General features: G+C 41.7%; 2 protein-coding genes across 5 annotated transcripts; both read left to right on the top strand.

Annotated features, from left to right (window-relative positions):
• The first annotated feature begins 68998 nt into the window (after positions 1 to 68998).
• On the top strand, positions 68999 to 81901 carry RBM24 (RNA binding motif protein 24). Of its 3 annotated transcripts, none has more exons than XM_045866329.3 (4): positions 68999 to 69917; positions 71165 to 71288; positions 72778 to 72832; positions 79685 to 81901. In XM_045866329.3, exons 1-4 carry the CDS (start codon positions 69750 to 69752, stop codon positions 80046 to 80048), a joined length of 711 nt encoding a protein of 236 aa, XP_045722285.1. In that variant the 5' UTR covers positions 68999 to 69749; the 3' UTR covers positions 80049 to 81901. The 3 variants fall into 3 exon arrangements, with proteins under 3 accessions (XP_045722285.1, XP_045722287.1, XP_045722286.1); XM_045866331.3 differs by lacking the exon at positions 68999 to 69917 and adding an exon at positions 70334 to 70587; XM_045866330.3 differs by lacking the exons at positions 68999 to 69917; positions 71165 to 71288; positions 72778 to 72832 and adding an exon at positions 77794 to 78771.
• Positions 81902 to 142858: 60957 nt separating this feature from the next.
• Positions 142859 to 281371, top strand: CAP2 (cyclase associated actin cytoskeleton regulatory protein 2). 2 transcript variants are annotated; one of them, XM_045866328.3, is made up of 13 exons: positions 142860 to 143223; positions 167716 to 167837; positions 171780 to 171880; positions 197305 to 197382; positions 240549 to 240692; positions 241031 to 241116; positions 243682 to 243787; positions 266646 to 266835; positions 267825 to 268000; positions 269279 to 269402; positions 269503 to 269585; positions 276376 to 276516; positions 279942 to 281371. In XM_045866328.3, the coding sequence occupies exons 2-13, from the start codon at positions 167717 to 167719 to the stop codon at positions 280023 to 280025; spliced, it is 1434 nt and encodes a 477-aa protein (XP_045722284.1). In that variant the 5' UTR covers positions 142860 to 143223; position 167716; the 3' UTR covers positions 280026 to 281371. The 2 variants fall into 2 exon arrangements, with proteins under 2 accessions (XP_064453208.1, XP_045722284.1); XM_064597138.1 differs by lacking the exon at positions 167716 to 167837 and having other exon boundaries at positions 142859 to 143223.
• Positions 281372 to 288358: the final 6987 nt, after the last annotated feature.

Genomic DNA, 288358 nt, shown 5'->3' with positions numbered 1-288358 from the left:
TTCTACTGAACTTAATATAGCAAATACAAGAGCACTTGGCCGATTTCATACAAGTATTTTCCTACTATGTTTATGCTTTGTGTTTTTTTTTTTTTAATTTATTTTTCAATGTACAGAGTTGTAATGATTAAGCATCGCAGAGCCTCGAGCACTGAGTGAGCACAGAGCTGGTCACAAAGTGGCAGCACATTAAATATTTATTGGATAAACTAATGTTCTTCATTATTATGTGATTGAATATGCCACTCTCTTCCATTGTGAATTTGCCAATTTGCAAGCTCCAAAGTTAAGAAAGTTACTCCTATCATTCATACACTTAATGTAGGATATTCTCTGGAATAAGAAAAATCAGTCAACATTTCTTAAATATATTGTAGCACAAATATGGTGAAATTAATACAGACATTAACTTGATTTAGCCATACTGGCTACACGCCAAGCCTCTGGAGACACTGTATTGCTAAGACTCGCAAGTGTGTTAACACTTTGGATTATGTTTTTCTACACTCCTGAAGTCAGTTAATCATATTGGGAGATGAGCCTGCAGACTACCAAGGCCATTACATTAATTTGCTTCTTAAGAACTTTTTTCCAAACCCTTTCCAAGGATCTGGACCGGAGAAACACCAAACCAGTCTTAGGACATAACTTGGCAAAGGAATTGACTTTTGAGTCCTCTGTCAGCCTCCCCTCAATTTCCATAAGCCCTTCCACCGGTCCCATTTGCCACGGCCAAGCAGCAAGGGGAACAGTAAATCTCCATTTTAGTGACGGTGACTGGTACTCACAGTATGAGCTCTCTGGCTTCCAAAAGTCCCAGGAGCACGTTCCCCATTTGGTGAGGTATCCTATTTATACCAGTGACCTTCCCCACATTCAGAACTTGAACAGCTGCATAATATATATAACGGAATGGAAAGTAACATGACACACATTTCAAAGAGAAAATTGGAAAGGGATATGTCTCCAACGTTCCTTCCAGCTCTGAAAGGCTATGCTTCTTTGAGTCTATATAATAAAAATAACAAAGGGGCCAGCATGGGGCATGACAGAGGAGGCTGTTGTAGGGAAAATTATTCTAGCTTTCCAAAGTTAAAACCTGAAACAAGGAAGGAAATGTTTAAAAGAGGACCGAAAAATTTACTGATCAAGACTCTTAATGAGCACTATAATTATTCTTTCTGAATTTGAAACGGTACATTTTAAAAGGTACCAATCATTACACTTAACATATTTTTTTTTTTTAAGATTTTATTTATTTATTTGACAGAGAGAGACACAGCGAGAGAGGGAACACAAGCAGGGGGAGTGGGAGAGGGAGAAGCAGGCTTCCCGCGGAGCAGGGAGCCCGATGCGGGGCTCGATCCCAGGACCCTGGGACCATGACCTGAGCCGAAGGCAGACGCTTAACAACTGAGTCACTCAGACACCCCTACACTTAACATATTTTAAAATAACTACAGATTTATTTATTAGTACCCTTGAGATCCAGGATCGTGTGTATGACTTTCCATCTGCAGGGCCTAGTGCCACACATGTAATAGTCATTCATGTGTTGTAATATAATTGTGACAATCTCGAGAGTGACAGAGGATATGTGTGTGTTGTGGACACCTGTAGTTGTAAGGAATCATTAACATTTATGGGGTGCTTGCTGTATACACCACACTGCTCAAGAGAGTGAGATTTCTTCGGAGATAAGTAGAGTGCTCCTAAGTAGAGTGGAGTCATTGGGTTTTGTGATGGGAAAATGATATTTAGAGTGTAAAACTATTGTAAATCCTAATTTTTTTTAAGATTTATCGCCTTTATTCTTTTTTTATTTTTTTTAAATTTTTTTTATTGTTACGTTAATCCCCATACACTACATCATTAGTTTTAGAAGTAGTGTTCCATGATTCATTGTTTGTGCATAACACCCAGTGCTCCATGCAGAACATGCCCTCCTCAATACCAATCACCAGGCTAACCCATCCTCCCACCCACCTCCCTCTAGAACCCTCAGTTTGTTTCTCAGAGTCCATAGTCTCTCATGGTTCGTCTCCCCGTCCAATTTCCCCCCCTTCATTCTTCCCCTCCCGCTACCTTCTTCTTCTTCTTTTTTTTTTTTCTTAACATATATTGCATTATTTGTTTCATAGGTACAGATCTGAGATTCAACAGTCTTGCACAATTCACAGCGCTTACCAGAGCACATACCCTCCCCAGTGTCTATCACCCAGTCAGCCCATCCCTCCCACCCCACCCCCCACTCCAGCAACCCTCAGTTTGTTTCCTGAGATTAAGAATTCCTCATATCAGTGAGGTCATATGATACATGTCTTTCTCTGATTGACTTATTTCGCTCAGCATAATACCCTCCAGTTCCATCCACGTTGTTGCAAATGGCAAGATCTCATTCCTTTTGATGGCTGCATAATATTCCATTGTATATATATACCACCTCTTCTTTATCCATTCATCTGTCGATGGACATCTTGGCTCTTTCCACAGTTTGGCTATTGTGGACATTGCTGCTATAAACATCGGGGTGCACGTAGCCCTTCGGATCCCTACTTTTGTATCTTTGGGGTAAATACCCAGTAGTGCAATTGCTGGATCATATGGTCTATTTTCAACTTTTTGAGGAACCTCCATACTATTTTCCAGAGTGGCTGCACCAGCTTGCATTCCCACCAACAGTGTAGGAGGGTTCCCCTTTCTCCGCATCCCCGCCAACATCTGTCGTTTCCTGACTTGTTCATTTTAGCCATTCTGACTGGTGTGAGGTGGTATCTCATTGAGGTTTTGATTTGGATTTCCCTGATGCTGAGCGATGTTGAGCACTTTTTCATGTGTCTGTTGGCCATTTGGATGTCTTCTTTGGAAAAATGTCTGTTCATGTCTTCTACCCATTTCTTGATTGGATTCTTTGTTCTTTGGGTGTTGAGTTTGATAAGTTCTTTATAGATTTTGGATACTAGCCTTTATCTGATATGTCATTTGCAAATATCTTCTCCCATTCTGTCGGTTGTCTTTTAGTTTTGTTGACTGCTTCTTTTGCTGTGCAAAAGCTTTTTATCTTGATGAAGTCCCAATAGTTCATTTTTGCCCTTGCTTCCCTTGCCTTTGGCGATGTTTCTAGGAAGAAGTTGCTTCGGCTGAGGTCGAAGAGGTTGCTGCCTGTGTTCTCCTTTAGGATTTTGATGGACTCCTGTCTCACATTTACGTCTTTCAACCATTTTGTGTGTGGTGTAAGGAAATGGTCCAGGTTCATTTTTCTGCATGTGGCTGTCCAGTTTTCCCAACACCATTTGTTGAAGAGACTGTCTTTTTTCCATTGGACATTCTTTCCTGCTTTGTCAAAGATTAGTTGACCATAGAGTTGAGGGTTCATTTCTGGGCTCTCTGTTCTGTTCCATTGATCTGTGTGTCTGTTTTTGTGCCAGTACCATACTGTCTTGATGATGACAGCTTTGTAATAGAGCTGGAAGTCCGGAATTGTGATGCTGCCAGCTTTGCTTTTCTTTTTCAACATTCCTCTGGCTATTCGGGGTCTTTTCTGGTTCCATACAGATTTTAGGATCATTTGTTCCATTTCTTTGAAAAAAGTGGATGGTATTTTGATGGGGATTGCATTGAATGTGTAGATTGCTCTAGGGAGCATTAACATCTTCACAATATTTGTTCTTCCAATCCATGAGCATGGAACGTTTTTCCATTTCTTTGTGTCTTCCTCAATTTCTTTCATGAGTATTTTATAGTTTTCTGAGTACAGATCCTTTGCCTCTTTGGTTAGATTTATTCCTAGGTATCTTATGGTTTTGGGTGCAATTGTAAATGGGATCGACTCCTTAATTTCTCTTTCTTCTGTCTTGTTGTTGGTGTATAGGAATGCCACTGACTTCTGTGCATTGATTTTATATCCTGCCACTTTACTGAATTCCTGTATGAGTTCTAGCAGTTTTGGGGTGGAGTCTTTTGGGTTTTCCACATAAAGTATCATATCATCTGCAAAGAGTGAGAGTTTGACTTCTTCTTTGCCGATTTGGATGCCTTTGATTTCTTTTTGTTGTCTGATTGCTGTGGCTAGGACTTCTAATACTATGTTGAATAGCAGTGGTGATAGTGGACATCCCAGCTGCATTCCTGACCTTAGGAGGAAAGCTCTCAATTTTTCCCCATTGAGAATGATATTCGCTGTAGGTTTTTCGTAGATGGCTTTTATGATATTGAGGTATGTACCCTCTATGCCTGTACTCTGAAGAGTTTTGATCAAGAAAGGATGCTGTACTTTGTCAGATGCTTTTTCTGCATCTATTGAGAGGATCATATGGTTCTTGTTCTTTCTTTTGTTAATGTATTGTATCACGTTGATTGATTTGCAGATGTTGAACCAAACTTGCAGCCCAGGGACAAATCCCACTTGGTCGTGGTGAATAATCCTTTTAATGTACTGTTGGATCCTATTGGCTAGTATTTTGGTGAGAATTTTTACATCCATGTTCATCAGGGATATCGGTCTGTAATTCTCCTTTTTGATGGGGTCTTTGTCTGGTTTTGGGATCAAGGTAATGGTGGCCTCATAAAATGAGTTTGGAAGTTTTCCTTCCATTTCTATTTTTTGGAACAGTTTCAGAAGAATAGGTATTAATTCTTCTTGGAATGTTTGGTAGAATTCCCCTGGGAAGCCATCTGGCCCTGGGCTTTTGATTTTTGGGAGATTTTTGATGACTGCTTCAATTTCCTTAGTGGTTATAGGTCTATTCAGGTTTTCTCTTTCTTCCTGGTTCAGTTTTGGTAGTTGATACATCTCTAGGAATGCCTCCATTTCTTCCAGGTTATCTAATTTGCTGGCATAGAGTTGCTCATAATATGTTCTTATCATTGTTTGTATTTCTTTGGTGTTGGTTGTGATCTCTCCTCTTTCATTCATGATTTTGTTGATTTGGGTCATTTCTCTTTTCTTTTTGATAAGTCTGGCCAGGGGTTTATCAATCTTGTTAATTCTTTCAAAGAGCCAGCGCCTAGTTTCGTTGATCTGTTCTACTGTTCTTTTAGTTTCTATTTCATTGATTTCTGCTCTGATCTTTATTAGTTCTCTTCTCCTGCTGGGTTTAGGCTTTATTTGCTGTTCTTTCTCCAGCTCCTTTAGGTGTAGGGTTAGGTTGTGTACTTGAGACCTTTCTTGTTTCTTGAGAAAGGCTTGTATTGCTATATACTTTCCTCTTAGGACTGCCTTTGCTGCATCCCAAAGATTTTGAACAGTTGTGTTTTCATTTTCATTGGTTTCCATGAATTTTTTTAATTCTTCTTTAATTTCCTGGTTGACCCATTCGTTCTTTAGTAGGATGCTCTTTAGCCTCCATGTATTTGAGTTCTTTCCAACTTTCCTCTTGTGATTGAGTTCTAGTTTCAAAGCATTGTGGTCTGAAAATAGTCAGGGAATGATCCCAATCTTTTGGTACCGGTTGAGACCTGATTTATGACCTAGGATGTGATCTATTCTGGAGAATGTTCCTTGGGCACTAGAGAAGAATGTGTATTCCGTTGCTTTGGGATGGAATGTTCTGAATATGTCTGTGAAGTCCATTTGGTCCAGTGTGTCCTTTAAAGCCTTTATTTCCTTGTTGATCTTTTGCTTAGACGATCTGTCCATTTCAGTGAGGGGGGTGTTAAAGTCCCCCACTATTATTGTATTGTTGTCGATGTGTTTCTTTGCTTTTGTTATTAATTGCCTTATATAATTGGCTGCTCCCATGTTAGGGGCATAGATATTTACAATTGTTAGATCTTCTTGTTGGATAGACCCCTTAAGTATGATATAGTGTCCTTCCTCATCTCTTATTACAGTCTTTGGTTTAAAATCTAATTTGTCTGATATAAGGATTGCCACACCAGCTTTCTTTTGGTGTCCATTAGCATGGTAAATGGTTTTCCACCCCCTTACTTTCAATCTGGGGGTGTCTTTGGGTCTAAAATGAGTCTCTTGCAGACAGCATATCGATGGGTCTTGTTTTTTAATCCAATCTGATAGCCTGTGTCTTTTGATTGGGGCGTTTAGCCCATTTACATTCAGGGTAACTATTGAAAGATAGGAATTTAGTGCCATTGTATTGCCTGTAAGGTGAGTGTTACTGTATATTGTCTGTGTTCCTTTCTGGTCTATGTTGCTTTTAGGGTTTCTCTTTGCTTAGAGGACCCCTTTCAAGATTTCTTGTAGGGCTGGTTTTGTGTTTGCAAATTCCTTTAGTTTTTGTTTGTCCTGGAAGCTTTTTATCTCTCCTTCTATTTTCAATGACAGCCTAGCTGGATAGAGTATTCTTGGCTACATATTTTTCTCATTTAGTGCTCTGAATATATCCTGCCAATCCTTTCTGGCCTGCCAGGTCTCTGTGGATAGGTCTGTTGCCAATCTAATGTTTCTACCATTGTAGGTTACATATCTCTTCTCCCGAGCTGCTTTCAGGATTTTCTCTTTATCTCTGAGACTCGTAAGTTTTACTATTAGATGTCAGGGTGTTGAGCTATTTTTATTGATTTTGAGAGGGGTTCTCTGTGCTTCCTGGATTTTGATGCCTGTTTCCTTCCCTAAATTAGGGAAGTTCTCTGCTATAATTTGCTCCATTATACCTTCTGCCCCTCTCTCTTTCTTCTTCTTCTGGGATCCCAATTATTCTAATGTTGTTTCATCTTATGGTATCGCTTATCTCTCGAATTCTGCCCTCGTGATCCAGTAGTTGTTTATCTCTCTTTTTCTTGGCTTCTTTATTTTCCATCATTTGGTCTTCTATATCACTGATTCTCTCTTCTGCCTCATTTATCCTAGCAGTTAGCACCCCCATATTTGATTGCACCTCATTAATAGCCTTTTTGATTTTGACTTGGTTAGATTTTAGCTCTTTTACTTCTCCAGAAAGCGTTTCTCTAATAACTTCCATGTTTTTTTCAAGCCCAGCTAGTATCTTTAAAGTGATGATTCTGAACTCTAGATCCGACATCGTACTAATGTCTGTATTGAGTAGGTCCCTGGCAGTCGGTACTACCTCTTGTTCTTTTTGTTGAGGTGATTTTTTCCGTCTTGTCATTTTGCCCAGAGGAGAATAGATTAATGAGAGAACAAAATGCTAATGGTGACAACGTCCCCAGAACTATACTCTAAACAAATCAGAAAAGACCTGAAGCAGTGGGAAAAGAAAGGGAAAGAGAGAAAAGGAAAAAGAAAAAAAAAAGAAAGATAAAGATAAAAACAAACAAAAACAGAACAAAACAAAAAAAAAAAACAGGATATGATCAAATATGATCAGGCTGGTATATAGATCGGTGCCACACACTAGATTTTAGGTGTATTTTGGTCTGTTAGAAGAAAGTGCCTCCCAAAATTTTAAAGAAAGAAAAACTTATATATGTACAAAAATAAGGGTTGATATGATGAAAGGATGGAATATGATTGTAAAGATGGAAACTATAAAAAAATTTATAAAAGGAATTGATAAGAAGTTGTTTGAAAAAAGAAAGAAGAGGATTAAAAAAAAAAAGAAAGAAAAAGGAGAGAATGTGATCAGGCAGGGGAGTAGAAAAAAAACATACACTAGAGATTTAGAGTATATTTTGATCTGTTAGAAGAAACTATCTCAAAATTTTCAAGAGAGAACAACTTATATATATATGCCAAAAATACGGGTAACTACTATGAAGGGATAGAATATGACTCTAAAAATGAAAAATAAAATTTTTTTTTAAAAAAGGGATTGATAAGATGTTGGTTGAAAAAGGGAAAAAGAAAAATTAAAAAAAAAAGACAGTTAAAAAAAATTAACTTTGAAAAACTACAGAATCATGGTAAAAAAGCCATGGATTCTATGTGCAGTACTCCCCTAGCGCTGGAGTTCTGCCGTTCTCATTGATCGGTAAACTTGGTCTTGGCTGGCTGTTCTCGCTGATCTTCTGGGGGAGGGGCCTGTTGCTGTGATTCCCAAATGTCTTTGCGGGAGGTGGAATTGCCCCGCCCTTGCCCCCTCCGGGCTAAGGAATCTGCTCAGGTTTGCTCTCCGGGGCTTTTGTTCCCTGCGAGCTTTCCGTACAGCTTTGGAGGCGGAGAGTGAAAATGGCGGCCTCCCAATCTCCGCCCCGGAGGAGCCGAGAACTCGGGGCCCCGCTCCTCAGTGAGCCCCCAGAGAAAAGCCGTCAGTCACTCCCGGCTCCCCGGTCTCCGGCCGCACTCCGTGCTCGCCCGGCCTGTGACCGCGCGTTTCTATCTCTGGCCCCGGACCCCGGGTGGAGTCTCCAAACCCAGCAGATCCCTGCGGTGCCCTCCCACGCAGCTCCTCCCGGGGGAGGAAGGGGAGTCTCCCCGGATCTGCCGCTTGTTGGGTCCCTGCTGGAGGAGCAGGGGCCCGACTGTGCCGCGGATCACGGTCAATGGCCACCCCGAGCTGAGAGCCCACGCCTGGGCTCCGCCTCTGCAGCCGGCTTCCCCGCTCCGATCCCTGGGAGCTCTGCCGCACTCAGGCAGCCCCGGTCTTTCTGTGACCCCGAGGGTCCTGAGACCCCACTGTCCCGGAGGGTTCCACCCCCCGCTTAGCCACCAGAGTGACGTCCCTCGGCGGAGCCGACTTTTAAAAGTTCCGATTTTGTGCTCCGCGGCTCTATCACTTGCCAGAAGCGGCCGACGGAGGCCCCTCCCCCGCCGTCTATCCTCCCGAATATCGCCGCGGATTCACTTCCCCACACGTCCTACCTTCCAGAAAGTGATCGCTTTTCTGTTCAGAGAGTTGTTGCTCTTCTTTTCTTTGATCTCCTGTTGGGTTTGTAGGTGTTCAGAATGGTTTGATCCCTCTCCAGCTGAATTCCTGAGAGGAGACGAAATCCAGGTCTCCTACTCCTTCGCCATCTTGCTCCGCCCCCCCTAATTTTAAAGTCAAATTAAGCAACCTCTTCTCCATCAACTAAAGGCCTTCCTCATCTTCCAGCCCAGTTACACCCTGAACTCACCTCTGGCCTACGTAACTGGAAAATCAAGGTCAAAGGCAAGGGCCCCCTGCTTTGCCAGACACCCACCTCCCTCCCTTCTTCCTACTCACCTCCATATGCACCTCCATTAGTTTGGAAGCTAATATGTGTGGCTTGCTCAGATTGCTACAATCGCTAGATGAGGCTCTGCAAGGCACAGCCCCACAGTTGTATTATCCTTGTCCCTGAAACACCCTCTCTCTTCCTAATAGTGTAACAGGAAAACAGTAATGTTGTTTTGCTTTTATTAAACTGTGAGCTGCTCAGTAGAAAACACAAAGAGCATACAGATATGTGAATATGTTCAAATAATTTGGAAATAGGTTTATTTTTCTTTTATATAGGAAAAACATGGAAACTTATTGCTATCACACCCCACCCAATTTTACTCACTAGCCAATTTCCAGAATATAAAGTTGGTCTTCTCCTTCTTCTCCCTCTCCATCTTTCTTCTCCTCCTTTTCCTCCCTTTCAGAGAATGTGTGCTTTGAACAGAAGAATGGGAAAGTCACTTCAGCAATATGAGGTAAAAACTTATTTCAAGAATTCAAATGGAAACCCAGGTGGAAATGTAGGGAAGGAACACAGATTTGCTTACCTGTAAAACTTGGGTCTAGATTCTAGATGGACTGTAAGTCTCCTTCCTACTCTATAATTCTGAAATTTTGTGATATGAGTAAAGAAAGGTGGAAAGGAGGAAAGACAGGTATGCAAAACGTTTGGAGCTACCTCAAGAGATGATTGTCATGTTCCATCTTAACTACAGCAGTACAAGGCAGACCAGGAGGGACCAGGACCCAAAAGTGGGCTAGTTTCAGCCTCTTTGTTGGGTGAGAAAAGGCTCTGAAAGAATGTACCTAGCTATGGAAGCTAGGAAGAGACGTAGAAGCAAGCAGAGACTGAGATCTCACTGGTCGGAAAATGCCATGTGGATATTGGGGGGCTCTCTAATCCAGAATTGGTGAATCCCAAATGCCAGAGACAGGGAATCCAAGAGCTGTGAGTTTTCAGAGATCCAAGAAAAACAGAGGGAAGGTGGCATGAGGGAAATTGGCTGGGACTTAGGTGGACTCAGAAAGATGGAATCCACTTATAAAATTGGGTTCAAGGTAGACCTCAAGGCTTCAATAAGAGGAAAAGACCAGTTTCCAAAAGTAGACATAAGTAAAGGTAGGTGGAGGATATATGGTAGTCTATTATGGTGAGTTAAAGATGGCCACAAATCTGATACCTCTTCCACCAATAGATGAGCCCTATGTCCTCAACTCTTGAATCTGGGATGACTTTTTGACTGATTTGATCAACAGAATCTGAAAGGGAACTATACTAGTTTCTTGGCCCAGGTTTTAAGCAACTGGTAGTTTCTACTTCCTGTCTCTTGATACACTCACTCTTGGAAATCAGCTGCCATGCTGTAAGGAAGCCCAAGCATCCTGTAAAGAGGGCTACAGGTAGAGAAACCAAGGTCCCAGTCAACAATCCCAGCTGACTTTCAGCCAACAGCCAGCACTAGCTGACAGCCATCTTGGAAGTGACTCTTCCAGCCCCAGCTGAGCTGCCCCAGCTGATGACAGATGGAGCAGAGACTAGCTGCCCCAACTGAGCCTTGCCTGAACAGCAGATTCATGAGCAAAATCCATGCATGTTGTTGTTGTAAACAAACAAGTTATGGGTGATTTGTTATGCAGCAATAGGGAACATTCATCATATTATTTCTATTTTTTATGCATGTATGAAATGCATACATGGTTTTCGCTCCCTGGAAGAAATCCAAAGAGAGTTTTCACTTTTATGGAAACAGTGAAAGTAGTGCTCAGCATCGGTTTGGCAGCAAGTTGTTACAGAGATGGTGCCACCCCGCTGGAGCCTTGAACTGTGTCTGCGAGCATTTGGATTTTATCTTGATTTCTTTTGTGTATCATTAGCAAGATGTGTCTTAAGGTTTCAGAAAAGCCGAAGAAAGGTTATTTTTTAGGTCTGGGGACACTCAAAACTGTTTCCAGACAAATTAATAGTAACTGCTTATTCACTTTATACCATTTGGGCATAGGAAAGTCCTCATAGGAACACTCTACTTTTGGATAGTGGGGGAAACCTTTACCGGAAAATGGAAGGACCAAAGCACAAACTAAAGTTTTTCTTTGTGATTGAGTAGAAAATAGATGTTTTTCTGCTGAGAGGAATTTGGATTTCAATTTCCTTTTCAAAATTATTTCTACACCCACTTTAAAGTGTTCATATCTCTCTTGCTATTGCAAAGGCTCTTCTGAGCCAACACATTGCATTTGGGCCTTCCGGTTTTGAGTGGTGTGGGGAGGTGTTAAAGAAGGCGGACTGTGGGAGGATTGACAAGTACAGGAATCTGTGTGGTGCTTCAGCGAGTCGCAAAGCAGGCAGATGAAGCCAGGCACCAATTACTAGCACATGGGTAGGCATGGCTTTCCTCCTTCCCCACTGCTGGAGGTCATGCTGTCTTGTTCACCTGCTTTCCACCCCACTCCCCTGGTGGTGGGAAATGTAGACAGAGGCACTGGGAAGAGAGGACAGAGACCAGAAAACCACAGGGGCTCTTTGTGGAGAGTGTTTTACTTGGGACCAGCTTTGGATGTGAGAGAATTAGATTGGAGAGAGAAGAGTGTGGCCATGTGGCTGAGAGGAATCTCTTGGCATGATCCATGAAAAGTCCAAATAAGAGGATGGAGTCGATTTTTGAGTGTAGGTGGTCCCCGACTTACAGTGGTTCAACTTGACAATGGTGTAAAAGTGATATGCATTCAGTAGAAACCATACTTGTGTTTTTATTTTTGATAGCAATATGCAGTGTCATCTTCATCTGTGAGGTAGGACAGGGGCAGCAAGACCACACGGGAGTGAATGACCACACACTGACAACCACTCTGGCCCACAGACCATTCTGTTTTCACTTTTACTGAGGTGTTCAATACATTAGATGAGATCTTCAACACTTTATTATCAAAAAGGCTTTGTGTCGGATGGTCTGACCCAACCGTAGGCTCGTCTAAGTGTTCTGAGCACATGCAAGGTAGGCCAGGCTGAGCTATGATGTTCCGAGCTTAGGTGCATTAAGTGCACTTTCGGCTTACGATATTTTCTTTTTCTTTTTTCTTTCTTTCTTTCTTTATTTATTTGAGAGAGAGAATGAGATAGAGCACGAGAGGGGGAAGGGTCAGAGGGAGAAGCAGACTCCCTGCTGAGCAGAGAGCCCGATGCGGGACTCGATCCCAGGACTCCAGGATCATGACCTGAGCCAAAGGCAGTCACTTAACCAACTGAGCCACCCAGGCGTCCCTCGGCTTACGATATTTTCAACTAGTGAAGGGTTTATGTGGATGTAACCCCATGTTAAGTCAAGAAAGATCTGTACCTTCTCTTGCTCCTTGAATGCATCACCACTCCGAGACTGGTCCCAGATATGTAAGTATTGTGTGAATATGAACCTGGTTTAGAAGCTATGGTGGTACCCCAAAGACTTTCTGCTCTCTTTGTAAATTAGATGCAAAGTCCTTGAGCCCACACTCCACCTTGTCTGCATATATATGCATTTTTATTAATAAGCTGTCAAGAGCTACCATGTATATTTGACTAGTTGATTTGTCGGTATCGAGAACAAAACAACATGTATTGGAAAACAAATACAAACAAAGTGCAACATGTGTTCTTAACATTCTATTGCACATGGAATCTCAAATCTCAAATATTTTGCAGGTAGTCATCTGAGAGAAGCAAGAAAAAATTTCTCGCCGGTCCGTAGTAACACAGACCACTATCTATCTTGTACAAACCCAATTTCTTGTGATGAAGAACGCCTTTCCTTTTGCTTAAAGTAACCAAGAAGGGTGTTCTTGGAAATGGGGCTGAATACGGTACTTGGGGACAGAGATGGTTAATATCCCCCAAATATTGGTGGGTTCTCCTACAACTCCCCACCTCCTTGCATTGGGTTTAGAGCCACATGAGTATAGGTGGGCAAAGAACTTAAAATAGAAGCGATGATCGTCACTCACTGTGCATCTCAAGGCCAATGAGTTTTCTCTATTTCTCGTTTCCCCTTTCCACAGTGACCGGGAATTTGCATGATACTGATGGCCCAGCTCTAAGATGGAAGCAACCCAGACTCTAAAGTCACTGCAGGATAAGGGCTGCCAAGGGAAGTGAGCGAGAAGTACATTTTCGTTATGTCAAGCCACTGAGACCTTGAGCTTTATTTATCACTGAAGCATAACCCAGCATCACCCTAACATGGTTCCTGGGGAAAATGGAGAACAGGTTCTGTTATCCTTCTTCCTAGAAAACCGGGTAGAGGAAGGAAAGCACCCCAGCAAGGCTACTTTCCCATTTGGTGGGAGTTGCAAGGTCAATTGAGGTAGAGACACAATGAGGCAAGAGAATTTTGTATCTGTTCACCCAGATCCTCGGAGGTCTCCACTTACCTCCCAACAAATGCCTTTTGTGACCACCTTTTCGATAAACCTTCCTGCATTTACCCAGGGTTGAGCCTGAGCCAACTTTGATGTTGCCTTCGAGAAAGATGTGGCAATATCTCTGATGAAGCCACTTGTTCTATGCTTTCAACACTGCCTTCACATTTATTGAACAGAGGTGGAAGACGTTCTATGGCACCAGGATGCGTCCCGTCCTCTAGGATCTTCTGGTCAAGGTCAGCCGATTCGGAGAAAAAGTGCCTCTCGGCTCTAAGCTCCCATCAATTTAAAACCATGCGCTAGAACCTAGCACTTAGACAAAAGGATGTTTCTTTTCATTTTGACATAAATAATCAGCGGTAAATTAAAACCGATTTGGATCTCAAAATCAATCCTTTTTACTTAAGACCAAGAACTTTCTTTAAAGATCCAACGAAATCAGTTTTTGCAGTACTGGATAATGTACTTGAAAGTGCTTTATGAGCCATTCATTTTCGCTGCCATGCACAGAAATGCTCTCTTGCCGGTTTTAAAGAGATGGAGAACACTCACCTTATGTTTGAAAGACTGTTTAAAGCCCCCAAACAACTTAGAATTACTGGCATGCAGCTGGCGCCTCGTAGTTGCTTCTGCCCGTATCTGACAGAGCCATGGATGCTCCTCTCAGCCTGTCTCTCTTTCAGTCGTGTGCAATCTGGTGATTATGGGACTTAATTTTTTTTAAGCACCAAAACCCAGCATTTAGCCCATGGGTCTCTGTATTACCATCTAAGGACTCCTGGCAGACTGGAGCCATTTTTCCCTCAGACAGACCTTTAAATGATTCTTCATGCTTTTGTCACATAATTAAAATTAGATTACTTCAACTCCCTGTTGGCTGGCCTGAGTGCGGGCCCTTGTAAAGCCTCCAGCTGGCCCAGGGGCCTTTGAAAAGAGGAATAAGGTCCAAACACACTCAGCTGCTGCCTCAGCCCACCCCTGGCCTGGAGGCCATTGTGCTCCTTGCCAAAGGCAGACAAGATTTACCCCGAGTTTATCAATGGCCGCTTATTTTCTAAGGGCTGGATTTTTCTATTCAAAAGACTTGGAGTCAGAGATTGGTATGTTGGCTTTTAAGGATCCCAAGCTATTCCAGACCCACCCTCCCAGCCCCCCACGTCCCCCACTTCCCAACACCCAGAGAGCTCACCTCTTAGTGCTTTGCCTGGGGCGGGGCCGGGGGGGGGGTGGTCCGCTGAAACGGACGGCTCCAGGAAGATCAAGCAGCTGAGCATGTATATTGTCCGACACATTCGCTTCCAAATACTTATTGGGCTTCTCAGCCAAGGCTGACTTCAAAATCTCTGCTCTCTGCGCCCAGCCCTCTGCCCCCAGGACACACCCTGGCTGCGTTTCTAAGGGCAGCCTCATTTCGGTTTCTGCTCATCACCGCAGACAGCACAAAACAACTCTTCACCATATACACCTACTCCTGCTGAGTTTCTGACATCTGTCTCCTCTCTCTCCTTCTCAAGTTCCCTAAAAAAATAGAGGAGGCAGAACTCCTGTCCACTGTTAGCATCCGTCAAGGAATCTCAGCTCCCTCTGCTAAAAGAACAGCTCTTGTGGGTCACTCTTGGTGTCTCTAGACAAATGCCCCCTCCGTAACCTTGCCCGGGGTCCCTCTGCCTGCCTCATCTACCCATCTCCCGGCCTCTCACCTGCCCACTTTCTAGCCCATAGGGCAGCCACGGAAGAGAGGGTTTGAATCTGATCAGACGTGGGCTAGGCTTCCCGCGATAGCAACTGATTAGGGCCGTGACCTTGAGTAAGTGACTTAGCCTCCCTTGAATTTCATTTTCATGTCATTAAAATTAGGATACTAATGCCCACCGCAAAGGGCTGTAGAGAGGATTAGGAAAAACGCAATGAATGCCTGGCCTGTGGTGTCACCCGGCTTCCCAACGGAGGAGAGAAATTGCATGCTTGGGCTTCGTGATTAAACACTGCCTCCCCTCTTTCTGTAAAAGGCAGTGAATTTCCCTAGTTTATTGATTACTTTAGTCTTGACGGCCTCACAAGTAGGATGAAGATAGACATAACCATATTTTCTGCCACAAAGACGTAAATGCTCTGGAGTGTGTGTGTGTGTGTGTGTGTGTGTGTCTAACATTTACGGAGTATTTGCAATGCACCAGGCTTTGTGATCTGTGCTTTGCATGGACTCTGTTAGGTGAGGCAGCTTCTAGTATATTCCCACTTCACAGGGGAGAGGACCAAGGCTTAGGGGTCATAACTTGCCTGAGGCCACGCGGTCAGCAAATGGCAAAGCTGGAATTTGAACCCAAGCCATCTGGGTTTGGACATTTCCATTGCAGGACTTGAACTCACGACCCCGAGATCAAGAGTCGGACATTTTTTTTTAAAGATTTTTTATTTATTTATTTGACAGAGAGATGGAGAGAGAGCACAAGTAGGCAGAGCGGCAGGCAGAGGGAGAGGGAGAAGCAGGTTCTCTGCCGAGCAGAGAACCCGACGTAGGGCTCGATCCCAGGACTCTGGGATCATGATCTGAGCCAAAGGCAGATGCTTAACCGACTGAGCCACCAGGCGCCCCCACTTTGCTACCTTCTTCAACAGAACCTCATTGACGTTTCCCTTGCGGGGACAAGGCGGACATTCATGATGCAACAATATGGCAGTCCCTGCCTCGCCATGCTCTTGGTCTCTGCATTGCCCCCCTGCCATAGATGTGCCTGCCTCCTACAATGGTCCGCACTTCCGATTTGCTCTTTATGGTCTGTTCTTTATGTGAAATAAGACACCTAAGCTGGCTAAGACGAAGCACGCAGTCCATAAACCCCGAAGGACTGCCTGGGGACTCTCTGAAAGTTCATGCTCTTCAGATTCTGTTGACAGTGTGAGGCACTCGGGAAGCTTCTGCCCACACCCTTACCTTTAGGTTTCTCAAAATTTAGTTGAGGAAACAGGGCAAACGCAAAACAACTAGAGAATCGTACGGAATCAGCTAGAATCAGACACCGCAACGACGAACCTCATGGGAGCTCAGGAAAGAGAGTAAGATACTATTATCAATCTTCAGGGCAGACCAAAGGGGCACAGGACAGAGAGCAGCCTGGACTTAAGAGCACAGACTCTGTCTCCCAACTCTCCCACTCACCTGTGCGTTTTGTGGCCTCTTGGGCCTCAGCTTCCCCATCTGTAAAATGGGGAAGATAATACCACATATTTCCTACTTTTTTTTTTTTTTTTTTACTTTTTAGAGCTAGGTGAGCGCACGTTTGTGAAGTTCTTACACTAGCGCCTGGCATATAATAAATGTTCCTAAGTGCCATTATACAAGACGCAGGGGCTGACAAGCTAACACAGAACGAAGAGGGGAAGGGAGCCTGGGATGAAAAGTGAGCCGTCCAGCCAAGTCTGTCCCTGCATCCCACACCGCTGAGCAGGCGTGCACACCCACACCTCCTTGCTCATTGCATCTGCCACTTCTGAGTCTCGGGATCAGGCTGGGTCCTTCTCTCGGTCCTCCCTGAGCAGTAAACGTCCTCTCTTTCTGACAGCCACATATCCTGATGTTCCCCTAATCAGAGATCCCACTGACCTCCAGGGACAGCCCAGGAGGATTTTATAGACAGTTACTGCTGTCTTTGAACCGTGGGTGCTCTCGGCGTGTCTAGGTGTATGTACGTATGCACCTGTTCGTGGAAGAGTGTCTTTCCTACTTCTTTCCAGAAATAATTTGCGGCCTCTGGAGAAGGTTTTGTGAAATGGTGCCGGTCGTCTGCCAAAGGCTAGACTAGAACTTCATGCCTACAAAACCATCTTTGTGATACAGATGTTGCCTTAACGTGAGTTTGCGGACCCTGGAGGAGTTTCGCCACGCCCACTGCAGGGTTGGCCCGGTTCCCGGCAATGGTAGGCAACCGCAGACCCTCCGAGCTTATCTCCCTACACTGTGATTCGTTTTCTTAGCACCGAGGCCCGGAAGGTGTCGGCAGGTAGAAATGCTTTGCCCATTGCTATGGCAGCTAGGTCACTTCAGGGGTGGCCTGACACACTGGCCTCAGCAGAGGGAGCTTTCTCTTGCCGACCGCCCATGCTGTCCCCCCAGGATACCTACAGAGACGGCCCAGCCCCTCTGCTGCATACACAGCCCTGGGACAGGAGGGAGTCCACACCTTCAGAACAATCCTTGAGCAAGGGAAACTGAAGCAAGAAGTAAATACTCCCTGGCTCCTCTTCTTGAAGAATGTTCCAGAAGGTTTCTCAAGGGGTCCTCAGTGGGCTAGATCCCCACCTGACAATAGCAGTCACCAGTCCAATCATGCTCTCTTGACTTGGCTTCCCTGCTTTCTCAGTTTCACTCTCCCCGTTCCCCCATTCCCCACTCTTATTTCTTGGGCCCAATTTCCTAAATATACCGGCTACACAAAAGTCCTACTTTTAGGCGACGCGTTTCCAGGCTAAGGTAGTAGGGACGACCACCAGAGCAGCCCTCGGCCAAGGCTCTATAACAGTGTTACCACACAGAGCCCCTAAAGAGGAAAATTGATTTCAATCGTGATGCTATTATGTGCTGGTTGCTAAGAGTATCAGGAACCACCGAGTGTCCCCAGATTGCAGGATTGCAAAGTTTAAGTCAGTCTCACAAAAGGAGGGCACGTTCCAAAATACGTAAGAGGAATACAACCGTGATTAGAGAAGAGGAAATTTAACATATCCCTCTTACTACTGAGTTTCATGGAGTTTCTTCTTCCAACCAAAAATGTTATTAAAACGGTTGGTGCCCTTAAGAAGGAATCCTCAGCTTAATTCCCCGAGGCAATTTCTCAGTGGAAAACTGCCTACTTCTTCACACAAAATCACCTGCTAACATTCACATGGGTGTGTTTGTAGGAACATCTTGAGACCCATGAGGAAACAACCTTGTTCTGGTCATAATGTGTCCTCATTTTATGTCCCCAGAGGAAAATAACTCTCTCATAATTAAAAGGAGTATTACAAAACATGCAGTAAAAATCAGTATTCCCATTTTAAGTGACATATTTGAGTTTCAGCTCCTGTTTTTAATTGTTAGCGGGGTGACACATAAATTTCTTCAGGGAGAGAGATGCTGAAAGGGATGTGTTAAGAACCTTATTTGAGGGCGCCTGGGTGGCTCAGTTGGTTAAGCGACTGCCTTCGGCTCAGGTCATGATCCTGGAGTCCCTGGATCGAGTCCCGCATCAGGCTCCCTGCTCGGCAGGGAGTCTGCTTCTCCCTCTGACCCTCCCCCTTCTCATGTGCTCTCTCTCATTCTCTCTCTCTCAAATAAATAAATAAAATCTTTAAAAAAAAAAAAGAACCTTATTTGAGGGGTGCTTGGGTGGCTCAGTCGGTTAAGTGTCTGCCCTCAGCTCAGGTCCTGATCCCAGGGTCCTGGGATCCAGCCCCGGTCGGGCTCTCAGCTCAGCAGGGAGTCTGCTTCTCCCTCCACCTCTGCCTCCCTCCCCTGCTCATGCTTTCTCTCTCTCTGTGTCTGTCTCTCTCTCAAATGAATAAATAAAATCTAAAAAAAAAAAAAAAAAAAATTTCTCTCTCTCTCTCTCTCCCTCTGCCCCTCCCCACCCGCTTGCTTGCACACGGGCTCTCTTTGTCTCTCAAAAACAAAACAAAACCCAACACTTATTTGAAATACTTTAAGTTTGATTCAAGAAAAAGAGAAATGAATGAATCAGAAGTGAGAAGCTGAAAAAGATGATGGCACAGCAATATAAACAGTGCCAAATAACCAATGGATAGCTTTGAGAACTCAAAACACGGGGAGAAGATGAAAGACTTACATTAAGTCTGATTTCCTAACTTAGAACCAAGACTGAAAAAGCAACATAAGCCACTGCATCTGTGGTACAGAATAATAAGTTCTTTTTTAAGGGTTTTTAAAATTTTTATTTTATTTTAAGCAATCTCTACACCCAATGTGGGGCTCGAACTCACGATCCCAAGATCAAGAGTCACCTGTTCTGCCAACTGAGCCAGCCAGGGGCCCCTAGAATAATAAATTCTAAAAATTTGATCTGTTCTAGGATTTCTTATCCCTTTTATTTGCTTCTGTGTTTAAAGGCGTTATTTAAACAAAAACAGAAACTAAAACAAAAAAAAATGCATTATCAGACCCTAGTAAGCCTTTTATCCTGCATTTTCTTATCAGATGAGCTGTCACCTGCAGGAACTCTAATACAATGGGATACAAGACAAATAAATTTTGATCATTTTGATCATCAGGAGCACAGACCTGGGAGAGCATACTCAGCCGTTCAGTAGAGAATCAAGATCAAAAGGTGACATAACACAGTAAGTAATTGATAGAGAAAGCTTAGGTAGGGAAATTTAGTATATGACAACAATGGCATTTCAAATAAATGTGGAAAAGGTGAATTACTCAGTAAATCGTACTGAGGAGGTATCCACCTGGAAAAGATTAGAATAAATCCACATCACATTCCTTGGACTAAAATAAGTTCCAGGTAAAAAATAGATTTAAATGTAAACCATAAAACCAAAAAGTATACATAAAGGAAACAAAAAAAAAATTTAAGATAGTTATAGAGTGGGCAAAAACCTTCTACGACTCAGAACACAGAAACTATAAAACTGATAAATTTACCTATAGAAAAATAAAACAAATGTGCACAACAAGGAAAAAGCATGAGAAATTCAAGACAACCGACAAATAGAAAAACATCTGCAACTCAGATGACAGATACTGAAATAATTTCCTTGATATGTACAAAGACTTCCAAATGACCCTGAAACACATAAAGAGATGTTCAATTTCACCCCTACTAAAGGAAATACGAAATACAACCGGGAGGAGACACAGATTGATGGCTATTAACGAAGAGGCGACAGGACTCCTCAAAACTTCCACGTCCCTGAACCACCATTACAAACATGCCCATTCTGATTAAGAAGGTCTGGGTGGGGCCTGAGCATCTGCATTCCTAACCAGCTCCCCGGAGAGCACAACCACGCTTTGTGAACCATACATCGTCGGTGGGCATGTGAGTTTGTATTAGCTGTCTGGAGGGCAATTTGGCACCATCTTTCAAAATAGAAAGTGCACATACTGTTTGTCAGCAATTCCATTTTAGCAATTATCCCACAATCTATTCAGACATATGCAAAGTTATGTGCTGACAAGGAAATGTACCACAGCTTTCTTAGCAGCAGGAAAAACTTAGAATGGACATGAGTATCCTTCAGTGGGGGGGCTGTTTAAATATATTACCCATATACTTGACTATGCAGTTGAAAGAGTAAGGCTGATAAGGAGGTGGGGATAGGGGAAACCGCCACGATATTTTAATGTTATCAGGAAGTTTCAGAAAAGAAGAACCACACACATTCGTGTCTGTATACGTGTGTGTCATCGCTTTATTGAATGGGCTGAAGACATAACGGATTTCCCCCCTCCCCACTAGCTCTTTAAACCTGCTCTGGGATGCAGTTCTATCTCAGACAGGTTCCCTAACTTCTGGAGACGTGGGAGGCTAGCATGCACCTGCACGCATACCAGACGGTGAGTAGTATTGTTGCCAATGTAACTGTTCCTTCCTGCTCTGTCACTCTAGGCAGATGGTCGTGGCTTTCTGCCCCTGGATTGCTCGAAAATGAACCATCAGGCGTCATCCTCCTCCAAAGGACAGGAGCCACACTTCAAGCTCTCCAAGTAGACTCTTGGGTTGAAGAAGGGGTAAGGCAGAAACGTCTACTTGTTTACGTTACTATTTCTGGAGTCTCTGCTACTTGCTTCACTGGAGGAAATGTAGCTACAGATATTTTTGATATGCACCCTAATATTAGAGGCCACAAACTGGGAGCCTCAGCTATGTCTGGCCACAGAGATATTTTGGCGTGCTTTTTGGTTTTGTTTTTTTGTTTTGTTTTTTGTTTTGTCCTGCCTGGCTTTTCCAGCTTTATTGAGATACAACCGACACATAAGATTGTGTACACTTAAGGTGCGAGGAGTTGGTCTGATACATTCATAAGTTGCAAAATGATGGCCACCATAGTATTAGCCACCGCCCTCATCTTGTCATATAGTCACCGCTTCTTTTTTTGTGATGAGAACATTTAAGACCTACTTTCTTAGCCACATTCAAGAATATGATACAGTATTACTAACTATAATCACCATGCTGTACATTAGATCCCCCAAATTATTAATCTTATAACTGAAAGTGTGTACCCTTTGACCCAAGATCTCTCCCATTTCCCCCCACACCCCAAACCCTGGTGACCACCACTCTACTCTTGGCTTTTCTGAGTTGCTTTTTTTAGATTCTACAAGAGGACTCACTCTCAGAGTCAACATTCGCAAACTAGAAGATTTTATATAGACATCAGGTTTCTGAAAATTTGAAAGTTCTACCAACATAGGGCCTGCATTCCTCCTTTGCGATATTTGACTGGAGCTGAGCAATGGTCAGCCCTTTAGTGGGGCCCCCCACCCCCACCCCACATTTCCTGTTCCAACCATTCCCACTGTCTCAGATCTGCTTATTATGACACCGGCACTATGGTCTCACTTCCATCCACCTGTTTCTTTCACTGGTGTGCATTTGAGTACAGGACCCCACACCATACAGAGCATGGACCACGCAGCGGCACTGGTCCCAAGCAAAACTGCGAAGACTCCAAAGCATCCTACTACTTTTTTCTAAACTACTTCCCCTATTTAACACCTCTTCCCCTCTTTCCAAATCCAGAGGTTAATGTTTTCTTTTTTTTTTTTTAAGATTTTATTTATTTATTTGAGAGAGAGAGAATGAGAGAGAGCACATGAGAGAGGGGAGGGTCAGAGGGAGAAGCAGACCCCCTGCCGAGCAGGGAGCCCGATGCGGGACTCGATCCCAGGACTCCAGGATCATGACCTGAGCCGAAGGCAGTCGCTTAACCGACTGAGCCACCCAGGCGCCCCGAGGTTAATGTTTTCTTATCGCCTCTTTCCTGGAAGGAAGAAATGTGACCATCTCATTCACACGAAATTGTTAGTGATTTAATATGTCCTTTGGGGAACAAAGCAGCCAGAAATTGTTTACTATTTCCAAATTCTAATCATTCTGGCACTTGGACGAATGAGACATTCTGGGGGGCAGGGGACTTCTCTGACACCCTTCAAACCACATCTTGTGGACAATTACTCCTTCCCCTCTTTATGTCAGCCAGCTAAAATCTTTGCCAAAATGATCAGAAGGGCTGTTCCTGTCTGCTTCTCAGGCTAGTGGCTTGCCAGGGAATCCCTGCCCTAGTTGGTTCTTCCTGGAAGAAATATTTATATAATTTGTTCCTATTCTGGGGTGGGGTTCCCTGTGTGTTTTAGCCTACCAGAAGTCTCATCTGTGCCAAGGGTGCTGTGTGTAAAACAAAACACAATAAAACACTTGCACATAAACTCAGCCACGTCCGTGGATAGAGAGCATGGGGAGCCATCTCCCCAAAATCTTACCCCACATCTAAGGCTTTGTACAGACCGCCCTGGGAGTCCACGTTTTGAGAATGCCGACAAGGCAAGAGCATTCGGAGGAAAGAAACCAAGAAAGGGGAAAGGTTGGAACCACACCAATGACAAGGGAAGACTAAAGAAAAACTCTGACTGCCTTCGAAGGTTTGTAGGCCTGTCACTGAGAGGGAAGCAGATGGATTAGGTCTTTGTTGTGCCAAAGAACAAACTCAGACCAAAGGATAGACGTTAAGGGATGGGAGTAGGAGGAGATTTTGGCTCAGAAATAAATTTAACAGCTACTAGATAGAGATTAGAGGAAAATGACTTTCCCTTTCACTAAAAATATCCCGGGAGAGGCTGTTTGGCCATCTGTTTGGAGTGCTATAGAAAGAATCCTTACAATAGTTGGTGGCCTGATTTGATTTTGTTGGGACTCTTTATACTAAATCCCATTCTCGTATGAATTCCACTTGCATATCGCAGAGAACATATAACCCACAAGCGCAGGCTAACGTCTCTACCTACTCTATTTGAACTTCAGTGCGATCATTTAGATCCCCTTACCTCAGGGTTCTCTTTTAGAGCGAGCATCTGTGCTGTCCCCACTTTTGTCTTTGTGCCCCTCGGATACGCACACTTTGTATTCTTGTTGTCGGCAAGCATGTGAAATAGGTTTCCACCCAGCGGGTTTTTTCCTGAGTGCTCTTGCACAGAAAATGATGTGGCCGATTGTTTATTCCCTGGATAGCCTTTTTCTGTCCCCAGAATATGGGCAACATATCTATGACTCACATTCACGGGACAGAAGGATTGTTCTGGCTTATGCTTTAACTTCTTTTGGCCAACTGGAGAGTTATTTATAAACATTTATTGATTTGGATTCATAAACCGAAGGAGGGGGGAAAAATCTTGCTACGCTGGTTGCTATGGTAACTACCATTGCACGCGTGCACTCACCAGCCAGCAATGACAGCTCAGAACAGAAACCCAAAGCCTACCTGTGGTTTCGAACTGCATACTTACTCGTTCTCCATTTTTAATGGAAAATCAGTGATTTCCTCCCCAGCACCACGTGCTCGTATATGGTACTGAGGCAGAAAACAAATCTTCTTTCATTTATTCCCGATGTGGTGCTTGTCCTTGTCTTGAGGCATTTTCCAGATACATGTGACTTTTAATCAAGTTTGATTGTCAAGAATTAAAGAGGTCACACTCCAAGCGCACGTCTCTGCCATGGGTGGAGGGTGATACAGAAGAAATTTGGGTTCTTTTCTTTGTCTTCAGGAACTTACAGCTGGAGTGAAGGGGCAAAAATTTAAAGTAGCAGCCAGGCAACACCAGAAAAAAATGTGGTTAAGTGCCAAACTATGCAACACAGAGGGTTATGGAAGCAAAGCATGCCGGGCAGAGCGCAGGCGGCAGAAGGAGACATGACTAGTCTGAACTGTGTGACCTTGAGTAAATGACTTTATTTTCTTGAACTCACCAAAATGAGAACCGTGTCAGCCCACAGTGTTGTCTCAAGGATCAAGTAAGAGAATTATATAAAGTGCCTAGAATGATGTCAGACCCACAGCAAGCACTCCATTAATGGGAATTTTTGTGTTGAGATATTTTATTGAGATGATAAATTATGTTTTGGTTTTTGCCAGGATAAGATTCAGATTTTATGGGGAGGGGGAGTTCAAGCTTATACAATTTTTAGGCCCTGTTGTAAGAATATAATAAAAACTTGTGATGTAAAATCAAGTATAAAGGAGCACTATAAATTCAAAACTTAAGCAGGTGAAAAATCTAAAAATGTAACATTATTTTATATTTAATTACCTAATTCGTGTCTCTAGTGTTTCTCCCTACACTTTCTTTGTTTTTTTTTAGATTTTATTTATTTATTTCTTATCAATTAAACTTTATCATAAGGATGTATGTATAGGAAGAAAACATATTATATATGGGGTTCGAAACTATCCACCGTTTCAGGCATCCACTGGGGGTCTTGGAATGTACACCCCATGGAAATGGAGAACTACTGCATTCCAGAGAAAGTTTCTGTTTTGTCTGCCAAATACTTGGCTTACATTTTTTTTTTAAGAATTTATTTATTTATTTGAGAGAGAGAGAGAGAGAGAGCACAAGCAGGGGGAGGGGCAGAGGGAGAGGGAGAAGAAGACTCCCTGATGAGCAGGGAGACTGATGTGGGACTTGATCCCAGGACCCCAGGACCCTCAGGACTACCTGAGCCAAAGGTAGCCACTTAACTGACAGAGCCACCCAGGCGCCCCTTGGCTTTCATTTTTCTACATTTGGCGAATGAAAGAATTTTCCACAGACCACCTTTCTGGCTCCATGCATTTCAAACCTTGTTTCTCTATTACTGTCCATGTATTTCTGGTGCCGGGTACCCAAGGAGATACGCATACCCTAACTGACCCCCTGGCCCTGCCCAGGGGCATAACTGAGTGGCCAACGGGAGAGTCTCCTAGGAGATTCCTAAGAGCCATTCCTACACCAGAGTGGCCAGGAATAACCTAGCAATACATGGAAGTGATTGCCTCCACAAAAACATTTTCTAATAAATTGAAACTGAATGTTTTTCCAACTTCACTTCCTCCAAGCTGGATCCCCAAAATGTCACCCAGCACCACCCAACGCAGGGGAAAAGAGAATTGTCTTGTCAGTTGTAATGAAAATATCTTATTTTCACTAATTTTGCAATGACCTTGTGGGAGTCCCTCCCAGAGTCTTAGAAAGAGTCTGACCTTCAACTTCATTACCTTCATGGAAATTCTTTCAGTTCTTCTGGCTTTGGAGCCAAGGGACTTCATTCCACATGTGAGAAAGAACACGAGCAAGGGGTCTGCAGAAGTGTAGAGGACCGATGGGCTCCTGGGGTAGCTCGTCAGATAGGAGCAGAGTCCTGATCAATAAAGCTTCCAAGATCCATTTCTGAGGATCTTGAAAGGCCAGACAGAGAAAGAGCAAGGAGTAAAAGGCTTTCAGCAAGAAAGAGACAAAATGAAAGCATTTTAAAATATTAGTTTGAATGAATACCTCTGAACCTCAGTTACTTGCAGAAGCTCAGAAAAACATATAGATCTCATCAGGAGGCAGAACTCAATATGGCAAAAAGAGTGTAGATAATAGAGAGCAGGGAAGTTCTGCCTGCTGAAAATATGCTGTTTAAGGCAATCTATGGATCTAAGTGATCATTCAGTTGAAATGCTCCTATGATGTCCCATGGAAGAATAACCTGCGAGGCCTCAAATGCAGAGCGAATATAGAAAAATTGTTGCTCTCAGACCTCTCAGGACGCTTACTCCAGCTGGAATTTCCAACCAACAACCTGTCTTGTTCTCAGAAGTCAGGATGCAAGTGACAGATGCCAGAGAGAAATTCAGCTCTTATAGCCAATGCATTCCACACTCACTGATGTCTCCCAGTCATCATAAAGAGTGTCCCAACTTCTCTGGGGTACCACCGCATTGTCACCCGAGGGTTATCAGACAATGACCAGAGGATAAACGGGACTAGCTATGGGGCGCCCAGTTACATGGGGAAGATGGGTGAAAAATAAGAAATGGACCCACAAAAAGAGGAGAGAATGAACCAGAATATCTGGCTGAAAAGAAAGGGAAGGGCTTGGAATCTTTTTACTTTTGAGTATTAAAAAAGATATGAGCATTTTTTATAGCTTAAGTCAGTGAAATGGAATATATGTATTTTATGTTAGGCCAATATGCCTGGATTTTAAATTACTTACTTATTTATTCATTGTCTATTGACTGCCTACGTGTGTCTATAAATATTATTGTCAGTGAGGGAGAAAGCAATGTTCAAGACAGACAAGGTTCCTACTCCCAGGAAGCTCACATTCTAATCGGAAGGAGAGCAGAAATAAAAAGTTTAAAAAGCAGGGGCACCTGGCTGGCTCAGTCAGTGGAATGAGCAACTCTTGATCTCAGGGTTGTGAGTTCAAGCCCCACACTGGGTGTAGAGATTACTTAAAAATAAAATCCCGAAAAAAAATTTCTTAAAACATAATAATTTCAGATGTTATGTTGCTATTAAAAAAAAAAAACCATGAAAAATAAAAGCTAGAGTTAGTGGCATGAGGAGGAGGGACACAGCTATTCTACCTTGGATGACCCGGAAAGACCTTTGAGGACAGGACGCATGAGCTGAAAGATCTGAAGTCAGATATCCAAACACCTGGAGCAAATATGCCTGCCAGACAGCATCAAGGACGAGACCCCTGAAGCCAGAGGAACAGAGAGAAGAACAGAGTGTCTGAGTAGAGGGGGCACCAGTGAGAGCATGAGGTTACAGAGATGGGCAGAGGCCATCAGATCATTTACAACCTGGTAGCCATGGTACGGCATTTGGATTTCAATCTAAGAGCAATGGGAAGCCATTGAAGAGTGCTGAACAAGGGAATGACATGATCCGGTTGGCGTTTTTCCAAGATGATTCAAGCTATTAGGCAGGGAATGGGCTATAGAGGTCAAGAGTAGAAGGCCAACCCTTATAATGGAGGCTACAGAAGCCATCAAGTCAGGACATGACACTGACTTGACCAAGGGTGGTGTAGTAGAATGCATGCATGAATGGTCCTAATGAATGGCCGTCCAGTATCCGAGCCCTTTGGTCTATCATTTATGATCCCCTTTCATTATGACTGGGTTTTGAACAATGTTATCCAAGCAGAGGCTTGCAAAGAGCATGTGCCTTAGGGCTTGCTCTCCTGCACAATTAGTCCTCTTTGCTCCTGGCGCCCTGCTGTGTGTGCCCTGAGAGCAGGTCCATGCTAGCTGCCCACTGGAGGAGGAGACACCACATGGAACCGAGCTGCAGAGTCCCAGCTGAGGCCATCCTAGATCAACCAGCCCCTAACCAACTCTCAGGTTGAATGGTGATGCATAAGCCCATCCAGCCAACATCCACAGAGCCCAGTTCACATCAGCAGAAATGTCTAGACAAACCAAGGACAGGTAAGCAATAATAATTGGGTGTGATTTAAAGCCACTACATTTTTAGAGTGCTTGTTACTTAGTGTGGACTGGTCTAAATGCTAGAAAAGGTCTGGGAAGCAAAGTTTAGATTCAGAATATATTTCAGAATTAGAAAGGGCAGCATTGTTGATGGTTAGAATAGTTATCCACCCTCAAACACATGTAATTAGACACATCACAATGATTTAAATCCAGCCAAAAACGCGTATTTTCTACAATCCTAACAAACAGCACGTTTTTAGTCCCTGGTGTTTCCATTAGTTCTGGAAGTCCAGACCAAAGTAGAAGCAGGAATTCCATTTATTTCTGTGATGCTCACAGAGTGGTAGTGTGAAGACTTGGGGAAGCTAAAACTTTCATCACAGAGCAAATCTCTGAGGACTTGAGGGGGCAGGAACCAAAAAAAGGAGAGGAGGACAGAGGAGGGCACAGCTTCCCTGGAGGGGAGCACATCCTGGAGAGAGAAGTGCCATTAAAAATTTAATTCCTAAAAATTTGACTATGGCTCCAAGGGGGAGTCTTTGATCCAGTATTGTCCCAGATAAAAGTTATTTGAGAAAATGAAGAGACTGAACAAAGACCTGGAGGTCATTTGTTGCCTGGACAAAATTAAATTTTTGGATTCAGCCTGATCAAAGTTTTCTGAATCAGGATGCACCAGCAAAGGAGCCTAAGAGGCAAAGACTGGGATTAAGAGTGAGGAATTTCTGACTCCATTGCCAGTTTTTCCAGGGAAATAATTAGTTTCCCCTGTGTCTTCGATGAAGTTCTCCAGGAAACAGACTCTGAAAGAGACATTTGTTTGCAGGACGGTTATTAGAGTATGCTCGTGGAAGCAACAGCTGTTAGGGAAGAAAAGAGAGCTGAACTAGACAGAATTTCTCTTGCGGGAGAAATCAAACTTGCAGTAAGTTGCAACAAAGGTTTCAGTCAATCTCATGGAAAGGTCTGGAGCTTGGAAGGTTCTTCAGAGATGTCCCTCACTGAGGCAAAGGGGTCTGGTACTGACCCCAGATCAACGAGTTAGTGCATGCAGGCTGCCTCTGGAGTGGAGAGTGACCTTGAGTGAGGGGCTCCCTTCTGCTGAGAGCAATCACTGGGGAAGGACTCAGGGGTAAGCTCTCGGTGGGGAACTCTCCCAGCAGCTGGGAAACAAGTGCCTCCATCCTGAAGAGGGGATCTGCATGGTAACAACAGGGTCCACTACAATCTGTCGAGCAAGGTCGTCCGCACTTTCCTTCCACTTCACTGGGAGGGAAGCTATGGACGTTCATCCAGGTGTGACCACGGACCATCCCTTCCATTACCATGATGGGGTTAATGCGAGGCCCCAGTGAGTTGAGAAAAGGGGAGATGAGGAAGACAGAAAATATAAACTTTGTTATATGAGGTAGTGAAGAAGAGAAAAGCTCTTTGTGACCACAGAAGAAAGATGTAGAGATTTTTGTTGTTTTAAGTAATGGCAGTGATTTGACTATGTCAAGAGAATGAGGGAAAAATTGAATAAGGACACTGAAAATATGTAAGAGACAAATAACTGATAAAACAAGCACCAAACAGTTGAGAATTGGGAGTGCATGGGAAGGGGAGTCTGGAAGGGGAACAGGGAAACAACTCTCTAAGTGGAGAAAGGAAAGACAGCTGTAGGTGGTGCTGGAGGGAGGATGTTTGAAGGGGACTGTGGCCACCTAGTGACCTCTTATTATTCTCAGTGAAACAGGAATCAGAGCCCTCTGTTGAGAGTGACAGGAACAGGGTAGATTCAGGATTTGAGATCAGAAATGATCTTCTGAAATTGTTTACTTGGGAAATGGGTGAATTTGCCAGGCAGCGATGAGAAGACAAGAATGGGCTAGGAATTCTACAAAGGTGGTGGAGCCAGTCCTGGTCTAGCGTTGGGTGTAGGTTTTGCTTTTGGTTTGAGGGTTTCTTCTTGAAACCCTCACCTCAGGGTCAGGAACAGAAGAAATGAATGGTTGGGCTCATCCTACTTAGGGATGGACTGGATCAGAGGAGGTGGGTGGCATCAGTGGGGAGAGAAAACTGGGTGGTGCTGAAAACTTGCTTGAAATAATTGATCTTGAAGGCTAGGAGAGCTAAGGAGGAAAGTGTGGCAAGGAAAAGAGCTGGTCAACTTGCATAACTAGAAGGGACCAGGACTAGGAGAGGTTTAGTGGACATAGCAGCTGTATCATGGGGCTGCTCTCCGGAGGTGAAGAGACACCCCACCCCTCACCCCCGGTTTTCTATCAGGAATTCCATCTTGGGCCTTGTCAACAAGCAGTGGTCTTAGGGTTCAGATCTTTCTGGTTTTGCTGGCCTTCCTACCTAAGAACCCAGTAGACACCTGCCCCATCAGCCGCGCAACTGACAACCACATCTCTAATACCCTCTGACTCTCAGGTCTTGGTGATCCTTTGATGTCTCCCCAATGCTGGGCCCCCATATCCTCTGTTGTCAGCACCATGAGAAGGTTGCTCATCCTACCTTTGTAGATCAGAGTGGGAGAGCATGACTTCTTGGTAATGTGCTGCTGGGAAGACTGGCCTTTCTTCTGAGGGATTCTCTTCTATCCCTTTTATAATTTGACCCTTTCTTCCTAGTTATAAGACAAGGCGAAAATGCTCTATGGCAGAAGTGATTTTATACCAAGACAAAAGTTGTGTGTGCTCTTATAAATGTTGTCCATATGGGATGTGCCCATATGCAACAACAACAACAATGAGTTTGTGTTTAAGTAAACTTGGAGGCATGGATATATAATAGCAAGACTTATGTTTCATAGCACACATATGCATATACATAAAAACCCTATTAAGAATCCATTTGAAATTGTGAAATTCTTCTATTCTAAGAGAGCACATCAGACTCAAGGTGATCTTTATTTAAATGACATCAAACAAGGTTATGTGAGAACCCCTGTAGGTAGAAACCAGAGATGAATGAGACCATTTAGGTCATTCTGTATTTTGAGCTCCTTGGCAGAGAAGTTCTGCCCGATGCCCTGTACTCACTCACACTATTCCCAGGTCACTTATAACAGATGCAAGAAATCGGGCTGTCACTACCTCCTCAGGACTTTCTCAGACTTACGACTGTTGGCCTTGTTTCATTTTGATTTAATTTTGTCCCTGACCCCTGGATATACCATCTCATGAAATTCCTGAGCATATCTGCTGCTTATCATGAGCTGGATTCCAGAACGCCTTCAAGAAAAGAGGGAGAGGGAGCACATTTCCTTGTACCGACATTGTAGACAAAATGGCTCCCATAGCCAACTCACCAATGACCTAAACCATAAGCCAACACACACACACACACACACACACACACACACAGACTTGCCTTAAGGACCAACAAAGAGATCATCCCAGGCCTCACACAAGGGTTATGTAGCTTGACAGGAGATGCCATAAATAAGTAATTCACTCCCAGGTCCGATTTCTTTTCTTTAGTTTAAGTGTCCAAACGCACTTTGTTGTTTTATTAATGCAGGTGTCTCATTTCCATGCTCAGTTTCAAAGCTGCTGGAATCAGACAAAAACAAACAAACCAAAAAGCCCTGCATCTGTTAGTAGGCCAAAGTCCACCCATCTCCCCCATGAAAAGTATGTTAATTTGATTACAGAAAAAAATTCAGCATTGTCTCTAATTTGATTGTTTGGGGCACATACATTCCTCTCCTGTCATTGTCTGCAGCATCTGTATTGTCTTCTAATGAGAAACTGTGCCTGGTTGCATGTAAAGAGGACTCTACCAATCTGTATGGTCAGCTTGTCGGGGAAAATCGCTCTTTCCTCTACAATGGGTCGGTAAAATGAGCCCCAGACATGCTTCGGTGATGGTAGCAGCACTCACAAGAATGTCTGCCCATAGGCAAACACCGAGGGTGAATTTAGTTGAGGACCTGGAAGAGATTCATGGAGGCTCAGAACTGGAAGGAACCCTTAGCAATGGTCTAGACCAATCTCTGCCTACAGGCAAGGAAACTGAGATCTCTTCTTAGAATCCAAATAACATCTCCAAAACTAGCATGAACTGAGCAAAAACAAGAGTAAAATCCAGTCCTGCTGAGCCCCAAGTCAACACTATCACCTGAGATTCTTAAACAGAACTCCCTAGCCCTAACGGATATAACTTCATGTGCCAGGAAATACTCAAAGCCAAAGCATAGATATGCCACTTCTTCTTAAGTCTTGAATATTACCTTAAGATTAGTAAGCTAAAACATTTTTATTAAAAAACAAACGTATTTATTATGCAGGAGGAAACATTCACATGATTTTTTAAAATTTACATGAATTTTTAAAGAGCACACAAATCTTAAAGGAAGTTTATGCTTGGGCAGCTAGCTACTGTTCAGGGGCTGGTCATGGATAAGCACTGCTTTACCTCATACTGCCTGTGATGCCCAGGAAGTCCTTCCAAGGACCCCTTTGGCTAATTTCTCTTTCTCCTGGCCATTTCCCTCTGCTCTACCCCTATATTACCAAGTACAAGTGACCCACCCCAAATGTACTGGAACCCACCTTGTTTTCTTCTTCCTGAATTGAAGGGGGGGATAGCTTCAGTGTCTTAATACACTGAAATCTGAATCATTGTTATGCCTCCTCTGCCATATTCTTTTGGGATTATAGGTCCAATGTAGCAATGGGAAGCCTGGGAAGGAGTAGCTTCCATATATATTTTTTTAGATCTTCTCCCTTAATTCTACATAGTGCTTTTTACTAGTTTGGGTCACAAAAATGTTACCCAAATCCATGTCTAATTGTTCTACTTCATCCCAATTTACCATCACTCTCTTGTTTTAAAGGGTAAACACAATTTTTTCCCCTTCTCTTAATTTACCTCCTGTCCTGCAAAAGGAGTTTCTCCTAGAGTTTCGTTAAAGCACCTGCAGTATGAAACATCTGCTTTCTGAAAATATAAACTGAAAGCGTGTTTGAACACTTCTTATACAACAGCTAGAATTATTTAGGTAGGTATTCCTGATCCATTTCGGTCCAGAGAACACAGCCTATAAAAATGAATCGGTATAGCTCTTTTTCACTAGTTACTTTGTGGGGCATTACATCGATAGCTCCAATTCCTCCCCCCCTCTTCTAGCCTTGCACTTTCCCACGTGAGTTCATAGCCCTTCCTATCGAGTGGCAGAACATACTTCCATGTTCTTGGAATAGGAGTATAGTCACGTGACTCGCTTTGGCCAATGGGCTCTTGTGAATGTGGCACGAGCCGAAGCTTAAAGGATGCTCAGGCGTATCTGCTTGCTCTCTTGTGTCTCTGCCCTTACCTTGCAAAGAACATTCTCAAGTTAGCCTGCTAGACCCAAGAAGAGGATGAGAGACAGAAGTAGTAGAACCACCCCCAGGCAGCTCCAGATGTGTGAGTGAGTCCAGCCAAAACCAGCAGTTGCTTATTTTACTTGAGAACTTTGAAGATCTCATCCTCCTGGCTCCTGGCTGGAATTCCACTGTTTTGTTGAAAAATCAACTGTTACTCGCATTGTTTCCTCTCTTGCTACTTGCAAGATTTTTCTCTCTTCCTGTTTTTTAGCAGTTTTACTGTGATATGCTTAGATACAGTTTGATTTATATTTATGGTACCTAAATTTTTTAGTGTTTCTTACATCTGTGGCTTGATGTCTTTCACGGTTCGGGGGTTTTTTCCTTTATTTTTAATTCTCAGACATTCCTTTTTGCCCCTCATCACTTCCTTTTTCCAAATTCCAACATAATATATATGTTGACTTTTTCACTATATGCCTTAGGCCTCATACTCTTTGTTTCTGTTTTCTCATTTTTGTTACTCTTGTTGTTCTGGGATTCAGTGTGGATATTTTCTTTTGGTTTTTCATTTAATAATTCTCTTTTCATCTGAGTCTAATCTGCTCTTAAAATCACCCACTGAGCTCTTAATTTCAGCTATTATATTTTCTTCTTCTGAAATTATCATTTGGTTCTTTTCATGTTTTCCATTCATCTGTCAAAATTCTCATCTGTTTTTAAAATTTTTCCTGAACATTTTAAATTTTATCTGACACTCTGTTATCTGTAGATGTTTTCTATTTGTATTGCTTCTCTTGTGTTTTTTGCCATGTTATATTGTCTCCCCTTGTGACTGGTTAATTTTTATTGTGTGGAACATTACATTTGAAGGATGGGAAAGTTGATGTTAGGTTTTGGATGATGCTATCTTCCTCCAGAGAGACTTATATTTGCCTCTAACAGGCTAGGGCTAAGGCATTAGCAATCCCCAGATCACCTTAACCCAATCAAATACTGAGATGATTCAAAACCAGCCTATTTCTGATTTAACCATTCTTCTAAGATATAGTTCTTCAGGGTCTCAACCCCAAGCTTAGGTGAGGGTTACCAGGGAACTCCCCATCCTTGGCAGGTCGTGACCTCCATTTTTTGTCCTTCTAGATTTCTGAGTCAGAGGAGAGTTCTTCTTAGATTCTTAGCTGCTCCTTCCAAAATCTGCAGGAGAAAAATGCCTCCAGGAGAAAGCGGTCACAAATACTGAGCTCAATTCTCTGGACTTTCCTTCCTGTTCCAGATTTTTGCCCTATAATTCTTCAGTGTCTTGGTATCTGTCTTATGTCTTCAAACAGATTTTTGCTCGTATTCTCTATTTGTTCTCAGTGGGAGAAAAGAAGAAAATTATCTCAGAAAGAATATTAAGATGCATCAAAAATGTTGGAAACCAGAAAACAATGGAATGACATGTTTTAAGTAATAAAAGAAAATAAATTTTATATCTAACAACCTAAATTTTAGATCTCACAAAAAAATTTTTTTTCAAAAGCAAACATGAAATGAACAAATTTCCAAATAAAGACAAATGGAAAGAAAGCATTTGTCACCAGTAAGTCCATAATAAAAGAAATACTGAGGGGCACCTGGGTGGCTCAGTCAGTTAAGCATTTGACTCTGGCTCAGGTCATGATCTCAGAGTCTTGGGATGGAGCCCCACATAGGGCTTCCCACTGAGCAGGTAGTCTGCTTATCCCTCTTCCTTTGCCCTTCCCCCTGTTTGTGCTCTCTCTGGATAAATAAAATCTTTAAAAAAAGAAAAGAAAAGAAATACTGAGATCCAGCAATTCCATTCCTAGGTATTTATACAAAGAAAAGGAAAACACTAACACAAAGAGGTATGTGCATTCCCATGTTCATTATAGCATTATTTACAATAGCTAAGATATGAAAACAACCTAAGAGTCACCAATGGATGAATGGATAAAGAAAATGCAGTATATATACACACAATGAAATATTATTCAGCCATACAAAGGAATGAAATCTTGCCAATTGCAACAACATGGATGGACCTTGAGGGCATTATGTTAAGTGAAATAAGTCAGACAGAGAAAGAGAAGTACTGTGTGATCTCATAGATACAGAGAACAGATTGGTGGGGGGGGGGTCCCCAAAATAGGCGAAGGGAGTCCAAAGGTACAAACTTTTAGTTATAAAATAAACAAGCCATGGGGGTGTAACATACAGCATGGTGACCACAGTTAATAATAGTGTATTTCATATATAAAGTTCTTAAGAGAGTAGCTTTCAAAAGTTCTCACTAGGCGCGCCTAGGTGGCTCAGTCGGTTGGGCATCAGCCTTCTGCTTGAGTATGATCCCAGAGTCCTGGGATCCAGTCCCACATCGGGCTCCTTGTTCAGCAGGGAGCCTGCTTCTCCCCCTGCTTTCCACTCCCCCTGCTTGTGCGCTCTCTCTCTGACAAGTAAATAAAAATATATCCTTAAAAAAATAAAACAAATAAAAATAAAAGTTCTCACTACAAGAAAAACAAAAAGTTGACTATGTATGGTGATGGATGTTAACTATTCTTACTATGGTGATCTTCTCAAAATATATACAAGTATTGAATCATTAGGTTGTATTCCTGAAACTGTTACAATGTTATATGTCAATTATACCTCAGTAACAAAAAAGAAAAGAAACACTGATGGAAATTCTTCAGCTGGAAGGAAAATGATGCCATGTGGACGCACACAAACACAAGTAGAAATGAGGAGCAACAGAAGTGGGAAAATGTGGGTAAGTCTAGGTAAATACTGACTACACAAGACAACAATAATAACATTTTATAGGACTCAAATATATGCAGAAATAAAATGCATGACAATGATAACACAAAAAGCAGCAGGAATAAATGGAGTTGCAGCTCTTAAGTCTTATCATTGCCTCTAGAATGGCAAGAATACTGCTTTGTGTCCAACAATATGTAAACGGCTGGTAGTGCCAGTGGGAGATAGAAAGATGAAAAATGTACTGGATGAGTCCAAAAGATGGAAAGAAAGGAGAGAGGGACCATAGAACAGATATAGGACAAAGAGGATACAAATAATAAAATGGTAAATATAAACTGCAATATATTCACATCTCTAGCCACATTAGAGGTCAATAATAGGAGCATCTGTGTGGCTCAGTCAGTTAAGCATCTGCCTTCGGCTCAGGTCATGGTCTCAGGGTCCTGGGATCCAGCCCCGTGTTGGGCTCCCTGCTTAGCTTCTCCCTCTCCTTCTGCCCCTCCCCCTGCTGGTGCTCTGCCTGTCTCTCCCTCTCTCTCAAATAAATAAAAATATCTTTTAAAAAAAAAGGTCAATAATATTTTCAAACTGGATTAAAATAAGTGAAATCCAACTATATGCTACTTATAAGAGGCACACTCTAAGAGCAAAGAGAAGTTGCATGCCAGAGACATAAATAACAAAACCATAAAAACACTAAGCAAAAGAAAGCTGGTGTGGTTATATCAACATCTGGCAAAGTAGACTTTAAGGTAAGAAATAGGGATAAAATATATCCTAGATCAAATGGGAAAAATATCAGGAGGGACATAACGAGTCTGAACAATGTGATTAATGTATTTGAATCTTTTGGGATCTATAGAACACTGTACCTCACAATAGTTGACTACATATATACATCTGTATTCAAGTGTATAAGAAACATCTATCAAAATTCACTATATGTTGGTCCATAAAGCAGGTCTCATTAAAATTCAGAGATTTTCATCATTCAGGATATGTTTTCTGGCCACAGTGGAATTAAGCTAGGAATTAAGAAAGATATAACTGGGGCACCTGGGTGTCTCAGTAGGTTGAGCATCTGACTCTTGGTTTCGGCTCAGGTCATGATCTCAGGGTTGTAAGATTAAGCCCCAGTCAGGCTCCACCCTCAGCATGGAGTCTGCTTGAGATTCTCTCTCTCCCTCTCCCTCTGCCTCTCCCGTTTGTGTCTTCTCTCTCTAAAATAAATAGAATAAGAGTGCCCGGGTGGCCCAGTCTGTTGAGCAGCTGCCTTCGGCTCAGATCATGATCCCAGAGTCCTGGGATCTAGCCCTGCTAGGTGGGGAGTCTGCTTCTCCCTCTCTCTCTGCCTGCCGCTCTGCCTACTTGTGCACTCTCTCTCTGTGAAATAAATAAAAATCTTAAAAAAAATAAAATAAATAGAATAAATCTTAAAAAAAGATATAACTAAAAATGTTTCAATATTTGAAAATGAACCAATAAATTTCTATTCCAAGAATGCAATGTTGGTTTAAAATTTGAAAATCTTATCAATATAACTCACAGTATTAACATAAAAAAGGAGAAAAATTATATAATTATCTTGATAGATGCAGAAAAAAAAATTTAGTAAAATCCAACACCCATTCATGATTCTTTAAAAAAACAAACAAAAAAACCCTCTCTAGATGATAAAGAATGACTAAAACAAACAAACAAAACTACAACTAACATTGTATTTAATGGTGAAGTAATGAACATTTTCCCTCTGAGATCAGGATAGAGACACAGACTCCTACTATCCACACTCACTGAACATCGTATTATATTTCCTAGCCAGTGTAATAGGCAATAAAATAAAAGGGGCATAAATTACCACAGCAATAATTCAAGTAAGAAGATTAATAGATTTAAGAATCATTAAGTAAAAGATCATTGGCAGACAGAACATTCACACAATGTCAAAGTATTGACCCACAGATTTATTTATTAATTACAAAAGATAAAGAATAATTTACAATCTGGCAAACACCGTCTTAACCAAGTGATTGGAATTAACATCACCACTAAGCCAAAATGACATCATTCATCTCCCACTGTGATGCCTGAGGCATATTTTATCACACAAAAATTATTCTACCAGGAATGTTGATTCTAAATATAAACATCAGGAATCCATCAGATGAATCTACATTGAGTGAGATTCCGCTTAACAAATGGTCTTAGAAATTGTGAACATTATGAAAGACAAAAATAAAAGGCTGGGAAACTGTTCTAAAGAATTTAGATAAGAAGTGTCATGATGGGGTGCCTGGGTGGCTCAGTCGGTTAAGCGTCTGCCTTCGGCTCAGGTCATGATCCCAGGGTCCTGGGATCGAGTCCCGCATTGGGCTCCCTGCTCGGCGGGGAGCCTGCTTCTCTCTCTGCCTCTCTCTCTCTCTCTGTGTCTCTTATGAATAAATAAAAAAAATAAAATCTTTAAAAAAAAAGTGTCATGATGTATGAGCTTATACAACTTATCAGCAAAATATATGCATATCTATCTATCTATCCATCTATCTGTCATCTAGCTGAAAGAGAGAAAGAATGTGTACACACAAAAAAATCAGCAAAATGTTAGCAGTTGGAACATGTAGGCCAGAGGTAACTAAAACCCACAGGTCAAATCAAGCTGAAACCTGCTTTGCAAATAAAGTTTTATTGGAACAGAACCGTGCCCATTCATTCACACAATGTATATATGGCAGCTCTCACTCTATCATGGTGGTGTTGAGTAGTTGTTGCAACAGTGACTGGCCCACAAAACCTAAAATATTTATTATCTGGCCTTTAACAGGAAAAATTTGCCAACCTGTTTTGAAAGATTGCATAGAGGAACATCTTCATGACTTTGGGGGTAGTCAGAGATTCCTTAAAGAGGACACAAAATGTACTAACGATAAATTGGGTTACATTAAAATTTAAAACCTTCTGCTCAGCAAAAGATATCATTAAGAGAGAGAGACGAGGCAAGATGCAAAGCTGGAGATTATTTGTGATACATAGATACAGCAAAGGAGTGGTACCTGGGTGGCTCTGTGGGTTAAGCATCCAACTCTTGATTTCATTCAACTCAGGTCATGATCCCAGAGTCGTGAGATTGAGCCTGGTGTGGGGCTTTGCGCTGGGCTGGGCGTGGAGCCTGCTTAGGATTCTACCTTTTCCTCCTCCCCTGCCCTTCCCCCCTGGTCTCATACATGCACTCTCTCAAAAAAAAAAAAAAAAAAAAGATACAGCAAAGGACATGTACCTAAGATATATAAAGATCTCTGTGAAAGGCAGTCTCAAATGGCTTCTAGTAATCCCTGCCTCCTGGCAGGCATAGCCTGTGTAATCCCCTGTTCTTGACTATGAGCTGCATAGGTACTCTTGTTACCTCTCTTTGTAATGAGGGAGGACTTGCTCCTTATTATTTTGCAATTGGCCTTAGGTGGCCTCTGCAGAAGTAGAGACAGAAAGAGTCCTATTTATGACATTTTATTGCATATCTTTTCTATGCCTGTTTCTAAGATTTTCTGGTTTTCTCTGGTATGCTGCAGTTTAAGTGTGGATTTATTTGTATTTATTCTGTTCCTAACTTGGTATGCATCTACAAATCATTCTTTGCTTTAAGAACATTCATTTGGGGGATGCCTAGGTGGCGCAGTCAGTTAAGCATCTGCTTTTGGCTAGATCATGATCTCAGGGTCCTGGGATTGAGCCCTGCTTCTGCTTCTCTCTCTCCATCTGCCCCTCTCCCTGGCTCGTGCTCTCTCTCTCTCAAATAAATAAAATCTTTAAAAAAAAAAAAAGAAAAGAAATATTCATTTTGGGGTGCCTAGGTGGCTCAGTTGGTCAGGCATCCGACTTGATCTCAGTTCAGGTCCTGATGGGCTCCAGGCTGGGTGTGGATTCTACTTCACAAGAAAAAAAAGAAGGGAAGAAGAAAATACTCATTTAGGGGTGGCTCAGTCGATAGAGCTTGTGACTCTTGATCTCAGGGTTGTGAGTTCGAGCCTTATGCTGGGTGTAGAGATAACTTAAAAATAAAATCATAAAAAAATAATAAAATCATAAAAAAATTAAAAATCAAAATTAAAAAATACTCATTTGTTATCTCTCCAGATATTGCCTCTCTTCAAGTAATGTCTCTTCTACCTGGAACTTTTATCAGGTATCTGCTGAGCCTTCTGGTTCATTCCTCCATGTTTCTTAACCTCTCTGATTTTCCATCAGTTTATCTTTGGGGGTAATTCCACCCCACCCCTCCCCATTTCTTGCCCTCTGTGGATGAATTTATGAGCTCTGTCCACTGGCACATTCTCCATTCATCTGAATCAAATCTCCTGCTTATCTCTCTCTATTGGGTTTTTATTTTAATTTTGTCATCTCCTGGAGTTCTATTTGGCCCTTTACAAATCCACTTTTTATCTCGCAGGATCCTATCTTGCAATACATTCTTTCTTCTGTCTCCTGAGTAATTTTTCTCTTGTACTTTTTTTTTTTTAGTTTTCTCCTGAATAATTTTTAACATATATTACAGCATTTTCCCCAATGATCTCTTATGTCCAGGACCCGAGGTACCACTTGTTTTACTGTTGAGTCATCCTCACATGGTTCCTTCCTTTGTGTGCTCTGCGATTTTTTTCTGGCAGGTCACACTGGGTTTCCCTCCCACCCCCAGTGCATTTCCTTCAGTCAAGGTCCCAGAGTTTTCACTGACGGTGGACTAATATTTATGTTTACTTCTAAGCTTCACGTTCCTGTACATTGTGGGCAATCGAAGTGTGGACTTCATATCTGCCATGTGACGCGGGTTTGGAATAATTTTGTTTTCTCCTTTATTTAGATTTGCTCACGCATTTACAAATACCTTTGCTGACCACTGCCCCCAAAAAGATGACAACCTTCCTTATAGCTTTCCGGGATCGGGGCAAAGTTGTTCTGATCCCTTTCATACCCGAGGCAAGCCTCCAATTCCCAGGTTTGATAAGGACCTTTGTCCCAAGCTCCCCTCCCTGCACAGGCACAGGTTTATGTATCCTGTTCCCTTATGTGAACATTAAAGTCCCTGCTCAGTTCTTAGGGTCTGTATTTGGGTCTGATAGTCCCTGGGGCCTTACTTCTGTTTCTTTTTTATGACTCCTACTTTGAGTTTCTTCTCTGTTCTGGCACCAAGGTATTCCCCTTTCTATGAAGCCAAGCAATGTATCATTTTGTGGTTGATATTTTTATAGGATTTAATCTCATATAGAAGTTAAAAGTGTGGAATCAGGCCACCTGGACTCAAATCCCAGCTCTGTCACTGACTGTGTGACCATGAGCAAGTTACTTCTGCTCTTTAGACATCAGTGTCCTCATCTGTAAAATGTGCATTAATAATAATACATACCTCACATGAGGATTAAGAGGCTTCGCAGAGCTGGAGTGCCAAGGGCAGGATGTGTGCATATTACAAGTTTATTCAGTTATTAGTTATTGTTGTATTTCTCTTATGATCATCATCACCGTTATTATCCCATGTGTTTATACCAAAAGCAGGGCCCTTTCTTACTAGAAATGCTACAAGATATTTTCCACCCTAATCCCCAAACAGTATCACCCTGCCATATGTCACCCTAAATAAGACTCTCTTTTCTTGGGGTGCCTGGGTGGCTCAGTCGTTAAGCATCTGCCTTCAGCTCAAGTCATGATCCCGGGGTCCTGGGATCGAGCCCCGCATCGGGCTCTCTACTCGGCGGGAAGCCTGCTTCTCCCTCTCCCACTCCCCCTGCTTGTGTTCCCTCTCTTGCTGTGTCTCTCTCTGTCAAATAAATAAATACAATCTTTAAAAAAAAAAAAAAGACTCTCTTTTCTCTAGCTCACATAGGCTTAGAGGATGCAAATCAACTTTAAATTTGGTCTCTGTAAACTATCCTTAGGAAGAGTGAAGTGTTTTAAGGACCACTTATATATTTCTGAACTAATGATAATTTTTATTATCTTTTCTCTCTCTTTAAAAATTATCTAAATCATGACTCTCCCACATCAGGGCAAATCAATGGGAAAAAAAGGGATTCACATCTTAATGATACCACCAACCTCTCAACTATCAAAGATGAGCTATCGGAGTTGAATGCCCCGTTGTGAAGCCCCGAGAGACAGGGGTCCTCAGACGCGAAGGTGTAGCTAGAATGAACGAAGTGGAGTATAATGAGGGAGGCTTTGTAGCAGAGTCTAATGAATGACTCCTTGACATTCTCTGATCTCTGACATGACAGGCATCTGGTGTTTATCAATAAATAAAAAGGATATAATTACTTGAGGCTGAAGCATTCAGGGCTTGGTAACATTTGGTAAGCTGGAGAGCTGTCCGCCCCACTCTTTATCCTGATAGGTGGAATAAAATAAAATGTCTCTATAAAAATCGATTCATAGTACATGATAGTCTTCCGTCGTCTTTAGGTTCCCCAAAGAAGCAGTAGTTCATGCTCTAATTTGTGTTCATAGGTGTATGTTAGTGTATTATTTAAATGGCACTTCAAGGTAATCACAATCAGTCCTTAGAGCTTTTGACACCCAGCTCCTCATAAATGTCCCCAGCCTGAAGACCAGGGCTAATTTGACACATGGCACCTCAGTTTTGTTCTGTGGTCTCTACTAAAATCCCAATGCCAGGCACAGCTTGGTGCCCTTCAACAGCCAGCCCTGGGGAAGGTGAGGGATGCGTCTAGGAAGCTCCAGAGGAAGGGCAGATGGGGCAGGCTTTCTGTCTGCCTACCTCGTACATCTAGACTGTATCTGCACAAAAGCGTCTTGTCAGGAAACAGCCGGTACAGCCCAATCAGTAAGACAAAAGAACTCCAATTTTTCGGTAGTCCACCATTTTGCCAATTTCGTAGAGAGGTACGATGACACTGATTCTATTCATAAAGTCCTTGCTTAGAGGAAAATCCTTGCTATCATCCTTAAGTTCTTTCTTTCTGTCACATCCCGTAGGTCAAACTGTAGGAAATCCTGTTATTTCAACCTGCAGTATCATCTCCAGAATCTCACCACTACCACCACCATAGTCTGAGCTCCCTCGCTTCTCATCTTGATAGCTGTGATCACCTCTTAATCATCTCCCTGATTTTGTACATATCACCCTACAGTCTAGATTGTCCTTTAAGAAGAGAAGTCGGGTCACATCACAGCTCTGGTCAGCATTCAGCAGGGCCTCCAAAGTCCTTACGCTGACTTACCAGACTCTTAAGACCTGGCTTCCCATTTTCTATCCTACCGCTCACTTGACTCCAGCAAAAATCCTTTTGCTGTTCCTCAAATAGGTAGACATGATCCCTCAGCCTGGAATACTCTTGCCCCAAATTCTGGAGGGACGTTTCAAGTCCTCATTCAAATCTTGCCCTTCAGTGAGGCTTATCCCAGCAACACCCCTACTTAAAATGAGAACCTGCCCTCCATCCTTGACCCAGGGTCCTGCTCTCCTTTTATTCTAAAGCATTTCTCTTCTAACATACTCTATATAGTTTTTTTTTTTTTTAAAGATTTTATTTATTTGAGACAGAGAGAATGAGAGAGACAGAGAGCACATGAGAGGGGGGAGGGTCAGAGGGAGAAGCAGGCTCCCTGCTGAGCAGGGAGCCCGATGCGGGACTTGATCCAGGGACTCCAGGATCATGACCTGAGCCGAAGGCAGTCGCTTAACCAACTGAGCCACCCAGGCGCCCCATACTATATAGTTTATTAATTATGCTTATTATCTTGTCCAAGTCTCCCTTCTAAAATACAAGCTCTCTGGGAGCACCTGGCTGGCTCAGTCAGTAGAGCAGGTGACTCTTGATCTCAGGGTTGTGAGTTCGAGCACCATGTTGGGTGTAGAGATTACTTAAAAAAAAAAAATCTTTAAAAAAAATAATAAAATACAAGCTCTGTGAAAGCATGAATCTTCTATTCAGTGATCCACCCTCAGCACCTAAATCAGGATTGCCAGGTAAAATAAAGGGTACCCAGCACAATTTGAATTTCAGATAAACAATGAAGAATTTGTTTTAGTCTAAGTATGTCCCATGCAACAGTTGGTTTATTTGTTGCTTAGCTGAAATGCAAATGTACCTAGGCATGCTGTATTTTGATTTCCTAAATCTTGCAACCCTTACTTAGAACAGGACCTGGCATCACCACTAGGGGAAACATTACACATACTTTTTTTTTAATCAAAATTAATTTGGTTTTGACATTTTAATGATATTCTGGGCTAACTGGAGATACCCTGGACTGTCACAAGAAAGATACTATATCATTATTATTATAAATACTTTTAGGGAAAGCATATTGTCAAAAACGCCCAAATGAAACAAGCTAAGGATACCATCTGAAATTCAAAGAGCAGAGATACAGTAAACAGTTTTAAGCATTAGGCTTTATAATAGCAGTCAAAGAGACAATGAAAAGTCCCCAGATGTGAAGCTGAGATATATGTTGAAGAAATCATATTAAGTGGACAGCTAGAGCTTGAGGTCAAGTGTCGTCTCTTGTTGAAGAAGTATATGGAGAACAAGAACAAGACCCACATTAACCCGCACACCTGACTTCTACTTGTCCTTTCCAGTTACCGCTGCTACTAATATTTGTGTGACCTTGGGAGAGTCAAGGGATGACTCAGTATCCGATGTCTCACTTTTATCATAAGCTCCATCCCATCTCTAAAAATCTGTGATCCTATATAAAAACATGACCAGAAAGTAAAGAGACTACTTTTACAAACATACTGGAATTTGTGTATGATAACAAGTGCTCTCAGAATAGTCACCATAAGCTATTCACTGATCCCAGTGAAGCTACCAACACTCAAAACATTCTTGGCATTTCTATTTGGGATTTTCCTTGAAGCAGGGCAAAATTTAAGAAATACTAAAAAATGTGGGGCACCTTGGTGGCTCAGTCAGTTGGGCGTCTGCCTTCCTTCCGCTCAGGTCATGCTCCCAGGATCCCGCGATCGAGTCCTGCATCCGGATCCCTGTTCGGCGGGGAGTCTGCTTCTCCCTCTGCCCTTCACCTTGCTTGTGCTCTCTCGCTCGCTCGCTCTCTGTCTCTCTCAAATAAATAAAAATCTTTAAAAAAAAAATGTGTTTATGCTAGCCAGCAAGAGGCAGAGCTAGGACTTGAACCAGGCAATCGGACAGCACCATCTGGGACCTTAGCATCTATGCTGTCCTGTAATGAACGTTACATGCCTTGTACACTGGAGTTGGTGGACTGGGATTGATCTACTGCAGTCTACACAGGTTATCAACCATATGGGAAAACAGCCTTCCAACTTCACTTTTCATTTCACGTAAGATAGTATTATTCAGTTTAGTTGGTTTAATCTCCCACCTTATCCATTAACTAGGCTATGAATAATTTTTAACTGGTTGTAAACAGTCTACCCTCAATGAAATGTTCAACAGCACTGATGAACATCTAACTGGTCAACCGGTCCAACCTGCTCCTAGGCAACTGCAGAAAAAGAGGTCAAGAAATGATGTCAGGAATGGCAGAACCACTCTTATAAGCATGTCGTTTACTATCAACAGGTTGCTGGGGTGGTTGATTTTGTCTGTTAACTTGACTGGGCCGTGGGATGCCAAGATTAACATTCTTTCTGGGTGTGTTTGTGAGGTTGTTTCCAGAGGAGAGCATCGGTGGCCTCAGGAAAGTAGACCACCCTCCCCTATGTGGGTGGGCATCATCCAATTCATTGAGCACCTGAATGGAACTAGGAATGGAGGAAAGGAGGGCTCATTCCCTTCCTGCCGACCTGCTTGGGCTGAGACTTGGGTTCTTCTGCCCTTCTACTGGAATTTATGCATTGGATCCTCTGGTTCTCAGGACTTTGGACTCAGAATGAATTACACCACCAGTCTTCCTCGGTCTCCAGCTTGCAGGTGGCAGATTGTGGATCTTCTCAGCCTCTATAATTGCATGAGCCAATTACTCAAAATAGATTTCCTTTTATATATGTATAGATATATATATATATATATATATTTCCTATTGGTTCTGTTTCTCTGGCAAATCCTGATGAATACAGATGCCCATGGGGATAATATACTCTTCTATGTAAAATATTCTTATGTATTTGTTTTATTTATTTATTTACATAAACTCTATGCCCACTGTGGACTCAAACTCACGACCCTGAAATGAGGAGTCTCATACTTTACCCACTGAGCCAGCTGGGCACTCCACGTATTTGTTTTAAAGAGTCACCTTATTCTATAGTCAATTCTGACTGCCATTCTATGTTCAATAACCCAAGTGGATCCCTTCCAACAAGGCTCATGCTCACAAGTGTATCACTTTTTCAATGTATTATTTTTTAGTAACAGGTTAATTAAGATATAATTTACATACCATACAATTCAACCATTTAAAAGGTACAGTTAGTTATCTTTAGTGTTCACAGAGTTGTGCTACCATCACAATTATCATATTTTGAAATATTCTTTTAAGTAGGCTCCACACCCAGTGTGGGGCTAGAACTCAAGACCCTGAGACCAGAAGTCACATGCTCTACCAACTGGACCAGCCCGGTGCCCCAATTTTGAAATATTTTCTTTACCCAAAAGGAAACCTCAAAACCATTAGCAATCACGTCCCCGTATTCCTCCTTCTAGCAACTCCTAATCTACTTTCTGTTTCTATAGATTGTCCATTCTATTTTGCATAAATGGGATCATATAATTTGTGACCTTTTACATACAGCTTCTTGCAGTTAACATAATATTTTCAAGATTCATCTATTTTGTAGCATGGGTGAGCACTTGGTCCCACTTTATTGCCCAATAATATCCCATTATATGATACACAACATTTCTTTATCCATTACTTAGTTGATAGACATGTGGATCATTTCCTCTTTTTTTTTTTTTTTTTTTTTGCTAACATGAATTATGCTACTAAAAGCATTCATGTACAGGTTTTTTCTTAGGACTTATATTTTCAGTACTCTTAGGTATATACCTAGGAATAGAATTGCAGGGTCGTGTGCTAAGTCTATGTTAACTTTTTGAAGAACTGCCAAACTTTTCTAAAGTAGCTGTTTTGGGGTGCCTGGGTGGCTCAGTCGTTAAGGATCTGCCTTCGGCTCAGGTCATGATTCCAGGGTCCTGGGATCGAGCCCCGCATCGGGCTCCCTGCTCAGTGGGAAGCCTGCTTCTTCCTCTCCCACTCCCCGTTTATGTTCCCTCTCTCGCTTTGTCGCTCTCTGTCAAATAAATAAATAAAATCTTTTAAATAAATAAATAAATAAATAAATATAAATAAAGTAGCTGTTTCATTTTACATTACCACCAGCAATGTATGAGGGTTCCAGTCTCTCCACTTCCTTGTCTACCCTTGCTATTTTCTTTATTTTAGCCACCCTAGTGAGTGTGAAATGAAATCTCACTGTGGTTTTAACTTGCATTTCCTAATGACTTATGGGTTTGTTGGACATTTGTATATCTTTCTTTTTTCTTTCTCCTTTTTTTTTTTTTTTTGAGAAATGTCGAAGTCTTTTGCCCATTTTTGGAGTTGGTTGTCTTTTTATTGTGGCATTTTAAGGGTTCTTTATATATTCAGGATACAAGTTTCTTATAACTATGTGATTTATAAATATTTTTTCCATTCTATGAGTTGTCTTTTTGCTCTCTTGATTGTGTTCTTTGAGGCACGAAAGTTTTTAATTTTGATGAGGTCCAGTTTATCTGTATTTTCTTTTGGTGCTTGTATATTTGGTGTCAAATCTAAGAAACCATTGCCTAATCCAAGATCACAAAGAGTTACTCCTATGTTTCCTTCTAAGAGTTTTATACTTTTACCTCTTATACTTAGGGCTCTGATACTCTGTTGCCTCAGCACATTTGTTGAAAAAAAACATTCTTTTCCCATTTAATTTTCTTGGCACACTTGTCAAAAGTTAATTGACCATAAATGTATGGACTTATTTCTGGACTCTGAATCCTATTCTACTGATCTATATATCTAGCTTTATGCCAGTACCACACAATCTTGATTACTGTTGTTTTGGAGTAACTTTTGAAATCAGGAAGTATGAGCCCCCTCCTACTTTGTTTTCTTTTTCAAGATTGTTTTGGCTATTCTGAGTCTTTTGTAATTCCATAATTTTAGGATCAGTTTGCCAATTTTTCCAATGCAAAGCAGCTAGAATTTTGAAAGAGATTTCACTGAATCTGTGGGTCTGTTTGAAAAGTATTGTCACCTTAATAGTATGTCTTCCAATTCATGAACATACGATGTCTTTCCACTTATGTAGGTCTTCCCTACTTTCTTTCAGTGATGTTTAGCAGTTTTCAATGTACAATTCTTGCATTTGTTTTGCTAAATTTATTCATAAGCATTTTATTTTTGACACTATTATAAATATAATTGTGTTCTTAATTTTATCTTTGGATTGTTGATTACAAGTGCATAGAAACACAACTGATTTTGTGTTATATTGTACTGTATTACAACTGGCTTTAGCTTTTGACAGTTTGACTACAGTATGTTTATAACTGAGGGTGTCGTTGAGCTTTCCTGTTTGGAGTTTATTGAGCTTCTTGGATGTGCAGATTGATACTTGTCATCCAAAGTAGGAACTTCTCAACCATAATTTCTTTAGATATTCTTCCTATTCTTTTCTTTCTCTCTTCCTTCTGGGACTCCCATTAGGCATATATTTGTAAACCTGTGGTATCCGTGGGTCTCTGAGTGCTCATTTTTTAAATTTCAGTATTCCTTCTGTATCTCAGGCTGGGCAATCTCCAACCTATCCTCAAATTCAGCGATTCTTTCTTCTGCCATCTCAAATCTGCTGTTGAGCCCCTTCACAAATTTTTCATTCACTTATTGTATTTTTCAACTCCAGAATTTCTATCTGATGCTTTTAAAATAATTTCTGCCTCTTTATTGATAATCTCTATTTGATGAGACATCAGTCTTATAATTTTCCTTTTTTTTTTTTTTTTTAGATGTGGCTTCTTTTAGGTCTTTAAAAATATTTATAAAGCTGATTTGAAGTCTTTGTCTAGTAAGTCCAATTTGTGGGCTTGCTCAGTTTCTTTGGACTGCTTTTCTTATCCCTTCTCCCCCCAATCCATGGTCTTTCCTATTTCTTTGCATGACCCACGTTTTTTTGTTAGAATTTGTTAAAACTGGACTTTTACAATAATACAATGTAGCAATTCTGGAATTCATATTCCCCCCACCCCTCTGTTTGTAGCTGATTGTTATTATTTCTGTTGCTGCTGTTTGTTGAGTGACTTGCTGAACTAATTCCATAAAATGTGTATTCTTTGTTGCATGTAACCACTAAAGTCTCAGCCTGGCTAGCTTTGTTGTCATCTACCAATTGGATGTAAATTTCCCAAACTGCCTTGAACAAATAAGTCTCCCAGCCTTTCCTAAGAAGCTTTGTGTCCTATTGAGATAGGCATTCGATGCTCCAGGAGTTAAAAATTCTGTTTAGCCTTAACTTCCTGCTTGCACAAGGTCAACCAAAAGTGAGAGATTAGGGTCTTCGCAGGTTTTTCCTGGGCACGTGCACAATCTTGCCTATGCATGTGGTCTCCTAGATTCTCAAGAACATGGCAGAGTTTTTCAAACCTCCCTATGGACTTCTCATTCCCAGGGTTTTTCTTTTAAGTTTTTTAGTCATTGCTGTTTACCACGACCTCAGACAGCTACCATGTTAAACAACTGCCCCTGAAATTTTTTGACAAGTGCCCCCAGGAAAAAGGCTGTTTGCACTGGGTGATTTCTGTGTGAGGTCAAATCAAGACAAGCTCTGTGAGTGGAGATTTCCAAGGAGCCGTCAGAAGGGTCAAATAATGACAATTTTCTGGGAATCGTGCTTTGGGGGGATGCTCTAATACCATTTTGCCCCTTTCAGGAGCTGCTAGTCTGCTGTTTCTCACACCTACAACACTATTGGTTTTCAAGATCACTATGAAACTGGGAAGAAGATGAAAATTTCCAGAATTCTGAAAACACTAATTTTGACTGTTTTCTTTTTGCCAATATTCTCGTTGCTTTTATGTGAGAACACATTTTCAAAGGTCTTTACTCTGCCATTGCTGAAGTACTTTTCCTCCACCAATACATTCTGAAACTAGGTGTTTAGACCCTTTGATTTCTCTTGAACAAGAAAAATACATGATATTTTGGAAGTTCTGAACACTCCTAGCACATTGCACATTTTATGGAGTTTTACACTATTGCAAGCAACTTCTCCAGATAGAATCCTTTCATGTGGGAAACATCCTTTGGTTCTGACATGTATAAATGGATAATGTGGAGCAGCTCATAGATTTCAAAGTGAGGAAAAAGCAGTCCTTTCTTCCTGCTTTTTAGCTGCTACTTATAGTTAATTAAAATTTCATTTATTTTAAAATCTTCATGTTCTCCCCCTTTCCTCCTGGTTAGGATAGTTTAACAAGGTTTTGCTGAGCTAATATAAAATAACACAAGTGTATACACCTAATTAATATTAATAAAAGAGTGGCAGAGAAATCATACACACGAATCACTTTCAGGAAAGTTCTTCTCTTCCTTAAAGCAATAAGAAATGAAATAGAGTAACCTGTCTTTTTAACCCATCTTGTCTATGGCTCAATATGATCTGAGGATGGTTCTGAAAATCCTTAACCCATGCATTTTGGCGTATAGAGAGTTTTGTGGAAAGTATCCAGGATGGTTCCAGGAAAACAAAGGGTAGATTCAGGTTTTCTAACATTAAAAAAAAAAATCTCCAAACCTGAACTATTTTACTAGTCATAAATATTTTATCCTTCTCAAACTTACTGATATGGCTGAGATAATGATGCCTCAACATCAACAGGAAAAATGTATATATTTTTATAATAATAATATAAAATTTATAATATATAAGTATATACACTGTATGGATCTCAAATGGCCCCAAAAATATATATATATACACTGTATATAGAAAGTATATATATAAATAACTAACAAACATATTTCCAGAAAAGTTAAATATTTAATGCCCATACATATATATATTTGGACTAGGATAATTTATTTTGGTATATGGTACTATGATATTGCTTGTGAAGTACAATGCATCCTGAGAAAATGTTTATTTGCATTTTGCACGTGAAATCACTTGTTGGTCTTTTTTTTCTAATAAAAAAATAGTGATAGTTTTCATCCATAAATATGCAAAACAAAGAAGGAAATTTGAAACTGGAAGAGAAATACAATTAGAAAAAAAGATCTGTTTTTAAAGCCATGAGGAAAAATATTTTATAAACATCTTCCAGAGATTAGAAAAATAACCAACTGTGCAATTAGTTACTTAAGATAAATAAGTTTTATGCCACCGATTCATCTCTTAAATTGTCCTCTGAAGTGAAAAGGAAACTGTTTTAATTATGACATCCTACATTGGTATGGAGTCTTGGTTCAAGTAGAAAATGTTCCATATACAAATGGGGGCCAAGTACGTTATACGGTAATATAAATAGAAAGAGAACAGATAAACCAAAATAGATGATTTTCATAAAATGTATATTTCACTGTTTTTGTAGATATAATTAAATAAATTGCTTTGCTTTGTACACAGAAAAAAGAGATCTCTTAATCATAACTATAAATACATATACAAGTATATTAATTTTATAACATTACTTTTACTGTTTATGTGATTTAAAACACGGTGCAGAAAGGCTTCTTGATTTGCACAAGGTCCCCTCAGAATCACTGTGAGAATCCGACAGAAAGCCTGACTGTGTTTGACTCTTCAGTGTGCTTTTTTGCTGATTTATTGGCACTTGTCTCTTTGTCAGAGCCTGATGAATTACTTTCTAATTGAAGTAGTTTGAGTATATAGGGAAACTCCCCCACTTTCCTTAACTGACACCCTTAGTCCATCAACTGGTCGCTATGCTATCTCTTCTATTTCTCCCATCCAGTTCCGAATTTCTCAAGTTGCCTCTCGTAACAAGGACATATACCTGTAGTTATGCAGGAATTTTGCTGGTTGAGGAAAGATCAACATTAAGATGTCAGAGAAGGGCGCCTGGGTGGCTCAGTTGGTTAAGCGACTGCCTTCGGCTCAGGTCATGATCCTGGAGTCCCGGGATCGAGTCCCGCATCAGGCTCCCTGCTCGGCGGGGAGTCTGCTTCTCCCTCTGACCCTCCCCCCTCTCATGTGCTCTCTCTCTCTCATTCTCTCTCTCAAATAAATAAATAAAATCTTTAAAAAAAAATGATGTCAGAGAAGACATCTGGAATGATGCTTTCAAGCGCACGAAGCTTCACCCAAAAAGAGAAAGCCAAACCAGTGTAAGAACACTATAATTCTCTGGCAAAACCACATGTCTAGAAACAGATATATCCTTATTTTTGTGTCCCTCCTCAATTCAGTGTTGACAACCAGGGGGGTACACATGACCTTGCTAGACACTTCTGGTTCCTCTCTCCCATGCTGTCTCATAAATTCACATAGGTACACCTAAGCAGTGTTTGCAAATCCTGGTGTCACCGAGCATAAAATCCCCATGCTTGGAGGCCACAAACTACATTTGCAGAGACCAAACCTACCTATCTATGCAGAAAGGAGAAAGATGTCTGAGGCAGTGAAGATGTACACTTTGAGCCTTGAAAGACATATTTGCATTGTAATTTTGTCTCTTTGTGTTGCTGATCTTAGTTCACTCACACTGTTCCTGAGCATTGTGAGTAATAACGATATGCTCTATTAAAATCAATTTTATACAACTGGCCCAGAAGGTGAGAGATAAAGGAAGTCAATCTGGAAGCTGACTTTGACAAACCCATGATTTTTTTTTTATTGCTTTGGTATTTCAAAATCTGATCATGAAAACGAATAGTTTCTTGTCTTTCAGCTAAGACGAAAGTTTAGTGTGAAGAAGATATTTATGCACTTGGTACATTTTCCTGTGTGAATATAGACCTTCCAAACAGACGAAGGAAAATCTCCTGCATTTTTGGTAAGAGTTTGCTGGAAACGCCACATAAATACACTAATTGCTATAAAACAAGCCTCAAGACAGGTTTGTTTGATGAATTTTAAAAAAAAAGAAATACATAAATATTTTTAGTGTAAGGGAGTTTTCACCAAAAGTATATTTATCATTGATTTAAAAGAATTTTGGTTCAAACCATGACAAAGTAACTGGTATCACTAAATTCACACCACTAAGTAAGAGCTAGGAAGACTGAACACAATATATAAAACAACTGTTGGAAGGCACTGGACAGCAAGCAATGGAGGCATACAAATCTCGAGAGAATGGGAATTCCTGAAATGAGTCCTACATTCACTCCAGATTTCTCCCTGAAGTTATTTTCCAATCCTTGGCACAGGGAAATGGGGCCCAAGCACAAAAGGTCAGTTTCGTTGGGCAGGAGAAACAGAGATCAGAGTTTGGTCTGATAAGAATGCTGAGATTTGGGAGGTAGGTAGCAGATAAGGGAGAAGTAAAGATAAAGAGCCTAAAAAAATCTCCATAAAAATTCTCCTTGGATTTTAAGCTAATGGACATACTTAAAAGGGAAGACAGACTATATATTATTTTAAGTTTTATTTTATTATGTTACGTTAATCACCATACATCACATCATTAGTTTTTGATGTAGTGTTCCATGATTCATTGTTTGCGTATAACCCCCAGTGCTCCATGCAGAACGTGCCCTCCTTAATATCCATCACCAGGCTAACCCATCCTCCCACACCCCTCCCCTCTAGAACCCTCAGTTTGTTTCTCAGAGTCCATAGTCTCTCATGGTTCATCTCCCCCTCCAATTTCCCCCACTTCATTCTTCCCTTCCTACTATCTTTTTTTTTTTTTTTAACATATAATGTATTATTTCTTTCAGAGCAGACCATATTTTTTAAAAAAAACCTGCTTTGGGCTGGGGGGTTGGTGGGAGGGAGCAGTAATTGATAAGCAAAGCAGAGGTTGCAAAATGCTACAAAGATCTAAACATTCTAACTCATTCGAACTGAAAAGACCTTAATGAACACTCCATTCATTCAGGTGGGACTCTAGAAAGTTCTTGCTTAAGAGTGATGACTACTTTGTTGGAGTAAGAAAATAATTAAAAACCACTAACTTAAAAAAAAGTTCTAAATTTAATTATTGGCAGAATTGATCTGTCAGCAATGTAAGTGCCTACCAAGTTAGCACAGACCAAGTAGCACAGTTCAAGGTCTCACTCCCACAAACATCGCCCCCACCTCATTTACCAGCAGCAAATGAGGTCCCCCGGTGACCCACACTTCTGCCTTACTGGCTACAATTCAGGGGTTCTCACGATCACCCCCTCAGGCTCACAGAACTCAGGAAAGTGCTTTACTTATGACTACTAGTTTATTATAAAGGATACAACTCAGGCACAGCCAAATGGAAGAGATGCACAGAGCAAAGTATGGGGGAGGGCGGTGGTGCCGAGTCTCATGGCCTCTCTAGATATGCCAGTCTCCTAGCTCTCTGAACCTTGTTGTTTAGCAGATTTTATGGAGGTTTCGTTATACAAACATGATCAATTAAATCACTGGCTATTGGTGATTGAACTCAATTTCCAGCCCTCTCTCCTCCCTAGAGGTTGAGGGTGGGGTGGGGCTGAAAGTTCTACCCCTTTAATCAAGGTAGGTTTTTCTAGTGACTAAACTCCATCTGGAAACTATAGAGTCTCCTTCCCCTGGTCATCTCATTAGCATACAAAAGACAGTAAATTCCAAGGGTTTTAGGATCTCCCTGCCAGGAGCTGAAGACAAAGACCAAATACTTTTTTTTTTTTTTTTTTTTTTTACTATAACACAGTTCCCAGTAGGTGCAAAGTGAGTCTGGGAACCAATGGGTAAATCAAGAGTGGCCTTGAGAAAAAAAAAAAAAAAAAGAGTGGCCTTGATTTCTATCACCCCCCAGTGACTCTCTGGGAGGTTTATCCTTCTTGCCCCTGAAACTCTGAGCTCTGTGTGTGTAGAGGTCCTGGTTCCAAAGAGAAATTCTATGCCATGAGACACAGCGAGAGTCACATAGAACTCTAAGTTACTGTTGCCATCTAAGCTCCTTATGTCAAGGGACCAGCAGACAAGAAGGGAAGTCACCACCCTGATAGGGGTAATTGATGTAATCCTCAGGAGGAAACAGGCTGCTTTATCCTACAGGGGCACATGATCAACTTGGAGGCCTCTTGGTACCACCTTGACTTATTTTGACAATGAATAGACAAGGGTAGCGGCTACATTATGAGAAGGGCATGGTGACCAGGGGTTTAACCCCTTAGGGATTGAGGCTCTTGATCACGTCCTGTGATGGTTAATTTTATGTGTTAACTTGGCTAAGCAATAGTGCCCAGTTGTTTGACCAAACACCTAGTCTAGATGTTGCTGTGAAGGTATTTTATAAATCTGATTAAAGGAGGGGCACATGGGTGGCTCAGTTGGTTAAACATCTGCCTTCAGCTCAGGTCATGATCCCAGGGTCCTGGAATTGAGCCCCACATCGGGCTCCCTGCTCAGTGGGGAGTCTGCTTCTCCCTCTCCCTCTGCCCCTCCCCCTGCTCATGCTCTCTCTCTCTCTCAAATAAATAAATAAAATCTTAAATAAATAAACGTGATTAAAGGAGATGATTCTCGATAATATATGTGGACCTCGTCCAATCACATGAAAGCCTAGACAGCAAAATCTGAGGTTTCCTGGAGAAGGAATTCTGCATCAGGACTGTAACATGGAAGTCCTGCCTGAGTTCACAGCCTGCTAGCCTGCCCTACAGATTTCAGACTTGCCGGCACCTAATTATATAAGCCAATTCCCCCACCTTCTCTGCATACACACACACACACACATATATCCATACCTATACATCCATATACCCAATATCCATTTCCTATTGGTTCTGTTTATCTGGAAAACTCTAAGCAAACCATCATGACTAAGTGGCATGCTAGTTGAAGATAAGTGGAATATAGAATAGTGAAAAAGGTGAAAATGAGTATCAGTTGCATCTCCAAGGTCCCCTGGAGCCCCGGAGGCTGTGGTTCATCCCACTAACCTTCCACTGCTAAGTCCTTTCAGGAAAAGGAGCACCTGACTCCTGGAGTCGCCGTTCCCATAACCTATATGAAGAAAATCCAAGAGGCACAGGCTCAACTACAAAGGACCCTGCGATGCACTGCCCATGTTGCCCGCATTTTTCCAGGGACTAGAAGAGCCTCCGGGTGAAGCCTCCAACTGGCAGCCTCATATGAGGAATACATTGGCTAAAGATGACCGATTTGCCCAAAGTCTCGTGTCCTTTCGGGGGGTGGGGAGTATAACCAATGACTGGATCACTGAGAAGGTGTAAAGTCACAACTCCCTCAACCCGAAGGGTCATCCCAGCTTCAGAACTCCCCTTAGGGTTGGCTGAAACTCTGTCAAGACTGCACTGCAGCCCAACTTCCCCCTGTGCTGAATCCTGCTTCCTTAAACTCCTGAGAAAGAGGTGTTAACACCTCCAACCGTGCCTGTGACTTGAGCAAAAGAAGCCAGACACAAAAGTGTGAATAAATACTCTATCATTTCACTTACATGACAGACAAGAACAGGCATAACTAATCCATGATGATAGAAGCAAGAATAGTGTGTGTGTGTGTAAGTGTGTGTAGGGTGGGGGTGGTTACCCACTGGGAACAAGCACAGGAATCTTTTGAATTGAAAATGTTCTACATCTTGATCTGGGTAGTGGTTACCTGACTGTTTACATGCGTACATTTCAATTCATGCAAAAACATTTTATCTATTTATCTGTCAGAGAGCACGAGCAGGGGGAAGAGCAGAGGGAGAAGCAGGTTCCGCGCTGAGCGAGAACTCACTGTGGGACTCGATCCCAGAACCCTGGGATGATGACCTGAGCCGAAGGCAGACACCCAACCGACTGAGCCACCCAGGCACCCCTCAAAACAGCTCTTTAAAATGTTCTTAGAAATTGAAAGAAAAAAGACAAAAACCTTTTTTTTAAAAAAAAGGCAGTTCTCAGAAGAAAAACAAATGGTCCCTAAACATGGGGACAAAAATTAAGCAATAAGAGCCTTTTTACTCTAGAAAATACATACATTTAAAAAATTAAATGCCAATATTTGTGATCGTTTTTTATTGTTTCCAAATCATTCTCTCTACCATTTCTTCTTCCCCCCCAAAAAAACTCCCCAGAATCTCACAACCATGGGGTTTGGCAGGGTTCCCCAGTTCCAGGGATGGGCCATCATGGATCTGAGCAAATTGGGGTTGTCTCACCCCGGGGCCCTACGGATTTGTTCCATTATGGAAACACAGAATGGAGCCGGGCCTAAGCCAATTAGCAAATCACATTCCTTGGCTTCTCAGATTGGTTCAAGGTGAGCTCACAACCTAAGATGATACAATGTAAAGAAGATCGGACTTTTTATTTGATACGTGTGCAAAAAAGATGTTTTCCCCTGCACGTGAATAAGGAGGCTCCTGGCTCTGGGAGCTGTTGGCAGCCATCTTGCTATCTCGAGGGTGTCAGCTAAAAATTAAAGCCAACCACCAGAGGACGACCAAGACAGCAAGATCTCAACAAATGCAGTCAGAGTCTTGGGGACATGGGTCAAACCACACCTGAAGCCTACCCTGCCTCGGGACTTTTCAACTATATAAGCCAGGAAATTCCTTCTTATAACTTAAGTCAGTGTGACTTAGGATTTTTCTTACTTGCCAAAAAAAAATTATTCTATCCGCTAGAGCTGCATCAGCGAGGATTCTGGGAACACTGACATCAAAATGCTGGTAGTAGAAATAAAATCTGATACTACCTTTTGTAAAGCAATTTGGCAATATGTATCAAAAGATCTAACTGTGGGCATATCCTTCACTCTAATACATCAACTTGTAAGAATTTATTCATTTGTTCAACAAAGATTTGAGCTCTTCTTATGAGCCAAACACTGTTCTAGGAGTCAGGGGTTTAGCAGTGGACAAAACAAAGTTCTTTATAGAAACTGCTTTAGGAAATAATCAACAAGAATATGTAAAAAGGGGTGCCTGAGTGGCTCAGTCAGTTAACCATCCGACTCTTGATTTTGGCTCGGGTCATGATCTCAGGCTCATGAGATCAAGCCCTGTCCGGCTCTCCGCTGGGTGTGGAGGTTGCTTGAGATTCTCTCTCTCTCCCTCTCCCTCTGTTCCTCCCCACCCCATGCTCTCTCACTCTCTCTGTCATAAATAAATAAATCTTTTTTAAAAAAAGGATTTATCTAAGGGCACCCTGGGTGGCTCAGTAGTTAGATGTCTGCCTTCTGATCTCAGGGTCTTGGGATCAAGCCCCACGTCGGGCTCCCTGCTCAGGGGGGAATCTGCTTCTGCTTCTCCCTCTCCCTCTGCCCCTCCCCACTCTGCTCGTTCTCTCTCTCTTTCAAATAAATAAATAAAATCTTTTAAAAAAAAAGATTTATCTACAGGATGTTAATTTCGGAGCCCTTTATAAGAGGGAGAATTTGGAAACAACATAAATACCCAACAAAAGGGGATTGCTTAAACAAAGCATGGGTCATTGACATGTTAAAATGCTCTTCAGGCATTTAAAATGAATTGAAGAAACTAATAATAGACAGAAATATTCACCATAGGGACACCTGGGTGGCTCAGTCGGTTAAGCGTCTGCCTTCGGCTCAGGTCATGATCCCAGGGTCCTGGGATCGAGTCCCGCATCGGGCTCCCTGCTCCACGGGGAGCCTGCTTCTCCCTCTGCCTCTGTCTCTCTCTCTCTGTCTCTCATGAATAAATAAATAAAATCTTTAAAAAAAAAAAGAAATATTCACCATAGACTATTAGGTGAAAAAAGCTTATAGTAAAACAGAATGTAGGGGTGCCTGGGTGGCTCAGTCATTAAGCGTCTGCCTTCGGCTCAAGTCATGATCCCGGGGTCCTGGGATCGAGCCCCGCATCGGGCTCTCTACTCAGCGGGAAGCCTGCTTCTCCCTCTCCCACTCCCCCTGCTTGTGTTCCCTCTCTCACTGTCTCTCTGTCAAATAAATAAAATCTTTAAAAAAAAAAAAAAACAATATAAAGGGTAGCTCATATTTATACACTTATACGTGGATATTTATGTATAAGAAATGACCTGATATTAGACACTCTAAAATGTCACATTATTCTGAATAGAATTGTGGATCGTGAGGGGTTTTACTTACTTCTTTGTATGTCTTTATGCATCTTTATTTCCAGAGAAAATATCAGTCTTACAAAATGATCTCAAGTATTTTAAACTAGAACGCAAATAGCACTTGAGTGTTAGCATTGCGCTGTCTCATAAATCGAAGGTGACTCCTAAACATATCCGTAAATAAAGGGTCAGACTAACGTCCTCCATTCTAGGAAGTGTCCACTCAGGGAAGACTGTTGCAGGTCTTTCTAACCGCATTCAGACTTTTCAATGGAGTGAGCCAAACAAGGTCTCGGAGATGGCTCCGGACTGCCTGGGCTAGGCCCTAGGTCTCCTTGGTTTGGGGACCCAGGGCTATTTCCCCCACACCGTGTCCTCTGCTCAGCACACAAGCAACATCATTAGAACGAGTCTGTCATCAAGGAAGAGTCATTCAATACATTTGGAGAGTATCATCCGCTCCGTAAAAATAACTTGGCAGCCCCAAGGCTCACTGTTTAAAGACTTAAAACCAAAGTACTCCCTGAATTTAAAATGTGAAGAAGCACCGAGCGGGTTTAACATGTTTGCATTCTCTGCCTTGTCTTTCAGACTTCTATAATAGGATTTTTTTTTTTTTTTAGATTTTATTTATTTATTCATGAGAGACAGAGAGAGAGGCAGAGGGAGAAGCAGGCTCCCAAGGAGCAGGGAGCCCGATGTGGGACTCGATCCCAGGACCCTGAGATCATGACCTGAGCCGAAGGCAGACGCTTAACCATCTGAGCCACCCAGGCGCCCTATAATAGGATTTTAAAGGGTGCCTACACTTAATGCCACTTTGGGGAACAGAGGGCCACTGTTGGTCCGGTGAGGTTGGCAGTGAGCTCTTTCTGTCCCCCTTACTTTAATTTTTGCCCCTCCCTTGTTCTCCAAGGAACCCTATCCTGCTTTCCATTTTCTGGATGTTGATGTAAAGGGAGCATTATAACTTTAATGAGTGCATAACAGTTACAAATTTCCATTTCACTTTACTTACCAGCTTAGATGTGGCTTAATGCAGCATGAATAGAATTTGCCCAGAGGTGGATGTGAGCTGAACTGACTAGGTTTCTGACTGCCAATTCTTCTGCACATTAAAATAGCAGCATAACCTATTACCACATTTGTTATCTGTTACTAAGAGAAAATTACCAACCCACCCAGAGAAACAGAAATACAGCTGATCGTGGGACTTCTCAAAAGGGCAGGAAACTTGTTGGTTTTACATCAGAATGCTCACACAGACTCTCAGAAGAAGATAAACATTTCCAACCAACCAAAACAAAAAATCTCATTGAAGCCATATTTTTGTTTTTCCAAAACAACAAAACAAAACGAAACGAAACAAAGAGTAATCTGGCCTAACTACACAGCACGTGGTCAGTTCTAATCAAGAATGTGTTTTGGGCATTCGAGTCCTAGAGGCAGAGAGGACCCCTCCTAAGATCAAGGAAAACAGGCCAACACCCCGGCATGTAATACTAAAACTTGCAAATCTTAGAACCAAGGAGACCATCTTAAGGGCAGTTAGGGGGAAGAGATTCCTTATGTACAGAGGGAGGAACATCAGAATAACGTCAGACCTATCCACAGAGACCTGGCAAGCCAGAAAGGCCTGGCAAGACATATTCAGGGTACTAAATGAGAAGAACATGCAGCCAAGAACACTTTATCCGGCAAGGCTTTCATTTAGAATGGATGGAGAGATGCAGAGCTTCCACGACCGGCAGAAGTTGAAAGAATATGTGACCACTAAGCCGGCCCTGCAAGAAATATTAAGGAGGGTTCTATAAAAGGAGAAATACCCCAAGAGTGATCTACAACAGAAATTTACAGGAACAATCTATAAAAACAACATCTTCACAGGCAACATGATGACAATTAATTCATATCTTTCAATAATCACTCTCAATGTGAATAGCCTAAACGCTCCCATAAAACGGCACAGGGTTGCAGATTGGATAAAAAGACAGGACCCATCCATATGCTGTCTACAAGAGACTCATTTTGAACCTAAAGATACATCCAGACTGAAAGTGAAGGGATGGAGATCTATCTTCCATGCCAGCAGACCTCAAAAGAAAGCTGGGGTAGCAATTCTTATATCAGACAAATTAGATTTTAAACTAAAGTCTGTAATAAGAGACACAGAAGGCCACTATATCATTCTTAAAGGGTCTATCCAACAAGAAGATCTAACAATTGTAAATATCTATGCCCCCAACATGGGAGCAGCCATCTACATAAGCCAACTGTTAACCAAAATAAAGAGTCATATTGATAATAATATGTTAATTGTAGGAGACCTCAATACTCCACTCTCAGCAATGGACAGATCATCTAAGCAGAAAATCAACAAGGAAACAAGAGCTTTGAATGATACATTGGACCAGATGGACCTCATAGATATTTACAGAACATTCCACCCTAAAACAACAGAATACTCATTCTTCTCAAGCACACATGGAACTTTCTCCAGAATAGACCATATACTGGGTCACAAATCAGGTCTCAACCGATACCAAAAGATTGAGATTATTCCCTGCATATTCTCAGACCACAATGCTCTAAAACTGGAACTCAATCACAAGAAAAAATTTGGCAGAAATTCAAACACTTGGAAGCTAGAGACCACTCTGCTCAAGAATGTTTGGGTCAACCAAGAAATCAAAGAAGAACTTAAACAATTCATGGAAATCAATGAGAACGAAAACACATCGGTCCAAAACCTATGGGATACTGCAAAGGCGGTCCTAAGGGGGAAATACATAGCCATCCAAGCCTCACTCAAAAAAGTAGAAAAATCCCGAATTCACCAACTAACTCTACAACTTAAAGAACTAGAGAAAAAGCAACAAACGACGCCTAAGCCACGCATTAGAAGAGAAATAATTAAAATTAGAGCAGAAATCAATGAATTAGAAACCAGAAACATGTTACCTTTCTAGCCCTGTCCGCCATGGTGCTTAGCAGCCAGGGATGCATGGTCTCAGACATGTTTACCAAGTAAAACACTGACTTGAGGGGCGCCTGGGTGGCTCAGTCGGTTGAGCGGCTGCCTTCGGCTCAGGTCATGATCCCAGGGTCCTGGGATCGAGCCCCACATCGGGCTCCCTGCTCTGCGGGAAGCCTGCTTCTCCCTCTCCCACTCCCCCTGCTTGTATTCCCTCTCTCGCTGTGTCTCTCTCTGTCAAATAAATAAATAAAATCTTTAAAAAAAAAAAAAAAGAAAGAAACCAGAAACACAGCAGATCAGATCAACGAAACTAGAAGTTGGTTCTTTGAAAGAATTAATAAGATTGATAAACCACTGGCCAGACTTATCCCAAAGAAGAGAGAAAGGACCCAAATTAATAAAATTATGAAAGGGGAGAGATCACGACTAACACCAAGGAAATAGAAACAATTATTAGAAATTATTATCAACAACTATATGCCAATAAACTGAGCAATCTGGATGAAATGGAGGCCTTCCTGGAAACCTATAAGCTGCCAAGACTGAAACAGGAAGAAATGGACAACCTGAATAGGCCAATAACCAGTAACGAGATTGAAGCAGTGATCAAAAACCTCCCAAAAAACAAGAGTCCAGGGCCTGATGGATTCCCTGGGGAATTCTACCAAACATTCAAAGAAGAAATAATACCTATTCTACTGAAGCTGTTTCAAAAACTAGAAACAGAAGGAAAACTTCCAAACTCATTCTATGAGGCCAGCATTACCTTAATCCCCAAACCAGGCAAAGACCCCATCAAAAAGGAGAAGTTCAGACTGATATCCCTGATGAATATGGATTCCAAAATCCCCAACAAAATCCTAGCTAATAGGATCCAACAATACATTAAAAGGATCATCCACCACGACCAAGTGGGATTTGTCCCCGGGATGCAAGAGTGGTTCAACATTCGCAAATCAATCAGTGTGATAGGACACATTAATAAGAGGAGGGAGAAGAACCATATGGTCCTCTCAATTGATGCAGAAAAAGCATTTGACAAAATACAACATCCTTTCCTGATTAAAACTCTCCAGAGTATAGGGATAGAGGGAACATTCCTCAAGTTCATAAAATCCATCTATGAAAAACCCACAGCGAATATCATCCTCAATGGGGAAAAGATGAGAGCCTTTCCCTTAAGATCAGGAACACGTCAAGGGTGCCCACTCTCACCACTGTTGTTCAATATAGTACTAGAGGTCCTAGCAACAGCAATCAGACAACAAAAAGAAATAAAAGGTATTCAAACTGGCAAAGAAGAAGTCAAACTCTCTCTTTTCACAGACGACATGATACTTTATGTGGAAAACCCAAAAGATTCCACCCCCAAATTACTAGAACTCATCCAGCAATTCAGTAATGTGGCAGGATACAAAATCAATGCACAGAAATCAGTTGCTTTCTTATACACTAACAACGCAACTGTAGAAAGAGAAATTAAAGAAACTATTCCATTTACAATAGCACCAAAACCCATAAGATACCTCGGAATAAACCTAACCAAAGAGGTAAAGGATCTATACTCTAGGAACTACAAAACACTCATGAAAGAAATTGAAGAAGACACAAAAAGATGGAAAAATATTCCATGCTCATGGATCGGAAGAATAAACATTGCCAAAATGTCTATGCTACCCAGAGCAATCTGTACCTTCAATGCCATCCCAATCAAAATTCCAATGACATTTTTCAAAGTGCTGGAACAAACAATCCTAAAATTTGTATGGAATCAGAAAAGACCCCGAATTGCCAAGGAGATGTTGAAAAAGAAAAACAAAGCTGGGGGCATCACATTGCCCGATTTCAAGCTATATTACAAAGCAGTGATCACCAAGACAGCACAGTACTGGCACAAAAACAGACATATAGACCAGTGGAACAGAATGGAGAGCCCAGATATGGACCCTCAGCTCTATGGTCAAATAATCTTTGACAAAGCAGGAAAAAACATGCAATGGAAAAAAGACAGTCTCTTCAATAAATGGTGCTGGGAAAATTGGACAGCCACGTGCAGAAGAATGAAACTCGACCATTCTCTAACACCATTCACAAAGATAAACTCAAAGTGGATGAAAGACCTCAATGTGAGACAGGAATCCATCCGGATCCTAGAGGAAAACATAGGCAGTAACCTCTTTGACATCGGCCACAGCAACTTCTTTCAAGATACATCTCCAAAAGCTAGTGAAACAAAAGCAAAAATGAACTTTTGGGACTTCATCAAGATAAAAAGCTTCTGCACGGCAAAGGAAACAGTCAACAAAACAAAGAGGCAACCCACAGAATGGGAGAAGATATTTGCAAATGACACTACAGATAAAGGGCTGGTATCCAAGATCTAAAAACAACTTCTCAAACTCAACACCCAAAAAACAAATAATCAAGTCAAAAAGTGGGCAGAAGAGATGAACAGACACTTCTATGAAGAAGACATACAAATGGCTAACAGACACATGAAAAAATGTTCATCATCATTAGCCATCAGGGAAATCCAAATCAAAACCACATTGAGATACCACCTTACACCAGTTAGAATGGCAAAAATGGACAGGGAAAGAAACAACAAATGTTGGAGAGGTTGTGGAGAAAGGAGAACCCTCTTACACTGTTGGTGGGTGTGCAAGTTGCTATAGCCACTTTGGAAAACAGTGTGGAGGTTCCTCAAAAATTTAAAAATAGAGCTACCCTATGACCCAGCAATTGCACTACTGGGTATTTACCCCAAAGACACAGATGTAGTGAAAAGAAGGGCCATATGCATCCCAATGTTCATAGCGGCAATGTCCACGATAGCCAAACTGTGGAAAGAGCCGAGATGCCCTTCAACAGATGAATGGATAAAGAAGATGTGGTCCATAAATACAATGGAATATTACTCAGCCATCAGAAAAGATGAATACCCAACTTTTACATCAACATGGATGGGACTGGAGGAGATTATGCTAAGTGAAATAAGTCAAGCAGAGAAAGTCAATTATCATAGGGTTTCACTTATTTGTGGAACATAAGGAATAGCATGGAGGACATTAGGAGAAGGAAGGGAAAAATGGGCAGGGGGAATTGGAGGGAGAGATGAACCATGAGAGACTATGGACCTGAGAAACAAACAGGGTTTTAGAGGGGAGGGGGGAGGGGGGATTGGTTAGCCGGTGATGGGTATTAAGGAGGGCACGTACTGCACGGAGCACTGGGTGTTATACGAAAACAATGGATCGTGGATCACTACATCAAAAACTGATGATGTATTGTATGGTGACTAACATAACATAATAAAATTTTTAAAAAAGAAAAAAAAAAGAATGTGTTCTGGGGATGCTTGGGTGGCTCAGTCGGTTAAGCGTCTGCCTTTGGCTCAAGTCATGATCTCAGGTCCTGGGATTGAGTCCCACATCGGCTCCCTGCTCAGCGAGGAGTCTGCTTCTCCTTCTGCCCCTTCGCCCCTGCTTGTACTCACGTGCACCTGCTCTCTCTCAAATAAATAAATAAGATCATAAAAAAGGAAAGAATGTATTTTTCCCCATCAAGCTTGCAGGTAGATAGCTTTAACATACCAATTGTCTTCAGTAAATATTTCTTGTGTGTGTATATGTGTAGAACTCTGTGGAGGATCTCACGGACCTGCAGGAAATACAGTGACATCCAAGGGGCCAACTCTGCCCGCAGGTGACTTACTATCCAAAGCAACGCTGTCCCTGGAGCAGACATCTCCATGAGCTGGAGGACTGCTTCTCTACCTTCGTGAAATATTCCCCTCTTTTCTCACAATTCTTCATAAGCCTTGGCCCTGGAGTTGATCTCCATGATCAATTTAATGGGATGGGGGGAGAAAATAGATAAAAGAATGGAAAACCTGTCCATTTGGTTCCCTCCATTAATAGCCAAATAAAGAGTTTGAACAGAGTGGACAATAATTTCCTGTAAGTAATAAAATATTACCAATCTTTCCATGGTGTAGGAACCGAGGATTCAGGGCCATCCATATGTACTAATTTGGATATGACAAGCTTGGAACCTATTTATAACTTTTAAAGTATTTTATGGTTCTTTCTTTCCTAAGAAGTACACATCATATTGCACAAGCTCTGTGAATATACAAGTGTTTTTCGCTGCCAAAAGCAGCTGAGAAAGCAAAAGGATTACTCAAGTATTGTTTTTCAAACTTGACTTTGTAATGGGTAATTATGCAGAAATATCTGGTACTTAATAACCTTGAAAGTTTGAATTCAGGAAGATTTTACGGCCCCAAAGCTACATGGTCCAATGGCTCAGGTTCACAAAACCACCAGGAATGGTTCTGGCCCTTGTAACTGAACCCACCTTTGAGCAGATAGAAAACAAAACCCAGTGTCAATAATGTGTCGCTCTAGCCCAGTGCCCGCCTGTCAGGGGCGCTCCGCGGTTTCTCAGGCTGAACTGGGTAGGAATTAAGGCTTCTATTTAAATCAGCATGGAAAATAAGGAATCTCTTTTTCTCTTAACCTTTGTTCTCCGTCAATCACATAACACCAGATGATTAGTAATGTTTTAATTATCTGTGGAATTCAAAATCGGGAATATTCAGGCATCATTTCATACGGAATGAACAAAGTTTCAAACCCAGCTACCAAATATTTACCGCTCAATTGAAAGAATAAAAGCACACCAGTCAGGGGCTGCATGGGGCTCAGGGAGGGTGGCTGCATTATTTTCTCTGGGACTATGGCAGGGAAGCATCTTGTTTCCAGAAGCCGAGTTCTAGGACACAGCTATCCCAACCTGGGATCAGAATTTCCTTGTAGATCTCACCACTTTACTTAGTGAACATCCAAGCTGCTGGCCACATTCCCAGACACCCTCCGTCCCTGATAATATCACAGTCCCCTCCGGGGTGGGCTCCTCATCCAGGTAGGAAGAGAGGTGAGATAGCCAAAGTCACTCTTCTCCTTCAGGCTTCTCTGGAATAGCTTCTCCCTCACAAAAGAGTTTTTGCCTGAGCCTCATCTAAGTATAGTAATTCTTCAGTGACCCAGCAAGATGGATGTTGAATATTAAAAAACATGCCTCCTTTGTTTCATAGGCTGCTTTGTTTTTCTAAGTTTTAAAACCTACCTTTCATCATACCAGTACAGAGTCTCTTTTAAACTTGTACTTTTGCTTAAGCAATGAGGAGAGAGTGCTATTTACAATTTCCCTTTCTGGCTCTCATATAGCTGTGAAGTACCTTGTTTTTCTTCAGCTGGATTTTCTTTTTAAGATTTTATTTATTTATTTGAGAGAGAGACACAGCCAGAGAGGGAACACAAGCAGGGGGAGTGGGAGAGGGAGAAGCAGGCTTCCCGTGGAGCAGGGAGCCTGACGCGGGGCTCGATCCCAGGACCCTGGGACCATGACCTGAGCCGAAGGCAGCCGCTCAACCGACTGAGCCACCCAGGCGCCCCTTCAATTGGATTTTTAAAACATTTTCCAAAAACCTTTGGATTTCTTATTTCTCCATATCACCTGCTGGGGGTTCAAACTTAAAGAAACTCATGACCTCAAAAGGCCAACTTCAGGCAGAAGGCAACAAGGTGAAAAGCTCGAGGATATCTGCATTCCCGTTCGTTCGCTTTGGCAAATGCAATGTATCTCATCCTTCTGGGCTAACTGCAAAGTGCCCTGGAAAGAGAAACACAAGTATGTGCTTCTCTAATAGGTTAACATACTGACCTGCTTTAAATGGTTCAGCCCAGGGGCAATTAATGTATGGACTTCAACAGACACTCCTGATGGAAATGACTTAAAAGCAAATCATGCCCCTCCTACAGGGGTGGGTGGAACATTCTGCTCACATTAAATACCTTCATCCAAACCTCAAATATGACAAGGATTTTATGCTTAATTGAATGTACTCTTGATAAAAAGAAGTTGCAAAAAGCTGATATTAAAAAATAAATATGTAGGGGTTGCACTAAAGTCTGTATTTTCTACAAATGCTTTAAAGGTCTGCTGGTAGAAACCAGTGGTTATGTAACAAGTCGATTTCAAAAAATTACACCTTTTACAATTACAGTACATCCTAGTAAAACAGTTGAGGTCAAGTCACTAAACACTCCTGCAATTCAAATGGAAGGAAATAGATTAATTCTTTGCTTCGGGGGGGAAAAAAAGAGGATTTATAATAATGAGAAATCTGTACCAATCTCCCCAAATAGTTAGGGTGGAATAAGTAGGGAGGAAACACAAATTTGGTAACTGTAGGGGCTAAAGTACTAATTTATGGTCCTCTGAAATAGAAGGTGGTGTCTACGGTTACTTAGCTTGGCTGGGACCGTGAGCAATTAAAGCTAATGGTTTTCTCCAGCACACCCAAGCACTAGACCTGTTTTTTGTTGGGGCTTTCCCCCCTCCCCCCGTTCTTCCCTTCTGGCTCTGCCTCGCTGGTTCTCCCCAGCACTGGCTCTTCGAGGGTCAGGGAAGGTTGGGGACCCTCCTTCTCACTCTCCAGACCCCAGACTATCAGACTCGGGTGCCGTTGGCCGAGCTTGCCGGCCCCTCCGCGCCCGGGAGGGAACTGGCCTTTCCACGAACCGCCCCAGGCCTCCCGGCCCCCAGCTCGTCAGTCCAGGTCGCCGGCCGTGTCACCGTGGCCGAGCGCAAAGAGCTCGCGTCGTCGTTTTGGGAAAGCGACGCAGCTCCCTCCTCGGACGCAGTCTGTGCGTCCCAAGCCCCGGCTAGGACCGCGCCGAGTCCCTAGGACTTTGACGGGTTAGCGCAGGCGACCGCCGAGAGCAAGGCCGCCTCGGGCCATCCCCAGCCCTACCCCAGCGTCGGCTCCAGAGCCCGAGCCCCGCGGCCCAGCGCCGCGCCGGGAGAGAAGCAGCTGTTCCCAACAGCTGGGGGGCGGTGGCGCCGGGCACCCCAGGTGCGGCCGCGGCCAATCGCAGGCGTCCGGCCCGCCCCCTCCCCAGCCCGGCGCCGACCCCCGGCCCGCGGGGGAAGGGAGCAGAGAGGTGGAGAGCAGTACTCGTCACTTGTCTTCCAGCTTCCGCGGCGGGAGGGACAGAACCGGAGCCCGAGCGGCGCGGAGTCCCCCACCCCCGGCCCCGCCGCCGCGCCCCCCGCCCGCCCGCCCACCTCCGCGCCCGGACGCGCTGGCGGCCGACCCTACCCACGCCCCACCCAAGACACCTACCTAATTTCCAAGAAAGAAAAAAAAAGTCTACCTCTAAACGCGCCCGCTGCTTCGCTCGAGGACCACCCTCTCTTTTTCATTTTTGGCCTCCCAGCCTGGTGAGTGGAAACCGCCTGCACATTCTATAGAACAGGATCCTAACCCAGACGATCCGGAGAATTTGTACGGTGACCGGCAGGGGGGGCGGGAGGAGAGAGCGAAGTCAAGTCTCCGGGGCTGCTGGCGACTTCGGAAGCCGCGCGCCCCGCGCCCTCGGCCGCCCCCGGCCTCTCGCCCCCGCCGCGCCGCCGCCCTCGCCCCCGGGCTCGCCCTCGGCCCCCGGCGGCCGCGAGAGGGTGCGGGAGACGCGGAGCCGGAGGAGGCGGCGCAGCCGCTGCCCGAGCCGCAGCCGCAGCCGCAGCCGGAGCCCGAGCCGCGGGGCGGGCGCGAAGATGCACACGACCCAGAAGGACACGACGTACACCAAGATCTTCGTCGGGGGGCTGCCCTACCACACCACCGACGCCAGCCTGCGCAAGTACTTCGAGGTCTTCGGCGAGATCGAGGAGGCGGTGGTCATCACCGACCGGCAGACGGGCAAGTCCCGGGGCTACGGATTTGTAAGTTGCGCGGCTGCGGGCTGGCGTGGGCTTGGGGTTGGGGAGGGTGGGGGGGGGCGACAAAGGCCCGGCGGGGACACCGAGGACCGCGGGGGCGGGGAGGCTCGGGGCGGCGCAGGGCCTCGGGGGGGGTCGGGGTTTGCCGTGGGGGGCTCGGTGTGACAAAGTGAGAACCCCGCGGACGCGGGCGGCGCTGCCCCTTTGCTCCCGGCTGAACTGAAAGTTTGCGCGCGGCGGAGCTGGGGGAGGGAGGGCTCTGCTGCCTCGCGGGGTTTCGAGGGGACCCAGCGCCCTGCGGTGTCGGGGGGACAGGCGGAGCGGGGGTGGAAGGAGAGAACTAACCACTGCTGGATTTGCGGGCGCGCGGGGCTGGGAGGGAGGGGCCGCAGCCCCTCGGAATCGCACGCCGGGGTTGGAGGCCGGTGGTTGAGCGCGCTGTTGCTTTGTGAAAATGCGTGTCTTCAGGCGTTCTGGCTGGGGCGGGGAGGGGACACCCTAGGAGGTCTAGGGCTCTACTCCTTATGCCACCCCCCACTTTTTTTTAAATGGCAAAGATGGATTCTTTAAAAAGATGATCCTCTAGCTCTTTGCTGAACTGAAGGAGAGCATATTAAGCCTCCTGGGGATTTAAGCGTGCAAATTCAGCTGCTGGAGAGCCGGGAGCTCCAGAGTAGGACAATAGCTATGGTCGTTAGGGAGTGCTTGCTGATGGTTGGGAGCACCGGCTGGATGTGAGGCTGGACTTTCTTTAAAGCAAACAGTGCCTCTTGGGCTGGGTAGGGACCTGGTGGGGGTGGCGGTCGGGGGAGGGAGGATCTAGAGTTGCAAGACGGAATTCAGGCTTCCGACTCCCTGCTAGGCCCTACTAGCGCCCTGAAGACTTTGGGGGTGTCAGGAGGGGGTTGTTTCTTTCTTCCTCTCTGTTTTTTCTTTTCTTTTCTTTTCTTTTCTTTTTTGACGGGCGATCAAGGAGTAAGTTCCAGGAAAAGAAAAAGGAAAAGGAGGGAAGGAAGGAAGAAAAGAAAGAGAGAGAGAGAGAGAGAGAAAGAAGGAAGGAAGAGAAAGAAAGAAAGAAAAAAAGGGAAAGAAAGAAAGAAAAGAAAGAAAGAAAGAAAGAAAAAGGAGAAAGAAAGAGTTTAAGAACCCCCTCAGTTTTCTCATGAATGACTTCTCCAGTGTGATTCTTGGTTTCCTTCAGGGGTTGATTTAGAGCTTTGTATGTATGTGTGTGTGTGTATGTTGCTAAGGTCACCATGGCTGACCGAGCCGCTGCTGAGAGAGCCTGCAAGGATCCGAACCCCATCATTGATGGCAGGAAGGCCAATGTGAATCTGGCATACTTGGGAGCAAAACCAAGGATCATGCAACCAGGTAAGAAATGTTCCTCCTACCCACTCCACCCCTGCCTCTTGAGGACCCCCCCCAACTTCTGAATAGAATGAATCCCTGTTTCAGAAGACATTGTAGATGTTTAGTAAAGTTGAACCATGGCTGGTTATTCTATCAAGATATTAAATGAGCGTTGTCACCGGCTCTTGCAGGACTTGAAATGTACCTATGTGCAAAAGTAGATCTTGAGGGTCTGGACAGTTTGTACCCACCCAGACTTAGACTTGACTCATCTGTTTCAGGTATGACATACAGTCAGTCTACTCTTTTATTTTCCAGTTTCTCACCACTTGTAGATCATTCACATGTGGATTTTGTGGGCCAAATGTGTCACCTCGGGCTGGTTATACTTCCCTACATACTGTTGTCTCTCCTTCTACCACCAGTGGCCCTGTGCTCAGAGCGGGCAATCCAACTTGAACACTGACCCAAGAGAAGCCTAGGGGTAGGGGGTGGTGTCTGGATGGTAAAGCTTTAACATAAAATCACAAGACTATTAGTAATCAAAGAAAATGGGGAGATTTCAGGTACGCCTGGGCCCTCGTGTAACAGATAAACTGACACTTAGAGATGGAAAATGTTTTACTTCAAAGTCATGCAGCTATTAGTCGTCAAAAGGGAAGCAGGCTTTTGTCTATGTGAAAATTTGACCTTTTGGATTATTTACAACACTGCCTTTACCATTAGCATGAATGATTAAGAGTTGACTGTTGAGCAAATGGTGATCTTTTTCTTGGGTAAGCAACTCTGTTTTGTTAAGTCATTATACTCTTCACTCAAGTGTTTCCATCCGAAATTTTGGGAAGAGGTTGACACTTCCATCCAAACGGATTTACTAGGGAACTAGATTGTCAAGAAAGTGAGTGCATGTGCCCATATCCGTGAACATTAAAAGACTTGTGTTTGTGTGTGTGCTATCCAGAAAAGGAGACTTTGTTTTTGTGCATTTTTTAATACCATAATCTGTAAAACCCATAATCTTCCAAAGCATTGTCCAGCATGTTCCAAATTACAAAGACTTTTTATAGATCATGATTCAGAATTGCAGGAATATTTGTGACATGTAACTTCATTATCAAGTCCTGTTGTTCCTGGTTTCATTCCACAAGAATTTTTCCCTGGCCTAATTTTCTACGGTCTTCTTGTATGACTGTCAAACTTTGCAGAAAATTTTTAGTTTCCACCTGTAGCCTATTAAAATTTTTACTTGGGTCCATGATAACATCAGTAAAAAGAACTTTTAAATATATGTATGTATATATTTATAATATATATCTATAATGATAACATCAGTAAAAAGAATTTTCAAATATATATATTTGTAATATATATAATATTTATAATATTTTCTGTAAAGCATCAAAAGAATGGTGATCTTCTCCAAGTGAAAGTTGTGATTGCATTTTAATATGTAGGAGTAATAAATGCCTAACCATGCACAAATAGAGAATGTGGTATGTTTTATTGTTAGGTTTTGCCTTCGGTGTTCAACAACTTCATCCAGCCCTCATACAAAGACCTTTTGGGTAAGTCAGTTCATCAGGCCCTCCTAAGTTTTGATAAGTATCATCTGTTAACCTGCCTCTGTTATATACAGACGAGACCATCATGTCACAGAATGTTCCTTGTGATACATATTTATATATGTTTGTACCTTTTTGATGCTGATAATATAAATATTTTTAGATGAGTCAAGTTACTGACCAAGTTTGCAGCCTCCAAACCAGACAAATTTTGAGCTTATGATTAACAAAACAAAACAAAACAAAACTACCAGGTATGACTTGTGTACAAGACGATTGTGTCCCAGCACCATGATTACTGTTCAACTTGACTCAATGTTATTTATCTCTTTCTAACCTGACAGGGCTCGTATACAGTTAAGCTAACTGATCAGAAGGATACGATGATAAGAGGTGGAATAGTTCTGTTTGGAATTAAACTCTGTAACCAGTAGACTCAGACACACAAGCTCAGATGGTGATTAACGATGCATGGATGTTGGTGTTGTTTTATTTTTCACAATAGTCAATAGACCTCCGTGTGCTTTATTTTATTTATTACAGTAATGAAGTGGTGTTGATAGCTAAACTGTGTGCTTTTTACTTAATTGAAAAGAGCTGTAGTGAAAGTGTTTTCTTTTCCTCGGGGAAGGGGCTCTTTGTGTTTTTGGTTTTGGTGGTGGTGTTGAGGAGTGTTGACTTTTGACTTTGCCATGGGAAGCAAAGGGCCTTTTTTTTTTTTCTTGCTTTTAAGCTGTAGCCTGTGACTTCCACTTAACCGTATTTTTGTAGTGAGTGCTAAATTGTGTGATTTCCCTCTGTGAGAATACAGATTCATTGCTTGCATGTCCTAAGTTTCTGTTTTACTGGGGAGTTTTCTGGGAATGGGGTTCTTTCTTTTGCAATGTATATCCACTTTTAGGCCTTCTCATTTAAAGGTTCAACAAACACTCATCAGATTTCACTACTAGCCAGTTTTTTGAGTTGAGTGGCACTTTCACCTTTCAGACCTAACTCAGGTCAACAGGCTGCTCATCTTCGTGTTCCCTTTGGGCTCTGTGATTACCAGCTTTCCTCCTCTGAGTGCCCTTCTTTCCCTTCTGTTCAGACAACATAAGTGGGGGATCCCTACCACTTAAATTTACTCGGACTACTTAGAGTCTGTTTGGGCTGTATTCTACCTGATTGACATTGCTAGAACTCTAGTGACAGAGATTTCAGCTTTTTAAATAGTCTAATTGTTCAAGAGGTGTTTTATCCTCAGCTATCGTTTCTTCTCTAGTTTAGCACCTAAATATCTACCTGTGTAACCTGGAAGGTCAGATTCTAGATAGATAGATAGATAGATAGATAGATAGATAGATAGATAGATAGATAGATAGATAGATATCCACCTTATGTGTCTCCAAGGATAGACCAGAAAAAGTAATAATCATTGCACTTGGTAGGGCCAGGTTGTTTTCCATGAATACCTTCTTAAAACCTTCCCTTTAACATAGGGATTCTTCACCTTACCGCCAACTCTTACTTTTTAAAACCGTGGGAGAGTATTCTGTCCAATATGATTAGAAAGGGCCCTCATACCTCATAGCTATTTATCAGTGCCCCATCCCAACCATCCTGGGTACCGACAACAAATAGTGGGTTGATGGGTCCAGCTACTTCTGTGGGTCCTCTCCTCATTCGTCTAGACTACGTGTAAGGTGGGATTAGGGAGGAGAACATACATCCTAAGAAGTGGTGATAAACTTAGTCATGATCTCACAATAATAGTCTTGAAACAGTTATGCGGCTAAATCGATCAACAGGTATTAGCATGTGTTTATGTTTTTCTGTGCTAAGTAGGTGATACAAAATAAGGAGACTGCAAAACTAATGCAAACCAATCAAGAACTACTAGTTGCTAAGATACTTGGTATTTAGGACAAAAGGAATTCAGAATAGCAAGAAAACAGGAGAATTGGAGAGGTGCACAAGGCTTCATGGGACTTGAACTAGTCTTGGACCAGTGGGTATGTCCTGGACAGGTAACAGGAGCAAGGGACATGCCTGAGGGCTATAGGATGAGGTGAACATAAGCAAAGGCAGAGAAGAGAAAAAGATTTAGTGCATGGAGAAACCAGACTGTTTATGGAAGATATTGAGAGCTGGACATAGAAATTTGGACTGGCTGTGGTAGTCTGCATTGATCCTTGAGAAAGAAAGTAGCACAAGGAAAATAAGAATAACCAGAATAAAATGTCCTATGGAAATTTTAAATCAAGTATGCTTTGATAGTAACCTTTTGTTGTTCATCCCTGCTAATATTAAGCTGTCTTTATAAAGGATGGTGATTATTACTGTTTGCATAAGTTGTTTGAACTTGAGATTCTTATTAGAAATAGATAGCATTGCAGGCTTTCTCTTTTCTTTTTTTAAGGGGTTCTTTAACACTGCTCTAATTCCCAGAGTCTGTACCTAACAAATCACACCTGGTCATCCTCAATTCTGTTGGAATGCCACACGTTTTTATTTTAGGCCTGGAAAAAAGCTTGAGAATTTTTAATCTTACTTGACTTCTTTGAAGTTCTAGTAACTGAACTATTTTTTATGTGGTCCTTAAATGGCCCCCACTTAAGGGGGCCATTTACTGGGCTTTTCAAGAGAAAATCCTGGCTTGAAGGAATTTCTGATGCAACACAGTGGGCAGATGTATAGAGACTCGTGCATTTGCTAAACAATGTCTTAGAAATACTTTCTGGTTGCAAGAAGCATTTTCTTATTGAAACCTTAGAGAGGAAAGACTATGCATCTGTGAGTAGAAAATTCTAGGCTGGTTTAGAGCAGTTTGAAATACCCTTAAACATTTATTGAGTGTACCTTTAAGTGCTCAGGGTTTTGGGGGGGGGTTGAAGAGTTTATTTATTTATTTGAGACAGACAGAGAGAGAGAGAGCGAGAGGTGGGGAGGGGCAGAAGGGGAAGGAGAAGCAGACTCCCCACTGAGTGTGGAGCCCGATGCGGGGCTCGATCCCAGGACCCGGAGATCACGACCTGAGCTGAAGGCAGAAGCCTAAACGACCGAGCCACCCAGGTGCCCCTTAAGTGTTCAGCTTTATGCTAGTTGTATTAACACTGTACTAGATACTATACTATCCACTAAGGGGGGTTAGGAGGGACAGTAACATTAAGTGAACATCTCCTACATGCCTGGTACTAGTAAGAGATTTACATAAATCATGTAATTCTCACAATACTTATTTGACTCAAGCTGTTCATGTCAGCCAGTGAATGTTCTTTCCATGGGTGAAAAAACAGATACAGAGAGGTTAATTAACTTGCCACAGGGCTAATAAGTAATAGAGTCTGGTTCTAGATTCATAATCATGATTTTCCTGACCTCAAAAGCTGTGTTCTTTCCTCTGTCAAGTTATAGCCAGAAAGACACAATTCCATTCTCCCTTGTAATCTAGTAAGAAAACTGAGAAGCCCCCAGAAGGGTGTGGCTTAAGACAAGGAGGGAGACATCAGGTTCTTGGGACCCAAGAAGTCTTCATGAAAGAGTTAAAGCTGACCTAGATTTTTAAAGGATGGTCGAGAATAAGGTACTCTTGTATTGAGTGCCTCCTTTATTCATCATTGTAGGCTCCGTGCGTAGATAATGTTATTTAATGCACAGCAATTCAGGGTTGGAAATAATTGGATTCATGTCACATATGAGAAGTGTGAGACCAGAACGTGAAGCAAATTCCTGAAGGCTCTCTACAGAGTGAGCGCTAGACCTAGGGTGGAAAAGATTTGGATTTCAACAGGTAGAGATGGAATGAGGTTTGGCTTCCCTGGCAAAGGGACGGCATGAGCAAAGTGAGGATCTAGAAATGCGTGGCTTGTCCAGGGAGCACTGAGGAGTCCAGCTGACCCGGGTTCGAGGAAAGGTGGAAAGAAATACTGGAAGGAATGTTTTTGGAGCCAGAGCATAAAAGGCGTAGCGTGCCAAAGGGGCCACAGGTTACAAGAACAAGCAAATGGAATGAAGACTTTGCCAGCAGTCTGGTGATAGACTGGAAGAGGACACCAGTTAGGATGTCAGAAGTCACAAAGAGATGTCAGAGGACCTGAAGAAGAAAAGGAAAATGTAGTCAGTGTTTTTTGACAGTTGCCCAAGGTATCTGCCTTGTTCTTGTGCTTTTGTAACCGCTAGGTACGCCCACTGTGTGATTAATTGAGGGAAGGGACACTGGTAGGTAGGGGAGACAGAGTCTCAGATTGCCTTCATGAGCTCCTTAAACTAGTAAAAGACCTCCTAATGCAAGAATGGCTTCCGAAGCACCACCTTAGCCTTTGGTCCTTTCCTGCCTGCCTTCCTGAACGGAGGTATTTTAGGCTCTCCTTGGTCTTCTGGGTTCTCCTTTCCCTGAGCCTCTGGATTTCATGTGCCTTCCAGACGTATTCCTGACCCTTGCCAGACTTCATGTAGGGTTCTGATATGCCAGGGAACTCTACACTCTCATTGGTTGGCATTATCAAATGAAAACTATTAATATAAAATCAGTGCAGAGACAAGAGTCCTGTAAGCAGACCTGCCTATCTTCTAGTGCATTCTTCACACACACACACACACACACACACACACACTTCATCCTGCCTTTTTATAGGCTAAACTCATTTTCAGTTACCAGCATTCTTTCAAAGATACAAACCTGGTAACCATCCTGTTGTCCTTAGAGCTTTGGGAGTACAGGGGTTAATGTTTCCCTATCAGTGAGATTCATACTGGCTGGACTTCGCTGCTGATAGATGTTTTACTTTGGCCTTATAAAGACATTTTACCCGCTGGAAACCCTTGTCGCATGACAGGATCAAAAATAGCCCGGCTGCAGCCCCTGCTGTCCATCACCGCATGTAAACGGGCTTGAGTGGAGGCTCTCTTTGCAGTGTCCGCACATTGGGGACGCGGCGGCCTCCAGGGACCGGGTTTCATAAAGCCACACCTGTCGCTGTGAGTGAGTCAGTCACCTGACCTAGAGAAAAGTTTGGAGTATGTGCATGACCATGCGTCTGGTTTCTGACAAGCAGTTAAGAACATCTCTAAGTGTCCTCAGAAACACTTGATGACGTGTTTTCTCCTGGCACTGGGAAAGATCTACAAGTCTAGTAAAATCGAGTGTATTTTTATCATTGGGGTCAGAGTTCACTACCCTCTATGATAAATTCATCTTTTCCATGGGTGTTCGTTAATAAGGACTTTCAGTGAAACTCTGAAAAGACAAAGCAAAAATCTGTGTTTTCGGAAACCTAAATGTGAAGTTTTCAGTCTTGATTTCTTTAAAATACTTTAAAATAAGGATTGCTACTTGTTGCTTCTACTTCCTGTTACGTTGGCTTTGCCAACAACCAGATGGCATTATAGTGTCATATTTTTAGAAATATAGGGGGTTCTGAGGGAGATTGCTTTAAAGAAAGGTGAAAATAAGTCAGATACTCATGGGAGCATTTTCAAGGGGCAGTAATGAATCGCAAGAGTGTGAGAATTGAAATGCATGGGTTTTCTTAAAAATACCTCTTGTGATTAATTTTTTTAACAAAATTAACTTCCTAAGTAAGGTCATTGGAGTGTGTCTTGTATGTGATCTCTGAATGTATAATTTGTTAAAGGTACTTGATTTTGTTTCTTGAACTTCTACAGGATAATACATAACACAATTGATATGTATCAAATATCTATGAGTAGGGCAGATTTAAAAGCAACATGCTAATCTATTTGTTGATTTGGAGGATAAAACAAGAGTTCCTATTTGCGCAAAAAGAAAAAATGTTTCCTTACTCATTTTGTTATGTAAACATTTTAAGTTTATATGAATTTTTAGAAATATTCCTATTCCTTCCTTTTCCCTCAACCTCATCATTTCCCCAAAACCCCTTCTGTCTGTCTTGCATAGAGATAAACAAGCTGGCTGACCTTCAGGTGCCTGATAGTCAAAACAGGTTTGGTTGACCCTTGTGTCCTTATGAATTTTACGGAGAGAAAGAAAGAAAGAAAGGCAAAAAGCGTGCTGCACATCTCTTTGGGAATCACTGCCATGAATGTTGATAGCATTTCTGTAGCTTCCCACAACAGCCTCTTGTGATAGAGTGAGCTGCACTACAGTTCGTTTGAGAAGTGTGATTCTGCTGTGTTTACCACACTTTTAAACTCTTTTTTTATTTTGTCGCCTGCTTCTTGTATCATCATTATTTTTAATAAGGGTGACTGAGGTTGCAGAGAGATTAATGTGTGCTGAGTCTGCATAGCAATTTCAAGTAGGGTTGCCATGATAATAAACATACGGATTTTGTGGAAAAATTCATTTTACTTTTGGGAAATCGGCCAACCCCCTCCCTCCTCCCCGCCCCACCCCCCCGGAATTGAACGATCACGGATTACCTTTGGAGTCCTATTAGAGTCACCGCTGAGAATTTTTTTTCTCTTTGCTGCAGTTTTACGAACGCACTGCAAAATTTTCCAAAGTCTTAAAATCAGTTCAGCGTGTATTCACGACCTCTCCGGTGCGTAGCCCTCACGAACCTTGATTTATTTGCCAAACTGCTGCTGAACGATAAGCGCTGGTTCTCTTAACCGATCCTAAATCCAAGTCCCAGCAGGGAGGGGCAGCCCCCGCCCCCCCCGCCGCCCCCCTTCCCCCCCCCCCCCCAGTGCTTTTGTCGCTGAATTCCCTTCGGGGCGCTCCGTGATCCGGCTACCGCCGAGAGCCCTCCGACGGACCCCTGGCGGGGAGATATTGTGGCAACCCTATGCTCGTAATAACCACTAAATTTGAGTCTGTCTGATCTCCGAACGAGCCGCGCTGCAGACCGGGGGGGCCAGCGGCGCCTGACTCGGTGTCCCGTTTGTCCGCAGGATCCCCGCCCACTACGTGTACCCGCAGGCGTTCGTGCAGCCCGGCGTGGTCATCCCGCACGTGCAGCCCACGGCCGCCGCCGCCGCCTCCACCACCCCTTACATCGACTACACGGGCGCCGCCTACGCCCAGTACTCGGCGGCCGCCGCCGCCGCCGCCGCCGCCGCCGCCTACGACCAGTACCCGTACGCGGCCTCGCCGGCCGCCGCCGGCTACGTCACGGCGGGGGGCTACGGCTACGCCGTGCAGCAGCCAATCGCCGCCGCCGCCCCCGGCACGGCCGCCGCCGCCGCCGCCGCCGCCGCGGCCGCCGCCTTCGGCCAGTACCAGCCGCAGCAGCTGCAGACCGACCGCATGCAGTAGGGCGGCCACGTGACCAGAGTCGACTCGTCCCCCCCCCCCCCCCATTGCCCGACGTGTCGTAGGTAAGGCGAGTTAACATCGACGTAACAGCTTTCCGGAGGGGAAAAAACAAAACCCCAAAAACACAAAAAACAGCAACCAAAAAAAAAAAAGAAAAAAAAGCAAAGCTATGCTCTCGTGAAGCAGAATTCTTTTTTTTTTTTTTTTATACTCCAGTAGTGTCGTAGATGAGAGAGAGAGAGGGGAGTGGGCGCAGTTTTGGAAATCGATCCCAAAGAGAGCCTGAGTCAAGGAAAGTGGGAGTAAACAGTGGAACTTCACTTTTATAACGGGATTTTTATTTTTGCTCTTTTTATAGTATCAGGGAAGCAAACTGCCTTTTACAAGTTAGGAGATGCTATTTGAATCTAGTCGAACCAGGGAATACAGAGTGAGCAATATGTAGCTTGAATAACCTTTAAAAGCAGATTTAAAAACACACACACACACACACAATGGTGAAAGCACTGATTGTCATTTTTAGCAGTCACTATGGCCTCTAGAACTTTTTCAGGTAAGAAGATCACGTTCTTACTCTCTCAAAACATGGGCATCGAACAATCAAGCTGGGAGCGTGGCAGTGGGTAAAATGGTGGACAGGCACCAAAGCGATTTTCTCATCTCTCCTGTGGATGAGCGGGACTGTGGGGCAAGTGATGTGGAATTAATGGGTGCAAGCAGCTGTACAGACAATCAATAACACACACAGTTCTGGAAAGAACACATCACTTGTGCTTGTTTGATGAGCTTGTCACATTCTAATCCCTCTCCCCATCCTGTTTCAATTTTGGGAAACTTGTATCTGCTGGTCTCAGCAGTTCTGATTCTGAAATAGGATCAGGCTTTTACTACAACAGCCTTCTCTTTCTATTTATTGTGTTGACTCGTGGCTTACGATTAAAGGCAGGCAAAGTTTGTAGACTCTAAACCCTTAAGAACTGTCTTAAGGACGTTTCTTTCTCCTCCCCCCCCCCTTTTAAAATAATTTTACACTTTTTAGTATCTATTTCAGAGTCATATTTAAAACTATTTATTAGTGAACACAGTACACGAGACAACAAGGTGACTGAGATTACAATTCTTCGAAGGTTAACGATAATGTGGTTTATACTGTGCCTTAATAGTAATGCTATTTAAGATATTTATTTTTAAGTTTTACTATGCTGCACTCTAAAGAAAGGAACTTTAGATGTGACACTGTAAAATTATGTATTCATCTCATGGCATAAATTATTTAGTAGGTCTAGATGTAGCATATTAAATATTAACCTATCCAACGAAAGATGTTGACTTGGATTTATTTAAATTCATATGTGCACTGTATAAGAGAATCCTCTTACATTAACACATTTTAATTTATTTTAGTTTTTAGATTTTTTTTTTTAAACGAGAGATAATTGCTAGTTTCATGCTTCCTTCTCTAAGTTTTGCTCGTGTAGATCTCATTTATTGGTACTTCATTAGTTTAACACTATTCTTATGTAGTTTATGTAGTTTTAAAATGCTGCTTTACTTTTTTCTTCCAAAACTGCAATATTTGCAATTTTTATTCTTAAACTAAATTGAATACTATTTTACACTGTATTGGATTTTTATACTTGAACAATTTCGTACAAGGGAAGACAGGTTAGCATTTTTATGGACTTTTCTCCATTATCACTGGATTTACTTTAAGTATTCCCATACTAGACAGTGTTATGTAATGTAGACATGACTCTCCTGTGCAGATTATTTATTCATTGTGTATATTGCTTTATAACATTTCAGATCTTCTAATCTATTCACTTGTATTAAATATAATTTTTAAAAACTTCTGTTGCATCGATTGTTTCTAATTTTGTCATAAAGGTAAGACAACTTCTAACTCACACTAATTACATGTAACATTTTCGGTGAGCAGAGAGCTTCCCAGATGCCCTGTTTTTATACCTTTTAAGTAGATTTTATTAACCCACCATCTTTCTTATATTCAGCAAATGATCTAGGTCCTCCCCCCACAGTGAACCCTAAAGGGCTATTCATGTCACTGAAAATTGCTTAACTAAAGGTCACTCAACAGAGTGGGTGCAGAGGGGGCCAGTCCATCCAAAGCTGGAGTTGGGTAAACTGAGGTTTGGTATTAAGAGTCTACCGCTTTCCAGCAATACGAATGGAGTAGGTTGCTTTTTGTAATCCACTTTTGGGGTGAGGTTTTCTTTGATTTCTATAATATTGGGACAATAATACTGGTCTCACACAGTTACTTAAAGTATATCAATGACTTGGCCCAAAGCCAAATATATAGTAAGCTCTTGATAAATGATCACTGGTAGTAGTTGATGTAATACCCTACAGTAAAAGCTAACCAAAAAGGAAGTCACCTTTTGGAATGTTTTCATTTTTCAATTTTTGTGCACATCGACATGGCAGTCTCTGATAACGTGTGTTTTAGAACATCAAATTCATTTTGATGGCAAGATTCATTTGACTGGCATATTGACTGTCTTAAAGTGTGTATATTATGTTAATTATGGAATGGATTGTTGGTTGGTCCCTTGGTCTTGGGATTTACCAAACCTGTGATATAATGTCTTTTATCGAACTCCATTCCTTTGCGAAAATTATGAGCAGCAGAAAGTTGTGATAACAGATTCTATCACGCTTTCTACTTTACGATCACCAATTTCCTATTTAGAGCCATCACAATCTCAAATGTTAATTGCCTCTAATTTTCCAAAGAAAAATAGAGACCAACTTACTCCCAGGCAGGAACATTACGCACCTTCAAGGTATTACCTTGGATCAGCAAGATAATTTCTAAGCTACTTAATTCAGTCGGTGCATCAAATTATTCTACTCCAAAAGACATGTTCCACATTTAATTTTTCAGATTTACGAAAGGTCACTTATGTCCTCAATAGGCCACATATTGATTGCTGAATTCAAGAATGAAACATTATTTGATTTATCAGCAAAGAATGGGTCAGACAGTTCTGGGAAAACCTTGTCAAAAATAGCCATACTCAGGAAAGCCGAAAGCCCTCCTACCCTTGGCTGTACCTTTCTTGGGGGTATTTCTGATCTATACTAATACCAATATTAGCAGTTGGAAAGAGGGCGAGATTTTTACTTTCTAATACTATGCTATATATTTCTATAAATAAAAGTTCTTACCTCATTAAGAAGGGAGGGTAGCCATGGCCTAATGTGCACAGTGGTCAGGCAGGCCAGTTGCGTATGTAGAGGCAGAGATACCAATGGGTCCGAGAAGCAAAGAGCCAGCCGAGTCCTGGTTCCTGTACCTACCAGCAGGATGATCTTGAAGCTCTTCATCCTGGTAAGATGGGAGTTGATCGTGTCCAACACAGTGGTTCTGTCTACCTCTGACATTGTTGATTAAATGAATGAATTATATGAGAGCATTCTAAAAATGCCGAAGTATTAGGCAAATGGAAATTATACTGAGGGAATATATGCAATATTAATTTGGAAATTGATCCTCCGTTGTCTCGTATTGAATGACCCTTCCAAAGGAGGACATAATCGTATCTCATGATGTGATCTTTATTGGGTCCTCACCAAGTAACAGCTAAAATTGTTGTGCAAGAGGAATGGTCCAAAAATAGCACGGAAAGATGGCAAGATTGCCCAGATAGGGGAAGGAAGGGGAGACGAGAAGGTTCTGGAATACATTTCTCTCACAGGGGAGTTATATTTAGCTCCTTCCTCACTCCTGTCAAATATTGTTCTTCTTAATTCCCTCTGAGGCTTGAAAGCGTTCATTAAGATGACAGCCTGAGGTTTGGAGGGGCAGAGGTGAAGACGAACCAAAAAATAAATAAATGCATTTTCATGCTGACTTTTGTCCTCTCTTCTCCTTCAAGAGTTCCAGGCTGTTTCCATGGAAATTCTAACTTGTTTTGCTTAAGCACTTCGTACAGGAGAGGTTTCATTTGGGGGTGTTTGTTCCGAGTTGAATGTCAGAAGTTCAATAATGGTTTTAGCCAAGTCCTTTAAATTCCAGGCTTTGAAACCCCAGTCGTAAATCAAAATGAGAAAGAAGTCAGACAAGATGTGTATAAGCACTTCAGAAATTTTAGATAAGAAAAGTGATACACATTTATAGCTTTGATAACATAAATTAGTTATGTCTTATTGCACAGTATTTGGTCATTCTTGACCCTTGACCAACTTCTTCAGAGAGAAAGTCTATAAAGTCCCCTTTTTTTCCCAGTCACTTGTCTTCTGGAAGATGGATGCCATTGCTTTAAATCCAAGATGATACCACTGAGCTATTAATATACTTTAAGTGAGTTGGAGGGTGTGCTTTGTTTTCCATTTTGCCACTGTTGGAGGTAATTCTGATTACAGTAGGGACTGAGTACCAGTCTTTTTTTTTTTTTTTTTTTCATTTAATAGCTCAGATAATGTGTTCTTGAAAGGGCAAATATCTAAAACTGACTTCCAAATGAGTCTAAAATACAAAAATACCGTTTTGCCAAGTAGAAAGTGTGTTTTCACTCTCTTAAAACTATGTTCATCTGACAGTCCCAACCAGGTAAGAACTTGTTTGTAAGTCCTCTGACCCCTGCCTCAGATGGGGTGCAAGAGATACAGTGGGTGCCTTGGGAGAGCCTTGGGGTATGCATTTCCACCCTGCACCCACCTATGTACATTTTAACATTGGAGAAAAGAGGGATGTGAAGATGTAGACGAAAAAAAAATGAAGAAAAAAGGCACGAAGGTCAAAAACATCTCCTAAAAGCATCCCTGAAGAATGAGATGATGGAGTGCGAGTCGCATGGGCTGGGTCATATGAGGCAAGGGCTTATCAGTAAAGGGGCCACGTTAAGGGAGAGAGGGAGAAGTGGCTTGCTGGGTGGCAGGACACTTCATCTGGGGATGGGGACTGGGGGAATCATTTAAAAGATAATAATTGGGGACACCTGGGTGGCTCAGTCAGTTAAGCATCTGACCCTTGATTGTGACTCATGTCCTGATCTCACGGTCCTGGGATCAAGCCCCAAGTTGGGCTCCGCACTGGGAGCGGGCTTAAGCTTTTTCTCACTCCCTCTTCCTTTGCCCCTCCCTCTCTTAAAAAAAAAAAAAGAAGAAGACAATAATTGGATATTTGGTTTTCTGTTTTCTAGTTAAAAGACATTTAGGACAACAGCTGAGTTTTTGAACTTGCAAAGGTTGAGACATTTAAAAAAATTGGAGTATATTCTTTGTAGCAGAAAACTTTTAGAAACAGATAAAGAGGTGTCCCTGGTAGGATTTGATCCCACGGAGCTTCGCCATGGACCTTGCACCTCCAGAGACCTGGAACATTGGCATCTGTCATCACTTCCATCTTAAGCCAAGAAGCGAGTCAGAAGAGAAAGGAGGAAGATTAGAGAAAGTGTATTTACCTTGCTATCCAGTATCCTTTCCTCCAATGTATTAAAACATCATTTGTGGGGCGCCCGGCTGGCTCAGTCGGTAGAGTGTGCGACCCTTGATCTCAAGGTTGTGAGTTCAAGCCACACACTGGGTGTAGAGATTACTTAAAAATAAAATCAGAAAAAAATTAAAACGTCATCTATGGCTGAGACTCAAGCTCGCAATGTCGGTATCTGCTTGTGCTGTGCTGCTTCTCTCCTGGGGTGGGTCTGTACTGTTGATGGTGGACCTTTGTGGAAATAATGGCAAGTTTGCAAGGGAACAGGCTTGCAGCACTAACCACATACCATGTACCAGGTACTTGTATTTAATCCTCGTAGCAATGTAAGGTACGGGATAGTAGCCCCATTTTTCAGACAAAGAGAAGAGTGCAAAGGCAGAAAGCAGCCTGCCCAAAGTCACGATGTCCACGTGGTGCACAACCAGGATTTCAAGGGGCGGGGGGCCGAAACCGCGTCTTGTATGCACACCACCTCACCATGCTGTTCCTGACTCTTCCCTTCCTGGCGAGCCCTTTGTGTTAACCCTGGGGTTCCAGATACAGCACTGCTCCCTCAATCTCCTGTTACACGTAAGCAAGCAACCACTGAATTAGTGGAGAGAAAATCCCTGCGCATGGGTATGAATTACTGGAAACAACAGGGATAGCAGATTCCAGAGGAGCTGAAAGAGACTTCAGGATTGCCCTGAACCCATTTTGATTCATTCCCAATCACAGCTGAATCCACTCTTTGGACCTTTAGCCTGACATCTAACTGTACTTAGTGTACCTGCTTATCATCGGGGCACCATATTAAAAAAATCTTCCGATGCCCATTTTCCACCCTATGCCTACTTCATAAATAATACTTTCAAAGCGTTCTGAATGCTCTGTCATTGACCATGTGTGGCAATGCGGATGGCATAAACCACTGCCAGATGGAAAGAGAATGTGTTGGGACAGTGTGACTGGCAAATGGGAAGCTAATGTAAGTGTCGGAAGTCTCATGGGGACACAGAGGGAAATAGTCAGGACAAAGCCTTGACCTTGTGGATCCTTTGTTTGGTTCTTTCCCTGTAGCCCTTACTTTCTCTTATAAAGAGGCATTCCATCTCGTGGATCCATATTCGAGAAGGAATACTGGTAATAGTCCAGAGCAGATGGAACACTCTTCTCTTTATTCCCATCATTCACTTCTTTGCTGTATATGGCTGGGCATCCACACTGTATACATTATATGAATTCCTCACAACCTCACGGTAGGCTTGGCATTACCATTTTCATTTGAGAAAAAGGCTAATTATAATTGGCCTGAAATCACAACTGGAGGTGATACACTGAGAGAGGAGCCCCGAGTCTGGACGATACCAAAGACTCACCACCGTTGGACTATTTTTGCAATCTCTTTCTGTGTCTGGAGGAGTTGTCTCAGAAATTCTCAGGGAAGCTTCATAAACATGCCTTGGGTTCAGTGGACTGTGGGGCTCAAACCAAATCTAAGGACCCCGAGGCAAATATAGGCATGATTAAAACCCTTCATATGAGTCCTAGAACATAAATGTCTCCATGCTTCTATTTTTTTAAATTTAATTTCTGTGGTCAACATTTGTTTAGTCATAGTGCTAAGGATTGTACTGGTTATTTATCATCTTGACCTCCATCCACTTGGGCTTTTATGGGAAAGATATTATATGGTCATTTATCATTATGAACTACTATAAAATTGAGTAAAGGTCTATGTCAAGGAGTGTCAATTAAATAAACTGTGAACGCTGCCAATTTTAACAACAACCACATTGGCTTTAAATGCAGAATGCCGTTATTAAACGGGTAGAGTTCAAGTCATGTGCCATTAAGAACCTGGCTGTCTCAATGAGAATTGAGAAGAGCTGAAGGAGAAAATGAGGACTTGAAGAAGAAATAGTTCCAGAAACAGGAGCCAGGGCATCTTGGAAATGACCGAGCTAGAAGAATGCATGGCATCCTCCCTTGGAGAGAGTTTGAGAGGGGAAGCTGGCTGGCCAAAGAAGTCACTGCGTTTGTCCCCTAAAGCACACGTGGGGACTCATCTTTGCCGTCCGGGGCGTACGGAGAATCTCGACAATTCATGCTTTCATAACAGCTGCGTTTCTTATCATCTTTGGCATATTTCTTCGGCTTGCACAAAGCCTCTTATCTCGCAAACAGTCTCTCTCTGGACTGCTGTCTCTTTCAGCTGCTTCGAGGCCACAGTCCCTTCAATCTCCCAGCTGTCTTTCTTACCTCTCAGCCCTTGCTCCCTTTATCTGTCTCTTTTTTTTTTTTTTTTTAATCTTTCCCAGCTGCCACTTTGGGCACAGGGGTTGTCTCCTGGTTCTCTCAGAATGAGACATTTCGGCATGCTGGTGCAGGGAAGGGACGCGATGGTCCTAACAATGCATTTTCTCAAAATTAGCCCTGCCATCTATCAGGGAAAAAAAAATTTCATCGCAGCTTGCTCGTACAAACTGTGCTCCATGAATCAACCTGTGCATTTCTGAAAGGATGCGAGGCGCCCCAGCGGCCTGCACAAAGAAAAGCGAGCGAGAACCGCGGGGCTCTTAATTGTCCCAAACAGGAGATTTCTCCCCTTAGAAAAGCAGATTCTCTCTGGCTGCAAGCCTCACCGAGTTTATGTAACACCCTCTCAGTTGGATAAAATGTTAACTGGCATCCCCACTGTGTACAGAAATGTAAATGCTACAAGCTGGAGAGAAATTTCATTTTATATCGGAAACTATTTGGCTTCTCTCGCCAACTATCAACACCTCTAGTTGATTGCAAGCTTGTATAACCCATGTCATTGTCTCTCCTCGGGGTAACTCTTGTAAGAGAGTTCTAGTGGTTCTGTGGGGCTACCAGATTTTTCTTAACATGATGGATTCCGAGTGGTTAAGAAAAATATTATAGGGGTGCCTGGGTGGCTCAGTTGGTTAAGCGTCTGCCTTCAGCTCAGGTCATGATCCCGGCGTCCTGGGATCGAGCCCCGCATTGGGCTCCCTGCTCAGCGGAGAGTCTGCTTCTTCTTCTCCCCTCTCCCCCAGCTCGTGTTCCCTCTCTCTCTCAAATAAATAAAATCTATAATAATCATCATCATCATCTTAGTTTGAGGGGATTTTTTTTTAAAGATGTATTTATTTATTTTGAAAGAGAGAGAGAGAGAGCCAGGTGTTGGAGAGGGAGTGGGAGAGAGAAAGAAACTCAAGCAGACTCCGTGCTGAGCATCCCATGGAGGGGCTCGATCCCACAACCCTGAGATCATGACCTGAGCCAAAATCAAGAGTCGGACACTTAACTGACTGCACCACACAGGCGCCCCTTGGACAGATTTTTTTTTTTAATTTTATGATAAGGGCTTGAGGACCTCTGCAAAACAGAGGGACAACTTCCGGGTGCCACACTTCTAGGCACAGCTAGGAGACTCTGGCTTGGCACTTGACACTCCTTTATTCCTACTCAAAAAAAATGCTCAAAAGGTACAGATGTCTTGGGTAATCCCCTAATTCCCTTTGAGGTTAACCAGTATCGCTCTTTTCTCCATTAACCCAGGAAATTTGGACAAATTTGTTAAAATATCCTTGTGTTGCTAGTATGCTGTGAAGATTATGATTCCAAAGAATGTCATCAACCAATGTGGAAGGTAAATCTCTTGATCGTAGAGAAATACAGGCCCACCATGTTCTTGGGTGAGAGGAGAATCAACAGGCAAGGTCTATCCAAGCTAGGTTTACTCATTTTGACTGCTCTCTCATTCAGAATCAGTCGCTGTATCTGAATGGATTCTGCAGAAGTCTGTGTCGATGATAGTCTGCCAAAAAGAGCAGTTGAACTGATACCCACGTGCAGACACACATCGCCAGGTTACAAAGAGTAAGTTCTTTCTAGCGAGTGCTAATTAGATAACAGTTTGGGTCTTGATAGAAATAGTTTGTGTTAGAAGGATAGAGGCTCTATAACTCTGCAAGATGAATTGGGATCCTGCAGTTCCAAAAATGTATAATTTAACTGAATCAGCTCAGTGCTTCCTAGCCCTTGGGCAGATAAATCATGCAGCCCGTGGATGCTACAAATTACAATTTAAAAATGAAAAGTTGTAATTATTTTTCATTTCCAGAGTCATTCTTACTCTTTTTTTCTTTTCTTGTCATAATTGAATTCCATTTTCCCTTTCTATTCCAGTGATGTCAACACTAATATCCACTCTTTATTGGGCATTACTGGGCATTTCTTATGTATAAGACATGTTAAATACACTATGTTTCTGCAGTTTTGCTTCTAGGTAATAGCCAGTATGTAGCAGCTAACATCCCCTTGACGTTATTTTTACCAAATCTTTGAATACATTACGTTTTAAAATCCCTCACAGAATAAAGTAAGAGTAACTAAAATGGTGGGAACTGGTTTCTTAAAATTAAACTTCTCACTGTTTTATAGATCAATTATCTCTGTCATAAATATTCCAGAGGAATGATTTGCAGTGGTACTCATAACATTTTAATCATCTTCATGATTTCATTTGTGTCAAGTCACATATACCTCGGACTTGTTTATAGATCTTTCAGACTCAGAGGAGATGTCAGTTAATACAGACGGGAATCCAAGCATGAAAGCTATAAAAAGACTGTAGGAACATGCAAGTGCAGTGAAGAATGAGACAAAGTATTCTCTAAGGGTGGCAGAATAAAAATAATGTGCACCACCGTGTGAAGAATTACGAATTTGCACAAAGAGAAGCACTGAACTATTTAAATGCTTCAGTATCCATGGCAGTATGATAGGACACCCCCCTGCAAAAAAACCTTAGCGGCATAAAATAAAAAACAGCAATCTGTTTATACTCGCCACCTGTGGGTCTGAAATTCAGAAAGGGCACATCGGTGACAGCCCTTCTCTGCCCTACAATCAGCGGCCATGATTAGAATGGCCAAGCCGACTGGAAGGCCTGATGGCCTCAACAGCTGGAGCCTGGTGGATTTCTTGCAAGATGGAGCCTCCAGCATGGCGGTCTCAGGGCTGTCTAGCTTCTTACACAACAGCCCAGCACTGCAGTGAACAACATGGAGGCCTCATGACCGCTCCCGGCCTAGCCTGAGAAGTTAAGGAGCATCACTTCTACCACATCCTGTGGATTCCCAGTGAGTCAGGAAGGCCCATCCAGCCTCGGTGGCAGGGGACTTAGACCCTCCCTCTTGGGGGAGGAATCAAAAGTATTTGGTACCATCTTTAAAACTGCCACATTAACAACATTTTTATTTTCAGTATGAAATCATTTATCTTTAATGCCTTTTTCATCCCAATATCTAATGTGCAAAATTAATAATCATCATAATAAGTCCTCTTCCTTTTCCTGTGGCTGTATTTGTTCATTTTTTTGAAATGTAGGCATTGGTGTGTTATAAGTGGTATCTTATAACCCCAGGGATATAAGAAAGGTGTAAGAGGTTACTTCTGACATATCACTAATTAGTTTCGATAATAAAATAAAAATGTGGATGTCAATAGGACATGTCAAATAGTTATCACATGTAACTTATCACTCAACTTTTGAGGAGACCGACACTTTTCCTGAACTTGGTAACCAATTTGCCAGGTGTTAGGATGTGAGTCCAAATTCCTAGAGTCGGGATATAGGGCAGAGGAAAAAGAGCAGGATTTAAAGAGCACAACAATAGAGGGCAGGAACTCACATCCAGAGGAAGCCAGCAGGCTGTCCAGTTCAAAGGACCTGGACCTGGGAGGCCAGAGGCTGCGAGTTCAGTCCATGCCTTCCGAGCCACCAGGATGGGCTTGGGCAAGCGCCTTGACTTCGTTGTCTTGTTTCCTCATCTGTAAAGAGTTTGTCTAGGTCACGTCAGGATCCCTCCCTTCCAGTTATAATAACACTATGACTATAGTTCAAGTCCCTCCTACTGTGCTCTTCACAGAGCAGCTCTTAAAATATCTATGAAAAGAAGATAGGAAAATAATTGAATGAGCAATTCCTTTGGTAACTAACTTTATTTTACATGCACTTTGCATTTTTACATGTAATAAAAAAAAAATGCCTAAACTAAGAGAAGAAAGATCTAAGAGCTTGAAGGGAAGGTATTTTGGTGCAAATGGGTTACAATTAAGATTCCGGGTCTAGAGAGAGCTCCCTGGTCAAGCTAAGGGACATTCAGTAATGATGTCCGTTGAGGGCAATGACAATTGCCAGTGTCCCTCTCCTCCCCTTTCTCTTATTCATTTAGCCAGAGAAAAGGTGCTTTTCCTTTGGCGTGTAGCTTGAACAACAGCCACCCTCACATCGCCTTGGATGAGCATGCACGTGGGCTGATATGAGGGGACACCTGTGCCGGCCAAACTGAGGCTGAAGAGCTGTGTCATGTTTGTCTAGGGTGACAGGGGTCTTGCTTAACCGTGAGCTCTATCAATAATCCATGGCCCTGTGGAGAAAGAATCCTATTAATAAGAAATGTTGGCTGTTGGTAGAAGACAGAGCCAATGATGCCCTTGTTCCAGGGAAACAGAATATGCTCAGACTGACACAGCACTCTCTGAACTTTCCAGTTACATCACCAGATAGCTTAGATCAGAAGCAATTTGAGAAGATGCATTCAACATACGACTCTCCTCTCAGCCAGCCCAATTTGTTAGGGTCAAAGTCTGGTCAGAAACACACTTGAGGGCGCCTGGGTGGCTCAGTTGGTTAGGCGACTGCCTTCGGCTCAGGTCATGATCCTGGAGTCCCTGGATTGAGTCCCGCATCAGGCTCCCTGCTCGGCGGGGAGTCTGCTTCTCCCTCTGACCCTCCCCCCTCCCATGTGCTCTCTGTCTCTCTCATTCTCTCTGTCTCAAATAAATAAATAAAATCTTTAAAAAAAAAAAAAGAAAAAGAAACACACTTGACCAATTTGTCGATTATACCTTCTTAAGAAGGGAGGGAGGAAGGAAGGAAGATATCTGACCAGAGTTTTGCTTATTTGTCGTTAAGACTGGTAAAGGGCACTGAGTTATTTTGGAGCCTTAGGCGTTATGTCAGGTTACTAAGTATGAAAACGTTATCTGGGTGGTTTTACATCCAAAATGGAAGACTGAGAATCAACAGCATTCCCAAATCTATATTTAATTCCATTTAAAACTCCTAATCTTCTAGGTCTGTCTAGTTCTTTTTTATGGTGACATTTAATTATTAATCCTTCCTTACTTTTAGGTTCTAATTTAAGAGTGCATTAATAGATTGCTCACTAGGGGGTTTGCCAAAATCACAGCAGGACAAGGTCATTAGCCTACGATGGCTAGGAGCATGGACTTGGAGGCAGACTGACATGCCAGCTGAGTGATCTTAAGCAAGTTACATACCTGCTCTAAGTCTCTACCTTCTCCTCTGTGAGTGGAGTTGATGCCTCATATAAGGTACAATAATGTAAAGCACAAAGCAAGGCAAGGAGTAAGCACTCAATAAAGGTTAGCTATTTTAGTTGTTTTTCTTAATTATTTCTCTATCAAATATTTATTGAGTACTTAATATGTGCTAGGCATTGTTTTAGGCACTGGGGACATAGGAGTACTCAGCTTTGGCACTCGTGAAGGTTACATTCTCGGAGCAAAGAGACCACAAATAAAGAGTCAAGTGAATATAGTTTTCCAGGAGATAAAAAAGTAATAGCAAAGTATAAAGGAAAGAGGGGAATTAAGAGTGAGAGAGGTGGGAAGGGGGTAGTAGCATATTATCAGTTTCTCTGATAAGATGACATTTAAACAGGGAACAAGAGGATGTAACGGAGAAGCCACGTGGACCATTTGAGGGAAGATCATTCTGTGCACAGAAAGTTGCATGTGCAAAGTCCCTGAGGCAAGCATGTGCTTGATGTGTTCAAGGAAGAGCAGCTAGAGTGGAGACGGTGGTAGATGAGGTCAGGGAGGTGTCGGGGAAACAGAACATTATCTACCTTCCTCCTTTCCTTTTTTAAAAATTTGGGTATAATTGACAAATTGGTGAAGTGTGTTTCTGACCAGACTTTGACCCTAACAAATTAGGCTGGCTGAAAGGAGAGTCAGATGTTGAATGCATCTTCTCTAAAGCAGCTGTAGGACCTTATAGACCATGATGACTTCGGATGTTACTGCGATGAGCTAGGGAGCCACTGATAGGTTCTGAGCGCAGGAAAGTCAAGATAAGACAATGTTTCAGAAGGATTCCTCTACCTTCTACAGGAAGGATACAGGATATACATAGGGAGGCAACCAGGGAAATAGGGAAACCAGTTAATACAAGAGATGATGGTAATTCGCACTAGAATGGCCATAATAAATGAGCAAGAAGAAGTCATATTCTGTATATATATATATTTTTAATTTTATTATGTTAATCACCATACATTACATCATTAGTTTTTGATGTAGTGTTCCATGATTCATTGTTTGCATATAACATCCAGTGCTCCATGCAGTACGTGCCCTCTCTAATAGCCATCACGGGGCTAACCCATCCCCCCACCCTCAGTTTGTTTCTCAGAGTCTATAGTCTCTCATGGTTCGTCTCCCCCTCCTATTTCCCCTCCTTCATTTTTCCCTTCCTGCTATCTTTTTTTTTTTTTAACATATAATGTATTATTTGTTTCAGAGGAACAGAACTTGCAGATAAAATGTGGGTCTGGGAAACAGAAGGCAGTCAAAGAGGACTCCAAGGTTTTGGCCTGAGTAGCAGGTAGAATGGGGTTGTTACTTATCAAGAAGTCAATCAAAGGCAGTGACAAATCAGGCAATAGGAGGTGAGGGTGAGCGAGAAGCCAAGAATTTTGGTTTGGATATCCGAAGTTTGAATTGTCTCCTATATCCAAGAGATGTCAAGTAGGCACTTTGATCCACCAGTCTAGAATTTAGCAGAGATGTTAGGGTCTGAGAGAAAACTGTGAGAGATACTGTAACCATGAGAGCCGTCCACCAATATTCCTAGACCCATCGTGGGACGGTACTTTCTGTCCCCTTAAAGTTTGGCAGAGCCATGTGACTCAATATGGCCAATGACTTGAGAGCAGAAATGATTACGTCACTTCAGGCAGAAGCTTTATGGGTGTGAGTCACCGTGGCCCCTTTCCCTGCCTAGGAGATTGTGGACATGTGTGTCAGCCTGAGTCCCTGAGTGACAGACACCTGGAAATTGACAATGAAAGAGAAATCTCTGTGGTTCTAACCCACTAAGACTTGAGGGCAGTTTGCAGAAAAATCTAACTTATTCTGAGAATTGTGCATGAAGCTAAAAATGTTTTTAAGCCATGGAACTGGGTAAGACCACCCACGGCGTGAGTGTTGATGGTATATCCTGCAGTGTCCTGACTCTGAGAGGTGAGGAAGGAAAGGAAGTTCCAGGGAAGGAGACTGAGAAGGAGCAGCTGCCAAGGGGAATTAAGAGATCCCAGGAAGAAAATGCCTCAAGAGCAAGGAAGTAATGGACTGTGTCAAGTGCTACTGATCAGCTAAGAACAGTGAGATTTAGGAAATGAACGATGGGTTTGGCAACATGGCGGCTACTGGGGCCCTGACAGGAGAGATTCTGAGAAGGGGTGGGAGCAAACAGCAGCTTGTCCTGGGTTCAGGAATGGAGACGGATAGACAAGACAGGGAAGGGAAATGTGTCTGTGAAGAGAAGCAACGAATGGAGGGGTTGAAGGAGGGTGTTTAAAGATAAAAGATTACAGCAAGAAATAATTGCCTGGTAGTCAAGAAAATATTAACAATGCAGGACAGTGGACAATGGCGGGAGCGATGTCATCGATAGGTAGGGGTAGGGATCAGGCATTCCAGTAGAGACACTGGAACATGGGCAGTCATCCAAGGTAGGAAGAGAGAAGAGAAACTGTAAGGATACAGATGCAGATAGGCTGGTAGCGGGGTGGTGAGGTAAAAGTTCTCTTTTGATTGGTTTCTTTTTTTTTTTTTTTTTCAGTGAAATAGGAAGTGAAGTCATTAGTTAAGAGTGAGGATGATGAAGGTGAGGATGGTCTACAAGGTTCTGTGTGTTCTGGCTGCTCCCTGCCCCCTCTGACCTCATTTCCTGCCACTCTCCCCTTACTTTCTCCAATTTTTTTTTAGCTGCACTTTCTTCCTTGCTCTTCCTTGAACACAGCAAGCACACTCCTGCCTCAAGACCTTTGCACATGAAATTCCCTGTGCCTAGAATGACCTTCCTTTGCATGTCCACATGGGTAATTCCCTTATATCCCCTTGTTCTTTGTTTAAATGTCATCTTATCAGAGAAACTTCCCAGACCAGCCAGTCAAAAATACCACCTCCCCCTGCCCACCTCTATCATTCATTCTCAGTCCCTTTTCCTACTTTATTCTTTGTCATTACCTTTATCGCCTATCTGAAAAACATGTTTGCTTATTTATTCATTTTTGGACTTCCATGTCCCCAGAATTCAAGCTCCATGAGTACCAAAACTTTATGTATTGAGGAGGGAGGAGAAGGTCTACAATAAAAGGCTTGGAGAATGGGATTGTTGAGAAAAATGGAATAGGACTACCAGGCATCTGTCAAGGCCTGTGTCATGAATTTAAAGCACTGTATCTCTTCTTAAGTATGCCAGTATTTACAATTATCTTTTCTACCTGGAAAAAAAATCCAGTTTCACGAGCAAAGAAAGGTAAGAAGAAAAAAAGTCATGAGAGCCCTAATGAAATGCTTTGGGTTGTCATCCAAATAGAGATGCAGAAGGTGTTCCAAGAGCTCCAAAGCCTGGTATCTTAGCTAACTTCTTTGCTCCCAGATACATTTCCAGTCCACATTATCCACTTCCTATTAGATGGTAGTGTTTTCTTTTTAGGAAATCCAAAGGAGCAGTCTGAACCAAGGAACAGACTTTTCCAGTCTCATTTCAAAAAGCCGAACAGAAGGATGCTGGGTTTACTTATAGCTCTTTGGGTCTCTCAGTATGAAGTCGAGTGTTTGATTTGCCCGTCTTAGGATGGAACCACCTTGAAGACAGGAACAGGTCTTGTTTATAGTATGGCTAATTTATGTATACATTTAGTTTTGCCATCACGGCAACTAACTAAAAAAGGGGAATATGACATAAATTGTTTCCTCATTGCTTGCTGAAGGAGAAATGAATGCATTATCCTCTGGAACAAAGCTGAGCTCTCAGTGTAATGTACTCACCTTCCTGGTATCTGTCTTGAGACTCCTTGCCCATGAAGGATATAGTTTTGGTGCTCCTGGCCCCTAAGATGTTAGTAAGTTATTGCCCGACATTTCTTGGTTTGGAAGACTCAGCCCACTATCAATAATCTGCCTTCACAAGTGTGCAGTGCGGATAGATCCTCAAATCTCAGTGACTTATAATCACAAAGTTCGAATCCCACTCAAACTACAAGGCCATCATGGTCAGCTGACACCAGGATAACCTGGCCGAAACCATCTGGAATGTTCAGTGACAGAGGGAAGAAATGTAGCAGAGCCCAAACTGTTCTGAAACTTTTGCATGAATGTGATACGCATTGCTTCTCATACTCCATTGGCAGAGGCAAGTCTCATGGCCAAGTGTGCCTTCAATGAGTAGGGAAAGTGGAATTTTCTCTCAGGAAGTGCAAGCAGGTATTATTGGTAAACTGTAATGGAGTCTACCTAAGAACCCACCCCTGGTCTTCCCATATAAGGCTCATCACTGCTTCTTCCTCTGTTTGACCTCTAGAACTTCTGTATTATTACAGAAGGTATTATAACTGCTTGCATGACTACCTCCCCAACTACAGGGACTCTTTGTGAGAATTAGGACTGCCTTTTTTTTTTTTTAAGATTTTATTTATTTGACAGAGAGAGACACAGCGAGAGAGGGAACACAAGCAGGGAGAGTGGGAGAGGGAGAAGCAGGCTCCCAGATGAGCAGGGAGCCCGACGCGGGGCTCAATCCCAGGACCCTGGGATCATGACCCGAGCCGAAGGCAGCCGCTCAACTGAGCCACCCAGGCGCCCCAGGACTGCCTTTTATGGTCTTGTCACTTCTACGGTACCTGGGACATAGTAGACGCACTGTTGATTAAATGATATTGGATGAATTGAACAAAATTGGATGGGCTGGATCAGAATGATGCAAAACAGAGTATATGAATCCATGTGTTGATGTGTGGTGTAAATAAATAAGCCTGGATAGACAGCATAAGGTAAAATTAGCCTGGGTAGGAATTTGAATATAGAGATCCGTTTGCTCAGTGATGACGCTTTGTTGATGAGAAAATTAAAGCCAAAGCGGGAGAGAAGGCTGTGGTCCCACATCACACACAGAGCCGGTGAGGCACGCAGGGTTCCGCTTCCCTAGTTTGGCTCTGTTCCCATCACCGGAAGCACCTTTTGAAAACACACAGCCACCACCACAATCACCACCTAGGTATTTCCTTATAAATTTCATATTCAAAGCAAATTCCATTCTCCCTGTATTTTGCCTCTACCCCGCTTCTGGACAAGGAACCACTGTTGACACCTGCTTATGTATCTTCCAGAAATTTGCCACCCGTGTCCAAGCATATAATGTGATTCTTTTTTACCCAAATCATACAGTGCATGTGCCATTGACTTTTTTAATTTAAGGATATATCCAGAACACCTTTAGTATCAGTCTGTGTGAAGCTATGCCCTTCTTCAATGGCTACATGATATTCTATTATGGATACCATAATTTATATAACTAGCTAGCTAGTATTGCATTTAAACTTTTCATATCTTTTAATATTACAAATGATGAAATATCACTATTTGCTCAGGACTCCCTAATGTGCAACTCAAGCCCTGACCTCTCACCCAGATTGTTCTACTTTGGGTCTACTTGGTATCTACACTTTGAATATCTAGTAGGTATCAAAACCACAGTAGTCAGAAAGAGAATTCTTGCCTGCACTCATCAAAATTTTCCTTTCCCAATCTACCTCTTCTCAATTAATGACATCTCCATCCACCTAGTCGTACAGACTGAAATAGTAGCACTCCTTCCTATGTCCTATCTTTTCCTCTCATTTCAAATCCGATTTCTCATCTGGCTCCATCCCCAGAATACATCATGAATTCAGCCGCTCTCTCGGATCTCCATTACTGATGCTGCAGGCTAAGCTCTTCTCGTGCTTCATTTGGTTTATTGAAACAGCCTCCCCGTTACTTTCCCTGCTTCCACCCCGCAAAGTAGCCAGTGTGATCTGGTGTTGTTTTTATTATTGAACAGCCATATAAATAAATAAATAAATAAATAAATAAATAAATAAATAAATACACAAATACCCGTATATGTATATACACACACTAGCGGTCAAACTATATTTGTTTTTATAGATTATATATTTATTTTTATATTGTTAAATTTATATTATTTCAATATATATTTTTGTCATATATTTATGTATTTACTATGTCTCATTAAATATGGATTTATCATTCCAGGGGCACCTGGGTGACTTAGTTAAGCATCTGACTTTTGATCTCAGCTCAGGTCTTGATCTCAGGGTCTTGAGTTCAAGTCCTGTGTTGGGAAACATATATATGTGTGTGTGTGTATATTTATATAGGATATAAATATTTATATTATATTTTGTAAATTATAATATTATAGTATAATATAAATATGTATATCATTCTTAACACAGAATTTATACATTGTATATGTAATAAAACAAACACCAGATGCACCTATCACTCAGCTTAGGAAAGAGAATATTACCAATAAATACTTTTGAAGCCCATTGTATGCCCTTCCTCAGTCATATCCCCTTCTCTCCTCCAAAGGCAGCATTCTCTTGAATTTTGCATTGCTAACTTACCTTGCTTTTTACTGTTTTTGCCACCTATGTAATTTGCCCTACATAGTATAGTCACTGATGCTCATCAAGATTTCTGGTTCTCCTCTCCTGCCAGACACCCAAAACCCTGATATGAGGCATAATCCTCCAAACTGATTTGGTCTGTGAAATGTGAGCAGAATGCCCAGCTGGAAATGTATTTATTTTACACTCGTCCTGAAATATATTAATCAGGGTTTACAACTGCGTTTTAAAAACATGCAAGATACGTTTCCATTGTCTTCTGGCTTCTAATCTTGCTGTGGAGAAGTCACCTGTAAATCTAACTGCCATTTCTCTGTGGTAATCCACGTCTTCTCTTTGGCTTTCTGCAATTTTACTTTGATATAGTGAAGTATGCATTTCTTTTTATTTATCGTACTTGTAATACTTTGGGTATCCTGAATCCAAGGATTGATATCTTTTAATAATTCTGTTCTCAGTTCTCAGCATTTATCTCAAACCGTTTCCTCCTCTCATTCTCTCTCTGCCTTTTTCACAAAACTCTAATTTGATATATGTTGGACCTTCCCTCTCTATCTTCCTTGACTCTGAACATCTTTATATATTATCTGTCTCTCAGTCTTCCTGAGCTGAGGTGTAGATACCTTCTGGTTAGCTCATACCCTCTTCAGTTCCTCCTAGTCTGTGTATCACTCCATCCACTGAGTTTTAACCTTCTATTATTTTTCCTTTTATTTCTAGATATCCTTTTACCTAACCTCCTTGATAAAATCTTAGAGTTTTCTCTTCTGTGCACATAAGTGTAAGCCTCTCATACTTCTTTAAACATATTAAACATTAAACATATTCTATGTGATCATTCAAATGCTCTGTTTCTGCACTGTTTTTTTCTGCTGCTTCTCACTCATGGCCTCTTGTTTCCTTGTGTTCTGAGAGATTTTTGTTTATGAGCTCATCATCTTTAAAACTTTATCTAAGAGAATCCTTTGAGTCCTGGGTTGAACTAGGATTCTTCTTGCGTTTGTTTCTCCCAGTTGTATTATGGGCACTAACAACCTAGGACCATTTAAATTGAATTCTTCCTTTGGGATATTGTGAATGATTTTTTTACTTTCCACCTACCATCAAAGTCAAGACAGGCACAGTTTCATACTTTCTTTTCTTCTTCCATTATTTCATTATGAACACTTTTATTACACTCTGATTTGTAATTTGTGATTTATTTACATATCTTCCTACACATCCACTCCCTTATCTGCCCATCATCCCATAGTGTTTTTGATGTATTTGAAAGTACATGCCACTCTTCAGCATACATGTATATTATTAATTGAGTCAATATTTGTTTACAGTTCTTTCTTTTGGAGTATAACATTTAAATTATATGAAATGCACAGATTTAAAATTTTCTGTTTTGTGAGTTTCAGTTTTATGAAGATATAGAACATTAATATAACACCAGAAAATCTTCTCCTACCCTTCCTGATGAGTCCATGTTCCCTATCTCTAACCCTAGACGTGTGAATTGTTCTGATTTTTCTTCTCAGATTAGTTTAGTACATTCTAGAATTACATATAAATAGAATCATACATTTTGTGCTCTTTTGTGTGAGCATTATTTCACTTAGCATAATGCTTTTGAAAAGTATTCATGTTGTTAAGTATATCAGTAGTTTGTTCTTTCTTTATTGTTAGCTAGTATTCTATTGTATACATACACCACAATTTGTTTATCCATTCTTGCATTGGTGAACACTTGAGCTGTTTCCAATTTGGGGCTATTATAAATAAAGCTTCTATGAATATTCCCATACAAGTCAATTTGGGGACATATGTTTTCATTATCTTGGGTAAAGACCTCAGGAATAGAACTTCTGGGTCATAGCATAGGATTATGTTTAGTTTTATAGGAAACTTCCAGACCATCTTCCAAAGTGGTAATATTGTTTTATAGTCCCATTGACATTCTACGGGAGCTCCTGCTTTCTCTTCCTGCACTGTGGTTTCTTTTCTTGTTCACTCTTTAAGATCCATCCTCCTGGGAACTGAGCTTTATATGGGGGGGTTCTTATTACCCTCCCAGCTTGGGTGGGCCCTAGACTTCATCTCCTCTGTGTGCCTTGAGCATCAGACAAAACAAAGATTAAAGTTCACTACAATTGGGCAAACCCCCTTAGGATAAAAGCCAGTTCCAGGGATGTATGTCCTAGGATTCCTGTTTTTGTTTCATTTTGGCATCTGCAAATTCATTGCTTGTTTGCAAGATTTTAAAATACGAGAAATATAAAATTATCCAGAATTTTTAGTTGTTTTTAATGGAAGGGATTCCTTCCCCATTTTAATGAGATAGATTTCATTTAGGAAATCTTCCATGCTATCAATAACTGGAAGTTTCCAGAACATACTTTTTAAAATGTGAATCAGATCACACCACACCTCTGATTAAAATTTTCCAACGGTTTCGTATGGCATCACCCATCTGAAGTAGCCCCCTTACCCCGCACCAATCACCCTGATTCCCAGTAGTCTGTTACTCCTCATAGCTCTCATCACTCATCTAAAGTAGCCTCCCCACCACCCCACCAATCACCCTGACTCCCAGTAGTCTGTTACTTCCCCATAGCTCTCATCACTGCAAGAAATCATATTATTATTAGGGCGCCTGGGTGGCTCAGGGTTAAGCATCCAACTCTTGATTTCACCTCAGATCATGATCTCAGGGTCCTGAGATCGAGCCCTGTGTTGGGCTCCCTGCTGGGTGTGGAGCCTGCTTAAGATCCTCTCTCCCTCTGCCCCTCCCTGCTTGTGCTCTCTCTCTCTGTCTCTCTTTTTTTCAAAAAATATATGTATTATCATATTATTATTTACTTACATATTTGCTTGTCTGTCTTGCCCTGGGAGAGAATGTAAATTCCGTGGGAGCAGAGATTGGGTCTCTGTTCCACTACTGTTTTCCCAGTGTCTAAAACTGTGCTTATAACCTAGAAGACAGTCAATAGCTGTTAAATGAATGAACAAATGAGTGTGTTCTGCAGGAACTAATCTTATCTACATATTTTATATATATGTTCCTTGTAAGTGTAGTCATGCCTGATTCTGTAAATATTAAATTTTTATTTCAAAAAATAAACTGATTTCCTTTTATTTCTCCTTTACCTGGTGTTATTTGGATTCTTTTTTTTTTTTTTAAGATTTTATTTATTTATTTGACAGAGAGAGACATGGCGAGAGAGGGAACACAAGCAGGGGGAGTGGGAGAGGGAGAAGCAAGCTTCCTGCTGAGTAGGGATCCCAAAGTAGGGCTTGATCCCAGGGCCCTGGGATCACAAGCTGAAGGCAGACGTTTAATGACTGAGCCACCCAGGCACCCCATCTTTTTTTTTTTTAAGATTTATTTTATTTATTTATTTATTTATTTATTTATTTATTTATTTATTTATTTATTTTAGAGAGAGAGCACACGAGTTGGGGGTAGGGGGAGAGGGAGAGAGAGAGAGAAGCAGACTCTCCACTGAACACGGAGCCCGACATGGGGCTCAATCCCACGAAACTGAGATCATGACCTGAGCCGAAACCAAGAGTCAGATGTTCTACTGACTGAGCCACCTAGGCGCCCCCATTATTTGGATTCTTAAAATATATATATAAGCATACTATTTGTTTATTGCAAAGGCATTACTATCTGTCATATAAAGGAGATGCCGGTTTTCAAAGGGTTGAGAACCACTGTCCTAAGTACTCATGATTCTCTGTACTCTAAGCACCAGACCTGTATTTGTCCAGTGTTCTACTAAACATCTCACCCTCAGATATGGCATGGCATTCTAAATTTAACGTGTCCAAAGCAAATCTCATCATCTGGCTTGACAAAACTTTCTCCCTGTGCTTAGTTTCCAAAAATTATGCTCTTGCTCATCATCTTCCCTGCTTCCTCACCTAATTGGTTATCAAGTATTATCTCCTATCGCCTTGGCATCACTTAACGATCATCCCTTCCACCCCCATTCCCATGTCTTAGTTCATCATCTTATCCCTGAAACCTTCAACATTTTCCTTTCAGGGCTTCTGCCAACCTTCTATCACTCTTGGTCATAGACTATATACGTATGAATCATTTTATGGACATCAAGTAACAGGGAGGCTACTGTGCCTTGGCCATTTTCCAAAATTCATATTACAAAGTAAACTTTCTGAAGTTTCAAATCTGATCCTATCCCTGGTGCCACATTGCCTACCCAAAAAAGTTAATTCCCCTCAGCCTGGCTGTGCCACCCTTTATAACTAGGCACCATCTTTGTTCTCCAAACTGTCCGCCAAACAGCCCCAGCCCCATGCTCTTATACTTGAGCATTCTGCAGTTTCCAAATGTGTTACGTGCCTGAGTGGTTTTGGACACATTTCCTCATCCAGAGCCATCCCTGCCCCATCTCCTCTTGCTTGCTGTTGAAATCCATAATCATCCTTCAAAACTTAGCTTAGCTATCACTTCCACTGTGGAGCTGCCTGGGTCTTTTCTCTTCCCCCATATGTCCTTGTAAAATCACACTCACTGTGCTGCACCGTAACTTTTTATGCACATCCCCCCAACCATAATGCCACCTTCTTATAAAATCCCAACCAGCTCCATGCTCATAAGAGACCAGACATCTGAGAGATATGCAACAAACATCCTTTGAGAAGATGAATGAATCTGGCACTTGTATGGTATCTTTCTTCCTAAGAAGGATTGTTTCTAGTCTCCAGTTATGAGATTGAATTAATATTTTCTCATAACATTTCCCCATGGTACTTTAAGCCATCCTTTTTATGCTTCTTTTATAGGTCTTTAGAGAGGAATTTAATTAAACCATCCATACTCAATAAAATGACTGCCTATCTGCCATGGGCAGAGCAATCTGGGCTTGAAAACAAACAAAGACACCATCCCTGGTGTTGTGAAGCTCACAGTCTAATGAGGACTTGACAGCATCGCCGGACTTTAGGTCTGGAAGAGACTTTCAAACTTGAATCCAGCCCATCATTTTACAGAAGAGGAAACTGAGTGGAGGAGAGTCCTTAAAGGCAGGCTGTAGTAGAACTAGGCTAGAACATAATTTTTCTGGTAGGAATAATACAACACACAGAGAAAGAGAAAGAGGAAAAGAAGAACTCTGCAAGTGCATGACAGCATTCATGTTTAGTCAGCAAATGAAACCTATGTAAAAAGTTGGAAACACTAGCAAAGTGATGAGACCATCATGTAGTCTCGGGCAAGCAATTTAAACGGTTCGTGCTTCAGTTTCCTCATTTATAAAATAGGAACAATCATGGCTTCCTTGCAGGGTGTTGTAGGAATTACAAAAGATCCATGTGAAACACTTTATCAGCTAAGGACGCTTTGGTTGCAAACAACATAAAACCCAATTTATAGTATCTTAAACAAATAATTTTTTCATATTAAAGTTCTGGAAATAGGTGGCTGCTGACATTCATCCAGTGGCAAGTGTTACTGGAAGTTTCTTGGTCTTTTCTCATGGTTGTGGCCTTGTGGTGACCACATAAACGATCAAGGTCCAGACATCATGCCTGCATTCAAGACAGCAATGAGGGGGAAAGATGAAAGGTCTTGCTAGGATAGTCAGTTCTTTAAAAGACTAGACAGCAAGTTTGACCTAGAAATAACAGCAGAATTCTGCTTGTCACATGGGCCCTGAGCTATCATACTATCCCTAGCTAGACAAAAAGCTACAAAAAGCAAATGTTCAGCTTTTAAACCTCTGTAGCAGGGATGTCCAGGAAAAGTGAGTTGGGAATAACTTTTCAATAACCAATGAACAGAACCTTCCATAAGAACCTACCGTATAGGGGTGCCTGGGTAGCTCAGTCAGTTAAATGTCTGACTTCGTCATGATCCTGGAGTCCCAGGATGGAGACCCGCATCAGGTTCCCTGCTCAGCAGGGAGTCTGCTTCTCCCTCTGCCCCTCCCCCACTCATGCTCACTCTCTCTCTCAAATAAATACATAAAATCTTTAAAAAAAAAAAAAAAGGACCTACCGTATAAGAAAAGGCTTAATTAAGGGTGGGTTTGGGAATGTTAAATAAGCCTTTGAGGTCTGCTCTGAACGTATGCAGGTATCCTGATCTTTGTGCCCTCAACAATGAAGTTCTCATTACAGAGAATAAACAAGAAAGTATTCCGTGGTTTTGGTGCATGGTTTCTGATTCCTACCACATCACAGGCTCTTCACATCTTATATATTGCTTGAGATTGTCCTGGGATTGTGGGAATTTGGTGATTTGGGTCATGAACTCCATTATGGTGGCATTAGCCTTCAGGATATAGATCCAATAGCAAGCTGATCTTTGTATCTATTTTTAACATCTTGGATTTGGAGGTTAAAGGAGATGAGGTGAAAGCCCCAAACACATTGAAGATCATGAAGTAATGGGAATGTAAGTTGGAAGCATGAGGAATCAATGTGTTCTTTATCATCCCGAGCAGCTTAAATAAAATGACTGACTATTCTCAGAGTCAAAAATAATTCAGGATTTAATTGGCAAAGGTATTTTAAGGTTCTGTCTTCTTCTATTTTTCTCCTGCCTTGGTGAAGCTATGAATTATGTTGCAAGTTCTGAGCATCTTGAAATAGGAGTTACTAAGACAACGCCTTGAATTAAGAATTAATTGAATTTTTAAAATCCTCCCGTATCTGCACACAAACAAACTGTACTGGTATTATGCTTCTCCTTTTGCCTTGGCCCATCTTCCTAAAAGAAACCTATATAGTCTTTAAATCCTGAAAGGCAACGTTTTCACACCTCCATACGTAAGCAGAATCCTTTAAACATGATAAAGGATCTTCTTCCTAAGAGAAAGCTACTTATTACATATTACAGAGTCCTATTATATCCTTGTTAGTAGGCCTCCAAGCTGGCTTCCACCAAATTACAGTAAATAGCTATTTTCACCTAACAGTTGATTTCAGAGTTCCCAGGACTATTTGTCAGTGGTGTTGCCTTGTTTTCGCGCGCTTTCCTGAATTTTTCATTGTGAGCCTGTGAGGTTCCTCTAAAATGGGAAATTAGGAATCTTGCATTTGAGCTTTGAACATGCTGGCGGGTGCTCCTGATGATATGAACTGAATATTCCAGGAGGATGCTGCTCTTCTCTCTGGAAACAGAAGCCAGATTCCTGTGGACACCAAAGGTTAAGGGCAAAGGCCCTGCAAAGAACACACAGCTCAACCTACTTGTGTCTCACGGAGCATCACAGCACAGATCCGCTCACTTTTCCAAGACCATAAACTAGTGGCAGAAAAAAAATTACATCCCAGATGCTCATAAATTTGAAAATCCGTCACACCTTTTTATGGAGATATTGGGGCCATGGTCCTCTCCCTACAGGCTACACTCCCCGCCCACCCCCCACCCCCCCTCAGCTGGGTTCAGGCACTGTGCTGGGATGCTAAGGATACAAAAGGGACTGAGACGTGATCTTGCTCTTAAAGAGCCCACCTAGTTTTTCTCCCTCAGTTTGCCCTGCCCCGGCTATGAGAAAACTTCCTTCCATTCCCTTTCTCTTGTGTCTCTGGGATCTGGTGAATCCCAAAGCTGTTGGCAATGGAAAACCCTTAGAAGTCACCAGAGTGGAGTGTGAGTTAGGGGTGGGAGTGGGGATGGCTCGGCAGGTTGTGGGGCGTGGAGATGGGAGAGGAAAGTTGTAGCTACGACCACCACAGGCTCCCGGGCCGTGACTGAGGGAGGGTGGCCAGCTCTTTAACCCAGGCCACCTCTAGAGCAGGCGATGAAGAGGGAGGGGCTTTGAGCCCCAGGGTTCAGGATTTTCACTCCACCCTCCCTCCCGCCTCACCTCCTGCCCTGTGGGCAGCAACAGGAGCTAGGTTAGCATGATTGGGACAAATGTCGTTCTCTCTACTGGGACTAGTTGAAATCTTCCTCAGTTTTTTTAAAATTATAAAAGAATGATGGTTGTCTTCATGGCGAAAGAATACATGTCGTGTTTTGTTTTGTTTTTTTAAGATTTTATTTATTTATTTGAGAGAGAGAGAGAGCACGAGCAGGGTGAAGGGCAGACGGAGAAGCAGACTCCCTGCCAAGCAGGGAGCCCGACTTGGGGCTCGATTCTGTGATTCCGGGATCATGACCTGAGCTGAAGGCAGAGGCTCAACCAACTGAGCGACCCAGGCGCCCCAATACATGTCGTTTTTAACAGAAAAAGAAAAATGTTGATATATAAACACTTAATATTTTGAAACTCCACTATCTCTTAAATGCAAGTGTGGCAGTGAATTGTTGAAAAAAGGTTTGATAAATGAATACCAGTAGTTTACCACTGTTTCATGAGAAATTCTTGTCTCGGCTTAAGCTTTAAAGTATCACAAGAACTATAACTACATACATACCTGCATCATTTCAGGTATCTGGATTGGTTTGTGTTTTATGATATCTATTTAGTATTACATGTATATTTTGTGCCCACAGATTTGGAAAACGTGAGTATACCTTATGGCAAGGACATATCTAATCTGTAATCACAATAAATTAAGGTCTAGGGCTCTATGCTTGCTGGACACTGGGCAATACAGAAATAAATGCCCTCAAAGAGCTCACAGTCTAGTTGGGGAAGCAACCATTTCATCGCTGCCAGAAACTGACCTCATTGTCTTGCTAGCAGCTACTGACTGTGGTCCAGGATTCTAAAAAAAGACATTCCAACTCACAAACCAGCTCCAGATCAGAAAAAATACAGTTGCCCACTTACCCACCGATTCTACTGTCTTCTTTCCATATATCTGCGGCTACGTGCTATACCGGGCACTCATGTGTAAAACCCAGAGCTGCCGAGAAGTCCTACTGCTCACACATCAAGGTATAAGATTGAGGAAATTATTCCCGTGGGTCAAGCCATTTGGATTTTAAATTATTAGATTATTTATTCATAGAAATTTTTGCCCTGAGTTACCTAAAGATCTGCCTTGGCTCTTTCATTCATTTTACAAGTATACCCGTTGGAGAAGATGGAGTCATTTCAAAAGAATGTTTGTTTATCCACGTATCTGGTGGACTAGAAAAAGGAGGCATATTTCTCCAAATCTGGGTTGCTTGGCAACTACATCAGCTTTCCATTCTAGTTAACCAGCAGTGGGTAAAGCCTGTTAGAATCCAAGGATTGAGCTAACACTCACATATTCAAGGTGGCCTAGAGCCAAGGTCAGTGACAGAGCCACGGTCTCAATAGAATTGATTCTCGCACTTATAAGATAATAAGATATAAGGCTCTCAGATTGGAAAAGAACCCAAAATGTTATTTAACCTAAGTGCCATCCTGTCTGTAACTTCGCTGCAGACCTCTGGACCAACCGCTGTATGAACATCTGCCAAGTTTAGCGAACTATTAAACTCAACACGTTTTTCAACAATGTACTAGTGGGCTTGAGTTTAAACAGATGGTGAGGTTTAAAAATACTAACAATGTTTATATTCCAACATTTTTTTGTTTTCTGATTTTTTAAAAGGACATGCATTCTTTTTACAGTGAAAAAAACCACTATTGTTTATCCCATCAGCTTTTCCCCATCAAAATTCTTCCTTAGACTGAGACAAAAAATCTCTGTTAAATCTCCCCATTAAAGATAGTTTACCTGGGGGTGCCTGCATGGCTCAGTTGGTTAAGCATCCCACTCTTGATCTCAGCTCAGAGCATGATCTCAGGGTCCTGGGATCCAGCCCCAGCCTGTGCTAGGCTCTGCGCTCAGTGGGGAGTCTGGTTCTCTCCCTCCTCCTCTGCCCCTCCCCAAGCTCCTGCACACACACACATACACACACACACACACTCACTCTCCCTGTAAAATAAATAAATGTTAAAAAAAAAAAAAAAGATAGTTTACCTGTTGGTACCTTGTAGGTCAAATCTAATTTCTTTCCCATGTGACAGCCTAGCGATACCTTATTCTCCTTTAAGGTGTTCCTTCAGGCTAACTTTTCCATTTCTTCAATCAAACCTCACACACATAGTGCCAACTCCCTTCACAGTCCTGATCACTCATCTTTGATCTCAAATTAATTTTTATATGTTGTTTGTGAGCAGAATGTAGCCTTCCAGGAATCACAGAGGAAATTGGGACCACACCCTAACTTGAGGTGACACCATGCTTCCATCAATGCAACTCAACATTGCATGACGCATTTGATACAAACAATATTTGAAGTTGATACGTGTCCAGTTCATTGAACACAAAAACTTCTGCGGCTTGTCCACACACACAGCTATTAAACACAGTGTCCCACATCCTGTACATGTGTTTTAGGTTTTTTTTTTGGACCCAAATGCAAGACCTTAAATATATCCAGGTCAAATCTCATTTAATTCTGTCCCTCAAGTTAATCAATCAAAATTTCCTGATTCTTTTCTCCAATATATCCTTTCTTACAGCTTGTAGTCATATAAATATATGATGAACCACACCATTTATACTCTTACTCAAGTAAATGACAGAAATGTTTAATAGGGTGGAAAGGGCAGAGTCCCATGGGACGTCTTGAAACCCATCACCAGGCTGGCAGTATCCCATTCATCTACCCTTGATCATAGCCAGTGAAGAAGATACTCATCTTTGCCTCCAGCCCATAATCCTCTATCTTCATGGGCAACAGATCAAGTAGAACCTTGTCAAATGCCCTGCAGGAGCCAAAAAAGAAAACTAATATACACTTGTCACCTCCTACATTTGAGTAGCATTGTATCACCTCATTTGTTTATTCAACAGCTATTTACTGAACACGTAGAGGCCAGGTGCTCTTCCAGACTCTGGGAAAACATAGCAAAACAAGGTATTTTGTATTATCATACATCCAAGTATTATCATCCTCATCTTGCTGAGTAGAAAAATGAGGCTCAAAGATGTGAACTGACTTCCAAAGCGAACATATAAGAGTCAGAGCCAAGATCCAAACCTAATTCTGACCGCATAAATGCTTAATGCTATCTCTGAAATCATGCTCAAGGTACTGCCCAAACCTCCTTCACTTCAACTTCTTCACCTTTTGCCTTCCATGCATAATGGTTTCCTCTTCACTAAACCCTTGTCTATAGAGTCTATGCTTTAACCCTAAGTGGTGACTACTGGTGAGAATTATAGGCATCGCAGTGGACTGATTGGGAAAACGTCTGGGGCAACCAGGCTATCAACTTGTAAGGAATCACTGCCTTTATGTGTTTTCCCTGCAGCAACTCACTTTCTGGTTCTGTTGTTATCCTCTTAACAAGGATCCACATCTCGCAAAAATGGACAAAACTCCTGAAGGAAGATAGACAGATTGAAGCATCTGTCTGCCTCTCCCCCAGCTTGTGCTCTCTCTCTCTCTCTCTCTGTCAGATAAATAAATACAAATCTTTAACAACAAAAACAAAAAACAAGTGAGAAAAATTTAAGAGAGCACCTTACTGCTCTAAATAAACTTAGGTCTTCCCACCTGGATCAATTTTGTCCCAGAAAACAGAGGCAACCAGCAGATGAATTTGTTAAATAAGTGTCAATTGTCCTTAAGTTATCTTGGAGAATGAAAGACATGCCAAAAGATTAGAGAAGGGGGAAATATTATCTTCATATTGATAAAGATGTATTCTGTGAATTATCAATTTCACATTGAGTAGAGATCCCAGACAAAACTCTAGAGAATATTATTAAATAGTGTTTAAGTACTTGAAAAATAGGTAAAAATTAAATAGATTGATGGTATCTTTTTTAAAAGATTTTTAATTTATTCCTTAGAGAGAGAGAGAGCACAGGCAGCTGGGAGAGTCAGAGGGAGAGGGAGAAGCAGACTCCCCACTGAGCAGGGAGCCTGACACAGGGCTCCATCCCAGGACCCTGGGATCATGACCTGAGCCAAAGGCAGACGCTTAACCAACTGAGCCGCCCAGGCACCCCTGGATTGATGGTATCTTTTTTAGTGAGGAAAAGACTATATAGAGCAGTACTTTCCAAGCTTCAGTGATCATACGAATCACCTGGTTAACTGGTGGATTCTTATTCAGTGTGCCTGGATGGGGCCTGAGAGTCTATGTTTCCAGAAAGCTCCCAGGCCAGCCAATTCTGCTTGCCATAGGACCAGACTTTGCATAGCTAGGCTGTAGGGTGCTATCATTTACTCTTGAAATATAAATTGTTGAAAAAATGTGTAGTGTTCGTTAGGATTTTAAAGTGTGCATGCTTTTTAAGATAGCAATTCCATTTCTAGGAGTCTACACTACATGCTTTCTTTCTCATAGACCTAAAGATAAAAGGATGTTCATAGCAGCATTGTTTATTAAAGCAAAAATTAGGCAACAACCTAAATGTCCAATGGTAGTAGTAAATTGTGGTAAATTGAGGACTATTTTGAAGCCATTAAAGAGAATGTGTAACATCATGGAAGATCCTCAGGAACTTTATTAAGTGAGATAATATAGAGCACTACCCAATATATATTTAAGAAAGTATGTATATTAATGCATATATATGTAAATATATAAGAAAGTATCTAGAATGACACACATCAATTTTGCAGTGGTTTCCTCTGGGTAAATGATGTGGGAAACAAAGGCAAAAGAAAAATTAAATTTCCTTACTATCTACAGCCTATTGACAAGTCCTTGAAATAGGCAGAGTGACCTTCCTCTAGGAACTCAGCTGCCTCGATGTTAATACTTTGCTAAGGGCAAAAGGGAATCATAGTCCGACCCCCAGGATCCTGTGAGTCTACTTTAACATAAAAATTCCTTTGGAGGGGCGCGTGGGTGGCTCAGTCATTTAATAAGAGTCTGCCTTCAGCTCAGATCATGATCCCAGGGTCCTGGGATGGAGCCCCACATCGGACTCTCCGCTCAGCAAGGAACCTGCTTCTCTCTCTCCCTCTGCTGCTCCCTCTGCTTGTGCTCTCTCTCTGTGTCTCTCTCTGTCAAATAAATACATAAAATCTTTGAAAAAAAATTCCTTTGGAAACTTCCTTTATATCCACCCCCCAAGATACATGTTGGTTAGTCGTCCCCCAAGCATATGACCCACCGATATACATCTGAAGGGTCTCATGACTAAGGTTTGATTAGACAGTAATAAATGACCTTTTCCCAACAACAGCTAGCCCCCTCAAGGTCCTGGAAACTTTGCTTCCAACATTCCTTAGAGACTTAAGCTTTCTTGAACCCCCTCCTAACTTGAAAGTATATAATGGGCCACTCACTCCTCATGACCCCAGTGCAGCTTTTTCTGCCCACAGGTCCTGTCCCTGGGCTTGACTAAAACTACCTTTTTGCACCAAAGACGTCTCAAGAGTTCTTTCTTGGCCATCAGCCTCAAACCCTAACATCTTTCCTACATCACAAAGACATGAAACCAGAGCAGGGAAATAAAAAAGGAAACCTTCACTTTTCAGACTTTTTCCTTCTATATTTTATACACTTTAACACAAACAACCGTGTGATTGTTTTTAGTAGAAAAGCAAGATGTGGGCAATGAAGTTGCCATGGGTTCATTAGGAATATACTCATGAATGAAGTCTAAAAGAAAACTTCTGGTTTTCTCTACTACTACTACTGCTCACACCACTTTTTTTCTTTTTTTTTTTTTTTTAAGATTTATTTATTTTAGCGGGGGAGTGGGGCAGAGGGAGAGAGAGAAACGGACTCCCGCTGCATGCAGAGCCCAACACAGGGCTCGATCTCACCACCCTAGACCATGACCTGGGCAAAAATCAAGAGTCGGGCGCTCAACTCACTGAGCCACCCGGGCACCCTTCATGCCACTTCTGACACCAAATGTGTGGGTTATCCACACCAAACAATCCTGACACTGACTGCCTGGAGTTGGCATCAGACCCCACAGGTGAAGGGCTCAGTCCCACAAGACAGGCCCCACTGCAGTGCTGATCGCAAGTACAGGCCCCCAGTACTCCTGAATACAAATCAGGGGTTCCCGAGACCCCCTCCTCAGGTTTGATAATTTGCCAGAACCACTAACAGAACTCAGGAGAACAATGTACTTACCATTCCTGGTTTATTTTAAAGGCTACAAGTCAGGAACAGACAGATGGGTAAGAGGTACATTGGGCGAGGGATGCAGAAGAGGTATGAAGCTTCCATTCTTTCTCAGGGAGCATCACCCTCCCAGCACCTAAATGTGTTCAAACCCAGAAGCTCTTCAAACCCCTTGGTTAGGGTTTTATATGGAGACTTCATCAAGTAAATGTGATTGATTAAATCCTTGGCCATTAATGATTCACTCAACCTCCAACCCCTCTCCCCTCCCTGAAGGTCAGGAGGTGGGGCTGAAAATTCCAAGTCCTCTAATCTAGTTGGTTCCTCTGGCAACCAGCCCACATCCTCACAGGCTTTCCAAAAGTCACCTCATTAACATAAACTCAGGTGTGGCTTGTTATGAATAACAAGACACTCCTTTCTCTTTTCTTTGGAGCTATTTCAGGAACTGGGGATAAAAACCAAATATTTTAGCAAAAGATGCTCTTTTCACTCTATGCTTAGAAAATGACAACTCGGGGCGCCTGGGTGGCTCAGTTGGTTAAGCGACTGCCTTCGGCTCAGGTCATGATCCTGGAGTCCCGGGATCGAGTCCCGCGTCGGGCTCCCTGCTCTTCGGGGAGTCTGCTTCTCCCTCTGACCCTCCCCCCTCTCATGTGCTCTCTCTCTCTCTCTCATTCTCTCTCTCAAATAAAATCTAAAAAAAAAAAAAGAAAGAAAAGAAAATGACAACGGTTTGAGAAGCTCTGTGCCGGGATCTGGGGACAAAAACCCAATATATATTTCTCATTATATTACAACATCACAATGTTCTTATGGATGGATTGGATTCAAGGACAACAAAGTGGATTTGTAATTGTTAGAAAAGACCTAACCCACATTCTATTCACCAAAAAGAAAGGGCTCTTGCGGCATGCTCCGGGACTCTGCTCTGGTCCATTTTAAAATGTTAACTTGGACTTGCATAGGCGGAAACAGGGCATTTAATCAAATATTCAAATAAGGCTGGGCGAAAATGATTCTTCGAATGATAAAACTAGGAATTCAAAAATTCTTGACTGGCTGAAAACATTGATCAAATCTGAAAGAATGAAATTGATTGGAGATAAATGTAAAGTCCTACTGCTAAGTTTAAAAATCCAACACGAGTACAAAACGAGAGAAACATGGTTTAATCAAATCTCACTTGATAAACTAGAGAGTTTAGCTGCCTGACACTCCAAATGAGCTGAGAATAGAATGTGGCTGTCACAGATATCAAAGATTAGATAGCTGGAAAAATATATATATTTCTTAAGATCCAAACTAGGACCAAAGAGGGGAAGTTTCATGAAGACAAATTTCAGGTCAATATAAGAAAGGCCTTTAGCCCGTCTAACGGTAAATTATAGCATCCTGAGATTTTGCATTCCTGATTTGTGGAAATGTTCAAGCAGAGACCAAGCTACCTCTTGCTGGACAAAGTGCAAAAGGATGAGGCAGACAACCTGAAAGCCCAATTCTGGGATTCTAAAAATGTACATTTATATGACCTGAAGTCATAATCGACTTATGATTTTTAATGTTTAAAAACAGGATATGATATCATATCTTAAACAAAAGAATTTTATTCATTTGATCAATTCTGCCAAGAATGAGTCTTTTTTGACAGGCATAGAAAGTATAATGGGCGGTCCAAGGGTTTTCTGCCTTGCTGTCTATGGTGCATACTTCTTTATTAAAGGTATCTTCTTAAATTCCAAACCTGGAAGAAATTAGGAGCATCCAGTCTATAATCATCTCATTGAAAATGAAATAGAATCGTGTGCCTGATTGTAGATAGAAGCCTTTGTGCTCAACCTCAGTCTCACCCCGAGTAGAGTGGAAATGAGTAGAGATGCTTTGCTTTCCTTTAAGCTTCTGCCCTGGCCCAAATCATTCAAGGGCATCTATGTTCAAGGTCAACCCTTTAAGATAACCAGGAGCAGTGGTGGAGCAATTCCTTTGCCATACTTCTATGCTCTAATAGTAGTTTTTAATGATATTTAGGAAACAAAATCCCTCACTCTTAGGCAATGGGGACCAGAGCTGCAGACTCATTTTCTGCCCTGGTCCTAGCCCCTGTGGAGGACTTTACTTTCTCCTAAGTCTATTCCATCTCCAGATGATGCTAACCAGAGCTTTCCCTCCAAAAGATTTCCATATTGCCCTTGCACAAAACTACCGTGCCATGAATTTATTTTTAAGTATATCCTACACACACACACACACACACACACACACACGCACACAAACACAAAATTACTTCTCCCAATATCTTAAAGGCTTAATTTTTTTTTAAGATTTATTTATTTGAGAGAGAGAAAAAGAGAGAGCACAAAAGCAGGGGGAGGGGGAGAGGGAGAGAGAATCTTAAAGCAGACTCCCCACTGAGTGTGGAGCCAGACACAGGGCTCGATCCCGTGACCCCGAGATCATGACCTGAGCCAAAATCAAGAGTCGGATGCTCAACTGACTGAGCCACCCAGGCAGCCCCTCATGGTTAATATTTTTTAGGCCAGAGAATTGCTCCTGATGATCTTAATTCGGTGTTGGGGTCAGTGTTGTCAGGAAAAAAATAATCCCTCAAAGAAAAGGCAAATAGATCCTTTCGGGGATTCATGTTGTGTTACAGGAGGGGAGGAGTTTGTTTCTGTATTTGCGTGTGATGCTGTCACTCCAAAATTGAAGCAGGTGGGCAGAAGTAACTGCTCTTCTGGAAGAAGAAAAACACTGATTTGTAGCATTAGCCAATTTCTATGGTATAAATATTCCCACCATGATTGGTTTCAAGCTACCAATATAGACGCCACTGGACTTGGGGGCAGAAAGAGATACACTGATAGACTCTGATAAGTCAAGCAAGCCTCTTCAGCTGGAAATTTAGTCTGGTATTTAGAGTAAAACAACAATTTGATACCCGACCTGAATCTTTCTTCATAAAAAATTTTGCAGACGTATTGAAGGTTTGGGCCTGGCACATTGAAATAAAAAGCAGTATTTGTTTCTTTTTTTCTGGCTTACTTACACCAACTGTTTTGATCATCTGTCTAAATTTGCTTTCTTATTAAAAAGTATTTTAAGAACGAGAATTGCAGCCATTCTAATATTTATCTTCATCATTGTGAAGCTTAATCTGTATTTTTATATCAAAGAAGAAACTGCAATAGCAATTAAAGCTATGTGGTTGTAAGAAGAGACATAATTATATATCTTTAGAATAATTCACTTATTCTAAAGTGATATCCCCTTTCCTCCACAAAATAGCTACTTAAATGGTTCGATCCCATTCAATGTAATGAAATCTATTTTTTAAAGTTGATATTCTTTGGTGGAAAAGAAGACTCAGACATTCTTGGCTGAATATCCTAATACCCATTCCCAACCCCTCTTCCTCACCTTCCTGAAGAGAGAGGAGACAAATAAATGAACCCTTTCCCAGATTCCCTTGTGGCTCGCCTGGAAAACTCCATGCTCAGTGGAGGTCTGTCCAATAAGGTGTAAGTGAAACCCACTTAGAGCATATGGGGAAAAAGGAACGGACACATCTGCAAGAATCCTGTTTCCTCCCCCTCCCTTCTTTCTGAGTTGAGTGTGAACATGATGCCTACATCAGTGGCCGCCTGTGTCATGGAGTAGTTCACAGGAGGACGAAGGCAGCATGGGAAAGATGGCAGATTGAAAGGAGAGATTGGATGAATCCTGACAACATGGTCAAACCACTGATGGGACCTTGATGTCTTAATATGAGAAAATGGCCCTATTATTCTTTCACACCTTCACTGAAGTGTAATTTACATAGCATAGAATTCACCTGTCATAAGTATACAATTCAGTGAGTGTTAATAAAAACTAACAGAGCGGTGTCCCATCACAATCCACTTTTCCCTCAACCCATTTTCAGTTCAGTCCCCATTCCTAGCACTGGACCTGGGCAAACCGTGATCAGTTGTCTGAGTCTAAACTTACCTTTTCTGGACATTGCCTGTAAATAGAATCATGCAATCGGCCATCTTTTGCGTCTGGCTTCTTTCATTTACAATAAAAGCTTTTGAAGTTTCCATGCTGTGGCATCTACCAATATTTTATTCTTTGTCAATGCTGACTCGCATTCTATTTGTATAGATAAACCTCAGTTTCCTTATCCATTTGCTTATTGATTGACAATTGGGTTGTTTTCAGTTTGGGGGCATTATGAATAATGCTGATCTGAACATTTACATATAAGTCTTTTTGCAGATCTGTGTTTCCATTTCTCCTAGGAGTGATATCTGGGAGTCACACGGGAAGTTTATGTCTCCCTTTTAAAGAAATTGCCAAACTGTTTCCCCAAGTAGCTGTACCATTTTACATTTCCACCAGCAGTGTATAAGAGTTCCCATCTCCCTACATCCTTGCCAAAATACCTGGTGTTGTGTGTCTTTTTGATTATAAGCATTTTTAGTGTATAGTGACATCTAATTGTGCCTTTAACTTTTATTTCCCTAATAACTAATAATGTGGAGCACTTTCTTGTGCTAATAAACCATTCATGTTCTTCTTTGGTAAAAATTTCTATTCAAGTCTTTTGTCCACCAATAATTGGATTATCATCTTACTTCTCAGTCATAAGAGTTTGTTTTTCTTTTTTTATAAATTCTGGATACATGTTCTTTATCAGATATATGGTTTGCAAATATTTCTTTCAGTCTATGGCTTATTTTTTCATTTTCTTAATCTTGTCTTCTGAAGCTCAAGTTTTTAATTTTAAAGAAGTCCAGGGACATCTGGGTGGCTCAGTTGGTTCAGTGTCTGCCTTTGGTTTGGGTCGTGGTCTCATGATCCTGGGATCCAGTCCTGCACCCGGCTGAGCCAGGAGCCTGCTTCTCCCCCTGCCTGCCACTCCCCCTGCTTGTGGGCTCTCTCTCTCTCTCTGACAAATAAATAAATAATCTTTAAAAAAAAAGTCAAATTTATTCATTTTTTTCTTATTTTTTTAAAGATTTTATTTATTTTTTGACAGAGAGAGACAAAGCAAGAGAGGGAACACAAGCAGGGGGAGTGGGAGAGGGAGAAGCAGGCTTCCCGCTGAGCAGGGAGCTCGATGCGGGGCTTGATCCCAGGACCCTGGGATCATGACCTGAGCTGAAGGCAGACGCTTAATGACTGAGCCACCCAGGCGCCACCATTTTTTTCTTTTATGGCTTATGCTCTTAGTGTCATGTCTGATTCTTTGCTAATCCAAGGGCATGAAGATTAACTCCTGTGTGTTTCTATAGAGATTTAACCTTTTTATTTCTTTTAGGGCTAAAAAGAGTACTTTGGAGTTAAGTTTTCAGCATAGTGTGGTAAGGTTCTCTGTTTACTGGTTTATATTATTTATTTATTCCATTTTTTTTTTGCATATGGATATCCAACGACCTCATCACTGCTTATTGAAGAGACTACCCTTTCTCTATTTGTCTTGGCACCTTTGTTGAAAATTAATTTACCATAAACGTAAGGGTTTATTTTTGAACTTTTAATTCTATTCCATTGATTTTTTTTTTAAAGATTTTATTTATTTATTTGAGAGAGAGAATGAGATACAGCATGAGAGGGGGGAGGGTCAGAGGGAGAAGCAGACTCCCCACTGAGCAGGGAGCCCGATGCGGGACTCGATCCCGGGACTCCAGGATCATGACCTGAGCCGAAGGCCGTTGCTTAACCAACTGAGCCACCCAGGCGCCCCTATTCCATTGATTTATAACAGGGGTCACAAAGTATGGTCTGTGAGCCAAATCCAGCCCACCACCTTTTTTGTTAATAAAGTTTTATTGAACACAGTGATTCCCATGTGTTTACATTTTGTTTGAGCTACTTTTGCACTGTGACAGGTTTGTTGAGTACATTGCAACAGAGATCCTAAAGTCTCAAGTATTTACTGTATGGCACTTTATAAAAAAAATTTGCCAAACCCTGATCTCCATGCTATCCTTAAGTCAATACCATATTCTTGATCACTGCAGCTTTACAATAAGTCATGATATCAGACAGCAGAAGTCTTCCAACTTAGTTCATATTAATCAAAATTGTTTTATAAGAATTGTTTTGGCTATCCTAGGTACTTTGCATTTCCATATAAATTTTAGGATCAGCTTGTCAATTTCTGAAAAATCATGCTAGGACTTGTGTTGAATCTATAGATCAATTTGTGGAGAACAACCATCCTGACAATACTGGGTTTTCCGATCCATAGGCTTGCAGTATACAAGTCTTTGACTATTTCTGTCAAATATATTTCTCTGTATTTTATTATTTGGGATATTGTTATAAATGAAACTGTTTTCTTTCTTTCATTTTCAGGCTTTTCATTGCTAACTTTTTAGATATACAATTAATTTTTGCCACTGATCTTGTATTCTAGGAACTAGCTAAATAATTTATTCCTTCTTTTATGTTTCGGTGGATTTTTAACATTTTTCCACATATAGGCTCATGATATATGCAAATAAACACAATATTATTTCTTCCTTCCCAATCTGGACTAGATTCTTTTTGTTTTTTTCAAACTTTTACACTGACTAGAACCTCTAATATGATGTTGAACAAAAGTGTTGATAGTGGACATCTTGCCTTTTTCCCCCTGATCTTATATGTGGAAAAGCGTTCAGTCTTTCACCATTAAGTATGATTTTAGCTCTAAGTTTTTCATAGATGATCTTCATAAGGTTGAGTAATTTTCCTTCTATTCCTAGTTTGTTGAGATTTTTTAAACCAAGAATGGGTGTTGGATTTTTTTCACATGCTTTCTCTGAAACAATTGAGATGATCATCTTATTTTTGTTCCTTACTATTTTACTGAGATGGTATTCTGTATTAAGTGACTTTCAGTTGTTAAATCAACCTAGCAGTCTTGAAACAATCACACTTGTTGATCTTGTAAAACTCTTTTTTTAATTAATTTATTTATTTGAGAGAGAGAGTGAGGAGGGACAGAAAGAGAGAGAGAGTTTTAAGCAGACTCCATGTTCAGTGTGGGCTCGATCTTACGAGCCTGAGATCATGACCTGAGCCAAAATCAAGAGTCAGTCACTTAACCAACTAAGCCACCCAGGTGCCCATTCCACAGACTATTTTTGACTCTACATTTTAAATTCTTTTTTAAAGATTTTATTTCTTTATTTGAGAAAGACAAAGAGCACAAGCAGGGAGGGGCAGAGGGAGAGGGACCAAGAATCTGAAGCAGACTCTGCACTGAGAGCAGAGCCTGACTCGGGGCTCGATCCCCGACAGTGAGATCATGACCTGAGTTGAAACTAAGAGTCAGATGCTTAACCGACTGAGACACCCAGGCGCCCCTACATTTCAGATTTTGTTTTTCCTCCACTATACATGTTTTTCCAGTGTTGTATAAACTACGACGTGTCCATGTAGTGATACAATCTCTGGCCGTGCGCCTACGTGTCATAAAGTGGAGTGATTCAGTATGAAACAGTAGAAATATTCCTAAAATTATATCACAACAGCTATCAATAACTCTACATGAAAGTGTTATAAACCACATAAATATATCCTTCTAAAGCTAAATTAAATGTATCCCTGACTCAACTTCTCCCTGGCTGCATTCCAGAACTGGTTGCAACCGTTCTATCCCCACCCAAATGAGGGAGGATGTAATGCAGGAAAAGTTGGAGTGGAAAGAGACAATGATCTTGCCACAGCTGAAAATATCTTATGTTTGCAACACTTACAAAAATAGGTTTCTTTGTGAACACGTTGTGGGGACCCTACCCAGAGCTTGGAAAGGACTCAAAAAACTGTCCTAAAGCCTAAGCTGCATTATATAGGATAAATGAGAGACAAAAATAACAATGAGTATGCACTAGCGATTTGGGGACTGGGATGGTAGGGGACAGGCGAAAGAGAGAGACTTTCCACAGTATGTCTTTTTATCATTTGAGCATCTGTGGACCTATTAAAAATTACAGTGTTTAATTGGGGCCAAATATTATAAATTGGAAATGAGTGGCAACTACATTGAACACTAAGTGAGCCTAACTTTTTGATAAAAAAGAAAAAAAATCAGAAAAAAACTGTGATTGTACGTAAACAGTCTATCCAAGGACTCTGAGGGCTGCCAATAGACCCCAAATACTAAGCAACTAGTGATATAACCATTTCTCATTGACCCTCAGTTTTGCCCTCCCTAGAAGGTCTTCACAATTATTATGCTAAGATACATCCAAGTATTCCATAATGTGACTTCATGGTTGCAAAAATTCTATTATAAATTCAGTAAGTGTACCACAACCCAAGCTACATGTGTTTATCGAGCACTCAAGAAATGGCTAGTATAGCTTGAGATGTGTTGTAGCATAAAGCGCATAGTGTGTTTTAAAGATTTCGTACAAATAAGAATCTCAAAAATAAATTTCACAGTAAATTAAATGATTACATGTTGAAGTCATGTTTAGAGTATATTGAGTTAAATAAAACATTAAAACTGATTCCACCCTTTTTTACTATTAAAAATAGGACTATGGGAAAAATTTAAATTACATGTGTCTTAGGTCATGCTTGTTTTGAAGAACGCTGTTCCAAAGGCACACTTCACGGCTCCTACCATTTGTGGGACTGTTGAAGACATCACTTGACACAACTCTGCCAGCTTTATTACTTTTAAAGAGAAAGTTAAATTTCGAAATATCAAGAGCTTAGAAACTTCTAGAATGAGAAAATCACCACAATTGAATAGATCCATTTAAGTGTTATGTAATTACATTGTTTCATAAGTTTTAAATCATCTCAAGAGTTTTCTTTAAAATAATTAGTTTCTCCAAATAGTTCATTCTAGTTTTTTATTACCAATTCATTTTATGCCTCTCCAAAATACCTTAGGTTATATAAAATGAGAAAAATGGCCTTCCATAATCATTAAAAATTATCTTACAAGAAAAAATTATAAGCAAGAAAAACACATACAGAGCTGAATGATTTCTCAAGTAGTCTAAATTATTTATTATGGGGTGCCTGGGTGGCTCAGTTGGTTAAGCAACTGCCTTTGGCTCAGGTCATGATCCTGGAGTCCCGGGATCGAGTCCTGCATCGGACTCCCTGCTCAGCAGGGAGTCTGCTTCTCCCTCTGACCCTCCCCCTTCTCATGCTCTCTCTCTCTCTCATTCTCTCTCTCAAATAAATAAATAAAATCTTTTAAAAAAATAAAATAAATTATTTATTATGGTAAATATTGTACTAGCTCACCCTTCTATATCAGCTAGTCTGCAGACCAAAAACTTATGTGAGATGGTTCAATATGTGAAAATTAATGTCATATAATATACCACATTAATAAATGAAAAACAAAAGGCACTCAACTGATGCAGAAAAAGCATTTGGCAAAATTCAGCACTCTTTTGTGATAAAAACACTCAACATTCTAGGAATGAGAGGAAACTACCTCAAAATAATAAAGGCCATTTATGAAAACCCACAGTTAGTACCATACTCAATGATGAAACATTGAAAGCTTTTCCTCCAAGATCAGGAACAAGAGTAGGATGCCTACTTTTGCCACTTCTATTCAACATAGTACTAAAAGTCCTAGCCAGAGCAATTAGGTAAGAAAAAGAATTAAAAAGCACCCAAATTTAAAAGGAAGAAGTAAAATTATTCCTGATTACAGACATCAGGATCTTGTATATAGAAAAGCCTAATTATCACACACACACACACACACACACACACACACACACAATGTTAAGACTAGTAAATAAATTCAGCAAAGTTGCAGGATAACAAAATCAACACTCAAAAATCAGTCGTATTTCTATACACTAACAGTGGGCAATCTGAAAAGATAATTAAGAAAATAATTCAATGTATAAAATCATTAAAAAGAACAAAATACTCAGGAATAAACATAACCAAAAGAATTGTATACTGAAAACTACAAAATGTTGCTGAAAGAAATTAGGGAAAACACCAATAAATAGAAAAACATCCTATGTTCATGACTTGGAAAACTTATTATTATTATGTTGTTAGTATTACCCAAAGTGATCTTTGCAATTCCTGTCAAGACTCAATGCAATTCCTATCAAAATTCCAATGATATTTTTTCTAGAAACAGAAAAATCCATCTTAAAATTTGTATGGAACCTCAAGAGAGCTAGAGTAGCCAAAATCAAACAAAGTTGATCTCACATGTTCTAGTTTCAAAACTTATTACAAAGCTACAGTAACCAAAACAGTGTGGGGGCACCTGGATGGCTCACTTGGGAGAGCATGTGACTCTTGATCTTAGGGTCATGAGTTTGAGCGACACATTGGGTGTAAAGATTACTAAAAAAAAACTTTAAAAAATACCAGGGTGATACTGGCTTAAAGACAGACATGTAGATGAATGAAAGAGAACAGAAAGCCCAGAAATAAATTATATATATGGTCAAATGATTTCAAAAAAGTGTACCAAGACCATTCAATGGGGAAAAAGAGTCTTTTCAACAGAGGGTGCTGGGAAAACTGGATATCCAAAAGAAAAAAATAAAGTTAAATCTTTGCATTGTTCCATATACAAAAATTAACTCAGAAGAATCTAATCCTAGAAAAGCCCAAAATAAACTCCATGCCTATTTAACAAGTATTCCCCATTTTGCCCTCTTCCAGTCCCTGGCAACTACCAATCTAATTCCTGTCTCTATGGATTTGCCTATTCTGAACATTTCATATGAATGCAATTGTACACTATGTAGGGGGTTTTTTTGTGTCTGGCTTCTTTCACTCAGCATATCTTCAGGGTTTATCCATGTTGTATCCTGAATATGTACTTCATTTCTTTTTAGGGCTGAATAATATTCTGTTGTTTGAATATACAACATTTTGTGTATTCATTCATCCATTGATGGATATTTAGGTCGTTTCCACTTTTTGGATATAATGAATAATGTTGCCATGAACATTAGCATGCAACTTTTTATATGACCATAGGTTTTCAAATCCCTTGAGTAGATACCTAAATGTGGAATGGTTGGGGCATACAGAAAATCTATATTTAGCATTTTGAGGAACTGCCAAACTGTTTTCCAAAGTGGTTTCATTATGTTAAATCTGTAGATTGACTTGGGGGTATTGTTATCTTAATAATATTGAGTTTTTTAATCCATGAATATAGGATGTCTTTCCATTTACTTAGATCCTCTGTAATTTCTTTCAATAACGTTTTGTAATTTTCAGTGTACAAATCTTGCACTTTTTAAGTTAAATTTACTTCTAAATATTTTATTGATTTCATTGCTATTATAAATGGAATTAATTCCTTAATTTCATTTTCAGAATTTCCAGTGCTAAAAATAAAATAGATTTTTTTGTGTTAATACCATACCCTTCAGTCACGCTGAACTTATTTATTAGTTGTAATAGTTTTTTTATGTGTGCCTTTCTTAGGATTTTCTATATACAAGATCATGTCATCTTCAAATAGAGATAGTTCTACTCCAAATAGAGATACTTCTACTTCTTTCCTTCCTCCTATTCCTTCCCATCAATCTAGATGCCTTTTTGTCTTATTAACCTGGTTATAACCTCCAGTACAATGTTGAACAGAAATGGTGAGAATAGACATCTTTGTCTTTTTTCGGGTCTTAGAGAAAAAGCTTTCAGCCCTTCATCATTAGGTATGATGCTAGTTGTGGTTTTTTTGTAGATGCCCTTTATCAGGTTGAGAAAGTTTTCTTCTATTCCTAGTTGGTTAAATGTTTTTTTATCACAAAGGAGTTGGATTTAGTCAGATTTTTTCCCCTGCATCTATAAAGAGAGTCATATGCTTTTGTTTTTTTCTTTTTGGGGGGAATATCTTTCTCTGCTTTTGGTGTCGAGTTCATACTGACCTCATAGAAGGAGTTGAGCAATGTTCTCAACCGAGCACTATTTTCTAAAAGAGTTTGTGAAGAATTTATATTGCGTGTATTTATATTGTATTTGTATTTAAAACAATCTGATAAAATTCACAGTTGAAGCCATCAGGAGTCAGACTTTTCTTTGTGGGAATATTTTAAATACTAATTCAATATCTCTTTTTATAGATCTATTTAGATTTTTTTTCTTAAGTCAGCTTTGGTTGTTTGTGTCTTTCTAGGAACTTGTCCATTTCACCTAGGTTATTTAATTGGTTGGCATATAATTGTTAACACTAGTCCTGTATAATCCTTTTTATTTCTGTAAGGTTGATAATAATATCTTCCCTTCCCTTCCTAATTTTAGTAATATGAGTCTTGTCTTTTTTAACTGTTCCAAGGAAATTGCTTTTTGTTTCATTGATTTCCCCTCTTGTTTTCCTATTCTTTATTTTCTTTCTTTACAAAAGATTTTATTTATTTATTTGACAGAGAGAGCAAGAGAAAGAGCAGGGAGATGGTCAGAGGGAGAGGGAGAGAGGGAATCTCAAGCAGATTCCCTGCTGAGTGGGGAGTCCCACGCAGGGCTCTATCTCATGACCTGACCTGAAGTCAAGAGTTGGATGCTCTGTTGACTGCACCATCCAGGTGCCCCTATTTTATTTATTTCTGCTCTAATCTTTATTATTTCCTTATCTCTCCTTATTTTACATTTAGATATTTTTTTTACTTCCTTAAGGTAGAGATTTGATTATTGATTGATTTCTTTTTTTTATATGGACATTTACAACTATAAATTTCCTTCTAAGAACTTCATTGGCTGCATCCTTTAACTTTGGTCTTGTGTTTTTTTCTTTCATCCCAAAGTATTTTCTAATTTCCCTCATGATTTCTTCTTTGACTCATTGGTTATTAAGGAATGGAATGTTTAATTTCCGTGCATATGTGACAAATTCCTTCTGTTATTAATTTCTAATTTCATTCCACTGTGATCAGAAAACATAGCTTATATAACTTCAATCCATTTAAATTCATCAAAGCTTGGTTTTTTTGGCCAAACGTATGTTCTATCCTAGATAAAATGCTTTCTCTAGAAACATGTTCCAAGTATAATTGAAAAGAATGTGTATGCTATTCTGCTGTTTTGGGGTAGAGTGTTCTATAGGTACTTGTTGGATCAAGTTGGTTTTTTTTTTAATTTTTCTTAAAATTTATTCGTTGGAGAGAGAGACCAAGAGAGCATGAGAGTGTGAGAGCACCAGTGGGGGAGGGGGTGTCAGAGGGAGAGGGAGATCAGATTCCCCACTGAGTGGGGAGCCGGATGCGGAGCTCTATCCCAGGGCCCTGGGATCATGACCTGAGCTGAAGGCAGACGCTTAACCATCTGAGCCACCCAGGCGCCCCTCAACTTGGTATATAGTACAGTTCAGTCTTCTATTTACTTGTTTTCTAGTTGTTCTATTATTAAAAGTGGAATATTGAAGTCTCCAACTATTATTGTTGAATTACCTATCTCCCTTCCATTCTAAAAAAAAAATGTCAGTTTGTGCTTCTCGTGTTTGGGTGCTCTGTTGCTAGGTGTGTATGTTCCCACTGGTTATATCTTCTTGCTGGGTTGACGCTTTCCTCATTAGAAAATTCCCTCTTTTTTTCTTTAGTAACTATTTTTGTCTTAAAGCCTATTGTACCTATTATTGGTATAGCAACGACAGCTCTCATTTGGTTACTGTTTGAGCAGTATTATTTTTTCCATTCTTTTATTTTCAAACCACTTGTGTATTTGAATCTGTTTTTTTGTTGGTTTTTTTTTTTGTAGAAAACATGTACTTCGACCATTTTTAAAACCCATTTTTCCAGGGGCACCTGGGTGGCTTGGTTGGTTAAATGTCTGCCTTCGGTTCAGGTCATGATGTCAGGGTCCTAGGATGGAGCCCCCCCACCCCCACCCAGAGCTCCCTGCTCAGCAGCGAGTTTGCTTGTCCCTCTCCCGCTGCCCCTCCCCCTGCTCGGGCTCTCTCGCTCTCTCAAATAAATAAATCAATCTTTAAAAAAATTTTTTTTCCAATATCTGCCTTTTTTTTTTTTTTAGATTTTTTAATTTATTTATTTGACACAGAGAGAGAGAGTGAGAGAGAGAGCACAAGCAGGGGGAGGAGCAGGCAGAGGGAGAGGGAGAAGCAGGCTCTCCGCTGAGCAAAGAGCCTGATTCGGGGGTGGAGTCCGATGTGGGGCTCGATGCCAGAATGCTGGGATCATGACCTGAGCTGGAGGCAGCCGCTTAACTGACTGAGCCACCCAGGCACCCCAATATCTGCATTTGATTGGAGTGTTTACTCCATATATATTTAGTGTAATTACTGATAAGATAGGATTTATGTCTGCCAATTGGCCTTTGTCAGTGTTTGCCTTTATGCCATATCCATCCATTATTGCCTTCTTTTGCATTAAATAGACATTTTCTTGTGTTTTATTTCAGTACTTTTTTAAACTATATATTTTTAGTTATTTTCTGTAGTTACCCTGGGGATTATAATTAACATCTAATGTGTCTAGATCTCATTAGTCCCAGTTTTAGCCTTCACCTCTGTGACTTCTGTTGCTGCAAGTCTTGTCCCTGAGTAAGACGTAGATGAGCCAAGGTTCTGCACTGACTCACAGTGGGAAAGACAGAGCTGTTCTGAGATCACCACCTTTTTACCACTCAAGTCCTCATTCTACCTTCCTCTTTTCAGAGTTCTCTTTGCCTTCTGATACAACTTTCTCACAATTCACTTTCCATACCTCCCTCCAGACTGGATTCCACCACCTCCTCATCTCACCTTTGCCATGGAATGGTTGAGTGATCTATTAATTAACAAATCACAGGACTTTTTTCCATGCAGCCCTCATCCTCCTTGACTCTCAGTAGACCTATTCTATTGTGAAGCAATGCACTCGTTCATCCCTCACAGGATTTGTTTAGTTATAGGATTGTTTGTGCAACTTTCTCATTCTGAGAGCTGCTCTAAGGGACTGGGGACCACTTCCTTTTTCCTTGAAATTCTCTGTCCTTGGTTCCTATAAGGCTGTTCTCTCCTAGTTCTTTTTGTTGTTGTTGTTGTAACTTTGCGTTTCTTTTTCCTTTTCCTCTGACCTGCCAGACTTGAATGAGGGACTTCCTCGAGGTTCAACTCTCAGTTATTTACATCTCCTCCCTTTATGCTTGAAGAGCTCATTGATCCTGGAAACCCAGATCTTATATGGTGTTATGTCAATTATCACATCTTCAGCAATAGCTAAAGGACTTCTGTTTCTGTCCCAGAACACTCTGAGCTTAGACACACTCTTCTAATCGCCCATTAAACACGTCCATTTGGCTATTCTCCTCTCACCACAAATCCAACAGGTCTAAAAGTCAACTCATCGCCTTCCCTTCCTGTCACTAATCCCCCTCCAGGCCCTTGTGACTTTTTCTATTTCTATGAATGGTGTCACTATTTTCTCAATCCTTCAAATTTCAGAACTGAAACAAAACAAAACAAGTTTTTTATCTCTTTGGCTATTTGCCATCTATACATAATCATTTAATTTTATTGATTATTCCTTTAAAGTTTATCTCTTGGTTCACTCTTTTGGTGGGGGATTGGCAGTATCTATTAAAAATTTTAGTGTGCATATTATTTGGCTCAATAATTATATTTAAAAGAATTTATCACACAATTTTTCTTAAACACCTGAAAAAAGACTTATATATATAGGTATGTTTATTTCCATATTGTCAAGTAGGAAAAATTTGGAAACAAACTAAATGTCCCCCACTCACTGGATCTGGATATACCAATATAAGCTAAGATACTCTGTTTCATGAAAAAAGCAAGTGGTGAGATTAAATTTATACTATTATTTTATTTTGTATAATGAAACCAAAAAAGGATACACACATACTTATATATGCATAGGCACTTTTTGTAATGTAGTTTTCACCATTTAAAAAATTAAAATATAATTTACATACAATAAGATTTACACTTTTTAGTGTGTAGTTCTGAGTGTTTTTGACAAATGCATACAATTGTATGAGCCCCTCACAATGGAGATATAGAATGGTTGTATGAGTCCAAAATCTCTCCTGTGCCATATGTGGTCCCCTCCAATTCTCATCCTCAACCTCTGGCCACTGGTGAGGTATTTTTTGTCTTATATACTTTTATCTTCACCAGAATGTTGTACCAATGGAATTATGTAGTATACAGCCCCTTGAATCTGGCTCCTTTAAGCTAACATTGCATTTTTAGATCTCTCCCTGTTGCTAGGTGTAACAGTAATGTTCCTTTTTATCATGCAGTAATATTTCATTATATCGATAGACCACAGTTTGTGTATCTATTGTCTGCTTAAAGGACTTTGGATGTTTCCAGATTTTAGTAATTATATATAAAACCATTATAAACATCCATGATTAGGTTTTTGTGTAAATGTAAGTTTTTTTCTCATTTGGGTGAATATCTAGGTGTAGGATTGATGGGTCCTATTGTAAGTATATGCTTAACCGTATAAGAAACTACCACATTTTATTTCTAAAATTTTTTAAAGATTTTAAAATTTTTTAAAATTTTTTTAAAGATTTTATTTATTTATTTGACAGAGAGATACACAGCGAGAGAGGGAACACAAGCAGGGGGAGTGGGAGAGGGAGAAGCAGGCTTCCCGCTGAGCAGGGAGCCCGATGCGGGGCTCAATCCCAGGATCCTGGGATCATGACTTGAGCCAAAGGCAGATGCTTAATGACTGAGCCACCCAGGCGCCCCTACACACACATTCTTAGTCATGGTTATGCACAGTACCCGCAATGAGAAGGATTTGTAGTAGCTGGTGTGGGATAAGATTTTTACTTTTATGTTTATTCTTCTTTATGTAGTATTTCAATTTTGTCAAGAATGTGTTTACTTTTTTAAAAATCTTTATAAAGCTAACTTTAAACAAATTCTTTCCTTTATACAAAACATCACTATGCTTTATTAATCCTCTTATAGGGCTTCATATGTAAAATATAAGGATAGTAGATTATCCAAACAACTACAGGGTAATCCAGAATATGAAGAGGATTGTTTCTGGATATATAAAAAGATTTGTCACCTCCATCCCTTTTTTTAAATCCCCTAGTTCAGATCTCACCCTGGAATAAAAATTGATGTTATTTATTTCATATATTTAAAAAAATCAATAACCCATTATTTTTAATAAGAAAAGTAACAAGAGATCAGTGTCATGTACTCAAAACATACCTTTCAATTGAAGAAATAAAGCTTGAAAAATGAACAATATGGACTTTTTATTTCCAAGTTGAAATCTCACCATGAGATACAACTACACCCCTATTAATGTGTTAATAATATATAATGTATATATTATCTGTTTAAAATTAGAAAGACTAAACATACTAAGTATTGGTGAAGATATAGAAGCCATGGAATTCGTATACACTTCTGGTGGGAATATAAAATGGCACAACCAATTTGGAAAGCATTTTGGCAGTTTCTTAAAAGTTTCAAAATACATGTGTACTATGACCCAATTATTCCACTCTAGGTATTTACCTGAGAGAAAGGAAAGCATATGTTCATACAAAGACCTATACACACACATTCATAGCAGCTTCATTTGTAATAGCCCCAGACTGGAAACAAGCCCATCAACATGTAGATGGATAAACAAATTGAGGGATTCCCTAAAATGGAATACTACTCGACAATAAAAAAAGGGGAGGGGGGCGCCTGGGTGACTCAGCCATTAAGTGTCTGCCTTCAGCTCAGGTCATGATCTTAGGGTCCTGGAATCGAGCCCCATGTCGGGCTCCCTGCTCAGCAGGAAGCCTGCTTCTCCCTCTCCCACTCCCCCTGCTTGTGTTCCCTCTCTCGCTGTGTATCTCTCTGTCAAATAAATAAATAAAATCCTAAAAAAAAATATTTTTTAATGAACAGGATGAATCTCAAAATAATTTTGCTGAGTGAAAAAAGATCAACCAAAAAAATATATATGTATAAGCTATATGATTACACTTATATAAAAGTCTAGAAATTGGAGACTAGTCAACAGTAACAGAAAGCTGATCAATGGGTGTCTGGGAATGAGAGAAGTGACATGGAGGGACAGGAAAGAGGGATTACAAGAAGCAAGAGGAAACTCTTGGGGATGATGGACAGATACATTCATTATCTTGATTGTGGTGATTTGTAGGTAGAAAGAGATGTCCAAATGTATCAAATTATCCAGTTTAAATATATGCTATTTATTTTGTGTCAATTATCTGTCGGTAAAAGCTGTTAACAAAACTGAACCCTAACAATATCTGAAAAGCATTTGCCTCTTTATCATATAAACATATTACATAGAAAAGAAGCCATGGGGGCGCCTGGATGGCTCAGTTGGTTAAGCGACTGCCTTCGGCTCAGGTCATGATCCTGGAGTCCCAGGATCGAGTCCCGCATCGGGCTCCCTGCTCGGCAGGGAGCCTGCTTCTCCCTCTGACCCTCCCCCCTCTCGTGTGCTCTCTGTCTCAAATAAATAAATAAAATCTTTAAAATAAAAAAAAAATAAAAAAGAAAAAGAAAAGAAGCCATGTTGGTGAGTTTAGACTTTAGACCCGTGGATTTTAAGACTTAGAGGCATCAGATGATGGTGATGATGATGAGAAAGAGTGTCAGAGATGTGCCATTTAAGTCGTCAGGGATGGGCTTTTCTCCTCTCGACTCTTTTTCTCCTATCGAATGGCCAAGTGCTGCACTGTCCAAAACAGTAGCCCCAGCCACATGTGGTTGTTGAGCACTTGAAATGTGTCTAGTGAAGAGCTACATTGTTCATCTTGTTTTAATTAAATCACAAATTTAGTTAAATTTAAATTATAATAGCGCATGTGTCTAGTAGCTACCATATTGGACAGAGCAGCTCTAGAGCACTTGTTGCTAGAAATCTGTTTCATTGTCATTCTTTCCCTGTCTGATCACCATCTGAATTTTTCCGTCCTCACCAAAAGATAACTGATAAAGATGATTCCTGGCAGTGGTAGCAGAGGCTTCTACTCTGGGAGATGAAGTAGGAGGGGAGGAGGAGGGAAGAACACCTGAACTTTTCATATCAAACTTAGATGAACACCTACATCGTTACAGAAAGTTCTTTTGGACGGCACTGCTCTCTGGAGGGTTGCTGAAGCTGTTTGAACATGACAGGTTTGAACTCACATGCAAAATGAAATTTGCTGTCTGCTTGCTTCTAAAGCCAGGCACGAGGAGAGTCACTGAAGTCCACTGGCTACAGGTCTTCAGATGCACAGAGCAAATGCTACAGTGAATCAACCTTCATCAAATGCGCTTAGCACACAACCTGGTCATCGCTGCTCCAGACACAAGGGAAAGATGAGCTCTGGGACTTTGCCACTAGAGCTGGATTTTATGTGGATGGTTGAAAAACTATCTACAGAATGTACCCTTACATAATGAATAAGCTTCCCTCGCTGATAAATGCCAATTTTCCAGTGGACCATGGAAAATTGGCTATTTTTGGCCACTCTGTGGGAGGCCATGGAGCTCTTACTGGTACTTTGAAGAATCCTGGAAAATGCAAATCTATGTCGGGACTTGCTCCAATTTGCAACCAGTTCTCTGTCTTTGGGGAGGTGGGAGGGCACAAATCTCTCAATGGATATTTGGAATCAGATCAAAATAAATGAAAGGCTTGTGGTGTTGCTGTTCTTAGCAAGTTTTATTCAGGTTCTGGTTTAGATGTAATCCAGAAGACGATGATTAAACATGTCAGTAAACCAGCGACTTCCTGACATCAATTGTTTTTAGATTGTAAGAGGGTTGTAATTAGAGTTACTTTTCATCACAATCTTTATTAATGACCACATCGGACTTCATGTAGAATTTCTGAATACAGAAAAAATCAGATACAGGAATGTCTTCTGAGTTATAAAAGTTAGAATATAGAAGGGCACCTGGGTGGTGCAGCTGGTTAGGTGACCAACTCTTGGTTTCAGCTTAGGTCATGACCTTGGGGTTATGAGATCGAGCCTGGCATTGGAGTTCGGGGCTCAGTGTGGAATCTGCTTGAGATTTCCTCTCTCCCTCTCCCTCTGTCCTGCCCTTCTGGGCTCTCTCTCTCTCTCTCTCTCTCAAATAAATAAATAAATCTTTTTTTAAAAAGTTTAGAATAAAGAAAAATATAGTTATCAGATTTTATTTTATTTTTTAAAGATTTTATTTATTTATTTATTTGGCAGAGAGCGAGACAGTGAGAGAGGGAACACAAGCAGGGGGAGTGAGAGAGGGAGAAGCAGGCTTCCCGCGGAGCAGGGAGCCCGAGGTGGGGCTCAATCCCAGGACCCTGGGACCATGACCTGAGTCGAATGCTGGCGCTTAATGACTGAGCACCCAGGCGCCCCTAGTTATCAGATTTTAAAATATGGGCTTTCATGCCCCTGAAAGGAGTTTCATTCTGTAGTTGAATCATCTGAAGAAATGTACCTAATCCAAACAGATTTCGAGTGTATAATTATAATTTCAGAATGCTTATCGACCATCAGATACATTTGGATGGCACTGCACAATTATTCAGAATTTCTGTAGTTACTTTTTTAAAAATGTGGGCAGCCTGGCCTTATTTTACAGATCTCTTTGACACTTTTTATGAGGTTATAGTAAATCATTCAAGACTTGTCTGAAGATCAAGTTTTGTTGAATGAAGGATGAATTTTCATTGCTGCATCTGTGAGAAGTAAGGTATTCATCACTTTTTTTTCAAAGTCAACTTAGATTTAAGCCCCCAGTATTCTCCTTCATCATGTCAGAAACTGGAAATAGAAACTCTGCCCCACTCTGTGCTGTAGAATTCTCCCTCTTCCCATTTATGGCATTTGCAGAGGTTACATTGATTTTTTTTATCCACTATTATTTCATCACAACCAGGAGAAATCCACAACACTGTAGTGAAATACTTATTAAAGCTTCACCCATGAATGCTTTTACTATTCTTAAAACGGGAAGTCGAAAGCGTAGCCTCTCTAGGCTCCTTCAGTTTCGATTCAGGACAACGTTCAGTGAGACCTGCCCTGTGGTCATGGGTAGTGGACCAGGTGTTGGTTCCATGCCCCCGTGGCACCTGTAGCCCAGCCACGCACTTTTCCCATCAACGCTGGCAGCATGGGCTGGCCCTGGCTCCAACTCTGTCTATCCGCTCTGCCCTGAACAGCACCCCACACCTTTCCTGTTGCCTCCTCCAGAGCCTCCCTCCGTGCATGCACTGCCAGATGGATCCATGGGTATCCTGGCCTCTCCCTGTCATTCGCTGCACCTCTACTTTCTCCAGCCCCCAGCCCTACTGATCCCTCAAAAGTAGAAGCTGGGAAAAGAGCCAAGGCTAAGCAAGGTCCCACTCCTCACTTAGAGCTGCCCCCTTCCTCCTACCCCCAGATCACTAACTATTAATGGACTCGACAGGACCCAGAGAATTTCTGAAATGGCATAAGATGAACAAGGTACTCTCTCTATATATCATATGAAACCCAGATGCTAATGGTTTAGTCCCACATGAGATCTCATTCAAAAGAACAGTAATGCAGAACCTCAAAGAATAACCTAAGAAAGCCAAGCCTTTACTGAAGGTTCAGACATCCTTCCGGGAGCACTGGTGGGTGCAGGCAGTTACCTCCCTGCCCGCCTTCACTACTAGCACCAGAAGCCCAGATGGTGTAACCAAAAGTGTGCATGGTGACTCTGTTTCCTTAATTCAGGAATTTCCCTCTGTATGATCAGGTTCTTGAGTTGGCAGCTGAGAAAGCCACTGACAGCTGGGGAGTTATTTTCTCCTTCAGTCACAGGATGATGGAGATAATCTAGGATGGGAAGTGTGGGGGAGAGGAGGAGGAGACAAATGCTCACTGCTCTGAGCAGAATTGGGCAAGATGGCTCATAGATCTTCCTTTCGTGGAGATCAGACACCTAAATAACTCATGACTCTATCCCTTACATCTGATGAGAAACAACTGGATCATATTTTTGTCAAAGTCAGACATTTGAGGTGTCAGAAAGAAGGATCAGGTTTTAAATCAGCCTTATTTTTTTTCTTAGGATCATTACAACATACTTAATCCAGATTGCATTGTTTCAAAAAAAGTAAATAAACCTTTACAGATCTCTTTGACACTTTTTATGAGGTTATAGTAAATCATTCAAGACTTGTCTGAAGATCAAGTTTTGTTGAATGAAGGATGAATTTTCATTGCTGCATCTGTGAGAAGTAAGGTATTCATCACTTTTTTTTCAAAGTCAACTTAGATTTAAGCCCCCAGTATTCTCCTTCATCATGTCAGAAACTGGAAATAGAAACTCTGCCCCACTCTGTGCTGTAGAATTCTCCCTCTTCCCATTTATGGCATTTGCAGAGAATGCATGAAAATCAATAGAACACTATTTTCCAAGTATGAGACATGGCCAGGAAAATTATTTGAAGTTAATCCTTCCTGTTTTGTTGATGAGGGGTGAACTAAAACAGGCAGAAACTTGGACATCTACAGTTGTTCATTGTAAAAAAGTTTTCAGGGGATGCCTGGGTGGTTCAATGGGTTAAGCATTTGCCTTCTGCTCAGGTATGATCTTAGGGTCCTGGAATCAAGCCCCTCGTTGGGCTCCCTGCTCAGTGGGGAGTCTGCTTTTACCTCTGCCTCTCTCCCCTTTCCCCCACCCACCCCACTCATGCTCACTCTCTCTCTCAAATAAATAAATAAAATCTTCTAAAAAGAAAAGTTTTCAGGTGCCCCGACTAGGAATATACCTCCTTGGAAGGAAAGTCATTGTTTTGGAATTTTCCACTTGCCAACTTAGAGATTCCATGAAATTGTGGATCAACCCACTCTTTATTTTGTAAATATTAAACATATTCTCTATTTATTACACACTTAATATACAAGACATATATTTCACATTAAATTCATAAGAGACCATTGATTATTATTTTGTTGTTTAAAATTATTTTGAACAAGGAAAGTTTCTTCTAGACAATGCACATTTTCCAGATTGTTCCCTTAGTGTTGGGTGCCACAATATGCAGCCCAACCAATATCTGGCAAGAGCCTTCCATGTGCCAGGTGGATGGATATTTTAACATTTCTTTTACTTAACAGGGGGTTGTTCATTTTGGCTAAGTTCTAGCTAGACTGCTCCATACGTCTCAGGTTTTCTTCCTTTGCCATCATTAGCTGCCCAATCATGTAGCAGTAGTGTAAGTACTTACTTCTGCCATAATTAAATGAGAGAGGCAGGAGTATTCCACTTAATAAACAAAAATCTTATTTTAAAAACTGAAATCTAATTTTCTATTGTAGCTATACATTATGGCTTCACTTTTAACTTACAACTGCAAACTATATCACATAGAAGATATGAAAAGAAATACAAAAATACTTGCATATTGTGTTAGGATGATGTGATTATTTTTAATCTGTTCTCTATTTTCATTATTTTAAGATACAACATCAAAATGAAGACTAAATGAGCTTGCCGTCTTACTAATAAACTCTTGTCTAACCATTGGCCTCTGGCAATTTCACCTTCCCAAACTTTCTTTATACTCAGAGTACAAGAATTAAATACCATATTGTGCTTTTTTTCTACTCACTCTGGGTTCAAATGGGCCTCCAGATCTCTTAAATTCTCTTGGGTAATCTCTCTCCCTTAGGCTGTCTTTAAATTTTGAATTGGGCTTTTCTCTTATTCTGTTTTCAAAGCCATTATCTTATTTCTTCACAATAATTGGAATTAAAAAAAAATACATTAAACACTTTTTGCAAAAGTGGATCCCCCCCACCCCACTATTCTGGACAAACTTGTCTATTTCTCTGAGCTCTCACTTTAGGTCTGGATTAGTTTCAGTAAGCAGATCGATGAAATCGTGTATTGACCACTGATTACATGTGACGCACGGTCCTCGGTTAGGGCCGCGGTGTATAGCTCTGCAGGTGGGCCCAGCACGAGGGTACCCGACTAACAGGCGAATAGAGGCTATTTGTTAACAGGTGCCAAGAGGAAGAGACTATGGGCAGGCTTTTTTGGCCTTGCATAATAATATAAATAAAATAAATTTGAGATATGTATGGTTCTGCTTTTAGGCATTTAAATACAGATAGAGAAGACTTGGAAAGGAGAAAGCGGAAAAAATATTTAAGAGGGAAATTTCTTTCAAATTAATGAATAAACTATCAATTTCAAAGGTATTCAATGAAGGAAGAGATTAATGTGGACTGGAGTGTTTGGGAATAGCTCAGTGGAATATAAAAAGAATCCTTAGGTTCAAGACCAGCGGTCTTCTCTACTTCTAGTTACATAAAACTTTCATGCAGAGTCATCTTTTTTTTTTTTTTAAGATTTTATTTATTTATTTGACAGAGAGAGACACAGCGAGAGAGGAAACACCAGCAGGGGGAATGGGAGAGGGAGAAGCAGGCTCCCCGCAGAGCAGGGAGCCCGACGTGGGACTTGATCCCAGGACCCTGGGATCATGACCTGAGCCAAAGGCAGTCGCTTAACCAACTGAGCCACCCAGGCGCCCCATGCAGAGTCATCTTATCCACAAAGCGGGTTATTAGAGGTATGCCCTGTGGTTTGAGTGGTGTCCACCAGCCCCCTTTGTCTTCTCAAATGCCTCTGAACCTCACCCCACGCCCACCTCATTGCCTGGGATTAGTAAATTATCCTTTTGAGTTAAGGTATGACCATCACAAGATGCTCTTTAGAAAAAGAAGTTATTCCCAAAAGGTTAAACCTACCAAATACGATCTGCCTGGATGATTCGGCTAAGCGAAGCTGCTTTGTGCCTGGGCTCTGCCGAGAACCAGAGCCTGTGCTCACCTGACATCGAGATGTTGGCTTTGCTGTGGGACTTAGATAGCAAAGGCGGGGAGGAACCATTTGTCTCTATTTTGCACTTCTGTAAATCACTGATATCTTGATCAATGTTTAGACATTGATCTGAAGTTTTTTCAGAGCTGACTCCAAAAAAATATGATAAAAGCTATGGATCATCTTCTCGGATAAATGCAGTAACCTAAAATATGATATCTAGTTCATGGAGCTCACAGATTCCTGAAGCCTGTCTAGAGATCCCAGGTTAAAAATCTCTGTTCACCGAACACATAACAAGTGCTATTTTGGGTGTCTGCGGTGCTAGGGAAACTGATATTGTTCACCTTCACTTTCTTCTATTTATAGTTCATCACTCAACTTTTGTGCTCACCCTTCCCTCACCCCCCACATTTGTGGGTGGATAGACCATCAAAATAATGACTAAGAATCCTCACATTGGAAAAAAAGATGGCTGTGTTCTGCTACCTGTGATTTGTTCCATGTGCTAGAACTATGTGACCAAGAGCAAGGCATGGCCAAAGGAGACCAGGGCTGTGTGGGTGGTGGTGGAGGGGAAGGTGTCGTGGAGGTGGTGTCTCAGAAGCTATGTGACGTGGTCAGCTCCGCCATACTTTGTAGCTGCTCAATCACAGGCAAGCTCAGTATAACTCCTCCATGTCAGAGAAAATCGGACCCTGTAGCGTAGCCATCAAATAACTCTGTCTCTTTCATGGATGCTGAGTCAGGACATATGAAGGTAGATAAGAGAGAAATCCTTACTAAGGATCTTCATGTGGCAAAAGATTGGAATATTTAAAATTTGTTCTTTTACTTCTCTGGCACAATGCTCCAATGGAAAGGCAGAAGGTCAGGATGACAGAGTTGAGCTACCCTGGTTTCCTCTTTGACAAGAAAAGATAAAGAATCCATTCATCCAAAGCAGTCGATTACTCACTGTTACCTCTGCCAAGGGAGTTCGTATCACAGAAATGGGGCGACATTTAACTTATATAATTTATCTTTGTCCATATTTCACAAACTCAAGGGAGTATTACTCACCTGCCCCTTTCTCTGCACAGCTCACTCTGTGATACTATAAAATTCCATCATTTCCTTAGCAGGTTTATTCATTCCTGATACATCAGCTCAGTGGAAGCAGGATATCAGTTTTATTCTTAGATAGTCTTGATGATGCATAGACATTCATTTCTATCACAACTGTTCAGATATCTAGTCTTATAGTAAGCATGTGTTATTATCCACTGCTACTTTTTTTTTAAGTTTTTTATTTATTTATTTATGTAGTAATCTCTTTGCCCAACGTGGGGCTTGAACTCACAACCCCAAGATCAAGAGTCAAAGGCTCTTTCAACTGAGCCAGCCAGGCATCTCCCCCACTGGTAGTTTTCCATTTATTCCTATTTGTTCCTATTCATTCATGTAAAGCATAGTGGTTAAGTGCACAAAATCAAGCCAGACTCCTGGATCTAAACTCCCACTACCAATGTTGTTTTGTGATCCTGAGCAAATGGCTAAAGTTCTCTGTGCTTGGTTCTTTATTTATAAAGTGCAGATAAGAACAGTACCCACTTCACAAGGCTGGGGAGTTAGTCCGTATAAAATGCTTAGAACAGAGCTTGGCCCATGGTAAGTGTTCAGAGTTAGCCATGATGATTATTCTCTGTTTGCACAGAGGGTTGCATTCTCAGTACCCACAATGTGTGAATCAACCACTGGTAAAATTGCCATTGATAACTTTCAACTTGGAAGTTATTAAAATACAAACTCGCAGGGTACACTGGTAATGTGTTCTTCAGAACTTCCAACTTCTGAGAAGGCAGGTTTTTGGAGGCAACCATCAAAATCCTTTCCTTTTCACGGACCAAGAAAAGCTCCCCAAAGGACATTGTGTTCACTGGACGCTTTCCATTTGCCAGTCAGGGAAAGGAGATGAGGACAGAATAGCATAGGGGCAATAATCTGGTCTCAGTGGTCTCAGCAGCCATGTGGTGGAGTGGGGCTCACAGAGACCTGGAGCCCTAGCATAACTTCATGAAGGGCACCACTTGGAATCCAGAGACCCATTCTCTTTCATGCACCAGCAAGGACACTGGTTAAGAAAGAGGGTGTCTTTGGGTTCATTTGTTTCCATCCATGACCCAACTTCAGGGGAGACTTCCCCAAGCCAGCTCACAGATAGTTAACCTCCTATATGTCAGACTGAAACACAGGTACATTTGGACCTTGGGAGTAGATTCTGGAAGAGGAGCACGGAAGTCTTGATTCTGCCTGATATTTGTATGAGCTTTATAGACCACAAATTTTGAGATTCTCAGTCACCTACTCACCATCGAGATTCTAGCAAATCCCTTCATTTAAAATAGTTAATTTAAAAGTTTTACACTATAAACAGAAAGGCAAAAGAACAGTAGAATCATTCCAACAATGGGCCCCTCCACTTCACCATGTGTCTACCATGTTATCAGCTTTCAGATACAGACATGGCTGTGTTTATCCAGGGGACACTGGAGTGTTTATCCAGGGGACAAAACCAATGGAGAGGAGGAGGCTCAGATGCAAGAGTACGAGCCCAAGGTGGAATAAGACAAGAATATTATTAGCTTCGGCAAGGGAGGGGACGTTAATTCAAATGAAATATAATGAGCAGAGAAGAGGAGAGGAGAAATTTGGGGGCAGAAGGCAGAAAAATGGATGGCATAGAAGGTAACATGGCATTAGCCTCTTCGTAGAGCAGATAATGAGATCATCGGCTAAGGAGACCTGCAGGTTTGGGTTGGAATCTCAAGAAAGACTGAAAAGATTTAGAAGAGCCTAGCTCCCGTCCTCTTCCTTCTAACTCCACAACGTTCAGAACAATTCCTGTAAAAGAAAAATGTATCAGCAACAAATGTACGCAATGACCTTTCCTTGTCAGCCTTGGGGACATAGCATTAAACCTTTGAATAGACATGATCCTTGCTTTTTTGGAACTTTCTGGTCTAGTTGGAAACTATGGACAGTAAAATTAGGGAGTTATTTAGAAAGATGAGTTCACTGGGGGTTAGCTCCGTTGGAGCATATGTCAGCAGAAATTAGTTCTAAGAAGAATTCAGGCACCAGGTTAAGGCTTATTTACTTTTCCTTCCAAACTAGTGAGTTATTTCTTAGAGGATTTCCCTGCCTCTTACCTCTTTCCAATCCTAGATGACACCACCAAATTAACCATTATCATGGCTCAGCTCCAAATCTGTGAATAGTTCCCTGATTCCTGCCCCTTGGGGGTCAATCGTCTTAGGTTAAGATTGAAGACCTCCACCAGCTAGAATCTATCCTTCCTCCTCTATCTGACTCCTGCAACTATCCATCCCAGTTAAGGTCACTGCCTGTCCTTCAGACCTGTCCTGTCCTTTATCACCTCTTCACTTTGTCCCTGCTCTTCCTTTCATCATGAGTGTCCTCCCCGGGCCCTCCACTCATATTGTTTTATTTCTGCTTGAAAGTTCGACTCTCACTTCTGCCAGGATGTAATCTCTAATCCCAGTACTAGAAGCAACCTCCCTCTCTTCTACATGACCACAGACCTTCCATCGTATTTCTTTTAGGACATTTTTTATAGTCTTCTTTAGACTGTGGTTATTTTTATACTCTCTTCTTCCTACTATATTATAAACCTAAGGGCAGGATTTGTGCCTTATTCACCTTTATACTCCATAATACTTTATACTCCAAGGCAAAATACACTCAGCTAAAGGAAATGCTCTATTAGTATTTGTTGATGTTAATGTCGGGGGGTGGGGAAGGTCATATTAGACTGGAACCTTGGATGTTTCCTGTAAACCTGCACAAACTGGTTCTTATGGATATATTACTTTTTACATTCTTGGAACATAAATGTTCTAAATACATGTATACTTCGTCCATCTATTCATTCACTTATTCATTACTCAGTAGAAATATATTAGATACCTCTCAAATGCAAGGCCCATGGGGATGGGGATGGCACTGGCTCTCGGATATATGCAGTGTATGCATTCATTTATCAATGCTTATGCCATTTTGTTTCCCTTCTTTTCAGACAAAGGGGACCAGAGAGGCATCCCCCTGTTGGCTAAAAGCAATTTGTATTAGCAATGACCTTCATGTAAGTTATGACTATCAGGTCAGAATAAGCCTTGTAAGGCACAGAACCGAACTAGATGCAATTTTAACACTGACAGAAAATACTAGCTTTTTAGACATTCATCCTCTTGTTTGTTTGAAATTTTTAGTATCAATTACCATCCCCCACCCACCTTCTCTCCTCTGTAATTATTTTCCTGGCATTTATTCAATGAAGAGTTTAAAGTCCACTTTCTCAGACTGAAATAAATGATGAAAATTGAAAACCAATGTTTTCCTTCTACTCACGTTAACAAAAAAAGTAAAAAGCCTCTAATTTTATATTTATAATCAATACATAAAGGGGAAACGGCCACAAACAGACATAAACGTAGAGTGTTTGGGGATAGGTTTGTTTTTAAATAATTGGGCCTTTATCCTCTTTTTTTAAAGATGCTGTATGTAAGATTCATTTTAAAAACACATTAGAAAATGTTTTTACAAGATCTGAATGCATCTGAGCTTGATGCCCAGCTAATACGTTAGATGCCCACCTCCCTCTCCTGCCAGGACCCCTCTCACATATTGGGGCCGGGGGACACACAACACAGGCCTGTCTCTTGCTTCCTAAGGACCCATCATATCTCTGCAAGGTCTCTGAGGAGCCAACCTATCTGTGGCTCTTTCAGCCAGGAGTCTCCCGGATCTTTCCAGACTTCTTTGCAAGGCTGCCTGACGCGGTGAATTCATTGCTTTCAGAGCCGGGCGCTCGGCAGGCTCTCTCTCCCTTCCCCTGCCGTCCCCGCTTCCCTCTCTTGTCTCCCACGGCCCATCTGCCCCTCCTTTCCTCCAGCCCCCTCTCCTCGCTGCTCCCCTTTATTTCCCCTCCGCACCCGCGGGGCTTGGCCCTCCCTCCCTCTCTCTCCCCCTCGGCTCGTCTGTAGTTCGAGCTCCCGGAAGCCGCCGGCGACTCTCCCCGGGAGCAGCGTGACTGACCCCGGCTCCGATCCCGGGGGGAGGAGGGCGCGGGAGGAGGGCGCGAGTGGCCGGACTCGGACTTGCGGCGCCGGGGACCGGACCCCGGGACACCCGGCAGGTAACCGGGAGCTGCGGGCGGGCGCGGGCTGGGAGGGCCGGGGGCAGGTGCGGGGGGCGCCCCGCGGCCGGCCGCTCGGAAGTTGCGCCGAACGGGGGGCTGGGGAGGGTGCCGGGACGCGGCGGCGGTGCGCGCGGGCGCCTGCGGGGCCGAAGGGCCGGGGGGCCGGGGGCCGGGGGCGCGGGGCGGGGACGCGGGCGGGGCGGGGGCGGCCGCCCCATCTGGGTCAGCGCCGCGGCGCCCTGCCCCCGCCCTGTCCCCGCGGCGGGCGCCCCGGGGCGGGCGCGGGGAGGCGGGGTGCGCGCGGGAGCCGGCCGGGGCCTAGCCGCCCCGCGCTGCCGCTCCAGGCCCGCCTTAACTTTGGGGGTACTCGCCCGCTGGGCTCCGAGCCTCACGGGGGTGCGTGGGGTGGGGGGGCAGGGGGGGAGGACTGTGACTGGGCTGGATCCGACCACGGCACCTCGATTGGAAAGTGCTGGAAAGACACGGACCTGGCTTCACTGCGGAGCCTGACTAGAGGCAATGAGTCACTTTGAAAAAATGCAAAAGCAACTGAGGCATTGAGGGACAGCCCGGAACAGGGCCTCTCACACAGCTGGGCCCCTGACTGCTTTGGGTAGAGGGCTGTCCGTGCGAGTAGCTGAGTTATCATCACTCTCAGGGCTAACAGTTGCATATGCAGATGGCCTTTCCTTTATTCTCATCCGAGTGGTGTGTGGCATCACAAACAGGCTGCAAGTTTCAGCAGCCTTTGAACTGATGCATTCTGTAAAATGAGTAAATGTGGGTGACTGCGTTTAGGATATGGAACTAGGATCGGGTCCAAACGGCCAAAGCGGAGATGGAACATTTAGCAAAACATCAAGAACCTTTGGTTCTGTAAGTCTTGGGAATGCAGAAGCCTACTGGACGCAGGCACCATAGTTTCCCAGAATTGTTTGCAGGTACTATTTCTTTGCTGCGTATATAAGTTTCTTTTAATTTAAGGAACGTGCCTTAGAATTCTTGGTAAAATATCTGAGCTCACTTAATGTAAGATTATGACAGTGGGATGATCTTTGGGGAAATTGTTCTTATAGACTATAAGCCTCTTGAGGGCAGGGGTAGGATTTTTGGAACTTCTTTCAGCCCCGAAAAGTATTTGAATTACAGCATGTAATGAGCAGGGAGTAAAAGTTTTTTAAAGTAATTAACTCAATAGCTTGAGTGTCGCTGCATCATGACTTCTTGAAGATAAAGTGTATTTTGCAAAGAAAGACCATTCCGTTAATTCCCATATCTAAAAATCCTTAATAAAATTAGAATCAAGGTGTCATATTTATTCAAGAGAAAAAGAAATTGAGAAATCAGGAAGGTGACCATCGAAGTGGCCATGACTGGTAGGAAATAGGTTTTTGGTGCTCATTGTTGAAGTGGCGATAATTGTATGAACTTCAAATTTCAGTGTCTGTAAATTTCAGCCACACCATTCCTTTATGTATTGTCTGTGGCTGCTTTTAAGCTGCAACAGTAGACTTGAGCAGCCTACGGCCATACCACCCTAAACACAGCCCAATCTTGTCTGATCTCGGAAGCTAAGCAGGGTAGGGCCTGGTTAGTACTTGGATGGGAGAACAGTAGACTTGAGTAGCTCCTAAAGAGATCACATGGCCAGCACTCTCTAGCTGCCCTTGGCTCAAAAAATTTGCCAAACCTTACACTATATCCACAAATTTGAAGTTCATATAATTTTCGCCAGTAAAGAAATATTCTTCTTGTTTTTTCAGGCACTTAAAAATGTAAAAATAATTCTTAGCTTGAGAGAGGAGGGGGAGACATAAAGACAGGAGGGAAGTGGGGCGTGTGTGTCCTGTTTTAGGACTTTGCTACTTCAGCCTGCCATGTGATAGTTTGGAGGAGAGCCTTGGAAGGGATTAATGGACCAGATTATCCGAGTGCCTGAGTCCTACCCAAGAGTTGTTACTATCTTCAAGAGTAGCATTAACTTATTTGGGTATTATAGTGTTTTATTTTGTCTTGAATATTTCCTAACGGACATCTTCATGTATGAAGTTTTGTTTTTTATTAATTATGTAACATTTTATACATAAAAATAATATGCCAGTATATGTAAGCTATAGCCATTATGTTCCAATGGCCACCATCACTGCATTAAAAACTAGGGTTTAAGAACCAGACAATTGTGAAAAGATAACCTACAGAATGGAAGAAAATACTTTAGAATTATATATCCAAAAGGGGCTTGTATCCAAAATATATAAAGAGCTCTTACAACTCAATAATAAAAGATAAATAACCCAATACAAAAATTGTCAAAAGATCTGAATGAACATTTCTCCAAAGAAGATATACAAATAGCCAATAAGTAATGAAAAGATGCTCAACATTATTATTCATCAGAGAAGTGCAAACCAAACCACACTGCAATACCATTGCACACCTATAAGATGGCTAGAATAAAAAAATCAGCTGGTAAGGATGTGGAGGAACTGGAACTCTTTTACTCATTGATGGTGGAATGTCAAATGGTGCAGCTGCCTTGGAAAACAGTTTGGCAGTTCCTCGAAAGTTAAACACTAAGTTACCATATGATAGAGCAATGTAACTTGCAGTATATATATCCAAGAGAAATGAAAGTATATGTCTGCACAAAAATCTATGCACAAATATTTATACCAGCACCATTCATAATAGCTAAAATGTGGAAGTAACCCAAATGTCCCATCAACTGATGAATGGATATATAAAATGTGGTCTATCCATAGGATGGGATAGTAGTTGGCCATAGAAAGAAATGAAGTAGTGATCCATGCTAAAACATGTGTGAACCTTGAAGACATTATTCTAAGTGAAAGAAGTGAGTCACAGTAGACCACAAATTGTTTAATTCTGTTCCTATGAAAACGTCCAGAACAAGGCAATCTATGGAGACAGGAAGTAGATTAGTGGTTACTTAGGGCTGGGGTTTGAGGGTAGGGAGGTGATTGTTACAGGCTATAGGGTTTTTCTTTGAGCTGATGAAAATGTTCTAAGATTGACTGTGGTGATGATTGCACATATCATTGAATTGTACACTTCAAATGCGTGAATTGTCTCCTATGTGTTATATCTCAATAAAGCTGTTAAAGAGAATACACAGAAACTAGGGGGGGAAAGCCCCACTATGTTGTTACCTGTAGTTGATTCTTTGTGTTCTTCTCTTGTGCCATTCCCCATATCCTTCCAACCCTGAATTTTGTGTCAAGCAATCCCTGGTTGTATTGTAAAACTGTTTTATGACATATGTATGTATTCCTAAACAAGGGGCTGTTTAGGTTTTCTTGGTTTTTGACTTATGAAAGGGGTGTATATAATCTCACTTTAAAAAAACTGAACATTACGTTTTTAAGAATTGCCCCTATCGTTGCAGATAGCTGTCTAGCACTTGTTGGTGAATATTGCACAATGCGTTTATCCATTCTCTTGTTGGTGGGCATTTGGGTTGGTTCCCATGTTTTGCTGTTACAAAGGGCGTTGCTATGAAGAGTTTTTTCTGTGTGTCTTGGCACAGATGTGCAAGTGTTCTTCTGCGTGAATGTGACTGTATCATATATTTTAATGACTGCATCATATATTTGGAAAGAAAAAGCTGATTATTCCTCTGACATATACATTAATGGTGTATCTCCAGCTTCTTCATTCCACCAAACCAAGTGAATAGAACTGAGATCCTGTCTTCTCATTCCATTAGATTCTCATTGCAATATCTATTATGTGATGTCCCAAGAAGTGTGGAAAAACATGAGTCTAAAGCTGTACAGCTGAATTTCACAGCAGGACCAGGTACCCCATGAGCATCTTCATTGGGGCAGAGAACCATTTTATTAAGTCAAAGGGACATGACTTTCAGCAAGGTCCATAAGTGGTTTCTAAACCTTACTAACATTTTCCTTGTATGTGAATCCCTGCTGACAGGCCAGTATTTATAACATGACTTAGTTTGGTTATTCTGGTAACAACGAGCCAATTGGAAACCTGGTGTTTTAGCCTTGGGCATTTTCTAAGCCTGCCCTGATTCAGGCTGTGAGCCTTTGGATTTCATCCTGGGTATTTCTAATTGTACTTAGGAAGATAGGAAGCTCTGTAAGGTCAGAGCAGGCCATTGTAAGGGATTTTCTAAGGTTTTTTTCTGTTTTAATTAGGGTAAAATATACAACATAAAATTTACCATTTTAATCATTTTTAAGTGTACAATTCAGTACATTCACAAAGTTGTGTGACCGTCACCACTCTGCATCTCCAGAACTTTTTAATCACCTCAGACGGAAACTCTGTCCCCATCAAATGATAATCCCCCATTCCTCCCTTCCCGGGCCCTGGCAACCAGCATTCTACTTTCTGTCTCTAGGGATTGCCTGTTCTCAGTGCCTCATGTCTGTGAAATCACGCAATATTTGTCTTTTACATGAGTTTTATGTCAGGGAAATTGCATATTGTTTTGTTTTTCTTAAGTAGACCCATTTCTCACTTATGGAGAACATCTTCTTTTACTGAGCAGTTATGTAAAGAAGACGGTTTCCTTTTCAGGATACAGCTCTATATGGGAATGGACATAGCAAGTGTTCTAAAACCAGAGGGAGGGGCGCCTGGGTGGCTCAGTTGGTTGAGTGTGTCTGCCTTCGGCTCAGGTCATCATCTTAGGGTCCTGGAATCGAGCCGCTGTTCAGTGGGGAGTCTGCTTCTCCCTCTCCCTCTGCCCCTCTCCCCTCCTCGTGCTCTCTCTCTCACTCTCTCTCAAATAAATAAATAAAATATTTTTTAAAAAGAGCAGGAGAGTTCTGGGAGTCTGGAAATTGAAGCCAGGTGGTCTCCATGGCAGTACTGAAGAGGGGGTGGTCCCTGGAGAAGCTAGATGCTAGAGACAGCCGAGACAAGTGCAGTAGGACATAGGCAATGTTGGTTGTCTTGTGTCTATATTTGTACACATTATAATGAGAAAATAACCCTTATTACTTTGTTATCAATCCATGTGGAAATCCAGAGAAACTGTGGGATCTGTTGATTATTTCTTCATTCCCCTATGTCGGATGACTGTTGTATGTCCAGCACAGTGAAGGTCACTGGGGATGCAAAGAGGACTATCAGTGAACGAAGATATAAGGAACAGGAAGTGCTGCAAGCTATGCACGTAGGTCTCAAAGGATCTACTAAGGTTGTAGTCATCATTAGTTCCAACCTGTTTCTATTTAGTTTTATTCAGAGAAGAATCACTGGATTTTTTTAAAAAGATCTTTAAATTTATTTTAGAGAGAGAGAGAGTAAGCACGAGCGAGCACAAGGAGGGGCAGAGCGAGAGGGAGAGAGAAACTTTGGTAGACTCCATGCTCAATGTGGAGCCCGACGTGGGGCTCGACCTCAAGACCCTGAGATCATGACCTGAGCTGAAACCAAGAGTCAGACGCTTAACCAACTGAGCCACCCAGTGGCCCCAGAATCACTGGATTTTTATGACATAAATTGATTACTTTACTCTAAGGCAACAAGAAATAGTCAAGATGGATCACACTAAGAAAACTAGCCAATTGGATTTTCCAGAACCAAATGCAATAGGCTTCATAATGGTGAAAGCATATTTTAGTCTGATTATAGCCTGATGTGTTGTGAAGGCTGTCCGTTCTATGTATTCTCAGTTTAGAAGCTCAGAGCATGTAGGTAAGGGGCTGGTGAGATATGAGGGTGGTCTTTTCATCTACTGAACACTGTCTGGGACTTGTGCTCACATCTGTCCAGTGACAGGTCACCCCGATATCTGGCCTTGTGAGAGTAGGTTGATGGAAGAAGAGTCCATCCAATTGGTTGTTTGGCGTTCGGTAGACCACATGCAGACTGTTTCTCCTGGTATCATCCTCTAGGATGCTGGAAGCTGTGGCTGGAGATTTTCAGGGGTCCAATGCAGGTTCACAAGTGTTTAGCCAAAGTTCTTAAACTTGCAATTCTGATTCCTCCTTAATTTCCATTTATGCTTCTCTGTTTCTCTGTGCTCTCGTGGTGCTCTCTGCTGTTCAGAGTTCCCTCTGTGGACAGCCCTCCGACCCCCCTTCTTCTGTCCTGCTTCAGAATGGCCTTTGTCCTTCCCTCAGTGTCTCCTCTGAGTGGAAGGTGGACGATTATCTAATGAAAGTCACTGAAACCTTTGAAAAAGAGGTTCGCTAATGCTGATGAGTCTAGGTAGGCTAGAATTAGGGGTGGGACTCATTTTCGTGCTTCTTACTTTAGGCCAACAACCTTCAAACTGTGTCCATTACCTGTATTCAAAGACTTTCAATCCTCTTCCCATGGCCTTTCTTCAGAGATGAGTATTCTTGAGAGCAGGCGAGCCACAGAGAGGCAGGCTCTCTCTCTTACCTTCTTTTCCATAAGCACCTTTCTCTCATTTTACCTAAGAAAAACCTGAATCTGTAATCCATCTTCCTAATTCATTTTACTAAAAAGGCCTATTTCTAACTTGTTTTTTACTAAATTGCACTGTCCAAGGATATCAACATCTAGGGAGTGGGGAAGGCAGACAAGGGGGACATTTCAGAATATCAGCTTTAGGGGTGAGAAAGTGAATGATACCAATGCCCGGACATCGCAAATCATGTGTTTTCTAAATCGCTGTTAAAAAACAAACAAACAAACAGACATACACACAAAAAATCCTGAAGATTGATCTAATCAAATTGTAAACTGATATTAAAGGATAAATCTAGAAAAGGATGAAATCAGGACTCTCATGCAAATGAAAAATGAACATTTTTTTAAAGATTTAATTTATTTATTTGAGAGAGAGACAGAGCACAAGGAGGGAGAGAGGGAGAGGGAGAAGCAGACTCCACGCTGAGTGGGGAGTCCATGTGCAAGGGGCTCAATCCCAGGACCCTGAGATCATGACCTGAGCCGAAGGCAGACACTTAACTGACTGAGTCACCCAGACACCCCAAAATGAACGTTTTTAAACATACTAAAAAATGAGAGAGCCGGAAAGGTCTACAGTCAGTTCAAAGGAGACCATTGATAGGAAGGTTGAAATGAATTTGCTTAATTGCTGTTAAACTGGCTTCCTCCACAGTGGGAGAGGAAAGTCAATTGAACTTCCACAGGATAAAACTTATTTACGTGCTTATAGACAATAATGACCTGCTTTCCGATCAGCTTTTTACAAGTTAACTGCTATGTCTGCAGAGTTGTAAATGGCCCTCATCAAAGACAGTGAATGGCTGAGATAAGCCAGATGGATGAGTAGATAGGGCTCTCACTAATCAGTCTTCCCGGTTTCTCTTTACACTGATGATTCAAATAATTTTTGATATTGTTTCACCATGTGATGTTTAGTATACTCAGGAGTTCAAAGATCGGAGTGACGTTTCTATGACAAAATGTCACCCACTCCCATCTTCTCATTTATATGAGCATAGTTTCCCAGCATTTACTTTGATAAAAACAGAAATTGATGTTCAACCTTGACTCATTCTAGTAATAAATTTACTCATCCACATATGCATGAAAAAAAATTGAAAAATGAAAGTGCTCAAAAGAGAGGGTTTTCCAATAAAAATGACTTTTTATGTACATTTAGTAATTATTTGTCAACATTTGTAATATGTGTGTTGTTTTGATAAGTGGCATTCAGAGTTACAATGGTAACAATCAGAAGAACATTTTTTTTGCCATTGAATTTACATTTAAGTTTATAAACATAGTTTTGATGCAGAAAAGTATGATAGAATAATGAATAAAAGACATTAAGGCATAAAATAAATAAAATTAGGATAGGGCGCCTGGGTGGTTCAGATGGTTAAGCGTCTGCCTTCGGCTCAGGTCATGATCCCAGGGTCCTGGGATCGAGTCCCACATCGGGCTCTCTGCTCCTTGGGAGCCTGCTTCTCCCTCTGCCTCTCTCTCTCTGTCTCTCATGAATAAATAAATAAAATCTTTAAAAAAAAAAAAAAATTAGGATACATTTCTATAGGGCAAGAAGAATGGAAACATAAGTTCAAGGAGAAACTGTAATTATGCAAAATTTGTGACTGTCAAAAAGCAGCCTGTTCCTTTATTTTTTGAAATGAATATGAATTTCAGTGGATGAGAATGAGAAATAATTTTATTTTTCCACATCAATATTAACAGAATGCTAAAAGTTACATTATTTGCAGCCATTCACATTTTGGTGAAATTTTTTAAATGTCAATCTAAAAGTGGGCAGGAGGGTTTTACAAAACGCTTTCTGGATATTTACAAGTGAAAATTTGGAAATCCCTTTTATAGCCTATCCTTCCTCTGTTTTCAGACCAAAAATCAAGGGTCAGAAATATGGCAAACCCTTTCTGCACGATTAGCATTGGTAAAGGAACCAGTTTGTTAATTGACAGAGTTCTAGTGACTCCTGGTTCTGCTAGATTTAGGGGCGACATTTCAGAAGGAAAGATCCTGATGCTTGTGACACCTCTCAAAAGGGAATGCTAGATAGCCCATCAGGTTTTATTTCTTTTTAAGCGGTTATATCTTCACTTTACTCATCTTTCTCGATCTCCCCTTTGGAGGCACTCACTGTAAATTGTGTGTGTGTGTGTGTGTGTGCATGTCTGTGTATAATAACCCCAGACAGATAACACTGTTTGGATCTGTCGACATGTAGCTTTCATCAAGTTTGGGAAATGTTTGCCCATTATTTCTTCGGGTGTATTTCCCACCTCAATCTCTTTGTCCTCTCCTGGGATCCCAAGGACACTGTCTTAAATAATTATATATAATAATTTAATACAGTGTATTAAATATATATATGTATATAATATATAAATTATTTAATATTGTCCCACATGCCTCTGAAGCTCTGTTCATTTTTTCATTCAATTCCTTTTCTCTCTGTTCTTCAGATTGGATAATATCCATACCACCAAGTACTTCCCATGGCAATCACCATCCTGCTGTTGGGTCATCCAGTGCGTCTTTTGCATTGTATTTTTCAGCTCTAAAATACTCACTTGTTACTTTTTTATAGGTTCTGTGCCTCTGCTGCGAACTTCTGTTGTTCCATTCATTTTAACAGTGTTTGCCTTTATCTCTTGGAGCATAGTTAAAACAACTCCTAGAAATCTGTCTGATAATTACAACACCTGTGTCATTGGGGGCTTGCCCTTCGTGGATTGTCTTTTCTCTTGAGAATAGATCACATTTTCCCAGTCCCTTGCATGTCAAATATTTTTGAGTTGGATTCTGGGCATTTTAGGTTTTGCGTTGTGAGACTCTGGGTCCTTTTGAAATGCATAAATATATATTTTTTGTTTGTTTGTTTGTTTGTTTTGTTTTGTTTACCAGGCAGTTCTTCTGTCTTGCGTTCTGTGAGCAATGGTTCCAACATCAGTGCAGTTTTACAAACCTTTGTTATGCTGCTTTGGGTCCCGTGGAAGCGCTATTTAGGGCTAAGTCTGGGACTTGAGCTGTGACTTCTACTGCAGCTCAGATCTCAAAGCCTCTGGATCCGTCCCGCACATGCGCAGGTCCGGGGCAAGACTGAGGCTTGTGCTGGCTCATGCACAGAATCAAGGGATCCCCTTCTGAAGCTCTGTCTTCTCTGGGATTCCTGTCACACGGTCCTGCCCATAAGAGTCCCCCCCCACACACACACACCCTGGGCTTCTGGCCAGAAAGATTGGGTTTCTCTTGTAGTTTGAGCTGCTCACACTGCCATGGAATAGTTCCCCAAGACCAGGGCCATCCTCAGGGTTGAGCAGTGAGAAGAAAGGAGGACGAAAACTTTCATAGGGATTCTCCCCACCCTCTGGACCACAGGGACCTCTTTCCCCTGCTCCCCTGGCAGTAACGCGGGAGAAGCTTTCAGTTGCTTATGCTGCTGAGGGCTGATCTGTGGAGCAGCGCTGTGCCTGCAGCCACTCTTGGGAGAGGAAAATGAACCCCCACCCCCGTCCCCCACAAACCCCTGGACTTTCTATACATTTTTCCATGACAGGGTTTCCTTTCCAGGTCTTCTGGCCAAAAAGAAGAGGGTTGTCTCAGAGATTTGGTTGCCTGAACCCCCTGGGTATTTCCAACTTTGGGTCAACCCTGGAGAGAAAAGAGAAAAAAAAACCCAGGAACACATTCTCAATTAAGTCTCCTTTTCAAGTTTTGATCGCTTTCCTCAGTTCACCCACTATTATTTCTCTTTCCGAGTCGGGGAGTTGCTTTTTGAGTTTTGAACGCAGTCTAGAGACTTCCCTCTTGACCCGCACTGGTAGCCCCCTCCTCCTTTTGATGCCTTCCCGTGGCCCCTTTCCCTGTGGCCCCCACACCCCACCATCCTCTTGGTTCTGCGTCGCCCTCTTTCTCTGTATCCCCTTTACTTTGGGCTTCCCAGTCCAAAGAGCGGGGGGGAAAAAAAGAAGAAGAAGAAGAACCTGCAATCTTTTGATGGTCCACAGCTCTATTTGAAAACATCAATTTTGTTACAAGTAATAAATCAAAGTCAAGTATGAAAGTAGACCCCGGCGGCTGGTGACACATGAAGAAGCAGAAGGGAGTTGCGGCCAGATCCATCACCTGGCTCTTCTCAGTCAAATGATCACACTCGCATTTGTTACAAATGTCCATGCACAAAATTGGCCCAGTTCTTGAGAACTGATCCTTGGGGGTTTTCTTTTAAGAGAGTTGCTGAATCTGCTCTTCAACCGCATATAAATCTTCCAATGAAGGCCAGTAAGTTTTGAGATCGGAAGGAATTTCAGCAAACCTTCTTGTCTTCGTTATTCCTGAGAGACATGGTATTCTTAACACCGCAACAGCAGGGTTTAGGGAAGTGAGATATTTTTAGTCAAGTGGTGAGAAATAACTGACCACATAAATGCTCTCCCCTTTTCTGCTTTCATTCACTAAGTGTCTCTGCAGTTTAGATGTGCTACGGTCTAACCTTCGAAGGGTGGTGTGTGAGATGTCTGTCCCCGGTCACTGTGTTTGGGGGATTGGAGACGTGGTGACCCGTGCAATCACGAGCGCACATTGGATGCACGTCCCTGTGAGGAGTGCTGGGGAACATTCAGAGATAAATTATAATAACAGTGACACTCAGGTATCATTTTCTAGTTCACAAAGCTCACCTCATCATCTCCTCTGAGCTCTCCAAAAAATCTCATGTCAGTTGTCATTATTAGGTAGGTAATACTTATAATTCCACCCCAGGAATTATAGCCCACCCTCTGGGCTTTTCCATTCCCTACTTGCAGTCACCAGCTGTCATCCCATAGGTACTTGGAACTCAGTGTCTAAAACTGAGCTCCGCCCCTTTGCCGGCCACCTGCAAGCCTTCTCTGGCTTAGCACCTGCACCCCACCCCCGACCCTAAGGGGAGGCATCCAAGACGTCCTGCCTTCTCTCTTCCCCTCCCAGCTCTGCCGATCCGTGTGGCCCTATGTCAGATCTCCGGCATTCGCAGACATTGTCAGACCTTCTCCAATCCTCTGGCACCTTGTAGCCAATTCCCACATCTCCCCTCAGCCGTATCCACCGCTCCTGCCAGCTATTCGTCAATCCCGGGTTTTCCCGTGGGCTCTTAGCTTCTGGCACACAGTGAATGCTCAGAAGATAATTTCTAGCCGTAATGCCTCTGTGCCTTGGCACGTGCCGGGTGTCGGCTCAGGGATGCGTTTACCCTTACTTACCTCTCTTCTTCCAAACAATGCTTTGAGAAGGCAATAATGCTTCTTCATCCTTTGAGATTCCGCTTAGCGCCTAACTCAACTTTAAGAGCCTCCTTACTTCCCAGGGCTCACTTGAGTACCCACCCTTCTCGACCCCCACCCCCATGCCCACATGCTCCGGCAGCATTCCTGTGCACTTCTATTATAGGATTTCTCAGAGTGTGGGTCCTCTTACTCTGAAGTGTGCTTCTGAGAAATGCAGATCGCTGGGAATATGCAGAACAGCTGATTAGGATTGCTGAGTGCGAGGCCCAGGAATCTGTATTGTGAAGCCACCCCCCTCCACTTCTCCCCAGCGATTCCTTTTTTTTTTTTTTAAGGTTTTATTTATTTATTTGACAGAGACACAGCGATAGAGAGGGAACACAAGCAGGAGGAGTGGGAGAGGGAGAAGCAGGCTTCCTGCAGAGCAGGGAGCCCGATGCAGGGCTCGATCCCAGGACCCTGGGATCATGACCTGAGCCGAAGGCAGATGCCTAATGACTGAGCCACCCAGGCCCCTCTTCCGCAGCGATTCTGATGCAGTTGGAACCACAGCTCGCCTCTGCCGCCTGTCTTGGACCCTAACTGTGGCCTCTCAGAGCAGTCTCTGGTTAAGGTTCATTACCACCTAGGTCTTCCCTGAGAGATGAGAACAGCAAAGTCATTCAGATTTAACTGGTTTTCAACTATATCTTCGTAAAGAGGAGCAGTGCCCCTGACCCTTGAACAACACAGGTTTGAACCTCGCAGGGCCCCTTGGTGCGGATTTTTTTTCAGTAAATACGGTACACTGCTGTAAATTTAGTTTCTCTTCATGATTTTCTTAACATTTTCTTTTCTCTAGCTTACTTTATTATAAGAATACAGTATATAATGCAAGATACAAAATATGAGTTAATTGACTGTGAATGTTATTGGTAAGTCTTCCAGTCAACAGTAGGTAAGGCTTCCAGTCAACTATGCGTAGTGAAATTTTGGGGGGAGTCGAAAGTTATATGAGGATTTTTGATTGCATGGAGGTGTTGATGCCCCTAACCGCTGCATGGTTCAAGGATTAGTTGTACTTCTTTGTTTTTGAAAGCTTTATCGAGGTACAATTTTGCATACCATAAAATGCACCCATTTTAAGTGCACAATTCAATGATTACTAGTGTATTTCCAGCATTGTGCACCTGCCACCATGAACCTGTGTTAAATCATTTCCCTCACTTCAAATAGAAATTTTGTGCCTGTTTGTACTCACTTCCCATTCCTATCCCCAGCCCTAGGCAACCACTAATCTACATGCAGTCTCTAGACATTTGCTTTTTCTGGGTAATCATATAAATGGAATTGTACAATACCTGGTCTTCCGTGTCTGGCTCTTTGACTTAACATAATGTTCTTTTTAAAGATTTTATTTATTTGACAGAGAGACAGAGAGAGAGAGAGCGCACAGGCTCGGGGAGCGGGAGAGGGAGAAGCAGGCTTCCTGCTGAGCAAGGAGCCTGATACGGGGCTCAGGGCTCGATCCCAGGACCCTGAGATCATGACCTGAGCCGATCAAGACACTTAACCATCTGAGCCACCCATGCGCCCCGTCACTTAGCATAATGTTTTCGAGGTTCATCCATGTTGTAGAATGTATCAGTACTTCTTTCCTTTTTCCTGCTGAATAAAATTCTGTTGTGTGGATGCATTTTGCTTATCCATTCCATCCGCTGATGGACAGATGGGCAGTTTCCTTTCATGTTTTGGCTATTATGAATGATGATGCCATGAACATTTGTGTGCAAGTCTTTGTGCGTGTGGACATATGTTTTCACTGCTCTTGAGTAGATAACTACGAGTGGAATGGCTGGGTCATATGGCAAACGTATACTTGACTTTTGAAGAAACTTCCAAACTGTTTCCATAGCAGCTGCACCATTTTACTTACTTCCCACCGGAAGTGTAGGAAGGTTCCGATTTCCCCATATCCTCACTGGCACTTCTTACCGTTTGTCTTCTTGGTCACAGCCATCCTAGTGGATGCAAAGTGGTATCTCCTTGTGGGTTTGATTTGCATTTCCCTGATTATGTACTGATGTCGAGCATGTTCACATATACTGCCGGCTATTTGCATATTTTCTTTGGAAAAATGTCCATTCAAATATTTTGGTTATTTTTATGTTGGAGTTTTTGTCTCATTTTTGAGTTGTAAGAGTTCTTTATATATTTTGCACACAAGGGGAGCAATACGTGTATTTTATGGAGGGACAGAAGGTTCCTGGAAACCCTTCCCAGGCTGTGGGAGCCTAGTGGGGTCTCCATGGTTCCTCTTTTCCCAGTGCCAGGATGTGGCCCTTGGGGAACTCCTAGAAACACCTTTTTGAACTACACTTCCTCCGTGGCCTAAACAAGAGCAAACGGGCAGCGTGGGGACACAGGAATGAAGGGTTTCCCCAACATCAGAGGAGCTTAGAAAGGGCATGGAGTGACCTGGGGAGAGAACTTCTTTTCAGTGAAGGGTCTTTGCTTTACATTTAGCTAAGAGAGTTCACACTCCATGATAGGAGAATAAAATAGGGATCTGTCCTGGTCCCACTCAACATTCAGACTCTAGGATTTTATGGCTCTGTCCTTACCCAGCACCACCCCCCCAAGTCAGGGCGCAGAGCCAGCCTTCAAGATATACTTAGACCTCCCCCATGGCCTCAGTTCCCACTGGGCTCTTTTCTGCTGAAATGGCCCAGTTCCCTGCCGCCTGGCATCCTGGAGTGCTGGACTGTCCCCAACAGCCAAACCGTCCATTCCTGAAGGAGATCATGGCCCCCTGAGGAATCTGTCTCATCCATCTGTGTAGCCCCAGCAACCGGCACAGAACCACACCTCAAAACACAGTTGCATACAATTCTCTTCAGTCAGTGAATGAAGAAGAAGGAAGCCATGTTTCAGAAGTGAATAAATTGAGACTCCCATGGGTTAAGTCATCTGCCCAGAGTTATGGAGACTGCCAAGTAAGGGGCTGGAATCTCAAATTAAGGTTCTCTGATGTCAAAATATTTTTTCCATGTTATCAAGCTATGAGTCCTCGCCTCTAGTCTTTAGAGATTCCAACTTAGAGGAGAGATATTTGGATCAGGGAGGCTCCTGAAAAGTGGTAACACCAGAGTGGAGAGGGCAAATGGAAAGGGGAGATCCCTTCTACATGTGGTTGTTCATTTTGCCCTTCTATACCCCACTCTGGATTTGGTGGTGATGACAGGAAGTAAATGGCAGGCGGTAAAGAGAGGTTACCCCTGACCTGTGGGGCAGTGGGTGGCCTCGTGAAGGAGTTGAGATGCAGGGTATGGGTGCAGCAGTGCTGGGAAGGACCCCGAGGCAGTGGGAGCAGCGGAATGGTGGTCTAGGGGAGGGGGAGGGGGGCATGTTTGGGATGGCATGACTTGTCTCTTGACTGGGTCTTAGGAACCCGGTGAGGTGTAGAGGGCTGGGCTGAGGTCCTTTCTCAAGTCCAGCTGAAGACAGTTTGCCTTTTTTCTCTGCACTAGGATCTTATTAGAGGCTTTGGAGGGTTCCATTGACTAATCAGGATCTTGTGTTTTCTCCAGTTTTGTGAAACATTTAAGGTGTTCTTTTATTTATGTAACTCTCTGATCTTTCCTATTCTGGTTTTACTGTTTGAAATTCAGAGACTCTTGAAACTTCTTTGCAATAAAAAAATGATGGCTTTTTTTTTTTTTTTTTTTTTCTGTTTGGTGAGAGGCTAGCCCCAGAAATGCTCAATAGGAGAGCAAGCAAAAGATATAAAGGCAGGCACCTTGGCAACACGAATGTATCTCTTAGAAAAACAACTCCCTGGCTTGACTGAGCAGGGTCTGCTTCCAGCCTCGTCCCAAGACAGCTGGGCCAGAAATGTATTTAAATCCCCCTTGATTTTCTACCCATGAGCATTGTGTTTGGCAGATAGTGGGAACTAACTGACTGAATGAAACCAGCATATTCAATGAGTCAGTCAATGAATGAAGGAGTGAAGACCGTGTTTTTTTCTTCTACACATAACTGTTACCCCATCAGTGATGGTGAACCACACGATTCCTTCCCCGAGTGATTGGTAGCTTCTGGAGAAAGTAAAGAAGGTAATTGTTATATTCACGATGGTAGTTCAACAAATATTTATTTTTTAATTTGGGCGGATTTATAGAGAAAGTCGTCCATTGTGACTTTACAATTTCGAGAGAGCTCCCATATAAGCCAGCAGCCCAGTCTCACCATGAGAAAATGTTAGAGAAAGTCTTCTACCTCCTGTCACTTCAAGTCTATCTTCTGTTTAAGCTTAGACTCATAATCTTTGGAAGCCCTTGGATCTGGGTCTCCCTTATAGAGTCTGACGAGAAACGCTCACCACTATTATTTCTGCATCTTTGGCCTGGTGAGGAGAACCTCAACCAGCAATCGAGAACGTGGAAGACCCAGCCGTTGTGAACACGAAAATATTACCACAGTAGGGTTCTCCCTTACTTGTTTTACGAACTTGCTGTGAGGAATTTACAAAAACCCTTTGGACAATGTGGAGTTTGAAACACCTTGAAGTCCTGAAGAAAAAAGGAACTGTGGAAAACGCAAGGTTCACATTCCAGAGAACAAGGGCGCCCTTGTGAATCATGGGAGGAAGCCACTGTGGTTTTCAGAGGGAAAAACTAACCCAGTGTCTTCTTCGAAATGGAATCTGCTCCTGTGAAAATCTGGCTTGCCACCTGATCTGGGATTATGCCAGTGAGTGGGCAGGCAAGGGGAAAGCAGTGAGTGGTAGCCAATTGATTAGTCAATGAAAAAATATTTATAGAATTCTCTGTGTCCATGGCCAGAGGCAGGACTCAGCAGGAAATGCAAGAAGAGTAAAAGGTGGAACCTCAGCCCGTGACGGGCTCAGACTCGTCTCCTTGGGAGGCACAGTGTGCATGTGCTAACAGAAAACATCGCACGAGGAAGTGTTTTAATTGAGCGGGCTGCCTTATAGGTACTGAGAATGTAGAACAGACACATAGGCTCTTATTCTGGGCTCCTCACCATTTACTCTGCACCCTGGGGTGTCAGTTTTCAAAGCAGCTATGAACGTTGCTCTTTGTAACTGGTTAGACGAAGTAGTTAGGTCTTACCGGGCCCCTTACCTTGGAGCACAAGATGATTTGGATGAGAAAATATGAGGAATGAAGGAGTGTTGTCTTCCAAACGTGATTCCACAGAGATTGGGCTTGTATCCTTAGCAGAGGACTATTTAAAAGCAAACAAGTCACTATAAAAATGCGTAGGGGCCTCCAGTTATAGGATAAATAAGTCCTGGGGTGTCATATGTGCAGCAGGGTGACTGGAGTTAATAATACGGTGTTGTGGGGCACCTGGGTGGCTCAGTTGGTTAAGCGACTGCCTTCGGCTCAGGTCATGATCCTGGAGTCCCGGGATCGAGTTCCGCATCGGGCTCCCTGCTCGGCGGGGAGTCTGCTTCGTCCTCTGACCCTATCCCCTCTCATGTGTTCTCTCTCTCTCATTCTCTCTCTCAAATAAATAAATCTTTAATAATAATAATAATAATAATAATAATAATAATACGGTGTTGTATATTTGGAAGTTGCTGAGAGAGGAGATCCCAAAAGTTCTTACCGCCAGACAAAACCTTGTAACCATGTGTGGTGAGGGTTCATTGAGCCTGCTGTGGGGATCATTTTGCAAAGCACAGTGGTCACCCCTCATCCGCAGTTTTGGGTACCTGCGCTCAGTCGTGGTGGGAAAGCAGGGGAATCCTCTTTCTGATGCCACAAGGTCCGTAGTAACCTCATGTTGTTGTCACGACGCCTACATCACTCACCTCACTTCATCTTGTCACATCGGCCTTTTATCACCTCGTGTCATCACAAGAAGGAGGGTGGATACAGTATGGGAAGATGTTTTGAGAGAGAGAAAGGTCGTAGTTACATAACTTTTATTACAGTACAGTATATTGTTACAATTGCTCTATTTTATTATTAGTTATTATTAATCTCTTACTGTGCCTCATATATAAATTAAACTTTACCATAGGTATGCACATAAAAGAAAACAGCTGGTATGTATAAGGGTTGGCGCTATCTGTGGTTCCAGGCTTCCACTGAGGGTCTTGGAATGTATCCCTGGCGGATAAAGGAGGACTACTTTATACATATATCAAATCATTATGCAGTGCACCTAAAACTAATACACTGTTGATTATTTCTGAATTTTTAAATGTTTGGGGGAATGTATGTGACTATAAAACTACTAATTACTACTAATTATACCAAGTTTTCATTTTATTTATTTATTTTAAGATTTTTACTGATTTATATGAGAGAGAGCAGGAGAGGGGGAGAGGCAGAAGGAGAAGGAGAAGCAGACTCCCTGCTGAACAGGGATCCCCCCCCACACACACCCCCGCCCCTGACACCTGGCTGGATCCCAGGACAACTGAGATCATGACCGGAGCCGAAGGCAGATGCTTAACCGACTGAGCCACCCTGAAATTTTCATTTTATAGTAACCATTACACATGGACTTGAGAAAACCTCTTTTAGAAATCTTGGTGGAGGAGCGCCTGGGTGGCTCAGTTGGTTAAGCGACTGCCTTTGGCTCAGGTCATGATCCTGGAGTCCCTGGATCGAGCCCCGCATCGGGCTCCCTGCTCGGCAGGGAGTCTGCTTCTCCCTCTCCCACTCCCCGTTTGTGTTCCCTCTCTCGCTGTGTCTTTCTCTGTCAAATAAATAAATAAAATCTTTAAAAAAAAAAAAGAAATCTTGGTGGAGGGGCACCTGGGTGGCTCAGTCAGTTAAGTGTCCGACTTTCAGCTCAGGTCATGATTTCAGGGTGTTGAGATCGAGGCCCACGTCGGGCTCCAAGCTAGGTGTGGAGCCTGCTTAAGATTCTCTCTCCCTCTCCCTCTCCCCCTCCCCCTCCCCTCTCTCTCTTTTTCTCTCCTTCTCTAAAAGAAAAAAAAAAAATCTTGGTGGAATAAGTATGTGAACAGAGGAAAATGAAACACAGAAAAAAAAAATTTTAAGGGTATAACTATAAGGTATGACCTGAAATTTTTAGCTAGTCATTTCCATTGGCCAGGTTTTTTTTTATGTTATGTTATGTTATTTTACTTATTTATTTATTTTTATTTTTATTGAAGTATAGTTAGTTTCGGGTGTATAACATAGTGACTTGACAACTCTGTTGGCCAGGTTTTTTAGATGATTGCTCAGCATTTAAAATACACAAAGACTTGATATAGTTTGTAGATCTGTTTCCACTGAGGGCAAAACAAATGGATGACTTCATAACAGTAGCTAATACGTTTGTCACCGACCATGTGACAGACTTTGTATGCCTTTCTACACATGCTTCTAGAAACTGTATGTACAGGTAGTAACTAAAGCATAGCAAAACTAAGTTCTTCCCCAAAGACCTTTAGCTAGTGATTCCAAAACCAGGGCCCCTCTAAACAGCCCTGGTTAAAAATGGACAAAATGGGGGCACCTGGGTGGCTCAGTTGGTTAAGCGTCCGACTCTTGATCTCAGCTCAAGTCTTGATCTATGGGTCGTGGGTTCAGGCTCCGCATTGGACTCAAGGATGGGCATGGAGCCTACTTAAAAAAAAAAAAAAGGGTAAAATGATTGAGACCTTATACATGTTTGCAAGTGTGGGGAACTCTCCCTTTCTGGAAACTACTGTGGGAAAGAATAGGAATGCTGTCTCTCTTACTGTTTTAAAGTAGTCATTGCCTATTGGCAGAACATTGGACATAAAACTAGTGTTAGGAACTGAGTATCTGTACTTTAAGGATGGGTTTTATAAAATGACCAATGAGGCAAAAATAATTTTTAAATAATGACAGCTATCTTTTCTCCTAGGAAAATGCCTCCAGAACACCTTAGCCTTTCAAGATAATATATGAAAGAATACTCACTGGCTATGTTCTTACTGAAGTGTGTGAAATATTTGTAAATGTGCTATTGGTATGAAAGGAGTTTAAATTGTTTAAATATTTAGAATCCTATTTTATTTGAAAAAAAAAAAAACTCAAGATGTAGTTTCTAAACTCACCCAGAGATACAATATGCAATGCCCATTTTCTTATCTTTCCCACACCTCTTGAAAATCATTTTTAGGGGCACCTGGGTGGCTCAGATGGTTAAGTGTCTGCCTTCAGCTCAGGTCTTGATCCCAGGGTCCTAGGATTGAGCCCCACGTTGGGCTCCCGGCTCAGTGGGGCGTCTTTTTCTCCTTCTCCCTCTGCCTCTCTGCCTGCTTGTGCGCGCTCTCTCTCTCAAATGAATAAATAAAATCTTAAAAAAAAAAAAGAAAATCATTTTTAAAGAAAACATTTGAGGAGCATCTGGGTGGCTCAGTCAGTTAAGCATCCGACTCGATTTCAGCTCAGGTCTTGATCTCAGGGTCGTGAGTTCAGGCCCCACATTGGGCTCGATGTTGGGCATGGAGCCTACTTAAAAAACAAAGACATCTGATCAACCACGAGGTATATCACAAACCCCTGAGGACAGAGACCCCAGAAACTTCCTCCAGAAGGGAAAACAAAGGTTATGTCGAAAGGATGAAGAATCAGAGAATCAGAATGGCTTTGGACCTGCCCACAGTAACCTAGGAAGCTAGAACACGATGGAGCAGTGCCTTGAAAATTCTGAGGAAGGCTTCCAGCCTGGAATTCTACACTCAGCCAAACCATCAAACAAGGGTGAGGGCAAAATAAAGATATTTTGCGACTTGCACGTTCTCCAAAAAAAAGTGTCCTTTCATGTACCTTTTCAAAAGACAGTGCTCTGAAATTAAGAAGACAGTTAAGGAAGTACACCAAGAAAGAGGAGGCTACAGAATCCACAAAGCAAGTGATACTACATTAGAGGGCGGGGGAGAAGGCCCAGGGGTGAAGGTGTAGGCAGATCTGTGGTCACAGAGGTGCTGCAGGCCTACAGAGCGCTCGTGTTCCCGGTGACTCTCCAGAAGAGATGACATCTGAGAAAAAAGACCTAATGGCATTCCAGATGTGTTTGGCCCGCTCGAAGGAGACTTCCACAACTAGGAGAAGCGTTCAGAGGTGAATAATTTTTAAGTACGTAGAAAACTGAGAAGCTGAACCACATGGCTTTGGGAAAACAGGTTGTGCAAACAAACGAACAGAAAAAGGGAGACTGATCTTAGGAGACGTCATGACTCAGCTGTGAATAGTCATAATTGTGTTGACACTGATGACTGGCCACACAGACATTGTGACAACAGTACTGGGGTAAAAGAAAGTGCAGGCGCGTGCGGTGGTGAGGATTAGGCAGACAGAATGTGAACCCTCTTGGTTTCTGTGGGAACTCAGTGGATAATGCCTAGAACGGAAGAAAAACAAGACATAAAGATAGAAGCATGTTGCATACAGATGAGGTAATTACCTAAAGCAGGAGCTCAACTAATGGGAATCAGTTGATTCTCACTACAAAACTGGAAGGGGGCAGCTGGGGGACTGTTGACCCTTTGAATTCTGTGCATGTTTAAAAAAGTTAAACTTTAAAAGGGGAAGAGGGAGGGGAGAATTCAAATGAGAAAAAAAAATGACAAGATGAGGTACACTTCCTTTTATAAAGGAGCTCAAAAAAGAATACTCCCAGATTAATACAAAACAAGGAATTAAGATTCACCTCAAGTGTAATTTCCTAAAACAGATCATTAAAAAGAGAAAGTCGTGGACTTCTGTGTTCCTCCCCCTTTTCCTTTCCACCCACCCACACGCCCGGCCAGATGATTATGTTTATCTGCTGTAAGACAGAGGTTATAGGGGACCTCATCTTGGGGTTGGCTTCTGCCTGAAGAGGAGGACTGGACAGTGGGGGCCAAGTTTGAGCCTCATCATCTCTCCGAAGCTCTTTTTTTTTTTTTAATTTATTTATTTTAGAGGGGGCAGAAGGCAGAGGGAGAGGGAGAGAGAGAATCCCAAGCAGACTCCCCGTTGAGCATGGAGCCTGACTTGGGGTTTGATCTCATGACCCTGAGATCACGACCTGAGCCAAAACCAAGAGTCAGACACTCAACTAATTGAGCTACCCAGATACCCTTGACCTAGGCTCTTGATTGTCCGGCTGTGTGTCTGGCTTCTCTCTACTTCTCATCTGATTTTTAGAACATCTTATATCCAGCCATCTTGTATCCCCCTCTTCTGTTGGCTTCCTGGCCAAGCCCATCTGTCAGTCCGCCTGGCTCTGACTTCTCCTTTACCCCGAACTTGCTGTCTCCGCCCCCTGCCCTATCCCTTTCCTCAGCCTAATTCTTAATTCCTGGCTCCCACCTCTTCATGAAAACTTGGCTCAATCCACTTTGCAAAACCAAGGTGAATGAGACTGCCTGGGAAGAATTTGGAGAATCTGCTGCTCTGTTCTTTCTTCATTCTTGAGACCCAGGAAAGCTGCTGAGGGCACATGTGAGGAGAAGCCTGTGCGTGTGTTTTGAGAGAAGAGGGTACAGCCATCTTGGGCCCCATCATTCTCCCTGGGAATGCTATCATGTCTATTTCTGAGATCCTGGTGCATTCTTTCATTTATATGTTCTTCTGTTTCTCCTAGAAACTGTTCTAAAATTTTAAACCCAGAGGCATCTTTCCAGCTTCCTTGCATGAGCTGTATTTTGATCTCTTAAGAGGCTGTGACAAGACTCCAGTCCGTGGTGATTTTACACCAAGTGACATCTGATTCGCTTTTAGACTGCATTCCATACCAATCAGCCCAGCCCTGCAGTTTGTGGACTAACTCCTGTTGTCTCTCAACATATGGAGGGCTATTAGATAGTGTGAGTTTGAGTCTTGTCAGGGAGGCTGATTAAGCCACGGTTGGGGACAGTCGTCCTAAGTGTGAAATGTAACAGGCCCTCTGAAACAGCGCTGTGAGCCTCTGGAGGTGGTTGGTGCCTCTCTGTTGGGGCATCGGGAGCTTGCTAACAAAGCAAACACATTTTTTTTCCTAGCTTGCGCTAGGTCTACGGCAGTAACATTTGGCAAGTTGAGTAACAGGGAACATAGATAACTGTGAACAGATGGACAACTATTAAAAGATTTGAGGGGCTTTTATCATCTCTCAAATGGCCTTCACCCACCTACTGGATACCCAGTTCCCTTGCAAAATTACGTAAAGGATTCAATTAAATTTCTTCTTCCTTTTTTTTTTTTTTCAATTGCAGTAGAAGCAAAAGCTCTGACATTAAGAGGAAAAGAATAGATGAGAAACTTCTAATTTTGAATCCCCTTGGGATTAGATGCTGGTTTCAGCCATGCAGAGAATACTGCCCCATATTTTGAAAGAGTAGCTGCTGGTAGTTTCAGAGGAGATGACTTTCCAAAATAGACAGTGAGCTCCCTCATCCGTATCTGATGACCATCTGACATTTGGATGCAGAATTACAAGAGCGATCCATGTGTTTTGATAAGTATAACCTTGCTTTTAAAAACGGCAGTGGCAAGTCGTTATGTTTAAGCTCAAAACTAGTGAAATACAAAATGCAAAAAAAAAAAAAAAATGCATTACCTGGTTCCTTGCAGAAATAAGAAATATTACATGTCTTAGAGCAATAATATTTACCCACTCTCTGGGGCAGCACTGTCTCTGATGTGGGAGCATGCCAGTCCTCTTTGGCTCAAGGTGATGCTTGGAAAGTTTGCAAGAGTGAGAATGACAGACACTGATTGAGATGAGGCGCGTTTTACTCTCTCTGGGGCAGAAGGCTGATTTTGCCAAAAGCAGTCATAGGTTGGTACGGTGGGAGCTTTGGTACCTCTACGTTGGATCTCATGAACCCAGACAAATTAGATTGGGTTCCATTCCTCAGGGGCTGCCTTCTTAACATTTCATTATAAGGCCAACAATTCTAAGGTACTTACCTGTGCACACTCAGAGTAGCTCTCGAAGGAGCGTTTGGAAGCAGGAAGGATAGATACCCAACCCCACTTTTATCCTCCATTCCCTTAGCGTTAAACCCAGTTAATCCCAGTCGAGACTGCTGGGTTACTGAAGCTCCCTGTCTCCAGAAACCACTCCCCCACCCCCAGACCTAAATTTTGTCCAAAAATAACCAGCAGCAAAAGGAAATAAACATTTTTGATATTTTAAATTAAAATCTCCACCATTCAGAATAATCATAATCTAAAATAATCCAGCAACAGAAACACTAAAGGTAGTGATAAGTAGAAGACAGTTAGCTCTTGGAGGTAGAAACCCATTTGCCTGCTAAATGATGCAGTTTTATAAACTCATAGTTTCGTGCTGGCCTGTTTGGTTTAAAGGTAATTGAGTAAATAAACAATTATCAGTGGGTTTAATATCCCCTGGAGAGTTATACTTGCACAGAAACAATCATTAGAAATAGTTAAAATATGTTCCTACCATTGAGCGGGATAAAAGTTGGCAATATTAACTGTGAGATATATATATGTTCATAGGCTTTTAAGTATATACTAGACATGGATTGTATCTTAGCACAAGGAAGCATCCAAGGAGACACTTGTTAATGGCGTAGGGAGTGAATTTCTTGTGTATTACATATGGGGCTCATAAATGCCATTGAATTGAATGGAAAATAAGATCAGTAAACTTTGTGGGGGGTTTTTTTGTTCCAAGTTTTATGTTTTTTGGAATTTCATGTATTTTCCTGCTGTGTAGAAATACTCTCTGGGTAATTAAAGCCATTCCAAGCAATTTTTATTTTCCTTCTTGCTGCTGTTAGGTTTACTGGGGTCAGCTTGCTAATCCTCCCTGACATTCACACGGACTCCCCTTTGCGCTTGTGTTTTTCTAGAATGACAGAGATGCAGGGACTGATGGAGAGACTGGAGCGGGTGGTCGGCCGACTGGAGTTGCTGTCTGCAGGGTCCCACCGGCCTCCTGGGGACTGCGGGGAGATTAATGGTGTCAATGGAGGTAGGGACACAAACTGTTGTCATTACTGGTCTCTGTGAGGGTCACTTAATGTTGTCCCCATCACTTAGTTATCAAGACATATTTTTGTCGACTTTCTTCAGCTTCCGTACCCCTTCCCTTATATGTGATCGTGACATTAACCAGATGCAAGCCATCCCTGAAAAAGGGAAAGGAAAAACATTTCAGCCTACAATCCACAAAAATTAACCTGTTATCTGTGCCTATTAAGAGCACAATCTATGTGCCAAATGTCATTATTCTTTTGTTTAGTGTATGTTGTTCCGCATTCCACAGTGACTATAAATATATTATCTGAGTAATTATCAAAAAGAAATTAACGTTCTCGATTACCATGTAAATGGGAAGGAATTATCATTCTGTAGATTTTGATTTTAAAGAGAACAAGTCATTAAATTTAAGAACTATGGTTGGGAAGGAAAGGAGTCTGAGGTGAAGCCAAATATTGGTTTCAAGTAACATGATTACATTGCACTGTTTTACCTGCGCCTATTTCTAATCAAATGTGCCTTTAACATTATATGCTAATGCCACAGTTGGAAAAAAATGGTTTTAAAATATTATATGATCAAACATAAAAAGTTAACTACATAACATAAGAAGTTAGCTATAAGGATACCATCTGTGGCAAATTCTCTAAGTTATCGACAGTAATTTTTCCAGTTCCTTCTTGTCTGAGGTTGTAGATTTAGCAAAATAAAAATACAGGACACCCAGTTACATTTGAATTTCAGATGAACTACCTTTTTTTTTTTGGCATAAGTGTTCCAAATACTGCATGGTACACACTTATCCTAAAAATTATTCATTGTTTATTTGAAATTCAAATGTAACTGGGGGCTCTGCATTTCATCTGGCAACTCTATTCTTGTGTCAAGTACATTTCCTCCTTATCTGACCCATTTTGAATCCTATCAGGCTTTGGGGGCTGGGAAAAGCCTTGGGGAATGGGGGCTTCCAAAAAAAAAAAGCTCTCACCAGGCGAGATCCACATTGGTGCTTCTAGAATTTCAAGCATATTTGGAGCTGTGCCTTGTATTGCATGCCTTGGGACAGAAATTACCATGTGAGCACAAATGTACAGGCTGGTTTTTTTCCCCCCGGAACATAATGAAAATTAAAATGCTTTGAATGAATTGAAAGGGGGTGTTGTTTAAAGGGAGGCTGCCAGGGGCCTGTAAGTTTCTTCCACATCAACTGAGACACATCTGTGATTTCATTTTAAGCCTCTTTTTGTTAACTATATGGTTGGTAGATGAGATTCAGTCAGCCTCACTTGTAAGAAAATATTTTCATGTTCGCTTCAGTACCTTGGTTTCCTTAGGTCTTCGACATCAGTGATCAAGACATTTCTTTACGATTGCTGACCACAAATATAAAGCCTGTGAATACATAAAATAAAGTTAAAATCCAACTCTCAGCAGACTGTGTAGTATTGTTGAATGAAGGAGGAAAAAAAATCCCTCAATAATGTGAACCTCACTTGACTTATAGAGGTACTAGACTGCACTTTGCATTGTCTTTGTTAAAAAAATAATTTGGGGGGAAAATTAATAAGCTAAACAAAATTGGAAGGTATATAGTTAAATTACTTATGTATTTAAACGGGTATTTTCTAATATAGCAAATCATTCTAAACCATTTATTAAAGTACGGTCTTTCAAAACAACTTAGCCAGCAATTTATTATCCTACTTGAAATGAAGTAGGATCACTGGTAAGCAGGATAATTAGCAAAATATTTGAATGATACCCATCCTTAAAACAGTTTGCTAATCCTAAACAGCGTTGCTTTCATTTCTTCTTAATTTAGTGAGCTTTAATGATCTTCTGAATTCTATTTTTAACAAATCCTTGAGGACAACCTCTTACTTTAAACATAAACATCATTATTACAGTGATGTTATAACTGAAGTTTAAAAAAAAATGTTACGGTAAAAAGAAACTTTTAGATGGAATCCCATCCATTACAAATCTGTAATATGCACAGATCAGAACACTGCCTTCTTATGAGACTGGGGTTGTGTTGGGTTTTACGATGTGTTTTCTTTCTTTTCACCCCTGACAATCAGGTAAGTTTGGCTCAACAGTTTAAGTATTTTTGCGGGGCACCTGGGTGGCTCAGTCAGTTAAGCGTCTGCCTTCTGCTCAGGTCATGGTTCTGGGGTCCTGGGATCGAGCTCCACGTCCAGCTCCCTGCTCAGTGAAGAGCCTGCTTCTCCCTCTCCCTCTGCCTGCCACTCTGCCTACTTGTGCTCTCTCTCTATCTCTCTGTCAAATAAATAAAATCTTAAAAAAAAAAAAAAAAGAAAGAAGTATTTTTGCATGCCCGCCAATTGACAAGTACTATGTTATGTGCAAGGAAATCTAAGATGAATTATATACAGTCAGAATCCTCCAGGATCTTTGGTCTCCATGCATTGCTATTCGTGGCCACAAATCCTTTGATTAAGGGATGCTCACAAGGTGCAGGTTGGGGAGAAAGACAGATCGTTAAAGGCTGCCCAGAGGAGGGGTGAGCAGAGCTGAGTGATGAAAGGAAATTGGAAAATATTCCCTTTTATCACCATTCCTTCTGCTATGGAGAGTGCTTTGTCACATTTCTAAAACTCTCCTACTTTAAACACGTAGCAGAGACCTCTGAGGTGTTTCTCCCAGCAACAAATGGGTTTATCTGCTTCCAAATGGATCCATAAGGAATCTTTGGGCTTGCTCCCCTTTTATGTTCAGAAGTTGGTATGTACTGTATTTTGAACATTGAGGTAACTCAGCTTCAACAGCCTGCTTATAAGTTAGACTGCAGGTGCACAGCACTGTCAAAAACTGTTTCCATCACGCTCTGGGCCTGTGGAAATGGGCCTCTGGGAAAGCAAGGAAGCTTTATCCTAACAGGTTTATGAGCGTGGATACTTCAGTACAGTATGAGAAGGGAATCCTAAGTTTTGGTTTGGATTTTTTTTAAGAATTTATTTATTTATTTATTTATTTATTTATTTATTTATTTATTTATTTACGAGAAAGAGAGAGAGAGAGCATGAGCGAGGAGAGGGGTAGAAGGGGAGGGAGAAGCAGGTTCCCCACTGAGCAGAGAGCCCAATGCGGGGCTCCATCCCAGGACCGCAGGATCATGACCTGGGCTAAAGTCAGACGCTTAACTGACTAAGACACCCAGGCACCCCGGGTTTGGATTTTAATTGTCTGTAGGGTTGAGTTTCTCAATATTAAGGGCCTGAAATCTGGGATTAAGACACAGTTTTTGTTAGTTCAAAGGCAGGAAAAGAGAGGCAGAACATGCCAAGTTGATGTCACTTGGGTTTTGACAGTAAGTTGTCAGATCAAAACTTAATGTGAGAGTAGCTCAGCAGTCCTTTTCATGCCTCCCAACTCCACTTCCTTCCCCCCAGAAAGTGAGGACAGGGCAGAACAGAATGTGTGACACCAGTGTTCTTTTCCTACTTGCCCAGAGTTTGTTATTGCCTTTTAATTTCCTAGGTAATCTTGGTAACCGTTTGCAAGGTCGTATAGCAGGTCAGTGTAGTAGAAAGTACATCGGCTTTGAATCAATAAGGCTTGTGTCAGCTCTTGGATCTGCCACTTATTTGACCTATAGCTTTGGTCAAGTCACGTGCTCTGATTGCATCTCCATTTCTTCATCAGTAAAATTGTGATGCTACTTACCTCATGAGTTTGGGGCAGAAATTAATATGTAGGTGAAAGTGCTTACTCAAGTGGATGAAAAAGAGCAAAGCATTGTTTTCTTGAGCCGTTGAGAAGTGTTTCATAAATACTGACTGAGTGCATGAAGGCCCTGGTGAAAAGAATGAGAACAGCGTGAGTGATATTAAGCTTCCATAGTTCCTACGGTAAAGCAATACCAGCTTTTCATTAAACTCTCGGGAACTGACAATATGTGCTTCTTCCAAAGGTGTGGCACCCTCTGTGGAAGCCTTTGATAAGCTGATGAACAGCATGGTGGCTGAGTTTTTAAAGAAGAGCAGGATCCTTGCTGGTGATGTGGAGACTCACGTGAGTATTTCCTTCTCTTGTTCTCTGTGGAGAAGATGACTACTATTAAAAAAAACAAAATGACAGAGGCAGGCGAGGATATGGGGAGATGGGGACCCTTGTGCACTGCTGGTGGGAATGTAAAATGGCTAAGGTGCAGAAAGTAGAGAATGGTGGCTCCTTGGGGCTGGGAGAAGGGAGAAATGGGAACTTGTTTAATGGGTACCAGAGTTTTAGTTTAACAATGAAAACTAAACTCCAGGAAAAGTTCTGGAGATCTGTTGCACAACAACGTGAATATACTTAATGCTACTGAGCTATATGCTTAAAAATGGTTAAAATGGAAAATTGTGTATTATGTGTGTTTTACCACAATGAAAAAGTGCAGCCTGAGGAAAAGCAAAACCAAAGAATTTGAAAATCTTTGGACTGGAAAAGACCTTTAATGATATCTAGGCCATCCTCCCAGTTTTAGACATTTTTTTTTTTACATTTAAAAATGTTTAGCATCATCCTTGAGAGCAATCATTATTTGCATGCATTTAGTGAAAATCCAGTATTATAGCCAAACCAATTAGAAACCTAAAAGAAATTTATCACCAGGTTCTTCTTTTATATTTGCCTTTGTTTCTCACAGAGGATTAAATTCCAAATCCATCTGCTCATGGACTTCTCAGCAATGGCAAAACCATTTTCAGTGTAGATTCACAGAAAATCTGATTCTTGAATAAAGCTGTGGTTTGCGGTAAAAGGAAAAAAAAAACATAAAAAGGGACTCTCTCTTACTTGTCTCCCAATTACACATTATATGCAACACCCAACACCAGTCTTCCATGCAATCTGGTGACTCAGATTATACCAGAGTTTCCAGGATTGTAATTAATAGGTGCTTATCTCATCACATTTGTAATACATTTGTTCATCACATCCGAGAAAAATGAAGAATCTCCTCATGACCTCCACTTTTATTAAATATACCTATTGAAATGCCCATTGGCAAAAGAGGGGAAGCTCTGATGTACGTAAGTTCTGGAAAAGTCTGTGTAATAAGACGGGTTCACTTGAAATGTGTCATAGAGCTCAATAATTGCTCTGATCTGCTCTTGAGCTTTAACGTGTTTGTTCATAAGAAACCTTGTACACAGTAAAGATAGTGGCTGAGCTGCTTCTGTTCTGAGGCGTGATGGTACCTGAAAACCAACACATAAAATGGACTGTTGCTGCCAACACGCTACAAGAGATTCTTGAGTGATTGACAGACATTGACTGTCTTGAACACGATTACAATTGGATCATTATTGTCACTATTTTTTTAAGATCTTGTTTGTGTTTGTTACTATTTTTTAAGATCTTATTTATTTATTTATTTATTTATTTATTTATTTATTTATTTATCTGAAAGCGAGAGAGCATGAGCGGGAGGGGCAGAGGCAGAGGCAGAGGGAGAATCCGAAGTTGACTCTGCATTGAGCATGGAGCCTGACATGGGGCTCGATCCCACGACCCTGAGATCATGACCTGAGCCAAAATCAGGAGTCAGCCACTCAACCAGCTGTACCACCCAGGCGACCCTCATTATTGTTACTATTCGTTAACATTGACATTGTGTTTCTGAGGTACAGAGTACATTATAACTCTCATTAGTAATATCTCACAGAACTATGTAGAGAAGTGTTTTACTAGAGAATAAAGAGGCCTATAAATAGATATACTTAATTTTGCATTAAAAAAACATGTAGAGTTTGCATACTAAGTAAGTCTCTTCAAATTCCATAGTAAACAGTTCCTTTCAATTCTTTTCAGAACAAAGCGAGTTATAAATAAAGTGTAATTTCATTTATATTAAATTTTTTCTTCTCTCCACTCATCAGCCTGAAAATAGTATGACTCAGTTGAAGGATTAAGCTCAATAACAGATGCAAAATGCTTAAAGAAATTTATGTTTTTCACTAGTGGGTTTTTAAAAAGTGCAAGAAGGAAGGTAAGGAGAGAAAGAAGGGAAGAAAAAAGAAAGGAAGGAAGGAAAGAAAGAAAGAGAGAGAGAAGGAAGGAAAGGAAAGAAGGAAGGAAGGAAGTAAAGAAAGAAAAAGAAAGAAAGAAAAGAAAGAAAGAAGGAAGAAAGCAAGCTTGTCATCCAAAAGTTTAGACTCTGATTCTACAACACAAAGGGAGTATGGACAGGCCCCTATTGTCCATCTGCCCATGACTTTAATACATTGAGCAAGTGGTTTATTTTTTCTCTCTTATAGAACCATGTGTCATTGACATTAAGCTTGCAGCTGCTGCCTCCCACATAAGCCAGAAGTGGGGGTTGAATTTTGTTCCAAGAACACACCTGTTGCCTGGAAAAAAAAAAAAAAAAAAACAACCCTCACATACCTGATTGTACAGTATGGAAATTTGAGAATGACACAAATGTGCGTCATGTTAAATCCTAGCCCTGTGTTTAAAAGCTATTTCACAGATACTGATAATGAATAAGGGCAGCCGAGCTATGATTTAACGTCTGCTTCCATGTGTTGGCTGCTGGTTGGGCTTAATTTACTGATCACTCAATAGTCTATTGACAGAACAGACCACAAAAAAGGGGGACTAATAGCTACAATTAGGAAGCTCTGCTGAACCAAAGAGCATAACAGGTTTAGAAAAGATTAGATCTTGTAAAGCCTTCTTGGATGCAACATAAACCCAAGGGCTTATTTAAACTACTCTTCAACCCAGGAACACTGATGCAGCTTGTACCCCTTTTAAGACAGAATCAACAGTGCATAATTTTATAATAGAGATTTAGATTAAATGTAGTTTTCAATGTCAAAGGAAAGGGTCGTCCATAATACCAAGCCCTTGGTCAGACATCATTTATCCTTAACTGGACTAATGTGATTGTTTCTTACAAAGCTGTCCTGTTCTTATTCATGCTCTATGGACCCAACCTCGGGCTAGTTCTAAACGATTTGACAGTCATGAAACAGCTACAAATCATATAGCTCCTCTTGATGCAAACCCTTTTTGGAGATTTATAGAATTTACATTTTAAAAATGTCTCTAGAAGTCTGGAACATTTATTTTCTGCCCTTGATTAAAATGGATAAGAAAGAAACACTCTTTTATTCATCGTTTCATAAAAGTGAAAGAACCATAATTTGAACAAAAAGGCAATAAAATTCAATTAAGAAGTATAACACACTTAAGCATCGTGTGATTAACTTGCACTGCACAGTGTTAGGACCTTGCCTCCCCTGCCTTCCTGAACATTTTTAGACAATTACGGTAGCTGCACTCTTGGGTCACAATCACTGCTCTGCATGTGTCTAGTCTTTGTCATTGATGTAAATCATCTACAAAATGTGTGTTCATTTTATGCCAGGCTGGTTGAATCATGAGTTCAAAGAGGGACTGACTAGGACTAGCAGTTTTTATCTGGGTCTTAGAGCTGGCTCTACTTTTTACAGCATAACCTTGAGCTCATCCCTTACCCTCCTCAGTAATGAGAATGGACGACCTCACTCCCAGGGGCCTTCCCTTTCTCACAGCCGGTGGGTCGAGTCACATCTGTTGTGTCTGCATTAGAACATGAGGGAGGGGCTAGTCGGTTTCCAAACTGAGCTTGTCAGAGACCAGGGAAAGTTCTTCAGTCATCTCAACAACCGAAACAAGCAGAAGGACACATGTCAGGGAAAGGATGCACAGAACACTGAAGCGAAAATATCCTGCTTTACTATGCTATAGAAGACACTCAGACTCCTTCACTTAAAGAGACCTTGAGGTCTCCATGAATCTGTCCTTCTTGGTCTTATAGGTTGTTCCTTTATTGGGCCTTTTCTCTGAAAATAATAACTCTTGGCCTTGGAATAAGTAACACAAAATGTGTGCATATTTATTTTACTAATTGTACCTTTTCTTCCTTAATTCGTATTCATTTAAGAAGTGATCATTTTGGGGGGCCTGTGTGGCTCAGTTGGTTAAACATCTGTCTCTTGGTGTCAAGCTCATGTCTTGATCTCAGGGTCCTGAATTCAAGGCCCACGTTGGGCTCCATGCTGGGCATGGAGCCTACTTAAAAAATTTTTTTTTTGCATTTTAAATGCTTATAACCTGGGTCTACATAGGAACCCTCCTGCCCTCACCAAAAAAAAAAAAAAAAATCATCAAAAGCACAGGTTCTGGGTTGACTCAACAAACACCCCATTCTACCCAGATGTCTCTCACTCTCCCGCTCACCTTCAGCCAAGTTGTTTCTCCCATTAACTTCTAGTTTCCTGCTAATTGCTTCATTTGAAACATATATTTTTATGGTAACTAGACATAGAGTACTTTGGCAATTTCAAACTCAAAGGATCTGTATGTCTTTCACATTCTCCAAATGGCAGAGATCCAAAAAATGACTTGTAGAAAGAATTCTGACCCTAGATTTCATACAGACTTTGAGATTGGGCTTTTCTTTCTTACTGGCTTAGCCAGTTATGATTGTTGGAATTACTAGAGAAGGAGATACGTTAACATCATCCCTTCTAATATACATCTCTTTTCTTTATCTTTCTCCCTCTCTCCCTCCCACCCTTCCATCCTTCTTCCCTCCCTCCCGCCACACGCTAGAGAGGTTAGCTGACCTCGGTGATAGGTTGAGTGATGAGCCATGACTTGGTGCAGAGCGAGGAATCTGGTCTCTGTAGTTGTGCTCCTTTGGGTGGGGAGACACCTGCCTTTGACTCTCTGGGCAGCTGTGTCCCCCATCACCTTTTTAGGGAGCTGGGTCCCTAGTGAGAAGCAAGTGGCCCTGACTGCCACCTTCCTCCCAGGCTCTGCACTCCATAGCGGTTCCCGCTTCCCCTACCCGATTTTCACAGTGTGAGGAAAGTAAGTCGGACAGCTGGCTCAGACAAGGGCTGAGGAGAGGGTGGAGCATCACCACTGTTCATGTGCTTTGGGTGTCTCCTCAGAGCCGCGCTGAGTGAGGCGACGGGGAGGGTGGTGGCCTCCAGGACAGATGCACGGTGTCCCTTGCAGGTCTTGGCTTCTGCCCCATCACACCAGCCTTGTCTCGGCCTGGTCCTCACTCACTGTGCTGTTGGCATCGAATTTGCAGAATTCCGGAAGGTTGCAGATCAGTCTCTGTCATCATTTCTTCCCAAGTATGTGAAGAATTTTTGTTCTCAGCAGTGGACACATACTTTGCGACCCAGCCCATGCTCTGACGCACAGCCCATTCCTGTGAGGTCGCTAGCCTTAGTGGGACCTCCCGGGGACCACTTCTGAACTTAAGGGCATTTGTGTTTAGAGCATATAACCCCTGTCTCTTTCCTTGCACATTCTCGTTTCATGGCGCATTTGGAGCTTTGGGGACCGGCTGGTGAGAAATTGGTCTTAGAATCCAAACATCTCTTGAAGGGCCACCAGGCATTGCTAACCCTGCAGGATGTCCCCGTCTACCAAAAATAAAATGTCACCAAAAGGTTTTGCTGAAGCAATGAATTAGGTGCCGTGAATCTTGCAGGTTAAGATTTTTTTCTGCCCTTCTTTTTTTCTTCCTGGACGGTAAACAGTAAATTTACTTCTACCAAACTTTTGCCTGAATGCTTTTTTTTTTTTTCCTTCTTGAAGGAGAACTATGGAATGCTAGTTCTGGCTATCTGTATTTGCTAGTACAAACCACACAAAATGCTGGGATGCATTCTGAGCGTGCCCAGGCCTGCTGTGGCTGGGGGGAGCCGTGTCCCCCACCAACTGCACCTGGGAACAAAGTAGATGACTGAGTCTCACACGAAGAGCATTGCTCTGTGTAGAAGCCTAGCAAGAATCTGCAGCTCGGGCCATGTCCAGAGTTCCCGAGGGTGACCAGCAACTTCTCTCCAGCCATTTTTCTCCTAGGCAGTGCTCCCTCAAAGGATTGCTTGGCATGTCAGAAATGAATGATGGTTCCCAGTGCCACGAAATACATGTCCTTGTCTTCACCCTTCTCTTTCCCCTGCCCTTCCTTCTTCCTAAAACTGCGCCAATATTTGAAATATTTGTTGTTTTCTCTCTAGACTTCAGGATCACTTAATTGTCCGCACCAGAGGCTGCTTCTGCATCTGAAAATTAATACTTCGTCTAAAAGGGATGGCCTGATTTCATTTAGATTATCTTGTTATTTCTATCCATGCACCCATCCCCACAAAACACACGCACACGCACACACACACACATGCCTATCCACTGTGTGCCTAAGAATTCCTCGTCACGCTGTATTGGTGACATATAAGAAAAAAACAGCCTCGGGCAAATATATGGGATGTCAGGCCCAAGACTCCCTCAGATTGCAGGAAATATGTTTGCAGATTTGTTAGTGTATGGAAGGCAAGTACAAAATATGCTTTCTCGCCTTTAGTAGTATTTAGATTATTATTTTTTAGTATATTTAGTATTTAGGTTGTGCTTTACCAATGTAAGTTTCAAAATATGAGAGTTTATACGTTTTATAACATATTACAAACCAACTCTTCTTAATGTATCAAATATGTTTTAGTGATATAAAAGAAAACAGGGTACTCAATGAATAATTTATTGTTCATTAAAGAAGATGCATATATATATAAAATAATCCATTATATGAATGTGCATATACATATATATATACTCAGCCATAAAAAAGAATGAAATCTTGCTATTTGCAACGATGTAGATGGACCTAAAGGCCATTATGCTAAGCGAAGGAATCAGACAGAAAGACAAGTACCATATGATTTCACTTACATGTGAAATTTAAAAGACAAAACAAACCAAACAGAAGAGAAATAGACTCATAAATGCAGAGAACGAACTGGTGGTTGCCAGAGGGGACAGGCCTGGGGAGGTGGGCAGACTGGGTGAAGGAGTTTAAGAGGTACAAACTTTGAGTTAGAGAATAAGTAAGACATGGGGTTGTAATGTACAACATAGGGAATACAGTCAGTAACATCCTCACAACTTCATACGGTGACAGATAGTAACTAATCTATTGCAGTGATCATTTCCTCATGTATATAGATAGCAAATCACTATGTTGTACCCCTGAAACTAACACAATATTATATTTCCATTGTTCTTCAAAAAAATAATCATTTAGGGCGCCTGGGTGGCTCAGATGGTTAAGCGTCTGCCTTCGGCTCAGGTCATGATCCCAGGGTCCTGGGATCGAGTCCCACATCGGGCTTCCCGCTCCTTGGGAGCCTGCTTCTCCCTCTGTTTCTCTCTGTCTCTCATGAATAAATAAATAAAATCTTTAAAAAATAATAATAATCATTTATCACTCATATGTGTTTGCAATAGAAATCTTTTCCCTTTCAGAAAACACTTCTTTTTCTTTTTTTTTTATAGATTTTATTTTTAAGTAATCTCTATACCCAACGTGGGGCTCAAACTCATAACCCCAAGATCAGGAGTCACATACTCCATTGACTGAGCCAGCCAGGCGCCCCAGGAAAACACTTTCTTAAGGCACTTGGAATATTGATACTTGACTTTCAGTTAGTCAATTTTGTTAAAACTGATTAATATACAGAAAAGGTAGTATGGTTTACCCATAATTTGGGGCTCACTCGGTGCTGGGGTTTATTACAACGTTCCAGAAGTATGCTGCTTTCCTCTGAACCTCTCAGCGTCTAGCACTATGCCCATAGTGAATGGCTAATCAATGCTTGCTAAATAGGTGAATGAAAATGAATGTTTGAGTGAATGAATCAAATCATTAATGAATTATTGAACCAGCGCGTGGATGACCATACCGTGGCTGAAAGTTTAGATTAAACAATATCCTACAGCAACAGTTGAAAAGATATCAAGGCCAAGTTTAAAGTCATGAATTAGCAAGTGACATATGGAGAAACATAGACTGTAGATTTTTGTGTATCTTACACGCACACACGCTCACATCCTGAATTTCTCATAGACCTGACAATTTATCTAATACCTCCCTCATTCTCTTCATTCTCATTCAGAAAAGCTAAATGAGAATTTTTTTTAAAGATTTTTAAAATTTGTTTGACAGAGAGAGACACAGCGAGAGAGGGAACACAAGCAGGGCGAGTGGGAGAGGGAGAAGCAGGCTTCCTGCGGAGCAGGGAGCCCGATGCGGGGCTCGATCCCAGGACCCTGGGACCATGACCTGAGCCGAAGGCAGATGCTTAATGACTGAGCCACCCAGGCGCCCCTAAATGAGAATTTTTTTCAAATTTATTTGAGGATAGTTGACACACATGTTACATTAGTTTCAGATGTGCAGCCTAGTGATTCAGCATCTCTACTGGTTACATTATGCTCACCACAGTGTAGCTACCATCTGTCCTGATACATTGTAATATCACAGACTGTCTTCCCTGTGCTGTGTTTTTATTCCTGTGACTTAATCACTCCATAACTGGAAGCCTGTATCTCCCTCTCCCCTTCACCGATGTCGCCCATCCCCTCATTGTCCTTCCTTCTGGCAACAATCTCTTTGTTCTCTGTATTGTCTGCTTCTGCATTTTGTTTGTTTATTCATTTGTTTTGCTTTTTGAATTCCACATATGAGTGAACCCATAAGGTATTTGTCTTTCTCAGTCTGAATTATTTCATTTAGCATAATATCTTCTAGGTCCATCCACATCACAAATGTCAAGATCTCATCCTTTTATATGGCTGTGTAATATTCCTGTGTGCATGTACCCTTTTTCTCCATTCATCTATCAGTAGACACAGGTTGCTTCCATATCTTAGCTATTTATTGTAAATGCTGCGATAAACATAGGGGTGCATGTATCTTTTTGAATTAGTGCTTTTGTTTCTTTGGGTAAATACCCGGTGGTGGAATTGTTGGAGCATATAGTATTTCTATTTTTAATTTTTTGAAGAACTTCCATACTCTTTTCCCGAGTGGCTGCACCAATTTACATTCCCACCAGCAGTGCACAAGGGTTCCCTTCTCTCCATATCCCGGCCAACACTTGTTATTTCTTGTCTTTTTCATTTTAGCCATTCTGACAGGTGTAAGGTCTAAATGAGAATTTATAAGGACGTGAAAATCCATCAATGTAGTGACTTGTAGTTACTGCCAATAAAAATCCCACAAGCTCTATCTGAGACAAGATATTTTTGTGAACTTCACTATAAGTATTTTAAACTGAAGCCCAGATTTTAAAAAGCAATGGTATTTTGTTTGTTTTCTTTGTTTGGATTGGGTTTTGGCATGTTACTTTCCCCTTTGATCATGAACATTCAAAATGATAGTGATCGGGTGAGAGGTAACTTTGTGGAGTCTGAAGGGGCCAGTTGGGACATTAAATTTTTGTATGGGACTTCATAGTGTATTTCCAGTAATCAACTCACCCAGGATCCAAGAGTCTTTAGCTGTCTTTTTATAATTTTAAACACCTGGATGAAAAGTAAAAAATTGAATAGATTGTCTCAATGTATCTAAATACTGACCATCCCAAACTTAGAAACAGGTACCCCAAAGTTCACTTGTAAATTAGTTCTTAGAAACTTGGAAGACATTTGTCCATAGACCTGATATAAGCAAAGGGGGTTCAAGTCCTACGCAAAGACACGGAAGAACATTCTTCCATGTGCAATACACAGACCACTGAGATCTACAATCTTTTTGCTAATGGTCTGCCGTGAGAAAGGACAGAAATTGTAAGATTTGAAAACTTTGCTAGCAGTCCCACAGAGTAATTTTAAGTCTACTAAATCTGGTAATTTAAAAAACTAGGACTTGTACTTGGGTTTTTCATTTCATTTTCCTAGTAAGGCTTTTTATTATTTTACAAAAGTATCAATCTGTGACAGATGAGAAATAAAAAGAAAAACCTTTAACCAAATGTTTTTTGAGCGGCATTTATGTAATGCAAAATGCTAGAAAAAAAAATTCTTTCACTGTGCTTTTAGTTAAATGAAGCAGGAAAACAGTAACATGAACTGCAAAATAGTTAGTAGTTCCAAAGGCAGGAAAAAGAAATTTTCTGAGGATAACTGAGCAGAAATTGAAAGGAGAATAAAGAGGTGGCATACACACTTTAAGAAAGATTTGCATTATTAAAAATGAAGTCTGAAAAGATATTCATTGAATTGCTGACAATGGTCATTGGGGGTGGGGGGCGTGGACTTACTGAAAACTTTTAATTCCTAAACATTCATGTCTTTTGAACTTCTTGCATCATGTCTGTGTTACTGTTATCATCAAAAGAGGGGAAAAGGAATATTTGATAGGAGAAGAAAAAAATCTTGGAATCAGGGTTTTGCCTGAAAGGGAGTTAGTTCACTTAGCCGCAAAAGACAAATGAAGAGAAAATGCAGGCACCAGGTGGCGCCACCGATCCTGAGCACTGGGCTGCAGGGCACCCTTGTGGTCAAGGGTCCAGGGTGCCTGGGAATCCGTGGGGAGTTGGGGAACAGGTGTCAGTCAAAGACCTTTCACGGGTTGAGTGTTCATAGTAAGAGCTCAGTCTAGATGGAATGATGTTGGCTTGATATGGTTGATGAATGAACCTAATCTGTTCTTAGCTAAATTTTGTAGTTGGCTAGAGATCAATCTTATTTCCCTGCCTTATTTTCATTTTCCATATTTGAGAGAGGTAATGTAAAGAAGGGGAAAGAGAACTAGCATTCATTGAGAGCCCGCTAGGTGCGGAGCACTTTGCACAGCGACTGACAAATATTTCTTGGTCAGTAGGAGAACCATTTAAGATGGACAACACTGGAGAAAGATTGGGTAACTTGCTTATGGCCATGCATCTAGGAAAGGATAGAGTTGGATTCTATCTCAGGTCTATCTGAAGGTCTAAAGCTCATGATCTCTACACTACACCACCCCACTTTCCAATAATTTAAGTCATTCATTATTAAGCAGTAGTCATTGAGCTTCTGTTGTAATAAAGACCCATTTATGTAGGTACCCACTGGCCTTGTCTTCAAGAGCATATCACCTACTTGGAGACACAAGGCGTATACACATGCATGGAAGTTAAATAAGAATATGGCTTACATAACACGAGAGGACAATGCTTAGTGTCACACTGCATTCTAGAATAAGGCTAACCTTGTTGTCCCTAATTTTTTGGAGTGATCTTAGAGCAACCAAGTGCCTTTTACTTGTGTAGACCCAAGGTTTATTGACCATGAAGCAGTCCTGGCTTACTAAGTCAAAAGATTTGGTTTAAACATGTTGGTAAAATGCATTAGATTCCTTAAGTGTTAGAAAAACAAATTAGAAAATTTGGAGAAGGGCCAATCTGCCAAGTATTTTTTAGCTACACAATGATTGAATTTGAAAATAAAGTTAATTTAGGAGAATGGTTTTGTGCAGAATACAAACTTGGAACAATATTCATACCTGTCAGAAAAGCAAATGGATTTAAACATACAATGTTTTTTTTCTTTTTTCCCCTATTCCCATGCCTTGAGAAATACTGAATGTTTTTCTTTCAAATCTTTGGCCTTTTTTTAATATAAACTGCAACAGTGGATTATTTAGAAGAGTTTTTGTTGGTTTTTTTTAAACTACAGTGATTGTTTTTGTATTAGAGATTTTGCAAAGTCTTCTGCACATTCTATTTTTGTACACTGCTTGTTTAATTTAGACCACATGTTCTGGACCTCTTTCTATGCCAGTACGTTGGGGTCTACATTATCATTTTTAATGACTGTGTAGTATTTCATTGTATGGCTACACCATAATTGATATAAACAACCAAAATTGTATTTAGGTGAAATAATGTACACACAAGAATGCAGGGCCTGGACTAAGGTGACCCAAGTAAGGCCCTCAGGTGTGACCCTGAGAGGGAGCATGCCTGTGCTTCTCACCAGCGTCACCCTGGTCCCATCCCTGCAAGGTTGGGCATCTAGTGTCATTTATCATTTAAAAAGTAGTAACATTTGACTTGTTTTCAATTTTTCCCCATTAGAAACAAAATTTCAGTGGATATCCTTGTACAAACATCACTTTATTATTGTACAATTGTTTTCTGAAAGAAAATTCCTACAGTTGGAAGTACTAGGTCAGTGGCAAACACTGCCTAATACTTTATGTTCCTCTTGCCCTTTCTCCCCCTCCCCCGCACCCCCTCCACACGCATACTACTGATTCATACTCTCATGGTGTCTTAAAGTGCTTTACACAATTTTGTGATGATTATGAACTAGGAAAATAAGAATTTTAGGGAAATAAGGCATGATTTGAATGCACATTAATATTCATGATATTGACTCTTTAAAAATGCTTTGCCCTCTGCTGGATGTGCAGGGGGTTAAAAGCAAAGCTATTCTTCCCCATATAAATCATCCTTTTTTTGTGAAAGAAAACCATCTATCAGTTCTTTTACATATTATTTGACGTACCAAGTAATTTATTTAAATTCCCTCTTTGGGACTGGATGTATGACGTGTTTTGGGTGGGGTTGGGTGTTGAGTCACTTTAACTGAGACCACTAATGAAGCTGAACCATATAATAAAAGATTTCAGGCATGGATGTAAGAAGGGACATGTTGGAGCTGATCCCTAGCGTCAGAACTGTGTACCATGGTTTATGTAAATACTTATGTGAGTTGGAAGTTGCCAAGGCAACAATCCTATTAATGAAGAATAAACCTCTTTTATTATCAGTGCCTGAATGATTATTTTTTTTATAAACTGTGCCTGGTAGTCTAACATTGACATTCTTAATCTACCTACTCATCTTTGCTTTCCAGACTGCAAAACTATTTAGCTCTATTCAATAAGCATGCCTCCTTTCTCTGCCAATGAAAGTGGGATTATTGGGGGGAAAAAAATTCGTCAACTGTAAGGGCAGTAAAAACACTAATTTATAACAATTATCTAATATAAAATTATTGCCCTTTTGATATATACTTTGACAAAGGCAGAGCCTGAAATTGATTGAACTTGTTTGGTATTTGAGTGGGCCAGTCTTTAAATTAACTTGTCTTTATGATTTAATGGAGCATTGCCAACATATTTTTAAATAAGTGGAGTGTAACATTACTGCTTCCTTCCCCTAATCAGACTGTAAATTTAGACTCCATTTTACTGCGTGCACACTGGATACTTGAAAAAGGCAGCTGTGGCTGAGTCATAGGCCTTAGGGAGCCCCGTTGTCTTGAAGGGCCAGAGAGCCACGTTAAGGGGAATGGGAATGATAGCTAGAAATGAGTGGGTTCGAAGCAGTGTACTTCTTGAGTTCTAGAGAGAAGGAAATCTTCTCTTCAAAAAAGAATACATTCCCTTTTAATGAGAATGCTTCTTGTGTGTTGTCAAGCTAACCAAATGTTGTCAAGCTTACCTTTTCGGTCGTGGGTGGGTGATAGCGACAGTTCATTCCTTTCAGGATTGGATGTTTGTTGTCTGTTCTGTACAACTAGCCCCTTAACACCTACCACTCACGTTCATTAACCAGTCCCCGTATTCACAACCCATTTCCCTGATTTAAACTTGGTAGCACCCAGCACCTAGTAGGTACTCAGAAAATACATTTTGATTGTGACATTCAATAAGAAATTTCTGCTTTACTCAGTTATACCTTTTGCATGTTTTTCCTGATAATAAAATTTTAATGTTTGATGAAGAAGAATTTGACAACAAATGTATGAAGAAGAGAACAAAAGCCACTCATAATTTCACTACTCAGATAACTGCCATCGATATCATGGTGTATTTATTTCATAAGAACTTTGTTCAAAGTCCTGTTTTTTCCTTGGTAAGTTGGAATCAACACTGTCATCTGTCATGGCCATATGTATAAGGACAAATGACACATGCCAGGCACTGACATGCACAGGTAGTCCAGGTGAGACATTAGGTTGTTGACTGAAATGATGGGGCCAAAGCTTGGCCCTTCTCCCATGTCACTGTGGCAATTTGAGGTTCAACAACAAATAGTCAATCTGATTTCTCAGTTCTTATTTTTAGCTTTAGACTACATCATTAGCCAAACAGATTTGCTCTTGGAACAGTTTTTAACAAACACAGATGTACATGTTTCCTTATTAATGGCAACTCAGCTGGCTTGCTTGATGCCTTTTCCTAATGGCACATTGGGAAGAAACAAGGCTGTTCCCCAAACTTATCATGCAGAATAACCAAAGGTCCATGGGAACTAAAGAAGTCATAATGAAGAAACATCCTATCCTTGTTTGCTTTATTCTTGGCTGTGATGACATAAAGGGGCAGTTTGAGTGTTGATTTAGTTCCCTGCCTCAATAATCTCCATAAGCACCTCCAAGCACCCCAAGATAAATATGATAAAAATAACAATGATAAGCACAAAGAATAAAATCTCATGTAATGTGGATAAAAGCATAAAACCTTGCTATTTTAACAAACAGAAACAATCCAAGTAAAAATAAAGTTTTTATCATAGTCTCTTAGTGACCCCCCCCATTATCATTGTTCTACCACCCTTTCCACCAGATAACCATCCCCAAGCCCTTCCCATGTAGGTGTTCATAACTCCCACACACACACCTTATATGCAATCCCATGTAAATATCAATATAGCAGGTGGTGAGGAGATGCTCTGTCACCAAGAGGATGAAGACAGGATAGAAGTTCAAAAATACCTGAAAATTTAAACAGAATAAATTTTGCTTAAAAAAAAAGTGGAAGAAGGACTTCTAGTTTCTGGTTCCATGTGTAAGGAGCTTAGAAGTCACCACACCATCCTAACAAAGTAAAGTAAAAAGTAAACAAGTAAAAAGCTGAGCAGATTAAAAGACAAGCAACTCTTTTTGGATCTATAAGAGAAGGGAGGACACAGAGCAAACTGCTGTCCCCAGGATCAGAGAAACAGGTGATACACAGAATTCCAGTTTATTGGAGCAAAGACTCAGGAGTGAAACTGCCATGGGAACCAGTGCTCGGGTAGGAAAACAACCTGAACCGTAATTGATGGATTGTTGCAAGCTCAGTGCAGACAACTCTGAGAGTTAAGAACTCCAGGAAGACCCAGTTATTGGAGTCCCCCACAACATTGGGAGATATACCCATAGTATTTCAATGAGGTTCCCATAGTAAATATGGAAGAAAAGTCCCCTCAGACTTCTGGAAAGGGGAGGGGGAAAGTAAGCATTTTGAAATTAGCCAAAGCACTCTGTTCTTAACAAGGCCTGTCCTCAGTGGAAACTAGTTAACCAGAGCATAACCTGGTAGAGTATTATCAGAGCCCTACTGACCTCGGAAAGAGAAATCCTCAACTCCAGCTGGCTCTAGTCTTCCACAAAGGGAAGAGAAATCAAGTCCAGATCACTGTAGCCACCCTGTCCCATCTAAGGAGGAAGGAAAAAAAAGTGAGAGACCCTTGTGAAGTTCACAGTCCAGAGGCATAAGGTCACTGAAAGACTGAGAACTAATTGCAGGATTAAAGCACATGTCCTCATCTTGCCTCACCACTACATTACTAAAGTCCTATTTACAGCAATTTCTTTCACTCAGTACATCATATGTGGCTATCTATCTATCTATCTATATGCATATATATATAATTATATATATTACATATAATATTATATACACATAATACATATAATATGTATTACATATATATATTATTATGTATATATATTACATATTTTATATATATATATAACAAGGTATACCAAAAGACAAAAAACAGAATTTGAAGAGACAAAACAAATATCAGAACCAAAGATAGTAGTGATGTTAGAATTACCAAGTTGGGAATTTAAAATAACTATGATTAATATGTGAAGGACAATAATGGAAAAAGTAGACAGCATGCAAAAACAGATGGACAATAAACAGAGAGACAAAAATCCTAAGAAGGAATCAAAAAGAAATTCTAAAGATTAAAAAATACTGTTACAGAAGTAAAGAATGGCTTTGATGGTCTTATTAGTAGACTGCACACCACTGAGGAAGGAATCTTTGAACTAAAAGATATATCAGTAGAATCTTCAAAAAACAAAGAGCACAAAGACCAAACAAAACAGAACAGAATATCCAAGGACTTTGGGACAACTACAAAAGGTGTAACATATGTATAATGGGAATACTAGAGGGAGACTAAAGAGAGAAAGGAATAGAAGAAATATTTGAAACAATGATAACTGAGAATTCCCCCAAACTGATATCAGAAACCAAAACACAAGATCCAGGAAGCTTAAGGAATACTAAGTAGGGTCAATACCCAAAAACTACACCCCAGCATATCATTCTCGAATTATAGAAAATCAAAAATAGGGCGCCTGGGTGGCTCAGTTGGTTAAGCGACTGCCTTCGGCTCAGGTCATGATCCTGGAGTCCCGGGATCAAGTCCCGCATCGGGCTCCCTGCTCGGCGGGGAGTCTGCTTCTCCCTCCGACCCTCCCCCCTTTCATGCTCTCTCTCTCTCAGTCTCTCTCAAATAAATAAATAAAAATCTTTAAAAAAAAAGAAAAGAAAAGAAAAGAAAATCAAAAATAATGAAATAATCCTGCAAGAAGCCAGAAGAAAACACATTTTCTATAGAGGAACAAAGATAAGAGATATATCTGACCTTTCATCAGGAACCATGCAAGCAAGAAGAGAGTAGAGGGAAATATTTAAAGTGTTAAGAAAAAAAACCTACCAACCTAGAATTTTGTATCCTGAAAAATTATCCTTCAAAAGTGAAGAAGTACTTTCTCAGACAAAAATTGATGGAACATGTTGCCAGTAGACTTGCCTTGCAGGAAATGTTAAAACAAATTCTTCAGAGAAAAGGAATATAATATAATTAGCTCAGAAACTTCTAGCTATATAAAGAGGAACATCAAACAAGGAATAAATGAAGGTAAAATAAAAACTTATTTTTCATATACTTGATTGATCTAATGTAACAATTCGTTCAAAATAATAATAGAAACAGTGCATTAAATTATGTATGCTTATGTATATATCATATATATGCATATGTATCCATATATATGTATATGTATATATATATACATATATATATGAATGACAGCAGTGATACTCAGGACAAGATGAAGAGATTAAGATTATTTTGTTATTATAAGGTATTTATGCTACTGTGAAGTGGTATAATGCTATTTGAAAGTGGACTGGATTAGTTGTATATTGCAAACTCTTGGGCAACCACTTAAAAAGGAAAAAAAACGTATAACTGATATGCTAAGAAAGGAGAGAAAGTAGAATCATCTAAAATGCTCAGTTAAAACCACAGAAGGCAGAAAAAAGAGTAGAAGATAAAAATAGGAACAAATAACAAGATCAACAAACGGAAAACAGTAATGAATATGGTAGATATTAATCCATCTATAGCAATAATCACTTTGAATGTCAATGGTCTAAATGCACCAATTAAAAGATACAGATTGTCAGAGTGGATCAAAAAACACTACCCAGGGCGCCTGGGTGGCTCAGATGGTTGAGCGTCTGCCTTCGGCTCAGGTCATGATCCCAAGGTCCTCAGATCGAGTCCCACATCGGGCTCCTGGCTCGGCGGGGAGCCTGCTTCTCCCTCTGACCCTCTCCCCTCTCATGCTGTTTCTCTCTCGCTCACTTTCTAAAAAATAAATAAATAAAATCTTTAAAAAAAAAAAAAACACTACCCAACTAACTACATATTGTCTACAAGAAAACCATTTTAAATATAAAGACACATACAGATTAAAAATAAATGGATGCAGAAAATATACCATGCTAACATTAATCAGAAGAAAGCAAGAGTACTTGTATTAATCTCAGACAGAGCAGACTTCCAAGTGAGGAAAGTTACCAGGGATAAAGAAGGGCATTGCATAATGATAAAAGGTATTATAAGAAGAGAAAACTACAGACCAGTATCTCTCATGAATATAAGTCCTGAAATCCTCAAAAAATATTAACAAATCGAATCCAAAAAAGTATAGAAAGAATTATACACCATGGTCAAGTGGAATTTTTCCCAGGTATGCAAGGCTGGTTCAATATTCAAAAATCAATTAATGTGGGGCGCCTGGGTGGCTCAGTCAGTTAAGTGTCTGACTCTTGGTTTAGGCTCAGGTTGTGATCTCAGGATAGTAAGATCCAGCCCCGTGTCAGGCTCCCCACTCAGTGGGGGTCTGCTTGAAGATTCTCTCCCTCTGTCCCTCCCCCTGCTTGTGAATGCATTCTCTCTAAAGTAAATAAATAAATCTTTAAAAAATTAATGGTATTAGGGTTGTACTGGCCTCAGAATGATTTAGGAAGTATTCCCTCTGCTTCGATCATTTGAGAGAGACTGTAGAAAATTGATATAATTTCTTCACTCAAACCTACTGAATCTGAAACTTGGGGTACAGGGCTCAACAATCTGTTTTAACAAATCATCCAGGTGAATATAATGCACACTTAAGGTTGAGAATCACTGGTGTACGCCTTCGTTATGGTTCTTAATATGTCAACCCAGATGCCTTTCATAATCTGACTTTATAGAGTTGGTGCCTATGTTCGTTTTTACAAAATTAGACATCTTCAATTTGTTTTAAGCAAAATTGTGAAGTGGTGATATTTGTCTTCGTCATCCTATCACCTCTTTTCATCAGCCCATTTTCTTGTCTTTCTTTCATCTCTCAGGTCCATCTTTACGTCTTTGTTGGCTGAAACTCAAGGAACTTCTCCTTTAGAGTTAGAAGCCCCTGATTAGAGGCCCCTAAGGAATAAAATCTAAAAATACAGTATCTCTAATTGTAAAATATAGGGCATTGGCAGATTAATTAGGGAGGAATATGGGGATGGCATTGACCATGACCTTCTCAAAGCCAACATATTGCACCCAAAGAGCAGATGTCCATTCTCCTGACCTTAGAAGAGGAGGTCCCCCTTCCCTTCAGTGTCTGGGTCTCAAGAAGAATGAGACTTTTTCAGAAGATCTGGAAATCCCTTCACTACAGGTACCCTGGCTGGGTACTTTTTCACCTCCTCCATGTCTCCTACCTATTCATTTTTTTCATCCACATAGTACTTTGCCTGTAGCATTCCCAGTGAAACAGTGCAAAGATCTGATGAGTATTTAGAGATCACTTGGGCTTCCCTTGGGAGCCAGCTCTCTCCTGAAGGGATTAGATGGAAATAAGTCATATTTGCTAGTGTCTGCTAGTCCTGAGGTTTGCTTTAAACTGATTACAAAAATTCATTCTCCTACTCTGTCCCCTAGGAGCACAAAACAAGGTGGTCCACCATTCCATCTATCCAAGAATCCCAGTTACCTAAGTGATAATTGATCGAGTTTAAATAAAATGTGTAGTCTTGACTCTTACCAAAGTCTCCCTTTCCTCTCTGCACACACGTGCTTGTGGGTAGATAGATGCACATATACACCCACAAAGGTCACTGAGGCTCTCTGAGCCCTGCACACATGTGATGGACAAACTCAGCAAAAACCCTCAATTATTTGTTGTTACTGAAAACCCCTACGTTTGGCTTTTTCTTTCACAATGTTTTGAACTGCCTGAGTGAGCCAAATTCTCCCTTTCAAGTTATCAGAACTCAGCAGGTTTAGTAAAATTGCTCCTAAATAGGATGCTGTCTGGTTGAGGGGACTCACAGAACTTTTCTGTAGAGGCAGGTGGATCAGAATATCTCAAGTGTGGAAAGAAAATCCTTTGAAACATGGACCAATGAGGTTAAGTGTGCATGTGGTTTACAGTCTGCTAATTGGGCCCAGAGTTCTAGGGAACTGGAAGGAGAAATCTTTCTGAAGATTTTGTAGATTCTGTAGGTTTCTTTACATAAGCAAAGTGAAAGGGATAGTTGAAGCAGGTATCTAGGTTTTGAGCCATTCTCTGCTCCAACCTCCACCCCTCTTGTTGAGTGAAAGGCTGTTTGGGGAAGGACTCTAACTAATGAAACTAGCCATTCTGCTAATCAGACCACCAGAAAATTACTCTACTAGCACCAGACTAAATATTCTTTCTAGGGAAAGTAAAAAAAAGGCTACTGATAGTGTTCATCTTAGGATAACTACAAAAATATTGTCAATACCCCTCAGAGCTAACAGTTTTAACTACAGAGGTCAGATAATCCTAAATTACTGTTCCACAGCAACTATAATTCAGTCAACTCTGCAAAGCTTGTCATAGATGAAGACAATACCTCTATATTATTGTGGCCAGGAGAAGTGCAATTATTTTGTTTATATCCAAGCTGTGGAAAGTTGTATTTCATAGTTTTCTTTTTGGAAATGTGGTCATTAGAGACTGAAAGAAGTCCTACTGAAGCACTGAAAATATACATTTTGATACATGGATGAACATTCACACAGCTCAGAACTTGACATTCATAAGATCATAATGGCCTCCAGGAGAGTAAATATTGAAAATTCTTTGTTCCTCCCTAAAGAACATCCAAAATTTGAGATTCTGAGCACTATAATCCCAGCAATCAGAGTTCCAGGACAAATAAAAGAGGAGATGGTATACTCCAAATAGAAAATATACCCTAATTTAAATACTCATGAGACATTTTATTATGTTGATGATTGAATTTGTTGTTTTAAATTGAAATGGTCTAAGGATCTTGGTTTGACCTGAAGCTTTTTTTCTCAGTAGAAAAAAAAATCCTTGAATGAGAAATAACAAGAAAAATTAGAAACAAGATTAAGGTGCTCATATCAGTAAAAATTTTGGAAAATTTGTCAAATGTCAGAACATGTTAATGAAGTGGAATGACTTAAACTAGTCACTTTCCCCCCACTTTAGTCACTTTTAGTCAACATAGTATTAGAAATCCTAGCCACAGCAATTAGGCAAGAAAAAGAAATAAAAGGCATCCAAATTGGAAAGGAAGAAGTAAAACTGTCAGTATTTGGAGATGATGTGATACTATACAGAAAACTCTATAAAGACTACACCAAAAAACCATTAGAACTAATAAATGAATTCAGTAAATTTGCAGGACACAAAATCTATATACAGAAATCTGTTGCATTTCTATATATTAATAATGATGTAGCAGAAAGAGAAATTAAGAAAATAATTCCATTTATGACTGCACCAAAAAGAATAAAATATCTAGGAATAAATTTAACCAAGGAGGTGAAATACCTGTACTCTGAAAACTATCAGACATTGATGAAAGAAATTGAAGATGACATGAATAAATGGAAAGCTATACTCTTCTCATGGACTGGAAGAATTAATATTGTTAAAATATCCATACTACCTCAAGAAATCTACAGATTCAGCACAATCTCTATCAGAATACCAATGACATTTTTCACAGAACTAGAACAAATAATTCTAAAATTTATATGGAACCACAAAAGACCCTGAATAACCAAGCTGGAAAAGGAAGAAGAGAAATGGAGGTATCACAGCCCCAGATTTCAAACTATACCACAAAGCTGTCATTGTCAAAACAGGATGGTACTGACACAAAACCAGACACATAGATCAATGGAAAAGAACGGGGAGCCCAGAAATAAACCCACACTTATATGGTCAGTTAATCTATGACAAAGGAGGCAAGAACATACCATAGGGAAAAGACAGTCTCTTCAATAAATGGTGCTGCGAAAACTGGACAGCTACATGCAAAAGAATGAAACTGGACCACTTCCTCACACTCTACACAAAAATAAACTCAAAATGGATTAAAGACCTAAATGTAAGACCTGATGCCTTAAAACTCCTAGAAGAAAACAAAGGTGGTAAACTCTTTGACATCAGTGGTAGCAATATTCTTTTGGATTTATCTCCTCAGGGAAGGACAACAAAAGCAAAAATAAATAAGTGGAACTATAGCAAACTAATAAGGTTTGCACAGTGAAGGAAACCATCAATAAAATGAGAAGCACCCTACTGAATGGGAGAAGATTTTCGCAAATGATGTATCAAACAAGGAGTTAATAACCCAAAATATATAAAGAACTCATGCAACCCAATATCAAAAAAAACCCAAACAATCTGATTTAAAAATGGGTAGAGGTCTTGAATAATCATTTTCCAAAGAAATACAGATGGCCAACAGGCATATGAAAAGATGCTCAACATTACTAGCCATGAGTAAAATGCAAATCAGAACCACCAGATACCACCTCACACCTGTCAGAATGGCTATTATCCAAAAAAACAAGATACGACAGGTGTTGCCAAGGATGTGGATATAAAGGGAACCCTTGTGCACTGTTGATGGGAATGTAAATTGTTGCAGCCACTGTGGGAAACAGTATGGCAGTTCCTGAAAAAATTAAAAATAGAACTGTCATAGGATCCAGTAATTTCACGTCTAGGTATCAATCCAGAAGAAATGAAGACAGTAATTCAAAAAGACATAGTCATCCCATGTTCATCACAACATTATTTACAACAGCTAAGATGTGGGGTGAATCATGGTTTAGGATAGTCAAGATATTCCCAGAAGATTGAGTAGCACCCAAACTCTCAAAGACTGGACATCGCCTCACTGAGCCGTCCCTCTCCTGTCCCATTCCATTATGCCTTTAAAGAGTTTAATAGAGCACAAACCCTTGATTGAAAGGGAAGATAAACCAACCTGCAATATGGTAGCAAAGGACTCATGGAATCACCTTCATGACAGCTAGAAGTAGTCCATCAGAAAGGAACATTGCATGTGAAGGGAAGGCATGGGCTCATACTCAAAGAAAATGAAACGCAAGGAACAGAAACAGATTCATCACAATGGCTTAGTAAGAGTATAACTTACACTGTCAGAGTTAATGAGTTTAAGTGTATTTTTAAAAAGCTTAAAGACAAGGTGATAAAACAATAAGAGTGAAATGCAAAAGAAATTGAAGGTCTAACAAATCAAGAACAAAAACGACATTCATACAGAAATGATACATAAATTAAATGAATGAATATAAGAGATCCTGTTGAAAATCTGTTAACTCACAATAGAGAACAGTATTCATATGATCACAGTAAATACAGATGAAAAACAAAGAAATTGAAGGTAGAGAGAGAATCTAAAAGATATGAAAACATTCAAATATTACATGATCTGAAGATAATAATGAGTCCCTGAATAGAGATTCTAACAAATGGAACAGCGGTATCTTGAAAGATACAAGAAAATTTTCCTAGAAATGAAGAACCAAACCTATTCCAGCAGATATAATATAGAATGCTCAAAACCCAAACATATCATGATTAAGCTGTTAAACCCCAAGGATAAAGAAATAATTCTTCAGGTGTCAAACTAGAAAAAGCCAATTTTCTGCAAGAGAGAAAAAAAACCCAGCTGGCTTCAGATTTCTCTCGGCACATTTAGTGCCATGTTATGTGAAAATGGATGAAGAACGTTACCCAAGGAGGTTATATTCAGCCCAGATACTATTAAAATAGAAAGACAACAGGGAGACGTGTCCAAACCTGAAGAACTAAAAGCGACTTTGAGATCTCTTTGAAGAAAAGAATTGATAATGAGGTTCGGCCAATAAAAAAAATCAGAATAATCCAGAAATGGAGAAATCATGGTAAAATGACTGGTAAGAACCACGAGGTGTGTTTAAATGTAGAACCTATCCTGAAGTCTGTGGATTCATGTTACAGCTAGCATATGAATGCTATTAATTGAGCAAAATAAAAATAATAACTAAAAAATATGGAAGATAGGGCATCAGAGATAGGAAAAAATGTAAGAATGTACTTATATTCTCATCTTTGCCAGTAAGGAGCCAATAAATTTTGTCTAAAATGACACAATGTAATTTAAAATGCAAATACATAATTATTCTAATCTCTTAATTTTTTTTTATTTTTTATTTTTTTTTAAGATTTTATTTATTTATTTGACAGAGAGAGACACAGCGAGAGAGGGAACACAAGCAGGGGGAGTGGGGGAGGGAGAAGCAGGCCTCCCACGGAGCAGGGAGCCCGATGCAGGGCTCGATCCCAGGACCCCGGGATCATGAACTGAGCCGAAGGCAGACGCTTAACGACTGAGCCACCCAGGCGCCCAATATTTTATATATATATATATTTACCTTGGAATGATCATATAGAACATCATAATTATTATAGTGCAGAAACTTTTAAGTTTACCTATTCCATCTCTTTCATCTCTACTATTCAACCATAATTAAAATGAATACTTTTTATTTTAAAAAATAGTACCTCAGGTATGGTCCAATCTTTTAAAAGTCTCTGTGCATATATATCTTAAAAGGTGGTGCATGGGGCGCCTGGGTGGCTCAGTTGGTTAAGTGACTGCCTTCAGCTCAGGTCATGATCCTGGAGTCCCGGGATCGAGTCCCGCATCGGGCTCCCTGCTCGGCGGGGAGCCTGCTTCTCCCTCTGACCCTCCCCCCTCTCATGTGCTCTCTCTCATTCTCTCTCTCTCAAATAAATAAATAAAATCTTTAAAAAAAAAAAAAAGGTGGTACAGTGATGTTCATCTATTGTTAACAAAGATTATTTCTAGATTGTGAGGCATTTTTTTAAACCTTAATATTTGTAACTTTCTGAGTTTAAAAATTATTCTAAATCATTATGCTTTGTCTTAATGAAAACAGCTTTGTGAATGAATTTTCTTAAGAACTAGAAAAAGTGTGCCAAAATGGTCATTTGTGCGTGATAATTCCAAAAATTTGGAATTATTTTCTTCTTGGTACTCTTCTGTAATTTTTTAAATTTGAAAAAGTAAAGAATTAATAGTGAAGAGTAAGTAGAGAGTAAGGATATAAAATATGATTCCATGTATTTGAAACATTCCCTCCTGCATGTCCTTTCTGGGGGGGGGGGGGAGTTCAGCGCTGAAATCTCTAGATCTGTCTTAATGAATAGTTGTAGAAGCCACGGGCTCACAGTGAACATATGTTTATGGGGACAACTTAAAGGACAACTTTCTTTCCACTAGAAGGCATAGAAGAGGTTTGGGCACACTGCGAACAAGGACAGGAGAAATACCCTTTGAAAACAATTGCATTTGGGGCTCAGACATTTTTAAACAGCTTTATTGAGATGTCTTTCCCACAGAATAACATTCACTCTTTTAACATGAGCAATTCAGTGGTTTTTAGTAGATTCCCCAAGTTGTGAAAGCACCAGCATTATCTGATTCCAGCATCACCCCCAAAAGAAACCTCGTACTCCATTCCTCTCTCCCACCAGCCCCAGGCAACCACGAGTGTCCTTTCTGTCTCTGTAGATTTGCTTATTCTGGACATTTCATATCAATGGAATCATACACATGTGGTCTTTTTTGACCGGCTTCCTTCACTCAGCATGTTTTCAAGGGTCACCCACATTGTAGCATATATCAGCACTTCGTCTCTTTTTAATGCCGACTAATATCCCATTGTATTGATATGTCACATTTTGTTTATCCATTCATCCCTTAATGAACATTCTGGTTGTCTCTACATCTTGACTATCGTGAATAATGCTGCTGCGAACATCCATTAGCAAGGCTTTGTGTGGACATATGTTTTCAATTTGGGGTTCATATCTAGGGATAGAATTGCTGGATCATATGATCACTCTTTGTTCTGAAGCTCAAACATATGAACTTCCCTCTTCCTCTTGGTTCCCAGGCGGAGATGGTGCATAGCGCTTTCCAGGCTCAGCGGGCTTTCCTTCTGATGGCTTCTCAGTACCAACAACCCCAAGAGGTAAGAGTGTATTTTGAGAGGCAGGGCTGCCTAGACAATGGGCAATACTTGTAAGACAGACAACAAGGAAGCAGCAGAACCATTCACTCTGAGAGTCATCCCCGAAATGAGATACATAGCACGTATGTCTATCTCTAATCCAGGACATGGTATGGAACATTTCTTTTGCTTCATCATCTTATAATGGTCAAATTCATACTGTAACAGTGGACATCACCTGTTTAAAAGGTCAATTTATTTACGTCATCTGCAGCCTATTCTTTTTCTTTTATTGAAGTATAGTTTACATATACAATGTTATATTCATTTCAGGTGTGTGACATAGTGAATCGACAATTCTATACATTACACAGTGCTCACCACGATTAAGTGTAGTTACCCTCTGTCACCATGATAAAGAAGATGTGATCAGAGAGATAACTGGATGGATGGATGGATGGATGGATGGATGGATGGATGGATGGGTGGATGGATAGGTAGATAGATAGATAGATAGATTAAATAGATGCTAGTTAGATAGATAGATACACACACATGCACACACCATGGAATATTAGCCATAAAAGAGAATGTAGCCTGTTCTTTTTACTAGTCTCATAACCATTTTATAACCAAGGAAGTATTTACTATTAACTTTTAGTTCACATTTTGTGCTATTTTGTTATCAAAACTTATTCACATCTATCATCATCTATAAATTGCATGTATGAATTTGATTAGCTCCTATTTTGTAGTTAGCGTGGGTAAGCTAAGTCAGTGCTTCTTAAATGTATTGTGTATGTGGATCATTTAGAGAGAGTCAGTGCGGTTTTCTAACAACTTTTAACCTACCATCACATTGCCACATAAGGCCCAGAGTAAACTTTAACATAAACATAATAGTGGATGTTAAGAGCAAAGTGGTGGTTGGCAGGGGTCCTTACCATTCCCCAGGCCATTATAAACTTCCCACCCGGCCCAAACTACAGACATTGTATCATGTAAATAACAACATCATACTCTCTACCAAGCCTTCATAATAACAATATTTTGACCATGCTGATTGTGTAGTGAATGAAATTATTCATAAAAAGTAGATCTACCACCAGCATACATTGTTAAATAGGAAAAAAATGAGAATTGTTCTTTTGACTAAATATTCTGCATCTGAAGTTTGGTGACAAACTATCTAAAAGATAATTGGAGTCCCCAGAAATTGCAATTATGTTGATTTACAATGCAAAGGAGCAATTAAGTTTGCTCATCAGCTGACCTTGAGATGGGGAGATTATCCTGGATTATTGGAGTGGGCCTTAGGTAATCGTAAGGATCCTTATACATGGAAGAGAACAAGCAGAAGAGTCAGAGAGAAATCTGACGTCATGCTGCTGGCTTCGGAGATGGAAGAAGGGACCACAAGGCAAGGAATGAGGCCGCCTGTAGAAGCTAGAAAAAGCAAAGAAACAAATTCACCTGAGGACCCCTCAGAGGAATGCAGCCTCGTTGACCCCTTGATTTGAGACCCATTTTGGACTTCTGTCTTTCAGAACCAGAAAATAATGTGTTGTTATGAAGCCACTATGTTTGTGGTAATTTCTTACCCAGTAATAAAAAATTAATATAAGCCCCAGTGAAGTACCACAGCATTCTTAGCGGGATGGCAAATGCAGAAAAGTCTGACAATGTCATATGTTAAGAATGTGGGGAAAAAAAAAGAATGTGGGAAGTGTCATGCTATCCTGGTGATAGGTGATAAATTAGTACATCTTCTTTGGAAGAAAAAAATTAATTAAAAAAAGGTAATTGGATATTCATTATAATAGCTTAAATTTAATAGCTCCCTTTAAATTCTAAAACAAACTCCTGAAACTGATAAAGGTTTGGGGAGAATCCTGAGAAACTAGGACTTTGACTTTCAGGGGAGGAAGCTCAGCTCCATAAAGGGGCAAGACCTGAGACCCTAGAACAGGTGTTGTGCAGTGGAATCACCCAGAACATTTTTTTTTTTAAGTACCAGCTCGGGGATCTCACTTCGGGAGGGTCTGGTTTAATTGGTCGGAGGAGTGGTCTTGGCCTTGAGAGTTTTGTGGGTTTGTCAGGTCATTCAAACTTGCAGCCAGAGCTGCCACGGATATACCACTTCCCTCGCGTGAAATGGGGAGTTAGCACCCAGCCCAGACAGGCAGCTTGGTAAGGGTGGAGAGATTGTGTGTTCTGCTGTGGATGCATTTTCCTCCTTGGCCTTCTCAATCACTGCTTTCCCACGCCTCCCCCGCTCACCCCCCGCTTGGCAAAAGAGACGAGTGAAACTGGAAAATCACAGTGCGATGCATTCTAGATACAGCTTTAGCCCAGCTTTTCTGTGATTAAAGTGGGAGAAGTGACTTCAGTGCATCCCTGGGAGTCTTAGATGGAGGGAAGAACCATGACCTTCCTGGCTGGTGCCCCTCCCGATCCCTTTTTTAAACACAAAAGACCTCTCCATTGGCCTTGCGGGCCTTGCACATAAAAGTCACTCATTAAATATTGGGTGAGTTAGGACAGGTGAGCACACAAATGAATGCAGTGGACCCATTGCATCCCAAAATGAGCTGCAGCTGGGGACACGTGTGGCTTAGCACGTAACTGTGCAGATTCTTGGGTGTAACCACTACAGTTCCCCTTTCTTACCCTCCTGCATTTTTTTTTTTTTTTTTTTTTTTTTATTTATTTGACAGAGAGAGAGATAGCGAGAGCAGGAACACAAGCAGGGGGAGTGGGAGAGGGGGAAGCAGGCCTCCCACGGAGCGGGGAGCTGGATGCGTGGCTCAATCCCAGGACCCTGGGATCATGACCTGAGCCGAAGGCAGATGCTTAACGACTGAGCCACTCAGGCGCCCCTACCCTCCTGCATTCTTGATAAAAAGGGGACTCGTACCTAGTAAATGTTTTCTATAGCACTCACCTCACCACAGAGCTCCAAGCGCAGTAAACCCCAGCAGGCTTAGGTTGGCACAATGCAAAGCCATTTTTGGATGTCCACCTCCCTTTCTGTCCTCTGCATCTTTACCCACAGCACCATCCTAGTACTTCCACTAGATAGAAAAGCAGATTGGAGAGGTCATCAGCGCAGTGGTGAAAATAGTCCTCAGCCAAGCCGTGATTTTCCCCACGTGCATTCTAGAAAATGCAGCATAAAGGAAATCGCCATGAAACAGGTGGTATTTCTCATAGGAACGGTATTATAACCATCCACATCTTCCTCTCTTCCTTCTTTCAGGAGAATAATAACTCCTGTAATTTCAATTCAATTTCAATTTGTGGCAGTGGCTCCCAAACTTTGATGTGTATGAGAATCATATCCAGGGTTGTTAAAACACAGATTTCTGGGCCCCTTCGATAGTTTCTGTTTCAGTAGCTCTTGGTTGAGGCTCCAGCATCTGCATGTCTTAAAAAAGTTCCCATGTGACGGTGATGCTCCTGGTCCAGGGACCACACTTGAGAAACCTGTGGAATGTGGATTGCACTCAGCTACACCTCTAGCTCAAATTTATTTTAGATGCTTCAGGTTCTCATTTCCAGTTGTCTCTAGGTCACTGATTCTCAAACTTTAATCTTCCTTGGAATCCCCTGGAGATCTTGTGAAAGGGCAGAGTCTGGTTCAGTAGATCTGGGGCAGGACCTGAGAGTCTGCATTTCTAGCCAGCTCCCGGGTAATGGTGATGCTGGTCATCTGTTGCCAAACTGTGAGCAGCAAGGATTTAGACATCACCACCTAACATCCTCACAAGCACAAAATCCTGTAGTAGTCAAATATCAAACTCCTGTTCTTTCCTCCTGACATTTCTGTTTCAAAGCAGGCAAGGTTATGCTATAGTAACAGACATCTCCAAAATCCTAGTGACTCACAACAGCAGTGGTTTACTTTTTCCACTGCTACATGGCTATTACAAGGTGGCTTACTTTCTGCTTGGTGAGTTACTAAATCAGGACTCCTATATTTATTTCCTTAGAGTTAGTAATAGGGCTCCGTGAGAAAAAGGTAGAGAATGAATCTTTAATAGGAGTTTCAGGCATTGGGAAGGAAGATATTTTAGGGCAGGTGGACCTCCCAGGGGGGTGCCTTCTATCCCATATGAAGAGGCCACACTTACACTGCGGAAGCGTAAGGCAAGGTGAGAGCATCATTACTGGTCAGTTGTAGCCTGGGGCTTGTATAAGGTAGATGCCCAAGATTAGAGGTGAGCACCCTGAGCAGCTGGAAGCTAGCCACCTCCTACAACAGAGAACAGCAGTGATAAAATACAGGAACCCACAACAATGCAAGCTTGAAAGTATTCAGTCAACAGGTACTTACCACGTGCATACCATGGGCCAGGCACCATAAAGACACCCATGAGATGGGGCAGAGCTTGATTATTGGGTGGGAAGAGATCCTAGAAATCATCTCTTGCAATGCTTTTGATTTACAGGTGAGCCAGGAGAGGTTCAGAGAGAGGGTAACTGGTTTGCTCATTAGTCCTTAAGCTGATGAGTTGCCCCCCCCATATAACCCCTGTCCCCAGAAATCTCAGCCACCATGCTTCATAACTGCACAGCTGTCTCCAGTGCTCTACACGATGGCTTGAAGCTGGATTACCCACCTTCAAAGAGACTGCATTTAGTAGGGGGTGACCTTCAGAAAGTAAAAGTATTTTATTTTAAGTCATTATCAGCAAACTGCCAATCAAGCAAGGTAAACCATTAGTGTTACCAAAATCCAGAGAAGAAGAGATCTCATAGACAAAGGTGATGGGGAAAGTCATCACAGAGGAAATAAAATGACAATACAAGAGCAATCATTCAACTGCTTCTGATATAATATTAGTATTACAGGAATATTAATATTAATAATGTGAGTTTAGTTAACACAAACTCAAAAAAAAAATTTCTGGGCTAAATATGTTTGGGGAAATCCCATACTCTGTTCAGTAAAAAAATATGTTGAATGTTATGAAACCTACGTTTTCCCAAACTTAATTGACCAAGGAGGCTTTTTGAAGAGGGACATGTATTCATGTCCTGCAGAAGGCTGGCACACCAGTTTAGAAAATGCACTTGTGCATATCTTTTAGGCTGTTCGAGATGCTTGATGGTTGTTGCTTTAGGTGGATTATAACTTCTGTATGCAGAATTCCAAGATGACCCTAAGATTCCCACCGCCTACTGGACACACCCAGTATAATAGCCTCCCCTTGAGTGTAGGTGGCACCTGTGAAGATGTGGTTTTGTGCATTCCTTTGATTAGGTTATGAGCAGGGTGATGGGGTATCACTCCTGTGATTGTTCTGTCATGTAAGACTGTCGTGGTGGCTGGAGAGAGATTCTCTTGCTGCCTCCGAAGACCTGAGCTACCAAGTTGTCAGAGCCTCTAGATACTGACAGGGACCCCTGCTGACAGCCGGCAATAAAACAGGAATCTCAGTCCTACAACCACAAGGAACTAAATCCCAACAACAATCACATGAGCCCGGGAGCCCAAGCTCCAGATGGGTCACTGCTGACACCTCGATTCAGCCCTGAGACTCTGAGCAGAGAGCTTTGCTTGGCTTTGCCCATATTTCTGACCTATAGACACTGTGAGGTGATAAACGGATGTTGTTTCAAGCTACTGAGTTTGTGGTAATTTGTTATGCAGCAATAGAAAACTAATACAGGTTGCCTTCATTCCCTTCTCCTTGCCAGATTTTAATTAATTGGGTTTTTTAATTAGGCCATGAGCCACAGACCAAAGCATGAAGCCTCCCTGCCATTTGCTTTCTCTTCCCTGTCTGTACTCCTACCCTTCCACCCTCATCCCTCCATCTCTCCTGGGAAAAGCAGAATAAGAGGTGTGTCTGCAGCCCTGATTGATAATGATGACATCCATTTTCAAATTTTCTCTCTTACTTTGGACTGAGAAACATGTTTCTTATATTCTCTAACATAAAGGCTTTCAAAATTTTCAACCATGATCCATAGAAAAAGTATATTTTATTTCACCACGAGTTTCACAAAACAACAGTTGTTTTACCAGGTGCACTGCATTCTGATATTTTTCTTCTAGTCCATTCTCTTGATCCATAAGACTGATTTCATGATGGACTAATGTAATGGGTCATCACATTTTGCACTTTGAAAGCCTTCCTCTTATTGATATATTCCAACATTCATGATACAGAACAAGTTATAAAACATGGGCAGAACATCTCATGCTTTTCTTCCCTCCTCTTGTTGTAATTTATAAAAATAATCTTTGGACAGAAGACTGGCCTAGTCCTTAGAGTATTGTCTAGGAATTTTAGTGACAATTTATCAAGCCTGCCTTTTCCCAGTTGAGGGAAGGATTCTCACATGGAAAATAGCCAGGCCCCCATTCTGTAAGTGCAGAATTGTTCAAGGGAACCTGGCACCCTCAACTATTCATTTATTTTTACAACAGGTGGTTATAGGGAAAATACGTTATTTCTAACTCACAAGCATGAAAAATGAAGTTCAATGACACATTAATGACCCGGCCACCGGACCTAGATGTGCGCCTGTTCCCTTACCGTGCAAAGTCCTTTTCGCAGCCACCACATGCAAGAAGAGCCACTCTGCACAGTCATTTGTAGAAGATGCATGTCAAAATAAAACCTTAGAAGATGTTCACTTGAATTAGGAGACGTGTTTTTTTGGCATTGAAACATCGCACATCACCTGGGAGAGATGTGAAACATGATCTTTAATCATCTCCAGCCGGGGTGACCCCAAAACTCTGCCCTGAGCTGAAAATGAAATCTCCAGTAGACCAGTGCCTCTGAAGCCATGTATGGGCATCAATCACCCCCAAGGAAGGCTATCACCACGAGGTTCCCAGGAGGTTTCTCTCCCAGGCCCACCACCTCTAGCCCTGGTTAACTTGCAGGAGCAGATGGGAAGCAGTAGTACTGTGAACTGCAGCTGCGGTGGGTAACTACAGTAGGCATTCTTGTTCCCTCCCACATATACTTTTCTTATTTTCTCCAACATTTCTCATGCTACCAAGACCTGACAATGAAATGGTGTGTGGGTGTGTGTGTGGGGTGTGTGTGTGTGTGTGTTCAAATGGAATTAATGTGCATCAGTACATGGAGAAAAAAAATTAACCCTGTTTCCAAGGTCAGAGAAGATGATTTATGGTCATTGACTGCCACTGTGGATTTTATTCTTTTGAAAAGACTAGGAAGTCTGGGTTTTTTATGCTTCCAGAAGTGCAAGAGAGAGTTTCTTCTCATTGCTCTTCTTTTCTATCTCTATTTGGACTTGGAAAGGAAATAGTACCTTCTTGTGTATAGAGCAGGAATCTAGAATGGATTGTTTGTCCTTTCATTGTTTATACAGTCTGAAAATTAGAAGGGAAGGGAGATAAGAGATTCCTTTGGCCATACCTCCATCTATGAGTGAATATGCATGCCCCACCTGGTGCTCTGCTCAAAGCACTCATTTAACGGATTTTCTTTTTTTTTTTTTTTTAAGATTTTATTTATTTATTTGAGAGAGAGACACAGAGAGAGTGAGCATGAGCAGGGGGAGGGGCAGTGGTAGAGGGAGAAACAGCTCTTTGCTGAGCAGGGAGCCTGACTCGGGGCTCGATCCCAGGACCCTGAGATCATGACCTGAGCTGAAGGCACTTAACCTACTGAGCCACCCAGGTGCCCCTCACTTAAAGGATTTTCTAATGCATGGAGCAGTAATCTAATTTATTAATATCCTGTTCATCTTAAACTAAGCAAGAAAGCTTAGTGCAATAACCGTAGGACTTTAGATAATTAATTGGTGCATGACAGATCCAGATTGCTAGTGAGCATAAATATATTTGAGACTTTTATAAAACATATTAATTTGTGAGGGTCGTCAGGAGTAGAAACTTTGGACTTGGATCTACTCATTAACAATGCAAATCCAAATGTAAGAAAAATAAATTCATCAGCATCTCCTTAAATTGGAGAATCTACTCTTTTTTCCTGAGTACCACCAGCAAACTAATCTGGTAAAGCCCACATTACATTTATACCCAGCCATTCTAACCAAACCAACGTGTTAAGTTGCGCACTTGGGGGAAGACACAGTTAAACTCAGCCCATGTTTCCTTCTCTTTAAAATGGGAGGGGCATCTGGCTGGTTGTTTGGTAGAACATGCAACTCTTGGTCTTGGGGTCATGAGTTCAAGACCCATGTTGGGTGTGGAGCCTACTTAAAAAAATAAAAAATAAAATGGGGATAATCATTCCTCCTTCAGAGAGGTATTGTGAGGATTAAATGAGAAAAAGCATGGGAGTGTCAGGTGACTGAGTAGAAGAATTCGGTGTTAGTCAAGGGAGTCCAACTGCTTTAGGAAATAGTCCCCAGATTTCAGAGGCATACCATAGTGGACATTTTTTTCTTGCTCATGTAAGGTCTGCTCTGGTGGTTTTGGCTGACAGGCTTCTACATGGTCATTCAGGGATCCAGGCTTCTTTTATCTTGTGGTCCTACCTCCTGTAGGTCCTCAGCCATTGAATTGGGAACGAGAAGGCTGGATCATTCCTGGGAAGGTTTGATGGGCCAGGCCTGCAAGTGGCATATGTCACCTCCACCTTCATTCAGTTCCATGGCCATTCCTAGCTGCAAGGGATGCTGGGAAATGTCATCAGCCTCTATGCCAGGAAGGAAGAATTCACAGGTTTGGTGGGCATCTAGCCAATCTGCCAGCATGGGTAACTTGGTTTGGCTGACATGAGGTCTAGCTCAGTGGAAAAATATTGTCTTTCTAAATAGCCATTTGGATTTTTCCAAATTAATCCCCCAGTAGCCATCCAGAGAAGGACAAGAAAACCTTCAAATCCAACAGCTGAATTTGTTTTTATTGTATCTGGATATATAGAGAGAGATACAGATATAGATACATGTATACAAATATCTTAAAGGTTTTTTTTAATTAGAGTGATTTCATCCCTTTTGCTTCGTTAGTGTTTTACCCTAACTACAAGGTGTCAAATTATGGTCCAATATTTTAAAATGCCAAGCAAAACAGTTATGTGACTTTGATCTCAGAGCATGTCTTGGGTGAATTAGGTGGTTCTGGTGGCAGGTCTGGAAATTGTAAAAGAAAAGCAAACGAGTGAGCAAAGCCAACCTCCCAAGTGTTCCCTAAGTCCATGCCCAGAAAATGTCACCATGTTGCTCAATCGAAGTTGCTGGATTTTCTTGAGAGATTTGGCCATGATTAGTGCTGCTAAGTTCTATTGTTAGGGAGCATATGACAGATAACATAATGCAATAAAGTAATTCTGGCCCTAATGTAAAATGAATGCTTGCTTTAAAATATTGCTATAAATTTTTTTTCCCCTTGAGGACATTGAGAAATCAAGACATCAAGAAAATATTCTGCTGAGTAACCGCTGTTAATATGTGCCAAACAAGTATTTCAAATGGACTTTTAAATATGCAATTCTACATTTATCTTGAAAATAGAAAAAAAAAAAAAACAGAAGAGAAATAAAAGATAAAAAGTTTCTAACCTTTGTATCATATTCAGTAGTGGTATCTCCCTGTGACCTGGGCAGAGGAGAACTTTAGAATCTAACCAGAGGCTCACTGTACAGCCTTTTCCAAACTAACTCTATATTCACACTTCATGAATATGCATAAGTTTCTGCTCTTATTGATGTTGCTAAATGGACCGGTTGTCTCTTCACTATCAACTCAAAGGCAACCAAAGGCAATATATGGTTTTAATCTCTGGAGAAGAGTATAGACGAAAGTCCAACTAAAATCTGCTCAAGAACAGTCTATGAAGAGCAGGTAAAACTTGATAGCTTACTGGTACCCTCGGCATTGCTTTCTTGTAACCAGCAGCTTTCTGAGTTGCATTTCGTGTTATAGGTGGAGAAGTGGGGGCAAAAAGGAGCCTTTGCTTTCCGTATGAGCCTTTCCATGGCAAGAAAATTACCCTAGTAATTACACACATACCACCACCACCACCACCCCCCTCCCCCCGCCGGCCGCCCAGCTAGCGCATGTGAAGGCTGGATATAGATGCTGGTTCACGAAAAATAAAGCACCAGAGAGGGAAGGAGAGGAAGAGGTTTGTGTGATATCATCAGGGTCTGCTTGACTTGACAGCCTGCAGCTACCCAGTCAGTGCTGAATGCCAACAGGAAAGCTAATCATTAGTTTATCAGGATGCAGAGAGGAGGTTAATCAGAAAGGAGAGTAATTCTGTCATTCTTCTGCCCAGACTGTTTGTTTTAGCAACATAAAGCTGTGAATGGGCTTGTGAGCTGTGACCGTGGGTTAGTAGCTTTAAAGGTATTTAGAAACGCAGGACTTTGGAGGCAGAAAGGATTTGCTAAGATCCTGTTCTGTTGGACATCACTCATGGTGACTTTTTTTTTTAATCTGATAAGGCACATTAGCTCATCTCTCTTTGTGTAAGACATGAATTAGATAATGAATGGCTGCCCAAAGGAAGTGAGGTGGTTATCACACACGGGGGATTTGGGGGATTATCTGAGGGGTAAAGGTTAATAAAGAAGGATAACGTCCTTTGTTTTATCAACTATTTCATACGAAGTTTGTTCCATTGCAGACTGCCTTGAAGGCAAATTCTCCATCAAGGCCAGAACTCTGTATATGGCCAGGGAAATGTTTCATTCTCTGTTCCATCAAGTGTTGGGATCACTTTGCATCTTTAATAAAATAGTTCCTGACTATTTACCATTCTCCATTGTAAAGCTAAATATTTGGTTGCTAGTCACCATAAATCTGCTGGGAAAAAAAACATCAGAAAGGTCGCAGGCTTTTCTTATAGGACTTGAATCATAAATTAATTTAAAAAGAAGTGGTTGAGTCATTCAACAGATCTTTTAAAAAGCCACGCGTGTCTCGGCCTATAGATTTGCCACTGCTCACGGGTTCAGGAGCCTCAGCTGGGGCCCTCTTTGCAGGACTCCCGCTTCTGTCAACATGTCTCCGGTTGTCTGTGTGGACAGAGCAGACAGGGAGAAGGTAACTGCAGCTGACATTCCAGTCTGGATGCGCCGTCATAAATTACTTAGCAGAGGGCATGGGCCGTTACTTTTTATGGTCATGTTCTATATTTGTATGTGCTGGGGGACGGATCACATGACAAAACCATCATTTGATATTAGTGTTTATGTGCACCGATGAGCGAGAGAGCTAGATTTAAGCTTCACTGCGCAGTACTTTTAATTTCTACAGTTAGCTCTTAATTGAAAATGCAGGCGCTTCCCTAAGTACTAACACCACCAATAATCCAGAATAAAGTTGATGGAGTTGTCCTTAGAAGACAGGTTACCGCCCACCCTAGTTGAAATGCCTGGTGCCTTCCCGAGGTAGTAAAACATAAAGTTTGAACATGAGCAAGCCAACCCTGCTGGAATAATATAGGCTAAAAATTCCCCAGTTTACATCCTCTAGCCCCTCTCCTAACTTGAGCAAGAGAGCATCTTATGAATGGCAGTTTATTTTGAAGGAGTTACATTTCCCAGACATGGAGAGAAGAAAACACACACAGGCTTTTTTCCTTATCTTTCCCACATTGTTTCCCCCACTGCAGCTTAATACTTGGATTTCCAGTGGCAAACACGTAGAGAATGTACTTCTTCTGGGGCCGCCTGGATGGCTCAGTCTGTTAAGCGTCTGCCTTTGGCTCAGGTCATGATCTCCGGGTCCTGGGATCGAGCCCCGCATCGGGCTCCCTGCTCAGCAGGGGATCTGCTTCTCCCTCTGCCTTTGCCCTTCCCCCCCACTCGGGCTCATGCTCACTCTCTCAAATAAATTAATAAAATCTTTAAAAAAAATGTACTTCTTTGATGATTATTTCTTTTTACAAATTAAACATGAAAAAAATCTTCTTGTCAGGTTTTGGCAGATTGGCTGTTGTGAGAACTCGTGTTTTCATGTCTGAAATCACTTATTAGATAAATTGGCCTGTGAATAGTTGTGTCAGGTCTTCATTAGGGCATGTTCACCTTCTGCACTCCAGCCCTCTTTAATTTTTATTTCTTTGGGCTTTTTTTTTTTTAACCCAACATTTACTGGATTCCTGCTCTCTAGCCACCATAGCATTTGGCATTTCTATGTCTATCACTAACTCATGTCTATGAAAATATACTTTGGGAAAACCATGGTGTGGGTGCTGCTGTCCGTCCTGAATCACGGATTCCTGGCCTTCAAGCTGGTCTTAGCTGTTACCACACTCCTGTCCCGGCCGCGACCACCATTCCAGCTTTCCTGCCCACTCTCCTCTATTAGGAAACATATTAACCGTGCCTTCTGATGGTCTCTTCATAGCTTTGAACTTCCTGCGTGCCTGTAGAGTGGTTTCTGTCAAAGCACAGGGAACTTGTTTACCTATTATCCAGAAACATTCCCCTGTTATTTTTTTTTAAGATTTTATTTATGTATTCATGAAAGAGAGGGTGTGGGGCAGAGGGAGAAGCAGGCTCCCCGCGGAGCAGGGAGCCGGGTGCAGGACTCGATCCTAAGACCCTGAGATCATGACCTGAGCCAAAGGCAGACGCTTAACGGACTGAACCACCCAGGCCCCCTCCCTTGCTATTTTTTATGCATATTTTCCATCCCCTCAACAGGACTCTAAGAGCTTCAAGGATCTTTAGAGTTGATGTGTCTTTGCTTTTAGGATGCAGTGTGGTCCTAACTGTATTGTTTTGCTGTCAAGCTTGCTCAGAAAGGAGGCTCAGGCTCCTGATCACTTTTGGTTTGGGAACTAAAAGCTTGATTAAAGGATTGCAGTGGTACAAGAGGGACCAGAGTGAAATGACCCTTTTATTTAGTGATACATCTGTCCTTTCCCCCCAAAAGAGCTCTGTATTTGGAGGTCTACTTGGTAGGGATTGAGATATCACTGAAGGGTATAACTGGTAAAATATAAGTCATGGGTCAACCATGTAGACTTAGCCTTGAAAAAAAGTATTCCTAATGGGAATTTGGGGCAGGTAAGTTAGAGGAAGAACAGGTGATACGGTGTTAGTAAGGCATTTTATTTCAAAGATACCATTTCTTTTATGTGCCCTTTCACAAAATGAGTGCCTTTGAGGCCTACCACAGAATGGTCCGTTCCTGGGTTGTGTGGAGCATTTAATGACAAGAAATGATCACAACCAGATTTGGGTGACAGATGTAGCTCAGGCATTCAATGATTCTAGAATATAGGTTCTGGGAAGAATGAGCTGATTAAATTCACATGGTCTGTGGAGATACAGCTGGCCTGATATTTAAATGCTGTTGAAAAATGTTCCAATTAGATGGCTTCTTCCCTATGCAGAGTTTTCATGTAATTGTGAAAAACGGTCTTTTCTTGAGACTGTGAAATTGTCATGAGTATCCACTGTCAGCCTTCTGAAGCTGGTCATGATGCATTTGGAACCAGAGGCTGCAGTGCAGAAGAACTTTCGGCTTTATCCCATCTCCGCCCCACTGGATTCTCTCTACAGAATAATGGGCCGCACGTCACAGAAATTGGATTTAAGTGATTCGAACAACAGGAGTCCCATCATTTTCTTTGGCTGGATTGCCTGTGGTTGACTGTGTACAGGATTCCTCTTGGAAAGTCATAAATTGGCTTCTGTTTTCCCATAGGAACAGGGATATCATTTGCAACTTCATATTTTACCAACTTGACAGCAAAGAAAGCACAGACAGGACAAACTGTACATCATAAAAGCTGAGATACAACTAAAACGTTAGAATTATTTAAAATGGGAAAATGTGGCTGTAAGTCCTGTCAAGTGGTCATAAATACACTGCTCACTTTAATTACAAGTCCCTAATGAATTCTAACTGCATAGACAGCTCATAAAAAAGTCCATATCATAACTTACCTCTCTGAAACTGATGGCGGCCTATAGTAGATACTCATCACTAATGATTTTACTTGACTTTATAGAATTTGGAGGGTCTTTTTTTTTTTTGGTAGAGATATGCTGGATAACCCGTGTCTTTAAAATACTTTTTGTGGGAAAGTGAAAGCCCTTGCCTTTTCTTTTCCTCTCTTGACAGCATCTCTCTGGCCCGGACAGAGACATTCAGAAACCTTCTGTAATCCTCTAGGACGATACTTGAGATTGAAGTATCCTTTTCAAAAATAGCAACCAAAGAATCACAGCCTTTAGAGACCTTACCAAGAAGTCCGTTTGGGACAGTTCTTTTGGCTCTGGTTCTCAGTCAACTTTTCTCTGTTCTTCCATCTCCCAAGATTTAAGGGGGGTGGGGTGGGTACCCGGGTGACTCGTCGGTTAAGCGTCTGCCTTCGCCTCAGGTCACGATCTCAGGGTCCTGGGATCGAGCCCCACATCGGGCTCCCTGCTCAGTGGGGAATCTGCTTCTCCTTCTGCTCATGCTCTCTAAATAAATAAATAAATAAATAAATAAATAAATAAATAAATAAATAAATAATCTTTTTTAAAATTCTAAAAAAAAAAAAGATTTAAGGGGGGAAAGGAGTCAGAGAAGAATAATGGAAGGGACATGAAGAAAGAGGGTAGAGAAAGACAACCATATCCCTATGGTTGATCAGGTAGAAGCCAGGGAGGGAGCCAAGCATGTAGCTGTACACCTTAGAACGTTTTAGCCCATGACTCCTCTGAACCACTTGGCTCTCATTTTCTTCTTTGTGTCTTTGTCCCCCATCTGTAACCTCCAAGGTGGGGGGAAAGGAAAGCGTAGGCGTTACTCAATAAGAAGGCAGGGGTGAAGGGGTGGAACTGTGAAATATGGGGCTGTTCCAACATGTCATCGAAAGATTTTAACTTCCTTTGACTTGTTTTTAATGTCTTTATTTTGAGTCAGGTTACCCCACACTTTGTGGTTTTCCCTATATTGACTGAGTCTTTATGTACTTACGTTATCCCTGGCACCGAATCCATTTGATTGTTGACGTAGGTAGTGAGTAATCGCTTAGTCCCAGGGAGGGACTAAGGTAGTAGAATGTGATTCTCCAGTGGTTCTGAGCAATGACTGCCCATCCTGTGCCCAGTGTCCATAATAGATGCTCAGTAAGAAATAGGGTGAGTAAACCATGTTAAAACCAACCGGGCCCGGATATTCAGGATGATTAAAACGTTCCCCCATTAAATCAGTCTCTGAGAGCCTCCTCTTATCTTTGTGTTTGTGGAAAAAGTACATAGAAAGTCAACCCCAATCACTTTTTATAGTAGGAGAATTACTGAAAGAGGAGATTCTTCTTTCCATATTTATGGAATGAGTGTTTTCTAGCAAAAAGGAGATTCACACTCAACAAGACCATCATGAAAGGCCTTAGTGTAATTATCCCTGGCTATGGATTGGTTATGAACAAATACACTTATTCCCATGTAGATAAGGAATAAAGCACAGAAAGATTACTTGTCTGGTATCCTTCAATGAGAGCAAAAAAGTGGAAAGCCAAAATTTTCCAATTCTGAGCATGAATGTATCATCTCAATCTCTCTTTGGTTTGGTTTTTTGGTTCTTTTTTTTTTTTTCTTTAAATGCTAATTAAATTTTATTCTTCCCACCTGAACATCAAGATAACTGGCTTATATGATCTCCCCAGTAGATATCACTACAAATTTCACCAGTGAGCTGTTTAATTGCTCTGAGGTGCTTTATGTGGTTTTAATCTTGTTTGGTTTTTCTAAGTGGAACATTTATTTTACTATCGATGGGACCTGGAGATAGATTTGTCTCATTTAAAAAGAGTACTTTTGCTGACATTTTCTACAACCTGCCAGTTTTCTTGTCTCTTCAAAGAGGATGACCACTGTTCCATTTTGTCCCTGATTTTTGGTTTTGTTAAAAAAAAAAAAAGTGAATTGAAAAAATTCTAAAGGAAATAATGTAATGAACACCATGCTCTAAGGACTTACATTATTTCACATTCTCCTCAGTTCTGTGTCAAAGTACTTTTTCTGCTCTTGGTATATAACATAACTAAATATTCACATTTTCTCTTATCACCCTAATCTGTGTATTTGTCATTGTAGTAGACGTTCTGTATTCAGTAATTATATATGACATGATTTGATTAGACATTCTATTTTTGAGTTACTTTTGGTTAATCATAAATTCTTCTGATCCATATCTTCCTTTTTTGATTCTCTAAGAAATTTGAGCCCATATATGTAAAACATAATTTACTTTTTTAAAGAAGATTGAATAGAGAAGACCATCAAACAGATCAGCTTTTATAAAGAGCAAACACCTCCCAATGCCCTCAGCCAAGCTTGGGGAGAAATCCCAAAGAATTGGGACAAAAAAAAGATTTAAGGAGTCAGGTTCTAGAAGAAACGTAAAGGACAGAAAAAAATAAAATTAAAATTAAAGAAATGTAAGGGCACAGGGGTTGGGCTGTGGCTTGCTTCTTTATTGATATTATTGCTAAGAAAAAATTTTCTAATTGTATGGTATTACTTAAATAGGATTCAGTAGGTATATGTTTATTAAAAGTGACTTTGTCTCCCTTATTTAATAAGTGGTGGGGAGAGATCTGTTTTTAGTGAAAAGAAAATATTTTTCATTCTGTCATTTAGGTTGTTTCGTAGGTCTGTTAGTTTTTCCTTAACTTTTGTAAGTTTTGCTTTTGTCTCTATTCTTTGTCCAGGCATGTGCTGAATAGAGTTTGTTATGCAATTACCCATTCATTTATTTCTTCTTGCTTTTCCCCCCACTTCTCTTACATATATTTTTTTTCATGTTGCTTGGGACATAAACATTTACTATCTTAGGTAGGTTGTGTCTATGGTAATCCTATAGCAACCCTTCACTTTTATTCAGAATTCTCTTTTTAATCTGGTAACATCATAAGTACCCCATTTGTGTGACCACCTCCTAATTTCTCTGGACCCTTATCTAATCAATCATTCCCCTCTTCTTCTCCCTACTGGCTCCTTCTGTTTGGTCTACAAATCAAATCAGGATGCTTTTTCCTTTAAAACAAACAAACAAAAAAGGCTGCCAAAATCCTTGACCACCTAAACCATCTCTTTCCTTCCCTTCACCACCAAACAGCTTAAGAACTCTGTCCTCCCTGATTTCATGTCCTCACTTCCCTGTCACTCTTCAGTCTCCTGTCCTCTGTTTTCCCTCCTTATCATTTTACCAAAAAAAGAAGACTTTCCCAGTGCCCTGGTATCTTCCTGATTGTCTTCATTCCATTCAACCTCCTTAAGGAAATTTCATCACTGACCATCACCCTCCTCAAAGTATTTTCTTCCCTTGCAAATGAAACTCTATTCTTTGTAAGTTGTCTACTTTGTTTAATTTTCTGACTTCTCTTTCAAACTGTACCCCTGAATTGCATCTATTACCTTAAGATTTCATTCTTTATCATCAGAAGAGGATTTTCTCAAGCCCACTCTCTCCCTGGTCAATATTGTCAGTTCCCATGGTGGTATACCAGTCACCCCTGTGGTAATGTTGCCAACTGTGCATCTTCAGACTCGGGCCCTTACTCCTTAACCCCAGGTCTGGATGCTGCACGTAGACCTTAAATGCACCTTGTCCAGAACCACACATACACACTTCAGCCAAACTGTCCCCCAGCCCCAGTTCTTTCTCTCAAATGATGGAACCACAAACCACCTGTCACTTGAACTAGAAATTCCTAAGTCCTGGACTCTCCTCCTTTTCCTTCAGCCCCCACATCTAACCAACACCCTGACCACAAGAGTCTATGGGATCTGAAACCTTTGCTCCATTCCCATTGCCCTAGTGCAGAGAGGAGGAAAGCATGGTTGGGGGGTGGGTGCAGAGAGGAGGGTTTTAAATTTTTTAATATAAATGTATTCCAAGCTTGCTCTTTAAACAATTGTGCATAAAGGACAGGAGAAGAAGAGAGAAATGTCATTGCTCACTGACAAACCATATAGGAATAGACTCTCCTAACTACTCTGTCTGTGCCCCACTCTCTCATCGTAGGCACTGTGATGAAACAAAGTCAACAAACGGGAAAGAAACTAATCTGGAATCCTGCAGTCAATCCCATAGATTGCAGTCAATCCCATAGGACTACATTCAGGGCCCTTTGCAATTTACTGTTTCAGCATCTGAGTCCCCTCCCCTCCCCAACCCCCTTCCCCGAACAAATCTAATACCCCCATCACACTGGGCAACCGAAGTTCTCCAGAACAGTATACTTTCATGTCTGTGTTAAAGCAGTGAGAGTCCCGAAATGTCCATCTTTCTCTTTCTAATCCATTTATGTTTTCATTTTGATCGAGATATCATAGTCCATCATTTGACACCAAGATAGAGACACCAAGGGTCTCTTTCTCTAGGAGCTCAAGGTCTCATGAGAGCCAAAGATCAGTCCTAATGTTGTGCACTATAACCGAGGCTAAGCTGGTGGGGCCCCTCAGTAGCAGACTTGAGCACTGCCGAGGGCTTGGGGAAGTTGGAGACGTGGTCATGGAGAAGGGGACCCTGGGACCCAGTCTTGCAAGACAGGCAGGATTCAAGTGTGTGAAAATGCATCTAACAAATGGAAAAGCCCAGAGTATCTCTGCTCTTGTGGTTAAGTGGGTGAAATCTCAGACCATTCTCCCCCACCCCATTGATCAAAATGACTTGGTGCTAAATATATTTCTTTTCAACAACAGATTGTTGGATTTTATTTTTTGATCTCATCAACTACTTTTTTGTTTTAATAAGCAGGTTCCGGCTGTTCATATTTATCTTTGAGACATTATGTATCCTTAAGCCCAAGTCACTTTGTCTTTTATTGTGGTCATTTGCTGCTTTCTCTTTTCATTGCTTCGTTTTCTGTCATGGATTTTAAACTCTTTGTGTCTTTTTGAGCTAGGCCAAAGGCTAACCTTAAGTGGTCTGTTTGTTAACATTTTAACATTAATGCATTTCAGAAGAACCATTTTAATTGCTTCTATTTATTTCTACTATTAACTAAATAAACTTTGATTCCCTTTTAGGAACCAGAAGGAGTCTTTTTGTTCCCTCCTACTTTGTAGTTATTATCTGAGATCCTTTTGAGGTTCTGCTAATACCTGATAGTTCCAAGAATTTATTTCATAACTTACCAACTGTTTTCATTATTAGTGAAAGGATTATTAATTCATCCTTGCTTAATACTCTAATTCATTTGTTTCTCAAAGAGATTTTTAAATCTCTGTCTAGCCTTAATTATCCCCTGCAGTGACATAACGGGTATGAGTCTTTGTGACCCACTGTTTCTATTTTTAGTTGGCCAATTGTTTCAAGTCCACTAAATCTTAAAATATTCTCCTCTGCCCTCAAAGAGCAAGGTGACCCTGGTCAAGTATTTTTTTCTTGGCTTTGTCATAGTTTCTCCACCCAGGCCTATTCTCCTCCAAAGTCTAAGGAGGGAAATGGAATTCCTTGTTATCCTTACAGTGTTAAGTACCAACTTCCCTTATTTGTGGTCGCTTTAATACTTTGCCTCTGTCTTCACATATTTTTTAAGTGATAGACAAGCCTATGAAGGGAAATTTGGGCACAGCAAGTCACTCACTAGTGAGTAGATTTGTCTGGGTTCTCATATCTATGCCAAAGGTCTGTTTCCAGTCAGGAAATTTTCTGTTATCTGTGTTCCTAATTTTGTGCTCATTACAATCCTCTCCTGACTCCACTGTGTGCCTCTTCTTCAAAGCTTGAGATTCTCTCTTCTATCTGCTAGGTGTATGAGTCTGCTAGGGCGGCCATAACAAAGTACCACAGGCTGAGTGGCCTAAACAGCAGAAATTTATTGTCTCACAGTCCTGGAGCCTAGAAGTCCAAAATCAAGATGTCGGCAGAGCCGTGCTCCTTCTGAAGGTGTTAGGGAAGGATCTTTGCCAGACCTCTCTCCTGGCTTCTGGTGATATGCCAGCGATCTGGTATTCCTTAGCTTGTTGACACATGACCTTGATGTCTTCATGTTCACCTGGCATTCTCCCAGGATGTGTGTCTGCTTATCCAGAGTTCCCCTTTTCAGAAGGACAACAGTCATAAGGGATTAGGAGCCCACCCTACTCCAGTATGACCTCATCTGAACCAATTACATCTGCAACACCCCTGTTTCCAGATATGGTCACATTCTGAGGTACTTGTTGTGGTTAAGACCTCAACATCTGAATTTAGGGGAGACATAACTCAGTGGTGTAACACTAGGTCTGTAGGGCCTGTTCCAATATTACTATCTGTGCAATACAGCCATAATTTGGCCCAGTTGTTCCGGCATGTCAGACGGTAATACTAACCATCTGGGCTGCACCAATCCTCCTCTTTGTGTTTGTATTCATTTGTGATATTTGCAAGTTTTGCCGAGCTTCATGTCACTCCTGATTCCTCCGTAGTGATAACTGTGTCTTCTACCTCTCTTTGGAAGCTGTTGTCATTGGCTCACTCACACATGTTTAGGCGGATAGCCTCAGGTCCATGGAGTTTCGCTCACTCCCCTTTAAATTACAAAACGGTTACATAGGACTCAGGCTGCTAATTGGTGAATTTTATCTGTTTGACTTATTTATTATTTATGAAGCTCATTATATTGTGGTGGTTGTGTCTTGTTTCTCTATTTCAAATCATTTTATTGGGGTGGGGGGAATGGTAATCCCCAAATTCCTTCTCGAGAGGGCCCAGGGTACATAATAAGCAGCTCTTTTCTTTCGTTTTTTTTTTTCCCCTCCATGGTTTCCTTTCTAATTTTTCTGGGCAGTTCTGTAAGAATCTTTGTGACTCCTAAGATGTCATGCGTATACATGGAACACTTGTAAACGTGGAGGAGAGCCCTCCCTGGTGTGCAAGTGGCCACACCCCAGGGAAACACAGCCCGCCATAGACTAGCTCTGCAGAGTGCAGATAAGTCAGTGATAAAGGATCCAGTTTGGGATTCATTATTAAAATGGATATGGTTGGGCTTAGGCCCCTGTGCGAAAGAACCAAATACTACTCCATAAAGGGAAGGCATGGAAGGATGGAAATTCAAGCCTGCGTGGAGCCCTGGGACCCCCTGATACAGCCCTTGTCACATGTCCAGCTCCTGCCACTCGAGCGCGAAGCCCTCAGGAAGGCCCGCCCTGCCAGCAGGTCAGAGATCTTTCCCTGTACTACCAGTAACACTGGTTTCAGGTCAGGAACCAGCAGCTCATTGATCAGTAAAAGTGGACCAGGCTTATAAACTACGGACAAGGGGACCCTGAGAAGAACCACAGGAGCTTGCCCCAGAATATAGCCCTCTGGGTTTTCTTCTGTGTCTCCCCACTGTGCCCTCTGGACACATACAAGTCACTCCTATTTGGAGTTGTGTAAGTCCAGTGGGAAGAGAAGTCCCAGAGAGCCTGGTGGGAAGAACTGACCCGTTTCCGTGTTTTGTCCCTGGGGACATGTCTAGCCTGCTAGTCCAAGACGAGAACAATTTCTGCAAACCCAAATGGAAGAGGATGACTGCATTTGTTTTCTTCCCAGAACTCTTCCCTGACGGTGAAGATGTTTGTGGGCAGGGAAAGATAGAAGCGAATCCTTTCTGTACCACTTTCAAGAGTTGGCTCCTGTGCATTCGACCCCTGGGTGGGGCCTCCCTCTCAGGCAAGCCCTTGTAATGAGCTCCCTCGTCCTGAATTGTTGGAACCCGCAGCCTGGCTCAAATGACCACGGGCTGCCTCTTTGTCAGACACGCTGTGCATCTGGCGGCATCGCCGGGGTAATGTGATCCGACTCACAATTTTAATTTTAACCAAAAATACATCTGTCGGGCTCATTTCAGCTGACAGGATAAATATCATATTTCTTTACTAGTTTGTAAACACCTTGCTTTTCATCTGGATCTAACATGTTCCCAGGTGTTTTGCCAATGGAAAAATCGAACAGAATACATATGGGGCTGAGGGTGTGTGTTGTATCAGTTACGGGTGTGGGTAGCTTTATGGGGAACGGGGTCCCGCGCATGCAACACACAGGTGCCTGACCAGGAGATCTGACTGGGACAGCATCGTGGAATTGTCTTGAGTCAGAAAACTCAGTAGACAAAATGGTTTTGAGACCACCCCACAGCTGCGTGTAGGTCCCTGGAGTTGTCCCTGTTACAGGTGAAGGAGGATTAGGTCACGGTCTCGGGAACCACATCCCCATTGCTTCTCTGGACACAAACTGTTCTTCTTTTGTTTCTTTGTTTTTTTGTTTTTTGGGTTGTTTTGTTTTGTTTTTGAGTAGGCTCCATGCCCAGCGTAGAGCCCAACTCGGGCCTTGAACTCACGACCCTGAGATCAAGACCTGAGCTGAGATCAAGAGTTGGACTCTTAACCGACTGAACCACCCAGGCGCCCCAGGACACAAACTGTTCTTAACCAAAGATAGTTTTCTTTCACTGCCTTTGAAAATCATTCTTTCTGATTTTCTAGTGTGAAGATTCTTCTAAATGAATCCAAAATGCAAGATCAAATGCTATCGTCCGATATCTCTGCTCACCATGAGAGTACAGATATAGCATGGACAGTACGTGTTTTGTGAAGTGGGAGAGTTCAGCAGGGAGAGAATTGGAGAGAAGTAGAATGGCAAACAGAAATAGTAAACAGGGGGCGCCTGGGTGGCTCAGTCGTTAAGCGTCTGCCTTCGGCTCAGGTCATGATCCCAGGGTCCTGGGATCGAGTCCCACATCGGGCTCCCTGCTTGGCAGGAAGCCTGCTTCTCGCTCTCTCACTCCCCCTGCTTGTGTTCCTGCTCTCGATATCTCTCTCTCTGTCAAATAAATAAATAAAATCTTTAAAAAAAAAAAAAAAGAAATAGTAAACAGATTTCCTAGTCCTGAGGGATTCCTCTCCCCCAGTCCTAATATAAACAGGATAAATACTGATGGCATGCTGTGTGACTATAAGGAACCTTTTAATTCAAGGATCTCAAAATTCTTTTATCACTTCTGAGTTTGCATAATGTCACTCCAGAGCACATGCATAGTAATGTTACACTCCATTCACAGATGGAGACACCAAACCTCACAGATGTTCTGTCACAGAACTTGCCAGAGACCTGCGGTGATCGATGAGGCTTTTACCAGCCTCAGGTGCACGCTTCTGGTTACCAGTGCCACCAGCTTTCCCCTGCCAGTCTTGATAGCCAGTGACACTCTGGCCCAAGACGGCAAGGGAGCTGGTGCTGAGAACCGGGCCCAGGGCTAGCCCCAAGGTACAGTGGAAAGAGTGAGTGTGGGTCTCACCCTCTCAGCTCCCATCATCAACACCCTTTTCCTGCCATGCAAGCTCCCCGCTCCCGTCCACTTTTCCTCTTTTCTTATCAACTCCTTTATAGCTCTTGGTTGATTTACACTGACCCTGAAAAAAGGGCTAATAGATAACTCAAGGGTTAATAATTATTTTTTTAATATTTTATTTCTTTATTTGAGAGAGAGTGGGGGAGGGGCAGGAGAATTTATGTATTTATATGAGAGAGAGAGAAAATCCCAAGCAGACTCCTTGCTGAGCCCAGAGCCCGATGCGGGGCTCGATCTCATGACCCTGAGATCATAACCTGAGCTGAAATCAGGAGTCAGACGCTTAACTGACTGAACCACCCAGGCACCCCAAGGGCCATATTGTCATGGTCACCTCTGGCTTGCAGGATGAGCAGCTGTGGATGGAGGGTGCCGTGTCTATTCTGCTCATTGCATCCAGCAGTTTCCCTTGATTTGATCAGCAGGAGGCAGTTGCAGTTTTAAATAAATAGCATACTTTTCCAAAAAGTACATGTATTTTGGAAGGAAAATCTAAATGGCAGCCATGTCTCCCCAGTCTTACCTCCTATTCCCTGTTTCAAATGCTCTTTCCCTTCATTGTCAGAAACCAGAGACTCGTAGAACCTTCTATTGAAGTAGCCCTCAAACTCCACCTCTATGACAGGCTCTGCTGGGCCCCATATAGTGCAGGGGCTTCTGAGGCTGAGGAAGGAGAAGGGAAGAAGGAATGGGGGAGGGTGAGCTGTGCATCTTCCCACCATCCATGGTGCCACACTGCTCAAGGAGTGAAGGAGTATAAATGGAGCATACCAGTTCTGAGAACCTAAACATTCCTCGTATTACAACAATGTCCCATGTTTGTGGCCAAACATGTTCTAAGAAGCAAAAAAAAGGAAAAAATCCCACAAAATAATAGGAAGTAAAACTCTAGGAATTTGTGAGTGTTTATAATTTAAATATCTTCAGGTGAGAAATCTAAGTAAATAACATAATATTCAATCATTGTCAAGGATATCATAAAAACACTATAGGACTACTTATAAAAGATCCCAAATTGAGGGAGCACCTGGGTAGTTCAGTTGGTTAAGCCTCTGCCTTCAGCTCAGGCCATGATCTCAGGGTCCTGGAATCAAGCCCCATGTCAGGCTCCCTGCTCAGCAGGGAGTCTGCTTCTCCCTCTCCCTCTGCCCCTTCCCCGAACCCCCCCGCCCCCGGCTCGTGCTCTTGCTCTCCCTTTCAAATAAATAAATAAAATCTTTTTAAAAAAAGATCTCAAATTCCATCACATGGGATCAGGAAAGGCTAGGGATCTAAAAATGTTTTCTCTTATTAACTCTTGACCATAACCCAGAGGCCAGCTGAAGTCACTCTGCCCCTTAAGATTCAGGCAAGATGGGCTTGAATTCTCATTCCGAGTCCTGCGGAAAGCCCGGGATGTCTGGAATTCCTTGTGCGCCATATTGTCATGGTCACCTCTGGCTTGCAGGATGAGCCGCTGTGGATGGAGGGTGCTGTGTCTGTTCTGCTCATCGCATCCAGCAGTTTCCCTTGATTTGATCAGCAGGAGGCAGTTGCAGTTTTAAATAGCATCCCCCAAGAGGGAACCTTGGAATCCTCCTCCATGTCTCCCTCTGGCCTGACTTCTCATTTTCACCTCATTCATCAACTCAACGCTCAATTATTGAGTGCCTACTATGTCCCGGGTGCTCAAGACACAGCAGAAAAGAAACAGAATCCATTCTTGTCCGACATTCCTCTCAGATTCGTCCCCTTCTCCCAGTTGCTTCAGCCACTGCCTTCCTCAGTCCCTTATCAATACCTTATAAGCACCCCCAACTGGCCTTGCTGCCTCTGCTTTGGTGCTGCCCCCACCCCTGCACCTTGCTCTGAATCTCTCCTCCCTGCCAGCTTGGTTTTGGGGGCACTGCTCTGCTTAAAATCTTCCCAGGGCTCCCCACTAAAATCCACATTCCTCAGCACCACACGTGGGGCTCCCGGGGAGCAGATCCTTCCTTGTCTGGCTAAGCAGCCTTATCACCCAGAACTCCCCCACATGATTCGTGTTCCATGCCATCCATGAAAATGTGTTGTTTCCTGCATACTGTGACTTTTTATGCCTCTGTGTTTTTGTTTTTTTGGGTTTTTTAGGTTGCCTTTTTTTTTTTTTTTTTTTTTTTTGCCTGCTGTTCTCCCAGCCTTTAGAATGCCTTTACCCCTCACATTTCTTCTCATTCTTAAAGAACAAGCAAACATGGCCCCTCTGGATTGTCCTCCCTGCCCCCCACCTACCTCAAACCAGCTCCTCCCCAACCCCTCCATGAACCACATCTCATTACGCTGTAACTGCATTCATGGAACCATCTTACTCCTCTGTTAACAGCCTGGTGGTGGGAATGTGGTCATTGAGACAATTAATGGTAGTTGTCCAATGAATTTCATTCCCTTTTTTTAAAAAAAAATCATTCATAACACAGGCCAACATTAACTTCAGAGATAAAATATTAAGTGTGCCTAAATCTCAGTTTTGTCTGCTGAAAAATGGGATACTACTACTTCATTTCAAAGTCATTATAAGAATGTGCATCTATCAAGGTGGAAACCATAGTATCAGTCATACAGCGGCATCTCACTAAATAGTAGTCTGTGTTCATCATTGGAGTTTACACTCTGAGTTAATGCAGTTGGTCTCAAACTATACCTTCCAAAAGTGTAGGGAGGAAGGGGGTTAATGAATATGGAGCACCTGTTGCTTCACATCTGTTCTATGAGGTGACTAGGTTAACAAGGGGCGGAGTCCGAGACTGACTGTGGTGCACACAGCGTGTGGGAACTCCATTGTCCAATGGGTCTGTAGCAAACGAGGCCTTCTACCACTAGAAGCTGACATACGTCCTTTGCCTGTGGCCCACTTCTACAAACACAGGAAAACACTTGTGCCAGAAAGTCTAAAATGATATTAAATCCAAAATTTATAAAACTGATGGCCACGAGAGAAAAAATTTATAAAACTGATGGCCACGAGAGACACTGTCTTTAAAGAGAATCAGCAATACAGTAACTACTAATCAGTACTGACTGCAACAGGCAACAGCAGTAAGTTCTCAGAGTCCAGCGTGGTGTCAACACATGAGAGGTGATATGGTTACGCCTGGCACTGAGCTTGGGCGCCCTGTCCCAACGACTGTTCCTCCATGCTCCAGAGATTGTCAGGGTGCCCCATCTGTGCTCCAGCGTATGGAGTAGGTACCAGGAGCACATGAGTCAGTTGGGTAGGAGGCTCAAGAAGAGAAGACCCCATCCAGGGGGACCTTTGCCATAAGCTCGTCCTCTTGGTTGCATATCGTGGGCATTACACTCTCAGTTCTTTTACCAATTCTGATGTTTAACTGAGTCATACTATTTTGTTTGGCTATCAATGACATACTGTTTCTTCAGTATCTGAGGTCAGTAAAATGTTCAGGTAACTATGAAAATGGCAGCAGCTCCCATTTTGAGGCTTCTGTGATGTGTCAGACGTTATACACACATTATCTTATTTGGTCATCACCAGAACCTCACAGATGAGTCTTACTTTCTCTTTTCCTAGAAGGATTCTGGGGCACACAGAGGGGAGTTAACCCCAAATGGTGTGAAAGAGGTGGTTTAAACCCAGATGTGTTCAGCTCCAAAGCCAAAGCTTTGTTTGTTGTGCCCAAGGACATAAGCTTTGAGAAGCATATATATCTGGGTTCAAATCCCAGTTCTAGCCAGATGACTGTGAGCGAGTCATTAAGTATTTATTGACCTTATTCCCTCATTCATAAAATAGGAATAATAATGCCAACTTTTCCAAGGTTTTGTGGTGTTTAAATGAGATGTAGAATACAAAGTACAGTGCTTGATTGATAGTAGGCAATCAATAATTCATGTCCTCCCTCCCCCTGAAACTGATCCCCAGGTGATGTTCACCACCAAAGGTCTTATACAGACTTTTGTGGGGTTCCTAACATGGCCTGCTGATGAGGAACAAATCTCATTGGCTGCTTAGCTCAGCTGCTCTTGGCTTCAGCCTGTCCCTCTCTTTATTCTAGAAGGAGCATTGAAAGTGCTGCAAGGAAAGACAGAGGTTGACTTTTTGACCTCTCGTTTGCAACCTTTGGTTTGTAGAAATTGCATTTTGTACTTTGCAATGGGAATGTGTGATGTTGGAAAGGTACATCTTAGCCATTCAGAGAAATCTCCTAAAACCAACCATGGGAGATGGTTGTATGTTTTCCTTCTCCGTAAATTTACCAATCTCTTATGATGTTGCCCAGTGGTAGGGTACATGTATTCACATTTTAATTTTGTATTTTGGGGGTCGCCAAAAAAAAAAAAACCCTGAGTATATTTAATTTAATAAAGTAATGCTATGGACTGGAAGTCAGAAGGACCCAGAGCTGACACAATGTACTTAAATAATGAAAATAATGAAGATTGGTAATGCACCAAGGTGATCAAGCAAATGAAACTGCAACTGGCGCATTCTATTCTGTAATGCTCATTGGCAGCAAGCATGTTATCCTGTACCGTATGCCAAGGTCAAGAGTGTCTGGAGTTGAAAGTGAACTGTAGCTTATGAATGTAGCTTATGAGCAGCTGAATTTAAGTTAGCCAGTTGGGGGCAGGGCGGGGGGAAGCAACTTTTATCCCCTTCCAGTTCCTGTTTTCTCCTCATTGATATTCCATATTCCACTCTGATCAGCAGCTAGCATGTGACCAACTGGCTGGAACAAACAGAATTAACCAGATACTCAAATATTTCAGTCAGCCAGATATCCTCACCTGAGTCTTTTTACATTAATAAAACTCCCCAGCACCACCCCATCCCTTTTTTCTGCTCTACCCCTTTTTTTCATAGTATGATATGTTTATTATGTGTATTTTTTTATGGTCAGTTTACCACTTATAAACCTAGAGGAAGTCTTTCTTTTCTCAGTAATGTATTCCAAGTAGCTAGGATTATAACTGGTACATAGTAGGGGCTTGAGAAGTATTTTAATGGATAATAGGAACAAAAAAGCTTGACGAGGTCAAGATGGATAACATGCAAGAAAAAGCTTATGAAGGAAAACAGAGGAAGAAGACATAAAAGAAGATATCTGATAATTTTGTTCACTTATGAATTAAAAAATACACATATCAAAACAGGATAAACTATTACCATCTTAGGTAGATAAGTTTATTTCTACTATCCAGGTCACATCTCACTTCTCAGAAGGTTCGTTTTTATTTATTACTTCAACAATAATTTGTTTATTCATTCATATATCTGTTATGTGACAAGCACTGTAGCATAAATATGCAAGCTAGGGGCACCTGGCTGGCTCAGTTGGTAGAGGGTGCACCTGTTGACCTCAGGGCTGTGAGATCGAGCCTCATGTTGAGTGTAGAGATTACTTAAAAATAAAATCTTAAAAAAGAAAAAAAGCAGGCTAGATCACCAGCACACACTCATACAACATGATCGGGTCTGCCCCAAATCAACCATATTAAATAGTATGTCTCCATCCATTACTTCAATTAGTTAAAATATGGTACAGATTCATCCAAGTCCAAAGGTTTGATCTCTCTGTGGGCCAGCTAGTTTCAGGATATAATGAGCAACTGACCTGGGAAATTAATAAAAATAATTTTACCACCAACCACAGAGTATACCCATTATCCAGGCTAATTGTCTCACAAACATTTGCTGCTGGCCTGAGTGGATGACTCAGCACAAGCCATCACCAGGAGAGAAATGGCACAGAGCTCACCTCCTGCTGACTGTGAGCCAAGGGCACCATCCTTGTATCTGAGGAGCAACGCAGTTAGACCCTGTGTTGCACTGACTTGAGATGGAAGGACATGCCCCCAAGTAAAGGCAAGCTGAAGAGTGGAAAGCAGAAAGGGATCCAGCTTGGGAGCAGGGAGGGGAGTTAAGGACATAAAGAGCCACTTTGCAGACAATATCAGTGAATGTGGCCCCTGGGAAAGCATGGTTAAGGGTAGACTAAACAGTGTGTCAAATTTGAACTCCTGGTCTTCCTCCTAAAATCTTTGCCTTCTTCAATGTCTGCTTCTCAAGTAACCACAATGCCATCCTGGTTGCTCAGGTCAAAAACCAAGGAGTTATTCTTGACTCCTTCTATGCTCAGGTAGCCCACATCCAGTCCAGAATCTAGTTCTCACAATCTCCCCTGCAGTCACCCTGGCCCCAGCTGCTTCCATCTCTCATCCAAATTATTGCAAAGCCTCAAATATGATCTCCCTGCCCCTATCCTCCCCCCTCCCCCCATCTAGTCTCAGCACAGTGGCCAGAATGATTCTTAGAAAAGAAAATCACATCATGTCATCCCTCTGCTCAAAACTCTGTGGTGATTTCCATTTCATTCAGGATAGAAGCCAGAGTCCTTTGAAAAGCCTGTGTGATCTGCTCCCCTGCTCCCCACCATTTCCTCTTCCACCTCTTGCCCCAACCTCTTCTCCCACTCATTCCAGCTCCACTGGTCTGCTGGCCATTCCTTGAACACTGGAGACACATTCCAGCCTGGGGACCCCTGCAATGGTGGTTTCCTCTTGCAACAGTTGTATCTGCTTCCCCCAGACAGCCCCATGGCTAATGCCTCCTCCAAGTATTTATTCAAACGTCACCTTCCTCATAAGACCGACTCTGGTCATCCTATTTTATTTTCTTTTAAAAAAAAATTTTTTTTTTAAGATTTTATTTATTTATTTGAGCCAGAGAGAATGAGAGAGAGAGAGAGAGAGAGCACATGAGAGGGGGGAGGGTCAGAGGGAGAAGCAGACTCCCTGCCGAGCAGGGAGCCCGATGCGGGACTCGATCCAGGGACTCGATCCAGGGACTCCAGGATCATGACCTGAGCCGAAGGCAGTCGCTTAACCAACTGAGCCACCCAGGCGCCCCTTCTTTTAAATTTTTTTAAAGATTTTATTTATTTATTTGAGAGAGAGAGAGAGAGAGAGCACAAGCAGGGCGGGGGCGGGGCAGAGGGAGAACCAGACTCCCCGCTAAGCAGGGTCCGCCCCCCCAACGTGGGGCTCCGATCCCAGGACCCTTAGATCATGACCTGAGCCAAAGGCAGCCACTTAACTACTGAGCCACTCAGGTGCCCCTGGCCATCCTATTTTAGACTGAAACCCATCTTCATGTGTATTTCTGTTCCCCCTGACTCGATTCCATTTTTTCCCCCAGTGGCTTTTAATACCTAACATACTATATAATTTAGTCATTTATTATTCTTTGTTTTTACTGATACTTTCTCCAATCATCGTTAATCAGAAATCTGCTTCCCAGAGTTTATTTGCCCCCTGCAGAGTTTACTGTTGTCTGTCTCCTCTTGTCATGGTTAATTTTATATGTCAGCTTCACTAGGCCATGGGGTGCCCAGATATTTGGTCAAACATTATTCTAGCTGTTTATGTGAGGGTGCTTTTGGATGAGATTAACATTTAAATCAGTAGGTTGAATAAAGCACCCTAGTGTGGGTGGGCCCCATCCAATGAGTTGAAGGCTCGAATGGAACAAAAAGCCTGACCCTCCCCTGAGTAAGGGAGAATTCCCCTGTCTGACTGCCTTCAAACTGGGACATCAGCTTTTTTCTACCTGTGGACTCGAACTTAACATCAGCTCTTCCTGTGTCTCAAGCCTGCTGGCCTTCAGACTGGAACTCTGCCATTAATCCTCCTGGGTCTCTGGCTTGCCGACTCACCTTGCAGATCTTGGGACTTGTCAGCCTCCAAAATTGTGTGAGCCAATTCTTATCCCAATCCATCTGAACAAAAGAGGGCAGGGACAGGAGAGTCCCTGTATTGTTTGTTGCTGTAAATTGTCTGTATTGTCTACTGCCCCACCCCAGCACCTCTGACCAGCCCTGGCACATAGATGACAACACTCCGTATACATTTGTTGAAAAAGGAAAAACGAACAGGTAACAAGAGGACTCTCTCTAGAGGTGTAACGAATACAATCATCTCCATTTTACTACCTAGTCAAGAGCTATGGGCTTTATATCTAATAACTGAGTCAAAGATAAAAGAATGGTCTTCATGTACATACCTCATAGAAAGCTGTTCTGGATATATAGCTTTATGTTAGCTTCACACACCGTCAGCCACACCTCCCCTTAAGGGTCAGTGTGAAAAACCAGGCACAGCGATCTACACGCATGGGTAAGACTGAACCCCTGAGATCTGCAGCATAAGGAAACCTTAAATCAAGAAAAGCTCGGGGACTTTTCTGGACCTGGAAGTAGCCAGAAATCCGTCCTGGGTACCAAGAAGCATCCCATGGCCATGGGGCAGCACAGGGAGAAAAGACAGCTCAAGACCTGAAGACAAGAGGCAAATGTCATGAGCCATCAGTTTGCTCTGCAGAAGGAAAAGAATGTTGTTGCTTCTAAATAGTCTGCCTTTCCACACCACAGCTTGGGGTGCGAGAGAAGGAAGAGAAAACAAAAATGAGGAGGAGAAGGGAGAGGAATGAGACTGGAACCGCAAATGCTGGGAGTGATTAGAAGTGGGCGCGGCTGGTCAAAAAAAGACTGACGGAGGGGACAGCAGAAGACAGAATCTGGGTGCAGAGGGGGCGGGCTGCGTCTACAGCCCTCCCCGAGATTATTATAGCTCCTGAAGCCCGCGCTGGAGGGGGAGAAGGAGAAGAGGCTTCTTCACCTCCATTAAATGCCCTCGGAAGTGTTTCCATGGTAATGAGCAAGGCTGACTGGAAAGGAGGGGGACCATGGATACCCAGTGAGCAGCCCCGCAGACTTCTGAGCGTCCCGGAAGCCGCCCACCCAGACTTCCGGGAGCAGGATTTCCCACGTTCTGTCCCACACAAGATCAGATCCCTAGAAAACTGAGCATGGGGGAGAGAAAAGGTTCCGTGGGCAAAAAAAAAAAAAAAAGCTTTAGAAACATCAGGTTCAGCAAAGCTAAATAGATTTCTTTAGTACCTCCATTAGTATACTGAGGTGAATCATGACTCGCCAAAAGGCGGATACCATGTGCAGAATTCTCCCAACCTCCATTGACCAGGAGGCACTATTTGTGCCCTGCTGTTCACCAGACCGGGGCCGGTGTTCAGTTGGATGCCCAGTGGGGAGCATTATTCTTGATAAAAGCAGACAGTGGAATCTTATGGAGATGGTGCTCATCTTAAAAGAAAAAGCAGGTTTCTTGTCTCTCTCTGTCAAAATAAATAAATAAATAAATAAATAGCATCTTTAAAAAAAAAAAAAAGAATGATTGGAGCTAAGCATCAGTAGCTTGATACAGTAATAGTTCACCTACCCTGTGGGTTGTCTTAAGACTCACAGGGTAGTTGTTGAAATTCTTCGCATCTCCGGAGTTTGAAATAGAAACTACAGATTTATGTCATCTCAGCAACGTTCTTCATAAATGAGTCTCAGGGGCATCTGGCCGTCCTTCTACCATGGGCCACTTATCCAGGGGGAAGACAGTGACCCAGTAGATGCTGTGGACTGGGCTGGCATTTTTCACATGGAGCTTTGGTAGTTTAAACTGAGATTTAAGGGTGCCTGGGTGGCTCAGTCGGTTAAGCGTCTGCCTTCCACTCAGATCATGATCCTGGGGTCCTGGGGTCCTGGGATAGAGCCTGGCCTCTGGCCCCCAGCTCAGCAGGGAGCTTGCTTCTCCCTCTTCCTCTGCCTGCCACTCCTCCTGCTGGTGCTTGTGCTCTGTCTCTGCCAAATAAGTAAATAAAATCTTTAAAAAAAAATAAAGATTTTTTTAAAACTGAGATTTATCATTACAAAGTAGACACAAGTGGGGACTCTATGGTGTTTGACATATAGTCAGGGCTCAACAAATGCTGGTAGAAAAACAAGTTAATGGCAGTACAGTATTGTATGTGTGTGGTTTTTATGTTTTTGCTTTTTGCATTTCAAAGAACTAATTTCTGATCACCGTATATTTTAGATTTTATAAAGCTGGTGCATTGGAACGGTTTTGGCAATTTTCTCCAATTTATACCCCTAGAAATTTTTAGTGAGGTCCCTGTGCATTTAAGTAAAGCACAAAATGAGATCTGCTGTTCAGCTCTAATGTTCAGTATCCTGTAAAGTAAAATTACAGGTGATTATAAAATTCATCACTATCAGAAGCCAGGTGATACCTCCCCAGATAGGCTAAGAGTTGATATCTTCTCAGCTGGGCCCATAAAATAAGCTAAAAACATAACAAAGTGCAAGATGAGATCCTTCTCAGCCACCCAGTCTACTCTCTCATGCTTGCTGTGGATAACCAGCTGAGGTTGTTGCTTTTCAACTTAATTTTTTTTTCTGATTTCTGTCTGCCATGATTTAGTATGTCTTTATTTCTCATCGCCCATTATTGACCCACTGCTTTCTTTCTGGATTTCAAATAATCCAGCTAATCCCATGTCCCTGCCATGAACCCAGCATTTTCGAGGAACCCATTTTGTCAAATCCGATCTAACAGGAGAGATACACTAGAGCTTCCCGGGTATCCCACGTTCGTTTTTTAGCCCGCACACCCATGCGTGAATGCCAAAGATGTGTTTTCTCTGGCTGGACTAATCTTTTTTTGCACTACCAGTGAAAGAAAGAATACCTATCAAAACAACTATAATGAAAACAATAAATCTCAACCTGAGGGAACAGTTAATGTTAAAGGGGTTTTTGTTTGGTTTTTTTGGTGTTGTTGTTTCCATCTTCTGACTCCCACTGTTGCAGCGGGATTCAGGATATAAGGTATTATAAGGACACAAACTGTTGTGGGTCGTTACGTAAACAGTGAGATTTCCACTGAACTCCACTTTTCGTATCGCAGACCTCCTCTTCTGAGATGTGTCAGGCACTGAGAGCTTAGCGAAAATTGTGGCCCGCATATCATGTTAGCAGAACTGTATTCTTGTTCTGATTAATGAATTGTAGGTTTTAAAGTGAGGACTCCATCACTCAACTGCAGCACAAAAAACTAGAGGTGTTGGAGAGCTAAGCTCACCCCCATGAACAGTGGCAAAGAAAAAAATTGTTAAGCGAGGATTGACAAAGTATTCATCCCTCAGTGTCAAGGGCCCTGAAATCCTAAATAAGGCTTTGAGTGTTAAAATATATAACTTAAAGTATATTGGTAACAGCAGGATTATTATCTGAACACTAAAAAAATGACTTTGGAGAAGGCTCGTTAGCCTGTGATTTGCTGAATGCTTTGGCAGAAAAGACTTTACATTAAAAATGCCCAGTTTGGGGGCGCCTGGGTGGCTCAGTTGGTTAAGCGACTGCCTTCGGCTCAGGTCATGATCCCAGGGTCCTGGGGTTGAGCCCTGCATCGGGCTCCCTGCTCCTCAGGGAGTCTCCTTCTCCCTCTGCCTGCCGCTGCCTCTGCTTATGTTCTCTCTCTCTCTCTCTTTGTCAAATAAGTAAATAAAATCTTAAAAAAAATTCTAATAAAAAAATGCCCAATTTGTGGGAATGTAAATTGGTGTAGCCACTGAACAGTATGGAGGTTCCTCAAAAAATTAAAAATAGAACTACCATATGATCCAGCAATCCCACTGCTGGGTATTTTTCCAAAGGAAACAAAAACACTAACATGAAGAGATATCTGCACCCCCGTGTTCATTGTAACATTATTTACAATAATCAAGACTTTGAAATAGCCTGAGTGTCAATCAGGATGGATGAACGAATTGGAATATATATACAATGGAATATTATTCAGCCATAAATAAGAATGAAATTTTGCCGTTTGTGACAACATGAGTGGACCTTGAGGGCATATGCTAAGTGAAATAAATCAGGGAGAGACAAATACCATATGATCTCACTTATATGTAGAATCAAAAAAAAAAAAAACCCCACAAAACCAAAACACTAAGCTCATAGAGAGGACAAATTGGGAGTTGTCAGTGGGGAGGGGAGGAGGGGGGCAAAACGGGGGAAGGGGATTAAAAGGTACAAACTTCCAGCTCTAAAATAAATAAGTCCTGGGAATGTAACACACAGCATGGTGACTATAGTTAATAATACTGCATTGCATATTTGAATGTTGCTAGGAGAGTAAATCTTAAAATCTCTCATCACAAGAAAAATATTTTGTAACTATATATGGTGATGGTTATGAACCAGACTTGTGGTGATTATTTAGCAAGATACACAAGTATCATTGTTATACACCTGAAACTAATATAATGTATATGTCAATTTATGCCTCAATTTTAAAAATGCGCAATTTGCAACTGCAAGTGCACTGTTCTACCTTTATGAGAAAAATAGAACAGTTTAACATCAAGCTTCAGTGTCTTCCCTGAGGTTCAGTCTAAATAGTTTGTCCCGGGCTCCAGACCTCTGCATTTTCAGCTGTTTCCCAGCAAATGTCATATAAAGGACTAGCATAATGATGATCCTGGACCCCAGTGCAATATTTTTTTAAAGATTTTATTTATTTATTGTTAATTTTTATTTATTTATTTATTTATTTGATTGAGAGAGAGAGCAAGAGCAGGGGCAGGGGGAGAGGGAGAAGCAGATTCCCCACCGAGCAGGGAGCCCAACTTAGGGCTCCATCCCAGGACCCTGGGATCATGACCCGAGCCGAAGGCAGACGCTTAACCGACTGAGCCACCCAGGTGCTCCCCTATGCAATATTAAGTTATGTTTCATATACATGGATGCCTGTTAATCTCTATGCTATTATGTATGTCTGAAATGGTTTCTTTTAAAAAAAATTACTGGGGCGCCTGGGTGGCTCAGTTGGTTAAGCGACTGCCCTCGGCTCAGGTCATGATCCCAGAGTCCTGGGATCGAGTCCCACATTGGGCTCCCGGCTCAGCGGGGAGCCTGCTTCTCCCTCTGACCCTCTCCCCTCTCATGCTGTTTCTCTGTCTCTCTCTCTTTCTCTCAAATAAATAAATAAATAATCTTAAAAAAAAATTACTGAAAAAAAAGTTCTGATGAGTATAATGGGTTGTTGAAAGATTTGCTTTAAAAATTTAAGTAAGAGTTTTTGCATGTTAGAAGCTTCTCTCTTAGGTATTAGGACAATGCAACACTCCACAACAATTCATTCCCCCAAGGAGACCAAGTCTTCATGGTTTTACTCTTTAAAAATTATTTTTAAGAAATATAAGCAAAAGCCCTGGGGATTCTTAAGTGTATTTTTAAAGAGAGTTTAGGCGAACCCTAAAATGAGATATATGTGTGGAATGTATATCCTTACAAACATATACAAATATTTTCCAAGGAATTTGTCATGATGCAATATAATGACAACTAACATGGTATCATGTACATTTGCAGGGCTCGGTGAGTTTTGTTTATTTAGATTCTGTGACAGTTTTGCGAATGTTTTAAATTCACAAGTTGTCTTAAATGTAAAGTGTTTCTAAAAGTCCACAAGGCATATTCTCAAACCTCCAAAATGTTCCTGAACAGTGGAAAAATTTTATGTAAGAGGAACACAAAGGGGAGCTGGCGCAGGGAAATGTCTACAATTGCTCAAAGCAGGTTAACTCGAGTTAATGTTTCTGAGAAAAAATATTTGCTCCTAACTTAAAATGGTGAAAACAGTTGCTTCATTTATTAGCACATGCCCAAATAATATATTTTTAGAAGCAAATACTGTTCCTGATTTGGATAACTTTTGCCTACTCTTCATCTGCATAATTCATTCTGATAATTTCTGATAATGTTTTCCTGAAGCTGCTTTCCTGATAGTAAGGAAGAGGCTTAACATTTTTTGATATATGTAAATTTAATAGTACCTATTAAAATTTTTTTCTACCACCAAATGTTACAAAACTGGTTAATATGTTTTAAAACTTTTCCCTTCATCACAAAAGAAATGCGTGTACAGATTGGAAAATGTAGAATATATGAATAAACCAATAAAATTAAATAAAAAAATTTTTATAACTCTTTGATATATACCTTTCTCTATATATCTCTGGGCTATAAGTCATACACGTGTACATTCATGCACCAAAGTGGAGTCAACTCATAAAACTTTGCACAAAAACACATTAGCCAAAGTAATAATGATTGATACCTGGCAGTGTGGTTGGCTGAGAATTACTGTTTGATGTGAGTTTTCTTGAATTTTAAATGTAAGTGGGATTCAAATAGTTAAAATCCAGTTTTCTCTTTGATGCTATTGAGTTTGCCTGAGTCATAATAGTAATGCTTTTGTAGTATTTACATTTAAAACATTCTTTCTAAAATTACAGAGTTTTCACAGTACTTGCCAAGAATATATTGATGGGATTTTGTTTGTTTGTGTGCTTGCTTGTTTTAATTGAACTGCTCGAATTCAAGGACTCTTCTTTATGTTCTTAATAGCCAGTGTTTTTAAAGTAATTATTGTTATTTTTGAAGAGATCTCTAATAAGCATGTCTACCAGAAAAGAATAAACATTTAGCATTTTTTTCATGCAGTGGAATTAAGTATGCTTATTGTTCACTTACGTTTTCCCATCTGTTTTTTTCCCAATGTTTCACAGTCTATTAATTTTCTAATCCAAAAAAAATTATTTAAAAAGAAGTAATGGTGGATTGATCCATTCTCTACCTGATGTTGAACCACATAAAAACCCTGGATTCCAGAAATAGGCTTATTTCCTTTCACTCAGTGACACATCTTTGAGGTCAAAGTCCCAGAGTTTGCTCCATCCCTTACAAAATAGCATGAGTGGAAATTTGGTTTTCCTTTTTGGGTAAAGTTTCTACAGAGCTTGCTGATAAAGCTCTTTAATTTTACTTTCTGCAAAACAATTATTTCTGGAGCTGAACTGAGATGAAGCTGATAATGGGTCTCAATTCTTCAACTTTAAAGCAGAAACTAGGGTCATAAAGACATGGAGTCCTGAAATACTCTCTCCTTCTGCTAAAGCCCATGGAACCCAGGGGAAGGGCAGGCAAGACTTTTCAGTTACTCTTCATTTGAACCTTGCAAAATGGTTTTCTTTCAGGGACAGGTCTCTCAGAATAAAAGAAACTTGAGTGATGAGTTTTTAAAAAGTAATCTGAATGAGACCTTTGTAAAACTAGCCAATCTGAAGTACAGTAATTGCTAGATGTTTCTTTTTTTTTTTTAAGATTTTTATTTATTTATTTATTTATTTGAGAGAGAGAATGAGATAGATGGAGAGCATGAGAGGAGGGAGGTTCAGAGAGAGAAGCAGACTCCCTGCTGAGCAGGGAGCCCGATGCGGGACTCGATCCCGGGACTCCAGGATCATGACCTGAGCCGAAGGCAGTCACTTAACCAACTGAGCCACCCAGGCACCCTTGCTAGATGTTTCTGAGGAGCCATCACCAGGACATCCATTAAAAAAAAACCCAGCACACCTGGTAAATGTATCTCCTTCTACGAGTGGAAAGCCCTTGATTGACATTGGCCTTTCAACCTGTATTTATCGAGTATGCCTAATACAGGCTCAATACTCAAACAGGTGGCAATACCTGTAATTGCTTCTCCCATTTGCCTTTCCTCTGACATCCTGACGTGCTCAGTCTTGACAGAAATCACACCATCACCCAAATGTTCTCTCTGTGTTTGATTCCAGCTGTGAAACTTCAGGATGAGCTGGAGAATGTAAGCCTAGTTTGAAGTACAGGAGAAATCTGCTGGCACAGAATAAAAGTTATACTGTTTATTAAAGTTATGCAAATAGCCGTTGTACTTAGATCTCTGAGCCTGGCTTTTTCTTTTTTTTTTTTTTTTTTTTTTTCTTTTTAATGAGGACAGTTCTTCGTGCAATTGCCAAACTAAGGCAAAAGAAGACTTTCTCAATCTTTATGATGCTTTCATCAGATAACCCATATAAAATATCTTCCAGAATACCCTGTCTCCTCAGACCTTAGAGTTTGTTCTTGGGAAGTTGGAGATAAACGAAGATGGCCTTAATAAATCAATCTAACATTGTAAATACAATGTTTCTGGTTATTTTCCCCCTTGGGGCAATAGGCCAGATATCACCAACAATTCAGATATTCTGGCCTTTCTCAAAATGTCACTGGAGCAAGAATATTACAGCTTAGCGAATTGTTGGACAAAATCAGGATGCTTTTGAGTAGTTTTGCCATAAGTAAAAATCAGCTGTCTTCTGGAAGAACCTATAACACACCTTTGGCCGGGTGTTGAATTTGGACTAAAAAGAATCCCTTGAAGAGGGAAATGTTTCCCTTCTCAAAGTGAAATTCCAGGGGCACCTGACTGGCTCACTCGGTAGAGTGTGCAACTCTTGATCTTGAGGTCATGAGTTGGAGCACCATGTTGTGGGGGTAGTGTTTACTTAATTTAAAAAAATGCTATAGGGGTGCCTGGGTGGCTCAGTCGTTAAGTGCCTGCCCTTGGCTCAGGTCATGATCCCGGGGTCCTGGGATCGAGCCCCGCATCGGGCTCCCTGCTCGGCAGAAAGCCTGCTTCTCCCTCTCCCACTCCCCCTGCTTGTGTTCCCTCTCTCACTGCCTCTCTCTGTCAAATAAATAAATAAAATCTTTAAAAAAAAAATGCTGTCATAAATAAATAAAAAGTGAAATTCCAAGGAGAACATTTAAACCTGACTTTTGGCAGACATTAAGAAACAAACATGGAAGAATTGTGTTTGGGCAGGGAATGCTTGGGGCGGGGGGAGGGTTGTTTTATTTAGAGATTTGTTTGCTGTTGAGTGTTCGGAGGTGCTTGGTTGTAAAGCCATTACATCCTTACACTAGCTTGCTAGAGCTGCCAGAACGAAGTACCACAGACTGGGTGGCTTAAACAATAGAAATTTACCTTCTCCCAGTTCTGGAGGCTGGAAGTCTGAAATCAAGATGGCGGTTGGTTTCTTCTGAAGCCTCTCTCCTCCCCTCATAGAAGGCAGGCATCTCCCTGCGTCTTCACGTGATCTTCCCTCCTACACGTCTGTGTCCTTTTGGGTTGGGGGTCCACCCTAGTGACCTCATTTTAACTTAATTACCTCTTTTAAGACTTTACCTCCAAATACAAACATGTCCTGAAGTACCAGGGGTTAGGACTTAAACACCTGAATTTGTGAAGGACAGACACAGTTCAGCCTACAGCAACCCTGAGTCAGGGTGTCCTTGCCAAATCTATCAGACCTTTTCTTTGGAATGGTTCTAAGGGGAGAGGGTGGAAAGGTATTCTTGAATTTTCCACAAGACCTGGCTAGCTTATGCAGCAACTTTTTTTTGTTTTTCTCCTCCTTCAATATGGAAGAATTAAAAAGTCCACTGAGAACCTTGAGAACACCTTGCTCTCTTTGCCTATAATTCTTTTTGTTTCTCCCAGACAAAAACGCACCTCTATCCATTTGCATATCCCAACTAGGAAATCTCTCCCTGTCTTTGCATATAAGTGATAAGAAGGAGCTGGTCAGTGAATCTGGTCAGTCAGAGGCTTCACTGGCAGATACCTTGAGATCACCCCCTGTTTTCTGAGCACCCCAACATACCTGACTCTGTACCAAGTGCAGACGTGTCCTCTCATTTACTCCTAACAACCTTGTGAAGTAGGGACCATTCTCAACACTATTTTGCAGATGAGATCATGGAATCGTAGACACATTTGGTAATGTGTGGAAAGGCCTAGGGCTTAGTGCACGAGCCAGCAAGGACTTGAACCCAGGTAGTCTCATTCCAGACCTGAGCCTTTAATGTCTTCACAATACCTTTCCCTAGTCTTGCTGGCAGAGAGAAAACGTGTGTGGGGGGAGCTAACTGTATTTTTTTGAGCACCCAATGCAGAGAACTCTCTCGGGGCTTCTTAGAAGCCCTGGGTTCTAGCTCCAACTCAACTAACGCTTGCTAGCTAATCTTGTCTCCTAGTTATGTGAGGTGGGAGAATTGGATTCGATCCATGCCTCTCACACTTTTAGACTGAGATTCATAATGAGAAATACATTGTACCGTGTAGTTCAGGACACAAATGCACACACACCAGGACACACGTGCACACACATGGACACACATACATGCAAACACACCACTACACACGCATGCATACATGGGCCATGGAAATGAAACAGATTGTTCACGAATCACGCACCCACGTGAAATACATGTGAATGCCCTCTGATCGTTTCTCTTCTCTTTCAGTTACTTTTGGAAACACTGATTGTGACCTACTCAAATGGGTCGGTCAAAAGCTGAACCAACCCAGTTTGGACTTCTATAACCTTAAAATCCTGTTAGCCTAGGTGGATATTTCTTTGGAGCTTCTCTTATCTTAAATGCACAGACATTATTTGAGTATTACATATTACAGAGGACGGCCCTTTTGCCTCCAGTCTAAGCTAATTGCGTAATAGTAATAATAATCAAGTCCACTTATTGTGTACCTCCCCTGTGACAGAGGCTTAAAATGCTCTATCTCCTGTAGCTACGGGTTATAGGTATTATTATCTCTGACTTACAGATGAGGAGACCAAGGCTCAGATTAAGGAATTTGCTCAAGGTCACATGGGTAGTAAGTGGCAGAGCTGAGATTTGAACTGATGTCATTCTAATCCCAAAGCCCTTAAGTGCTTTTCTTGCAGGGGAAGGGGTATACAGGGGTCAAGAAGGAGAAGTGAGGTCTGGAAACTGCTGTAGCTGAATGCGACTTCTTCCCTAATGGTCTGCTGTCCCTGGCAGAGACAACTGTCCTTTGGGGTGCTAAGCCACCACTATAACAGTGATTAAAATCTGTGCCTGGGGAGCATTTCCCACCCCCCAACCCCCAACCCCAGGCCACCTTCAGACCAGTTAAATCACAGTCTCTGGGGCTGGGACCCAGGCCTCTGTTTTTCAAAGCTCCCAGGTAATTTCAATGTGTGGCCAAGGTTGAGAACCTTTACTCTGAAGTTAAAGAAATGAAGGAGTTTTAAGGGCTTTTCCATTTTTCTTCCTGCAAACGAGATTTTGTAAAATATTGCCAAAACGTCTTCAACTACTGTTACAAAGCTGAAGTACAAACTGTTTCTAGTTCATTGGAGCGCATTTAACAACAACAACAACAAAAATCAGGTAACCTTGTATCTACTTCAAAACCAAAGAAAGTAGACATTGCTAAAGGGATGGATGAGGAGGTGGTCCAGGCAGGCACCTGTCTCTGTGATACTTTGTAACTCAGCTCACATGATTTTGAAAATCATTTTTCATATGACTAAGGAAGTTAGTTGTTGAATTAATTAATCAGCAGCTAGGCTACCCAGTGGTCGTTGGCCAAGTTCACGGGGTACAATGTAGAAAGCCAAACCAGACTCAGGTAACTGTAAATATTATAAGTAATCACATTTTCTTAAAAAGAGCCTCCATGGAAGATTTCCACTTTTTCCCATGGATTAGGGGAACTGTGGTCAAACCGAAGACGCTCCCTCACATCAGGTCCCACAGGAACAAGAGGATACCTTTTTTTTTTTTTTTTTAAGATTTTCTTTATTTATTTAACAGAAAGAGAGAGAGAGGGAGAGCAGGAACACAAGCAGCGGGAGCGGGAGAGGGAGAAGCAGAATTCCTGCTTAGCAAGGAGCCCGATGCGGGGCTCGATCCCAGGACTCTGGGATCATGACCTGAGCCGAAGGCAGACGCTTAACGACAGAGCCACCCAAGTGCCCCAAGAAGATACCTTTTGACTAACGTCTCACCACCCTGATTTTAGGCCTGTGTTGTTCCAGCGTGTGATCTGTGTGTTCCATTTGGAAATATAGCTGACCACACTCAGTGTCCCTGTGGTCCCTGCAGGACTCTCTAAAACAGGGGCTGTCTCATATGGCTGGGTTTCGTCCATGTCTCCGGAGGACAGTTTTAATAATGTTAAAAATATGTACAGTTTTTGTCCTTCCGAGAATGAAAATACCATACTACCATAACAACAACAACAATCCGTCTTACTCTGGAAGCCCCTGACAGATGACAGGTCCCGAGCACTCCTGCAGAGGCCAACCTGGATAGAGGCGCGAGCTTCTGTTCTGCCCTTGGTCACAGTGCTCAATGTTTGCTTGCAGAATGACATGGCTGTGCTTCTGAAACCAATATCAGAAAAGATTCAGGAAATCCAGACTTTCCGAGAGAGAAACCGGGGGAGTAAAATGTTCAATCATCTCTCGGCCGTCAGCGAAAGCATCCCTGCCCTCGGCTGGATAGCTGTGGTGAGTCCTGTCTGCGTGGAATGGCATCCCGGCAACTTGTCCCTTTTTTGGAGTGTTTGGGAGAACCTCTAGCTACTTTCGGGCTCTTTCCTCTGTCTATTACACTGCAGGGAATTCCTCTCACGGTGAATGCTCCAGATCTTTCTTACCCTGTTTACGGTTCAGTGCTTTGTGTTCTGAGATGTGGAAATGTCTCACCCCCGCCCCTTTACAGAGCAAAATGTTTGCCTCCAACTTTCACTTAATATTTCCATGGCTTTTCTTCATCTTGAAGGCATTTTCTTTCTTATCCTATTTTTTTTTCCTTCTATGCTTGGGTGATGGTCCTGCTCTCTCAGTCCCCCAAACCCGGTCCTTATGTCAAGGAGATGAATGATGCCGCCACCTTTTACACTAACAGGGTCCTCAAAGACTACAAACACAGGTACGTATTCCTTTATTAGCCAAATTTTCAGTTGCTTGCTTGTTAGACATTTGTCCCAAAGCTTCATGTAGTTCACCCCCGATTCCTTTCAAAGGCGAGTTTACGGTAAATGTTAAGGATATATCCCACTTTTGCAGCTAAAGCAAAGTGGGAAGTGAGGTCCGTTATCCAGATAATGTATGTGCATTAGAATATCTGCCTCAGTTCTCTTGTGATGATAAACTCCCTACTTGAATCTGTGTCACCCCATACGTGTTCCCACAACAGCCAGAGAGCTCTGTGATGGTTCGTGATGGACCCGCCCTAGAGGGTCACGACTCTTTACGCTGCCCAAGACAGAGTTGGTGGGTGAGCAGAGAGAAGAAAGGAGAAATCGGGAAATGAAGTGTAAATGAGCAACAGAAATGAGATGTGACAATTAACCAGGCCACTGAGAGGGAAACCAGTGAGTGCGTTAAGACGAAATACAGTTGGGGTGGACAAGAGAGACACACATCTATAAAAAGAGCAGCGCAGATGAGTCCAAACCAAGCTGGAGAACCAGCTTAAAAAGGCATCACATTCTACAGTACAAATAAGAGATCCTAGAGACACTTTAAACTGGTGTTGGAATTGAAAATGGGATCGAATGGAGACATGCCGTAAGTGTCTCTAAACTACTCAAGGGATGTCATGGGATTTCTTCCCCTCTGATACATAATGTCACGGCTGGCCCTATAAACAGCTAGCTAAATGTGGTGTGGCTGATATCTAGTCACTCAGAGAAGGAATGAGGCAAAAATAAAAGCAATAAAGTTCCATTCCCTGGGCACCAGGCTCAAGAGAGGATGGATATAGGAGTATTGAGCCGGACTCAAGAGTGGATCCCCCCCTGAGCTCTTGGGTGGCAGAAGCAGAAGTGTTCATCAGCCAGCAAATGCAGGGGCTCCTGCATCTCACTCGCTGGCCCAGGCTGTTCAGTTGGAGAAACTTGAGGACCAGGTCACTGACCAATATTACAATTCAAAATTTGCATAACTTTCACTTTTAGGTTATTTTTCATTTTAATAAACATTGAGTAGATATGAAAGAATATTTATAAAATATATGGAAGATACAATCACAACACAAAAAATACTCCCTGTATTCACCACTCAGTTTAAGAAATATGTACCAATATTTTTTACTACAATAAACAGACACACTCAACAATTCTACTCCCAGGTATATTTCCAAAAGAAATGAAACATGTTCACACAAAAGCTTGTACACAAATGTTTGTGGCAGCCTTATTTACAATAGCCAAAAAGTGGAAACAATCCAAATGTTCGTCAATAGCAATAGATAGATAAAATGTATATCCATACAATGGTGTGTTATTCAGACATTAAGAAAATGAAGTATTGATACAAGAGCAACGTGGATGAACCTTGAAAACAGCCTAAGTGAAAGAAGTCAGATACAAAAAAAACACATATTGTATGACTCCATTGGTATGCAATTCTAGAATAGGCAGATCCATAGAGACAGAAAGTAGCTTAGCAATTGCCCAGGACTGGGGAAGTTTGGGGGAAATGTGGGGGAACTGCTAATGGATATGAGATTTCTTTTGTGGGGTGATGTACTCTTACAAAATTGACTGGTGATGGTTGTCTGACTCTGTTGACCTAATCTATTGGATTATACGCTTTAAATGGGTGAATTGTAGGGGATGTGAATTGTATCTCAGAAAAGCTATTATATTAAAACCAAACAAAAAAACAGCCACAGTGCTGAGCTGCCCTCATAGAGTTCAGTCATCCTGTGTTCGGGAAACAGGCGTTTGGGCGAGCACTTGTGCCCAGTGCTACAACTCTGTGTTGCATTAGGGACTGGGTGTCCCCTGTTTGTAGGAAATCTGGAAACAGCACCCTCCTTACCACTCTAAACCTCTCCCCATTTCATGACTCTCTTGGCCAGAGAATTCAATCAGATTATTAAAAAGCAAGCCAAAGGACTTTTTTTTTCCAATACCAATTCTCCTTTCTGAAAGCACATTGTTTTTCATTTTGCATCAGAAGTAGTGCAGAAAGGGCGCCTGGGTGGCTCAGTCGGTTAAGCGTCTGCCTTCGGCTCAGGTCATGATCCCAGGGTCCTGGGATCGAGTCCCGCATCGGGCTCCCTGCTCCTTGGGAGCCTGCTTCTCCCTCTGCCTCTCTCTCTGTGTCTCTCATGAATAAATAAATAAAAAAAAATCTTAAAAAAAAAAAGAAGTAGTGCAGAAAGAAATGGTCTCCCTCCACGTTCATCTCCCCATGAGAGATCACGTGAGGACACATGGCCCGAATTGCTGGGTTCGCTCCCCGTGGTCCTCTCTGCCGCACACCTGAAGCGCAGGGAGGGCATTTGGCTCCTCTCAGGAGAGACCTGGGTCACCAGCCTGTCAGGGTCCTTTTCAGAATTGGTTCACGGTGACTGAAACGGAAAGACAATTGGTCCAGGGTCATCCAGAGCCTTAGTTACTGGATTACCATGTTCCCACCAATCTTTTTTAAATTTTATTTTAGATCCTAACTCTACTCTCTTCCACCCTCTTTTATAACAAAGCGATTTACGCCACGTGGATTGGGTGAAGTCGTATTTGAGCATTTGGAGTGAGTTGCAAGCATACATCAAGGAACACCACACCACAGGCCTTACTTGGAACAAAACCGTAAGTACCAAGCCCTCTGCCACCCAGGTAAAGAAAGGCCATGGAAATATTCATTCCTGGTAGCTTAGAAATTTCACACTTTAGAATTTACCTCAAGGAAAGCGTAAGATAAAATAGGTATGTAGAAACTGTTCATGCAAGTGTCATTTGTCATGGAGCAATCTGGAGATTGCCTATAGGACATGCAGAAAGAAAATGGTTAAGTTGTCCATGGTAAGAACCCAACGAAACATTCTTCAACCGTTAAAAGTAACATATATGAGGGGCACCTGGCTGGCTTAGTCGGTAGAGCTTGTGACTCTTGATATTGGGGTCATGAATTTAAGCCCTGTGGTGGGTGTAGAGATTACTTAAGTAAATAATTATTTAAAATCTAACATATATGATGTCTACATGGGAAATGATTTACCAGCCAGTGTGATTGAGTGCAAAAGGTTTTGAGCACTAAGAGGGCATATATATTAAGAAACTGTGATAAAAATTAAAGGAAAAGGGAAGGTTTGAAAATAGTTACAATTTTAAGGAGATAGAATTACTAATAAAAATGTCTTTTTAAATGTTTGAAATTTCTCTTTTGGCATTCAAGATTTCTCCAATAATATTTTTGAATAGTCGGGCAATCCTAGTGCTCTGAATAGTATCTTAGTCATAGGATAAAATCCCAGCCTTTGAATGTTGGCCGTGACCTTTGCCCTGCCCTCATCTTCAGCCTGGTCTGTGCTCTCTTCCCGCCTCTCACGGCTTCCCAGCACAGCCAAACTACTTGTGGAGGCCTCAACACATGCCGTGCTTAGGTCAAACCAAATCAGATTGTTGTCATTTCAAAGTTTGCAGATCTCAGATGGTTTAGCCCCTTCTGCAATGTCCCAAACAGATGTCATGCCGTATGACCTTCCCTGGAATGGATGTTTCTCCTCTGTGCTTCCTTCGTATCTTGAGTATAGCTCAATCATAGCCCTCAGCTCATGCGATTGTCATTTGTGTGTGTGTGTTTTGGAGGCTTTCCCACTCAACTGCAAACTCCTCTCTGTCTCCAGCCCCTAACACAGTACCTGGCACAGAGCAAGCACTCAATCAATGGTTTGAACTGTGAGGTAGGGAGGGGCCCCCGGGCGACTCAGTCAGTTAAGCATCTCACTCTTGATTTCGGCTCAGGTCATGATCCCAGGGTCCTGGGATTGAGCCCCGCATCGGGCTCCTCGCTCCGCGGGAAGCCTGCTTCTCCCTCTCCCACTCCCCTTGCTTGTGTTCCCTCTCTCGCTGTCTCTCTCTCTGTCAAATAAATAAATAAATAAAAATCTTTAAAAAAAAAAAGAATTAAAAAAAATTTTTTTTTAATTTAATTTAAAATAAAAAAAAAAGAAATGAATGTTACCTTTAAATGGTCAAAGTGGATGGTCCAACTGGAGTTAATACTGACAAAATGAAGTGGCGAATTTGTGAATTCCGTTTAGGGATAGCACTCTCATTCTCCCAGTGGCCATGCGCCAGGCCCTAGCTCTCATCCAGAACGTCGGTGAGGTCAGCTTAATACCAATGCCAAGTTTGTGACTTTTCAAAGGAGTGTGGGACTTCTGCCTTTGCTCACCAACCCTTGTACAAACGTTAATATTGACCCCCATAGACTAATACTCCCTCTTATTTTCTACTTTGCCTATTTTCTCCATAAGCAAAAATGCACAGTTGTGAAGTACAACAACTAAGTTGATTATTTTTCTTCTGCCTACAATATTATGATTTTTTAGAAGAGGTCATAAACACTTGAAGTGTTTTAATATGGAAAGGTGTATAAGGATGCGGGTGGGTGTTTGGGTGGATGGATTAGAATTATTTTTCATACACGTCCAATGAGATGCTGTCTTGTTATAGATCAGTTTGTCATAAAGCGGAATTGTCATGTGTTTGCCGCGGAAATAGGTCATCACTAGAGAGTAGTAAACTAACAAGCAAGAGTCCTTGGATGTCTTATTATTATATTCATGGTAGATAAATGGAAAAGGAAAGAGAACCCCTTTGTGAGAAATAATCATGTTGATAAAAGCTAGTCCATTAATTTTCTAACGACACCCATGGAAAAGAAAATTACTTTTAAATGGTTTCAATACCTTTTACCACAATGTACAAAGCTGAGTAATGGTGTTTTGAATATATAAGATAAGAATCAAATATTAGGGGCACCTGGGTGGCTCATTCGGTTGAGCATCTGCCTCTTGATTTCGGCTCATGTCATGATCTCAGGGTCATGAGATGGAGCCTTGTTTCAGCTCCATGCTGGATGTGGAGCCTGCTTAAAATTCTCCCTCTCTCCTTCTGCCCCTCCCCCTCTAAAAAAAGGAATCAAATATTAATTATAGAAGAATAAACATAGTTGTTTTCCTTTATTCTAGAGTGAATACTTATGTTTTCATTATTTTCATTAGAAATATAAGCCTTGTAACAATGGCTTTCAAACTTTAAAAAGCAACTAATGATGAGAAATATAGTTCACACAGACACACACATACCCCACACACACCCTGTTCACAATACTAAAACAAGTATTACAAGAACACTTCTGTCTCAGGGCGCCTGGGTGGCTCAGTTGGTTAAGTGACTGCCTTCGGCTCAGGTCATGATCCTGGAGTCCCGGGATCGAGTCCCGCATCGGGCTCCCTGCCGGCGGGGAGTCTGCTTCTCCCTCTGACCCTCCCCCCTCTCATGCTCTCTCTCTCTCTCTCTCATTCTCTCTCTCAAATAAATAAATAAATAAAATCTTTTAAAAAAAAATTAAAAAAAGAACACTTCTGTCTCTACTTAAAATGCATTCAAATATTTTTTCTATTTTATTTCATGTTTTATAAAATTCTGGCTGAGACTTACTAAACTGATTTCATGACCCGACACATGGCACATTTTTAAAAACTTGTTATAAAACATAAATGCTGTATTTATACAAGTGTGTATATATTTTATATAAAATATAATCCTTGGAGCAGGCATTGGGCATCGTGGATTGCCGTAATAATAATGGCAGCTATTATGTACTAAGCACATGCTATGCTGTGGGAGAATTCGATTTCAAGTGGTAATTGTAGGGGCACCTGGATGGCTCAGTCAGCTAAGCATCCAACTCTTGATTTTGGCTCAGGTTCTGGTCTCAGGGTCATGAGATCGAGCCCCGTGTCGGGCTCTGCGCTAGGTCTGAAGCCTGCTTAAGATTCTCTACCTCTCCTTCTGCCCCTTATGCACATGGGTGCTCTTTCTTTCTCTCCCTCAAAAATAAATAATACATAAATAAATAAATAAATAAAATGGTAATTGTTATAAAGCAGAGCACCTACTTCACTTCTTTGATAGTAAAGTTTTGGCCAGATATTAAAAGTGAGGAAGGGAGGGGCGCCTGGGTGGCTCAGCCGTTAAGCATCTGCCTTCGGCTCAGGTCATGATCCCAGGGTCCTGGGATCGAGCCCCGCATCGGGCTCCCTGCTCGGCGGGAAGCCTGCTTCTCCCTCTCCCACTCCCCCTGCTTGTGTTCCTTCTCTCACTGTGTCTCTCTCTCTCTCTCTGTCAGATAAATAAAATCTTAAAAAAAAAAAAAAGTGAGGAAGGATTATGGTAAGGAAGTGTTGGTTCAGAGAACATCCTATGTGCAAAATCTTTTACAAGCTTTAAGACGTATGTATAGAAATATATTCCCTAATATTTTGGTCCTCTTCTTCTAAGGTTTGGAGTAAAATATATATATATTTCAAAGTATATTATAAAAACCAAAGATTGTGGGATGCCTGGGTGGCTCAGTCAGTTAAGTGTCTGCCTTCGGCTCAGGTCCTGATTCCAGGGTCCTGGGATCGAGTCCCGCGTCGGGCTCCCTGCTTGGTGGGAAGCCTGCTTCTCCCTCTGCCTCTGCCCCTCCCCCTGCTTGTGCTCTCTCTCTCTCTTTCTCTGACAAATAAATAAATAAAATCTTAAAAAACAAAACAAACAAAAAAACATAGTTTTTAATTTTAAATCTAAAGGGCTAAAAACTATTTAAAAGATTCCAAAACATACTCCATAGCATAAATCAAACTGATTTTACTTACTACGATCTGTCAATCTAGCAGCAAAATAAACGATAATCGTTCAGAATCACAGCATTCTTGCACGGACTGTTAGAATGCCCTGATCAGATGGCCTTGGGAAGAAAAAATAAATAGGAATAACTTCATGACTTTGCCCACTGATCACAACCATGCAACCATAAGATGATAAGGATCCAAGAGAATGTAGCAAGATGCGGTGTTGGCGTTCGAAGATACCACAACACTCAGAAGGTTGAAGCAACATTCCATTTTAACGGACACAGTCAAAAAGCTTATGGTGACTCAAGTATTTTGAGTAACCCTTGTGTTTTCTCCATTTTCAAATCGGATGTTGAGATTTGAGCCCTCTGGGGCTTGGGGGCCCAGCAAGCAGGCTGCGAGAGGCTCTGGGCTTGCCAGAGCCCACTGCTCTCAGAAGTGATCGCTCCCCCTGAGTTCACGGTTGGGACTGGATTTGCAGCTCGCACCTCCTGACATTCGCCCCAAGACCACAGCTGTGCCAGGCAACTGTCGTTCCCTTCAGTTGTCAGGGCGAAATGTCCGACTTGGAGGCTGGCGATTCTTGGGGCCCGCGACTGGAGCGGGGGTCTGTGCGCAAGTGTGTAGGCAAGAGGGGGAGCAGCTGTGGGTCATCTCTGGAGCGCTTCTTGTTACGCTTACTGTGGGAAACAAAATCTTCTCGTTTCTGCAAGCTTTCCTTCACCAGGACGGAGGTCCAGGAGGACTCTGCGCCAGAACCAACTTGCAGTCTTCGGTTTAATTATTGGCGACCCTTTTACAATATTAATTTACATGGTTTCCTCAGCGCTGCGTTTCAAACGCACTTTGTCGAATAAATCGGCCTTTTGGCAGGAGCCCAGGCGAGCCACTGTTATTTGTCATCCCTTGCAGTTGGTCAGATCTGTAATATTGTTGGCAGTTCCTGCAGATCAGATAACAAGAGCTGAACGGCCAAGGCCTCATCTTTACACTGAAGTTTACCAGAATAACGGATTTTTTTTTTCCTATGAATTGGCCAGATCGACATTCAGACTTTTATTACATTCCGTGTGGCTCTGGCCAGGAAAGGGTCATGAAAAGGATTCCATGGATCGGATAAAATGTGGTTGTCTTCTTAGCTTTCTGGTATTAAACACGTTGACGTCTTTCTGTCTTTTCATATGTCTTCCTGAGTTCCTCTGGCTTTGGGAACCGCTAGGGTATAATGAGTTGTAGACAGGGATAAAAGTACACGTAAACGACCGTGCATGAAGTCTCATGTAACGGGGACGTGACTCCTTCTGTTAGGATTGTGCATTTAAAACACATCTATGCTGTACCCCAGTTGTCAGGCATCGAACCTCCAGAAAAACACAAGCAGTTGGGAGTGTTACAGTGATAGACAAGGTGGGGTTTTATTTTTCTCAAAGCAAAACATTTTATACCCTCCCTCCCTTTTCTGGGGGCCGATCTTTCTCTTCAGCCTCTTCCTCGGCATAAGGGCCAAATGTCCGTTAACAAAACACAAGTTGTAACAGTTTGCTGTGAGCAAATTAAAACTCAGCCAGAGGGCATTCTGACTTATAAATAATGTAGGCCCTGTCCCGTGTCATTAAATATGTACGTCTTGTAAGTTTTCCTGTCTTCTGGCCTCTCTGGCTCCCTCCTGATTTTTACAGGAGGAAACTCTTCTCAATCTCTTATATCAGAGTTTTCATTTAGAGCTTGTCCCAAACCTGTGCCTTAGGTTTATTGATCAGAGTGAGTCAAGTAGAGCCTTAGATGGTGTGGCACTTGTCTGGATCACAAAGCTCCTTGATCTCTTTCACGGGGCTACAGGCCACGGAGAGTGGCTCGCTCGTCTACCTGACCACAGCTGTGTTCAGTCGACTTAATTGCTCCTGGGGTTTTAGCTCCCTTTTGGGGCTTTGGGTACCCAATTACTTTTGTTCTCCTATGGAGAAGATCCAGACTGCTCAGAGCGCATGAAGAGTATCATTGACTAACAAAGTCGTTCCAAATGCACAGATAATGAAGTAAGCTTGGAATTGGCTTTGAACAGCCTGAAAGAAACTAGTAATCAAACAAACATGGCTAAAGCACCTACCATGCACCAGGTTCTGGGCAAGGTGCCAAGCATGCAGAAATGGACGTAAGACACATTCGACACCGTTCCTGTCCGCTGAAACACATTCTTGCTGAAGGACAGACAAACAAATACAGCCTGATACAATGGTGATCATGCTAGAAGTAAACACAAAGCTCTGTGCTCGCAGAGAACATGGGGGGAGCATGCAATCCTGCAGTGCACTGTGCTTCCTGGACCAGCAGCGATCTGGGACCCTGTTTGAAATGCAGAATCCAGGCCCCAGCCCCAGACCTCCTGAATCAGAACCTGCATTTTAACAAGATTTCCCCAGGTGACTTACGTGCATGTTAAGGTTTGAAAAACTGCTCTAGTATATTCGAGCTGGATCCAAGGAGTCCAACTTGAGGGAGACTCAGGGGAGATGTTTAATGTTTACTCTTTCATTTATTTAGTAATTCATTTACTTAATAGCCGTGGACCGGCTACCTACCAGGCATGGCCTAGGGACCATAGTTAAATGGATGCAGAGACTGAAAAAAAAAGAGGACATGATGGAGGAAAAAACCCTGGGGAGCAGCATTGTCTGGGGAATGGAGTCAATCAGTCAAGGAGACAAAGAAGAAAGGAGGAGGAGAAAACCAGAGAGTCCAGGGTCTCCAAACTCAAAGAAGGATGGGTAGCTGCCATTCTCCGCTGTGACAACGTGGGAAGAGTAAGGACTGGGAAAAGCTGCCATCATGCTCCTTATTGGTGGCCTTTATTTTGTTATTTTATTGAAGGGTATTGACACACAGTGCTTTGTTGGTTTCGGGTGTACAACACAGTGATGATTCAGCGTTTACGTACATTACGATGTGATCACCACCATGTCCAGCGACCATCTGCCACCACACAGAGTTACATTATTGACCACATTCCCTACGCTGTGCTTTTCATTCCCAAGACTTACTTGTTTTATAACTGGAAGCCTGTACCTCCTAGTCCCCTTCACTTGTTCTGCTCATCTCCTGCCCGCACCCATCAGTTTGTTCTCTGCATTTATTTATTGATTTGATTTGATTTATTTTTTGTGCTTTGCATTTATGAGTCTGTTTCTGCTGTTTGGTTTGTTCATTTGTTTTGTTTTTTGGATTCCACATGTAAGTGAAATCATATGGCTTTTGTCTTTCTCTGTCTGACTTATTTCACTTAGTTTAATACCGTCTAGGTCCATCCATATTGTCACAAAAGGTAAGCTCTTATTTTTTTTTTTTATGGCTCAGTAATATTCCTTTGTGTGTGTGTGTGTGTGTGTGTACCACACCTTCCTCATCCATTCACCTACCTGTGGACGTTCATGTTGCTTCCATATCTTGGCTATTGTAAAGAATGCTGCAGTGAATTAGTGATCTCTAGAGAGCAGCTTCTGGAGGGTTGGAGGTAGATGCAGTTTTATAGAAGAAAGGAGTATGATTGACCTTGTGTAATGATCTCTTGATCATTTATAGACCAGTTATATGATTTGATGAGTTATTGCTTATAGCTTCAATTTCCGCCTTTGGAAGCTTGGGGATTATTTGAGGATTTTATTTGTACTTGAGCTATATCTTCGGTAGAGTAAGTGTAGGTCAAAAATAAGTATCTACAAGGGCGCCTGGGGGGCTCAGTCAGTTAAGCGTCCAACTCTTGATCTCAGCTCAGGTCTTGATGTCAGGGTCATGAGTTCAAGCCCCATATTGGTCTCCACACTGGGTGTGGAGCCTACTTAAATAAAAAAATAAAATAAGTAAATAAATACCTACAATTTCATACACAGTAGCTTAGAGTTAGCTGCACTACGACACTCTAAGTAAGCATTTTATATTTAAAGCTATGTTTATTATCTCGTAAATATGTGAGTTTTATTGGTGGTTGATAAAAACATATAAATTTTTTAGAGTTTTAAAATTTTTCTCTTCCTGGGCGCCTGGGTGGCTCTGTTGGTTAATCGACTGCCTTCGGTTCAGGTCATGATCCTGGGGTCTCAGGATCGAGTCCCGCATCAGGCTCCCTGCTCGGCAGGGAGGGAGCTCCCTCTGACCCTTCCCCCTCTCATGTGCACTCTCTCTCTCAAATAAATAAATAAAATCTTAAAAAAAAAATTATTTTGTGTGTAACGTTGAAGACAGCTGTGTAACTGGCAGTGTCCTGTTCCCTACCCTCTCCTCCAGCTCCTCTTAGGAGAATCAGAAGGTGGTGGTTTAAGCGTGCAGGCAGAGGTGCTCCCCAGAACAGAGCCAGGGGTGCCTGAACAGGAGGAGACATTGAGTGAGCTCAACTATCAGTCGAGCCCAGAGCTGAGCCACGCTGGGCACCCTTGGGTTCTCACTCATCACCGAGGAGCCACGCCTCTGGGTCTAAGCTCAGCCCTCATCATTCCCCGCGGGTTTTCCCTGCTTCCGGAGACCAGGCACCCCATTAATCGTTGCCATAGTTGAGTGGCTTTGTCCATCTCCCTATCTTTCCCGCCCCCAGCGAGAAAGGTCAAGGGCAGCTAAAGCCTACCTTCGGCCCATCCTTTTTAGGGTATTAAATGGTAGCAAATCCTCCTTCTTTAAAAGTGAATTTTATCTTTTCAAATGGCCAAAAGCCATTGAGACCTTCTTTGGAGAGGGATTAATTCAAGTTAATACTATTTCCAATCAAAAGGAATGGAGTATAGAGGCATGAGTGATTACTTGGTTTGTATGTTTTTGTAAATAGATCTGAAGGCAATCTTAAAAGATAGTTTTGGAACGTGGTAGTTTGATTAAACAAATGTGTCACATCAGAAGGTAATGTCAAGAGGGGCGCTTGAGTGACTCAGTGGGTTAAGCATCCGACTCTTGGGTTTTGGCTCAGGTCATGATCTTGCAGTGAGGGGATCAAGCCCCAGGTCTGGCTCCTCGCTGAGCTGGAATCTGCTTCAGATTCTCATTCCCTCCCCCTCTGCTCCTCCCCCCAGCTCGCTCGCTCGCTCACTTGCTATTTCTAAAATAAATAAATAAAATCTTAAAAAAAAGAAAAAGGAAGGTAATGATGCCTAGAAAGACATTACTCACATGGATCTGTAAGTTCTTGCATGATGCTAACACTTACGTTGCAATTATCTGTTGTAATGACAACGCTCATGTGCCCTGCTTCTGGAACCCCCTTCCTCTTGCTTCCTTGTGCCACATCCAGTCCATCCAGCCTTCAGAGCCTATTTCAAATGGCCTCCTCCCCAAGAACCTCTCCCGTCTCCTCTGCTTGTTTCCATGCCCTGCCCCAAACTGCAAGCTCCCCTTCCCCCCACAGAACGTCCATAGCGCCCCTTAAAATTTGTGCTTCTTTTATGATGCTTAGCACTTCCTACCTTATAAAGCAGTTACTTACTCACTTCAGTAAATATTCATGAAGCACCTACCATGTTTCAGGCACTGGGCCACATTACCGGGGACATGAAGATGAAGAATGAGTGGCTCTTCGGTGCTCAGACTCATGACCAAATCTGAATGCACAGACAGATAACTACAGTATAACATGAAGTAATTCTAATAAGGGGGGTACTAACGGGTCCTTGCAATAGAGAAACAGGAAATCTGCGCTTGGGAGAGAAAACCTACAAAAAAGAAGAGACATTTGAGTTGAGCCTTGAAGGATAGACAAGGGTTTTCCAGATTGTAAACTGGCGAAGTCTTCCAAACAAAGGCACAGCCTGAGCAAAGACACAAAGGCCAAGAGCCAGGAGCCCGCTGTCTACGAACACAGAAGTGTCTTCTCTCTCTTCCGGGGCTAGGAGCTCATGAAAGCAGGGCTCTTTCCCCCGTTCTGCCTGGCATCTGCAGCCAGGACTGGTACGGGACCTTAAACACCATGCCCAATGGCATTTGCTACATTGAACACATTAATTTGTAATCATAGTTCTTCGCGATGAAATTCCCAGCATGTTATTCCATTAGCTACAGACTTGTGTTCCTTGTTCAAGAGCCGCATAAATAATATCTCTTTACTTGTTCTCTCCGAGGGTGGTAACAGAAATGGACAATGCATTTTATTACAGGCAGCAGAATATTGGTCTCAAACGCCTCCCCTGCACCTGTCCCTGGCCACCTGCTCGCCACTAATTCCCAGCTGGTATAAATTCAGTAAATGCACGCTAATATTAGATGAAGCCAGAAGGGTTTCTTAAGAAGGGAAGGAAGGAAGGTGCAGGCTGTGTTCTGCAGGTAAGACAAACCCTGCAAGGAATGTAGCAAATGTAGCACGGGGCCCCGCCCAGACCACAATCTGCTGGTCTGGGTTGCCTTCTTGTTGTAGGCTGAGCACCCCACAGACCCTTTCCCAGACTGAGCACCATTTAAACTTCCCTGTGAATTCTGGAGCCTGCAGTTGAGACAAAAGTTACTCTTCGTGTGTTTGAACTATAAAGCTCAGGAGATGCTGATGATTCTTCTACTTCTTTTTTTTTTTTTTTAAACTCTTTCTTAAGTAAATTACATAACATAGAGCCAAATGTAAATCATCTTTGTAACAGCTCTTATTTCCCTCACCGCCCACCCCACACCTCTGTCTTTTACGGAGTATGGATAATTTAAGAAATACAATCATTTGGGCGCCTGGGTGGCTCAGTTGGTTGGGCGACTGCCTTCAGCTCAGGTCATGATCCTGGAGTCCCGGGATCGAGTCCCGCATCGGGCTCCCTGCTCGGCAGGGAGTCTGCTTCTCCCTCTGACCTTCCTCCCTCTCATGCTCTCTGTCTCTCATTCTCTCTCTCAAATAAATAAATAAATCATAAATAAAAAAAAGAAATACAATCATCTCGTCAAGACCCTAACATCTGAAAGAAAAGCAAGCCCTTTAATTCGGTGATAGTTCAGACCTAGGATTTTCTGGCCAAATGAAGTGGTGGGCCAGATAATTCAAGCCACATGTCACTCTTGGGCTTCCTCTGACTATTGGCTATCTATAGTTTGTCTCTTTGATGGGTATACTCTGCTATCTTTAACTCTGGAAAATTTTCCCATGGAAAATTTATCTTCCCTTTTTTTTATGAGAAATTATATTTTCAAGCTGCCAGTGCTGGCAAACAAGAAGAAAAGACAATCTGGAAATCCCAGATTTGTTCCAGATAGCAGTAGCAAAGCAAGGGCAAACTAATAATCAAGGCTACTTACCAAGACAATTTATGCAAAATAGCTGGATCACTTGAACAAATTAGATTGTGCTCAATAGATTCTTCTAGATTCTGCTGCTCTGAAGGCTTGGTCTGCTTTCACCAAGCATTTCTACTTGGCACGTGTAAAACAGATATTGTCACCTAGGTTTTTTGAAGGGCCACATCCGGACATATAAGTTAGGAGAACAACAGGCATAAAAACTGTAAGTTACCGGTTTCCACAAACTAATACAGACTGTGCATGTTATTCCCAGGCTGTGTTCCAACTTAAGGCTGTTATTCCTTCTCTGAAGGGACTTTGTTGTTCTATTTCTTCTTCATCTACTGCCATAACTCACATCCCTCCAGGTCAAAAAGGAATGACGAGAGATCACGTGAGGTTGGAAGGATGGGCAAGATGGAAACCATCAGAAGTCACTGACGAAACCATGAGGTGTATTTTCATGACCCTTCTTCTTGTGCTTCTTGAGATGAGGGTGTTTGGAATCTTGCCTCTGGAGAAAAGTGATCAAAACGGGCCCCACATTTCCTTCATAATCGTGGGACCATCTTTGTATTTCAGACCTAAAAATCAAGTAGTGTTCTGTTACCAAAGATGACATAGGAAATAGTCCCTAAATTGACTTTTTAAAACTTATTAATAAACATATGCTTAAAATATTATACAGCACTTCATTGCAGTATTTTTAACTGTTTTCCTGGAAGGGCCCCCAGAAACTTTGTTTTCATTGGCAGAAGAAGTCTCAAAATTATAGGAAGTGATAAAAATAAGAAAATAGAGGCGAAAGTCATAAATCCCTTTGGCTTCTACTTATGTTGTACAGGATGATCATCTGTTAGTTTATGTGCAATCTTTTTTCTTGATTATAGTTGTCTGCCAATAAAAGCGTGATATAAATATGAAAGTAAAATTCACAAGCACTTATAGAAATTGACCAATTTGGAAATGTATCAATTTCACTAAGTTCTTGATCAAAGTACATATTGCAAAAAATAGAAATAAATTAGTTTTGATTCTAAAATATAAACAAACCCTAAATCATGAATTTGTGAAGTATTTTTTTGCAACGAGAACAGTTGGTCATGTGTATAGAAAGTCTTTAGTTCTGAAACTGGTAGTTCCTTCATTTAACCCCTCCCTCCTATTGTAGTATATGAGTGGCTTACCAGCCTCATATTTTTTTATTTTTGAAGATTTTATTTATTTATTTTAGAGAGAGAGAGAGCGCAAGGGCTCAAGCGGTGGGGAGGGGGGGCAGAGGGAGAAACAGACTCTGCCCTGAGCAGGGAGCCCAACACGGGGCTCGATCCCAGAACCCCGACATCATGACCTGAGCAGAAGTCAGACGCTTAACTGACTGAGCCACCCAGGCACCCCATCGCCTTCAAATTTTAGGTGCCATATTGGGTAAATGAAACAGCATTTGACCAAAAATTTCAGTTGTAAAACAACTGTGAATTCCTACAGCTGTACCATGTTAATGTAAGCGTATTTGCAATTAAAATGGCTTTGCAGGGGCATCTGGGTGGCTCAGTTGGTTAAGCGACTGCCTTCGGCTCAGGTCACGATCCTGGAGTCCCGGGATCAAGTCCCACATCGGGCTCCCTGCTCAGCAGCGAGTCTGCTCCTCCCTCTGACCCTACCCCGTCTTGTGCTCTCACTCTCACTCTGTCTCTCAAATAAATAAAAAATTAAAAATAAATCTTTAAAAAAAAATAAAATGGCTTTGCAATTTTTAAACTGCCTCTGAAGTGTGTAATTAGGTACGTGGACATTGTCACTGTTACCCAGAGGTCATTAACTGTAAGCCAGGAGATGGATGGGCCAGGTTGGCTCCCAGGTGGGCAGCTAGAGAAAGAATCTGACCAAGAATCAGAAGGCAGCTGCCACACTCTATCTGTGTGTGTGTGTGAAGGGGAGCTGGGGTGGTGGCCATAAGGGAAGGATGGCTGGGCGGGGGGGCGTATAAATAGTACCACTGCATGGCAGATGTTTCATTTTGTAGCTTTATCTGTGATCTTCACAAATATTTGGCCAGACAGGTGGCTCAAATTATTATTATCACTAAGCTAGTTTCATAGAGGAAACGTTGTAAAAAAACTGTGTTGTATGGGACACAACCCACTGGTTCCAAGAGTCTGTTGCATGATATTTTTATTTTCTTGGTCTCTGCTTTTTTTGTTTGTTTGTTTAAGATTTTATTTCTTTATTTGACAGTGAGAGAGGGAACACAAGCAGGGGGAGTGGGAGAGGGAGAAGCAGGCTTCCCGAGGAGCAGGGAGTCCGAGGCGGGGCTCGATCCCAGGACCCTGGGATCACGACCTGAGCCGAAGGCAGACGCTTAACGACTGAGCCACCCAGGCGCCCCTGGTCTCTGCTTTCTTAAGAACTGGTAAAAACACAGGCCAAGATATAGGTTGGCTGACCTATTCTTAAAGGTAGATGTTATCCACCTTAATGTTATCTGCATGTACATTTCTCCCTCCGTGTCTCTCTTTATAGGACCCTGTCCTCCATACCCTTTGGATGGTGCAGCCCAGGGGTGGACCACAAAAGCCCTTTTCTGGCTCCCCTAACCCCACTGTCCTGAAGAGAGCTGGTCATGTCCTCCTTTGTGCCTTCCACACCCCAGTTCCTGTTACAAATGGCACATAGCAAGCTGCGTCTGTGATCACTTATCTGTGCAGCATGCACAAACAGGATGCATGCTGACTTCTTCACCGTATACCCAGTTCCTTGCAAGGAGGCACTTGGTAAAGGTTTGCTGAATGGACTGACACATGAGCCTACTCATCGTAATTCACTTTCAATCTATCTCTTTTAAAGAGTTAGGTTCTATTGAGACCAAATCATCTGCTACCCTTATTGTTGGGTTTGAAAAATCTTAGAATTTAAAGTGTAAAAGTTGAAAATTTCCAAACAAACTGATTATTTAATTTACTTATTTATTTTTAAAGATTTTATTTATTTATTTGAGAGAGAGAAAACATGAGTAGGGGGAGGGGCAGAGGGAGAAGGAGAAGCAGACTCCCGCCTGGCAGGGAGCCCGATGCGGGGCTGATCCCAGGACCCCGGAATCATGACCTGAGCCGAAGGCAGACGCTTAACCAACTGAGCCACCCAGGCGTCCCCAAACAAATTAATTATTAAGCAGAAACATCTTAGATGGAAAACTTACAGCCAAGAGACAGACAGAGATGATGTTTTGTTTTGTTTTGTTTTGTTTTACTTAAGCAGCTATGTTTCACTTTTTGCCTAATTTTTCACAAAGACACAAAACCTCTGTCTAAAAGTACCCCATTAGGGGCGCCTGGGTGGCTCAGTCGTTAAGCCTCTGCCTTCAGCTCAGGTCATGATCCCAGGGTCCTGGGATCGAGCCCCGCATCGGGCTCCCTGCTCCGCGGGAAGCCTGCTTCTCCCTCTCCCACTCCCCCTGCTTGTGTTCCCTCTCTCGCTGTGTCTCTCTGTCAAATAAATAAAATCTTTAAAAATAAATAAATAAATAAAAGTACCCCATTAGACCCACTTTCTACAAATTCAGCAAAACGGATAATTGGAATGGAGTCTTTTTTGTAAATTATTTAGCTCCAAAGCTAGACTATACCCTAACTAACTGGATAACTAAGACAATAGTATCTGTCGTTGGGGACGGAAGTGGGTTGTTAACAACATCCGCATAAAAAAAAAAAAAAAAACAACATCCGCAACTGCCACCAGCAAAACAATGAGGTTTCATTTAAGAACCAGAAGTAGTTTCTTCTTCAGAATAAAATCTAAATTCTAAAGTAATAAAATGATTAGTAATTAATAAAGTAATTAGTAATTAATAATAGTAATAAAGTAATAAAGTAATAAAATGATTAGTAAGTAACATTTAATGAAAAAACTTTCAAAGCCTGTTAGTACATAACTGTATTACATGTTATATATGTAGCATATATAACCGAAACATTACAAGCTTTCCACATGCCGCATACAGTGGTTTCATTATTTTATAGTTCGTATATATATATATTTTTTAAAGATTTTATTTATTTATTTGACAGAGAGAGACAGTGAGAGAGGGAACACAAGCAGGGGGAGCGAGAGAGGGAGAAGTAGGCTTCCCGCCGAGCAGGGAGCCCGATGCGGGGCTTGATCCCAGGACCCTGGGACCATGACCTGAGCGGAAGGCAGACGCTTAACGACTGAGCCACCCAGGAGCCCCTATAGTTCGTATATTTAAAATCAGAGGAGGCAGCTGTCCCCAGGACAGTTGAAATTAATTTAGAGGAAGAGATTGGCAGATGTTTTTAAGTCTTTATCCACCCCCCAAAAAGTATATAATCAAACATCTGCTCTCAAAATTAATCTTAATAGCTCTCAAAAGCCGCATTTCTAGGTTTTGTGCTGTGCTCTTGCTGCAACATAAGCGAACTTTTGCACCTTGAATATGGCTATTTAAAATCATAAATACGCTGCTTTTCTTTTTTAAGTTGCAAGTCATTGTTAACAATGACTTTAGTAAAATGTGTTTTTCAACTGTTTCCAGTCTGGGGCTCTCAGGTATCTGCGACTTGTTTCATCAACATATCAAAGTAGTATTTTTTAAAAGGATTTTATTTATTTGTTTTAGAGAGAGAGTGAGCAAGTCGGGGGAGGAGCAGAGAGAGAGGGAGAGAGAGAATCTCAACCAAACTCCCCATGAACATGGAGCACAGAGCCCAACCTGGGGCTCGATCTCACGACCCCAGAGTCATGACCTGAGCCAAACTCAAGAATCAGATGCTTGGGATGCCTGGGTGGGTCACTTGGTTAAGCATCTGTCTTCCGCTCAAGTCATGATCTGAGGGGTCCTGGGATCTAGTCCCACCGCGGGCTCCCTGCTCAGCAGGGAATCTGCTTCTCCCTCTCCCTCTGTACTCTCTCTCTCAAATAAACAAAGAAAATCTTTTTTAAAAAAAAGTCAGACACTCCAAATGGCCAACAGACACATGAAAAAGTGCTCAATATCGCTCGGCATCAGGGAAATCCAAATCAAAACCTCAATGAGATACCACCTCACACCAGTCAGAATGGCTAAAATTAATAAGTCAGGAAACGACAGACGTTGGCGGGGATGCAGAGAAAGGGGAAGCCTCCTACACTGTTGGTGGGAATGCAAGCTGGTGCAGCCACTCTGGAAAACAGGATGGAGGTTCCTCAAAAAGTTGAAAATAGAGCTACCATATGATCCAGCAATTGCACTACTGGGTATTTACCCCAAAGATACAAAAGTAGGGATCCGAAAGGGTACGTGCACCCCGATGTTTATAGCAGCAATGTCAACAATAGCCAAACTGTGGAAAGAGCCAAGATGTCCATCAACAGATGAATGGATAAAGAAGATGTGGTATATATATACAATGGAATATTATGCAGCCATCAAAAGGAATGAGATCTTGCCATTTGCAACAACGTGGATGGAACTGGAGGGTATTATGCTGAGTGAAATAAGTCAAACAGAGAAAGACATGTATCATATGACCTCACTGATAATGAGGAATTCTTAATCTCAGGAAACAAACAGGGTTGCTGGAGTGGGGGGTGGGGTGGGAGGGATGGGCTGACTGGGAGATAGACACTGGGGAGGGTATGTGCTCTGGTAAGCACTGTGAATTGTGCAAGACTGTTGAATCTCAGATCTGTACCTATGAAACAAATAATGCAATATATGTTAAGAAAAAAAAAAAGAAGAAGAAGAAGGTAGCAGGAGGGGAAGAATGAAGGAGGGGAAATCGGAGGGGTAGACGAACCATGAGAGACGATGGACTCTGAAAAACAAACTGAGGGTTCTAGAGGGGAGGGAGGTGGGAGGATGGGTTAGCCTGGTGATGGGTATTGAGGAGGGCACGTTCTGCATGGAGCACTGGGTGTTATGCACAAACAATGAATCATGGAACACTACATCTAAAACTAATGATGTAATGTATGGGGATTAACATAAGAATAAAAAAATGGCCAACAGACACATGAAAAAGTGCTCGGCATCAGGGAAATCCAAAAAAAAAAAAAAAAAAGTCAGACACTTAGCCGACTGAGGCACCCAGGCGCCCCTAAATGTCTTTATCTCAATCTGCATGTGCACATCTGACCCCATACCTCTATTCTGAGAAATGAATGCCATCTGCAGGCTAATTAAATGCTGCCCCCTGTGACTCTCTCAGGATCCTCTCAGGGTCTGGAGCAGGTACTGTTGGTCCAGAGGCTCTTTGCAGCGCTCATTCTCGGCACCTCCAGGCAAACTTGCCCATGTGGGAGCCATCCTTCTCTATCCCTGCAGTGACCCAGCTCACTGTGTGAACTATATCGTCTTCCTGTGCTCCTTCCTCCTCTGTGCTCAGCTTTCCACAGGGCCTCCATCCCAGTGACAGGAGGATGTAGCGCATCACTCAACAGGTGACAAAGGCTACAGGCCCTGATCTGATCCATTACTTCTCATTCAGTCTAGACAACCTGGTGCGTTATCTCTAAAAGGAAATCCCACCAAGAGGCAATGTCCTTGAATCTCCAGTTGCCAGAAGAATCTCAGGTCCCCATCCCAGAAAAACTTGGACACTAGGCAAGGAACCAAGATTTGGGTGCAAATTCCCCATTACTGGAACCAGCAGGTACTCGGGAAAAATTAATAAGAGGCCAGTTTCTAGAACCAAGGGCATAGAGTCACAGCAAACCCACACCAAGAATGACTTGATGCTGAGATGTGGGTTTCAACACCCAAGACTTCCTATGTCTCCATAGGATATAGGGGTCCTGGTTCCAGAGTTGGCTGCCGGAGCTCAGTCAGCCACTGGGGCATAGTGGAGATAAAAACTAAGCAAGTTATGACACCCCTCCCCATACTTGCGTCATGTATATTCAAGCCAAAGGCCCAAGAGCAATACACTGCATGTGCTGAGGCAGCCTGTATCTCTGGTCTTTAATTACACTAGTGACTTTTTTTTTTTAATCCTGAATATAATATACAGGATTTCGCTGAAGAAGTCTTTAGAATCAAGCAGATATGTGCTCGAATTCTGTCTCTGCCATTTACTGGCCATTTACTATTGGGTCAGTCTTTCTCATTTCCTGCTTTGTTTTCTGTCAAAGAGAGATTTCAAGACAGTCCTAGTAACATTATTATGAGGACTAAGATGAACCTCAGCACGTAGCCTGGAATGATTCTTCCCAAACTTGTCTGCCTGTTGGAATCACCTCGGGAGCTTCGAACACTACAGACGCCCGTGTCTCACCTCCCCAGAGCGCATTTCTGGGATGAGGGCTGGGCTTTCGAATGTCTAACGGATCCCCGAATGATTCTAATGTTCACACAGGTTTAGGAGCACCTGGCATAGAGCCTGTCCTATCCTGAGCATTAAATATCTGTTAAATGAATGGAAACAACCAGCACTTGGCACACACGAGACTTTCCAGAATTCTTAGCTCCCTTCCCTTCCCTGACCATCTTCCCTCTCTTTCTACTGGGATGCCTGAAGATTAGTGCTGGGTTGTGATTCCAGTGGGTGTGGCTGGCTCGGGAGAATGCAGAAGGTTCTGGTACCGCGTGCTGTGATACCCGGCGGGAGGAGAAAAAGGCAAAGACAGGTTGCACTACAAGGGACAGCCCCCGGAGTCCTGTCAAGGGGATGGCTAACACGTTTGCTTCTGAGGATGCTGTCTGCAGTAAAGCACTCAACGCTCACTGTTAAGTCCCCTTGGAAACCAGAGCCTAGTTCTGTGCTCTCACTGGGGCTGCTGCAGGAATGAGCCAGAAGCTACAAAGAGTCAGTGGAGGGCGCCTGGGTGGCTCAGTTGGTTAAGCGACTGCCTTCGGCTCAGGTCATGATCCTGGAGTCCCGGGATCAAGTCCCGCATCGGGCTCCCTGCTCGGCAGGGAGTCTGCTTCTCCCTCTGACCCTCCTCCCTCTCATGCTCTCTGTCTCTCATTCTCTCTCTCTCAAATAAATAAATAAAATCTTTAAAAAAAAAAAAAAAAAGAGTCAGTGGAGAGTTTCAGCTGGTCCTGAGTTCTCTTCGTTTTTGGCTTTTATATTCAACTGTTGTTGTAGTAAATCCTTTGTTTGGTGTTCCCGGGTCAGCCATCTGAAGGTATCAGAGTTCCAAAAAGTTAAATGTGGGGCTTATTGGTTTCAGTGTCCCCTAATGGCTCTTGGAAAGAGACTCTGAATTCTGAGAGCAAGGCACCATCCAAATCACTCTAAGATATAGAAGATAGAGATATATCTCCTCTCCTTTCCACCAAATAGGAGGACTAGAGAGCTGCAGTGTTTCAGATGTGAGGGGGGGTCTGGCCTTTTACTCACTGCATAAGTTATGTGCTTATGGGTAAAGTAATATTTGGGGGCTCTCAGCATCTGGAACTGAGCACTGGAACATTGTTTGATGTGCAAAGCTTAGATTATACGCTATTTATGAGTCAGAGCAAATTCTCAAATTTCACCCCAGCAACATAACAGTAAACATTTAAGATACTTAAAAAAAAAAAAAAAATCGGCCAGTCTCAGGAATTGGGCAGTGATTCTCTGCTTGACCCAAGGATCCTGATGAAGTTAGGCTGGTCTTCCTTAGGAACAAGAAAACATCACAAATTACAGCTTCAGGAGACAAGACCTCCAGCCTACTCAATTTTTAAGACATGCATTCTGAATAAGAGAAGAACTTTATTTTTAGAGTAATTCTACACTTAATAAGGATTATATAGGTACTTTGAAAGTAGCATTTTTTTTATTTCAACTGGAAACTACTACAGATTAAAACTTTTCCATATTGACACTTTGGAACACTGAATTGTTTATGACAATTAAGAATATGCTGTCTTGCAATGTCCACAATAGCCAAACTGTGGAAAGAGCCAAGATGTCCATCGACAGATGAATGGATAAAGAAGAGGTGGTATATATATACAATGGAATATATACAGCCATCAAAGGGAATGAGATCTTGCCATTTGCAACGATGTGGATGGAACTGGAGGGTATTATGTTGAGTGAAATAAGTCAAACAGAGAAAGACATGTATCATATGATCTCACTGATATGAGGAATTCTTAGTCGCAGGAAACAAACTGAGTGTTGTTGGAGTGGGGGGTGGGGTGGGAGGGATGGGGTGACTGAGTGATAGACACTGGGGAGGGTATGTGCTCTGGTAAGCGCTGTGAATTGTGCAAGACTGCTGAATCTCAGATCTGTACCTCTGAAACAAATAATGCAATATATGTTAAGGAAAAAAAAAAGAAGATGGCAGGAGGGGAAGAATGAAGGGGGGGAAATCGGAGGGGTGGACGAACTATGAGAGACAATGGACTCTGAAAAACAAACTGAGGGTTCTAGAGGGGAGGAGGGTGGGAGGATGGGTTAGCCTGGTGATGGGTATTAAAGAGGGCACGTTCTGCATGGAGCACTGGGTGTTATGCACAAACAATGAATCACGGAACACTGCATCTAAAACTAATGACGTAATGTATGGGGATTAACATAACAATAAAAATAAATAAAAAATAAATTTAAAAAATGATGCTAATGACACCTTAACTACAAAAAAAAAAGATTAAAAAAAGCAACTTATAAAAAAAAAGAATATGCTGTCTTCATTAATATTTAGCACTTACATGTTTTACATTTTGTATTTGGTATTGGAAATATATGAGCCTAAGCCACATTTCCATCACTCTCAATTTTTTTAATTTTCCTATTTTTTAAAGATTATTTATTTGAGAGGGAGAGCACAAGCAGGGGGAGGGACAGAGGGAGAGGGAGAGGGAATCTTCAAGCAGACTCCCCGCTGAGTAGAGCCTGACGTGGGGCTCGATCTCACGACCCTGAGATCCTGACCTGAACCGAAGGCAGACACTTAACGACTGAGCCACCCAGGCGCTCCAATAAATAAATCTTTAAAAAAAAATTTTTTTTAAAGTCAGACACTTAACCAACTGAGCCATCCAGGTGCCCCTAATTTTCCTATTTTTTAATTGATCTAACTTATAATTCTTTATCATAGGTATACAGTTCTACTTCAGGTTTTAAAGTAAAATAGCGTAAACCCAAGTTTGTGGCATATGTGTGTTTCTATCCTACTAGTTTTAAGCTCTGGGGGGGTGGGGGGGCTTTCAAAACCTTAAAACAAATTTCCTCTATTGTCTAGCACCTTTTACTGTCATGTAAATTTGTTAGAACTTCATAATGAAAACAATATTTGAATTTCACGGGGCGCCTGGGTGGCTCAGTCGGTTAAGCGTCCCAACCTCTTGGTTTTGGCTCAGGTGGTGATCTCAGGGTCATGGAATCAAGCCCTGTGTCACTGGGCTCCATGCTCATTGGGGAGTCTGCTGGAGATAATCTCCTTCTCCTCCTCCCCCTGCTCATGTTCTCTCTCTCTCTCTAAAATAAAGTCTTTTTTTTTTTAAACATTTTTTTTTTAAAGATTTTATTTATTTATTTGAGAGAGAGAGAGAATGAGAGACAGAGAGCATGAGAGGGAGGAGGGTCAGAGGGAGAAGCAGACTCCCTGCCGAGCAGCAGGGAGCCCGATGCGGGACTCGATCCAGGGACTCCAGGATCATGACCTGAGCCGAAGGCAGTCGCTTAACCGACTGAGCCACCCAGGCGCCCAATGAAACTTTATTTATTTATTATTTTTTTATAAAGATTTTATTTATTATTTGACAGAGAGAGAATGAGAGAGAGAGAGAGAGCACATGAGAAGGGGGAGGGTCAGAGGCAGAAGCAGGCTCCCTGCCGAGCAGGAAGCCCAATGCGGGACTCGATCCCAGGACTCCAGGATCACGACCTGAGCCGAAGGCAGACGCTTAACCAACTGAGCCACCCAGGCGCCCTAAAATAAAGTCTTTTAAAAAAATATTTGAATTTCACATAGCAGCAAAAATAAGAGTAAGCATAGATCTTGATCAGAAAGAATTCAGGTTTTAGTGAGTTCACTATCAGCATTAGATGAACGAAGCCATCAGATGGGTCCTGGACCCTGATCACCTTCAGAGTTGACGGGCATCCAGGTCATAAGAGGCCCTTGCTTGGAGGTCAGTTTGAGGCATTAAAAAAATGAGTTCCAGAGGAAGAGTTTCCGTATCTCTTCCTTGGACCGCTCCAAAGAGTTTCAAAAACACCTAATAACCACTAATCTCTCTCTCTCATTGGTGGTTGCAGTTCCCAGTGGCCCAAAAAGTCAAATCCTCTCATCAGTTGGACCACATTTTTCTTATGATTCTCAATTGGCCAAGGCCGGTTTGAGTCACGTCCTGAGCTTTGGACATGACCCTGTGAATGTGGCCTTGTTTGCCTCTGAGTTGGCAGCATGAACCCAGTTTCCACCAACAGGGCTGTACAGCTCAGCCATGGTCCACTCCCGAGGTGGATCCCTACCTCGGGCCCAGGCCTCCCAAACAGACCCGTGAGGCACAGGTGTGCCCCCTCAGTGCCCGCTATGAGGGTTGAACCCCACTTCCTCATTGGTAGCAGGTTCTGAGTGACGTTAGCAAAATCCCAACTCTTAGTAAAGGCACCAGTCTGAAGGCAACGCTTTCCATCTTCTCTCTCCCACAGGGTCCAGTAGCATCAGCTGCATCAGCATTGTCTGTCCTCTCCCCGGGGCCTGGCCTTCTTCCACCCCCTCCTCCTCCCCCTCCCCCCGGGCCACCTCCACTCTTTGAGAATGAAGGCAAAAGAGAGGAGTCCTCCCCTTCACGCTCTGCTCTATTTGCCCAACTTAACCAAGGAGAAGGAATTACGAAAGGTGAGAAAACTGGACCTTGATGCTGTCTCCCTCTGGCTCCAGGCACACAGATCCCCCAGAGCCCACAGTGCGTCATTCCATCCCCATCCCCAACACACGGGGAGCTGCTGTTGGGAAAGCAGAAGCCTGCAATGTTCTTCATCTTGAGGCAGATGGGCTCCGTGGGCTGTTGCGTGGACCAGCAAGAAGAACTCAGAGTCTCTGGGTTCTAAGTGGACCACTGCACCGCATCACCACTTAAGCCTCTGATGCTCCAGCACCATCTACAACCAAGGCATTCAGACTGAGTGAAATAAAATGACAAACAATCGTACCTCTGTCCTCAAGCAGTATACAGGCTTGCCAAATAATTATATCACTGAAGTACTTTTGTCCTCACCAAGAACAGTTTTTTCTTTAAATCATGCAGCATTTAAAACATATCAGGATGTACATGCATTCTAAACAATAAGGTTGATGAAAATGCATTTGTGTTTTAGACAGGTAATAGGAGTTATTGTATAGTTGTCCTTGTGCACTGGGCTAGGAGCTAAGAGCCCCAAATTCTAAATTTTTCTCTGGCTCCAACTGGCTGGGCTGTCCCCTTATCTGCAAAGTAAGGGAATGGATTCATAACCCTAAAGTCGATTCCTTACTCTGACATATACTCGCTGGGATGCCATGTCCTTGTAAGCTATGCCTGGGGAATGATTTTGCCACGAGAAAAGAAGTAAATCATGTGGTCCTTTTTGGCCAGGTGCTTTGCTTTTTGTAGAATTTTTATCCATCATCTTATCTCCTTAAAGAAGAGGTTTCTCCAGCTTAAAAAATGTTTACAGTGCTTCTGATTAACACTAAATTTATAAGGTCTCAGACTCTGCCTATTACTAACCTTGAGAGATTAATTATCAAAATTTCTTGTGCTGTTTACATCACATTGATCTAAGAAGTTAGGGACATTTCCCTTTGCATAAAATACAAAGACACGTGGTTGTGTGTTACCTTCCCAGGGCTCCGGCACGTCACAGATGACCAGAAGACATACAAGAATCCCAGCCTACGGACTCAAGGAGGACAAACTCCATCTCCTACCAAAAGCTACACTCCAGGCCCCAGGGCTCCCCAGTCTCATCCTCCTCAGAAGCATGCTCCTGTGTTCGAGCTGGAAGGAAAGAAATGGAGAATAGTGAGTGAAGCCCTTTAATCTTTATTCCCGACACACTCCAGTGAAAGGTCGTTGCTAAACCGTTGACTAAGGTCGAAGGGTTACTGAGGCTAAACCTTTTACCAAGGTCTTCTGGGTTTCTGAGTGAAGTGACAAAGACACAAGCCGCTGGCTAGAGTAGAAGCCAGGACATTTCTGAATGTTCCGTCAACTTTTTGTTGTTGTTGTTTTTCACTTACTGCTCGTGCATCGTTTTCCTCAACGTTTTAAAATTATTTTTTTAAACTGTGGTAAAATCACAGCACATAACATTTGCCATCTTCACATCTAAGTGTATGTAATGACCCATGGGCATGAAGTGCATTCACCCTGCTGTGCGGCCATCAGCCCATCCTTCCAGAGAACTCTTCCATCTTGTAAAACTGGAACCCTGTGCCCCTCAGATAACCTCTCCCCGTTCCCCCCGCCCCAGCCCCAGCATCCACCTTTCTACTTGCTGTCTCTACTTGACCACTCTTTCCATAAACTTTTTTTTTTTTTTTAAGATTTATTTATTTATTTGAGAGAGCGAGAATGAGAGAGTACATGAGACGGGGGAGAGTCAGAGGCAGAAGCAGACTCCCCGCGGAGCAGGGAGCCCGATGCGGGACTCGATCCTGGGACTCCAGGATCATGACCTGAGCCGAAGGCATTCGCTTAACTGACTGAGCCACCCAGGCGCCCCTTACCATAAACTTTTAATCTGTGCCCCATTCTGGTTGTAGGATGTTCTGTCCCACTGACAGAGGCACTAACGTAACCTACCACGCCACCCAGCACTTGCAACCTCTGTGTGAACAGGACAAAGACCCTTCAAATGTACATGAAAGCTGGTGCCTCCTGCCAGTCCAGAGCTTCCCCAGAGGTGGAGGACCAAAGTCCCCAGAAAGGTTGTCTTGGGCTGACAGTACACATGGACTTACACCACTGTTGTCACCAGCCTATTTGCCCACAGCGTTAAGTCCAGATTCAGGAGACAGACTTAACGGAAAGCTCCCATACCCACCCACCAGCCCGGGTGCCTGATATTTGACTGTTGGCAAATGGACCCTGACCCACTTCCAGGCAGTGGCTACATCCATTTCCATCATTACAATAATAGAGGAAGACCTGGGGTTTGGTCTGTAAAAAAAGGTGGTTTGGAAAGAACATATTGAAAAGCTGTATTGAATGTTGAACCCTGTCGTAATTTCAGCCTGCGATGGGCTCCATCCACTTGCACATCCTGAGATTCAATATTTGCATGTGTTTTAATTCTAGGAGTACCAAGAGGACAGGAATGACCTGGTGATTTCAGAGACGGAACTGAAACAAGTGGCTTACATTTTCAAATGCAACAAGTCCACTCTACGGATGAAAGGAAAAATCAATTCCATTACAATTGGTACAGCAGAACCGGGGCCCTGTGGTTACTATGACCAGTTGTTGTGCATAAACATGCTATGTGGGTTTAATGGAGCTTTGCTTTGTTTTGTTTTTCCTAGACAACTGTAAGAAGTTTGGCCTCGTGTTTGACAACGTGGTAGGCATTGTGGAAGTGATCAATTCCAAGGATATTCAAATGCAAGTAAGGGGCCTTTTCTTTCTTTCCTGTCTTTCTTTCTAAAGATTTTATTTATTTACTTGCAAGTGAGTCGGGGGAGGGGCAGGGAGAGAGAATCTTAAGCAGACTCTCTGCTGAGCACAAACCCAATGCAGGGCTCTTTCTCACGACCCTGAGATCACGACCTGAGCCGAAACCAAGAGTCGGACACTCAACCGACTGAGCCACCCCGGTGCCCCCATATAAGTGGCCTTTTCAGCCAAGCCCTCTGCCCACTTTGCAGCTTTGCTCAGACCATCCAGCTGCCTGCACGGGGCCAGCCATGTTCACCTGGAGAACTCCTCTTCCCTTTCCTTCAGACACAGCTCTGTCATCACTCCTCTCTTGGATGGTGTTAATTCTTCCTTTTCAATCCTTATAACACATCCTATCTGGCATTGCAATCGCCGTTTACCATGCCTGTTTTCAGGGGCACATAATTAGTCTTTACGGCCCCAGAAACTCGCACAGCACTTACACACGGTAGGTCTCCAGTAAATGTTTGGTGAGGTGGTGATTGGGAGGCATCAACTAATGAATGAACACAGATGCTAAGAGATTCTCCCAACCTAACAGCACCATCCCGAAGAGAATTTTCTTTGTTCAGGCAGCATTGGTTCTGAGTAAGGAGGAGGAAGAGTTTCCGAAGTCAGTGAGATAATCAGACCAACAACCTGGAAAGTAGGATTGGAATTGAATTTGCAAACTAGGAAAAAAACATGCACTCCTTTAGTTAATTTTGATTTAACCCAATTGGATTTTACAATATGCCAAAAGCTAAAGGACCTCCTGCCTTTGGCCAGTTACAACTTCCACCTTTGATTACACTCTCTTCATATTTTTTTTTTTTTAAGATTTCTTTTAAGTAATCTCTATACCTAACGTGGGACTCGAACTCACAACCCCGAGATCCAGAGTCACATGCTCTACCCACTGAGTCAGCCAGGCACTCCTCTCTTCAAATTTTTAATTAACCCCTATGATCCCATGTTTCCTGATAATGTTTGTTAACATTGGATTCTGGTGGGTTGTTTTTTTTTTTTTAATTTTTTTTTTTTAAAGATTTTATTTATTTATTTGACAGAGAGATAGAGAGCACAAGTAGGCAGAGTGGCAGGCAGAGGGAGAGGGAGAAGCAGGCTTCCCGTGGAGCAGGGACCCGGATGCGGGGCTCGATCCCAGGACCCTGGATCATGACCTGAGCCAAAGGCAGCTGCTTAACCGACTGAGCCACCCAGGTGCCCCTGGATTCTGGTTTTATAGATCTTTGTCTCCTGTTTTACTGGGCTTTTTCCTGCCATCACTTTTAATTAGAGTACATCCGAATGGACATTTTACATTTCTCTCACTGCTATTTAAGACGTTGGTTTTGTGTGTGTCCGGTTAATGCAAAGAGCCCTGCACGGGGCACCCGAGCCCTGGGCACGAGCCCCGGCTCCATCCTCACCCACAGCGCACACTTGGGCGGTTGGCTTCACCTCTGACTCCGAGGTCCCTGCCCTGAAACGCAAGGTTAGCTGGGGAATTCTAAGTCCTCCATAGCCCAGATTCCAAATATTCGTGCCACATAGGCTCTGTGGGTACGTGTATCTCTTCCACATTCCAGTTCCGTATTTTCTCTGCAGTGCGTCTGTGTAAATCCCTTTCCCCCTCGAATCATTCTGCTTCCACTGCTTCACAAATTCCATTCCTGGATAGAGAACCACATTAGGAGAGAGCAGCCAAGCAACTCCTCCCAGGCAGTTACTAGTTTGTTGTCTTCACCGTGTAAACGGGAAACGCGACCAGCCTCGGATCTTACTTTAGGTTCTAAAATGTGAGTCATAGCATAGAGCACGCACTCGATCATTCCTTTGCCAGATGTTTACTGAGCACGTCTGATATGCCCGGTACTGTTCCCAGCTCTGCAAATATCAGTAAGCAAATGAGACAAAAATCCTTGCCTTCATGAAGCTTGTATTCTGTAATACCACCTTCCAATTTAGCATTACTGACAGCCACATTTCTCCATTTATTGAATAATGTTGCCTCTCCCAGAGTATTGTGCATGAAAATTTTAAGGAAGTCACTCATCATCAGAAGTCCAATTCCTCAAGGAGAAATATGGCTCATATAAACCTAATAATGAGGCCACAATTTCTGAAGAACTCTTTTTGGATAGTGGAAGTTCCTACATAAAGATCCAGGCTTTCTCCCTCTTCACATTATTTTTAACCAACCCCCCCACCCAAAGTCACGGAAATAATATTCTATGACTGAGGTGAGAACACATATTTAGCCAGGTGAAAAATATCCTGGAAATAATCTAATCTAATATACCCCCTCTTACTGTTAGAGAGTTTATTCCAAACTTCCTTTTATTCTTACAGAAATGGGATTGGGTAGCACTGATGAAACCATCTATAAGGAGTTAGCATTTTTTTATTTTTTTATTTTTTATTTTTTTTAAGATTTTATTTATTTGAGAGAGAGAATGAGAGACAGAGAGCACGAGAGGGAAGAGGGTCAGAGGGAGAAGCAGACCCCCCGCTGAGCAGGGAGCCCGATGTGGGACTCGATCCCGGGACTCCAGGATCATGACCTGAACCGAAGGCAGTCGCTTAACCAACTGAGCCACCCAGGCGCCCAGGAGTTAGCATTTTTTTTAAGATTTATTTATTTATTTGAGAGAGTGAGGGAGAGAATGAGTGCATGCAGGAGCAGGGGGAAGGGCAGAGAGAGAAGGAAGGAGAAAATCTCAAGCAGACTCCCTGCTGAGCTTAGATCCTGAGATCATGACCTGAGCTGAAATCAAGAGCTAGATGCTTAACCGACTGAGCCACCCAGGTGCCCTAGGAGTTAGCATTTTTCAATAAAAATACATCATGTTCAAAATTAAAAACCAGTTGAATTAAGTATAAAACATGAAGCTATAGAAAATGGGAAGAAAACAGTTTTAAATATTCATCAAATTTCTGGAGGGAGACATAATTCTAAATTGAGAAGTAATAGAAATTATCCAAAAAGATATGTCTACTTAAAAATTTTAAACTTCTGAATTTTACACAAAAATAGTTACCATGTAACCATTTTTAAAAGTGATTTAGAAAGAAGGGCACCTGGGTGGCTCAGTTGGTTAAGTGTTCAGCTCTTGGTTTGGGCTCAGATCACGATCTTCGGATCGTGAGATTAAGCTTCACATCAGTGTCGGGCTCCACGCTGGGTGTGGAGCCTGCTTAAGATTTTCCCTCTCCCTCCGCTCCTCCCGCCCCTCACTTGCACGTTCTCTCTCTAAAAAAGAAATAAATAAAATAACTGTAGTTTTATGTATAAAAATGACTGTAGTTATATGAATAAAAATAGGTAGATCTCAAAAGCAGCATTGAGCAATGAAGACACATGACAGAATGGCAGGCACTAGAAAATGTGTCCCTTTATATAAAGATTGAAAACATGCAAAACAATACACACGTTAAATATACTTGTGAGGACCTGAAACTAATATCACACCGTATGTTAACTAACTGCAATTTAAATAAAAACTTAAAAAGAAAGAAATACACTTATGAGGGCGCCAGGTCACCCGACTCGGGGATAGTCCTGGTGTAAATGGTCAGCACAAAATTCAGAAGAGTGGTTTCATCTAGGGAGGGAGAAGAGAGTGAATGAGGTGCTGGATGGTACAGAGAGGACTTCAACCATGCTATAAGATTATAGTCCTTAAAAAAAAAGGCCACTAAGCCAAAATGTTAAACTCTGATAAAGCTGTTTGACATATATATGTTTACGTATTTTTTATATTTTCTATGTTTCTATGTTTGAAATACATCCTAATTTTTTTAAGGATATGACATGTGTTCTAAAAATAATGTAGAAGGATATACCGTGGTTATCTGTCCAAAAGGGATAGAAACCTGACAGCAGGGTTCAGAGATGAGAGAGACATTTTATTGAATACTTTTCAAGCTTTTGGATTTTCAAACCAAGTGAATGTCATTACCTATTTAAAACATTTAATACATTGTTTCAAAAGGGCCTGCACACAATAGAAATCAGTGGTTCCCCCAGGGGTGAGGACAGGTATTGACTGTAAGTGGGCACTAGGAGTGATGGAAATATTCTAGAACTGAAGTGATAGTTGCACAGTTCTGTAAACCTACTAAATATCATTAAATTGTGCACTTAGAACAAGTGAATTTTAGGGGTGCCTGGGTGGCTCAGTCGGTTAAGCATCTGCCTTCGGCTTAGGTCATGATCCCAGGGGCCTGGGATGGAGCCCCTCCTCATAGTCAGGCTCCATGCTCAGCGGGGAGTCTGCTTCTGCCTCTGCCTCTCCCCCTACCCCCTCGCCCTGCCCCCTGCTCCTACTTGCTTGCTCCCTCTCAAAGAAATAAAATCTTTAAGAAAAAAGAAAAGGTGAATTTTATGTTTGCAGATTTTACCTCAATTACTTAAAAAAAAGACTGAAAGGAAGAAAGGGGCATGCACCAAAGTTCATATAATTTGGGCCAGTAATTCTGTTTTTGGCAAACTACCCTCAAAAAAGAGTACACATTATGAGGGAGAGAAGAGACCTAAATATAACATTGAAATTTTTTAAATTGTTATAGAGAAATAGGGGCGCCTGGCTGGCTCAGTCAGTGGAGTGTGCAACTCTTGATCTCAGGGTTGTGGGTTCGAGCCCCACATTGGGTGTAGAGATTACTTAAAAATAAAATCTAAAAAAATTTTTTCTAAAAGATTTATTTATTGATTGATTTGACACAGAGAGAGAGGGAGCACAAGCAGGGGGAAGTGCAGAGGGAGAGGGAGAAGCAGGCTCCCCGCTGAGCAGGGAGCCCAGGACCCTGGGATCATGACCTGAGCCAAGAAGGCAGGCGCTTACCTGACTGAGCCACCCAGGCGCCCCTAAAAAAACTTTTTATAGAGAAACAAATTTATGAAAAACCTAACTAATCCAGAAATGCATTAAATGCTAGAGCACTGGCTTGGGCAGGATCACACATCACCTGTCACTGAGTAGAGGAGATACTCTTTGGCCCAGTTCTCTTGATAAGAAACCATCTCTGTTCTCAGCGCGGTCCCAGACCACCAGGGGAAATGAGCACATAGACAATCGAGTCTAATGCAGCGTTGACCAAAACGCTGTGGAAAAGGACCCATTCTTACCATATCAAGGCAATGTTTTTTGTTTGTTTGTTTGTTTGTTTGTTTTTAAAGATTTTATTTATTTATTTGAGAGAGAGAGAGAAACAGCATGAGAGGGGATAGGGTCAGAGGGAGAAGCAGGCTCCCCACTGAGCTGGGAGCCTGATGTGGGACTCGATCCCAGGACTCCGGGATCATGACCTGAGCCGAAGGCAGTCGCTTAACCAACTGAGCCACCCAGGTGCCCATTTAAGGTCTACTGTTGCTTTTTCAGACTTTTAGATATGTGGCGTATTGAAGCGTTTTTAATATAGCATAGCAATATATAAATATAAGTAAACTGTATTAGTGTCATGCGCTTGCCTCACGTGTCCCCATTCTGCCTCACAAACAAATCACTGAGGATCCACTGACAGTTTACCCTTTCTCCCGTCTTGCCTCACTCCCTGTACCGTCCTGGGCAGCGTATAGATGTTCTTCATCACTCTAAGATAAACAAATCTAGAAATTACCAAAACATTACTGCTGACACGTTCTTGAAATATAGATATATGTATTATTACTATTGTAGGGTATCTATGGCAAAGCCTTGTGCTTACCTGACCTTGAACTACCTCTGCTTTTTTTTTTTCTTTCTTTCTTTTTTGGCACTGGGGCTCATTTCTAACTCAGTGTCCAGTTTCTATGGAGAGAGGAGAAAACAGAGAAGTGTGGTGACCTGGCTAGACTCCCCCTAAGGAATTCTTTACATCGTCTGCACCATCAACGGGAGTTGCCCCTTGGGTTTGCAATCCAGCCTTTTCTTCAGGGTGAAAGAGGAGATGTCTTTATCATTTCAATTACCATTACAAGAAGGAAAATCATAGAGTTGTAATATGGTCACTGGGGGAACAGTCTGCCCCTATAGAGATTTGGGGGCTAGGGAGAATGTCTGAAACCTGTTAAAAGAGAAATTTGAAACTGAGCAGAATTTTTATAGCACTTAGATATTTGTAAACAATATAAAGAATCACCTCCTCTTGTGTATGGTCCTATTCATGCAGTGAGTAGCCTGAACCAAGTCCCCACTCTTGGCTCCTGGAATTAATACATTTCAAAATACCTAGACACTCATTGTCTTACTCAAGCTTCCCATTCAGCCAGTGAGATTGTTATCTAGCAAAAGATTTACATGAAAAGAATTGTAGTGTTTCTTATTTAGGTGCAAGAAAAAATCTACTCAATTACAGAATAATGTATTTACTCTGAAATGACAATATTAGCATTTGTTTTAACCCAAGATTCACAGACTTGTCAGAACTAAAATTTTAAGGAAATAAAAGCAAATGCGTCTTGTTACTTTTATCCGTGAAATCAAATCTATGTTTCAAATCCACTAGAGGGTTGTGAGACTTTTTCTGAACACTTAGTTGCTGTTTTCACATTAATCCCTTTATTTGGTCTCAGGAAAAGAGACCCTGAGGCTTGAGAATCCCTTTGTGTGGTCCTTTCATTCTGTCCCCAAATGACACCCACCGGTTCAGCCTGCAGACGTTGCTGCTAACCAGCCTGACCCAGCTCTTCCTAAAGCTGGGGGAAGCCCATGGATGGGGCTTTATTCGTCATTTTTATTTATGTGGGTGCCAGGCTGTTCTCTTGTCTATTTCAGGTAATGGGGAAAGTGCCAACAATTTCCATTAATAAGACAGAAGGCTGTCACATATACCTCAGTGAAGATGCGCTGGACTGTGAGATCGTGAGTGCCAAATCGTCTGAAATGAATGTCCTTGTTCCTCAGGATGGTGATTATGTAAGTACCTTTTAAAAGCCGGTGAAGAATTTTTCTTGAGCCTGCCTTCATAACATTCGACGAGACTGATTCATTAACTCCCAACCTAGGAGCTTCATTTGCGGAATAATCCACAGGCAGGAGAGGAATTCAGAGAGTTGCTTTGCGTCTTGCTCCTCCTCTGTTGGTTTCTTGGCTGTGCGCATTCCTCGAAGGGTGATTCTCTGGGCCGTTTACTAATAATTTACCTTCAGGGGCTAGCTTTTATCAAACAGTGCCTCATGCATCTGAGTTCATGGTATTTAGGGCTAAATATTGTCCTTTGCTGTGGTGGAGGCAAGCAGAAAGGAGGGAGAAATGCTTTGGGGGGGAAAGTGGGAGGCGGGGGTGGGGGTGACGCTAAGTGGACCTGTTTCTGTAGGTATACTTCTGTCAGGGGTTCTCAAACTCAGCAGGAGGATCCGCCCAGAAGCTCCATGAAAATGCCAGCTCCCGGGGCGCCTGGGTGGCTCAGTCGTTAAGCGTTAAGCGTCTGCCTTCGGCTCAGGTCATGATCCCAGGGTCCTGGGATGGAGCCCCGCATCGGGCTCCCTGCTCCACGGGAAGCCTGCTTCTCCCTCTCCCACTCCCCCTGCTTGTGTTCCCTCTCTGGCTGTCTCTCTCTCTGTCAAATAAATAAATAAAATCTAAAAAACAAAAACAAAAACAAAAAACTTTAAAAAATTTTTTAAAAATAAATAAAATTAAAAAAAAGAAAAAAGAAAATGCCAGCTCCCAGAGCCTGCGCCTGGAGGTTGGATTCGGGAGGCTTCGGGCGGGGTCTGGGGAATCTGTATTTTAATGGGCGTCTCGGGTGATGTCGTCAGCTCATCCAGCCCTTCCGAGACACCCAAAGTGATTCAGCCACCATTTGTTTTCTATGCCTCCTCTCCCCCAACAAAGCAGCTTTTTTTTTTTTTTTTAAGATTGTATTTATTTGACAGAGAGAGACAGGAGGAGAGGGAACACAAGCAGGGGGAGGGGCAGAGGGAGAAGCAGGCTTCCTGTGGAGCAGGGAGCCCAATGCAGGGCTCGATCCCAGGACCCTGGGATCGTGACCAGAGCCAAAGGCAGACGCTTAACAACTGAGCCACCCAGGCGCCCCAACAAAGCAGCTTCTAAGAGAAGCATGCAGATATCCTCACACGTTGCAAAAGAAGTCCAAAGGAATACATTTTCTGCATCGTGCCTTGTGGCGGACTTGCAGCTCTAGCTCTTTGAAAGCAAGTTGCTGCTTCCTACTCGTTGTCGCTTCTTGGAAGTACAGATAAATCCAGAGATGATTCCCTCTGATTCTAACTGTGCAAGGGGACAGTGAACCAGGGGAGGATGGGAGAAGAAGTAACCTCGAAGGCACCCCATTAGCCTGTGGGCCAGTCACGAGCCCCGTCCTTAGGCAGACAGCAACCGTGCTCGAATGTTCTCCTCTCGCGGGTCAGTAAATTCTTCAGCACCGCCCAGCCACGTGCTACAGAATGCAGCCTAGAATCCTTCATGTAAGGCTGAAAAACAAAAGTCTGCCAGCACCGGACTGCTGGCTGTTTGGCTAGCCTAACCCCGTTATTGAGAAGAGCCCTCTCGCGTTCTCTACCTAAAGCTACTGAGGAGCTAAAGCTGATACAGAACACCTTCCAGCCGGAGAGCCAAAAATTAGGGGGGTCCCTGGCCTTTGCAGCTGGTCCAGCAGAAGGCTCATCTGCATGGGAGCTGGATCTGCTAAGAAAAGCAGTGGGTCTGGATCAGCGTTCCAGACTAATTCGGCTAGCGTCCCTGGGCGTGGTCCCAGGCATCTGTACTTGTCAAAGCTTCTCAGGTGATTCCACTGTGGAGCCAAGCTTGAGATCCACTGACCTAAGGCGTGAGTATAGGTCGGAACCCGAGCTTTTGTGCTGAAGGAGCCTTCCCCCTATCGGCAGGTTATCTTGTGCCCTCATTCCATGGTCCTCTTAGTACATTTTCTAGTGAGCGGTAGTAGGGAGCAGGCAAAGGTCCTGCCATGGACATTGTAATCTGGGATCGGATGGTGGGGATGATTCATCCTGAAGGAAGTCCATTACCCAGAGAAGAATGTCATCATGTGACTACCACTTCACTCCCCCCAAAAAAGATGTGGAACGGCTATATATAGTACGGTTAACTATCAAAGAGATACCTTCACTCTGGAGCATTCTCTACCTGGCCTGGTACTTGAGAGCAAGCACCAAGCCTTGTTTACTTCCAGAAGAGGCAGGTGGATCCCACATCTAAGAAGATATGTACTCGTGTGTGGGTTCCACTGAAAGATGGTATCTCATTGATGGAGGAGCGGGGCACCGGCTTATCAGACACTTGGTGCTCCAGCCATGCTTTGTGCACACAACGTCCCGGGAGGGCACCGAAGCCAGGGCCAAAGCGGACTGCCTCTCCCCTTCCTTGTCGAGCCTTTTCTGAAATGACTGCAGAATCACTTTCTGGGGAAAAGGAGAGATTCCAAACTACTTTTTTTTTTTTTAAAGATTTTATTTATTTATTTGACAGAGAAAGACACAGTGAGAGAGGGAACACAAGCAGGGGGAGTGGGAGAGGGAGAAGCAGACTCCCTGCCGAGCAGGGAGCCCGATGCAGGACTCGATCCCGGGACTCCAGGATCATGACCTGAGCCGAAGGCAGTCGCTTAACCAACTGAGCCATCCAGGCGCCCTTCCAAACTACTTTTATTTTGGCTCCATCCCCCTGCCCTCCCCCTCCTCCGACAACCCCCCCCCCCGTGGTGCACGCACGTGTATCTCCCAATGGGAGGAGTAGGTGACAGGATGCAAAGTAACACATTGATATATGACCCAAAGCACATCTTCGTAGCTCATCAAAGAGTATACAGAGAACGCCGGGGCCAAGCCTTTCTACTCGGTGTGACTAGGGATCCGCAGCCTCAGTGCCCCCTCGGAACTTGTTGGAAATGCAGATCATCATTCTCTTCCCCAGATCTACGGAATCAGAACCTGCATTTTAACAGGCTCCCCGGGTGATCCTGTGCAAGTTTGCGTGTGGTGGTGAATGGGTAGAGAGGCTGTCTGGCTTGAAGTCTGGCTGCCCTGCTTACAGCGATACCATCTTCAGCCAGCTGTTCGACCTCTCAGACCTGCGTCCTGTAGATGGCATCTCAAGAACACCCGGCTCCTAGGGCTGTAGACTAACGGAGTCCACATATATCTAGTACTTAGAAGACTGCCTGGTTCTTAGTAGGTTCTAGTTTTAATGATGATGCTAGCAGGTAGTTACAGAACCTACACACAATTATGCAGGTCTCCACGGGACCCAGAAGACCTCTCCACAACACAGGTTTGGGTTCCATAAAATGTCTTTCTCTGCCATGACACTGATCAGCCTTCCATCTGTTTAAGTAACTTTGTTCTTCTGCATTTTTCCAGAGAGAATTTCCTGTTCCAGAACAGTTCAAGACAGCCTGGGATGGATCCAAGTTGGTCACTGAACCTGCAGAAATTATGGGCTAACCTCCAGAGAGACCAAACCCCCTGACCTGAATCCATCAAAAAAAAAAAAAAAAAAAAAAGCAGCATTAAACACCTAGAAGTGGCAGTAACATGTACGGCTTTAGTTTTGGCCTTCAACAATTCTGTGTTCTAGAAACAGCATCATTTCTGGCATGCCTTCGTGGGCATTTTGAAGTATTTAACGTGTCTTCATGATTTGCCTTTGTGTGTGATTTGAGTTCCACCTGATGACTTGTGAGCATTACACATTTAAAGGGGGGTAAAAATAGTATTCTGTTCCCCTAATATCATTAACACGATAGCTGATAGGTAAAAATACTGCATGATTCAATTTGACACTTATGTTTAATTGCTAGTTGGAAAATAAAACCTCTGAGAATCTAAGATGTACATTTTTACCTTTAGGCAATTTCTATGTGATGTAGTAGTAGTAGTTATGCTCTGAAAAATCTAACTTTTTTTTTCCCCATTTTTACCAAATGTTCACATTTATCAGCACGGATACATTGTCAGCATGAATACATATTTCCACCAATTTTTTACAAAACATAAGAAAATTCCATTGACGATATCCAGTTACTTGGTCCTTAGAAGACTTGTATTCTTTACAGTTACTAAAAACTACAAGTAGGTTCTAATGATTTATCTTAAAACATTCTTCTGCCATGTCACATGGAAAACTTTTACTTCTCTACAGAAAGATTTTTATGCCAAAAGATTGGTGGGAGGAAGCAGATGTATGTAGTACCTCGCAATTTTGCTTGAAGATCAAGCTCAATTTTTTGTTTCCCAATTTTGAACCTGCTGAATATCAGATGCGTTGTAAATTATGTCATTAATGTTGTACTATAGACTTTTCTTTCTCACTTGCCAGACTTCTAACCGGTCTCCAAAAAAAAAAAAATGAACGTTAAAAAGCCATAGCTGTAATACTTCTTCCAAAACCTGAAGGATTGTTTGTTGGTTTGACTTGCTGCTCCTATTTTGTAGTATTGAAGAGTACATGCTTTTTCAACATAAGAGAAACTATGATACTCCTTTGTATCTTTTCAGTACACAGTGCTGAAAAATCTGCAACTTCTTGGATCACATATAATGCATTCTAGTATAATGCTTGCAGACCCAATACAAGCATACATATCGTGCCTACTATAGCCTTTGGAATACGTCATTTCCGTTTTTTAAATATCTTCTATATCCATATAGTATTCAAATTACTAATGCTCATGTACCAAGGTTTTGCTATAAAAGTTTTGTTCATATGAATAATGTGGCTTTAGTAAATATCTTTTTTTTCAACTGTAAACTTATTCTGAAATAAAGTAAAATTCTAATTGTTTAAATACTGTGATGAATTCTGGTTGTTAAAATTATTTTTTTTCTGCTTTGATTTGCCCCTCGATCATATATCAGATATGTTACATTCAGGGAAGACAGCTGAGTCCTCCTGGTTGGTTTGGAGAATGTATCCAGCATGCCATCAGCTTCCCAGAAGAATAGCTTCTTCAAGACAGATATCAGATAAAGCCATCTGCAGTTGGTATGACTGTCAGTCAGAAAATTCTAGAATCCAGTTGCATAATTCAAGTCCTCTTCACTGAGAAAACCCCTTCATAGATCTTCATTAATGTAAATATCCCAGAAAATAAATTTAGTTGTTAATAGGATACGATAATACATACACTATGTATTTACATGTATAATATAAATAAAAATAATTTTTATAATAAATTTGTAAATAGACTTCTGGAAGAAAAAATTATAAGTGGGAAGAAAAGACTCTAAAAAGGACATGCTACATACCCATTAAATAGTAATAATTTTATATTGAAAAAGTTGACTCAAAATTCTTAGACTCTGTCGACTGGCCTTGGGCTTGCACCAGATTTTCAAAATGCTTCACCACAGATACTGAAAATCTGGACTTGAGGTTCAATTATTTTATCAGCCCTGGGTCCTTAAGTCACCTACTGGTTTTATGAATTTGTTGAAAAAGCGGGGAAAAATAACAACTTTGGCAACGTATAGGGAAATGATTACCCAGACAATGCTGCATTTGCAATATGCTGTCCTTCTTGCACATTATGAAATTCCAAAGTTACCAATGCAATGACCTAAAAAATATTGTCAAAGGGGTAAGAAATCCATATGAGCAGAATTGCATGTCATGTACATTCACTAAACATCAAAACAAAACTGTCAGAACACTGAGTGCCAAGGGTCTCCTGTATCTTTCTGCTTTGCAGTGTTACAAAGTATCACTTTGTAGGATCGAATGATAAAATAATCCAGAATCTGTTGTTTTGAAAACCCTTTCCTTGATAATACAGCTTCCACTAAATAATCTGTTACCGATAGTTTTCCTTTGACAACAAGATGTCTTAAAATGAAGGATGTGTACTAACCACTTACCTACAGAAATTCTTTCTAGAACTGATAGGAAATATATACAGTTTTATTCATCTATTTTTTCGTTCATTGAAAATGTTTACTTCAACTACTTAAAGTCTAGATGAGTTAAAGAATCCCTTCATTTTATTTTATTTTATTTTATTTTTTAGATTTTACTTATTTATTTGAGAGAGAGAGAGAGCACATGAGAGGGGGGAGGGTCAGAGGGAGAAGCAGGCTCCCTGCCAAGCAGGGAGCCCGATGCGGGACTTGATCCAGGGACTCCAGGATCATGACCTGAGCCGAAGGCAGTCGCTTAACCAACTGAGCCACCCAGGCGCCCAAGAATCCCTTCATTTTAAAGACAGAGCTGAAGTCTAGTGATATTAGTAACTTGCATAAAGCAACCAGTTAGAGGTAAAGCAAGGACTAGAACACACACACACACCACCCCTTTTTGTAACTACTGTAATTGTAGTAGAATGTTTCTGAAACTCTCAAAGGACATAAATCCAGTGGCTTTCTGTCATTCCTCATCCACTGAGATTGTGGACACTGTCGTTTCCCTGTTAAACTCTATCTGATCTTGTGATACACAGTAAACTTCTCTGGCTCCTCTCCCTTCTTTTTCTCCCCCCTGTCAAATGCTCATTCGTCTCCCTTAACTTCGTCTATCACTCTTACGTAGATGACTGCCAGATCCACATCCCCAGCCTGAATCCATCTCCCTGGAGTCTTAACTCCCACTTGCCCAGAGAGTATTTCTACCTGCCTGTCCCACTTGCATTCCACATATCAAAAATGAATACACATTTGCCATACATATCCGTATTTTCCTCATCTGCCTTCCTAGCTGCAGTCAATTGTCATCATAGATCTACAACCAGACATTTCCCTTGATGGGAACCGCTGAAAGAGAACCAGATCTGGAAGGAACCATGGTTTAGTCTTAAACATGTTTAATTCAGGATATCTTTGTGACATTTAGTTGGAAATGAAGAGTACGCAGTTGGACATGGGTCTTTTCCATTGCCTCTGATGTGAAATCTTTAGGAAGCATTTCTAAGTTTCATATTCCAAGAATGACTTTCATTAAACATGTTCATTTCAAAACAATTATTTTTAAACCATTGGCACTTTCTGTACCATTTCAGATACAGATACAACTTAAGGGCTTTAATTGTTTCAACTGAGACAACTTGATTTAATAGCATTCACAGACTTCTTTGGCTAGTTTAGCCACAGCAATGTTTCTGTATATGATGCAGCTTATATCTGTGCTGCAAGTGAAAAGTAACCCAGCTCAAATTAACCAGGGATAATCCGTCCAGATTTCTCCAAATGGTTTTAGTTCTTCTACTGTTTGTTTAGTGCCTTGGCAGAGAATATGCAACTAACAAAGGGTAGCATTTGCCTATCAGTAGAGAATTACTTTCATGTTTCCCTCTAGTACAATCTATCACTTTATATTTAAAAAATGATTTTTGCCCAGGGGCGTCTGGGAAGCTCAGTCGGTTGAGCATTCTACTCTTGGTTTCAGCTCAGGTCATGATCACGCGGTGGTGGGACCAAGCTCCACGTTGGGCTCTGCGCTCAGTGCTGGAGCCGGCTTTGGATGCTCTCTTCCTCTCGCTCCCCATTTGCCAATATGGCAAAGATTTTTTTCATTCAAATTCATTTAATTTCCCGGGCTATCAATAATTCAACTTGGAAACGCATCAGAAGGTGTGCATTTAAAAGGTATTTTTTTGTTGTTATTTTTTAATAATAACCGTATGGCCTCATTTCTTCAACTCCTAAGTCATAAACTTATCATGGAAAACCTTCCCATGAATGTAACAGTTTTGCAGATTTATTTGGGAAAGTGAGATTTGTTTGGGAACTTCCCCCCCCCCCCCCCCCCCGCTCATTGTCCCTGTGGGGTATAGTCATGTTTACACATAATGAATGGTACACATCTCCTAGCAGGGTTGAGCCAATGACACATGTCCCCCAGCAGCCTGCCCTGCAGGGAGCCAATATTATGACACCCCCTGCTTCAGGCATTCTTCTTCAGTTTAAAAGCTATGGAGGAAAAATCCCAGTTACACAGGTGCAGCCTGCTAGTTCCAGGGAAGTGACTGCCTTCTGCAATCAAGTACGATAAAATCTATGATCCTTTATGGACATTTAGAGACACAGTCCTGTAGCATTACTGAAAGACGTACAGAGATCTAGAGAAATATTTTATAAGAGCCATGTATATGTACTTTCAGGAAAAGGACCTAAATTTATGGCAAGATGGTATTTATAGGAGTTGTAAGTTACATGTATTCTCCATATCCTAGGATAGAGAAAAGTTGGATGGAATAACCAGGAATTTTCCTCCACTATTATGGATCTTACTTCTTTAGCTCTGACTGCAATGATAAATTGAAACAGAAATTTTTATATTTATCGAATTGAAGCAAAGCATAATTAATTGTATAAGTCTATTGAAAAAAATTGTATTTAAAAACCTGTTATCCAAATTATCTGTCCACATTCACTAAATAAGTGGTCAAAACTTCCCTATATATACTCAATCACTGCTGATATGCCAGTATCTGAAAAAGAAGGAATATTTTAATGTAAGCCCATTCAGTGGATGGGGAACTGAGGGAGTGATGTCCCATCATTAACAACTAAAATCTAGTTCTCTAGAGAGTCATCAAAATGTTCTCTCATTTGTTAGCATCTAAAATAACTACACCAGCAATATGGTCTACATTCTGCATGCTGCTTCCACCAAATGGCTATACAACTATTTTATCAAATTAAATTAATTCCATACTCTAGAGTTTTCAGAAATAAGTCTCTCTTCAACATCTCACCAGATAGGCATATTTCCAATAGGGCTTATCTTCCAAGGAAGAAAAAGCTCATATTTCATTAACTCTTCAAGATAGTAAAGTAAGGGGCGCCTGAGTGGCTCAGTCGGTTAAGCAACTGCCTTCGGCTCAGGTCATGATCCCAGGGTCCTGGGATCGAGTCCCACATCGTGCTCCCTGCTCTGTGGGGAGCCTGCTTCTCCCTCTCCCACTCCCCCTGCTTGTGTTCCCTCTCTCACTGTGTCTCTCTGTCAAATAAATAATAAAAATAAAATTAAAAAAAAAAAGATAGTAAAGTAGGTCTTACACTAATTAGAAGGAACTTTGGCATGGAAGTCAGATCTGGTTTCCATTTGGGATCGGCTACTAAACTGAGGCATGCCCATTTGACAAATGCTGGTGACACCTTTAATGACATGTCATTCTTTTAAACTGAGATCAAGTGTTAACATTTTTTTCAGACATGATTAAATACACAACAAAACTGCCTGTGACAGAGTCCCTAGCTGCCCACCAGAATCTATTCTTTCATTAGTAAACTACATTTCCCAGCCTCCTTTGCAGTCCAATGGTCATGTGATTAGGTTCTCCTTCAAGGAACGTGAGTAATGTAAATCCCACTTCAGGACTCTGTTTTTTTTTAAGACAGCATGTTTTCTCCATGTTACCCTTCCCTTCCACCAGTCAGATCCTGGGCACAGCGACCAGCCTCAATAATGCAGATTACAATATACTCTGAATATGCAAAAATAACAAGTTAGAAAGTTGTGTCCCTGAGTCACAATATGGAATTCAGCCACTCACCTACCCAAACCTGTTTCAGGTACTTAAAGGAGAAATAAATTTCAGCCCAAGTATCCACTGAAAGATGAATGGATAAAGAAGATGTGGTATATATACACAATGGAATATTAATCAGCCATAAAAAAGAATGAACTCTTGCCATTTGCAACAACATGGATGGATCTAGAGGGTATAATGCTAAACGAAATAAGTCAGTCAGAGAAAGATAAATACCATATGATTTTATTCACATGTGGAATTTAAGAAACAAAACAAACAAGCAAACAGAGACAAACCAAAAAACAGACTCAACTATAGAGAACAAACTGATGTTACCCAAGGGGAGGTAGGTGGGGGGGGGGAATGGGTGAAACAGGTGATGGGGATTAAGGAGTGCACTTAACCATGATGAGCACTGAGTAATGCATAGAAGTGTTGAATCACTAATCCTGTTCACCTGAAACTAATATAACACTGTATGTTAACTATACTGGAATTAAAATTTTAAGTATATATACAAATATATATATGGTGAATTAAGGAATAAAATAATTCTTGCCAATCATTTAAAAAAAGAAATGTTTATACTGTGCTTAACTATTATTTTTATTTATCACAAAAGTTTGCCTACCAAAACTAATGTGCCACCTAATGAACCCTTTGATTTACTGGTTCAATCACCAGAAATATCTTCAAATAATTTGGAAAGATGTGCACATTAAGTAAAGTGAGCATATATCAGAAAAACAGATTGTAAGAACATTTTTATTAAATGTTATAAAATAAGTCACAGAGATGAAAAGCACAGCCCAGGGAATACAGTCAATAGTATTGTAATACTATTTGTTTGGTGACAAATAGTGACTACATCCATTACAGAAGCACTGAGCAATGTACAGAAGTGCTGAATCATTATGTTGTACACCTGAAACTAATATAATACTGTATGTTAATTATACTTCAGGTAAAAAAATTAAATAACAAAACAAAGGTTACCCAAAGAATCTTTTGACAGCCCAGCTAAAACAATGTAAAATCAGTTTTAAATTTTTTAAAAATAAAATAAAATGTATGTTCATTAAAAGAACTATGTTTTGTTTCTATAGAGAGGTATATAAATAGAAATCGTTTAGTATAGTGGTTAAAACATGGATAATTTTATCACAGGCTGTATGATTTGGGAAAAAAATCACTTAACTTCTCTGTACTTCAGTTTGTTCATCCTTAATATAGAGATGATGATAACAGTATTTACTCACCAGATTGTTATGAGGATTAAATTAATATTTATGTAGCACATAATAAAGGTTATATAAGTATTAGTTAATATTATCATCATTATAGCATCGAGAAAAATACGGAAAGATACCAAAATGGCAACAATGGCTATCTCTGGAGTATGGGGTTGGAGGGAAGGACCTTTTCTCTTTCTATTCTTCTTTATTGTTTGAATTTTTCATAATAAGCATAATATGCATTTGATTAAATTCCCATAATTCTGTTATTAAAGACTCAATAATTTTTTTTAAGATTTTATTTTTAAGTAATCTCTACACCTACACCTAACATGGGGCTTGAACTCACGACCCTGAGATGAAGAGTCACATGGTCCACTGACTGAGCCAGCCAGGAGCCCCTGAACACCCAATAATTTTTAAAACACATTCAAAAGATAATTACCTTTTGCTTTATCAATTGCTTTTTCTCTGCTACAGATTACAGGTTTCTGTTTCACAAGAGCACACGTGAAGAAAATGTATGATAATCAACATGAAAAAATATAATCCAAAGGAAAAATCAAATAGTTTTAAGTGCTTTTTTGAAAAAAGGGGTAAAAGCTATTTAGCCAGCACAATTGCTTAGAATCTAGTGATTTCAATTCAGCAAATTAAACATTTTTTTAAACACTTCTATGTGATTGGTACTGAGGATACAAGGGGCAAATGTCACAGTCCCTACCTTGAGGAAAAATATAGATTCTTTAAGAAAAATTTAAATTTTCTTTTTAATTGCTAAAAAAATTATTTAAAAATAAATGCATGCTTTCCAAAACAGGAGAAAACAAAAAAAAAGTCATATGCCGAAGTACAGAAAATAAGAGTGAGATAGAATAGAGCAAGACAAAACCTAAGACCAAAGATATTACAGAAATAGGCATAAATGTGATACATTATAGCACGAGAATACAGAAACTCGATTCAACAAATATACACACAGTTTTTAAAAGCCACATCTAAAACAAAGAATCTCAGGGCAACTGGGTGACTCAGTCGGTTAAGTATCTGCCTTCAGCTCAGGTCATGGCCCCAG

This window comes from Mirounga angustirostris, unplaced genomic scaffold (assembly GCF_029215605.1).
Source record: "Mirounga angustirostris isolate CCGP_5_RB_7025 unplaced genomic scaffold, mMirAng1.0.hap1 SCAF_8, whole genome shotgun sequence".
Lineage (NCBI taxonomy): Eukaryota > Metazoa > Chordata > Mammalia > Carnivora > Phocidae > Mirounga > Mirounga angustirostris.
The sequence above is the reverse complement of the archived record's forward strand: the minus strand, read 5'-3'. Positions and strand labels throughout refer to the sequence as shown.

Excerpts from the sequence above, each read along its gene's own strand:
- RBM24 (XM_045866329.3), top strand. The coding sequence starts at position 69,750 with ATGCACACGACCCAGAAGGACACGACGTACACCAAGATCTTCGTCGGG. Across the intron at positions 71,289-72,777 it reads ACCAAGGATCATGCAACCAG|GTTTTGCCTTCGGTGTTCAA; the intron begins GTAAGAAATGTT and ends TTTTATTGTTAG. Across the intron at positions 72,833-79,684 it reads CTCATACAAAGACCTTTTGG|GATCCCCGCCCACTACGTGT; the intron begins GTAAGTCAGTTC and ends GTTTGTCCGCAG.
- CAP2 (XM_045866328.3), top strand. The coding sequence starts at position 167,717 with ATGACAGAGATGCAGGGACTGATGGAGAGACTGGAGCGGGTGGTCGGC. Across the intron at positions 243,788-266,645 it reads GCCTTACTTGGAACAAAACC|GGTCCAGTAGCATCAGCTGC; the intron begins GTAAGTACCAAG and ends TCTCTCCCACAG. Across the intron at positions 266,836-267,824 it reads AGGAGAAGGAATTACGAAAG|GGCTCCGGCACGTCACAGAT; the intron begins GTGAGAAAACTG and ends TTACCTTCCCAG.